We start from the raw sequence: 222,088 nt of genomic DNA, 5'->3' as shown, positions 1-222,088 counted from the left end.
TATCTACAGGGTATAGAGGAGCAGATTGTATATAGTGTCCTATCTACAGGTTATAGAGCAGATTGTATATAGTGTCCTATCTACAGGTTATAGAGGAGCAGATTGTATATAGTGTCCTATCTACAGGTTATAGAGGAGCAGATAGTATATAGTGTCCTATCTACAGGTTATAGAGGAGCAGATTGTATATAGTGTCCTATCTACAGGTTATAGAGGGGCAGATTGTATATAGTGTCCTATCTACAGGGTATAGAGGAGCAGATTGTATATAGTGTCCTATCTACAGGTTATAGAGGAGCAGATTGTATATAGTGTCCTATCTACAGGTTATAGAGGAGCAGATTGTATATAGTGTCCTATCTACAGGTTATAGAGGGGCAGATTGTATATAGTGTCCTATCTACAGGGTATAGAGGAGCAGATTGTATATAGTGTCCTATCTACAGGTTATAGAGGTGCAGATTGTATATAGTGTCCTATCTACAGGTTATAGAGGAGCAGATTGTATATAGTGTCCTATCTACAGGTTATAGAGGGGCAGATGGTATATAGTGTCCTATCTACAGGTTATAAAGGGGCAGAGTGTATATAGTGTCCTATCTACAGGTTATAGAGGAGATTGTATATAGTGTCCTATCTACAGGTTATAGAGGAGCAGATTGTATATAGTGTCCTATCTACAGGTTATAGAGGGGCAGATTGTATATAGTGTCCTATCTACAGGTTATACAGGGGCAGATTGTATATAGTGTCCTATCTACAGGTTATACAGGAGCAGATTGTATATAGTGTCCTATCTACAGGTTATAGAGGAGATTGTATATAGTGTCCTATCTACAGGTTATAGAGGAGCAGATTGTATATAGTGTCCTATCTACAGGTTATAGAGGGGCAGATTGTATATAGTGTCCTATCTACAGGTTATAGAGGGGCAGATTGTATATAGTGTCCTATCTACAGGGTATAGAGGAGCAGATTGTATATAGTGTCCTATCTACAGGTTATAGAGGAGCAGATTGTATATAGTGTCCTATCTACAGGTTATAGAGGAGCAGATTGTATATAGTGTCCTATCTACAGGTTATAGAGGAGCAGATTGTATATAGTGTCCTATCTACAGGTTATAGAGGAGCAGATTGTATATAGTGTCCTATCTACAGGTTATAGAGGGGCAGATTGTATATAGTGTCCTATCTACAGGTTATAGAGGTGCAGATTGTATATAGTGTCCTATCTACAGGTTATATAGGTGCAGATTGTATATAGTGTCCTATCTACAGGTTATAGAGCAGATTGTATATAGTGTCCTATCTACAGGGTATAGAGGGGCAGATTGTATATAGTGTCCTATCTACAGGTTATAGAGCAGATTGTATATAGTGTCCTATCTACAGGTTATAGAGGAGCAGATTGTATATAGTGTCCTATCTACAGGTTATAGAGGAGCAGATTGTATATAGTGTCCTATCTACAGGTTATAGAGGAGCAGATTGTATATAGTGTCCTATCTACAGGTTATAGAGGGGCAGATTGTATATAGTGTCCTATCTACAGGGTATAGAGGGGCAGATTGTATATAGTGTCCTATCTACAGGTTATAGAGGAGCAGATTGTATATAGTGTCCTATCTACAGGTTATAGAGGGGCAGATTGTATATAGTGTCCTATCTACAGGTTATATAGGTGCAGATTGTATATAGTGTCCTATCTACAGGTTATAGAGGGGCAGATTGTATATAGTGTCCTATCTACAGGGTATAGAGGGGCAGATTGTATATAGTGTCCTATCTACAGGTTATAGAGGTGCAGATTGTATATAGTGTCCTATCTACAGGTTATAGAGGGGCAGATTGTATATAGTGTCCTATCTACAGGTTATAGAGGGGCAGATTGTATATAGTGTCCTATCTACAGGTTATAGAGGGGCAGATTGTATATAGTGTCCTATCTACAGGTTATAGAGGAGCAGATTGTATATAGTGTCCTATCTACAGGTTATAGAGGAGCAGATTGTATATAGTGTCCTATCTACAGGTTATAGAGGAGCAGATTGTATATAGTGTCCTATCTACAGGTTATAGAGGTGCAGATTGTATATAGTGTCCTATCTACAGGTTATATAGGTGCAGATTGTATATAGTGTCCTATCTACAGGTTATAGAGCAGATTGTATATAGTGTCCTATCTACAGGGTATAGAGGGGCAGATTGTATATAGTGTCCTATCTACAGGGTATAGAGGAGCAGATTGTATATAGTGTCCTATCTACAGGTTATAGAGCAGATTGTATATAGTGTCCTATCTACAGGTTATAGAGGAGCAGATTGTATATAGTGTCATATCTACAGGTTATAGAGGAGCAGATTGTATATAGTGTCCTATCTACAGGTTATAGAGGGGCAGATTGTATATAGTGTCCTATCTACAGGGTATAGAGGGGCAGATTGTATATAGTGTCCTATCTACAGGTTATAGAGGAGCAGATTGTATATAGTGTCCTATCTACAGGTTATAGAGGGGCAGATTGTATATAGTGTCCTATCTACAGGTTATATAGGTGCAGATTGTATATAGTGTCCTATCTACAGGTTATAGAGGGGCAGATTGTATATAGTGTCCTGTTCTACAGGGTATAGAGGGGCAGATTGTATATAGTGTCCTATCTACAGGTTATAGAGGTGCAGATTGTATATAGTGTCCTATCTACAGGTTATAGAGGGGCAGATTGTATATAGTGTCCTATCTACAGGTTATAGAGGGGCAGATTGTATATAGTGTCCTATCTACAGGTTATAGAGGGGCAGATTGTATATAGTGTCCTATCTACAGGTTATAGAGGAGCAGATTGTATATAGTGTCCTATCTACAGGATATAGAGGAGCAGATTGTATATAGTGTCCTATCTACAGGTTATAGAGGAGCAGATTGTATATAGTGTCCTATCTACAGGTTATAGGGGAGCAGATTGTATATAGTGTCCTATCTACAGGTTATAGAGGAGCAGATTGTATATAGTGTCCTATCTACAGGTTATAGAGCAGATTGTATATAGTGTCCTATCTACAGGTTATAGAGCAGATTGTATATAGTGTCCTATCTACAGGTTATAGAGGAGCAGATTGTATATAGTGTCCTATCTACAGGTTATAGAGGAGCAGACTGTATATAGTGTCCTATCTACAGGTTATAGAGGAGCAGATTGTATATAGTGTCCTATCTACAGGTTATAGAGGGGCAGATTGTATATAGTGTCCTATCTACAGGTTATAGAGGAGCAGATTGTATATAGTGTCCTATCTACAGGTTATAGAGCAGATTGTATATAGTGTCCTATCTACAGGTTATAGAGCAGATTGTATATAGTGTCCTATCTACAGCTTATAGAGGCAGCAGATTGTATATAGTGTCCTATCTACAGGTTATAGAGGAGCAGATTGTATATAGTGTCCTATCTACAGGTTATAGAGGAGCAGATTGTATATAGTGTCCTATCTACAGGTTATAGAGCAGATTGTATATAGTGTCCTATCTACAGGTTATAGGGAGCAGATTGTATATAGTGTCCTATCTACAGGTTATAGGGGAGCAGATTGTATATAGTGTCCTATCTACAGGTTATAGAGGAGCAGATTGTATATAGTGTCCTATCTACAGGTTATAGAGGAGCAGATTGTATATAGTGTCCTATCTACAGGTTATAGAGCAGATTGTATATAGTGTCCTATCTACAGGTTATAGAGGAGCAGATTGTATATAGTGTCCTATCTACAGGTTATAGAGGGGCAGATTGTATATAGTGTCCTATCTACAGGGTATAGAGGGGCAGATTGTATATAGTGTCCTATCTACAGGTTATAGAGCAGATTGTATATAGTGTCCTATCTACAGGTTATAGAGGAGCAGATTGTATATAGTGTCCTATCTACAGGTTATAGAGCAGATTGTATATAGTGTCCTATCTACAGGTTATAGAGGAGCAGATTGTATATAGTGTCCTATCTACAGGTTATAGAGGAGCAGATGGTATATAGTGTCCTATCTACAGGTTATAGAGGAGCAGATTGTATATAGTGTCCTATCTACAGGTTATAGAGGAGCAGATTGTATATAGTGTCCTATCTACAGCTTATAGAGCAGCAGATTGTATATAGTGTCCTATCTACAGGTTATAGAGGAGCAGATTGTATATAGTGTCCTATCTACAGGTTATAGAGGGCAGATTGTATATAGTGTCCTATCTACAGGTTATAGAGGAGCAGATTGTATATAGTGTCCTATCTACAGGTTATAGAGGAGCAGATTGTATATAGTGTCCTATCTACAGGTTATAGAGGAGCAGATTGTATATAGTGTCCTATCTACAGGTTATAGAGGGGCAGATTGTATATAGTGTCCTATCTACAGGTTATAGAGGAGCAGATTGTATATAGTGTCCTATCTACAGGTTATAGAGCAGATTGTATATAGTGTCCTATCTACAGCTTATAGAGCAGCAGATTGTATATAGTGTCCTATCTACAGGTTATAGAGGAGCAGATTGTATATAGTGTCCTATCTACAGGTTATAGAGGGGCAGATTGTATATAGTGTCCTATCTACAGGTTATAGAGGAGCAGATTGTATATAGTGTCCTATCTACAGGTTATAGAGCAGATTGTATATAGTGTCCTATCTACAGGTTATAGAGGAGCAGATTGTATATAGTGTCCTATCTACAGGTTATAGAAGAGCAGATTGTATATAGTGTCCTATCTACAGGTTATACAGGAGCAGATTGTATACAGTGTCCTATCTACAGGTTATAGAGCAGACTGTATATAGTGTCCTATCTACAGGTTATAGAGGAGCAGATTGTATATAGTGTCCTATCTACAGGTTATAGGGGAGCAGATTGTATATAGTGTCCTATCTACAGGTTATAGAGCAGACTGTATATAGTGTCCTATCTACAGGTTATAGAGGAGCAGATTGTATATAGTGTCCTATCTACAGGTTATAGAGCAGATTGTATATAATGTCCTATCTACAGGTTATAGAGGAGCAGATTGTATATAGTGTCCTATCTACAGGTTATAGGGGAGCAGATTGTATATAGTGTCCTATCTACAGGGTATAGAGGGGCAGATTGTATATAGTGTCCTATCTACAGGTTATAGAGGAGCAGATTGTATATAGTGTCCTATCTACAGGTTATAGAGGAGCAGATTGTATATAGTGTCCTATCTACAGGTTATAGGGGAGCAGATTGTATATAGTGTCCTATCTACAGGGTATAGAGGGGCAGATTGTATATAGTGTCCTATCTACAGGTTATAGAGGAGCAGATTGTATATAGTGTCCTATCTACAGGTTATAGAAGAGCAGATTGTATATAGTGTCCTATCTACAGGTTATAGAGAAGCAGATTGTATATAGTGTCCTATCTACAGGTTATAGAGAAGCAGATTGTATATAGTGTCCTATCTACAGGTTATAGGGGAGCAGATTGTATATAGTGTCCTATCTACAGGTTATAGAGGAGCAGATTGTATATAGTGTCCTATCTACAGGTTATAGGGGAGCAGATTGTATATAGTGTCCTATCTACAGGTTATAGAGGAGCAGATTGTATATAGTGTCCTATCTACAGGTTATAGGGGAGCAGATTGTATATAGTGTCCTATCTACAGGTTATAGGGGAGCAGATTGTATATAGTGTCCTATCTACAGGTTATAGGGGAGCAGATTGTATATAGTGTCCTATCTACAGGGTATAGAGGGGCAGATTGTATATAGTGTCCTATCTACAGGTTATAGAGGAGCAGATTGTATATAGTGTCCTATCTACAGGTTATAGAAGAGCAGATTGTATATAGTGTCCTATCTACAGGTTATAGAGAAGCAGATTGTATATAGTGTCCTATCTACAGGTTATAGGGGAGCAGATTGTATATAGTGTCCTATCTACAGGTTATAGAGGAGCAGATTGTATATAGTGTCCTATCTACAGGTTATAGGGGAGCAGATTGTATATAGTGTCCTATCTACAGGTTATAGAGGAGCAGATTGTATATAGTGTCCTATCTACAGGTTATAGGGGAGCAGATTGTATATAGTGTCCTATCTACAGGTTATAGAGGAGCAGATGGTATATAGTGTCCTATCTACAGGTTATAGAGTAGATTGTATATAGTGTCCTATCTACAGGTTATAGAGCGGCAGATTGTATATAGTGTCCTATCTACAGGTTATAGAGGAGCAGATTGTATATAGTGTCCTATCTACAGGTTATAGAGGAGCAGATTGTATATAGTGTCCTATCTACAGGTTATAGAGGAGCAGATTGTATATAGTGTCCTATCTACAGGTTATAGAGGAGCAGATTGTATATAGTGTCCTATCTACAGGTTATAGAGGAGCAGATTGTATATAGTGTCCTATCTACAGGTTATAGAGGAGCAGATTGTATATAGTGTCCTATCTACAGGTTATAGAGCAGATTGTATATAGTGTCCTATCTACAGGGTATAGAGGAGCAGATTGTATATAGTGTCCTATCTACAGGTTATACAGGAGCAGATTGTGTTAGAGTTAAGTCCTCCATCTTTGTATTTTGGCAGCCATCTTGTACTCTTTCACATATAAACTGTATAAGTATGTATTTTTCTGCTTAAGTCAAGGAGGCCCCTTGTTAGATTTTAAGGAATGTGATAATTAACGTTAATGCATAGGTTGCTAATCCTTATCTCTCAAGGGGCTCACTTGAGAAGATGCAGCTGACTTTGTATATCTCTTATCTCCTTTACATGATGTTTGGACACATAACCAACAAAAGTATTAATCTTATGGTCTCTGGGCACTCTGTCATATTTTATGGTATATGAAGGTCACTTAGAGTGTACAGACACAGAATCTATGTAGCTCATTGTTAATCAAGTTGCAACATGTCATCTTATCTCTTTTGCCATGATATATACATATAGACATAGTCTGGGATGTTAGCTCACACATAAGTATTTTGAATCCTTCTTTGTTTCATGGGAAAGTCCATCCCAGTGTGGAAAGTTATAATGAGATGCAGATTATAATGAGCCTCAGCCAATAGCCATGTGCCAGGCTTGTCTTATATCTCTATAACCAATCATGGTTGTATTGATTAGAATAGCCAAGCCAGCTCTTTGTCTGTAATGTATTTAAACTACCTTTTTCTTATAATAAAATCAGAACTCTTTTGATACACTACCATCTTGTGTCTTTAATCAGTTCTCCAGGCTTAAAGAAGATGGCTGCAGTCCATCTAGGCCTGCTAATTAATTATCTAATTAGGACCTCTACAACATACGGAGGGATCCATATGTCCCTATCAATTGTATATAGTGTCCTATCTACAGGTAATAGAGCAGATTGTATATAACCTCTATATATCCTCTATAACCTGTAGATAGGACACTATATACAATCTGCTCCTCTATAACCTGTAGATAGGACACTATATACAATCTGCTCCTCTATAACCTGTAGATAGGACACTATATACAATCTGCCCCTCTATATCCTGTAGATAGGACACTATATACAATCTGCTCCTCTATAACCTGTAGATAGGACACTATATACAATCTGCTCCTCTATAACCTGTAGATAGGACACTATATACAATCTGCTCCTCTATAACCTGTAGATAGGACACTATATACAATCTGCTCTATATAACCTGTAGATAGGACACTATATACAATCTGCTCCTCTATACCTTGTAGATAGGACACTATATACAATCTGCCCCTCTATAACCTGTAGATAGGACACTATATACAATCTGCTCCTCTATAACCTGTAGATAGGACACTATATACAATCTGCCCCTCTATACCCTGTAGATAGGACAGTATATACAATCTGCCCTTCTATAACCTGTAGATAGGACACTATATACAATCTGCTCCCCTATAACCTGTAGATAGGACACTATATACAATCTGCTCCCCTATAACCTGTAGATAGGACACTATATACAATCTGCTCCTCTATAACCTGTAGATAGGACACTATATACAATCTGCTCCTCTATACCCTGTAGATAGGACACTATATACAATCTGCTCCTCTATAACCTGTAGATAGGACACTATATACAATCTGCTCTATAACCTGTAGATAGGACACTATATACAATCTGTCCCTCTATACCCTGTAGATAGGACACTATATACAATCTGCTCCTCTATACCCTGTAGATAGGACACTATATACAATCTGCTCTATAACCTGTAGATAGGACACTATATACAATCTGCTCCTCTATAACCTGTAGATAGGACACTATATACAATCTGCTCCTCTATAACCTGTAGATAGGACACTATATACAATCTGCTCCTCTATAACCTGTAGATAGGACACTATATACAATCTGCTCTATAACCTGTAGATAGGACACTATATACAATCTGCTCCTCTATAACCTGTAGATAGGACACTATATACAATCTGCTCTATAACCTGTAGATAGGACACTATATACAATCTGCTCTATAACCTGTAGATAGGACACTATATACAATCTGCTCTATAACCTGTAGATAGGACACTATATACAATCTGCTCCTCTATAACCTGTAGATAGGACACTATATACAATCTGCTCCTCTATAACCTGTAGATAGGACACTATATACAATCTGCTCCTCTATAACCTGTAGCTAGGACACTATATACAATCTGCCCCTCTATACCCTGTAGATAGGACACTATATACAATCTGCTCTATAACCTGTAGATAGGACACTATATACAATCTGCTCCTCTATATCCTGTAGATAGGACACTATATACAATCTGCTCCTCTATAACCTGTAGATAGGACACTATATACAATCTGCTCCTCTATAACCTGTAGATAGGACACTATATACAATCTGCTCCTCTATAACCTGTAGATAGGACACTATATACAATCTGCTCTATAACCTGTAGATAGGACACTATATACAATCTGCTCTATAACCTGTAGATAGGACACTATATACAATCTGCTCCTCTATAACCTGTAGCTAGGACACTATATACAATCTGCTCTATAACCTGTAGATAGGACACTATATACAATCTGCTCCTCTATAACCTGTAGATAGGACACTATATACAATCTGCTCTATAACCTGTAGATAGGACACTATATACAATCTGCTCTATAACCTGTAGATAGGACACTATATACAATCTGCTCCTCTATATCCTGTAGATAGGACACTATATACAATCTGCTCCTCTATAACCTGTAGATAGGACACTATATACAATCTGCTCTTCTATATCCTGTAGATAGGACACTATATACAATCTGCCCCTCTATAACCTGTAGATAGGACACTATATACAATCTGCTCTATAACCTGTAGATAGGACACTATATACAATCTGCTCTATAACCTGTAGATAGGACACTATATACAATCTGCTCCTCTATATCCTGTAGATAGGACACTATATACAATCTGCTCCTCTATATCCTGTAGATAGGACACTATATACAATCTGCTCCTCTATATCCTGTAGATAGGACACTATATACAATCTGCTCCTCTATATCCTGTAGATAGGACACTATATACAATCTGCTCCTCTATAACCTACATATCTATAAGCTACATATCAGTAACTCTTATGGTGAGGCACACAGGGGTTAATGTGAGGGAGATGATGGGGTTAACTGCTATTACTATGAGGCACATGGAGTTACTAAAACACAAGTAATCCCCCCAAATGCCTGATAGTAATAAGTAACCCCAGTACGTACCTGTTTAGCTTCAGTTTCATTTTCCTGGAGCAGCTTCTTCCTCTTCTCTTCTGTGCTGGACGATAAGCCCCGCCTCCTCCTCTCATTGGTGGGCAGAGGACAGCAGAGAAAGGGAGGGGGGAGAGAGGGGGAGCGTCCTGCAGCGCTGACAGGAGCCCGAGCTGCAGCTCCTGTGTCTCAGCCGTTGCTGCAGCTTCGGGGCCCCCTGTTGGTGGAAAGTATTCCACCAACAGGGGGCCCCGATCATTATACTCGGGGGTCCGAAAAGACCTCCGAGAATAATGATAGCAGCGGTAGCAGCTGTCACCGGGCCCCTAATGTCCCGGGCCCTGTGGCAGCTGCTACCGCTGCTATGGTGGTAGTTACGCCACTGATGAGAGTATACAGCTGTAGTCTGACTATGAGAGTATACAGCTGTGGTCTGTCCATGGCTGTATATAGCTGTAGTCTGAACATGAGCGTATAGAACTGTGGTCTGACAAATGGAGTTTGCAGTTGTGGACAATCAGGCTGTGGTTTATGGTAAACTGTGGTCTAATTGGGGCTGTTTATTGCTGTCATCTGCAAATATGCAGATTTGTGGGTTTGAGGTGTTTGAAACTGTCACCTGGCATAGGGCAAGTGTGACTGTGTTTTGTGCATTTGTTTTCCAGTGTAGGATGTGTACAGCTGTGGACCAGTGTGTGATGTGTGTAGTTGTTTTCCGATGTGGGACATGTGCGGCTGTGGACTGGTGTGGGGTGTGTGCAGTTGTTTTCCGGTGTAGGACATGTGTGGCTATCGACCGGTGTTGGGTGTGTACAGTTGTATTCTGGTGTAGAACTTGTGCGGCTGTGGTCCGGTATGGGGTGTGTGCAGTTGTCTTCCGATGTAGGACATGTGGCTAGGGACCAGTGTGGGTTGTGTGCAGTTGTTTTCCGGCGTAGGACATGTGCGGCTGTGGATCGGTGTGGGGTGTGTACGCAGTTGTTTTCCAGTGTAGGACATGCGTGGCTGTGGACCAGTGTGGGGTGTGTGCAGTTGTTTTCCAGTGCAGGACATGTGCGGCTGTGGACCAGTATGAGGCGTGTGCAGTTGTCTTCCAGGGTAGGGCATGTGTGGCTGTGATCCGGTATGAGGTGTGTGCAGTTGTCTTCTGTTGTAGAATATGTGTGACTGTGGACAGGTGTTGGGTGTGTGCAATTGTCTTCAGGTGTAGGACATGTGTGGCTGTGGATCGGCATGAGTGTCACTCCTGTGTCCAGTCTAACTGTATTTCTTTCTACCTGCTATTATCAATCAAGCATTCTGTTGGTATGTCTCTAAGCATTTTGTAGCCATTATATCAGTTGTGATACCTGTCTGTACACCCTGCCGGGCTCCCCCTGTCTATACACCCTGCCGGGCTCCCCCTGTCTGTACACCCTGCCGGGCTCCCCCTGTCTGTACACCCTGCCGGGCTCCCCCTGTCTGTACACCCTGCCGGGCTCCCCCTGTCTGTACACCCTGCCGGGCTCCCCCTGTCTGTACACCCTGCCGGGCTCCCCCTGTCTGTACACCCTGCCGGGCTCCCCCTGTCTGTACACCCTGCCGGGCTCCCCCTGTCTGTACACCCTGCCGGGCTCCCCCTGTCTGTACACCCTGCCGGGCTCCCCCTGTCTGTACACCCTGCCGGGCTCCCCCTGTCTGTACACCCTGCCGGGCTCCCCCTGTCTGTACACCCTGCCGGGCTCCCCCTGTCTGTACACCCTGCCGGGCTCCCCCTGTCTGTACACCCTGCCGGGCTCCCCCTGTCTGTACACCCTGCCGGGCTCCCCCTGTCTGTACACCCTGCCGGGCTCCCCCTGTCTGTACACCCTGCCGGGCTCCCCCTGTCTGTACACCCTGCCGGGCTCCCCCTGTCTGTACACCCTGCTGGGCTCCCCCTGGCCCGATTGCGTCTGCTTATATGCACAGCCCATTCACACCTGATAGACATACAAACTTTGGCTTGTATAAATGTAAGGCCTCCGGTCATTTGTGCTATCAGTGTGCAATCCAAGTATGCAACTAAGTGTAGCTTCAGAATTATGCCAGAATTGCACCAGAAGGGAACAGAAGGTAACATAATCCAACTGCTGTAAACTGCTCTAACAGAAATGCTTCTCACTTTAATCACTGTTGTTCTTCCACTCCTTGTAAAAACCACTTTCCACCCCAAACCAGCCTGGTCAGTAAAGAAATCCTCATCTCTCCCTCTCTCCTACCCCACCATATAACTTTCTCTGTGCAGGTCCTCACAAACCTGCAGGCTTTCTGCCCCAGACACACACAACCCCCCCACAGCCTCTCCTACCTACACCTGCTGTCACTCCTCCTTACTCCTCCTTACTTCTGGTGACATATCTCCTAACCCTGGACCTCCCCAGCAAATCTCCACTGTCAGCCGTTTCCCCACAACTGGTGCTAGAGCACAGAACCCCCGAAATCTCCTACCAATCACACTCACTCCTACCCCTCCCCCTGCCCTCCCTGGTGCACTATGGAATGCCCACTCCGTATGTAATAAACTTGCCTACATCCACGACCTTTTTATTCTTAAACTTACATTTCTCTGTCTCACAGAAACATGGCTGACCCCCTCAGACACAGCCTCCCCCGCCGCCCTCTCCTATGGAGGTCTGCACTTCTCACATACCCCCCGCCCCAACAACAAACCTGGTGGAGGTGTAGGCGTCCTCCTGACAGACAAGTGCTCATTTGCCCCTATCCAGGCGCTACCTGCCCTCACCCCCCCATCCTTTGAAGTGCACTCTGTTCGTATCTACTCACCCTCCAACTGGCCGTCATAAATCGACCGCCGGGACCTACCGCTGCCTTTATCGACCACTTCACCACCTGGCTTACACACTTCCTACCCACAGACACCACTACCCACCATCATCATGGGTGACTTCAACATCCCCATTAACACATGCCACCCCCCCCCCACCTCCAGTCTCCTGTCCCTCACCGCCTCCTTTGGTCTCTCCCAATGGTCCTCCTCTGCCACCCACATAAAGGGGGGCACACTAGACCTAATATTCACCCGCCTCTGCTCCATATGCAACCTCTCTAACTCTCCATCCACGCTCTCGGACCACAACCTGCTGACATTCTCTGCCCTCTCCTCTTCAATAGAAACCCCAACCTCTAAACCAACGCGCCCCCACAGGAACCTCAACCGCCTTGACACCTGCACCCTCTCAGACTCTCTCCTACCACTCTCTGACATCTCCTCACTCCAGGACACAGATGCCGCTGCTGCCTTCTATAATACCACCATTACTTCAGCCCTTGATTCTGTAGCCCCCTACACATACACCAGAGCCCGACCGATCAATAGACAACCCTGGCACACTGACCTGACTAAAAAACTGAGACGTGCCTCCCGGGTTGCAGAACGCCTCTGGAAGAAAAGCCACTCTAAGGAGGATTTCCTCAGGTACAAAGAAGCAGTTCTCTCATTTAAGAACGCACTCACCTCTGCCAAGCAGGTCTACTTCACCACACTCATATCTGCACTCTCTCGCAACCCCAAACAGCTATTCTCCACCTTCAACTCCCTCCTCCGTCCTCCTGCCCCCCCTCCGACATCACTTATCTCAGTTGACGACTGACTCTTACTTTAAAACTAAAATTGACACCATCAGAGACAGTCTCACCCTACTCCCCTGACAACCCCTCTACCAACTACTTACTGTTCCTCATCCCTGACCTGTTTCTCCTCCATAACTGACGAAAAACTCTCCTCTCTAATCTCCAAATCCCACCTCACCTCCTGCGTGCTCGACCCAATTCAGTCACATCTCATCCCCAAACTCGCTGAAGTCATTACTCCAGCCCTAACCCATCTCTTCAATCTATCCCTAACCAATGGATCCTTCCCCTCAGCCTTCAAACACACCACTGTCACTCCTATACTTAAGAAACCGTCCCTCGACCCATCCTCTCCAGCCAACTATCATCCCATCTCACTGCTCCCGTACGCCTCAAAACTTCTTGAGCAGCATGTCCACTCCGAACTCTCCTATTTCTCATCCAACCTGCTTTTTGACAGACTTCAGTCAGGATTCAGACCCCGACACTCCACTGAAACTGCCCTAACAAAAGTCACTAACGACCTGCTAACCGCCAAAGCCAAGCGCCATTACTCTGTCCTCCTCCTCCTCGACCTCTCCTCTGCCTTTGACACAGTTGACCACTCCCTCCTGTTAGAAATTCTCTCATCCCTTGGTATCTCAGACCTGGCCCATTCCTGGATCTCCTCATACCTCACATTCAGCGTCTCCCACTCGCACACCACCTCCTCACCTCGCCCTCTCTTTGTAGGTGTCCCCCAGGGCTCCGTCCTAGGACCCCTCCTGTTCTCCATCTACACCCTTGGCCTGGGCCAACTCATAGAATCTCATGGCTTTCAGTACCACTGCTATGCCGATGACACCCAAATCTACATCTCTGGACCAGACATGACCTCCCTACTGGCCAGAGTTCCAGATTGTTTAGCGGCCGTAGCCTCCTTCCTCTCCTCCCGCTTTCTCAAACTCAACATGGAGAAAACAGAGTTTATCATCTTCAGCCCATCCTGTATGGCCTCTCCACCTGACCCATCCATCAAAGTTAATGGAACCACAATTACCCCTGTCCCACAGGCCCGATGCCTTGGGGTAACCCTGGACTCTGAACTATCCTTCAAGCCACATATTCAAGCCCTCAACACCTCCTGCCGCCTCCAGCTCAAGAACATCCACTGTATTCGCCCCTTCCTCACCCAGGAAACTACCAAGATGCTCGTCCAGGCCCTCATAATCTCCCTCCTAGACTACTGCAACACCCTTCTCCATGGACTCCCAGCTAACACCCTCGTCCCCCTCCAGTCCACCCTAAACTGCGCTGCTCGCTTAATCCACCTCACGCCCCGATCTTCATCAGCTGCTCCCCTCTGCCAGTCCCTCCACTGGTTACCCATAGCCCAGCGAATTGAGTTCAAGCTACTAACGCTAACATACAAAGCCATCCACACCCTGTCCCCTCCATATATCTCTGACCTCATCTCCTGCTACCTGCCCACACGTAACCTCAGATCCTCCAATGACCTCCTACTCCGCTCTGCTCTCATCCGCTCCTCACACAACCGTCTCCAAGATTTCTCTCGTGCATCCCCCTGTCACGATACTAGTGGTACAGGATCAGGAGTCCAGTCGTCGGGTAAATGCAGAGGAGGCTGGAGACAGCAGGTGGATAGCCCACAGGGGTCTGAGGCAGTAGTCCAAGAGCAGATGAGTAAAGACCAGGTAGAAGTTTGTAGTCTTTCAGGAGCTGTAGTAAAGCTACGGTGAGCTTGCAGCCAGCAGGTGAAGTTCCAAGGAACTGAAGATCTCCAGCGAGGAGGTCTCCTGGGTGTTCAGGCTGTATCCGGAATAAACAGAACACAATACCAACACAACAGGAAGTGTCAGAGTCACCTATATATAGCCAGTCCAATCAAGGTTAATACAGGGCGGGTTCCAATCATTAGCAGCAGCTGATGAGCCTCAGGAGTAGGCTCCACACAGAAGTCCAACAGGCCATGATTCCACGAGCCTGATAGCTCAGGTAGCAAGGAGACACTGAGCAAGACAGCAGGTCACAGGTTCAAATCCTGACACCCCCATACTCTGGAACTCCTTACCACGACACATAAGACTGACCCCCACAATCACAGGCTTCAAGAAGGCACTGAAGACTCCCCTATTCAGGAAGGCCTACACCCCCCTATAACACTATCACCGCACCCCCATCTGTACAGTCTCCCCCTCTCCTTCTGTCTCTACCCCTTTCCCTCATAGATTGTGGGCCCTCTACCCCACTGTGCCAGTCAGTCATTGTTAGTATTATATCTACCTGTATATTCTGTGTACTGTATGTAACCCCCAAATGTAAAGCACCATGGAATTAATGGTGCTATATAAATAATAATGGGGTGTGTGCAGTTGTTTTCCAGTGTAGGACATGTGCGGCTGTGAACCAGTGTGGGGTGTGTGTGTAATGTCCTGGTACTGCTCATCCCATTCCCTTTACTAGTCCTTGCAGACCGAGATGGTATGGACATTTGCATATAAGGTAAAGAGATTCCTCCCCCTTCATTCCTTCTATATATTTACCAGTGTTTCTATTTTACCCGAGCCAGCACACAGGGGGGGGGGGGGTCTATTAATGCGCCATCTTGTGGATGTTTTTGTGAACTACACCTGCCTATACTTGCCATTGTAATTTGAGTTGCCAGTGTACAGGAATGTCCAGTATGATCAGGTGACCTTCAGGACCAATCAAGCTCCCTTGACTGGCCTGGAGGAGGAGGAGTTACAGCCCCCCTCGAGGGGGGTTGGGGACCTTTTGTCTGGGTCTTTTGTGTGGAGCTACCAGCACATGTGGAGCTGAAAATGGCAGCCAAGTCTCAGGGCATTCCAAACAGAGATGTCTTTTCCTCTGTACTCTAGATTCTCCTCAGAGAACACTTTCCTCTGAAGCTCCAAGCCTACGAGCACTAAAGTTTACGAACCTGTTTTATCCATACATCTGGGACTTCTACACATATCTCTCTATTCAAGTAAGTCTTTGGGACAAATCTATATTTAAGAAGCCCATAGCTAGTCTGGCATAAATTGAGGGTCTCCCGCTGCTGAAAATTGTATTTGCTCTTCTACATACGTGTACCCAGTTTGTTGAGGACTAACCCCCTGGATACAGGCCATCTTTACAAGTATATACAAGTTTAACTACCCAAGCAACTACTAATTAAACTATCCAAAGCATTCCTGCTCCAAGCTCCATCACCTGCTAACTGGACACTACCTACAAAGATCGCTGTATTGTATGTGAAGAATTACTCCATATGTACATTTGTATTACTTTGTCCTGCTAGTAAAAGAGCAACGACTACCCCCGAGACCTGGTTGTCTGTTGTCATTGTCAGATATCACGTGGGGGTGGGTAGTCGGGGACATCAAAAAGGAGATTTTGTGCACATTTGGGACCCAGGGACCTCCTGAAAGCCGGTCACATCTGATATATTACCCGTGGTACCAGCCCTGGCCCTCCTGAGTGTTACATGTGCAGTTGTCTTCCAGGGTAGGGCATGTGTGGCTGTGGTCCAGTATGAGCTGTATGCAGTTGTCTTCTGGTGTAGAACATGTGCAGCTGTGGACCGGTGTGGGGTGTATGCAGTTGTATTCTGTTGTAGGACATGTGTGGCTGTGGACCAGTGTGGGGTGTGTGCCGTTGTCTTCCAGGGTAGGGCATGTTTGACTGTGGTCCGGTATGGGATGTATGCAGTTATCTTTCGTTGTAGGTCATATGCGGCTGTGGTCCGGTGTGGGGTGTGTGCAGTTGTCTTCTGGTGTAGAACATGTGTGGCTGTGGACCGGTGTGGGGTGTGTGCAGTTTTTTTCCAGTGTAGAACATGTGCAGTTGTGGACCAGTGTGGGGTGTGTGCAGTTGTCTTCCGGTGTAGGACATGTGCGGCTGTGTATTGGTGTGTAGTGTTTTCAGTTGTCTTCTGGTGTAGGACATGTGCGGCTGTGGACCAGTGTGGGGTGTGTGCAGTTGTCTTCCTGTGTAGTACATGTGCGGCTGTGGACCAGTGTGTGCAGTTGTTTTCTAGTGTAGGACATGTGCGGCTGTGGACCAGTGTGGGGTGTGTGCAGTTGTCTTCCGGTGTAGGACATGTGCGGCTGTGGACCGGTGTTGGGTGTGTGCAGTTGTCTTCCGGTGTAGGACATGTGCGGCTGTGTATTGGTGTGTAGTGTTTTCAGTTGTCTTCTGGTGTAGGACATGTGCGGCTGTGGACCAGTGTGGGGTGTGTGCAGTTGTCTTCCTGTGTAGTACATGTGCGGCTGTGGACCAGTGTGTGCAGTTGTTTTCTAGTGTAGGACATGTGCGGCTGTGGACCAGTGTGGGGTGTGTGCAATTGTCTTCCGGTGTAGGACATGTGCGGCTGTGGACCGGTGTTGGGTGTGTGCAGTTGTCTTCCGATGTAGGACATGTGCGACTGTGGACCGGTGTTGGGTGTGTGCAGTTGTCTTCTGGTGTAGGACATGTGCGGCTGTGGACTGGTGTGGGGTGTGTGCAGTTGTCTTCCGATGTAGGACATGTTCGGCTGTGGACCGGTGTGGGGTGTGTGCAGTTGTCTTCTGGTGTAGGACGTGTGTGGCTGTGGACCGGTGTGGGGTGTGTGCAGTTGTATTCCGGTGTAGGACATGTGTGGCTGTGGATCAGCATGGGGTGTGTGCAGTTGTTTTCCAGTGTAGGACATGTGCAGCTGTGGACCAGTGTGGGGTGTGTGCAGTTGTCTTCTGATGTAGGACATGTGCGGCTGTGGACCGGTGTTGGGTGTGTGCAGTTGTCTTCTGGTGTAGAACTTGTGCAGCTGTGGACCGGTGTGGGGTGTGTGCAGTTGTCTTCTGGTGTAGGACATGTGCGGCTGTGGACTGGTGTGGGGTGTGTGCAGTTGTCTTCCGATGTAGGACATGTGCGGCTGTGGACCGGTGTGGGGTGTGTGCAGTTGTCTTCTGGTGTAGGACGTGTGTGGCTGTGGACTGGTGTGGGGTGTGTGCAGTTGTATTCCGGTGTAGGACATGTGTGGCTGTGGATCAGCATGGGGTGTGTGCAGTTGTTTTCCAGTGTAGGACATGTGCGGCTGTGGACCGGTGTTGGGTGTGTGCAGTTGTCTTCTGGGGTAGAACTTGTGCAGCTGTGGACCGGTGTGGGGTGTGTGCAGTTGTCTTCCGGTGTAGGACATGTGCGGCTGTGTAGTGTGTGCAGTTGTTTTCCAGTGCAGGACATGTGCGGCTGTGGACCAGTATGAGGTGTGTGCAGTTGTCTTCCAGGGTAGGGCATGTGTGGCTGTGGTCCGGTATGGGGTGTGTGCAGTTGTCTTCTGATGTAGGACATGTGCGGCTGTGGACCGGTGTTGGGTGTGTGCAGTTGTCTTCTGGGGTAGAACTTGTGCAGCTGTGGACCGGTGTGGGGTGTGTGCAGTTGTCTTCCGGTGTAGGACATGTGCGGCTGTGGACCGGTGTGGGTGTGTGCAGTTGTCTTCCGATGTAGGACATGTGCAGCTGTGGACCGGTGTGGGGTGTGTGCAGTTGTCTTCCGGTGTAGAACATGTGTGGCTGTGTATTGGTGTGTAGTGTGTTCAGTTGTCTTCCAGTGTAGTATACAAAAATGCTGCTGCACACACTAATTTGAAGAAAATACAACCAATTTATTTACAGGAAAAAAGTGTTCACAGTCGTTGTGCCATTGGACATAAGAAAAAAATCGGCATATAAAGGACATGTGCAGCTGTGGACCGGTGTGGGGTGTGTGCAGTTGTCTTCTGGTGTAGGACATGTGTGGCTGTGGATCGGCATCGGGTGTGTGCAGTTGTTTGCCAGTGTAGGACATGTGCAGCTGTGGACCAGTGTGGGGTGTGTGCAGTTGTCTTCAGGTCTAGGACATGTACAGCTGTGGACCAGTGTGGGGTGTGTGCAGTCGTCTTCCAGTGGAGAACATTTGTGGCTGTGGATCGGTATGGGGTGTGTGCAGTTGTTTTCCAGTGTAGGACATGTGCGGCTGTGGACCAGTGTGGGGTGTATGCAGTTGTCTTCCTGTCTGGAGCAGCTATCAGAAGTGGAGGAGAAGCTCACTATCCAGCTGAGTTACATGTGTTCTGCTGGTCTGCAAAGGTCCTACCAGCCATATAGTGTTCCATCAGAGTGGCACTTCCACTGGCGCCCAGTACGCAATCTAGGAGTGGCTTCTTCTAGAACACTATGCTCCTGGGCTGTGCGCCAAAGACGATTGGTCAGACACCACCCATGAGGAGCGTAGTCATCACATAGTAGAAGGGTGTCCAGTTAGCCTGTTGTGTGCAAATGCTTCATGTGGGCGTAGCTGGGTCTGTGCTGAGTTTTTGCTTTGTTCTGATAGTGTAACTGGTTCTGGTTTCATGTTTAATTGTATGATCTCTCCCTCCTTACATTTTGCTGTATGTACTCTCCTCCCTCTCTACACTTGGATACAGTACTGCCTGTGTGATCTCTCCCTCCTTACATTCTGCTATGTGTGCTCTCTACACTCAAATACAGTACTGCCTGTATGATCTCTCCCTCCTTACATTCTGCTATGTGTGCTCCCCTCCCTCTCTACACTCAGATACAGTACTGCCTGTGTGATCTCTCCCTCCTTACATTCTGCTATGTGTGCTCTCCTCCCTCTCTACACTCGGATACAGTACTGCCTGTATGAGCTCTCCCTCCTTACATTCTGCTATGTGTGCTCTCCTCCCTCTCTACACTCGGATACTGTACTGCCTGTGTAATCTCTCCCTCCTTATATACTGCTATGTGTGCTCTCCTCCCTCTCTACACTCGGATACAGTACTGCCTGTGTGATCTCTCCCTCCTTACATTCTGCTATGTGTGCTCTCCTCCCTCTCTACACTCGGATACAGTACTGCCTGTGTGATCTCTCCCTCCTTATATACTGCTATGTGTGCTCTCCTCCTTCTCTACACTCATATACAGTACTGCCTGTGTGATCTCTCCCTCCTTATATACTGCTATGTGTGCTCTCCTCCCTCTCTACACTCGGATACAGTACTGCCTGTATGATCTCTCCCTCCTTATATACTGCTATGTGTGCTCTCCTCCCTCTCTACACTCGGATACAGTACTGCCTGTATGATCTCTCCCTCCTTATATACTGCTATGTGTGCTCTCCTCCCTCTCTACACTCGGATACAGTACTGCCTGTATGATCTCTCCCTCCTTATATACTGCTATGTGTGCTCTCCTCCCTCTCTACACTCGGATACAGTACTGCCTGTGTGATCTCTCCCTCCTTATATACTGCTATGTGTGCTCTCCTCCTTCTCTACACTCATATACAGTACTGCCTGTGTGATCTCTCCCTCCTTACATTCTGCTATGTGTGCTCTCCTCCCTCTCTACACTCGGATACAGTACTGCCTGTATGAGCTCTCCCTCCTTACATTCTGCTATGTGTGCTCTCCTCCCTCTCTACACTCGGATACTGTACTGCCTGTGTGATCTCTCCCTCCTTATATACTGCTATGTGTGCTCTCCTCCCTCTCTACACTCGGATACAGTACTGCCTGTATGAGCTCTCCCTCCTTACATTCTGCTATGTGTGCTCTCCTCCCTCTCTACACTCGGATACTGTACTGCCTGTGTGATCTCTCCCTCCTTATATACTGCTATGTGTGCTCTCCTCCCTCTCTACACTCGGATACAGTACTGCCTGTATGAGCTCTCCCTCCTTACATTCTGCTATGTGTGCTCTCCTCCCTCTCTACACTCGGATACTGTACTGCCTGTGTGATCTCTCCCTCCTTATATACTGCTATGTGTGCTCTCCTCCCTCTCTACACTCGGATACTGTACTGCCTGTGTGATCTCTCCCTCCTTACATTCTGCTATGTGTGCTCTCCTCCCTCTCTACACTCGGATACAGTACTGCCTGTATGAGCTCTCCCTCCTTACATTCTGCTATGTGTGCTCTCCTCCCTCTCTACACTCGGATACAGTACTGCCTGTATGATCTCTCCCTCCTTATATACTGCTATGTGTGCTCTCCTCCCTCTCTACACTCGGATACAGTACTGCCTGTATGATCTCTCCCTCCTTATATACTGCTATGTGTGCTCTCCTCCCTCTCTACACTCGGATACTGTACTGCCTGTGTAATCTCTCCCTCCTTATATACTGCTATGTGTGCTCTCCTCCCTCTCTACACTCGGATACAGTACTGCCTGTATGATCTCTCCCTCCTTATATACTGCTATGTGTGCTCTCCTCCCTCTCTACACTCGGATACAGTACTGCCTGTATGATCTCTCCCTCCTTATATACTGCTATGTGTGCTCTCCTCCCTCTCTACACTGGGATACAGTACTGCCTGTATGATCTCTCCCTCCTTATATACTGCTATGTGTGCTCTCCTCCCTCTCTACACTCGGATACAGTACTGCCTGTATGATCTCTCCCTCCTTATATACTGCTATGTGTGCTCTCCTCCCTCTCTACACTCGGATACAGTACTGCCTGTATGATCTCTCCCTCCTTATATACTGCTATGTGTGCTCTCCTCCCTCTCTACACTGGGATACAGTACTGCCTGTATGATCTCTCCCTCCTTATATACTGCTATGTGTGCTCTCCTCCCTCTCTACACTCGGATACAGTACTGCCTGTGTAATCTCTCCCTCCTTACATTCTGCTATGTGTGCTCTCCTCCCTCTCTACACTCGGATACAGTACTGTCTGTATGAGCTCTCCCTCCTTACATTCTGCTATGTGTGCTCTCCTCCCTCTCTACACTCGGATACAGTACTGCCTGTATGATCTCTCCCTCCTTATATACTGCTATGTGTGCTCTCCTCCCTCTCTACACTCAGATACAGTACTGCCTGTATGATCTCTCCCTCCTTATATACTGCTATGTGTGCTCTCCTCCCTCTCTACACTCAGATACAGTACTGCCTGTATGATCTCTCCCTCCTTACATTCTGCTATGTGTGCTCTCCTCCCTCTCTACACTCGGATACAGTACTGCCTGTATGAGCTCTCCCTCCTTACATTCTGCTATGTGTGCTCTCCTCCCTCTCTACACTGGGATACAGTACTGCCTGTATGATCTCTCCCTCCTTACATTCTGCTATGTGTGCTCTCCTCCCTCTCTACACTCGGATACAGTACTGCCTGTATGATCTCTCCCTCCTTATATACTGCTATGTGTGCTCTCCTCCCTCTCTACACTCGGATACAGTACTGCCTGTGTGATCTCTCCCTCCTTACATTCTGCTATGTGTGCTCTCCTCCCTCTCTACACTCGGATACAGTACTGCCTGTATGATCTCTCCCTCCTTATATACTGCTATGTGTGCTCTCCTCCCTCTCTACACTCGGATACAGTACTGCCTGTATGATCTCTCCCTCCTTATATACTGCTATGTGTGCTCTCCTCCCTCTCTACACTCGGATACAGTACTGCCTGTGTGATCTCTCCCTCCTTATATACTGCTATGTGTGCTCTCCTCCCTCTCTACACTCGGATACAGTACTGCCTGTATGATCTCTCCCTCCTTATATACTGCTATGTGTGCTCTCCTCCCTCTCTACACTCGGATACAGTACTGCCTGTATGAGCTCTCCCTCCTTACATTCTGCTATGTGTGCTCTCCTCCCTCTCTACACTGGGATACAGTACTGCCTGTATGATCTCTCCCTCCTTACATTCTGCTATGTGTGCTCTCCTCCCTCTCTACACTCGGATACAGTACTGCCTGTATGATCTCTCCCTCCTTATATACTGCTATGTGTGCTCTCCTCCCTCTCTACACTCAGATACAGTACTGCCTGTATGATCTCTCCCTCCTTACATTCTGCTATGTGTGCTCTCCTCCCTCTCTACACTGGGATACAGTATTGCCTGTATGATCTCTCCCTCCTTACATTCTGCTATGTGTGCTCTCCTCCCTCTCTACACTCGGATACAGTACTGCCTGTATGATCTCTCCCTCCTTATATACTGCTATGTGTGCTCTCCTCCCTCTCTACACTGGGATACAGTACTGCCTGTATGATCTCTCCCTCCTTATATACTGCTATGTGTGCTCTCCTCCCTCTCTACACTGGGATACAGTACTGCCTGTATGATCTCTCCCTCCTTATATACTGCTATGTGTGCTCTCCTCCCTCTCTACACTCGGATACAGTACTGCCTGTATGATCTCTCCCTCCTTATATACTGCTATGTGTGCTCTCCTCCCTCTCTACACTGGGATACAGTACTGCCTGTATGATCTCTCCCTCCTTATATACTGCTATGTGTGCACTCCTCTCTCTCTACACTGGGATACAGTACTGCCTGTATGATCTCTCCCTCCTTATATACTGCTATGTGTGCTCTCCTCCCTCTCTACACTCGGATACAGTACTGCCTGTATGAGCTCTCCCTCCTTACATTCTGCTATGTGTGCTCTCCTCCCTCTCTACACTCGGATACAGTACTGCCTGTATGATCTCTCCCTCCTTATATACTGCTATGTGTGCTCTCCTCCCTCTCTACACTCGGATACAGTACTGCCTGTATGATCTCTCCCTCCTTATATACTGCTATGTGTGCTCTCCTCCCTCTCTACACTCGGATACAGTACTGCCTGTATGATCTCTCCCTCCTTATATACTGCTATGTGTGCTCTCCTCCCTCTCTACACTGGGATACAGTACTGCCTGTATGATCTCTCCCTCCTTATATACTGCTATGTGTGCTCTCCTCCCTCTCTACACTCGGATACAGTACTGCCTGTATGAGCTCTCCCTCCTTACATTCTGCTATGTGTGCTCTCCTCCTTCTCTACACTCGGATACAGTACTGCCTGTATGATCTCTCCCTCCTTATATACTGCTATGTGTGCTCTCCTCCCTCTCTACACTCAGATACAGTACTGCCTGTATGATCTCTCCCTCCTTATATACTGCTATGTGTGCTCTCCTCCCTCTCTACACTCGGATACAGTACTGCCTGTATGAGCTCTCCCTCCTTACATTCTGCTATGTGTGCTCTCCTCCTTCTCTACACTCGGATACAGTACTGCCTGTATGAGCTCTCCCTCCTTACATTCTGCTATGTGTGTTCTCCTCCTTCTCTACACTGGGATACAGTACTGCCTGTATGATCTCTCCCTCCTTACATTCTGCTATGTGTGCTCTCCTCCCTCTCTACACTCAGATACAGTACTGCCTGTATGATCTCTCCCTCCTTATATACTGCTACGTGTGCTCTCCTCCCTCTCTACACTCGGATACAGTACTGCCTGTATGAGCTCTCCCTCCTTACATTCTGCTATGTGTGCTCTCCTCCTTCTCTACACTCGGATACAGTACTGCCTGTGTGAGCTCTCCCTCCTTACATTCTGCTATGTGTGTTCTCCTCCTTCTCTACACTGGGATACAGTACTGCCTGTATGATCTCTCCCTCCTTACATTCTGCTATGTGTGCTCTCCTCCCTCTCTACACTCGGATACAGTACTGCCTGTGTGATCTCTCCCTCCTTATATACTGCTATGTGTGCTCTCCTCCCTCTCTACACTCGGATACTGTACTGCCTGTATGATCTCTCCCTCCTTATATACTGCTATGTGTGCTCTCCTCCCTCTCTACACTCAGATACAGTACTGCCTGTGTGATCTCTCCCTCCTTATATACTGCTATGTGTGCTCTCCTCCTTCTCTACACTCGGATACAGTACTGCCTGTATGAGCTCTCCCTCCTTACATTCTGCTATGTGTGCTCTCCTCCTTCTCTACACTGGGATACAGTACTGCCTGTATGATCTCTCCCTCCTTATATACTGCTATGTGTGCTCTCCTCCCTCTCTACACTCGGATACAGTACTGCCTGTGTAATCTCTCCCTCCTTACATTCTGCTATGTGTGCTCTCCTCCCTCTCTACACTCGGATACAGTACTGCCTGTGTGATCTCTCCCTCCTTATATACTGCTATTTGTGCTCTCCTCCCTCTCTACACTCATATACAGTACTGCCTGTATGATCTCTCCCTCCTTATATACTGCTATGTGTGCTCTCCTCCCTCTCTACACTGGGATACAGTACTGCCTGTATGATCTCTCCCTCCTTATATACTGCTATGTGTGCTCTCCTCCCTCTCTACACTCGGATACAGTACTGCCTGTATGATCTCTCCCTCCTTACATTCTGCTATGTGTGCTCTCCTCCCTCTCTACACTCGGATACAGTACTGCCTGTGTAATCTCTCCCTCCTTATATACTGCTATGTGTGCTCTCCTCCTTCTCTACACTGGGATACAGTACTGCCTGTGTGATCTCTCCCTCCTTACATTCTGCTATGTGTGCTCTCCTCCCTCTCTACACTGGGATACAGTACTGCCTGTGTAATCTCTCCCTCCTTATATACTGCTATGTGTGCTCTCCTCCTTCTCTACACTCGGATACAGTACTGCCTGTATGAGCTCTCCCTCCTTACATTCTGCTATGTGTGCTCTCCTCCTTCTCTACACTGGGATACAGTACTGCCTGTATGATCTCTCCCTCCTTACATTCTGCTATGTGTGCTCTCCTCCCTCTCTACACTCGGATACAGTACTGCCTGTGTGATCTCTCCCTCCTTACATTCTGCTATGTGTGCTCTCCTCCCTCTCTACACTCGGATACAGTACTGCCTGTGTGATCTCTCCCTCCTTATATACTGCTATTTGTGCTCTCCTCCCTCTCTACACTCATATACAGTACTGCCTGTATGATCTCTCCCTCCTTATATACTGCTATGTGTGCTCTCCTCCCTCTCTACACTGGGATACAGTACTGCCTGTATGATCTCTCCCTCCTTATATACTGCTATGTGTGCTCTCCTCCCTCTCTACACTCGGATACAGTACTGCCTGTGTGATCTCTCCCTCCTTACATTCTGCTATGTGTGCTCTCCTCCCTCTCTACACTCGGATACAGTACTGCCTGTGTGATCTCTCCCTCCTTATATACTGCTATTTGTGCTCTCCTCCCTCTCTACACTCATATACAGTACTGCCTGTATGATCTCTCCCTCCTTATATACTGCTATGTGTGCTCTCCTCCCTCTCTACACTCGGATACAGTACTGCCTGTATGATCTCTCCCTCCTTACATTCTGCTATGTGTGCTCTCCTCCCTCTCTACACTCGGATACAGTACTGCCTGTGTAATCTCTCCCTCCTTATATACTGCTATGTGTGCTCTCCTCCTTCTCTACACTGGGATACAGTACTGCCTGTGTGATCTCTCCCTCCTTACATTCTGCTATGTGTGCTCTCCTCCCTCTCTACACTGGGATACAGTACTGCCTGTGTAATCTCTCCCTCCTTATATACTGCCTGTATGATCTCTCCCTCCTTATATACTGCTATGTGTGCTCTCCTCCCTCTCTACACTCCGATACAGTATTGCCTGTGTGATCTCTCCCTCCTTACATTCTGCTGTGAGAGCCTTGTGGGGGAGGGGGAGAACTTTATATTTTATTCCTAGAATTGTTTCTGATTCCACATGTAGTCGCCAACCAATGCTCGCTGCCCATATCCACACTTGGACTTCCAAGTGCTTTCTGATACAAGAAACCCATGACTAAGTTTCTACTCTGAGGGGCACCCATGGTTGGCTACTCACTTACGGGCCATTCTTGGATTCTGTTAAATTCTCTTACAAGTTCTATGATTTTGTTGCACATGAAGGACTCGTCTGCAAGCAGATTCTGGTTTTATTACACACAAATCAGAAAGGCAACAGGTCAAAGTTTGCAGTGATGTAACTGATGATGTCAGTGCTCTATTACATCACAATAAGTGATGATGTAAGAAGATGTGTGAGTCCAGCGCTCTATGATATCACCCAGCAGAGTCAGTCCAGGCCTCAAGCGCATTACACTAAGAGGATAGAAGAGGCGTCAGTCTAGTGCTCAGCCAGAGGGGCAATGTCAGGGTAAGGAAGGAGTTAGTCTTGTGCTCCATGACATCACATTTGAGGAAGTGTCATCATCCAGAGTGCTGTCTGTCCAGTGCTCTGACGTCATATATAGGGCAGTGCCTATGGAAGGAGAGTTATCAGTGCAGTGCTCTATGACATCACAGATGGGGTAGTGTCATTATCAGGAGAGGTGTCAGTCCTGTACCTATGACATCATAGTCAGGGCAGTGTCAGTCCTGTTCTCTATGACATCACAGTAAGTGAGAACTTATGGAGAGGGATCAATAACAGATAAAATTCAGTTTTCTGTCACAGCAGTGGTCATACCAGGTGAAGTTCTTGTCTGGTTCTAGGGCAGTGCACATTTTATTTAAGGGGTCAGCTGGTCTATGTTTTCCCCAGTTCACATAATCTGTAGGTTGCCCATCTGTCCAATATAGGAGGCCCCAAATTCTATGCCGACGGAGCCCGATCCACAATCCAGATGACTCTCTAGTGATGTTCGCAGCTGCAGTGGCCACCAGGTCCTGGGTGTTCCTATCTGGTATACTGAGTAGATCTGTGTAGTAGCGGCGGCAATAGCGCAGGGCCTCCCACCAGTTCAACGGGGTCATCATCACGTAAATACCAGAAATGTCACCTATTACAAGATCACACAAAAGAATCTGAGACTCAGTTTTGTTCTGTATTTACCTATTGATAATCCTGAAGGGACTTACAATGTCTGGTACCAATCTGGGGAGCCCTAAAGCTACCATCCAAACTATGAGCCTGGAGGAATGGGCCAAGAGATCTGGAGCAGAGAACAGAAGAGTGTGCACGGAGAGAAAGAAGGTCTGCAGAAGTAGAGGTGGTCTGGCGGAATGAACCAAGGGATATACATGGGATGAGAGGGATCTGGAAGAAAGGACACTAGGAAGGTTCTGTAGAAAGTGACAGAAGAGCCTACAGGGGAACAGAGAAGTCCTGAGAAGTAGACCAATGTATTTCCAATGTATTTGCAGGAACAGAGGGGTCTGAAGGAATGAACCGAGAAGTTTGCAGAGGGAGACACAGATACAGGGGGGTCTGGAGGAGGTGACAGAAATGTGAAGAGGATGGAAGAGGAGTGTGGAGAAGGGACAAAGAAGTCTGGAGAACTGGAAACAGAAGTATGAAAACTTGACAGAAAGCAAGGCCTGTGCCAGAGGCCAAGGCAAGATGTGCTGCATATCAATGTGCTATCTACCTCTGCAGCTCATACTGGTCTGGCTGGTAAATGTGACGGTCACTTTCGGGGTGCTGCTTCTGGTTATAGGACTTTGCGAGCTTTGTGCTGAGTCGTTGCAGGAGCAAATGGCTCTTGTTCCAAAGAAGTTGAAGGAATCTCTGGTGTTGCCAGTCATGGTGGAGGCCACACTAATGTTACCTGAGAATAGAGGACAAATCACAGGAATGGATCATTATTATTGGACGTATGGGAAGGATCAGATGTACAACATGCCTGTACTAAGAATTCTACAGAGTTATCTGCCCAAGTATGCGGATGAATTCCACCATCTAACAATGTACGAAACCCAAGCGAAGGGAACTAAGTGTTTCCAAAACTATTTCTGACTAAGTCAAAAAACCATAAAACTTGGGAATGTGTGACCAGAATAATTCAGATCGTGCAACAAATAGTAAAGGCTCACACGATTCTCCCATCACCACCTCTTATGTGTCCTCCACAAGCCCATCGCCATCGCTTACCTGTCCTCTATAGAGGGTACACTGCTCAAAAAAACTAAAGGGCCCCCCAATAACTTCCTGGATCTGAAGGAATGAAATCTTCTCATTGTTTGTTCTGTACAAAGCTGAATGTGATGACAACAAAATCCCAGAAACATCATCAATGGAAATCACATTTAACCAATTGAGACCTGGATTTGGAGTCCGCCCCCAAAATTAAAGTGGAAAAACCCTCTACACCAGGGATAGGAAACCTTCAGCTCTCCAGCTGCTGTGAAGCTACAACTCCCATCATGCTCCATTCACCTTCATTGGAGTTCCAAGAACAGCAGAGCAAGTATGCATGCTGGGAGTTGTAGTTTTGCAACAGCTGGAGAGCCGTACGTTCCCTACCCCTGCTCTACATGCTGATCCAACTGTGATGTAATGTCCATAAAACCTGTCAGTATGAGGCTGAGTAGTGTGTGCGACCTCCACGTGGCTGTATGACCTCCCTACAACACCTGGACATGCTCCTGATGAGGCTGAGTAGTGTGTGTGACCTCCACGGGCCTGTATGACCTCCCTACAACACCTGGACATGCTCCTGATGAGACTGAGTAGTGTGTGTGACCTCCACGTGTCTGTATGACCTCCCTACAACACCTGGACATGCTCCTGATGAGGCTGAGTAGTGTGTGTGACCTCCTTGGGCCTGTATAACCTCCCTACAACACCTGGGCATGCTCCTGATGAGGCTGAGTAGTGTGTGTGACCTCCACGGGCCTGTATGACCTCCCTACAACACCTGGACATGCTCCTGATGAGGCTGAGTAGTGTGTGTGACCTCCACGTGTCTGTATGACCTCCCTACAACACCTGGACATGCTCCTGATGAGGCTGAGTAGTGTGTGTGACCTCCACGTGTCTGTATGACCTCCCTACAACACCTGGACATGCTCCTGATGAGGCTGAGTAGTGTGTGTGACCTCCTTGGGCCTGTATAACCTCCCTACAACACCTGGACATGCTCCTGATGAGGCTGAGTAGTGTGTGTGACCTCCACGGGCCTGTATGACCTCCCTACAACACCTGGCCATGCTCCTGATGAGGCTGAGTAGTGTGTGTGACCTCCACGGGCCTGTATGACCTCCCTACAACACCTGGACATGCTCCTGATGAGGCTGAGTAGTGTGTGTGACCTCCTTGGGCCTGTATAACCTCCCTACAACACCTGGGCATGCTCCTGATGAGGCTGAGTAGTGTGTGTGACCTCCACGGGCCTGTATGACCTCCCTACAACACCTGGACATGCTCCTGATGAGGCTGAGTAGTGTGTGTGGCCTCCACGTGGCTGTATGACCTCCCTACAACACCTGGGCATGCTCCTGATGAGGCTGAGTAGTGTGTGTGGCCTCCACGTGGCTGTATAACCTCCCTACAACACCTGGGCATGCTCCTGATGAGGCTGAGTAGTGTGTGTGACCTCCATGGGTCTGTATGACCTCCCTACAACACCTGGGCATGCTCCTGATGAGACTGAGTAGTGTGTGTGACCTCCACGTGTCTGTATGACCTCCCTACAACACCTGGGCATGCTCCTGATGAGACTGAGTAGTGTGTGTGACCTCCACGTGTCTGTATGACCTCCCTACAACACCTGGACATGCTCCTGATGAGACTGAGTAGTGTGTGTGACCTCCACGTGTCTGTATGACCTCCCTACAACACCTGGACATGCTCCTGATGGGGCTGAGTAGTATGTGTGACCTCCACGTGTCTGTATGACCTCCCTACAACACCTGGACATGCTCCTGATGAGGCTGAGTAGTGTGTGTGACCTCCACAGGCCTGTATGACCTCCCTACAACACCTGGACATGCTCCTGATGAGACTGAGTAGTGTGTGTGACCTCCCCGGGCCTGTATAACCTCCCTACAACACCTGGACATGCTCCTGATGAGGCTGAGTAGTGTGTGTGACCTCCACGGGCCTGTATAACCTCCCTACAACACCTGGGCATGCTCCTGATGAGACTGAGTAGTGTGTGTGACCTCCACGTGTCTGTATGACCTCCCTACAACACCTGGACATGCTCCTGATGAGACTGAGTAGTGTGTGTGACCTCCACGTGTCTGTATGACCTCCCTACAACACCTGGACATGCTCCTGATGGGGCTGAGTAGTATGTGTGACCTCCACGTGTCTGTATGACCTCCCTACAACACCTGGACATGCTCCTGATGAGGCTGAGTAGTGTGTGTGACCTCCACAGGCCTGTATGACCTCCCTACAACACCTGGACATGCTCCTGATGAGGCTGAGTAGTGTGTGTGACCTCCACGGGCCTGTATAACCTCCCTACAACACCTGGGCATGCTCCTGATGAGACTGAGTAGTGTGTGTGACCTCCACGTGTCTGTATGACCTCCCTACAACACCTGGGCATGCTCCTGATGAGACTGAGTAGTGTGTGTGACCTCCACGGGCCTGTATGACCTCCCTACAACACCTGGACATGCTCCTGATGAGGCTGAGTAGTGTGTGTGACCTCCACGTGTCTGTATGACCTCCCTACAACACCTGGACATGCTCCTGATGAGGCTGAGTAGTGTGTGTGACCTCCACGTGTCTGTATGACCTCCCTACAACACCTGGGCATGCTCCTGATGAGGCTGAGTAGTGTGTGTGACCTCCACGGGCCTGTATGACCTCCCTACAACACCTGGGCATGCTCCTGATGAGACTGAGTAGTGTGTGTGGCCTCCACGTGTCTGTATGACCTCCCTACAACACCTGGACATGCTCCTGATGAGGCTGAGTAGTGTGTGTGGCCTCCACGTGTCTGTATGACCTCCCTACAACACCTGGACATGCTCCTGATGAGACTGAGTAGTGTGTGTGACCTCCACGTGGCTGTATGACCTCCCTACAACACCTGGGCATGCTCCTGATGAGGCTGAGTAGTGTGTGTGACCTCCCCGGGCCTGTATAACCTCCCTACAACACCTGGACATGCTCCTGATGAGGCTGAGTAGTGTGTGTGACCTCCACGGGCCTGTATGACCTCCCTACAACACCTGGACATGCTCCTGATGAGGCTGAGTAGTGTGTGTGACCTCCACGGGCCTGTATGACCTCCCTACAACACCTGGGCATGCTCCTGATGAGACTGAGTAGTGTGTGTGACCTCCACGTGTCTGTATGACCTCCCTACAACACCTGGACATGCTCCTGATGAGGCTGAGTAGTGTGTGTGACCTCCACGGGCCTGTATGACCTCCCTACAACACCTGGACATGCCCCTGATGAGGCTGAGTAGTGTGTGTGACCTCCACGTGTCTGTATGAGCTCCCTACAACACCTGGACATGCTCCTGATGAGGCTGAGTAGTGTGTGTGACCTCCACGGGCCTGTATAACCTCCCTACAACACCTGGGCATGCTCCTGATGAGACTGAGTAGTGTGTGTGACCTCCACGTGTCTGTATGACCTCCCTACAACACCTGGACATGCTCCTGATGAGGCTGAGTAGTGTGTGTGACCTCCACAGGCCTGTATGACCTCCCTACAACACCTGGACATGCTCCTGATGAGGCTGAGTAGTGTGTGTGACCTCCACGGGCCTGTATAACCTCCCTACAACACCTGGGCATGCTCCTGATGAGACTGAGTAGTGTGTGTGACCTCCACGTGTCTGTATGACCTCCCTACAACACCTGGGCATGCTCCTGATGAGACTGAGTAGTGTGTGTGACCTCCCTGGCCCTGTATGACCTCCCTACAACACCTGGGCATGCTCCTGATGAGGCTGAGTAGTGTGTGTGACCTCCACGTGTCTGTATGACCTCCCTACAACACCTGGACATGCTCCTGATGAGGCTGAGTAGTGTGTGTGACCTCCACGGGCCTGTATGACCTCCCTACAACACCTGGGCATGCTCCTGATGAGACTGAGTAGTGTGTGTGGCCTCCACGTGTCTGTATGACCTCTCTACAACACCTGGACATGCTCCTAATGAGGCTGAGTAGTGTGTGTGACCTCCACGTGTCTGTATGACCTCCCTACAACACCTGGACATGCTCCTGATGAGGCTGAGTAGTGTGTGTGACCTCCACGTGTCTGTATGACCTCCCTACAACACCTGGGCATGCTCCTGATGAGACTGAGTAGTGTGTGTGACCTCCCCGGGCCTGTATAACCTCCCTACAACACCTGGACATGCTCCTGATGAGGCTGAGTAGTGTGTGTGACCTCCACGGGCCTGTATGACCTCCCTACAACACCTGGACATGCTCCTGATGAGGCTGAGTAGTGTGTGTGACCTCCACGGGCCTGTATGACCTCCCTACAACACCTGGGCATGCTCCTGATGAGACTGAGTAGTGTGTGTGACCTCCACGTGTCTGTATGACCTCCCTACAACACCTGGACATGCTCCTGATGAGGCTGAGTAGTGTGTGTGACCTCCACGGGCCTGTATGACCTCCCTACAACACCTGGACATGCCCCTGATGAGGCTGAGTAGTGTGTGTGACCTCCACGTGTCTGTATGAGCTCCCTACAACACCTGGACATGCTCCTGATGAGGCTGAGTAGTGTGTGTGACCTCCACGTGTCTGTATGAGCTCCCTACAACACCTGGACATGCTCCTGATGAGTCTGAGTAGTGTGTGTGACCTCCACGTGTCTGTATGACCTCCCTACAACACCTGGACATGCCCCTGATGAGGCTGAGTAGTGTGTGTGACCTCCACGTGTCTGTATGAGCTCCCTACAACACCTGGACATGCTCCTGATGAGTCTGAGTAGTGTGTGTGACCTCCACGTGTCTGTATGACCTCCCTACAACACCTGAACATGCTCCTGATGAGACTGAGTAGTGTGTGTGACCTCCACGGGCCTGTATGACCTCCCTACAACACCTGGACATGCTCCTGATGAGGCTGAGTAGTGTGTGTGACCTCCACAGGCCTGTATGACCTCCCTACAACACCTGGACATGCTCCTGATGAGGCTGAGTAGTGTGTGTGACCTCCACGTGTCTGTATGACCTCCCTACAACACCTGGACATGCTCCTGATGAGACTGAGTAGTGTGTGTGGCCTCCACGTGTCTGTATGACCTCCCTACAACACCTGGGCATGCTCCTGATGAGGCTGAGTAGTGTGTGTGACCTCCACGTGTCTGTATGACCTCCCTACAACACCTGGACATGCTCCTGATGAGGCTGAGTAGTGTGTGTGACCTCCACGTGTCTGTATGACCTCCCTACAACACCTGGGCATGCTCCTGATGAGGCTGAGTAGTGTGTGTGACCTCCCCGGGCCTGTATGACCTCCCTACAACACCTGGACATACTCCTGATGGGGCTGAGTAGTGTGTGTGACCTCCACGTGTCTGTATGACCTCCCTACAACACCTGGACATGCTCCTGATGAGGCTGAGTAGTGTGTGTGACCTCCACGGGCCTGTATGACCTCCCTACAACACCTGGACATGCTCCTGATGAGGCTGAGTAGTGTGTGTGACCTCCACGTGGCTGTATGACCTCCCTACAACACCTGGACATGCTCCTGATGAGACTGAGTAGTGTGTGTGACCTCCACGTGTCTGTATGACCTCCCTACAACACCTGGACATGCTCCTGATGAGACTGAGTAGTGTGTGTGACCTCCACGTGTCTGTATGACCTCCCTACAACACCTGGACATGCTCCTGATGAGGCTGAGTAGTGTGTGTGGCCTCCACGTGGCTGTATGACCTCCCTACAACACCTGGACATGCTCCTGATGAGGCTGAGTAGTATGTGTGACCTCTACGTGTCTGTATGACCTCCCTACAACACCTGGGCATGCTCCTGATGAGACTGAGTAGTGTGTGTGACCTCCACGTGTCTGTATGACCTCCCTACAACACCTGGGCATGCTCCTGATGAGACTGAGTAGTGTGTGTGACCTCCACGGGCCTGTATGACCTCCCTACAACACCTGGACATGCTCCTGATGAGGCTGAGTAGTGTGTGTGACCTCCCCGTGTCTGTATGACCTCCCTACAACACCTGGACATGCTCCTGATGAGGCTGAGTAGTGTGTGTGACCTCCACGTGTCTGTATGACCTCCCTACAACACCTGGACATGCTCCTGATGAGGCTGAGTAGTGTGTGTGACCTCCACGTGTCTGTATGACCTCCCTACAACACCTGGACATGCTCCTGATGAGGCTGAGTAGTGTGTGTGGCCTCCACGTGGCTGTATGACCTCCCTACAACACCTGGACATGCTCCTGATGAGGCTGAGTAGTATGTGTGACCTCTACGTGTCTGTATGACCTCCCTACAACACCTGGGCATGCTCCTGATGAGACTGAGTAGTGTGTGTGACCTCCACGTGTCTGTATGACCTCCCTACAACACCTGGGCATGCTCCTGATGAGACTGAGTAGTGTGTGTGACCTCCACGGGCCTGTATGACCTCCCTACAACACCTGGACATGCTCCTGATGAGGCTGAGTAGTGTGTGTGACCTCCCCGTGTCTGTATGACCTCCCTACAACACCTGGACATGCTCCTGATGAGGCTGAGTAGTGTGTGTGACCTCCACGTGTCTGTATGACCTCCCTACAACACCTGGACATGCTCCTGATGAGGCTGAGTAGTGTGTGTGACCTCCACGGACCTGTATGACCTCCCTACAACACCTGGACATGCTCCTGATGAGGCTGAATAGTGTATGTGGCCTCCACGTGTCTGTATGACCTCCCTACAACACCTGGGCATGCTCCTGATGAGGCTGAGTATTGTGTATAACCTCCATGTGTCTGTATGACCTCCCTACAACACCTGGACATGCTCCTGATGAGGCTAAATAGTGTGTGTGACCTCCACGTGTCTGTATGACCTCCCTACAACACCTGGACATGCTCCTGATGAGGCTGAATAGTGTATGTGGCCTCCACGTGTCTGTATGACCTCCCTACAACACCTGGACATGCTCCTGATGAGGCTGAGTAGTGTGTGTGACCTCCACCGGCCTGTATGACCTCCCTACAACACCTGGACATGCTCCTGATGAGGCTGAGTAGTGTGTGTGGCCTCCACAGGCCTGTATGACCTCCCTACAACACCTGGACATGCTCCTGATGAGGCTGAGTAGTGTGTGTGACCTCCACGGACCTGTATGACCTCCCTACAACACCTGGACATGCTCCTGATGAGGCTGAATAGTGTATGTGGCCTCCACGTGTCTGTATGACCTCCCTACAACACCTGGGCATGCTCCTGATGAGGCTGAGTATTGTGTATAACCTCCATGTGTCTGTATGACCTCCCTACAACACCTGGACATGCTCCTGATGAGGCTAAATAGTGTGTGTGACCTCCACGTGTCTGTATGACCTCCCTACAACACCTGGACATGCTCCTGATGAGGCTGAGTAGTGTGTGTGACCTCCACGTGTCTGTATGACCTCCCTACAACACCTGGACATGCTCCTGATGAGGCTGAATAGTGTATGTGGCCTCCACGTGTCTGTATGACCTCCCTACAACACCTGGACATGCTCCTGATGAGGCTGAGTAGTGTGTGTGATCTCCACGTGTCTGTATGACCTCCCTACAACACCTGGACATGCTCCTGATGAGACTGAGTAGTGTGTGTGACCTCCACGTGTCTGTATGACCTCCCTACAACACCTGGACATGCTCCTGATGAGGCTGAGTAGTGTGTGTGACCTCCCCGGGCCTGTATGACCTCCCTACAACACCTGGACATGCTCCTGATGAGGCTGAGTAGTGTGTGTGACCTCCACGTGTCTGTATGAGCTCCCTACAACACCTGGACATGCTCCTGATGAGGCTGAGTAGTGTGTGTGATCTCCACGTGTCTGTATGACCTCCCTACAACACCTGGGCATGCTCCTGATGAGGCTGAGTAGTGTGTGTGACCTCCACGTGTCTGTATGACCTCCCTACAACACCTGGACATGCTCCTGATGAGGCTGAGTAGTGTGTGTGGCCTCCACGTGTCTGTATGAGCTCCCTACAACACCTGGCCATGCTCCTGATGAGGCTGAGTAGTGTGTGTGACCTCCACGTGTCTGTATGACCTCCCTACAACACCTGGGCATGCTCCTGATGAGGCTGAGTAGTGTGTGTGACCTCCACGTGTCTGTATGACCTCCCTACAACACCTGGACATGCTCCTGATGAGGCTGAGTAGTGTGTGTGACCTCCACGTGTCTGTATGACCTCCCTACAACACCTGGACATGCTCCTGATGAGGCTGAGTAGTGTGTGTGACCTCCATGGGCCTGTATGACCTCCCTACAACACCTGGGCATGCTCCTGATGAGGCTGAGTAGTGTGTGTGACCTCCACGTGGCTGTATGACCTCCCTACAACACCTGGACATGCTCTTGATGAGGCTGAGTAGTGTGTGTGACCTCCACAGGCCTGTATGACCTCCCTACAACACCTGGAAATGCTCCTGATGAGGCTGAGTAGTGTGTGTGGCCTCCACGTGTCTGTATGACCTCCCTACAACACCTGGACATGCTCCTGATGAGGGTGAGTAGTGTGTGTGACCTCCACGTGTCTGTATGAGCTCCCTACAACACCTGGCCATGCTCCTGATGAGGCTGAGTAGTGTGTGTGACCTCCACGTGTCTGTATGAGCTCCCTACAGCACCTGGCCATGCTCCTGATGAGGCTGAGTAGTGTGTGTGACCTCCACGTGTCTGTATGACCTCCCTACAACACCTGGCCATGCTCCTGATGAGGCTGAGTAGTGTGTGTGACCTCCACGTGTCTGTATGACCTCCCTACAACACCTGGACATGCTCCTGATGAGGCTGAGTAGTGTGTGTGGCCTCCACGTGTCTGTATGAGCTCCCTACAACACCTGGCCATGCTCCTGATGAGGCTGAGTAGTGTGTGTGACCTCCACGTGTCTGTATGACCTCCCTACAACACCTGGCCATGCTCCTGATGAGGCTGAGTAGTGTGTGTGACCTCCACGTGTCTGTATGACCTCCCTACAACACCTGGACATGCTCCTGATGAGGCTGAGTAGTGTGTGTGACCTCCACGTGTCTGTATGACCTCCCTACAACACCTGGACATGCCCCTGATGAGGCTGAGTAGTGTGTGTGACCTGCACGGGCCTGTATAACCTCCCTACAACACCTGGACATGCTCCTAATGAGGCTGAGTAGTGTGTGTGACCTCCACGGACCTGTATGACCTCCCTACAACACCTGGGCATGCTCCTGATGAGGTTGTGATGGTCTCCTAAGGGATCTCCTCCAAGACCTGGACTAAAGCATCTGCCAACTCCTGGACAGTCTGTTGTGCAACGTGACGTTGGTGGATGGAGCGAGACTGTTTGTCCCAGATGTGCTCCATCGGATTCAGGTCTGGGGAACGGACGGGCCAGTCCATAGCCAGTCATAGCCATAGCCAATGGACGGGCCAGTCCATATCTTCAATGCCTTCATCTTGCAGGAACTGCTGAAACACTCCAGCCACATCAGGTCTTGCATTGTCCTGCATTAGGAGGGACCCAGATCCAACTGCACCAACATATAGTCTCACAAGGGGTCTGAGGATCTCATCTCAGTACCTAATATCAGTGCCTAAGTTGCAAATCGTGGTGCTCTGTGGCAAATGCCAAGCATCCTGCATGGTGTTAGACTGTGAGCATAACCCCTATCGGTGGACGTCGGGCCCTCAGACCATCCTCATGGAGTCAGTTTCTAACCGTTTTTGCAGACACATGCACATTTGTGGCCTGCTGTAGGTCATTTTGCAGGGCTCTGGCAGTGGTCCTCCTGTTCCTCCTTGCACAAAGGCGGAGGTAGCGGTCCTGCTGCTTGGTTGTTGCCTTTAGTCCAGGTTTGGGAGGAGATCCCTCAGGAGACCATCCGCAACCTCATCAGGAGCATGCCCAGGTGTTGTAGGGAGGTCATACAGGCCCGGGGAGGCCCCACACACTACTCAGCCTCATACTGACAGGTTTTAAGGACATTACATCAAAATTGGATCAGCCTGTAGTGCGGTTTTCCACTTTAATTTAGGAGGTGGGGGGGGGGGGGGGCTCCTAATCCAGGCCTCCATTGGTTAAGAAATGTGATTTCCATTGATGATTTTTGTGGGATTTTGTTGTCATCACAGTCAACTTTGTACAGAAAACCAATGAGAAGATTTCATTCCTTCAGATCTAGGAGGTGTTATTGGGGGGCCCTTTAGTTTTTGGAGTAGTGTATATATAATGTGATGTACCTATATAGGACATGAATCCTTATTCCAACAGTGATTACAGATCTGATTTCCATGTCACCGGTTTACAGCAAAGTCCTGAGGCTGAGACTAACAGAAATGGCCGTGCAGCTATGGAGGACTCGGCCCACCTGGATCCACTCTTTACATTGACTACAGAAATATGAAGGGAGACTCACCACTAAAGCTGTAGGACAAGGCCCAAACCTCATCACTCCTGAGCTGCTGGATGTAATGAGATCCTGTGGAAACTGCCACTTGCACCCAGGTGTATTGCCAGGATCCAGACATAGTGTCATCCCAGGTGGCATTTGATGGGAAGGAGAAGCCATCCATTATCATTCCTTGTGTTTGTCCAGAGACCGTAAGAACCACCAGGAAGGTGGATAAGCCTGCGGGAGCATGCACCAGCTGAGATGTTTGGAACATAGTGGTTGGCATCACAATGGACATGAAGGGTTTAAGGGATGTTCCTTCAGAGTTAGCATTTCCTGAGCCGACCATAAGAACCATCACGTCATGGTCACAGTCGATGCGGAGAGCTGATGTGCTAATGGGCTGTGTATATACCTCTCCCCGCCCGAGACTTGCACTGGCCACTTCAGCAGACGTGTTAGAAACCTTCACCATAGTGGATTCAGAAGCTATGACATAAATGTTATCATTTTTTCGGTATGAAACAGAAGGTGGAGGAAGAAGAAAGGATTTATCCCAGCTGGAGACTGGAAGCAGCTGATCATACACGTAGCCATAGTGATACCCAAAATAATATTGAAAGATTTGGTGTCCACTTATCACCACAATGGGGCTATCAGCTTGTATGAAGGTGCCTGTAAGGTCACCCCCAAACAGTTGGACCTGAGCTCCTTGGTAGGCTGGGAGTTTAAAGCTCACTGAGCTGCCTGATGAGAAGGACAACCCTTTAAATGTTACGGAGCCACCTTGTAAAGTCACCGTCACTGACGTTTCTCTATTCAGGCTCAATATGGCAAATTGTGAGTTACCTGGCAGGACAGAGTTGGGGGTGATAACATAGTACCGGGGACCTAAAAGATCAACTGGGTACACATAAGCGTAGTCATAGCCATCCGTAGCCCACACCTGGGTGATAACACAAATGTTGTTATTTGCAGAGACAAGGACGACCCCAGAAGTGGAAATATCACTGCCAGATAGCATGGCAGTGCTGGGCAGCGTGACGCTCACTGCCTCCCCCTGCTGGAGAGTAACGTTCTGGTAGAAACTGGTCCCCTGCACACTGATATTGACCAATGTACAACAGCTAAGTCCATGGACAATGAGATCAAAGCGGGTAGAGTAGGATCCTACCGAGGCCACTTCCAGGAAACTTGTGACAAATTGCTTTCCCATGAAGAATGATAATGAGTCTGCAAAGTAAGAACAAAGAGAGGAGGGCGTGAGAAAAAACCAAGAATGATTGACAAACTTTATCATCGCCATCATACCCAAGAACAGGGATGAACATGAAGACACCAGTGTGAACAGCTCCAAGTAATACAATCTACAGACAACAGGTGGAAAACATCATAAACTGCATATAAGCATGGTATACATAGTATATAGGGTGCAGGGTGCTCTCCACTCCTAGACGTGCGCTCTCGGAGGAGGCGGCTCACTACATTGGACTTCCTGGCTCTCCCCAAGGTACACACTTCCTAGTTACAACTTGAATACAGTCTCTGAAATGTTTTGTGGAGGATGTCAGCTTGTGTAACCTCCATTATGTATTTGAGATGTGTGCTGACAGCAGCCATTTTGTGAGACCATGCCATGTGGTCACAGACTCCATTTTGGATTTTGAGACACCTTTGTTTAAGAGCTAACATCCCCCATCAGCCCTCAGGGAGGTGTGACCTCTCTCCAGTTTCTTATCCAATAGACATGCATCAGGGCTACTGTTACAACTGTTCCACCAATCATGTTATGCTAATTATGCAGATCCAACCTGCTTTGTTTATAGCATGTGTTATATACTGTTGTATTTGTTACCATTAAACAGAACTCACTTGATACACTATCAGCTGTGTATGTGTGTGTGTGTGTGTGTGTGTGTGTGTGTGTGTGGCTTCTCCAGGCCCAAAGGATGGGTGTAGCTTATCAAGGCCTGTTTGGAACTCTGCAACATACTCTATTATGAGGACCCCTTGATGTCCCTAACAAATTGGCGCTTCCAACGTGCGGCTTGAGAGATAAGGAGATGGTTTGCTGCTCCCCCGGACGACCAGTGATTACAGAAGTTCCTGGAACCACACATCCAACAAAGTCAGCAGCTGCAGGTAAGAACTTTTTTTCTTACCAATCTGATCTGTGTTTCTAAGAACTTTTTGTTCTCCTGTCCGAGTGTGAGGTAAACACATATGTTCCTTATATAGATATCTCAATTTTTTTGCAAAGAACCTAAGAGCAGTATGTTGTATGGGTGTTGCTAGATAGAAACTTGGGCTGAAATTGTTTAGCTGATCTGTTGTGGTTGTGCATTCATTGTATTCCTCATTTGGGTTCTGTGGAAAGTAAGTAGTCATGTGTCAAAAAGGACATAGTAATCCCTGAGATCCTCCATCTGACCTTGAATAGTCACTTTTGATTTAGATACAGTTGTATCTTGGAAAAAAAGGGCAGGAAAAAGGCAGAGGGAAGGGGGATCCCTGAAATCCTCTGACTGACCTTGAAAGTCACTTTTGATTTAGATACAGTATATATAGTGTGTAGTATCTTGGAAAAAAAGGCAAAGGAAAGGAGGATGTCCTCTAAACTGATCTTGAAAGTCACCATTGAATGAGATACAGTATATGTTATACTGAGGAAGTCTTATAGGAATTTGGGGCATGAAGAGACAGTGGGAAGGAGGAGAGCACGCAGAACAGAATGGGAGGAGTGCAGAGTCAGCCAGTATGGAAATCAGCCCAAGAGCTATGATTTAATGGATGTGTGTTGTCTGGAGCTCCAGTGTGAAGTTTGCATGTATGTATGGAAGTGAATGGGCCCATATGTGTTACATGTATTTGCTATATGTACATGCTCTGTTTGTCCATGTCTGTATTGTTACATTTTTTTTAGACTCCACAGGGAGCAGATGAAGATATCGAATGCTGATTACTCCACAGAGGGTGGTGACAAGTAGATATGAAAGGGAGGCATAAAAGTTCTTTCCATTGTTGAATACATATATGTGTGTGTTCTGATGAATATGACATGTACATGTATAGCAGAGAATCCATTATTTTAGTGCATTAGAGATAACCCATATGTCTGTCTTGTAATGTCTTTTTTGTTTGTAATGCGCATTTTAAGGAATTTATGAGTGTGACTCCTGTGGTTTGCAGGAGAGTGTATGATAGTCCTGTATATTGTCTATAAATCTTGTATTTTTAGGATTTCAGTAAGTGTCTGATTAGTGAGAACAGATGTGGTATGGTAGATAGATTTGGGAGACCAGTGGCCACGATAACAGATGTGGTATGGTAGATGGATTTGGGAGACCAGTGGCTACGATAACAGATGTGGTATGGTAGATGGATTTGGGAGACCAGTGGCCACGATAACAGATATGGTATGGTAGATGGATTTGGGAAACCAGTGGCCACGATAACAGATATGGTATGGTAGATGGATTTGGGAGACCAGTGGCCACGATAACAGATGTGGTATGGTAGATAGATTTGGGAGACCAGTGGCCACGATAACAGATGTGGTATGGTAGATGGATTTGGGAGACCAGTGGCTACGATAACAGATGTGGTATGGTAGATGGATTTGGGAGACCAGTGGCCACGATAACAGATATGGTATGGTAGATGGATTTGGGAAACCAGTGGCCACGATAACAGATATGGTATGGTAGATGGATTTGGGAAACCAGTGGCCACGATAACAGATGTGGTATGGTAGATAGATTTGGGAGACCAGTGGCCACGATAACAGATGTGGTATGGTAGATGGATTTGGGAGACCAGTGGCCACGATAACAGATGTGGTATGGTAGATGGATTTGGGAGACCAGTGGCCACGATAACAGATGTGGTATGGTAGATAGATTTGGGAGACCAGTGGCCACGATAACAGATATGGTATGGTAGATGGATTTGGGAAACCAGTGGCCACGATAACAGATATGGTATGGTAGATGGATTTGGGAGACCAGTGGCCACGATAACAGATATGGTATGGTAGATAGATTTGGGAGACCAGTGGCCACGATAACAGATATGGTATGGTAGATAGATTTGGGAGACCAGTGGCCACGATAACAGATGTGGTATGGTAGATGGATTTGGGAGACCAGTGGCCACGATAACAGATATGGTATGGTAGATGGATTTGGGAAACCAGTGGCCACGATAACAGATATGGTATGGTAGATAGATTTGGGAGACCAGTGGCCACGATAACAGATGTGGTATGGTAGATGGATTTGGGAAACCAGTGGCCACGATAACAGATATGGTATGGTAGATGGATTTGGGAGACCAGTGGCCACGATAACAGATATGGTATGGTAGATAGATTTGGGAGACCAGTGGCCACGATAACAGATGTGGTATGGTAGATGGATTTGGGAAACCAGTGACCACGATAAAACTTCTTTTTGATTTTAATCCATATTCTAAGCTCTCCCATTTTTTCTGCCTGCTGCACTGATTGGCAATGTTTTGTGTATTCACTAAAGTCATTGAGTTGTGGGAGCTTGAGAAAGTTATATTTTACTTATATTAGATAGTCTGAATGATCTGACAATTTAAAAGATGGCTAACCTGTGAATTCTAGTGTAGAAATCCCTTTGTCTATATAATTCCTATGCCATGTGCCGTGCCTGTGTAAACCAGTTTGACCACATGGGAAAGAGAGATAAAGGCCAGCTCTTTGTATGTTAATGAGTTTGGACGCAGAAAGGAATGTCATTGATTTTGGAGACAATTGTTTGGAGTTTGGTTGATTGGAAGTGTGACAGAAACTTTCATAAGAAGTGCGGCAGACATGGGTGAAAGATGATAAACTAGTTGAACAATGCAAAATGTAGATGAAAGGAAGTGATGAAGAAAAAAATATACGTATATGTATAGAAAGACGACAAATGGAAATAAGGTGTTATACAGGAAATATTCCAAGCCCATGTGAGGAGGGGGAGGTGCTAAATGCCTCAAAAGAAGGGCCATTAGAACCCTGAGTTAGATCTAAGTTGTATTGCAGACAGGCCCACACCTATACTACAAGAGGAGGTTGATTTCCATGGTGGGGGAGTGAAAGATAATTCTGGGGAGGAGGAGTCAGGAAAAGAGTTACTGGATACCGCCTTTGGGCGTGGTACTTCTCTTGTATGGGGTTGACCAAATTTATACTGCCCCCCACAGGAGATATATGTGCAAGCATCAGTATCTCTGTCTTGCTTGTTAGCAGAAAATGGATGTAAAGCATCTAAGTCTAGGCCTGTAGTTCTGCTTTATTAAGGTTATTTTTGTATGTCGTCTCACACCCCCTAATGGTGTGGCACAATTTAGGACATTTTTAGGCCTTGTGTCCGGCTGCAGACAGTAGATCAGTAATGCATCCTTGTTAGTGCAGCCTTCTTTATGACTGCATTACTAAACTAGAACAGGCACTGGGAAACTTCCACTCCCTCAAGCTGGCAATCTTATTTATGCAAGTTTTAGGGCTTCCTAATTATGACAAGATCTTTTCTCTTTTCTGTACTTGAGATTTTAGGATATGAAGCAGCAGCGCTTACTCAAAGCCATGGACACCAGCAAAGACCAGCAGCTTACTATTCTGCTAGATTAGACCCAGTGTCCAGAGGAGAAGCTTCTTGTATTTGCAGTCTAACAGTTCCTGGAGAAAAGTGCTGACATTGTACTGTCACAGTACTTACTCCTCATGATGTCCATAGTATATAGTGTCTCAGGTCCAGACCAAGCACATTGCAATGGCCAGACGACTATGTGCCGTATTTATGACACACTTCATTCCTCTACCCTCTTACCAATAGATTCAAGGGGGGGGAAAGGACAAAGGACAGCAGTAAAACAACCTGTACATACATGTATTTTCTGATGAATTGTATTTAAATGATGAATCTATTGCTAATTTTGATTTTGAGATTTTGCTAACTTTTTGATTTTGAGCTCTTTTACAGATGGTTTTGTATTTGGAAAAATGGCGGATCCTGCACCAAATATGCCGTGGTCACTGAAAACAAGGTTAAGCAAGTAGAACCATTACCCCACAGGCCTCAGCTCAAGAAGCTGATTTGGAAACAGGCCTCACTGAAACGGTGTAAAACAGCTGAGGGTAGGCCCGCTATGCCCCTGATATAGAATATGACTATGGTCTGATCTGGAGAGCAAGAGCTTTCCTTATGTTTAATGGTAAGCCTATAAAGAACCTCCAGGCTGTTCAGGAACTGATAGAGCCGTTACTTCTACCTGAACAGCTGGGTATAGTCAAAGGTCAAGGCACACACCAAGGCTGATACTAAAGAAAAGGCAGATGCTGCCGCCAAACTAGCTGCAGAGAAGCCTAGGGAACGTTTCAGCACTGGTGGTCACCATACCAGAGAAAGTTTCTCAGCTCTCTTTTCAGGTTCTAAAAACATTGCAAGACCAAACTGGTGCAGAAGGAAAGAAAACTTGGGAGCAGCAAGGTGAACAAGGCTGATGGCCAGTGGTACGAGAGTATATTTCCCATTGCATTGTTCCCAACGATGGCAAGCCATTTGTGACCTGGTTGAACAAATGTTAGGCAGCTCCAGGTTTTAGCATGACTGCAGCCAGATTCATGCAATCCTGCATTACATGTGATAGGCACAATATGGGCCAAAAAGTAAGGTTCCTTAAGAACACGACCCAAAGCCTTGTACTTCAGAGACTGCCGGTTGACTATATACAGTTACCAAAGGTGGGAAGGTATGAGTATGTGCTTGTGTGTGTTGATGGCCTGAGGCATATACGGTACAGAAAGCCATCGCAAAAGCAACTGCAGATAAGCTGTTGAAGTAGTATGCAAGTATGGGTCCCTGAGACCTTCGAGAGTGATAGTAGAGCTCACTTCACTGTACAGTTTTCTTCTAGATCCAAACTGAGTACTGGAAACACATTTCCTAAATCCAGGAGACTGGATGGTGGTAAAGAGATATGTGAGAGCTTTGATCCACGGTTTGACGGTCCTTTCCAAGTGCTACTGACAACATCGACCAAACTAGAAGGAACGTTGATATAGAACATGCTAGTCACTATAAAAACGTGACCTGCCCAGAAGAGGACTGAAAAGATGTGGTACCCATTGGTGATCCTAGCTCTGGTGACGAAACCAGTGGGCTTGATACATGAAGTCAAAGGATGGGTGTAGCTTATCAAGGCCTGTTATTTAATTTGGAACTCTGCAACATACTCCATTATGAGGACCCCTTGATGTCCCTAACATTTTCAACAAACTTTTCATGAATCAATGGTGCAAGCACATAGAAGATGCTTTAATGGATCTGACCAAAGCTCAATGTTTCTCCTCCTACCATCCTAAACTAACGCACCCTGAAATCTCTCTTCAATCCATTCTGCTCTCCCAAGACAAACTGCAACCCACTTAAGGGTCAGAATACACGCGGCCATAGAAGTCGTGGAGAAGCCAAGTGAACGAGGAGAAAGATGCTGCAGCTATTTCTAACTTACCCCAAGGACTTTATTCACACCAGTACAGCTCAGGATGTCTCTTGGATGTCTGATATGGAGCTACTGATGCTCTGAGTAATTGAAAGTTAAAGATAGAAAGCAGAGTAAGCAGGACATGACAGACATCACAGAAGATTGTCTCCAACCACCAGCTCAGCAAGAACTGACAATTACAGATAAGCCTGCAGGAGGTGAAACTGCTGTAAATGCCAACACAAGTCAATGATGGACCGAAATAATGTTACCCAAAAATAAATGTCTGATCTGTCTGAAAAAAAGTAGTTACAAGTGGCAGCTATTGCTGAAAAGGTATACAGAAGATTTCCACATGACATTGCTTCCACATGACGCCACTTTCACATGACATTGCTAGCACGTTGCCGCTTCCACATGCCATCGCTTCACCAAATGCTGCTTCACATGATAACATTTCCACATGACATCTCTTCCCCAAGACACTGCTTTTACATGACACTGTTTCCACATGATGCCGCTTCCACAAGACGCCACATCCACATGCCATTGTTTCCACCTAATGCTGGTTCCACATGCCGCCATCACAGAAGGTGAAAGCAATACCACAAAACCAGACAAACAGTCACAGAAGCGAGTCCCACAATAATATTATCAAACTAAAATAGAACTTTTAATAACAATTAGTTAAAAAGCATATAAAACAATCGTCAGACTAATCAACACAATATTTAAAAGGAAACCTCCCCACAGCCCCCATATTTAATAGGCTGGAGGTGGACAGGAAAGAGGAAAACGGAGGCATCGAAAAAAAAATAGGAAAAAGTGATTGGCTGCTGAAATCAGGTGACCTCCGATTTATAAGAATAGTGGCAGCCATATTCGTGTCAGATGCGGTTTGGAGTTAGACAGGGAGAGATCTGCTGAGGGTGAGAGAGAATTTAGCTATTGCTAGGCAGGAAAATGTCTTCATCAACAACTGTTTTCAGAGCTACACTGCAGGAACAGGGTTTCCCTGTCGTCATACCAGCAGCACAATTTAGGGTATTTCTGCCCGTGTGCTGGTAGGACAGGTGGAATCTGTAATCAGCAATTAATTAATATGCCTGACTAGGCCCTATAAGAGGGCACTGGAACGCTGCCCCCCCCCCCCCCCCCGCATGTTTTTTTCTGTCCTGTGTTGGTGGGACACGTGGGGAGGACTTTGTGTCCTCCTTTGACCGGGTTTTGGGGTTTTGAGTTATTTGGGTTTTGTGGGGGTCCTGGCAAAAAAGTATGTGCACTATTGTGACGAAAAGTAGCCTATTGCTCAATCCTGTGTAGTGACTATGTTTGTGGAAACTTTCAGCCAAATCGGTGGAGCGGGTTTTGAGTGATTGAGGAACAAACATCCAAACTCACAAACGTTCACCTTTATAATATTAATAGGATTTCTGCACCTGAACATAATAAGAAACACTTCAAATATTTTGTTCAGATTTTGCTTCTTAATGAAAAGTTACCTCGACCCAAAAAGTCCTTCCTGGAATATTTTCCTTGAACAGGATCGATATTTAACCCCTCAATGCTCAGCGCCATACTATTATGTCGCACTTAGCATATAGGTACCGCTCAGCGCTGTAATGCTGCGGTCACAGAAGCTTTACCTGCGGCGTTACTTATGGCACAGCCAATGGCCAGGACGAGCCACCAGAATCGGAGAATACTCTGAGTCTTGTGGATTAACGCCTTGTATGGAGCGATCTGTGCATTTGCAATAGGAACTACTGTGCGATGTTCTGCAATACTATGAGATCACAATGTCAAGTCCTCTTGGTGCACATGTAAAAAGTGTAAGAAAACTCACAAAAATAAATAAATACTTTAAAAAATATATAATGTAAAGAAGAGACAAACCTGTGAGGTGTCCCCACGTGCGTATGAGCCCCCACAATCCAAAAATAGCCTTAATCCATCCATATGGTGAACACCATAAAGAAAACTACTCATTTGTATGCTGCAATTAACGTAGCTCGGTCACTTTGCTTTCTCCAAAAATAATAATAAAAAGTGATCAGAAAGTCCGACTTCTCAAACAGTGGTCCTAATACAAACTTGTGCGTGAGAATACAGAGACCCCGGGAAAATCCTTCATGAAAGTGACAAAACCTAATAAAACCAATAGAAATTCTGCGGCGGCCTCAGGCGGCACTATCAGAAGGGGCGCTGGTCTACCTGCCTTCCGTCATGCCCCCTTCTATATGCCGCCCCTCCTGATAGTAATGCCCCAGGCTGCAAGACACCCATCTAGTTTCTAATTCTATGACTTTAGACACAGAGAATACAGACCACACGTCCACTTCTCTGTGTAGGGGGCGCCATGAGATGACGTCCCAAGCTTCGTATGCTGAGATGCAGACGTCCTGCGCGCCGTGATCCTGGCTGGTGAACAGGAGACGCGGCTGCATCAAGGGCTCCAAAGTAGGTGAGTATCATTGTTTGTTTTTTCTTTAGCTGAATTGTGGCTATTTTAAGGGGTTGTTAGGAGGGGGCAGGTTATATTTTATCAGGTGTTATTTATATAAGGGCTATTAGGGGCATTATTAATCGTTTAAATACCCCCCGTGTATTAATAATGCTCCTAATAGCCCTTATATAAAAATAGATACTTTTTCCACTGGTGGTTTGTTTCTGATTGCAGAACAAAGAAGCAAACTGCCCTTTCTTGAGGCGGACGCCGCAGCGGATCCGCGTCAAGACAATCCCTCCGGACTAGGCCTATTCATTTGGGCCTACTGCGGAGCAGGAAGCCGCGACTGTCGGAAGCTGTGACAGTTGCAGATAGCCGCGGTAGGTGCAATTTGGTCCTGATTCTGACGCGCTTACCGCATCAAAATCAGAACCAAAATACGCAGTCACTAGCCCGTGTGAACTAGGCCAAAGATGTCTGTGATGCAAACTCCACAGAGACAAAAGACAGCTGGATGGAGTGGTCTTGTCCGCCCAGAGGGAAGAGACGGGAAATGTGAGCGATTAGTAAGTCACTACAAAAGTTAGACACTGTAATGTTACCACTAGCAACCCCCCCTTTCCCCCCCCCCCCCCCCCCCCCCCCGGTATTCAGTCCAGCAGGGGGGAGGCGTCTTTCTGTCATCCGCCTCAGGCAGCAAAGAGGCTAGGATCACCTGACGAGCCCTGAACAGTGTGTTATGTGGACAGCAGGTTGGGACATAAGTGGGAGTGGCTTTTTTTAGGGGTGTGGTTTTTCTATAAGGCACAGTACCCTATATACACAGCCCATGTAATAATATTATACCCCAGACTGTGACTGGTTAAAGAATTGCCCCACTTTCATTTACACCCTTTAGCAGTCACAATAAAACGTTTTTGGCGGTTCCGAATATGTCTGACGTCTTTGGTGGGACATACTAAAAAGAATGAAGAAAAAGAATAAAGAAAAAGAATGAACATTATTACAAATGGGGAAAGATGTAAAATAAAGATTTTCTGAGCTTTCTAGGTTTAAAAGAACTGGAATGAACAGGATATATCTGTAGTGTATAGTGGAATGAACATATATTCCATAGAAACAGATGTATAACACTTTTCCTGTGCTAGATACACCAGGAATGAACAGGATATATCTGTAGTCTATAGTGGAATGAACCTATATTCCATAAAAACAGATGTATAACACTTTTCCTGTGCTAGATACACCAGGAATGAACAGGATATATCTGTAGTCTATAGTGGAATGAACATATATTCCATAGAAAGAGATGTATAACATTTTTCCTGTGCTAGATACACCAGGAATGAACAGGATATATCTGTAGTGTATAGTGGAATGAACATATATTCCATAGAAACAGATGTATAACACTTTTCCTGTGCTAGATACACCAGGAATGAATAGGATATATCTGTAGTCTATAGTGGAATGAACATATATTCCATAAAAACAGATGTATAATACTTTTCCTGTGCTAGATACACCAGGAATGAATAGGATATATCTGTAGTCTATAGTAAAATGAACATATATTCCATAGAAACTGATTTATAGCACTTTTCCTGTCCTAGATACACCAGGAATGAACAGGATATATCTGTAGTGTATAGTGGAATGAACATATATTCCATAGAAACAGACGTATAACACTTTTCCTGTGCTAGATACACCAGGAATGAACAGGATATATCTGTAGTCTATAGTGGAATGAACATATATTCCATAGAAACAGACGTATAACATTTTTCCTGTGCTAGATACACCAGGAATGAACAGGATATATCTGTAGTGTATAGTGGAATGAACATATATTCCATAGAAACAGATGTATAATACTTTTCCTGTGCTAGATACACCAGGAATGAACAGGCTATATCTGTAGTCTATAGTGGAATGAACACATATTCCATAGAAACAGATGTATAACACTTTTCCTGTGCTAGATACACCAGGAATGAACAGGATATATCTGTAGTCTATAGTGGAATGAACACATATTCCATAGAAACAGATGTATAACACTTTTCCTGTGCTAGATACACCAGGAATGAACAGGATATATCTGTAGTCTATAGTGGAATGAACATATATTCCATAGAAACAGATGTATAACCCTTTTCCTGTGCAATTTACACCAGGAATGAACAGGATATATCTGTAGTATATAGTGGAATGAACATATATTCCATAGAAACAGATATATAACACTTTTCCTGTGCAAGTTACACCAGGAATGAACAGGATATATCTGTAGTATATAGTGGAATGAACATATATTCCATAGAAACAGATGTATAATACTTTTCCTGTGCTAGATACACCAGGAATGAACAGGATATATCTGTAGTGTATAGTGGAATGAACATATATTCCATAGAAACAGACGTATAACACTTTTCCTGTGCTAGATACACCAGGAATGAACAGGATATATCTGTAGTGTATAGTGGAATGAGCATATATTCCATAGAAACAGATGTATAACACTTTTCCTGTGCTAGATACACCAGGAATGAACAGGATATATCTGTAGTGTATAGTGGAATGAACATATATTCCATAGAAAGAGATGTATAACATTTTTCCTGTGCTAGATACACCAGGAATGAACAGGATATATCTGTAGTGTATAGTGGAATGAACATATATTCCATAGAAACAGATGTATAACACTTTTCCTGTGCTAGATACACCAGGAATGAACAGGATATATCTGTAGTGTATAGTGGAATGAACATATATTCCATAGAAACAGATGTATAACATTTTTCCTGTGCTAGATACACCAGGAATGAATAGGATATATCTGTAGTCTATAGTGGAATGAACATATATTCCATAAAAACAGATGTATAATACTTTTCCTGTGCTAGATACACCAGGAATGAATAGGATATATCTGTAGTCTATAGTAAAATGAACATATATTCCATAGAAACTGATTTATAGCACTTTTCCTGTCCTAGATACACCAGGAATGAACAGGATATATCTGTAGTGTATAGTGGAATGAACATATATTCCATAGAAACAGACGTATAACACTTTTCCTGTGCTAGATACACCAGGAATGAACAGGATATATCTGTAGTCTATAGTGGAATGAACATATATTCCATAGAAACAGACGTATAACATTTTTCCTGTGCTAGATACACCAGGAATGAACAGGATATATCTGTAGTGTATAGTGGAATGAACATATATTCCATAGAAACAGATGTATAACCCTTTTCCTGTGCAATTTACACCAGGAATGAACAGGATATATCTGTAGTATATAGTGGAATGAACATATATTCCATAGAAACAGATGTATAATACTTTTCCTGTGCTAGATACACCAGGAATGAACAGGATATATCTGTAGTCTATAGTGGAATGAACATATATTCCATAGAAACAGATATATAACACTTTTCCTGTGCAAGTTACACCAGGAATGAACAGGATATATCTGTAGTATATAGTGGAATGAACATATATTCCATAGAAACAGATGTATAATACTTTTCCTGTGCTAGATACACCAGGAATGAACAGGATATATCTGTAGTGTATAGTGGAATGAACATATATTCCATAGAAACAGACGTATAACACTTTTCCTGTGCTAGATACACCAGGAATGAACAGGATATATCTGTAGTGTATAGTGGAATGAGCATATATTCCATAGAAACAGATGTATAACACTTTTCCTGTGCTAGATACACCAGGAATGAACAGGATATATCTGTAGTGTATAGTGGAATGAGCATATATTCCATAGAAACAGATGTATAACACTTTTCCTGTGCTAGATACACCAGGAATGAACAGGATATATCTGTAGTGTATAGTGGAATGAACATATATTCCATAGAAAGAGATGTATAACCCTTTTCCTGTGCTAGATACACCAGGAATGAACAGGATATATCTGTAGTGTATAGAGAAATGAACATATATTCCATAGAAAGAGATGTATAACCCTTTTCCTGTGCTAGATACACCAGGAATGAACAGGATATATCTGTAGTCTCTAGTGGAATGAGCATATATTCCATAGAAACAGATGTATAACCCTTTTCCTGTGCAATTTACACCAGGAATGAACAGGATATATCTGTAGTATATAGTGGAATGAACATATATTCCATAGAAACAGATGTATAACACTTTTCCTGTGCAAGTTACACCAGGAATGAACAGGATATATCTGTAGTATATAGTGGAATGAACATATATTCCATAGAAATAGATGTATAATACTTTTCCTGTGCTAGATACACCAGGAATGAACAGGATATATCTGTAGTGTATAGTGGAATGAACATATATTCCATAGAAATAGATGTATAATACTTTTTCTGTGCTAGATACTCCAGGATTGAACAGGATATATCTGAATTTTTTTTTCAATATGGCCAGGTAGACCCCAGGTGAAAACAAATACATCCACTCCCCACCGTGCTTCCAGTACTTACTCCTTGAGTCTGCCGCTGTGGTCTTCATCATTTCCTGGTCTGGGACCTGGCATGTTACACAGCAGTTCTACTCAGGCAGTCATTGGCAGAGGTCGGACACCACTACAACCGTTTTAAGACATGCCCAGTCCTAAGTTCCCCTTTAGATTATGTTCTCACTTGGGAACGTTTCAGTGAAAGACGGTCCTCTCATTATCAACAGCCAAAAATAATGATCATTATTTGTGGTCATCCATATAAAAACATAAATAACAAAAAATCATGCCATAATTTGGAAAATAGGGGAAAAATCCTCTATAGCCACATGTGGCTATAGATATATACAGATATATCCTATTCATTCCTACTCTATTTAGCACAGGAAAAGTATTATACATCTGTTTCTATGGAATATATGTTCATTCCACTATACACTACAGATATAGCCTGTTCATTCCTGGTGTATCTAGCACAGGAAAAGTGTTATACATCTGTTTCTATGGAATATATGTTCATTTCTTTATTCACTGAAGATATATCCTGTTCATTCCTGGTGTATCTAGCACAGGAAAAGTGTTATAAATCTGTTTCTATGGAATATATGCTCATTCCACTATAGACTACAGATATAACCTGTTCATTCCTGGTGTATCTAGCACAGGAAAAGTGTTATACGTCTGTTTCTATGGAATATATGCTCATTCCACTATAGACTACAGATATAACCTGTTCATTCCTGGTGTATCTAGCACAGGAAAAGTGTTATACATCTGTTTCTATGGAATATATATTCATTCTAGCAGAGACTACAGATATATCCCGTTCATTCCTGGTGTATCTAGCACAGGAAAAGTATTATACATCTGTTTCTATGGAATATATGTTCATTCCACTATAGACTACAGATATATCCTGTTCATTCCTGGTGTATCTAGCACAGGAAAAGTATTATACATCTGTTTCTATGGAATATATGTTCATTCCACTATAGACTACAGATATATCCTGTTCATTCCTGGTGTATCTAGCACAGGTAAAGTGTTATATATCTGTTTCTATGGAATATGTGTTCATTCCACTATACACTACAGATATATCCTGTTCATTCCTGGTGTATCTAGCACAGGAAAAGTGTTATATATCTGTTTCTATGGAATATATATTCATTCTAGCAGAGACTACAGATATATCCCGTTCATTCCTGGTGTATCTAGCACAGGAAAAGTATTATACATCTGTTTCTATGGAATATATGTTCATTCCACTATACACTACAGATGTATTCTGTTCATTCCTGGTGTATCTAGCACAGGAAAAGTGTTATACATCTGTTTCTATGGAATATATGTTCATTTCTTTATTCACTAAAGATATATCCTGTTCATTCCTGGTGTATCTAGCACAGGAAAAGTGTTATACATCTGTTTCTATGGAATATATGTTCATTCCACTATAGACTACAGATATAACCTGTTCATTCCTGGTGTATCTAGCGCAGGAAAAGTGTTATACATCTGTTTCTATGGAATATATGTTCATTCCACTATACACTACAGATATATCCTGTTCATTCCTGGTGTATCTAGCGCAGGAAAAGGGTTATACATCTGTTTCTATGGAATATGTGTTCATTACACTATAGACTACAGATATATCCTGTTCATTCCTGGTGTATCTAGCACAGGAAAAGTGTTATACATCTGTTTCTATGGAATATATGTTCATTCCACTATACACTACAGATATATCCTGTTCATTCCTGGTGTATCTAGCACAGGAAAAGTGTTATACATCTGTTTCTATGGAATATATGTTCATTCCACTATACACTACAGATATATCCTGTTCATTCCTGGTGTATCTAGCACAGGAAAAGTGTTATACATCTGTTTCTATGGAATATTTGTTCATTCCACTATAGACTACAGATATATCCTGTTCATTCCTGGTGTATCTAGCACAGGAAAAGTATTATACATCTGTTTCTATGGAATATATGTTCATTCCACTATAGACTACAGATATATCCTGTTCATTCCTGGTGTATCTAGCACAGGAAAAGTGTTATACATCTGTTTCTATGGAATATATGTTCATTCCACTATAGACTACTGATATATCCTGTTTATTCCTGGTGTATCTAGCACAGGAAAAGTGTTATACATCTGTTTCTATGGAATATATGTTCATTCCACTATAGACTACAGATATATCCTGTTCATTCCTGGTGTATCTAGCACAGGAAAAGTGTTATACATCTGTTTCTATGGAATATATGTTCATTCCTTCAGAGACTTCAGATATATCCTGTTCATTCCTGGTGTATCTAGCACTGGAAAAGTGTTATACATCTGTTTCTATGGAATATATGTTCATTTCTCTATACACTACAGATATATCCTGTTCATTCCTGGTGTATCTAGCGCAGGAAAAGGGTTATACATCTGCTTCTATGGAATATATGTTCATTCCACTATAGACTACAGATATATCCTATTCATTCCTGGTGTATCTAGCACAGGAAAAGTGTTATACATCTGTTTCTATGGAATATATGTTCATTCCACTATACACTACAGATATATCCTGTTCATTCCTGGTGTATCTAGCACAGGAAAAGTGTTATACAACGGTTTCTATGGAATATATGTTCATTCCACTATACACTACAGATATATCCTGTTCATTCCTGGTGTATCTAGCACAGGAAAAGTGTTATACATCTGTTTCTATGGAATATATGTTCATTTCACTATACACTACAGATATATCCTGTTCATTCCTGGTGTATCTAGCACAGGAAAAGTGTTATACATCTGTTTCTATGGAATATGTGTTCATTACACTATACACTACAGATATATCCTGTTCATTCCTGGTGTATCTAGCACAGGAAAAGTGTTATACATCTGTTTCTATGGAATATGTGTTCATTACACTATACACTACAGATATATCCTGTTCATTCCTGGTGTATCTAGCGCAGGAAAAGGGTTATACATCTGCTTCTATGGAATATATGTTCATTCCACTATACATTACAGATATATCCTGTTCATTCCTGGTGTATCTAGCACAGGAAAAGTGTTATACATCTGTTTCTATGGAATATATGTTCATTCCACTATAGACTACAGATATATCCTGTTCATTCCTGGTGTATCTAGCACAGGAAAAGTGTTATACATCTGTTTCTATGGAATATATGTTCATTCCACTATAGACTACAGATATATCCTGTTCATTCCTGGTGTATCTAGCACAGGAAAAGTGTTATACGTCTGTTTCTATGGAATATATGTTCATTCCACTATACACTACAGATATATCCTGTTCATTCCTGGTGTATCTAGCACAGGAAAAGTATTATACATCTGTTTCTATGGAATATATGTTCATTCCACTATAGACTACAGATATATCCTGTTCATTCCTGGTGTATCTAGCACAGGAAAAGTGTTATACATCTGTTTTTATGGAATATATGTTCATTCCACTATAGACTACAGATATATCCTGTTCATTCCTGGTGTATCTAGCACAGGAAAAGTGTTATACATCTGTTTTTATGGAATATATGTTCATTCCACTATAGACTACAGATATATCCTGTTCATTCCTGGTGTATCTAGCACAGGAAAAGTGTTATACATCTGTTTCTATGGAATATATGTTCATTCCACTATAGACTACAGATATATCCTGTTCATTCCTGGTGTATCTAGCACAGGAAAAGTGTTATACATCTGTTTCTATGGAATATATGTTCATTCCACTATAGACTACAGATATATCCTGTTCATTCCTGGTGTATCTAGCACAGGAAAAGTGTTATACATCTGTTTCTATGGAATATATGTTCATTCCACTATAGACTACAGATATATCCTGTTCATTCCTGGTGTATCTAGCACAGGAAAAGTGTTATACATCTGTTTCTATGGAATATATGTTCATTCCACTATACACTACAGATATATCCTGTTCATTCCTGGTGTATCTAGCACAGGAAAAGTGTTATACATCTGTTTCTATGGAATATATGTTCATTCCACTATACACTACAGATATATCCTGTTCATTCCAGTTCTTTTAAACCTAGAAAGCTCACTAAATCTTTATTTTACATCTTTCCCCATTGGTAATAATGTTCATTCTTTTTCTTTATTCTTTTTCTTCATTCTTTTTAGTATGTCCCGTCTTTGGTTTTACTATCACTCAATAAAGTTGACTATTAACATGGACTTCGAGGATTCGACTTCACGATGTTAAAGCCTCAGTCAGTGGTAAATCTATGCAGACATACACGTCAGGGTATAAATGGATTTACAATCATGTACAGCAGGCTTGTCCTACTCTAACATTCATGGCCTAACCTTACCCTTAGGATTAGCCATCAATATTACTCCCGAGAACACTCACAGGTCACCGGTACCGGGACGGCTCGCAGCCTTGTAGGGGTGAGTGTCGGTACTGCAGCGCTGCCGCATGGATTCCAATGAGTTTGTACGGCGAGTGAGTAGTGGGGTCCGTGGTATGTAAACAGTAGTACGAGCCAAACAGCTGATCTATGTGGGGTCCTGGGTGTCAGACCCGCCAATCTAATAATGAGGATAGACCATTCATTTTAGAAACCAGATGACTCCTTTAATAGTACTTGGTATGAGTTGGGGATTAAATTCCAAAAAATAGAGTATCCACGCTTGTCCCCAACCTGCTGAGCCACAGGCTCTATTAGATTATATGGGTGTGTTTAATCATAGAACATTATTATTAAGGCTCCTGTTGCCGCTCAGTGGTAACGACCTTGTATATTCCATTGCTTGGGTTTAATACTCAGCTCTAATGAAAAAATAAATGAATTCATGGAGGGTCTGACGTCTTCCTGCTCACTATTATTCACTATAGTCGGGTGAAAGAGACTATTGACCAGGTGAGGGGACCTGACAAAGTGACGTGTATGTCAACAGATCCCTCCAAGCCTGACTACAGCTCATTACTTATCATTATGGTGTCATTAGCGTCTCCTCATCATTTCCATAGTTCCTGCTCCCTCCTGCCTTGTTTGTGCTTCTCATAGCCGAATATTTGCATCAACGCTATAAATATCATCTAACAAGAGCAATGTCATCCAGATTCTCACAGGAGGAAGTCAGTGATGTCATCCAGATTCTCACAGGAGGAAGTCAGTGATGTCATCCAGATTCTCACAGGAGGAAGTCAGTGATGTCATCCAGATTCTCACAGGAGGAAGTCAGTGATGTCATCCAGATTCTCACAGGAGGAAGTCAGTGATGTCATCCAGATTCTCACAGGAGGAAGTCAGTGATGTCATCCAGATTCTCACAGGAGGAAGTCAGTGATGTCATCCAGATTCTCACAGGAGGAAGTCAGTGATGTCATCCAGATTCTCACAGGAGGAAGTCAGTGATGTCATCCAGATTCTCACAGGTGGAAGTCAGTGATGTCATCCAGATTCTCACAGGAGGAAGTCAGTGATGTCATATAGAGCCTGTATTTCCATATACGGTGTACAGTAGAGTGTAAGTATAAACCCAGAGAGGAAGCAGGAAGACCCTCACCCTTCAGGACATCTGACAGATCCCAGTGAGGTCTGGAGTTTAGGCCAGGTGACAGCTGAATCATACACTGACACCCGAAAGAAATGTTTGTACATTGATGTCTGGACAATTAGGAGGACAGCCCCCCCCCCCCCCTTCCCCCTAAGACAGATTTTCAGTATAGAGAATGTAAGAAGATCCCTCCAGGCCTGACTCATTACTTATCATTATGGTGTCATTAGCGTCTCCTCATCATTTCCATAGTTCCTGCTCCCTCCTGCCTTGTTTGTGCTTCTCATAGCCGAACATTTGCATCAACGCTATAAATATCATCTAACAAGAGCAATGTCATCCAGATTCTCACAGGACTAAGTCAGTGATGTCATCCAGATACTCACAGGTGGAAGTCAGTGATGTCATCCAGATTCTCACAGGAGGAAGTCAGTGATGTCATCCAGATTCTCACAGGAGGAAGTCAGTGATGTCATCCAGATTCTCACATGTGGAAGTCAGTGATGTCATCCAGATACTCACATGTGGAAGTCAGTGATGTCATCCAGATTCTCACAGGAGGAAGTCAGTGATGTCATCCAGATTCTCACAGGAGGAAGTCAGTGATGTCATCCAGATTCTCACAGGAGGAAGTCAGTGATGTCATCCAGATTCTCACAGGAGGAAGTCAGTGATGTCATCCAGATACTCACATGTGGAAGTCAGTGATGTCATCCAGATTCTCACAGGAGGAAGTCAGTGATGTCATCCAGATACTCACATGTGGAAGTCAGTGATGTCATCCAGATTCTCACAGGAGGAAGTCAGTGATGTCATCCAGATTCTCACAGGAGGAAGTCAGTGATGTCATCCAGATTCTCACAGGAGAAAGTCAGTGATGTCATCCAGTTTCTCACAGGAGGAAGTCAGCAATGCCATCCAGATTCTCACATATGGAAGTCAGTGATGTCATCAAGATTCTGACATGTGGAAGTCAGTGATGTCATCCAGATTCTCACAGGAGGAAGTCAGTGATGTCATCCAGATTCTCACAGGAGGAAGTCAGTGATGTCATCCAGTTTCTCACAGGAGGAAGTCAGCAATGCCATCCAGATTCTCACATATGGAAGTCAGTGATGTCATCCAGATTCTCACAGGAGGAAGTCAGTGATGTCATCCAGATTCTCACAGGAGGAAGTCAGCAATGCCATCCAGATTCTCACAGGAGGAAGTCAGTGATGTCATCCAGATTCTCACATGTGGAAGTCAGTGATGTCATCCAGATTCTCACAGGAGGAAGTCAGCGATGTCATCCAGATTCTCACAGGAAGTCAGTGATGTCATGAAGATTCTCATAGAACACAGTGATGTCATCCAGATTGTTCATACATTAAATTATATTTATTTCTACAGCATAAAGTGTAAACCCACAGAGGAAGCATAAAGACCCAAACCCTTCATTACATTTAATAGCTCACAGTGAGGTTTAGAGTTTAGGCCGGGCTAAACCATACAAAGACACCCAAAGGAAATGTCTGTGGATGATTACTATGAAAGCCCCCTCAGACAGATGCCCAATATTGTCTTAAAACATAGCGAATGACACTGTCAGGGCTCTTTGGACTATATATAAAGTATTGGCCAAAAGTATTGGCACCCCTGCAATTCTGTCAGATAATACTCGTGTTCTTCCAGATAATGATTGCAATCACAAATTCTTTGGTATTATCTTCATTTATTTCTTCTTCAATGGAAAACCACAAAAAGAATTGTCAAAAAGCCAAATTGGATATAATTCCACAGCAAACATAAAAAGGGGGTGGACAAAAGTATTGGCAAAGTATTTGAAAAATCATGTAATACTTCTCAAATTTTTGTAATTAACAGCACCTGTTACTTACCTGAGACACCTAACAGGTGGTGGCAATAACTAAATCACACTTGCAGGCAGTTGAAATGGATTCAAGTTGACTCCACCTCTGTCCTGTGTCCTTGTGTGACCACATTGAGCATGGAGAAAAGAAAGAAGACCAAAGAACTGTCTGAGGACTTGAGAAGCAAAATTGTGATGAAGCCTGAGCAATCCCAAGGCTACAAGTCCATCTCCAAAGCCCTGAATGTTCCTGTGTCTACCGTGCGCAGTGTCAGTAAGAAGTGTAAAGCCCATGGCCTGTGGCTAACCTCCCGAGATGTGGACGCAAAAGAAACATTGACCAGAGATTTCACCGCAAGATTGTGCGGATGGCGGATAAAGAACCTCGACTAACATCCAAACAAGTCCAAGCTGCCCTGCAGTCCGAGGGTACAACAGTGTCACCCCGTACTATCCAGCGTCAGCGTCTGAATGAGAAGGGACTGTATGGTAGGAGACCCAGGAAGACCCCACTTCTTACCCACAGACAGAAGCCAGGCTGGAGTTTGCCAAAACTTATCTGAGAAAGCCAAAACCGTTCTGGAAGAATGTTCTCTGGTCAGAGGAGACAAAAGTAGGAGAAGGCCTCAACATAGAGATTACAGGAAAAAGAGAAGAAGACGCCCCCTACAGTCAGACATGGCGGAGGTCCCTGATGGTTTGGGGTTGCTTTGCTGCCTCTGGCACTGGACTGCTTGACCGTGTGCATGGCATTATGAAGTCTGAAGACGACCAACACATTGTGCAGCATCATGTAGGGCCCAGTGTGAGAAAGCTGGGTCTCCCTCAGAGGTCAGGGCTCTTCCAGCAGGACAAGGACCCAAAACACACTTCAGGTCAGAACTAGAAAATAGTGGTGAGAGAAAGCCCTGGAGACTTGTAAAGTGGCAGCAATGAGTCCAGCCCTGAATCCCATAGAACACCTGTGGGGGAGGGGGAGAGATCTCTTGGTGGCAGTTTGGAGAAGGCCCCCTTCACATCTCAGGGGGGACCGCGAGCAGTTTGCCAAAGAAGAAGGGTCTAAGATTCCAGCAGAGCCTTGTAAGAAACTCATTGCTGGTTAGCGGAAGCGGTTGTGCGCAGTTATTGTGTCTAAAGGTTGTGCTACCAAGTATTAGGCTGAGGGCGCCAATACTTCTGTCCGCACCAGTTCTGGAGTTTTGTGTAAAATGATCAATGATGTGACATTTTTTTTCATTCTCTTTTGTGTTTTTTCATTGCAAGCAAAATAACTGAAGATATTACCAAAGAGTTTGATTATCTGACAGGACTGCAGGGGGCGATACTTATACTGTATATACCCTGTGTCACTTATATACTATATAAGAGTCTGTGCTGTGTAATCATTATCTGGGGGACAGCGAGGATTATCTGACAGGACTGCAGGGGGCGATACTTATACTGTATATACCCTGTGTCACTTATATACTATATAAGAGTCTGTGCTGTGTAATCATTATCTGGGGGACAGCGAGGATTATCTGACAGACCTGCAGGGGGCGATACTTATACTGTATATACCCTGTGTCACTTATATACTATATAAGAGTCTGTGCTGTGTAATCATTATCTGGGGGACAGCGAGGATTATCTGACAGGACAGCAGGGGGCGATACTTATACTGTATATACCCTGTGTCATTATATACTATATAAGAGTGTGTGCTGTGTAATCATTATCTGGGGGACACCGAGGATTATCTGACAGGACTGCAGGGGGCCATACTTATACTGTATATACCCTGTGTCACTTATATACTATATAAGAGTCTGTGCTGTGTAATCATTATCTGGGGGACAGCGAGGATTATCTGACAGGACTGCAGGGGGTGATACTTATACTGTATATACCCTGTGTCACTTATATACTATATACAGAGTCTGTGCTGTGTAATCATTATCTGGGGGACAGTGAGGATTATCTGACAGGACTGCAGGGGGTGATACTTATACTGTATATACCCTGTGTCACTTATATACTATATAAGAGTCTGTGCTGTGTAATCATTATCTGGGGACAGCGAGGATTATCTGACAGGACTGCAGGGGGCGATACTTATACTGTATATACCCTGTGTCACTTATATACTATATAAGAGTCTGTGCTGTGTAATCATTATCTGGGGGACAGCGAGGATTATCTGACAGGACAGCAGGGGGCGATACTTATACTGTATATACCCTGTGTCACTTATATACTATATAAGAGTCTGTGCTGTGTAATCATTATCTGGGGACAGCGAGGATTATCTGACAGGACAGCAGGGGGCGATACTTATACTGTATATACCCTGTGTCACTTATATACTATATAAGAGTTTGTGCTGTGTAATCATTATCTGGGAGACACCGAGGATTATCTGACAGGACTGCAGGGGGCGATACTTATACTGTATATACCCTGTGTCACTTATATACTATATAAGAGTTTGTGCTGTGTAATCATTATCTGGGGGACAGCGAGGATTATCTGACAGGACTGCAGGGGGCGATACTTATACTGTATATACCCTGTGTCACTTATATACTATATAAGAGTCTGTGCTGTGTAATCATTATCTGGGGGACACCGGGGATTATCTGACAGGACAGCAGGGGGCGATACTTATACTGTATATACCCTGTGTCACTTATATACTACATAAGAGTCTGTGCTGTGTAATCATTATCTGGGGACAGCGAGGATTATCTGACAGGACTGCAGGGGGCGATACTTATACTGTATATACCAGGCATGTCAAACATGCGGCCCGCACAGAGGTGCAATACTCACGCGGCTACTTGCTGCTACACGCTGCTGTGTAGACGTGATGTGACGTGATGACGTCACATCGCGTCTAGATCTTCAGGCGGCGGAAGCCCAACCCGCGCGGCTTCCGCCCCCGGCAGCACCCTCCTTTGTCGGCTCATTCATTTGAGCCAACAGTGGAGGGGAAAGCCGCGACCGCGATGGTCGCGGCAGGCGGGTTTTGACCAGAGAGAGACGCGTCAAGCCGCGTCTCTCTCTGTGTCAAAACCCGTGCGGGCAGTTCACGTGTGAACTAGCCCGAGAGTGAGAGAGAGTGTGGCGGGGTAGCGAGGACTCGGAGTCGTCGGAGAAGGTAAGTTTAATGTGTGTACGCATAGAGGTGGAACGTGAAATTGAGGGCACATGAAGGAGGGGATGGCATGACACTGGGGGCAGAGATGGGGACATGAATCTGGGGGCAGAGATGGAGGGGACATGACACTGGGGGCAGAGATGGGGGACATGACACTGGGGGCAGAGATGGAGGGGACATGACACTGGGGGCAGAGATGGGGGGACATGACACTGGGTGCAGAGATGGAGGGACATGAATCTGGGGGCAGAGATGGGGGGACATGAATCTGGGGGCAGAGATGGGGGGACATGAATCTGGGGGCAGAGATGGAGAGGATGTGAATCTGGGGGCAGAGATGGGGGGACATGACACTGGGGGCAGAGATGGAGAGGACATGAATCTGGGGGCAGAGATGGGGGAGACATGAATCTGGGGGGCAGAGGTGGAGGGGACATGACACTGGGGGCAGAGATGGAGGGGACATGAATCTGGGGGCAGAGATGTGGGGACATGACACGGGGGGCAGAGATGTGGGGACATGAATCTGGGGGCAGAGATGGAGAGGACATGAATCTGGGGGCAGAGATGGAGGGACATGAATCTGGGGGCAGAGATGTGGGGACATGACACTGGGGGCAGAGATGGGGGGACATGAATCTGGGGGCAGAGATGGAGGGGACATGAATCTGGGGGCAGAGATGGGGGGACATGAATCTGGGGGCAGAGATGGAGGGGACATGAATCTGGGGCAGAGATGGGGGAGATGAATCTGGGGGCAGAGATGGGGGGACATGAGTATGGGGGCAGAGATGGGGGGGCATGAATCTGGGGGCAGAGATGGGGGGACATGAATCTGGGGGCAGAGATGGGGGGACATGAGTATGGGGGAAGAGATGGGGGGGCATGAATCTGGGGGCAGAGATGGGGGGACATGAATCTGGGGGCAGAGATGGGGGGACATGAATCTGGGGGCAGAGATGGGGGGACATGACACTGGGGACAGAGATGGGGGACATGAATCTGGGGGCAGAGATGGGGGACATGAATCTGGGGGCAGAGATGGGGGACATGAATCTGGGGGCAGAGATGGGGGGGACATGAATCTGGGGGCAGAGATGGGGGGACATGAATATGGGGGCAGAGATGGGGGGACATGAATTTGGGGGGCAGATGAAGGCTGTATATGTAAACAGATAATTTTCTTTTATGAAACTAACAAAATCTTCTCAGAGAACAAGGCTGACTGATCACCACTTATCTAAAAAAAGATTGAAAAAAATGATAGCAAATAAATGTTTAGTTTTTAATTGCTGCATTTTTGTTAAATATATGTTGCTGTAACATATTACTACTTCATATCTTGTTTTCATGACTGCTGTTAAAATACGTGTGTGACATTAGCTGCTGTGTGCGGCCCTTGCAACAACCTCTTGTTATTCATGTGGCCCTCGGGGTAGCCTGAGTTTGACATTCCTGGTATATACCCTGTGTCACTTATATACTATATAAGAGTTTGTTCTGTGTAATCATTATCTGGGGGACAGCGAGGATTATCTGACAGGACTGCAGGGGGGCCAATACTTTTGTACAACACTGTATCTATAATACATAGTGTATGACACTGTCAGGGCTCCTAGGACTATATATATCTATAAAACATAGTGTATAACACTGTCAGGGCTCCTAGGACTATATATATCTATAATACATAGTGTATGACACTATCAGGACTCCTAGGACTATATATATCTATAGTACATAGTGTATGACACTGTCAGGGCTCCTAGGACTATATATATCTATCATACATAGTGTATGACACTGTCAGGGCTCCTAGGACTATATATATCTATCATACATAGTGTATGACACTGTCAGGGCTCCTAGGACTATATATATCTATAATACATAGTGTATGACACTGTCAGGGCTCCTAGGACTATATATATCTATAATACATAGTGTATGACACTCTCAGGGCTCCTAGGACTATATATCTATAATACATACTGTATGACACTGTCAGGGCTCCTAGGACTATATATATCTATAATACATAGTGTATGACACTGTCAGGGCTCCTAGGACTATATATATATATCTATAATACATAGTGTATGACACTGTCAGGGCTCCTAGGACTATATATATATCTATAATACATAGTGTATGACACTGTCAGGACTCCTAGGACTATATATATCTATAATACATAGTGTATGACACTGTCAGGGCTCCTAGCTCTATATATATATATCTATAATACATAGTGTATGACACTGTCAGGGCTCCTAGGACTATATATATCTATAATACATAGTGTATGACACTTTCAGGGCTCCTAGGACTATATACAGTCCTATGAAAAAGTTTGGGCACCCCTATTAATCTTAATCATTTTTAGTTCTAAATATTTTGGTATTTGCAACAGCCATTTCAGTTTGATATATCTAATAACTGATGGACACAGTAATATTTCAGGATTGAAATGAGGTTTATTGTACTAACAGAAAATGTGCAATATGCATTAAACCAAAATTTGACCGGTGCAAAAGTATGGGCACCTCAACAGAAAAGTGACATTAATATTTAGTAGATCCTCCTTTTGCAAAGATAACAGCCTCTAGTCGCTTCCTGTAGCTTTTAATCAGTTCCTGGATCCTGGATAAAGGTATTTTGGACAAACAATTCAAGTTCAGTTAAGTTAGATGGTGGCCGAGCATGGACAGCCCGCTTCAAATCATCCCACAGATGTTCAATGATATTCAGGTCTGGGGACTGGGATGGCCATTCCAGAACATTGTCATTGTTCCTCTGCATGAATGCCTGAGGATTTGGAGCGGTGTTTTGGATCATTGTCTTGCTGAAATATCCATCCCCGGCGTAACTTCAACTTCGTCACTGATTCTTGAACATTATTCTCAAGAATCTGCTGATACTGAGTGGAATCCATGCGACCCTCAACTTTAACAAGATTCCTGGTGCTGGCATTGGCCACACAGCCCCAAAGCATGATGGAACCTCCACCAAATCTTACAGTGGGTAGCATGTGTTTTTCTTGGAATGCTGTTTCTTTTTGGACGCCATGCATAACGCCTTTTTTTATAACCAAACAACTCAATCTTTGTTTCCAAAATGAAGCTGCCTTGTCCAAATGTGCTTTTTCATACCTCAGGCAACTCTATTTGTGGCGTACGTGCAGAAACGGCTTCTTTCTCATCACTCTCCCATACAGCTTCTCCTTGTGCAAAGTGCGCTGTATAGTTGACTGATGCACAGTGACACCATCTGCAGCAAGATGATGCTGCAGCTCTTTGGAGGTGTCTGTGGATTGTCCTTGACTGTTCTCACCATTCTTCTTCTCTGCCTTTCTGATATTTTTCTTGGCCTGCCACTTCTGGGCTTAACAAGAACTGTCCCTGTGCTCTTCCATTTCCTTACTATGTTCCTCACAGTGGAAACTGACAGGTTAAATCTCTGAGACAGCTTTTTGTATCCTTCCCCTGAACAACTGTGTTGAACAATCTTTGTTTTCAGATCATTTGAGAGTTGTTTTGAGTAGCCCATGATGCCACTCTTCAGAGGAGATTCAAATAGGAGATCAACTTGCAATTGGCCACCTTAAATACCTTTTCTCATGATTGGATACATCTGGCTATGAAGTTCAAAGCTCACTGAGGTTACAAAACCAATTTTGTGCTTCAGTAAGTCAGTAAAAAGTAGTTAGGGGAATTCAAATCAATAAAATGATAAGGGTGCCCATACTTTTGCACCGGTCAAATTTTGGTTTAATGCATATTGCACATTTTCTGTTAGTACAATAAACCTCATTTCAATCCTGAAATATTACTGTGTCCATCAGTTAATAGATATATCAAACTGAAATGGCTGCTGCAAACACCAAAATATTTAGAACAAAAAATGATTAAGATTAATAGGGGTGCCCAAACTTTTTCATAGGACTGTATATATCTATAATACATAGTGTATGACACTGTCAGGGCTCCTAGGACTATATATATATATATCTATAATACATAGTGTATGACACTTTCAGGGCTCCTAGGACTATATATATATCTATAATACATAGTGTATGACACTGTCAGGGCTCCTATGACTATATATATATATATCTATAATACATAGTGTATGACACTGTCAGGGCTCCTAGGACTATATATATATCTATAATACATAGTGTATGACACTGTCAGGGCTCCTAGGACTATATATATATCTATAATACATAGTGTATGACACTTTCAGGGCTCCTAGGACTATATATATATCTATAATACATAGTGTATGACACTGTCAGGGCTCCTAGGACTATATATATCTATAATACATAGTGTATGACACTTTCAGGGCTCCTAGGACTATATATATATATATATATATCTATAATACATAGTGTATGACACTGTCAGGGCTCCTAGGACTATATATATATATCTATAATACATAGTGTATGACACTGTCAGGACTCCTAGGACTATGTATATATATCTATAATACATAGTGTATGACACTGTCAGGGCTCCTAGGACTATATATATATATATATATAATACATAGTGTATGACACTGGACTCCTAGGACTATATATATCTATAATACATAGTGTATGACACTGTCAGGGCTCCTAGGACTATATATATCTATAATACATAGTGTATGAAACTGTCAGGACTCCTAGGACTATATATATATATATATATATATATATATATATATTACATAGTGTATGACACTGGACTCCTAGGACTATATATATCTATAATAAATAGTGTATGACACTGTCAGGACTCCTAGGACTATATATATCTATAATACATAGTGTATGACACTGTCAGGGCTCCTAGGACTATATATATCTATAATACATAGTGTATGAGACTGTCAGGGCTCCTAGGACTATATATATATATATCTATAATACATAGTGTATGACACTGTCAGGGCTCCTAGGACTATATTTATATATATATCTATAATACATAGTGTATGACACTGTCAGGGCTCCTAGGACTATATATATCTATAACACATAGTGTATGAGACTGTCAGGGCTCCTAGGACTATATATATATATATCTATAATACATAGTGTATGACACTGCCAGGACTCCTAGGACTATATTTATATATATATCTATAATACATAGTGTATGACACTGTCAGGGCTCCTAGGACTATATATATCTATAACACATAGTGTATGAGACTGTCAGGGCTCCTAGGACTATATATATCTATAATACATAGTGTATAAGACTGTCAGGACTCCTAGGACTATATATATCTATAATACATAGTGTATGAGACTGTCAGGACTCCTAGGACTATATATATCCTACTAATATTATAAGTGTGAAAGTTTGTGTGTTTGGATGTTTGTGAGTTTGGATGTTTGTTCCTCAATCACGCTAAAACGCCTGGACAGATTTGCGTGCAATTTTCCACAAACATAGTTTTCCCTCAGGATTGAGTCACAGGCTACTTTTGGTGCCACTAAACAACATGGCTTCCTAGCAGGAGACTCACAAAAGCAGGAACTCCTAGCCCCAGCTATAGACTCACACACACTGCCTGGCATTTCCTGCCTCAACCTGCCTGCACACTCCTTACTGTCTCCTCAGGAGTCGCCCTCACTCTACTCACTCACATTTACATATAGCTTTCCACTATACATACACAATACAACACATCACATTGTAATTACATGTATCTCCTATCACTGCTATATACAGTACCTGATACATATATACTCCTGTACACAGGCTGTATATACTATATAATTACATGTATCTCCTATCACTGCTATATACAGTACCTGATACATATATACTCCTGTACACAGGCTGTATATACTATATATTACATGTATCTCCTATCACTGCTATATACAGTGCCTGATACATATATACTCCTGTACACAGGCTGTATATACTATATAATTACATGTATCTCCTATCACTGCTATATACAGTACCTGATACATATATACTCCTGTACACAGGCTGTATATACTATATATTACATGTATCTCCTATTACTGCTATATACAGTGCCTGATACATATATACTCCTGTACACAGGCTGTATATACTATATATTACATGTATTACCTATCAATGCTATATACAGTGCCTGATACATATATACTCCTGTACACAGGCTGTATATACTATATAATTACATGTATCTCCTATCACTGCTATATACAGTACCTGATACATATATACTCCTGTACACAGGCTGTATATACTATATATTACATGTATCTCCTATCACTGCTATATACAGTACCTGATACATATATACTCCTGTACACAGGCTGTATATACTATATATTACATGTATCTCCTATCACTGCTATATACAGTACCTGATACATATATACTCCTGTACACAGGCTGTATATACTATATATTACATGTATCTCCTATCACTGCTATATACAGTACCTGATACATATATACTCCTGTACACAGGCTGTATATACTATATATTACATGTATCTCCTATCACTGCTATATACAGTACCTGATACATATATACTCCTGTACACAGGCTGTATATACTATATATTACATGTATCTCCTATCACTGCTATATACAGTACCTGATACATATATACTCCTGTACACAGGCTGTATATACTACATATTACATGTATCTCCTATCACTGCTATATACAGTACCTGATACATATATACTCCTGTACACAGGCTGTATAACACATCACATTGTCTGTATCACAACATACACAATATAACACATCAAATCACATTTGCTAGCCCACCAAACTTTTTAAAGCACTTTTACAGTTTCACACGTCTGTGTCCGCCCAATTCTCAACTCACCGCAGACGAAGTTGCGGGTAAAAGCTAGTATATATATATATATATATATATATATATATAATACATAGTGTATGACACTGTCAGGGCTCCTAGGACTATATATATATGCGCCTCATCAAGACGCACGTCCACAACACCAGAAGAGGCAAGATATTCGCCTGCTTCGTGGACTTTAAGAAGGCGTTTGATTCAGTATGGCACCCAGGCCTACTTCTAAAACTCCTAGAGAGTGGAATAGGAGGATGAACGTACGACGTCATCAAGAGCTCCTACACCGGAAACCAGTGCAGTGTGAAGGTGAATGGGAAAAGGACCGCATACTTCCAACAGGCCCGAGGGGTCAGACAAGGCTGTAGCCTGAGCCCAACGCTCTTCAACATCTATATCAATGAACTGGCTACAGCCCTGGAGGCCTCACCAACCCCAGGCCTCACCCTGAACAATCGAGAGGTGAAGTTCCTGCTATACGCCGATGACCTCCTACTCCTGGCCCCCACCGAGAAAGACCTCCAAGAAAGCCTGTCAGTGCTGGAAAAATTCAGCACCACATGGGCCCTACCCATCAACCAGAAGAAGACCAAAGTCATGGTATTCCAGAAGAAGGGCCACAATAAAGCCTCCACCACCTCACAATTCACACTGAACGGCTCCACACTGGAGAAAACCAACAGCTACACCTACCTGGGGCTGGAGCTCAGCCAATCAGGAAGCTTCAAAGCAGCAATAGAAACCCTGAAAGCAAAAGCCTGCAGAACCTTCTACGCCATCAGAAGACAACTGTACCACCTCAAACCACCGGTGAGGGTCTGGATGAAGATATTTGACGCTGTCATCTCCCCGATCCTTCTCTATGGCAGTGAGGTTTGGGGCCCAGCCACCTACCCAGACCAGTCAAGGTGGGATTCCAGCCCAACAGAGAACTTCCACCTGGAGTTCTGCAAATACCTGCTACATGTCCATCGCAACACCACCAACATAGCCTGCAGGGCAGAGCTAGGCAGACTCCCCCTATGGCTCACCATACAGAAGAGGGCGCTAGCTTTCCAGGCACACATCCAGGGGAGCAAGCCTGACTCCTACCACCACCAAGCATGGCTAAGCCACCTGAGCAAACCAGACACTCACCAACCAAACAGCAGCCAACCACCAAACCAAAAACTCCAACAGATGATAACCAAGGCCGAAATAAAGGCGACCACAGAGGCAAACAGAGAGCGGTACATTGAAGAATGGAGAAACGAAATAAATAACTCCAAGAAACTCACCGTGTACCAATCCCTACAAAGGGACTACACCATGGCCACCTACCTGGAGAGAATACGCCACCCCAAGCACAGACAGACCCTGAGCCGATACAGACTGAGCGCCCACAACCTAGAGATAGAGACGGGGCGATACAGGCAGACGTACAAGCCACGGGAGAAGAGACTGTGCCAGCACTGTGACCAGGGGGTCCTAGAAGACCAGACCCACTTCCTGCTACACTGCACCAAATACTCAGCTGTGAGGGCCGTCTACTACCAAAGACTCTGCCCACATCCCAGACTTCATATCTGCAGACGAGAAGAGGAAACTCTACATCCTACTGGGAGAAGAAGAGGCCACTGTGGAGATCGCTGCCCAATACGTGTCCAGCTGTCACCAAACCAGAGGAAGATGAGACTCCATCCCAATACACCCGCCCCATATCTATAATCCATAGTGTATGACACTGTCAGGGCTCCTAGGACTATATATATCTATAATACATAGTATTATATATCTAAATACACTATGTATTATAGATATATATAGTCTTAGGAGTCCTGACAGTGTCATACACTATGTATTATAGATATATATAGTCCTAGGAGCCCTGACAGTGTCATACACTATGTATTATAGATATATATAGTCCTAAGAGTCCTGACAGTGTCATACACTATGTATTATAAATATATATATATATATATATATATATATATATATATATATATATAGTCCTAGGAGCCCTGACAGTGTCATACACTATGTATTATAGATATATATATAGTCCTGGGAGCCCTGACAGTGTCATACACTATGTATTATAGATATATATAGTCCTAAGAGCCCTGACAGTGTCATACACTATGTATATATATATATATATATATATATATATATATATATATATATTACATAGTGTATGACACTGTCAGGGCTCCTAGGACTATATATATATATATATATATATATATATATATATATATATATATTTATAATACATAGTGTATGACACTGTCAGGGCTCCCAGGACTATATATATATCTATAATACATAGTGTATGACACTGTCAGGGCTCCTAGGACTATATATATATATATATATATATATATATATATATATATATATATATATATTTATAATACATAGTGTATGACACTGTCAGGACTCCTAGGACTATATATATCTATAATACATAGTGTATGACACTGTCAGGGCTCCTAGGACTATATATGTCTATAATACATAGTGTATGACACTGTCAGGACTCCTAGGACTATATATATCTATAATACAAGCGGGCTGTCCATGTTCGGCGACCATCAAACTTAACTGAACTTGAATTGTTTTGTAGAAAGAAATGGTCCAAAATACCTTCATCCAGGATCCAGGAACTGATTAAAAGCTACAGGAAGCGACTAGAGGCTGTTATCTTTGCAAAAGGAGGATGTACTAAATATTAATGTCACTTTTCTGTTGAGGTGCCCATATTTTTGCACCGGTCAAATTTTGGTTTAATGCATATTGCGCATTTTCTGTTAGTACAATAAACCTCATTTCAATCCTGAAATATTACTGTGTCCATCAGTTATTAGATATATCAAACTGAAATGGCTGCTGCAAACACCAAAATATTTAGAACTAAAAATGATTAAGATTAATAGGGGTGCCCAAACTTTTTCATAGGACTGTATATATATATATATATATATATATATATATATATATATATATAGTGTATGACACTGTCAGGGCTCTTAGGACTATATATATATATAATACATAGTGTATGACACTGTCAGGGCTCTTAGGACTATATATATCTATTATACATAGTGTATGACACTGTCAGGACTCCTAGGACTATATATATCTATAATACATAGTGTATGACACTGTCAGGACTCCTAGGACTATATATATCTATAATACATAGTGTATGACACTGTCAGGGCTCCTAGGACTATATATATATCTATAATACATAGCGTATGACACTGTCAGGGCTCCCAGGACTATATATATATCTATAATACATAGTCTACGACACTGACAGGGCTCCTAGGACTATATATATATCTATAATACATAGCGTATGACACTGTCAGGGCTCCTAGGACTATATATATATATATATATATATATATATATATATATATATATATATATATATATATATATATTACATAGTGTATGACACTGTCAGGGCTCCTAGGACTATATAGATCTATAATACATAGTGTATGACACTGTCAGGGCTCCCAGGACTATATATATATCTATAATACATAGTCTACGACACTGTCAGGGCTCCTAGGACTATATGTATATATATATATATATATATATATATATATATATATATATATATATATATAATACATAGTGTATGACACTGTCAGGACTCCTAGGACTATATATATCTATAATACATAGTGTATGACATTGTCAGGGCTCCTAGGACTATTTATATCTATAATACATAGTGTATGACACTGTCACGACTCCTCGGACTATATATATCTATTTTACATAGTGTATGACACTGTCAGGACTCCTAGGACTATATATATCTATAATACATAGTGTATGACACTGTCAGGGGTCCTAGGACTATATATATATCTATAATACATAGTGTATGACACTGTCAGGGCTCCTAGGACTATATATATATATATATATATAATACATAGTGTATGACACTGTCAGGGCTCCTAGGACTATATATATATATATCTATAATACATCGTGTATGACACTGTCAGGGCTCCTAGGACTATATATATCTATAATACATAGTGTATGACACTGTCAGGGCTCCTAGGACTATATATATCTATAATACATAGTGTATGACACTGTCAGGACTCCTAGGACTATATATATATATATATATATATATATATATATATATATATATATTACATAGTGTATGACACTGTCAGGGCTCCTAGGACTATATATATCTATAATACATAGTGTATGACACTGTCAGGTCTCCTAGGACTATATATATATATATATATATATATATATATATATATATATATATATATATATATATATTACATAGTGTATGACACTGTCAGGGCTCCTAGGACTATATATATCTATAATACATAGTGTATGACACTGTCAGGGCTCCTAGGACTATATATATCTATAATACATAGTGTATGACACTGTCAGGGCTCCTAGGACTATATATATATATCTATAATACATAGTGTATGACACTGTCAGGGCTCCTAGGACTATATATATATATATATATATATATATATATATATATATATATATATATATATATAATACATAGTGTATGACACTGTCAGGGCTCCTAGGACTATATATATATCTATAATACATAGTGTATGACACTGTCAGGGCTCCTAGGACTATATATATCTATAATACATAGTGTATGACACTGTCAGGGCTCCTAGGACTATATATATCTATAATACATAGTGTATGACACTGTCAGGGCTCCTAGGACTATATAGATATATATATATATATATACATATATATATAATACATAGTGTATGACACTGTCAGGGCTCCTAGGACTATATATATATCTATAATACATAGTGTATGACACTTTCAGGGCTCCTAGGACTATATATATCTATAATACATAGTGTATGACACTGTCAGGACTCCTAGGACTATATATATATCTATAATACATAGTGTATGACACTGTCAGGGCTCCTAGGACTATATATATCTATAATACATTGTGTATGACACTGTCAGGGCTCCTAGGACTATATATATATCTATAATCCATAGTGTATGACACTGTCAGGGCTCCTAGGACTATATATATATATCTATAATCCATAGTGTATGACACTGTCAGGGCTCCTAGGACTATATATATATATATAATACATAGTGTATGACACTGTCAGGGCTCCTAGTACTATATATATCTATAAAACATTGTGTATGACACTGTCAGGGCTCCTAGGACTATATATATATCTATAATCCATAGTGTATGACACTGTCAGGGCTCCTAGTACTATATATATCTATAATACATTGTGTATGACACTGTCAGGGCTCCTAGGACTATATATATATATCTATAATCCATAGTGTATGACACTGTCAGGGCTCCAAGGACTATATATATCTATCTATAATACATAGTGTATGACACTGTCAGGGCTCCTAGGACTATATATATCTATAATACATTGTGTATGACACTGTCAGGGCTCCTAGGACTATATATATATCTATAATCCATAGTGTATGACACTGTCAGGGCTCCTAGGACTATATATATATATCTATAATCCATAGTGTATGACACTGTCAGGGCTCCTAGGACTATATATATCTATAATACATAGTGTATGACACTGTCAGGGCTCCTAGGACTATATATATCTATAATACATAGTGTATGACACTGTTAGGACTCCTAGGACTATATCTATCTATAATACATAGTGTATGACACTGTCAGGGCTCCTAGGACTATATCTATCTATAATACATAGTGTATGATACTGTCAGGGCTCCTAGGACTATATACAGTATATCTATAATACATAGTGTGCGTTAACGGTTGTACATCGGAGTCCCTACAGAAGCACATGAAGTCTTTATAGCAGCACACAAAGTCTAATGGCACCACGTGAAATCCTTACATCAACACACAGTTTTGTGGTACTACATGGAGTTCCTACAGCAACGCACAAGCTCCTGCACATTTAGCATTATCTTGACCACCAGCACCTCCATCATTCTCATTGATCTATTTCCCCGCGATAGCAGCAGAGACACATTGATATTCTACAGCATTGATTACCTTGGACAGCCAGACTCATGTAGAAAAGCAGCAGGAGAAGCAACAGGAGCCTCTTCATAGTGTCAGGTCACTGGAGTGAAAGTTGAAGTTGAATTTCAGGTGCAAATCTTGTTCATGCAAATCGTGCGCACAGTTCACACACACAATATGCTTAAAGGGGTATTCCCACGTCGCATACTCACCAGTCTTCGTTGCTGTAAATTCTTCTTTCTTTCGGCTTTGTTGCGTCATTGATGGGCGGGGTTACATATGCAAAGCCAGCGGTGAGATGCTGTTGGCCCTGCATGCACGCTCATAGACCAGTCTAGCCTTCACAATGCGAATAGAGACCCGGCATCCGCCTCTCTCTATTACAGCGGATGCCGGGACTGTATTCACATTGTGAAGGCTAAACTGGTCTTTGAGCGTGCACGCAGGGCCAGCAGCATCTCGCCGCTTGGCTTTGCATATGTGAATACATACCCGGCATCCGCTGTAATAGAGAGGCGGATGCCGGGGAGTGTACATGCCGGCACAGATGCCTGCAACATCGCTATGCCCCTGCCCTGCATGAAGCCAGCAGCGGCAGAAGCGATGCTGTTATTCCGCTCCTCCGCCCCCTTCCCCCCTGGAATAGCAGCATCGCTCCTGCCGCTGCTGGCTTCATGCAGGGTAGGAGCATAGCGATGTTGCAAGCATCTGTGCTGGCGTCTAACCGTCCCCGGCATCCGCCTCTCTATTAGGCTGCATTCACACGGAGTAAACGCTGGCGTTTTTTGTGTGTTTTTTGCACATAGCGCCGCGTTTACGCCGCGTAGCGTCGCGTTAACGCCGCGTATACGCCGCGTTAACGCCGCGCTATTTAGCGGTGGCGTTGCCCGGCGTTAACGCGGCGTATACGCGGCGTTAACGCGACGCTACGCAGCGTAAACGCGGCGCTATGTGCAAAAAACACACAAAAAACGCCAGCGTTTACTCCGTGTGAATGCAGCCTTACAGCGGATGCCGGGTCTGTATTGGTGGCCCCTTCCCTCCCCCCAAAGGGTAAACTACCCCCCCCCCCTCGAGGCTCACTCCCGTGTACTTAGCCCCTCCTCCCTCCCCCCTCAGAGCAGCAGACACATCACTTGAATTATGACCAGATAAGTCAAGGGATGTGTAAAAACAAAAAATGAATAAAGTAAGATAGTGGAGAAACAAAGCCGTTTTGCTGAAGCAATGTATTTAGGAAAAGTCTTACATTCACATTAACAAGCAGTATAGATAGGAGCCTTGTGATGGGACAACCCCTTTAAATCATCAATGGTGGTTTAACCCAAAGATTTTTTTCTGGATCAACAAGTTTGGTATGAAAGACAACATAAAACATAACTGCTAGTAATCATACAACTGTATCTCTATAATACATAGTGTATGACTCAGTCAGGGCTCCTAGGACTATATACTGGATATATATAATACATAGTGTATGACACTGTCAGGGCTCCTAGGACTATATACTGGATATATATAATACATAGTGTATGACACTGTCAGGGCTCCTAGGACTATATACTGTATATATATAATACATAGTGTATGACACTGTCAGGGCTCCTAGGACTATATATATATCTATAATACATAGTGTATGACACTGTCAGGGCTCCTAGGACTATATATATCTATAATACATAGTGTATGACACTGTCAGGACTCCTAGGACTATATATATCTATAATACATAGTGTATGACACTGTCAGGACTCCTAGGACTATATATATCTATAATACATAGTGTATGACACTGTCAGGGCTCCTAGGACTATATATATATATATATATATATATATATATATATATATATATATATATATATCTATAATACATAGTGTATGACACTGTCAGGACTCCTAGGACTATATATATCTATAATACATAGTGTATGATACTGTCAGGGCTCCTAGGACTATATACAGTATATCTATAATACATAGTGTGCGTTAACGGTTGTACATCGGAGTCCCTACAGAAGCACATGAAGTCTTTATAGCAGCACACAAAGTCTAATGGCACCACGTGAAATCCTTACATCAACACACAGTTTTGTGGTACTACATGGAGTTCCTACAGCAACGCACAAGCTCCTGCACATTTAGCATTATCTTGACCACCAGCACCTCCATCATTCTCATTGATCTATTTCCCCGCGATAGCAGCAGAGACACATTGATATTCTACAGCATTGATTACCTTGGACAGCCGGACTCATGTAGAAAAGCAGCAGGAGAAGCAACAGGAGCCTCTTCATAGTGTCAGATCACTGGAGTGAAAGTTGAAGTTGAATTTCAGGTGCAAATCTTGTTCATGCAAATCGTGCGCACAGTTCACACACACAATATGCTTAAAGGGGTATTCCCACGTCGCATACTCACCAGTCTTCGTTGCTGTAAATTCTTCTTTCTTTCGGCTTTGTTGCGTCATTGGTGGGCGGGGTTACATATGCAAAGCCAGCGGTGAGATGCTGTTGGCCCTGCATGCACGCTCATAGACCAGTCTAGCCTTCACAATGCGAATAGAGACCCGGCATCCGCCTCTCTCTATTACAGCGGATGCCGGGACTGTATTCACATTGTGAAGGCTAAACTGGTCTTTGAGCGTGCACGCAGGGCCAGCAGCATCTCGCCGCTTGGCTTTGCATATGTGAATACATACCCGGCATCCGCTGTAATAGAGAGGCGGATGCCGGGGAGTGTAGATGCCGGCACAGATGTGCAGATGCTGGCACAGATGCACAGATGCCTGCAACATCGCTATGCCCCTGCCCTGCATGAAGCCAGCAGCGGCAGAAGCGATGCTGTTATTCCGCTCCTCCGCCCCCCGCCCCCCTGGAATAGCAGCATCGCTCCTGCCGCTGCTGGCTTCATGCAGGGTAGGAGCATAGCGATGTTGCAAGCATCTGTGCTGGCGTCTAACCGTCCCCGGCATCCGCCTCTCTATTAGGCTGCATTCACACGGAGTAAACGCTGGCGTTTTTTGTGTGTTTTTTGCACATAGCGCCGCGTATACGCCGCGTTAACGCCGCGCTATTTAGCGGTGGCGTTGCCCGGCGTTAACGCGGCGTATACGCGGCGTTAACGCGACGCTACGCGGCGTAAACGCGGCGCTATGTGCAAAAAACACACAAAAAACGCCAGCGTTTACTCCGTGTGAATGCAGCCTTACAGCGGATGCCGGGTCTGTATTGGCGGCCCCTTCCCCCCAAAGGGTAAACTACCCCCCCCCCTCGAGGCTCACTCCCGTGTACTTAGCCCCTCCTCCCTCCCCCCTCAGAGCAGCAGATACATCACTTGAATTATGACCAGATAAGTCAAGGGATGTGTAAAAACAAAAAATGAATAAAGTAAGATAGTGGAGAAACAAAGCCGTTTTGCTGAAGCAATGTATTTAGGAAAAGTCTTACATTCACATTAACAAGCAGTATAGATAGGAGCCTTGTGACGGGACAACCCCTTTAACAAGCAGTATAGATAGGATCCTTGTGATGGGACAACCCCTTTAACAAGCAGTATAGATAGGAGCCTTGTGATGGGACAACCCCTTTAAATCATCAATGGTGGTTTAACCCAAAGATTTTTTTCTGGATCAACAAGTTTGGTATGAAAGACAACATAAAACATAACTGCTAGTAATCATACAACTGTATCTCTATAATACATAGTGTATGACTCAGTCAGGGCTCCTAGGACTATATACTGGATATATACAATACATAGTGTATGACACTGTCAGGGCTCCTAGGACTATATACTGTATATATATAATACATAGTGTATGACACTGTCAGGGCTCCTAGGACTATATATATCTATAATACATAGTGTATGACACTGTCAGGACTCCTAGGACTATATATATATATATATATATACAGTCCTATGAAAAAGTTTGGGCACCCCTATTAATCTTAATCATTTTTAGTTCTAAATATTTTGGTGTTTATAACAGCCATTTCAGTTTGATATATCTAATAACTGATGGACACAGTAATATTTCAGGATTGAAATGAGGTTTATTGTACTAACAGAAAATGTGCAATATGCATTAAACCAAAATTTGACCGGTGCAAAAGTATGGGCACCTCAACAGAAAAGTGACATTAATATTTAGTAGATCCTCCTTTTGCAAAGATAACAGCCTCTAGTCGCTTCCTGTAGCTTTTAATCAGTTCCTGGATCCTGGATAAAGGTATTTTGGACAAACAATTCAAGTTCAGTTAAGCTAGATGGTCGCCGAGCATGGACAGCCCGCTTCAAATCATCCCACAGATGTTCAATGATATTCAGGTCTGGGGACTGGGATGGCCATTCCAGAACATTGTAATTGTTCCTCTGCAGGAATGCCTGAGGATTTGGAGCGGTGTTTTGGATCATTGTCTTGCTGAAATATCCATCCCCGGCGTAACTTCAACTTCGTCACTGATTCTTGAACATTATTCTCAAGAATCTGCTGATACTGAGTGGAATCCATGCGACTCTCAACTTTAACAAGATTCCCGATGCCGGCATTGGCCACACAGCCCCAAAGCATGATGGAACCTCCACCAAATTTTACAGTGGGTAGCATGTGTTTTTCTTGGAATGCTGTTTCTTTTTGGACGCCATGCATAACGCCTTTTTTTTATAACCAAACAACTCAATTTTTGTTTCCAAAATGAAGCTGCCTTGTCCAAATGTGCTTTTTCATACCTCAGGCAACTCTATTTGTGGCGTACGTGCAGAAACGGCTTCTTTCTCATCACTCTCCCATACAGCTTCTATTTGTGCAAAGTGCGCTGTATAGTTGACCGATGCACAGTGACACCATCTGCAGCAAGATGATGCTGCAGCTCTTTGGAGGTGGTCTGTGGATTGTCCTTGACTCTTCTCACCATTCTTCTTCTCTGCCTTTCTGATATTTTTCTTGGCCTGCCACTTCTGGGCTTAACAAGAACTGTCCCTGTGGTCTTCCATTTCCTTACTATGTTCCTCACAGTGGAAACTGACAGGTTAAATCTCTGAGACAACTTTTTGTATCCTTCCCCTGAACAACTATGTTGGACAATCTTTGTTTTCAGATCATTTGAGAGTTGTTTTGAGTAGCCCATGATGCCACTCTTCAGAGGAGATTCAAATAGTAGAACAACTTGCAATTGGCCACCTTAAATACCTTTTCTTATGATTGGATACATCTGGCTATGAAGTTCAAAGCTCACTGAGGTTACAAAACCAATTTTGTGCTTCAGTAAGTCAGTAAAAAGTAGTTAGGGGAATTCAAATCAATAAAATGATAAGGGTGCCCATACTTTTGCACCGGTCAAATTTTGGTTTAATGCATATTGCACATTTTCTGTTAGTACAATAAACCTTATTTCAATCCTGAAATATTACTGTGTCCATCAGTTATTAGATATATCAAACTGAAATGGCTGTTGCAAACACCAAAATATTTAGAACAAAAAATGATTAAGATTAATAGGGGTGCCCAAACTTTTTCATAGGACTGTATCTATAATACATAGTGTATGACACTGTCAGGGCTCCTAGGACTATATATATCTATAATACATAGTGTATGACACTGTCAGGGCTCCTAGGACTATATATATCTATGATACATAGTGTATGACACTGTCAGGGCTCCTAGGACTATATATATCTATAAATACATAGTGTATGACACTGTCAGGGCTCCTAGGACTATATATATATATATATATATATATATATATATATATATATATATATATCTAATACATAGTGTATGACACTGTCAGGGCTCCTAGGACTATATATATATATATATATATATATATATATATATATATATATATATATATATTACATAGTGTATGACACTGTCAGGACTCCTAGGACTATATATATCTATAATACATAGTGTATGACACTGTCAGGGCTCCTAGGACTATATATATCTATAAATACATAGTGTATGACACTGTCAGGGCTCCTAGGACTATATATATCTATAATACATAGTGTATGACACTGTCAGGGCTCCTAGGACTATATATATATCTATAATCCATAGTGTATGACACTGTCAGGGCTCCTAGGACTATATATATATATATATATATATATATATATATATATATATATATATATATAATACATAGTGTATGACACTGTCAGGGCTCCTAGGACTATACATATCTATAATACATAGCGTATGACACTGTCAGGACTCCTAGGACTATATATATATCTATAATACATAGTGTATGACACTGTCAGGGCTCCTAGGACTATATATATATATATATATATATATATATATATAATACATAGTGTATGACACTGTCAGGGCTCCTAGGACTATATATATCTATAATACATAGTGTATGACACTGTCAGGGCTCCTAGGACTATATATATATCTATAATACATAGTGTATGACACTGTCAGGGCTCCTAGGACTATATATATATATATATATATATATATATATATATATATATAATACATAGTGTATGACACTGTCAGGGCTCCTAGGACTATATATATATCTATAATACATAGTGTATGACACTGTCAGGGCTCCTAGGACTATATATATATCTATAATACATAGTGTATGACACTGTCAGGGCTCCTAGGACTATATATATCTATAATACATAGTGTATGACACTGTCAGGGCTCCTAGGACTATATATATATCTATAATAAATAGTGTATGACACTGTCAGGGCTCCTAGCACTATATATATCTATAATACATAGTGCATGACACTGTCAGGACTCCTAGGACTATATATATCTATAATACATAGTGTATGACACTGTCAGGGCTCCTAGGACTATATATATATCTATAATACATAGTGTATGACACTGTCAGGACTCCTAGGACTATATATATCTATAATACATAGTGTATGACACTGTCAGGGCTCCTAGGACTGTATATCTATAATACATAGTGTATGACACTGTCAGGGCTCCTAGGACTATATATATCTATAATACATAGTGTATGACACTGTCAGGGCTCCTACGACTATATATATATATATCTATAATACATAGTGTATGACACTGTCAGGGCTCCTAGGACTATATATATCTATAATACATAGTGTATGACACTGTCAGGGCTCCTAGGACTATATATATCTATAATACATAGTGTATGACACTGTCAGGGCTCCTAGGACTATATATATATCTATAATACATAGTGTATTACACTGTCAGGACTGCTAGGACTATATATATATATATATATATATATATATATATATATATATATATATAAAATACATAGTGTATGACACTGTCAGGACTCCTAGGACTATATATATCTATAATACATAGTGTATGACACTGTCAGGACTGCTAGGACTATATATATCTATAATACATAGTGTGTGACACTGTCAGGACTCCTAGGACTATATATATCTATAATACATAGTGTATGACACTGTCAGGGCTCCTAGGACTATATATATCTATAATACATAGTGTATGACACTGTCAGGGCTCCTGGGACTATACATATATCTATAATACATAGTGTATGACACTGTCAGGGCTCCTAGGACTATATATATATATATCTATAATACATAGTGTATGACACTGTCAGGACTCCTAGGACTATATATATCTATAATACATAGTGTATGACACTGTCAGGGCTCCTAGCACTATATATATCTATATATCTATAATACATAGTGTATGACACCGCCAGGACTCCTAGGACTATATATATCTATAATACATAGTGTATGACACTGTCAGGGCTCCTAGGACTATATATATATATATCTATAATACATAGTGTATGACACTGTCAGGACTCCTAGGACTATATATATCTATAATACATAGTGTATGACACTGTCAGGGCTCCTAGCACTATATATATCTATATATCTATAATACATAGTGTATGACACCGCCAGGACTCCTAGGACTATATATATCTATAATACATAGTGTATGACACTGTCAGGACTCCTAGCACTATATATATCTATATATCTAAAATACATAGTGTATGACACTGTCAGGGCTCCTAGGACTATATATCTATGTATACTATAACAACAGCCTCAGGTGGTCACCTATTTTGGAGAGGGGTTGTATACTTTGTGGAGAATGAATAAAAGTGGTAGGGGTCTTCTTTCCGTAATCTGTGCACTAGTTGTCTGTATAGATCTGTCATGCCCCTATACATTATATACTCGCTGTATATAGGACCGCGCTGTGTGACTGTATCAATGATAGATAAATATATACAATGTAACAATTCTCAGCGTGCGCCGCCAGCCAATCAGAGTGTGAGCCCGCTCTTGGTGACGTCACGCGGCTGCAGAGGAGGGCGGGGCTGCCGGGCCTCGGAGGTAGAACAATGAGGCCGCCGGGAGGAGGTTGCGGGGATCCCGGGGCTGCGGTCATCCTCCTGCCGCTCATCACCGCCGCCTGCCTGGCTACAGCTGCAGGTCACCCCACATCATTACTAAAGAGTCGCCCCATCATCATCATCCTCATCATCCTCACGGGAGTCTCCTCCTGTCTGCTGTTATAAGGGATGAGACCCTCTCCTATAATAACAGGAGGAGACCCCCATTATCTCCACTGTACGGGGCTGTGCTGGGGGTCTCCTGTCTGTTATTATAGGCGATGAGGAAAGAGTGGAATTCTCTCATCTATAATAACCAGAAAACCGGAGGAGGAAGGATGACCCCCCATCATCCTCATCATCATCACTATACAGGGCTCTGCGGGGGTCTCCTCCTGTCACCTATTACAGGGGATGAGGATGGTGTGAAATATCCTCAACTATATTAACAGGAGGACGACCCCCCTCCCATCACCCATCTCATCATCAGTATAGAGGGATCTACTGGGGGGATTATTATTACTATACTATAAGAATGGGGGGGGATTATTATTACTACACTATAAGAATGGGGGGATTATTATTACTCTACTATAAGAATGGGGGGATTATTATCACTATACTATAAGAATGGGGGGATTATTATTACTATACTATAAGAATGGGGGGATTATTATTACTATACTATAAGAATGGGGGGATTATTATTACTATACTATAAGAATGGGGGATTATTATTACTATACTATAAGAATGGGGGATTATTATTACTCTACTATAAGAATGGGGGGATTATTATCACTATACTATAATAATGGGGGGATTATTATTACTATACTATAAGAATGGGGGGATTATTATTACTATACTATAAGAAATGAGGGATTATTATTACTATACTATAAGAATGGGGGATTATTATTACTCTACTATAAGAATGGGGGGATTATTATTACTCTACTATAAGAATGGGGGATTATTATTACTCTACTATAAGAATGGGGGGATTATTATCACTATACTATAAGAATGGGGGGATTATTATTACTATACTATAAGAATGGGGGGATTATTATTACTATACTATAAGAAATGAGGGATTATTATTACTATACTATAAGAATGGGGGATTATTATTACTCTACTATAAGAATGGGGGGATTATTATTACTCTACTATAAGAATGGGGGGATTATTATTACTATACTATAAGAAATGAGGGATTATTATTACTATACTATAAGAATGGGGGATTATTATTACTCTACTATAAGAATGGGGGGATTATTATTACTCTACTATAAGAATGGGGGGATTATTATTACTCTACTATAAGAATGGGGGGATTATTATTACTATACTATAAGAATGGGGGGATTATTATTACTATACTATAAGAATGGGGGGATTATTATTACTATACTATAAGAATGGGGGGATTACTATTACTATACTATAAGAATGGGAGGATTATTATTACTATACTATAAGAATGGGGGGATTATTATTACTATACTATAAGAATGGGGGGGATTATTATTACTATACCATAAGAATGGGGGGATTATTATTACTATACTATAAGAATGGGGGGATTATTATTACTATACCATAAGAATGGGGGGATTATTATTACTATACTATAAGAATGGGAGGATTATTATTACTATACTATAAGAATGGGGGGATTATTATTACTATACTATAAGAATGGGAGGATTATTATTACTATACTATAAGAATGGGGGATTATTATTACTATACTATAAGAATGGGGTGATTATAATTCCTATACTATAATAATGGGGGGATTATTATTACTCTACTATAAGAATGGAGGGATTATTATTACTATACTATAAGAATGGAGGGATTATTATTACTATATTATAGGCGTGGGGGGATTATTATTACTATACTTTAAGAATGGGGGGGATTATTATTACTATACTATAAGAATGGTGGGGATTATTATTACTATACTATAAGAATGGGGGGATTATTATTACTATACTATAAGAATGGGGGATTATTATTACTATACTATAAGAATGGGGGGATTATTATTACTATACTATAAGAATGGGGGGATTATTATTACTATACTATAAGAATGGAGGGATTATTATTACTATACTATAAGAATGGGGGGATTATTATTACTATACTATAAGAATGGGGGGATTATTATTACTATACTATAAGAATGGGGGGATTGTTATTACTATACTATAAGAATGGGGGGATTATTATTACTATACTTTAAGAATGGGGGGATTATTATTACTATACTATAAGAATAGAGGGATTATTATTACTATACTATAAGAATGGGGGGATTATTATTACTATACTATAAGAATGGGGGGATTATTATTACTATACTATAAGAATAGAGGGATTATTATTGCTATACTTTAAGAATGGGGGGATTATTATTACTATACTATAAGAATGGGGGGATTATTATTACTATACTATAAGAATAGAGGGATTATTATTACTATACTTTAAGAATGGGGGGATTATTATTACTATACTATAAGAATGGGGGGATTATTATTACTATACTATAAGAATAGAGGGATTATTATTACTATACTTTAAGAATGGGGGGATTATTATTACTATACTATAAGAATGGGGGGATTATTATTACTATACTATAAGAATGGGGGGATTATTATTACTATACTATAAGAATGGGGGGATTATTATTACTACACTATAAGAATGGGGAGATTATTTTACATATAGTGTCAGAATTGATGCACGTTGTGACATTAGAGTGGATTTGAGATTTGTTAGTTATCGGTGCCCTGGGGGGGGGGGGGAGTGTTATTATTTGTGTAATGCTTTGTCTCCGGCCTCTTCTTATTTCACCTTTATAGTGAACCTCCCATTAACGTATTTGAGGAACATTCTTTTGTGTCTGTAAAGTCTTTTGGCCGGCCTGTGCTCTTTAGTGGGCTCTCATGTTGCCCCAAACGTCTTCTCTAGATGGCAGGTCACATGGTGAGATTTTAGCCCCGGCTCTCCCTCCAGGCTGCTCCTCTTCATCCTACAATCTGTCACCTGCATCTTTATGCACTGGCTTTCTTTCTGACTATGGGTGTTCAATGTACAAGCAGAAGCAAGATCTTGTAGTAGATGGAGGATGGAGAACCAACGCTGCATCCAAAGTAATAAGGTCCTACAGAGATTATTCATCTTCCACTTTATTTCGATCATGTAATAAGTTGGTAGGTCCACTGGTGGAAGCGTAGAAGCGCCAGGCTCTGCACTGCCAGGATTCGTTGTCATTGCATATGGCGGCATTTATCTATTGTCTTTTGTCTCTTTGCTTTGTGATCATTGTGCTATACCTTCTTCATTGTAACCTCTCACATCTTCTATTGTCTCTTTATAGATGGTGTCTTTGTCACAGATTACTTTACTCGAACCCCACGGAAGTTGAATGCTTTTCGCTCTGTGGGTAATGTTGAGCTTTTTCACTTCCACATCCCAGAGGACACAGTCATTGCTGTTTGGAATCTCATTACCTTCAAAGAGCAGGGAGGAACGTTTGGTGACAACTGTCCTGACCGCAGTGTCACAGTGTAAGTATCTGGGGAGGGGGGGAGGGCTCTCCAGTGTTTCCAGACTTGGTAACTTTCTCGAGGAAATCCTTAGATTTAATGGGTCTTGCCCCAGTCTGTTTCAGACGATTGTGGTTGTTGGCAATAATCTGTTCTTGTGACCTAGAAAAGAGCAAATACTGCGAGAGCTAGTAAGAGGTGAAATAGAAGTGTGCACGGGGGTGGGAGGCTGAATGGACGTAATGTTGGTCATCGGCAAGTAGATGCCTCCCCTTCACAGGAATATTCAATGGTTTGAAGTCATAACAGCTGAAGAGACTACAGTCTCCTGAAAGTTATGTGGCTGTGAGAAGCCGAGACCAGGGGACACTCTCCATCACCGGTTAGTTGCTCTTGGTATCATTGGGCCCCATACAGTTTTTCATTTTAAAACCATGACCAGTCATTTGGAGCTGATCTCTCTGGGCTCTTGGAATGCTGCCCATGGAGCTCTTAAAAAGTTTGTCATCTAAGTTGAACTTGGCGCTCAGTAGTGGATGTCATAAATGGTCTGAGATGGTTCTTGGGCTCCCTTGTCCAGTTCTGTGCTCTTATGGGGCCCCACTTCCTGCTGTTACTCCACTCATACTGCAGAGCAATGGTGACTTCCCACGCCTCTTCCTTTGGTAGTGGGGTGGAGCTCCGGCCATTGTCTTGCTGTCTATCTGCAGTGATGGAGAGGTGGCTTCTGTCACCAATGGGCATAACTGAGATCTGTCTTGGTTGATCAGTTATGTTGACAAATGTTCATGTTCTTATTCTAAATGTCTTTTTTTTTTTTTTCATTTCTGCAGTTATTTCAGACCTGGAGCCCCACCTGTGATTAACCCCCTAAGTGCCCACTTTCCTCGAGACACAGCTGTACCAGGGTCATTTACACTAACTCTTACCTGGACTCTTCCTAATCGAACTACAGGGGTATTCAACGTTACTAGTCCTCTTCCAGGAGACTGGTTCCTGGCCGCGCACCTGCCAAAGGACGAGGGAAAGATAACTATCAAGGTGCAATGTGATGTCTTCTCCTCCCTCCCTCTGGTCACATATAGAAGTGTAAATGTCCGAGATCCTGTAGGTACCCTTTATAGACATTAGGAGATCATGAGAAATAGTTCATAGAGCGAGTAAGCTGTGACGTTCTACTAAGCCACTTGGACCTGTTGATTCTGTGGGCCATGAGTGCACTCAGTCACAGATGGACATACCTGTCCTGTATCTACACATGTTCTAGAACCATCTGCTCTTTTCTTCTCCATCCTGTCTGACAATATAGTTGCAATGGATACTCTGCGGAGTGCAGGCTCCTGGTAACTGTTCCCTGGGTCTCAGCATATTCTGAAGGATGAATATTGTCTTCTGTCTTGTCTCATCTCTCTGTCTCTCTTTCAGGGTCTTCACGATGAATGTCAGTATCTATTCCAGCCGCAGCTCATTGTGCAGAGGGCAGTCGCTGTGCCCGTCCTATACCCCGGATACATCACAGAGCAGATGCTGCCGGCTCATAATCGCTCAGCTCTCTACAAGTAAGGGCCCCATTTTGTGTAGACGGCATGACTGAGCCTTGGAGGAGCTTCAGGAGGCAATAAAAATGGAATAAAGAGTGTGACTGGTGTGTTATGAGACAAAGGTTCTAACCCCAAATGTTTGGCTCTTATTACAGGGTCTTCGTTCCTCAGTTTACCTCAGGTCTACGGGTCCGACTCCTTGCTTGTCGTATTGGCCAACAATCTGTTGAAAGTTGTCCCATTCTCCTGAGACTCCGGGCAAAAGCTCCCCCTTTGCATAACTCTTCCAGCCAGGATTGCTCGAGCCCTGCCGTGTGCCAGCTGCTCCTGATGTTGCCCTTGTGGCAGCATTGGTATTATGTACTGGTGGAGAGGACAGGCGTCTCAGGGGCCGCCATTTACTTCCAGCTAACCACACAACTGCAAGGTGGGTGTTGGTCAGCTTTGTGCCTGTCGTGAGGTTTGTGTCTTGCTGCACTTATTTAAACCTTGTTTCTTTATGCCTTTAAGACTGTTCCCGGCCAGGACTGTCTCGATCATCTCCAGGGCCCAGCTCTTCTCTCAATATGCCTCAATCTTTTGGTGCTGCAGGAGGTTTGTCCTCTTTAGAAGGCCTTCCAGCCCCCGGGTTTTCTCTCTCACCTGCTAACATGTCCTGGAGTGATAGCGGCATCTTCCAGCCCTCCTGTTGGCCTATACGTCCTACCCTGAGGAATGAGCTGGACACCTTCTCTGTTCACTTCTACATATTTTTTGGACCTAATGTGGCAGTTCCTCCAGATCGACCGGCTCTTTTCAGTATCAATCTATTGCCAGTACTAGACAGTGGAGGGGTGCTGAACCTTGAGCTTCGACTCAACACAGTGAGTAAAGAATGAGTAAGACGCTCTTCAATTGAGGAGTGAGAAGAGTAGAGGTGCAGAAATTGTGTGATTGATATGAAAAATGCAAGTATGGCGTTGTGACTGGGTGGAGTGCAGGTAGAGTAGTGTGACTGGGTGGAGTACAAGTAGAGCAGTGTGACTGGGTGGAGTGAAGGTAGAGTAGTGTGACTGGCTGTAGTACAAGTAGAGCAGTGTGACTGGGTGGAGTGCAGGTAGAGCAGTGTGACTGGGTGGAGTGCAGGTAGAGTAGTGTGACTGGCTGTAGTACAAGTAGAGCAGTGTGACTGGGTGGAGTGAAGGTAGAGTAGTGTGACTGGCTGTAGTACAAGTAGAGCAGTGTGACTGGGTGGAGTGCAGGTAGAGCAGTGTGACTGGCTGTAGTACAAGTAGAGCAGTGTGACTGGGTGGAGTGCAGTTAGAGTAGTGTGACTGGCTGTAGTACAAGTAGAGCAGTGTGACTGGGTGGAGTGCAGGTAGAGCAGTGTGACTGGATGTAGTACAAGTAGAGCAGTGTGACTGGGTGGAGTGCAGGTAGAGTAGTGTGACTGGGTGGAGTACAAGTAGAGCAGTGTGACTGGGTGGAGTGCAGGTAGAGCAGTGTGAATGGGTGGAGTGCAAGTAGAGCAGTGTGACTGGGTGGAATGCAGGTTGAGCAGTGTGACTAGGCAGAGTATAGATAAAGCAATGTGACTGGGCACAGAGCAAGTAGAGCAATGTGACTGGGTGGATTGCAGGTAGAGCATTGTGACTGGGCAGAGTATAGATAGAGCAATGTGACTGGGCATACTGCAAGTAGAGCAATGTGATTGGGTGGAGTGCAGGTAGAGCATTGTGACTGTGCAGAGTGCAGGTAGAGCAGTGTGACTGGGCAGACTGCAAGTAGAGCAGTGTGACTGGGTGGAGTGCAGATAGAGCATTGTGACTGGGCAGAGTTCAGGTAGAGCAGTGTGACTGGGTGGAGTGCAGATAGTGCAGTGTGATTGGGTGGAGTGCAGGTAGAGCATTGTGACTGGGTAGAGTACAGGTAGAGGATTGTGACCGGGTGGAGTGCAGGTAGAGCGTTGTGACTGGGCAGAGTGCAAGTAGAGCAGTGTGACTGGGCAGAGTGCAAGTAGAGCAGTGTGACTGAGCAGAGTGCAGATAAAGCAGTGTGACTTGGCGGAGTGCAGGTAGAGCAGTGTGATTGGATTGAGTGCAGATAGTGCAGTGTGATTGGGTGGAGTGCAGGTAGAGCATTGTGACTTGGTGGAGTGCAGGTAGCGCAGTGTGACTGGGTGGAGTGCAGATAGTGCAGTGTGATTGGGTAGAGTGCAGGTAGAGCATTGTGACTGGGTGGAGTACAGGTAGAGGATTGTGACTGGGTGGAGTGCAGGTAGAGCGTTGTGACTGGGCAGAATGCAAGTAGAGCAGTGTGACTGGGCAGAGTGCAGATAATGCAGTGTGACTTGGTGGAGTGCAGATAATGCAGTGTGACTGGGTGGATTGCAGATAGTGTAGTGTGACTGGATGGAGTGCAGGTAGAGCAGTGTGATTGGATTGACGGCAGGTAGAGCAGTATGACTGGGCAGAGTGCAAGTAGAGCAGTGTGACTGGGTGGAGTGCAGGTAGAGCTGTGTGACTGGGTGGAGTGCTGGTAGAGCAGTGTGACTGGGCAGAGTATAGATAGAGCAATGTGACTGGGTGGAGTGCAGGTAGAGCAGAGTGATTGGATTGAGTGCAGGTAGAGCAGTATGACTGGGCAGAGTGCAAGTAGAGCATTGTGACTGGGCAGAGTATAAGTAGAGTGGTGTGACTGGGGGAGTGCAGATAGTGTGGTGTGACTGAACAGAGTGCAGATAGTGGAGTGTGATTGGGTGGAGTGCAGGTAGAGCGGTGTGATTGGCTGTAGTGCAGGTAGAGCGGTGTGATTGGGCAGACTAAAGGCTTGTTATTGGGGTGAGTTTGAGAACAGACAGGTGTATCAGGTGCATGGAGTGTGATAATTAGCAGCGATGTGACAGGTCAGTGAAGGCTCAATCAAATCAAATGTGTATGAATTTAGGAGATACATCTGGTATGAAGGCTTGGATCGATGGGCTTGATGGTTTTCTCACTCTTGTGTCTTTAAGTCCTCTGCCCAGGGAGAGAATCTTACAGTCTTTGGGTGTCTGAACCATGGAGTCCCACTGATTTCTGGAGATAACTTATCTATCAGCTGTCAGACAGGTCAGTTCCTACAAAGTCCAAAAATCTCTAACCCTTTATGCATGAACATGTAGAGTGCTGAGCAGGAATGATTACACCCTGGCAGATTTGTAAGATTACCTTTAGAATCCACATATTCTATGGGATCCCAGACTACCAACACCAAACCTTTGCAAGCCCTGAGCACACCCCAATGAAAGTCTTAGGGGCAAAGCTAAAGTATAGACTACAGACTTGTAATGAACAGGAATTCTTCCCAACCAAATGCCACGTGTCTATAGGGGTATGTTACGTAACGAAGCAATGGCACCACATGGACGAGTAATGTCACAAGACCAAGGAGGCTGAGGGATACAAGAAGATCAGCAAAGTTTTACTCATCAGTCAGAATGCCGGAGCAAAAAGTCCTACAAAAATGTAACAAAGATGGAGCTGCAGCCGTATCCGAGACATCCAAGCTGTAAGAAAATACTCATATAAGATCACTGCATTAGGTAAAGAAGTAGAAAGCCAAGCTGAGGTGGTACAATACGGGGTGCACTGCAACGGAATGGCAGGCATGGGTGTCCCCCACAAAGGCGGCCTCCCCTAAAGCTTGGACACAAAAAAAGCCAGCCTGCAATTTGTCAGGACCTGTGCCGACAAAGATGAAGACTAAAGGGAACCGATAATCTGGAGCGATGAGACCAAGAGAAATGGTTTTGGAACTGATGGCTTCAAAGTTGTAGAAAGGAGCAAAAGTGAAGAATCCAAAGAAAAATACATGGTGCCCACAGTGAGATGTGGCCGTGTCCTCATGTGGGTTTCATTGATGGTATCACATATGGACTGCTCTATATTGAATGAGCAGATGAGAACATCACAAGGCTGAATAAGACAACGCTCAGCATGTCCATGAGGCCCATTCACAAGTCTCAGTGGTGACCTTGGGAGGGTGATGTCATAGGAGAAAGGTCAGACGTCACCAAGGAGGCAGAGACACAGCAACCAACACCACGAGGAGGCTTGAAAGAGGCAACAAAAGAGAGTATGGAGGTCTTTTTTATTTTTGTCACCTTCCCTAGGTCTCCACCTTTTAGTATAATAATTTACTGCGGTGCTTGTCGCAGTGGCCATTTTAGTTTGTCTGAGACAAATTCCAAATTGTTCAGTTTCGTTAAAAATCAAACAACTTGGGATATTCGGATGACACCTGGCTCATGACAAAGCCCTTCAGCCATCTCTAGTTCTAATATATCGCAGACTTGTTCATTACCTTGCTAGAACACTGCCATTAAAAATCCTGAAGGTCCTACAAATAATGGAGAAGTTCTTGATGTCAGGTGTGATCATTTTCGCGACTAATTTGAGTAAAACTGAAGATTAACCTTTATTTTCCTGTTATGGGTTAAACAAAGGTTCTATGAAATTGTTCTTGTTCAGTGAATTCTTTATGAGAATCTTAACTGGGACTGAACTGTATATATATACTAGAGGGAGGACGTGGCTCCGCACGGGTATATTACATGTTATAACTCCAAAAGAATAGAACCAATCCAATAAAATACATAAATATTTTATTAATCAACTATAATTAATATACATGAAAAGACACATGGAGACACACAGGGGAAGGTCCACTACAATAAAGTGGACAAATACCACAACCCCCCAAGAGAAACAGTAGCCGGAAGGGCCCCTAAGGAGATCAATCAGATCACAAGTTTGTAGGAGTGCAGAAAATAATCAAAATAAATAATAGCTGACCAAATATATACACACTCACATGGAATAGCAACAAGTGCACAGATGTATCCCTTCAATGTATATAGCATGTAATAAAGGTCAGAAAATAAATTCAATAGTACATACCTACAGACATGTTTGAAATATACTAGCTCCAATAAGGGGAACCGCTCCAGCTACCGTCCCTGGGATAAGACTCAACTATTTTGATTATTTTCTGCACTCCTACAAACTTGTGATCTGATTGATCTCCTTAGGGGCCCTTCCGGCTACTGTTTCTCTTGGGGGGTTGTGGTATTTGTCCACTTTATTGTAGTGGACCTTCCCCTGTGTGTCTCCATGTGTCTTTTCATGTATATTAATTATAGTTGATTCATAAAATATTTATGTATTTTATTGGATTGGTTCTATTCTTTTGGAGTTATGTTATGTTTTGGTTGTCGGGAACCATTTGATACTCTTTTTTTATTTTTGGGGTTACATTAATCGGTTCTATATTACATGTTATGTTTGTGTAGTGGCCCCATAAGAATTGTCCAGTTTTGCACTGGTGTATTTTGTATGTGGTTTGTGTGTATGTCCATAAGCGTCATGTGATCATGTGTATCTCATTTTGGATGTCAGTGAAAAACCTGTGATCAGTTGTTATGGATACCTGGAGTAAAGCTGTATCTAATCCTTCCCCGTGTAGTACTGTGTTTAGATGCAAGTATCCAATCCTTGTTGGTGTGGTACTGTGTGCAGATGCGTGTATGTAATCCTCTCCGTGTGGTATTATTGTGAAGAGGTGCGTATCTAATCCTACGGCATGTGGAACTGTGTGTAGATGCGAGTATCTAATCCTACAGCATGTGGTACTGTATGCAGACGCGTGTATCTAATCCTGTAGTGTGTACAACTGTGTGATGACGCGTGTATCTAATCCTCTGGTGTGTGGAACTGTAAGCAGACGCGCGTATCTAATCCTACGGCATGTGGTACTGTGTGCAGATGCGCGTATCTAATCCTCTGGTGTGTAGAACTGTGTGCAGATGCGTGTATCCAATCCTCTGGCATGTGGTACTGTGTGCAGACGCATGTATCCAATACCCCGGCGTATGATACTGTGTGCAGAGGCGCGTATCTAATCCTCCGGCATGTGAAACTGTGTGCAGACGCGTGTATCTAATACGACGGCATGTGGTACTGTGTGCAGACGTGCATTTCTAATCCTCTGGTGTATGGAACTGTGTGCAGATGTGCATATCCAATCCTCTGGCGTGTGGTACTGTGTGCAGATGCACGTATCTAATTCTCCTCCGTGTGGTACTGTGTGCTGAGACGCATATCTAATCCTCCGGCGTGTGGTACTGTGTACAGACATGCGTATCTAATCCTCCAGCGTGTTGAACTGTGTGCAGACACACGTATCTAATCCTTTAGCGTGTGGAACTGTGTGCAGATGCGCATATCTAACCCTCGATCGTGTGGTACTGTGTGCAGATGCACGTATCTAATCCTCCCCTGTGTGGTATTGTGTGAAGAGGCATGTATCTAATCCTACGGCATGTGGTACTGTGTGCAGACGCGCATATCTAATCCTCCCCTGTGTGGTACTGTGTGCTGAGACATGTATCTCATTCTCTGGCTTGTAGTAATGTGTGCAGAGGCATATATCCAATCCTCCAAAGTGTGGTACTGTGTGCAGACACGCGTATCTAATCCTCCCTTGTGTGGTATTGTGTGAAGATGCGCGTATCTAATCCTACGGCGTGTGGAACTGTGTGCAGACGCACGTATCTAATCCAACGGCATGTGGTACTGTGTGCAGACGCACTTATCTAATCCTCTGGCGTGTGGTACTGTGTGCAGACGCGCGTATCTAATCCTCCCCATGTGATACTGTGTGCTGAGACGCGTATCTAATTCTCTGGCTTGTGGTACTGTGTGCAGACACGTGTATCTAATCCTCCCTTGTGTGGTATTGTGTGAAGATGCGCGTATCTAATCCTACGGCGTGTGGAACTGTGTGAAGACGCACGTATCTAATCCAACGGCATGTGGTACTGTGTGCAGACGCACTTATCTAATCCTCTGGCGTGTGGTACTGTGTGCAGACGCGCGTATCTAATCCTCCCCATGTGATACTGTGTGCTGAGACGCGTATCTAATTATCTGGCTTGTGGTACTGTGTGCAGACACACGTATCTAATCCTCCCCTGCGTGGTACTGTGTGCAGATGTGCATATCTAATCCTCCCCGTGTGGTACTGTGTGCTGAGACGTTTATCTAATTCTCTGGCATGTGGTACTGTGTGCAGAGGCATGTATCTAATCCTCCAAAGTGTGGTACTATGTGTAGATGCGCGTATCTAATCCTCCCCTGTGTGGTATTGTGTGAAGAGGCGCTTATTTAATCCTACGGCATGTGGAACTGTGTGCAGAAGTGCGTATTTAATCCTCTGGTTTGTGGGACTGTGTGCAGATGCGTGTATCTAATCCTATGGTGTGATACTGTGTGCTGATCTGTGTATCTAATCCTCTGATGCGTGTATCTCAGTTTGGATATCAGTGTTGTATTGTGCATGTGGAGTGACCGTGTGTATTGCAGTTGGAATATGAGCGAAAGTCTTGCAGGTTTGTATTGGCTAAGGGGGGGGGGGGGGGGGACTGTGTTTGGAATGCTGTATCTCAGCAACGGTACGTCTGAGCGAGTTGTAGTCTCGTCTTAAACCTTTCCGGATACCTGAAGTATCTCTGTACCAAATTTCGATCGGTCCAGTCGTTTGGTTTGCATTAGAGAACAGACAGACAAGAATTCATTTTTATAATATAGAGAGATACTGAGCACTGTATACATGAAAAAAGGGGTAGAAAATGCTAAATTGAAACAGACAATTTTTATTAAATATACAAAACACAATAACAAGTTAAAAAGGGTGACAATACCACATGGACCAGCAGTAGGTGTGGGGGATAAATCCAGCAAAATGAGTATAAATAGGGTAATTATTGTTCCCTATTTATTACCCTATTTACACCCTTTTTAACTTGTTATTGTGTTTTGTATATTTAATAAAAATTGTCTGTTTCAATTTAGCATTTTCTACCCCTTTTTTCCGTTTACCCCTCATTCTGGGTTTTTGAAAATGCAATTATTTGATGATCTACAGTGGGTATTAGATGTTGTTTAAATGAGTTACTTTGATATACCCTGTTCTTCATGCTCGTATACATACTGTATACATGAAGACTGAAAGACACCTTAGCGCAATACTGCCCCCCGCAGGTCGTGACCTGTCACTGTCATGGTGAATAGTCATTCATTGGTTACTGCCCCCCGCAGGTCGTGACCTGTCACTGTCATGGTGAATAGTCATTCATTGGTTACTGCCCCCCGCAGGTCGTCACTTGTCACTGTCGTGGTGAATACTCATTCATTGGTTACTGCCCCCCGCAGGTCGTGACCTGTCACTGTCATGGTGAATAGTCATTCATTGGTTACTGCCCCCTGCAGGTCGTGACCTGTCACTGTCATGGTGAATACTCATTCATTGGTTACTGCCCCCCACAGGTCGTCACTTGTCACTGTCGTGGTGAATACTCATTCATTGGTTACTGCCCCCCACAGGTCGTCACTTGTCACTGTCGTGGTGAATACTCATTCATTGGTTACTGCCCCCCGCAGGTCGTCACTGTCGTGGTGAATACTCATTCATTGGTTACTGCCCCCCGCAGGTCGTCACATGTCACTGTCGTGGTGAATACTCATTCATTGGTTACTGCCCCCGCAGGTCGTCACATGTCACTGTCGTGGTGAATAGTCATTCATTGGTTACTGCCCCCCGCAGGTCGTCACTGTCGTGGTGAATACTCATTCATTGGTTACTGCCCCCCGCAGGTCGTCACATGACACTGTCGTGGTGAATAGTCATTCATTGGTTACTGCCCCCCGCAGGTCGTGACCTGTCACTGTCATGGTGAATAGTCATTCATTGGTTACTGCCCCCCGCAGGTCGTCACCTGTCACTGTCGTGGTGAATACTCATTCATTGGTTACTGCCCCCCGCAGGTCGTCACATGTCACTGTCGTGGTGAATACTCATTCATTGGTTACTGCCCCCCGCAGGTCGTCACATGTCACTGTCGTGGTGAATACTCATTCATTGGTTACTGCCCCCCGCAGGTCGTCACTTGTCACTGTCATGGTGAATAGTCATTCATTGGTTACTGCCCCCCGCAGGTCGTGACCTGTCACTGTCATGGTGAATAGTCATTCATTGGTTACTGCCCCCCGCAGGTCGTGACCTGTCACTGTCATGGTGAATAGTCATTCATTGGTTACTGCCCCCCGCAGGTCGTCACTTGTCACTGTCGTGGTGAATACTCATTCATTGGTTACTGCCCCCCGCAGGTCGTCACTTGTCACTGTCATGGTGAATAGTCATTCATTGGTTACTGCCCCCCGCAGGTCGTCACTTGTCACTGTCGTGGTGAATACTCATTCATTGGTTACTGCCCCCCGCAGGTCGTCACTGTCGTGGTGAATACTTATTCATTGGTTACTGCCCCCCACAGGTCGTCACTTGTCACTGTCGTGGTGAATACTCATTCATTGGTTACTGCCCCCCACAGGTCGTCACTTGTCACTGTCATGGTGAATAGTCATTCATTGGTTACTGCCCCCCGCAGGTCGTCACTTGTCACTGTCGTGGTGAATACTCATTCATTGGTTACTGCCCCCCGCAGGTCGTCACTGTCGTGGTGAATACTTATTCATTGGTTACTGCCCCCCACAGGTCGTCACTTGTCACTGTCGTGGTGAATACTCATTCATTGGTTACTGCCCCCCGCAGGTCGTCACTGTCGTGGTGAATACTTATTCATTGGTTACTGCCCCTTGTGTTCCCTACTGGTTTTTGCATTCTAGTCTCTTCGTATTACTGCCCTTGAGGTCTCACTTTTTATTGCCCCCATAGGTCCCTGCCACTCACTACCGTCTGTGGTTCCTGTTCTCATTACTTTTTTTTTCTCTTCAGAATCGTTCTCTGGCTTTTCCTTGGCAGTAAACACAACAAATGGCGTCAGCCGCCTTCGAATCCCGTATCCCCAGACTGGCACCTGGTATCTAAATCTGCGTTCCCTCTGCAGCTCTGAGTATGGGTGAGGTCAACATACATAGACGTACCGACACACGAGCACCATACTTTATAACAAGAGCCCATTTAAAGGAAGTACATATGACATGATATTTGAGTGCCACCCACACCTTACCCTCACCCTATGGTACTGTAACCCTTGTGTGCAACCCACATCATCCTATGGGGCGATAGCTCTTGTGTGCCAACACCAACCTACCCTCACTTATTGGGACCATAACTCTTATGTGCCACCAATCCCCTTTGCCCACACCTTTGGAACCATAGCTCTCATTGTGTGCCACCCACAAGCTGTCCTTATCCTATAGGACCATAGTTCCTGTCACCCACACCCTCCCCTCAATCTAATGGACCATAACTCTTGCATGTGACCCACATCTTTACATCACTCTATGGGACCATCACTCTTTTGTGCCACCCACACCCTACCCTCACCTTATGGGACAATAGATCTTGTGCCATCCATACCCTATCCTCACTATTTGGAACCATAGCTCTTGTGTTCCACCCACACCCTACCCTCACCCTATGGGACCATAACTTTCATTGTGTACCACCCACACCCTACCCTCATCCTATGGGACCATAGCTCTTCTTTTCCACCGACAATCTACCCTCATCCTATGGAACCATAGATCTCATTTTTTACCACCCATTCCCTACCCTCACCCTAGGGGACCATAGCCCTTGTGCCACCCACACCATAATTTCACTCTATAGGAGGTATGGGCTCTTGTGTCCCACCCATACTCTACCCTCACCCTATAGGACCATAGATCTTGTGTCACCCATACACTCCCCTCACCCTATAGGACCATAGTTCTTGTGTCACCCATACTCTATCCTCACCCTATAGGACCATAGCTCTTGTGTCACCCATACCCTCCCCTCACCCTGTGGGACCATAGTTCTTGTATCACCCATACACACCCCTCACCCTATAGGACCATAGCTCTTGGTTCACCCATACACACCCCTCACCCTATAGGACCATAGCTCTTGTGTCACCCATACACACCCCTCACCCTATAGGACCATAGCTCTTGTGTCACCCATGCCCTCCCATCACCCTATAGGACCATAGTTCTTGTGTCACCCATACACTCCCCTCACCCTATAGGACCATAGCTCTTGTGTCACCCATGCCCTCCCATCACCCTATAGGACCATAGCTCTTGTGTCACCCATGCCCTCCCATCACCCTATAGGACCATAGCTCTTGTGTCACCCATACTCTACCCTCACCCTATAGGATCATAGCTCTTGTGTCACCCATACTCTCCCCTCACAATATAGGACCATAGTTCTTGTGTCACCCATACACACCCCTCACCCTATAGGACCATAGCTCTTGTGTCACCCATACCCTCCCCTCACCCTGTGGGACCATAGTTCTTGTGTCACCCATACCCTCCCCTCACCCTATAGGACTATAGCTCTTGTGTCAACCATACTCTACCCTCACCGTATAGGACCATAGCACTTGTGTCACCCATACTCTACCCTCACCCTATAGGACCATAGCTCTTGTGTCACCCATACACTCCCCTCACCCTATAGGACCATAGCTCTTGTGTCACCCATACTGTACCCTCACCCTATAGGACGATAGCTCTTGTGTCACCCATACCCTCCCCTCACCCTATAGGACCATAGCTCTTGTGTCACCCATGCCCTCCCATCACCCTATAGGACCATAGCTCTTGTGTCACCCATACACACCCCTCACCCTATAGGACCATAGTTCTTGTGTCACCCATACACTCCCCTCACCCTATAGGATCATAGCTCTTGTGTCACCCATACACTCCCCTCACCCTATAGGACCATATCTCTTGTGTCACCCATACCCTCCCCTCACCCTATAGGACCATAGCTCTTGTGTCACCCATACACTCCCCTCACCCTATAGGACCATAGCTCTTGTGTCACCCATACACTCCCCTCACCCTATAGGACCATAACTATTGTGTCACCTATACCCTCCCCTCACCCTATAGGACTATAGCTCTTGTGTCACCCATACCCTCCCCTCACCCTATAGGATCATAGCTCTTGTGTCACCCATACACTCCCCTCACCCTATAGGACCATAGCTCTTGTGTCACCCATACCCTCCCCTCACCCTATAGGACCATAGTTCTTGTGTCACCCATACCCTCCCCTCACCCTGTAGGACCATAGTTCTTGTGTCACCCATGCCCTCCCATCACCCTATAGGACCATAGCTCTTGTGTCACCCATGCCCTCCCATCACCCTATAGGACCATAGCTCTTGTGTCACCCATACTCTACCCTCACTCTATAGGACCATAGCTCTTGTGTCACCCATACCCTCCCCTCATCCTATAAGACCATAACTCTTGTGTCACCCATACTCTCCCCTCACCCTATAGGACCATAACTCTTGTGTCACCCATACACTCCCCTCACCCTATAGGACCATAGCTCTTGTGTCACCCATACACACCCCTCACCCTATAGGACCATAACTCTTGTGTCACCCATACCCTTTCCTCACCCTATAGGACCATAGCTCTTGTGTCACCCATGCCCTCCCATCACCCTATAGGACCATAGCTCTTGTGTCACCCATACTCTACCCTCACCCTATAGGACCATAGCTCTTGTGTCACCCATACCCTCCCCTCACCCTATAGGACCATAACTCTTGTGTCACCCATACACTCCCCTCACCCTATAGGACCATAGCTCTTGTGTCACCCATACCCTCCCCTCACCCTATAGGACCATAGCTCTTGTGTCACCCATACTCTCCCCTCACCCTATAGGACCATAGCTCTTGTGTCACCCATACACTCCCCTCACCCTATAGGACCATATCTCTTGTGTCACCCATACCCTCCCCTCACCCTATAGGACCATAACTCTTGTGTCACCCATACACTCCCCTCACCCTATAGGACCATAGCTCTTGTGTCACCCATACCCTCCCCTCACCCTATAGGACCATAGCTCTTGTGTCACCCATACTCTCCCCTCACCCTATAGGACCATAGCTCTTGTGTCACCCATACCCTCCCCTCACCCTATAGGACCATAACTCTTGTGTCACCCATACCCTCCCCTCACCCTATAGGACCATAGCTCTTGTGTCACCCATACACTCCCCTCACCCTATAGGACCATAGCTCTTGTGTCACCCATACCCTCCCCTCACCCTATAGGACCATAGCTCTTGTGTCACCCATACCCTCCCCTCACCCTATAGGACCATAACTCTTGTGTCACCCATACACTCCCCTCACCCTATAGGACCATAGCTCTTGTGTCACCCATACACTCCCCTCACCCTATAGGACCATAGCTCTTGTGTCACCCATACCCTCCCCTCACCCTATAGGACCATAGCTCTTGTGTCACCCATACACTCCCCTCACCCTATAGGACCATAGCTCTTGTGTCACCCATACCCTCCCCTCACCCTATAGGACCATAGCTCTTGTGTCACCCATACTCTCCCCTCACCCTATAGGACCATAGCTCTTGTGTCACCCATACCCTCCCCTCACCCTATAGGACCATAACTCTTGTGTCACCCATACCCTCCCCTCACCCTATAGGACCATAGCTCTTGTGTCACCCATACCCTCCCCTCACCCTATAGGACCATAACTCTTGTGTCACCCATACACTCCCCTCACCCTATAGGACCTTAGCTCTTGTGTCACCCATACCCTCCCCTCACCCTATAGGACCATAGCTCTTGTGTCACCCATACCCTCCCCTCACCCTATGGGACCATAACTCTTGTGTCACCCATACACTCCCCTCACCCTATAGGACCTTAGCTCTTGTGTCACCCATAACCTCCCCTCACCCTATAGGACCATACCTTTCATTGTGTGCCGTGCACATTCTAGTCTCTCCCTATTTGACTATTGTCCTGTCTCTACTGTTAGATGGCGGCAGTGCAATAACATCAGCGCAGAACTCAACCTCCGCACCTTTCTGTCTCCATGTATCAATGAATGTGGCCCCTATGGACAGTGCAAACTGCTGCGAACCAACAACTACTTGTACGCTGCGTGTGAGTGCCGAGCAGGTAATGAAGAGGATAAAGCCTGAGGTGATGATGTCACTGCCAAAACAAATAGAAATCCAACTTTTCAATTGTATATACAGTATGTAACAGTCTGTCTCTGACACGTGACATGGGGGATGTAGAAAGTCTGTCTCTGACATGTCACATGGGAGATGCAGAAAGTCTGTCTCTGACACGTGACATGGGGGATGCAGTAAGTCTGTCTCTGACATGTGACATGGGGGATGCAGATAGTCTGTCTCTGACACGTGACATGGGGGATGCAGAAAGTCTGTCTCTGACACGTGACATGGGGGATGCAGAAAGTCTGTCTCTGACACGTGACATGGGGGATGCAGAAAGTCTGTCTCTTAACACATGACATGGGGGATGCAGAAAGTCTGTCTCTGACATGTGACATGGGGGATGCAGAAAGTCTGCCTCTGACACGTGACATGGGGGATGCAGTAAGTCTGTCTCTGACAAGTGACATGGGGGATGCAGAAAGTCTGTCTCTGACACGTGACATGGGGGATGCAGAAAGTCTGTCTCTTAACACGTGACATGGGGGATGCAGAAAGTCTGTCTCTGACACGTGACATGGGGGATGCAGTAAGTCTGTCTCTGACGCGTGACATGGGGGATGCAGAAAGTCTGTCTCTGACATGTCACATGGAGGATGCAGAAAGTCTGTCTCTGACACGTGACATGGGGGATGCAGTAAGTCTGTCTCTGACACGTGACATGGGGGATGCAGAAAGTCTGTCTCTGACATGTCACATGGGGGATGCAGAAAGTCTGTCTCTAACACGTGACATGGGGGATGCAGAAAGTCTGTCTATGACACGTGACATGGGGGATGCAGAAAGTCTGTCTCTGACATGTCACATGGAGGATGCAGAAAGTCTGTCTCTGACACGTGACATGGGGGATGCAGAAAGTCTGTTTCTGACATGTCACATGGGGGATGCAGAAAGTCTGTCTCTGACACGTGACATGGGGTATGCAGAAAGTCTGTCTCTGACACGTGACATGGGGGATGCAGAAAGTCTGTCTCTGACACGTGACATGCGGGATGCAGAAAGTCTGTCTCTGACACGTGACATAGGGGATGCAGAAAGTCTGTCTCTGACATGTCACATGGGGGATGCAGAGTGTCTGTCTCTGACGTGACATGGGGGATGCAGAATGTCTGTCTCTGACACGTGACATGGGGGATGCAGATAGTCTGTCTCTGACACGTGACATGGGGGATGCAGAAAGTCTGTCTCTGACACGTGACATGGGGGATGCAGTAAGTCTGTCTCAGACACGTGACATGGGGGATGCAGAAAGTCTGTCTCTGACATGTCACATGGGGGATGCAGAAAGTCTGTCTCTGACACGTGACATGGGGGATGCAGTAAGTCTGTCTCTGACACGTGACATGGGGGATGCAGAAAGTCTGTCTCTGACATGTCACATGGGGGATGCAGAAAGTCTGTCTCTGACACGTGACATGGGGGATGCAGAAAGTCTGTCTCTGACATGTCACATGGGGGATGCAGAAAGTCTGTCTCTGACACGTGACATGGGGTATGCAGAAAGTCTGTCTCTGACACGTGACATGGGGGATGCAGAAAGTCTGTCTCTGACACGTGACATGCGGGATGCAGAAAGTCTGTCTCTGACACGTGACATAGAGGATGCAGAAAGTCTGTCTCTGACATGTCACATGGGGGATGCAGAAAGTCTGTCTCTAACATGTGACAAGGGGGATGCAGAAAGTCTGTCTCTAACACGTGACATGGGGGATGCAGAAAGTCTGTCTATGACACGTGACATGGGGGATGCAGAAAGTCTGTCTCTGACATGTCACATGGAGGATGCAGAAAGTCTGTCTCTGACACGTGACATGGGGGATGCAGAAAGTCTGTCTCTGACATGTCACATGGGGGATGCAGAAAGTCTGTCTCTGACACGTGACATGGGGGATGCAGAAAGTCTGTCTCTGACATGTCACATGGGGGATGCAGAAAGTCTGTCTCTGACACGTGACATGGGGGATGCAGAAAGTCTGTCTCTGACACGTGACATGCGGGATGCAGAAAGTCTGTCTCTGACACGTGACATGGGGGATGCAGAAAGTCTGTCTCTGACATGTCACATGGGGGATGCAGAAAGTCTGTCTCTGACACGTGACATGGGGGATGCAGAAAGTCTGTCTCTGACACGTGACATGGGGGATGCAGAAAGTCTGTCTCTGACACGTGACATGGGGGATGCAGAAAGTCGGTCTCTGACATGTCACATGGGGGATGCAGAATGTCTGTCTCTGACACGTGACATGAAGGATGCAGAAAGTCTGTCTCTGACACGTGACATGGGGGATGCAGAAAGTCTGTCTCTGACACGTGACATGGGGGATGCAGAAAGTCTGTCTCAGACACGTGACATGCGGGATGCAGAAAGTCTGTCTCTGACACGTGACATGCGGGATGCCGAAAGTCTGTATCTGACACATGACATGGGGATGCAGAAAGTCTGTTTCTGACATGTGACATGCGGGATGCAGAAAGTCTGTCTCTGACATGTGACATGGGGGATGCAGAAAGTCTGTCTCTGACACGTGACATGGGGGATGCAGAAAGTCTGTCTCTGACATGTCACATGAGGGATGCAGAAAGTCTGTCTCTGACATGTCACATGGAGGATGCAGAAAGTCTGTCTCTGACACGTGACATGGGGGATGCAGAAAGTCTGTCTCTGACATGTCACATGGGGGATGCAGAAAGTCTGTCTCTGACACGTGACATGGGGGATGCAGAAAGTCTGTCTCTGACATGTCACATGGGGGATGCAGAAAGTCTGTCTCTGACACGTGACATGGGGGATGCAGAAAGTCTGTCTCTGACACGTGACATGCGGGATGCAGAAAGTCTGTCTCTGACACGTGACATGGGGGATGCAGAAAGTCTGTCTATGACATGTCACATGGGGGATGCAGAAAGTCTGTCTCTGACACGTGACATGGGGGATGCAGAAAGTCTGTCTCTGACACGTGACATGGGGGATGCAGAAAGTCTGTCTCTGACACGTGACATGGGGGATGCAGAAAGTCGGTCTCTGACATGTCACATGGGGGATGCAGAATGTCTGTCTCTGACACGTGACATGAAGGATGCAGAAAGTCTGTCTCTGACATGTCACATGGGGGATGCAGAAAGTCTGTCTCTGACATGTCACATGGGGGATGCAGAAAGTCTGTCTCTGACACGTGACATGGGGGATGCAGAAAGTCTGTCTCAGACACGTGACATGGGGGATGCAGAAAGTCTGTCTCTGACACGTGACATGCGGGATGCCGAAAGTCTGTCTCTGACACATGACATGGGGATGCAGAAAGTCTGTTTCTGACACGTGACATGCGGGATGCAGAAAGTCTGTCTCTGACATGTGACATGGGGGATGCAGAAAGTCTGTCTCTGACACGTGACATGGGGGATGCAGAAAGTCTGTCTCTGACATGTCACATGGGGGATGCAGAAAGTCTGTCTCTGACACGTGACATGGGGGATGCAGTAAGTCTGTCTCTGACACGTGACATGGGGGATGCAGAAAGTCTGTCTCTGACATGTCACATGGGGGATGAAGAAAGTCTGTCTCTAACATGTGACAAGGGGGATGCAGAAAGTCTGTCTCTAACACGTGACATGGGGGATGCAGAAAGTCTGTCTATGACACGTGACATGGGGGATGCAGAAAGTCGGTCTCTGACATGTCACATGGAGGATGCAGAAAGTCTGTCTCTGACACGTGACATGGGGGATGCAGAAAGTCTGTCTCTGACATGTCACATGGGGGATGCAGAAAGTCTGTCTCTGACACGTGACATGGGGTATGCAGAAAGTCTGTCTCTGACACGTGACATGGGGGATGCAGAAAGTCTGTCTCTGACACGTGATATGCGGGATGCAGAAAGTCTGTCTCTGACACGTGACATGGGGGATGCAGAAAGTCTGTCTCTGACATGTCACATGGGGGATGCAGAAAGTCTGTCTCTGACACGTGACATGGGGGATGCAGAAAGTCTGTCTCTGACACGTGACATGGGGGATGCAGAAAGTCTGTCTCTGACACGTGACATGGGGGATGCAGAAAGTCTGTCTCTGACATGTCACATGGGGGATGCAGAATGTCTGTCTCTGACACGTGACATGAAGGATGCAGAAAGTCTGTCTCTGACATGTCACATGGGGGATGCAGAAAGTCTGTCTCTGACATGTCACATGGGGGATGCAGAAAGTCTGTCTCTGACACGTGACATGGGGGATGCAGAAAGTCTGTCTCTGACACGTTACATGGGGGATGCAGAAAGTCTGTCTCTGACATGTCACATGGGGGATGCAGAAAGTCTGTCTCAGACACGTGACATGGGGGATGCAGAAAGTCTGTCTCAGACACGTGACATGCGGGATGCAGAAAGTCTGTCTCTGATACGTGACATGCGGGATGCAGAAAGTCTGTCTCGGACACATGACATGGGGATGCAGAAAGTCTGTCTCTGACACGTGACATGCGGGATGCAGAAAGTCTGTCTCGGACACATGACATGGGGATGCAGAAAGTCTGTTTCTGACACGTGACATGCGGGATGCAGAAAGTCTGTCTCTGACATGTGACATGGGGGATGCAGAAAGTCTGTCTCTGACACGTTACATGGGGGATACAGAAAGTCTGTCTCTGACACGTGACATGGGGGATACAGAAAGTCTGTCTCTGACATGTCACATAGGGGATGCAGAAAGTCTGTCTCTGACACGTGACATGGGGGATACAGAAAGTCTGTCTCTGACACGTGACATGGGGGATACAGAAAGTCTGTCTCTGACACGTGACATGGGGGATGCAATTAGTCTGTCTCTGACACGTGACATGGGGGATGCAGAAAGTCTGTCTCTGACGTGACATGGGGGATGCAGAAAGTCTGTCTCTGACGTGACATGGGGGATGAAGAAAGTCTGTCTCTGACATGTCACATGGGGGATGCAGATAGTCTGTCTCTGACATGACACATGGGGGATGCAGAAAATCTGTCTCTGACACGTGACATGGGGGATGCAGAAAGTCTGTCTCTGACACGTGACATGGAGATACAGAAAATCTGTCTCTGACATGTCACATAGGGGATGCAGAAAGTCTGTCTCTGACACGTGACATGGGGGATGCAGAAAGTCTGTCTCTGACACGTGACATGGGGGATGCAGAAAGTCTGTCTCTGACATGTCACATGGGGGATGCAGAACGTCTGTCTCAGACACGTGACATGGGGGATGCAGAAAGTCTATCTCTGACACGTGACATGGGGGATGCAGAAAGTCTGTCTCAGACACGTGACATGGAGATACAGAAAGTCTGTCTCTGACACGTGACATGGGGGATGCAGAAAGTCTGTTTCTGACACATGACATGGGGGATGCAGATAGTCTGTCTCTGACATGTCACATGGGGGATGCAGAAAGTCTGTCTCTGACATAACACATGGGGGATGCAGAAAGTCTGTCTCTGACATGTCACATGGGGGATGCAGAAAGTCTGTCTCTGACATGACACATGGGGGATGCAGAAAGTCTGTCTCTGACATGACACATGGGGGATGAAGAAAGTTTGTCTCTAACATGTGACAAGGGGGATGCAGAAAGTCTGTCTCTAACATGTGACAAGGGGGATGCAGAAAGTCTGTCTCTAACACGTGACATGGGGGATGCAGAAAGTCTGTCTATGACACGTGACATGGGGGATGCAGAAAGTCTGTCTCTGACATGTCACATGGAGGATGCAGAAAATCTGTCTCTGACACGTGACATGGGGGATGCAGAAAGTCTGTCTCTGACATGTCACATGGGGGATGCAGAAAGTCTGTCTCTGACACGTGACATGGGGTATGCAGAAAGTCTGTCTCTGACACGTTACATGGGGGATGCAGAAAGTCTGTCTCTGACATGTGATATGAGGGATGCAGAAAGTCTGTCTCTGACACGTGACATGGGGGATGCAGAAAGTCTGTCTCTGACATGTCACATGGGGGATGCAGAAAGTCTGTCTCTGACACGTGACATGGGGGATGCAGAAAGTCTGTCTCTGACACGTGACATGGGGATGCAGAAAGTCTGTCTCTGACATGTCACATGGGGGATGCAGAATGTCTGTCTCTGACACGTGACATGTGGGATGCAGAAAGTCTGTCTCTGACATGTCACATGGGGGATGCAGAAAGTCTGTCTCTGACATGTCACATGGGGGATGCAGAAAGTCTGTCTCTGACACGTGACATGGGGGATGCAGAAAGTCTGTCTCTGACACGTTACATGGGCGATGCAGAAAGTCTGTCTCTGACATGTCACATGGGGGATGCAGAAAGTCTGTCTCTGACACGTGACATGGGGGATGTAGAAAGTCTGTCTCAGACACGTGACATGCGGGATGCAGAAAGTCTGTCTCTGACACGTGACATGCGGGATGCAGAAAGTCTGTCTCTGACACGTGACATGGGGGATACAGAAAGTCTGTCTCTGACACGTGACATGGGGGATACAGAAAGTCTGTCTCTGACATGTCACATAGGGGATGCAGAAAGTCTGTCTCTGACACGTGACATGGGGGATGCAGAAAGTCTGTTTCTGACACATGACATAGGGGATGCAGATAGTCTGTCTCTGACATGTCACATGGGGGATGCAGAAAGTCTGTCTCTGACACGTGACATGGGGGATGCAGAAAGTCTGTCTCTGACGTGACATGGGGGATGCAGAAAGTCTGTCTCTGACATGTCACATGGGGGATGCAGATAGTCTGTCTCTGACATGACACATGGGGGATGCAGAAAGTCTGTCTCTGACATGACACATGGGGGATGCAGAAAGTCTGTCTCAGACACGTGACATGGGGGATGCAGAAAGTCTGTCTCTGACACGTGACATGGGGGATGCAGAAAGTCTGTCTCAGACACGTGACATAGGGGATGCAGAAAGTCTGTCTATGACACGTGACATGGGGGATGCAGAAAGTCTGTCTCAGACACGTGACATGGGGGATGCAGAAAGTCTGTCTCTGACACGTGACATGGGGGATGCAGAAAGTCTGTCTCAGACACGTGACATGGGGGATGCAGAAAGTCTGTCTCTGACACGTGACATGGGGGATGCAGAAAGTCTGTCTCCGACACGTGACATGGGGGATGCAGAAAGTCTGTCTCTGACACGTGACATGGGGGATGCAGAAAGTCTGTCTCTGACATGTCACATGGGGGATGAAGAAAGTTTGTCTCTAACATGTGACAAGGGGGATGCAGAAAGTCTGTCTCTCACACATGACATGGGGGATGCAGAAAGTCTGTCTATGACACGTGACATGGGCGATGCAGAAAGTCTGTCTCTGACATGTCACATGGAGGATGCAGAAAATCTGTCTCTGACATGTGACATGGGGGATGCAGAAAGTCTGTCTCTGACATGTCACATGGGGGATGCAGAAAGTCTGTCTCTGACACGTGACATGGGGTATGCAGAAAGTCTGTCTCTGACACGTTACATGGGGGATGCAGAAAGTCTGTCTCTGACACGTGATATGAGGGATGCAGAAAGTCTGTCTCTGACACGTGACATGGGGGATGCAGAAAGTCTGTCTCTGACATGTCACATGGGGGATGCAGAAAGTCTGTCTCTGACACGTGACATGGGGGATGCAGAAAGTCTGTCTCTGACACGTGACATGGGGGATGCAGAAAGTCTGTCTCTGACACGTGACATGGGGATGCAGAAAGTCTGTCTCTGACATGTCACATGGGGGATGCAGAATGTCTGTCTCTGACACGTGACATGTGGGATGCAGAAAGTCTGTCTCTGACATGTCACATGGGGGATGCAGAAAGTCTGTCTCTGACATGTCACATGGGGGATGCAGAAAGTCTGTCTCTGACACGTGACATGGGGGATGCAGAAAGTCTGTCTCTGACACGTTACATGGGCGATGCAGAAAGTCTGTCTCTGACATGTCACATGGGGGATGCAGAAAGTCTGTCTCTGACACTTGACATGGGGGATGTAGAAAGTCTGTCTCAGACACGTGACATGCGGGATACAGAAAGTCTGTCTCTGACACGTGACATGCGGGATGCAGAAAGTCTGTCTCTGACACGTGACATGGGGGATACAGAAAGTCTGTCTCTGACACGTGACATGAGGGATACAGAAAGTCTGTCTCTGACATGTCACATAGGGGATGCAGAAAGTCTGTCTCTGACACGTGACATGGGGGATGCAGAAAGTCTGTTTCTGACACATGACATGGGGGATGCAGATAGTCTGTCTCTGACATGTCACATGGGGGATGCAGAAAGTCTGTCTCTGACACGTGACATGGGGGATGCAGAAAGTCTGTCTCTGACGTGACATGGAGGATGCAGAAAGTCTGTCTCTGACATGTCACATGGGGGATGCAGATAGTCTGTCTCTGACATGACACATGGGGGATGCAGAAAGTCTGTCTCTGACATGACACATGGGGGATGCAGAAAGTCTGTCTCAGACACGTGACATGGGGGTTTCAGAAAGTCTGTCTCTGACACGTGACATGGGGGATGCAGAAAGTCTGTCTCAGACACGTGACATGGGGGATGCAGAAAGTCTGTCTATGACACGTGACATGGGGGATGCAGAAAGTCTGTCTCAGACACGTGACATGGGGGATGCAGAAAGTCTGTCTCTGACACGTGACATGGGGGATGCAGAAAGTCTCTCTCAGACACGTGACATGGGGGATGCAGAAAGTCTGTCTCTGACACGTGACATGGGGGATGCAGAAAGTCTGTTTCTGACACATGACATGGGGGATGCAGATAGTCTGTCTCTGACATGTCACATGGGGGATGCAGAAAGTCTGTCTCTGACATGACACATGGGGGATGCAGAAAGTCTGTCTCTGACGTGACATGGGGGATGCAGAAAGTCTGTCTCTGACATGACACATGGGGGATGCAGAAAGTCTGTCTCAGACACGTGACATGGGGGATGCAGAAAGTCTGTCTCTGACACGTGACATGGGGGATGCAGAAAGTCTGTCTCAGACACGTGACATAGGGGATGCAGAAAGTCTGTCTATGACACGTGACATGGGGGATGCAGAAAGTCTGTCTCAGACACGTGACATGGGGGATGCAGAAAGTCTGTCTGTGACACGTGACATGGGGGATGCAGAAAGTCTGTCTCAGACACGTGACATGGGGGATGCAGAAAGTCTGTCTCTGACACGTGACATGGGGGATGCAGAAAGTCTGTCTCCGACACGTGACATGGGGGATGCAGAAAGTCTGTCTCTGACACGTGACATGGGGGATGCAGAAAGTCTGTCTCTGACATGTCACATGGGGGATGAAGAAAGTTTGTCTCTAACATGTGACAAGGGGGATGCAGAAAGTCTGTCTCTCACACATGACATGGGGGATGCAGAAAGTCTGTCTATGACACGTGACATGGGCGATGCAGAAAGTCTGTCTCTGACATGTCACATGGAGGATGCAGAAAATCTGTCTCTGACATGTGACATGGGGGATGCAGAAAGTCTGTCTCTGACATGTCACATGGGGGATGCAGAAAGTCTGTCTCTGACACGTGACATGGGGTATGCAGAAAGTCTGTCTCTGACACGTTACATGGGGGATGCAGAAAGTCTGTCTCTGACACGTGATATGAGGGATGCAGAAAGTCTGTCTCTGACACGTGACATGGGGGATGCAGAAAGTCTGTCTCTGACATGTCACATGGGGGATGCAGAAAGTCTGTCTCTGACACGTGACATGGGGGATGCAGAAAGTCTGTCTCTGACACGTGACATGGGGGATGCAGAAAGTCTGTCTCTGACACGTGACATGGGGATGCAGAAAGTCTGTCTCTGACATGTCACATGGGGGATGCAGAATGTCTGTCTCTGACACGTGACATGTGGGATGCAGAAAGTCTGTCTCTGACATGTCACATGGGGGATGCAGAAAGTCTGTCTCTGACATGTCACATGGGGGATGCAGAAAGTCTGTCTCTGACACGTGACATGGGGGATGCAGAAAGTCTGTCTCTGACACGTTACATGGGCGATGCAGAAAGTCTGTCTCTGACATGTCACATGGGGGATGCAGAAAGTCTGTCTCTGACACTTGACATGGGGGATGTAGAAAGTCTGTCTCAGACACGTGACATGCGGGATGCAGAAAGTCTGTCTCTGACACGTGACATGCGGGATGCAGAAAGTCTGTCTCTGACACGTGACATGGGGGATACAGAAAGTCTGTCTCTGACACGTGACATGAGGGATACAGAAAGTCTGTCTCTGACATGTCACATAGGGGATGCAGAAAGTCTGTCTCTGACACGTGACATGGGGGATGCAGAAAGTCTGTTTCTGACACATGACATGGGGGATGCAGATAGTCTGTCTCTGACATGTCACATGGGGGATGCAGAAAGTCTGTCTCTGACACGTGACATGGGGGATGCAGAAAGTCTGTCTCTGACGTGACATGGAGGATGCAGAAAGTCTGTCTCTGACATGTCACATGGGGGATGCAGATAGTCTGTCTCTGACATGACACATGGGGGATGCAGAAAGTCTGTCTCTGACATGACACATGGGGGATGCAGAAAGTCTGTCTCAGACACGTGACATGGGGGATGCAGAAAGTCTGTCTCTGACACGTGACATGGGGGATGCAGAAAGTCTGTCTCAGACACGTGACATGGGGGATGCAGAAAGTCTGTCTATGACACGTGACATGGGGGATGCAGAAAGTCTGTCTCAGACACGTGACATGGGGGATGCAGAAAGTCTGTCTCTGACACGTGACATGGGGGATGCAGAAAGTCTCTCTCAGACACGTGACATGGGGGATGCAGAAAGTCTGTCTCTGACACGTGACATGGGGGATGCAGAAAGTCTGTTTCTGACACATGACATGGGGGATGCAGATAGTCTGTCTCTGACATGTCACATGGGGGATGCAGAAAGTCTGTCTCTGACATGACACATGGGGGATGCAGAAAGTCTGTCTCTGACGTGACATGGGGGATGCAGAAAGTCTGTCTCTGACATGTCACATGGGGGATGCAGATAGTCTGTCTCTGACATGACACATGGGGGATGCAGAAAGTCTGTCTCTGACACGTGACATGGGGGATGCAGAAAGTCTGTCTCTGACACGTGACATGGGGGATGCAGAGTGTCTGTCTCTGACGTGACATGGGGGATGCAGAGTGTCTGTCTCTGACACGTGACATGGGGGATGCAGATAGTCTGTCTCTGACACGTGACATGGGGGATGCAGAAAGTCTGTCTCTGACACGTGACATGGGGGATGCAGAAAGTCTGTCTCTGACATGTCACATGGGGGATGCAGAAAGTCTGTCTCTGACACGTGACATAAGGGATGCAGAAAGTCTGTCTCAGACACGTGACAAGGGGGATGCAGAAAGTCTGTCTCTGACACGTGACATGGGGGATGCAGAAAGTCTGTTTCTGACACATGACATGGGGGATGCAGATAGTCTGTCTCTGACATGTCACATGGGGGATGCAGAAAGTCTGTCTCTGACACGTGACATGGGGGATGCAGATAGTCTGTCTCTGACACGTGACATGGGGGATGCAGAAAGTCTGTCTCTGACATGACACATGGGGATGCAGAAAGTCTGTCTCTGACATGTCACATAGGGGATGCAGAAAGTCTGTCTCTGACATGACACATGGGGGATGCAGAAAGTCTGTCTCTGACATGTCACATAGGGGATGCAGAAAGTCTGTCTCTGACATGACACATGGGGGATGCAGAAAGTCTGTCTCTGACACATGACATGGGGGATGCAGAAAGTCTGTCTCTGACACGTGACATGGGGGATGCAGAAAGTCTGTCTCAGACACGTGACATGGGGGATGCAGAAAGTCTGTCTCTGACACGTGACATGCGGGATGCAGAAAGTCTGTCTCTGACATGTGACATGGGGGATGCAGAAAGTCTGTCTCTGACACGTGACATGGGGGATGCAGAAAGTCTGTCTCTGACACATGACATGGGGGATACAGAAAGTCTGTCTCTGACATGTCACATAGGGGATGCAGAAAGTCTGTCTCTGACATGTCACATGGGGGATGCAGAAAGTCTGTCTCTGACATGACACATGGGGGATGCAGAAAGTCTGTCTCTGACATAACACATGGGGGATGCAGAAAGTCTGTCTCTGACATGTCACATAGGGGATGCAGAAAGTCTGTCTCTGACATGACACATGGGGGATGCAGAAAGTCTGTCTCTGACACGTGACATGGGGGATGCAGAAAGTCTGTCTCTGACATGTGACATGGGGGATGCAGAAAGTCTGTCTCAGACACGTGACATGTGGGATGCAGAAAGTCTGTCTCTGACACGTAACATGGGGGATGCAGAAAGTCTGTCTCTGACACGTGACATGCGGGATGCAGAAAGTCTGTCTCTGACACGTGACATGGGGGATGCAGAAAGTCTGTCTCTGACACGTGACATGGGGGATGCAGAAAGTCTGTCTCAGACACGTGACATGGGGGATGCAGAAAGTCTGTCTCTGACACGTGACATGGGGGATGCAGAAAGTCTGTCTCTGACACGTGACATGCGGGATGCAGAAAGTCTGTCTCTGACATGTGACATGGGGGATGCAGAAAGTCTGTTTCTGACACGTGACATGGGGGATGCAGAAAGTCTGTCTCTGACACGTGACATGGGGGATACAGAAAGTCTGTCTCTGACATGTCACATAGGGGATGCAGAAAGTCTGTCTCTGACACGTGACATGGGGGATTCAGAAAGTCTGTTTCTGACACATGACATGGGGGATGCAGATAGTCTGTCTCTGACATGTCACATAGGGGATGCAGAAAGTCTGTCTCTGACACGTGACATGGGGGATGCAGAAAGTCTGTCTCTGACACGTGACATGGGGGATGCAGAGTGTCTGTCTCTGACGTGACATGGGGGATGCAGAGTGTCTGTCTCTGGCACGTGACATGGGGGATGCAGAAAGTCTGTCTTTGACATGTCACATGGGGGATGCAGAAAGTCTGTCTCGGACATGTCACATAGGGGATGCAGAAAGTCTGTCTCTGACATGACACATGGGGGATGCAGAAAGTCTGTCTCTGACATGTGACATGGCGGATGCAGAAAGTCTGTCTCTGCCATGTGACATGGGGGATGCAGAAAGTCTGTCTCTGACATGTGACATGGGGGATGCAGAAAGTCTGTCCCTGACGCGTGACATGGGGGATACAGAAAGTCTGTCTCTGACATGTCACATAGGGGATGCAGAAAGTCTGTCTCTGACACGTGACATGGGGGATGCAGATAGTCTGTCTCTGACATGTCACATAGGGGATGCAGAAAGTCTGTCTCTGACACGTGACATGGGGGATGCAGAAAGTCTGTCTCTGACACGTGACATGGGGGATGCAGAGTGTCTGTCTCTGACGTGACATGGGGGATGCAGAGTGTCTGTCTCTGACACGTGACATGGGGGATGCAGATAGTCTGTCTCTGACACGTGACATGGGGGATGCAGAAAGTCTGTCTCTGACATGTCACATGGGGGATGCAGAAAGTCTGTCTCTGACATGACACATGGGGGATGCAGAAAGTCTGTCTCTGACACGTGACATGGGGGATGCAGAAAGTCTGTCTCTGACACGTGACATGGGGGATGCAGAGTGTCTGTCTCTGACACGTGACATGGGGGATGCAGATAGTCTGTCTCTGACACGTGACATGGGGGATGCAGAAAGTCTGTCTCTGACATGTCACATGGGGGATGCAGAAAGTCTGTCTCTGACATGACACATGGGGGATGCAGAAAGTCTGTCTCTGACACGTGACATGGGGGATGCAGAAAGTCTGTCTCTGACATGTCACATAGGGGATGCAGAAAGTCTGTCTCTGACACGTGACATGGGGGATGCAGAAAGTCTGTTTCTGACACATGACATGGGGGATGCAGATAGTCTGTCTCTGACATGTCACATAGGGGATGCAGAAAGTCTGTCTCTGACATGTCACATGGGGGATGCAGAAAGTCTGTCTCTGACATGTGACATGGCGGATGCAGAAAGTCTGTCTCTGACACGTGACATGGGGGATGCAGAAAGTCTGTCTCTGACGCGTGACATGGGGGATACAGAAAGTCTGTCTCTGACATGTCACATAGGGTATGCAGAAAGTCTGTCTCTGACACGTGACATGGGGGATGCAGAAAGTCTGTCTCTGACGCGTGACATGGGGGATGCAGAAAGTCTGTCTCTGACACGTGACATGGGGGATGCAGAGTGTCTGTCTCTGACGTGACATGGGGGATGCAGAGTGTCTGTCTCTGACACGTGACATGGGGGATGCAGATAGTCTGTCTCTGACACGTGACATGGGGGATGCAGAAAGTCTGTCTCTGACATGTCACATGGGGGATGCAGAAAGTCTGTCTCTGACATGACACATGGGGGATGCAGAAAGTCTGTCTCTGACACGTGACATGGGGGATGCAGAAAGTCTGTCTCTGACACGTGACATGGGGGATGCAGAGTGTCTGTCTCTGACACGTGACATGGGGGATGCAGATAGTCTGTCTCTGACACGTGACATGGGGGATGCAGAAAGTCTGTCTCTGACATGTCACATGGGGGATTCAGAAAGTCTGTCTCTGACATGACACATGGGGGATGCAGAAAGTCTGTCTCTGACACGTGACATGGGGGATGCAGAAAGTCTGTCTCTGACATGTCACATAGGGGATGCAGAAAGTCTGTCTCTGACACGTGACATGGGAGATGCAGAAAGTCTGTTTCTGACACATGACATGGGGGATGCAGATAGTCTGTCTCTGACATGTCACATAGGGGATGCAGAAAGTCTGTCTCTGACATGTCACATGGGGGATGCAGAAAGTCTGTCTCTGACACGTGACATGGGGGATGCAGAAAGTCTGTCTCTGACGCGTGACATGGGGGATACAGAAAGTCTGTCTCTGACATGTCACATAGGGTATGCAGAAAGTCTGTCTCTGACACGTGACATGGGGGATGCAGAAAGTCTGTCTCTGACGCGTGACATGGGGGATGCAGAAAGTCTGTCTCTGACATGTCACATAGGGGATGCTGAAAGTCTGTCTCTGACACGTGACATGGGGGATGCAGAGTGTCTGTCTCTGACGTGACATGGGGGATGCAGAGTGTCTGTCTCTGACACGTGACATGGGAGATGCAGATAGTCTGTCTCTGACACGTGACATGGGAGATGCAGATAGTCTGTCTCTGACACGTGACATGGGGGATACAGAAAGTCGGTCTCTGACACGTGACATGGGGGATGCAGAAAGTCTGTCTCTGACGCGTGACATGGGGGATACAGAAAGTCTGTCTCTGACATGTCACATAGGGGATGCAGAAAGTCTGTCTCTGACACGTGACATGGGGGATGCAGAAAGTCTGTCTCTGACACGTGACATGGGGGATGCAGAGTGTCTGTCTCTGACGTGACATGGGGGATGCAGAGTGTCTGTCTCTGACACGTGACATGGGGGATGCAGATAGTCTGTCTCTGACACGTGACATGGGGGATGCAGAAAGTCTGTCTCTGACACGTGACATGGGGGATGCAGAAAGTCTGTCTCTGACGCGTGACATGGGGGATACAGAAAGTCTGTCTCTGACATGTCACATAGGGGATGCAGAAAGTCTGTCTCTGACACGTGACATGGGGGATGCAGAAAGTCTGTCTCTGACACGTGACATGGGGGATGCAGATTGTCTGTCTCTGACACGTGACATGGGGGATGCAGATAGTCTGTCTCTGACACGTGACATGGGGGATGCAGAAAGTCTGTCTCTGACATGTCACATGGGGGATGCAGAAAGTCTGTCTCTGACATGACACATGGGGGATGCAGAAAGTCTGTCTCTGACACGTGACATGGGGGATGCAGAAAGTCTGTCTCTGACATGTCACATAGGGGATGCAGAAAGTCTGTCTCTGACACGTGACATGGGGGATACAGAAAGTCTGTTTCTGACACATGACATGGGGGATGCAGATAGTCTGTCTCTGACCTGTCACATAGGGGATGCAGAAAGTCTGTCTCTGACATGTCACATGGGGGATGCAGAAAGTCTGTCTCTGACATGTGACATGGCGGATGCAGAAAGTCTGTCTCTGACACGTGACATGGGGGATGCAGAAAGTCTGTCTCTGACGCGTGACATGGGGGATACAGAAAGTCTGTCTCTGACATGTCACATAGGGTATGCAGAAAGTCTGTCTCTGACACGTGACATGGGGGATGCAGAAAGTCTGTCTCTGACGCGTGACATGGGGGATGCAGAAAGTCTGTCTCTGACATGTCACATAGGGGATGCAGAAAGTCTGTCTCTGACACGTGACATGGGGGATGCAGAGTGTCTGTCTCTGACGTGACATGGGGGATGCAGAGTGTCTGTCTCTGACACGTGACATGGGAGATGCAGATAGTCTGTCTCTGACACGTGACATGGGAGGTGCAGATAGTCTGTCTCTGACACGTGACATGGGGGATACAGAAAGTCGGTCTCTGACACGTGACATGGGGGATGCAGAAAGTCTGTCTCTGACGCGTGACATGGGGGATACAGAAAGTCTGTCTCTGACATGTCACATAGGGGATGCAGAAAGTCTGTCTCTGACACGTGACATGGGGGATGCAGAAAGTCTGTCTCTGACACGTGACATGGGGGATGCAGAGTGTCTGTCTCTGACGTGACATGGGGGATGCAGAGTGTCTGTCTCTGACACGTGACATGGGGGATGCAGATAGTCTGTCTCTGACACGTGACATGGGGGATGCAGAAAGTCTGTCTCTGACACGTGACATGGGGGATGCAGAAAGTCTGTCTCTGACGCGTGACATGGGGGATACAGAAAGTCTGTCTCTGACATGTCACATAGGGGATGCAGAAAGTCTGTCTCTGACACGTGACATGGGGGATGCAGAAAGTCTGTCTCTGACACGTGACATGGGGGATGCAGAGTGTCTGTCTCTGACGTGACATGGGGGATGCAGAGTGTCTGTCTCTGACACGTGACATGGGGGATGCAGATAGTCTGTCTCTGACACGTGACATGGGGGATGCAGAAAGTCTGTCTCTGACACGTGACATGGGGGATGCAGAAAGTCTGTCTCAGACACGTGACATGGGGGATGCAGAAAGTCTGTCTCTGACACGTGACATGGGGGATGCAGAAAGTCTGTCTCTGACGTGACATGGGGGATGCAGAGTGTCTGTCTCTGACACGTGACATGGGGGATGCAGAAAGTCTGTCTCTGACATGTCACATGGGGGATGCAGAAAGTCTGTCTCTGACATGACACATGGGGGATGCAGAAAGTCTGTCTCTGACACGTGACATGGGGGATGCAGAAAGTCTGTTTCTGACACATGACATGGGGGATGCAGATAATCTGTCTCTGACATGTCACATAGGGGATGCAGAAAGTCTGTCTCTGACACGTGACATGGGGGATGCAGAAAGTCTGTCTCTGACACGTGACATGGGGGATGCAGAGTGTCTGTCTCTGACGTGACATGGGGGATGCAGAGTGTCTGTCTCTGACACGTGACATGGGGGATGCAGAAAGTCTGTCTTTGACATGTCACATGGGGGATGCAGAAAGTCTGTCTCTGACATGTCACATAGGGGATGCAGAAAGTCTGTCTCTGACATGACACATGGGGGATGCAGAAAGTCTGTCTCTGACATGTGACATGGCGGATGCAGAAAGTCTGTCTCTGACATGTGACATGGGGGATGCAGAAAGTCTGTCTCTGACACGTGACATGGGGGATGCAGAAAGTCTGTCTCTGACGCGTGACATGGTGGATACAGAAAGTCTGTCTCTGACATGTCACATGGGGGATGCAGAAAGTCTGTCTCTGACACGTGACATGGGGGATGCAGAAAGTCTGTTTCTGACACATGACATGGGGGATGCAGATAGTCTGTCTCTGACATGTCACATAGGGGATGCAGAAAGTCTGTCTCTGACACGTGACATGGGGGATGCAGAAAGTCTGTCTCTGACACGTGATATGGGGGATGCAGAGTGTCTGTCTCTGACGTGACATGGGGGATGCAGAGTGTCTGTCTCTGACACGTGACATGGGGGATGCAGAAAATCTGTCTCTGACATGTCACATGGGGGATGCAGAAAGTCTGTCTCTGACATGACACATGGGGGATGCAGAAAGTCTGTCTCTGACACGTGACATGGGGGATGCAGAAAGTCTGTCTCTGACACGTGACATGGGGGATGCAGAAAGTCTGTCTCAGACACGTGACATGGGGGATGCAGAAAGTCTGTCTCTGACACGTGACATGGGGGATGCAGAAAGTCTGTCTCTGACATGTCACATGGGGGATGAAGAAAGTTTGTCTCTAACATGTGACAAGGGGGATGCAGAAAGTCTGTCTCTCACACGTGACATGGGGGATGCAGAAAGTCTGTCTCTGACATGTCACATGGGGGATGCAGAAAGTCTGTCTCTGACATGTCACATGGGGGATGCAGAAAGTCTGTCTCTGACACGTGACATGGGGTATGCAGAAAGTCTGTCTCTGACACGTTACATGGGGGATGCAGAAAGTCTGTCTCTGACACGTGATATGAGGGATGCAGAAAGTCTGTCTCTGACACGTGACATGGGGGATGCAGAAAGTCTGTCTCTGACATGTCACATGGGGGATGCAGAAAGTCTGTCTCTGACACGTGACATGGGGGATGCAGAAAGTCTGTCTCTGACATGTCACATGGGGGATGCAGAAAGTCTGTCTCTGACGCGTGACATGGGGGATACAGAAAGTCTGTCTCTGACATGTCACATAGGGGATGCAGAAAGTCTGTCTCTGACACGTGACATGGGGGATGCAGAAAGTCTGTCTCTGACACGTGACATGGGGGATGCAGAGTGTCTGTCTCTGACGTGACATGGGGGATGCAGAGTGTCTGTCTCTGACGCGTGACATGGGGGATACAGAAAGTCTATCTCTGACATGTCACATAGGGTATGCAGAAAGTCTGTCTCTGACACGTGACATGGGGGATGCAGAAAGTCTGTCTCTGACGCGTGACATGGGGGATGCAGAAAGTCTGTCTCTGACATGTCACATAGGGGATGCAGAAAGTCTGTCTCTGACACGTGACATGGGGGATGCAGAGTGTCTGTCTCTGACGTGACATGGGGGATGCAGAGTGTCTGTCTCTGACACGTGACATGGGAGATGCAGATAGTCTGTCTCTGACACGTGACATGGGAGATGCAGATAGTCTGTCTCTGACACGTGACATGGGGGATACAGAAAGTCGGTCTCTGACACGTGACATGGGGGATGCAGAAAGTCTGTCTCTGACGCGTGACATGGGGGATACAGAAAGTCTGTCTCTGACATGTCACATAGGGGATGCAGAAAGTCTGTCTCTGACACGTGACATGGGGGATGCAGAAAGTCTGTCTCTGACACGTGACATAGGGGATGCAGAGTGTCTGTCTCTGACGTGACATGGGGGATGCAGAGTGTCTGTCTCTGACACGTGACATGGGGGATGCAGATAGTCTGTCTCTGACACGTGACATGGGGGATGCAGAAAGTCTGTCTCTGACACGTGACATGGGGGATGCAGAAAGTCTGTCTCTGACGCGTGACATGGGGGATACAGAAAGTCTGTCTCTGACATGTCACATAGGGGATGCAGAAAGTCTGTCTCTGACACGTGACATGGGGGATGCAGAAAGTCTGTCTCTGACACGTGACATGGGGGATGCAGAGTGTCTGTCTCTGACGTGACATGGGGGATGCAGAGTGTCTGTCTCTGACACGTGACATGGGGGATGCAGATAGTCTGTCTCTGACACGTGACATGGGGGATGCAGAAAGTCTGTCTCTGACACGTGACATGGGGGAAGCAGAAAGTCTGTCTCAGACACGTGACATGGGGGATGCAGAAAGTCTGTCTCTGACACGTGACATGGGGGATGCAGAAAGTCTGTCTCTGACGTGACATGGGGGATGCAGAGTGTCTGTCTCTAACACGTGACATGGGGGATGCAGAAAGTCTGTCTCAGACACGTGACATGGGGGATGCAGAAAGTCTGTCTCTGACACGTGACATGGGGGATGCAGAAAGTCTTTCTCTGACATGTCACATGGGGGATGAAGAAAGTTTGTCTCTAACATGTGACAAGGGGGATGCAGAAAGTCTGTCTCTCACACGTGACATGGGGGATGCAGAAATTCTGTCTATGACACGTGACATGGGCGATGCAGAAAGTCTGTCTCTGACATGTCACATGGAGGATGCAGAAAATCTGTCTCTGACACGTGACATGGGGGATGCAGAAAGTCTGTCTCTGACATGTCACATGGGGGATGCAGAAAGTCTGTCTCTGACACGTGACATGGGGTATGCAGAAAGTCTGTCTCTGACACGTTACATGGGGGATGCAGAAAGTCTGTCTCTGACACGTGATATGAGGGATGCAGAAAGTCTGTCTCTGACACGTGACATGGGGGATGCAGAAAGTCTGTCTCTGACATGTCACATGGGGGATGCAGAAAGTCTGTCTCTGACACGTGACATGGGGGATGCAGAAAGTCTGTCTCTGACACGTGACATGGGGGATGCAGAAAGTCTGTCTCTGACACGTGACATGGGGATGCAGAAAGTCTGTCTCTGACATGTCACATGGGGGATGCAGAATGTCTGTCTCTGACACGTGACATGTGGGATGCAGAAAGTCTGTCTCTGACATGTCACATGGGGGATGCAGAAAGTCTGTCTCTGACATGTCACATGGGGGATGCAGAAAGTCTGTCTCTGACACGTGACATGGGGGATGCAGAAAGTCTGTCTCTGACACGTTACATGGGCGATGCAGAAAGTCTGTCTCTGACATGTCACATGGGGGATGCAGAAAGTCTGTCTCTGACACGTGACATGGGGGATGAAGAAAGTCTGTCTCAGACACGTGACATGCGGGATGCAGAAAGTCTGTCTGACACGTGACATGCGTGATGCAGAAAGTCTGTCTCTGACACGTGACATGGGGGATACAGAAAGTCTGTCTCTGACACGTGACATGGGGGATACAGAAAGTCTGTCTCTGACATGTCACATAGGGGATGCAGAAAGTCTGTCTCTGACACGTGACATGGGGGATGCAGAAAGTCTGTTTCTGACACATGACATGGGGGATGCAGATAGTCTGTCTCTGACAAGTCACATGGGGGATGCAGAAAGTCTGTCTCTGACACGTGACATGGGGGATGCAGAAAGTCTGTCTCTGACGTGACATGGGGGATGCAGAAAGTCTGTCTCTGACATGTCACATGGGGGATGCAGATAGTCTGTCTCTGACATGACACATGGGGGATGCAGAAAGTCTGTCTCTGACATGACACATGGGGGATGCAGAAAGTCTGTCTCAGACACGTGACATGGGGGATGCAGAAAGTCTGTCTCTGACACGTGACATGGGGGATGCAGAAAGTCTGTCTCAGACACGTGACATGGGGGATGCAGAAAGTCTGTCTATGACACGTGACATGGGGGATGCAGAAAGTCTGTCTCAGACACGTGACATGGGGGATGCAGAAAGTCTGTCTCTGACACGTGACATGGGGGATGCAGAAAGTCTGTCTCAGACACGTGACATGGGGGATGCAGAAAGTCTGTCTCTGACACGTGACATGGGGGATGCAGAAAGTCTGTCTCAGACACCTGACATGGGGGATGCAGAAAGTCTGTCTCTGACACGTGACATGGGGGATGCAGAAAGTCTGTTTCTGACACATGACATGGGGGATGCAGATAGTCTGTCTCTGACATGTCACATGGGGGATGCAGAAAGTCTGTCTCTGACATGACACATGGGGGATGCAGAAAGTCTGTCTCTGACGTGACATGGGGGATGCAAAAAGTCTGTCTCTGACATGTGACATGGGGGATGCAGATAGTCTGTCTCTGACATGACAGATGGGGGATGCAGAAAGTCTGTCTCTGACACGTGACATGGGGGATGCAGAAAGTCTGTCTCTGACACGTGACATGGGGGATGCAGAGTGTCTGTCTCTGACGTGACATGGGGGATGCAGACTGTCTGTCTCTGACACGTGACATGGGGGATGCAGATAGTCTGTCTCTGACACGTGACATGGGGGATGCAAAAAGTCTGTCTCTGACACGTGACATGGGGGATGCAGAAAGTCTGTCTCTGACATGTCACATGGGGGATGCAGAAAGTCTGTCTCTGACACGTGACATAAGGGATGCAGAAAGTCTGTCTCAGACACGTGACAAGGGGGATGCAGAAAGTCTGTCTCTGACACGTGACATGGGGGATGCAGAAAGTCTGTTTCTGACACATGACATGGGGGATGCAGATAGTCTGTCTCTGACATGTCACATGGGGGATGCAGAAAGTCTGTCTCTGACACGTGACATGGGGGATGCAGATAGTCTGTCTCTGACACGTGACATGGGGGATGCAGAAAGTCTGTCTCTGACATGACACATGGGGATGCAGAAAGTCTGTCTCTGACATGTCACATAGGGGATGCAGAAAGTCTGTCTCTGACATGACACATGGGGGATGCAGAAAGTCTGTCTCTGACATGTCACATAGGGGATGCAGAAAGTCTGTCTCTGACATGACACATGGGGGATGCAGAAAGTCTGTCTCTGACACATGACATGGGGGATGCAGAAAGTCTGTCTCTGACACGTGACATGGGGGATGCAGAAAGTCTGTCTCAGACACGTGACATGGGGGATGCAGAAAGTCTGTCTCTGACACGTGACATGTGGGATGCAGAAAGTCTGTCTCTGACACGTGACATGCGGGATGCAGAAAGTCTGTCTCTGACATGTGACATGGGGGATGCAGAAAGTCTGTCTCTGACACGTGACATGGGGGATGCAGAAAGTCTGTCTCTGACACGTGACATGGGGGATGCAGAAAGTCTGTCTCTGACATGTCACATAGGGGATGCAGAAAGTCTGTCTCTGACATGTCACATGGGGGATGCAGAAAGTCTGTCTCTGACATGACACATGGGGGATGCAGAAAGTCTGTCTCTGACATGACACATGGGGGATGCAGAAAGTCTGTCTTTGACATGTCACATGGGGGATGCAGAAAGTCTGTCTCTGACATGTCACATAGGGGATGCAGAAAGTCTGTCTCTGACATGACACATGGGGGATGCAGAAAGTCTGTCTCTGACACGTGACATGGGGGATGCAGAAAGTCTGTCTCTGACACGTGACATGGGGGATGCAGAAAGTCTGTCTCTGACACGTGACATGCGGGATGCAGAAAGTCTGTCTCTGACACGTGACATGGGGGATGCAGAAAGTCTGTCTCTGACACGTGACATGCGGGATGCAGAAAGTCTGTCTCTGACACGTGACATGGGGGATGCAGAAAGTCTGTCTCTGACACGTGACATGGGGGATGCAGAAAGTCTGTCTCAGACACGTGACATGGGGGATGCAGAAAGTCTGTCTCTGACACGTGACATGTGGGATGAAGAAAGTCTGTCTCTGACACGTGACATGGGGGATGCAGAAAGTCTGTCTCTGACACGTGACATGCGGGATGCAGAAAGTCTGTCTCTGACATGTGACATGGGGGATGCAGAAAGTCTGTTTCTGACACGTGACATGGGGGATGCAGAAAGTCTGTCTCTGACACGTGACATGGGGGATACAGAAAGTCTGTCTCTGACATGTCACATAGGGGATGCAGAAAGTCTGTCTCTGACACGTGACATGGGGGATTCAGAAAGTCTGTTTCTGACACATGACATGGGGGATGCAGATAGTCTGTCTCTGACATGTCACATAGGGGATGCAGAAAGTCTGTCTCTGACACGTGACATGGGGGATGCAGAAAGTCTGTCTCTGACACGTGACATGGGGGATGCAGAGTGTCTGTCTCTGACGTGACATGGGGGATGCAGAGTGTCTTTCTCTGACACGTGACATGGGGGATGCAGAAAGTCTGTCTTTGACATGTCACATGGGGGATGCAGAAAGTCTGTCTCTGACATGTCACATAGGGGATGCAGAAAGTCTGTCTCTGACATGACACATGGGGGATGCAGAAAGTCTGTCTCTGACATGTGACATGGCGGATGCAGAAAGTCTGTCTCTGACATGTGACATGGGGGATTCAGAAAGTCTGTCTCTGACATGTGACATGGGGGATGCAGAAAGTCTGTCCCTGACGCGTGACATGGGGGATACAGAAAGTCTGTCTCTGACATGTCACATAGGGGATGCAGAAAGTCTGTCTCTGACACGTGACATGGGGGATGCAGATAGTCTGTCTCTGACATGTCACATAGGGGATGCAGAAAGTCTGTCTCTGACACGTGACATGGGGGATGCAGAAAGTCTGTCTCTGACACGTGACATGGGGGATGCAGAGTGTCTGTCTCTGACGTGACATGGGGGATGCAGAGTGTCTGTCTCTGACACGTGACATGGGGGATGCAGATAGTCTGTCTCTGACACGTGACATGGGGGATGCAGAAAGTCTGTCTCTGACATGTCACATGGGGGATGCAGAAAGTCTGTCTCTGACATGACACATGGGGGATGCAGAAAGTCTGTCTCTGACACGTGACATGGGGGATGCAGAAAGTCTGTCTCTGACACGTGACATGGGGGATGCAGAGTGTCTGTCTCTGACACGTGACATGGGGGATGCAGATAGTCTGTCTCTGACACGTGACATGGGGGATGCAGAAAGTCTGTCTCTGACATGTCACATGGGGGATGCAGAAAGTCTGTCTCTGACATGACACATGGGGGATGCAGAAAGTCTGTCTCTGACACGTGACATGGGGGATGCAGAAAGTCTGTCTCTGACATGTCACATAGGGGATGCAGAAAGTCTGTCTCTGACACGTGACATGGGGGATGAAGAAAGTCTGTTTCTGACACATGACATGGGGGATGCAGATAGTCTGTCTCTGACATGTCACATAGGGGATGCAGAAAGTCTGTCTCTGACATGTCACATGGGGGATGCAGAAAGTCTGTCTCTGACATGTGACATGGCGGATGCAGAAAGTCTGTCTCTGACACGTGACATGGGGGATGTAGAAAGTCTGTCTCTGACGCGTGACATGGGGGATACAGAAAGTCTGTCTCTGACATGTCACATAGGGTATGCAGAAAGTCTGTCTCTGACACGTGACATGGGGGATGCAGAAAGTCTGTCTCTGACGCGTGACATGGGGGATGCAGAAAGTCTGTCTCTGACATGTCACATAGGGGATGCAGAAAGTCTGTCTCTGACACGTGACATGGGGGATGCAGAGTGTCTGTCTCTGACGTGACATGGGGGATGCAGAGTGTCTGTCTCTGACACGTGACATGGGAGATGCAGATAGTCTGTCTCTGACACGTGACATGGGAGATGCAGATAGTCTGTCTCTGACACGTGACATGGGGGATACAGAAAGTCGGTCTCTGACACGTGACATGGGGGATGCAGAAAGTCTGTCTCTGACGCGTGACATGGGGGATACAGAAAGTCTGTCTCTGACATGTCACATAGGGGATGCAGAAAGTCTGTCTCTGACACGTGACATGGGGGATGCAGAAAGTCTGTCTCTCACACGTGACATGGGGGATGCAGAGTGTCTGTCTCTGACGTGACATGGGGGATGCAGAGTGTCTGTCTCTGACACGTGACATGGGGGATGCAGATAGTCTGTCTCTGACACGTGACATGGGGGATGCAGAAAGTCTGTCTCTGACACGTGACATGGGGGATGCAGAAAGTCTGTCTCTGACGCGTGACATGGGGGATACAGAAAGTCTGTCTCTGACATGTCACATAGGGGATGCAGAAAGTCTGTCTCTGACACGTGACATGGGGGATGCAGAAAGTCTGTCTCTGACACGTGACATGGGGGATGCAGAGTGTCTGTCTCTGACGTGACATGGGGGATGCAGAGTGTCTGTCTCTGACACGTGACATGGGGGATGCAGATAGTCTGTCTCTGACACATGACATGGGGGATGCAGAAAGTCTGTCTCTGACACGTGACATGGGGGATGCAGAAAGTCTGTCTCAGACACGTGACATGGGGGATGCAGAAAGTCTGTCTCTGACACGTGACATGGGGGATGCAGAAAGTCTGTCTCTGACGTGACATGGGGGATGCAGAGTGTCTGTCTCTGACACGTGACATGGGGGATGCAGAAAGTCTGTCTCTGACATGTCACATGGGGGATGCAGAAAGTCTGTCTCTGACATGACACATGGGGGATGCAGAAAGTCTGTCTCTGACACGTGACATGGGGGATGCAGAAAGTCTGTCTCTGACATGTCACATAGGGGATGCAGAAAGTCTGTCTCTGACACGTGACATGGGGGATGCAGAAAGTCTGTTTCTGACACATGACATGGGGGATGCAGATAATCTGTCTCTGACATGTCACATAGGGGATGCAGAAAGTCTGTCTCTGACACGTGACATGGGGGATGCAGAAAGTCTGTCTCTGACACGTGACATGGGGGATGCAGAGTGTCTGTCTCTGACGTGACATGGGGGATGCAGAGTGTCTGTCTCTGACACGTGACATGGGGGATGCAGAAAGTCTGTCTTTGACATGTCACATGGGGGATGCAGAAAGTCTGTCTCTGACATGTCACATAGGGGATGCAGAAAGTCTGTCTCTGACATGACACATGGGGGATGCAGAAAGTCTGTCTCTGACATGTGACATGGCGGATGCAGAAAGTCTGTCTCTGACATGTGACATGGGGGATGCAGAAAGTCTGTCTCTGACACGTGACATGGGGGATGCAGAAAGTCTGTCTCTGACGCGTGACATGGTGGATACAGAAAGTCTGTCTCTGACATGTCACATGGGGGATGCAGAAAGTCTGTCTCTGACACGTGACATGGGGGATGCAGAAAGTCTGTTTCTGACACATGACATGGGGGATGCAGATAGTCTGTCTCTGACATGTCACATAGGGGATGCAGAAAGTCTGTCTCTGACACGTGACATGGGGGATGCAGAAAGTCTGTCTCTGACACGTGACATGGGGGATGCAGAGTGTCTGTCTCTGACGTGACATGGGGGATGCAGAGTGTCTGTCTCTGACACGTGACATGGGGGATGCAGAAAGTCTGTCTCTGACATGTCACATGGGGGATGCAGAAAGTCTGTCTCTGACATGTCACATAGGGTATGCAGAAAGTCTGTCTCTGACACGTGACATGGGGGATGCAGAAAGTCTGTCTCTGACGCGTGACATGGGGGATGCAGAAAGTCTGTCTCTGACACGTGACATGGGGGATGCAGAGTGTCTGTCTCTGACGTGACATGGGGGATGCAGAGTGTCTGTCTCTGACACGTGACATGGGGGATGCAGATAGTCTGTCTCTGACACGTGACATGGGGGATGCAGAAAGTCTGTCTCTGACATGTCACATGGGGGATGCAGAAAGTCTGTCTCTGACATGACACATGGGGGATGCAGAAAGTCTGTCTCTGACACGTGACATGGGGGATGCAGAAAGTCTGTCTCTGACACGTGACATGGGGGATGCAGAGTGTCTGTCTCTGACACGTGACATGGGGGATGCAGATAGTCTGTCTCTGACACGTGACATGGGGGATGCAGAAAGTCTGTCTCTGACATGTCACATGGGGGATGCAGAAAGTCTGTCTCTGACATGACACATGGGGGATGCAGAAAGTCTGTCTCTGACACGTGACATGGGGGATGCAGAAAGTCTGTCTCTGACATGTCACATAGGGGATGCAGAAAGTCTGTCTCTGACACGTGACATGGGGGATGCAGAAAGTCTGTTTCTGACACATGACATGGGGGATGCAGATAGTCTGTCTCTGACATGTCACATAGGGGATGCAGAAAGTCTGTCTCTGACATGTCACATGGGGGATGCAGAAAGTCTGTCTCTGACATGTGACATGGCGGATGCAGAAAGTCTGTCTCTGACACGTGACATGGGGGATGTAGAAAGTCTGTCTCTGACGCGTGACATGGGGGATACAGAAAGTCTGTCTCTGACATGTCACATAGGGTATGCAGAAAGTCTGTCTCTGACACGTGACATGGGGGATGCAGAAAGTCTGTCTCTGACGCGTGACATGGGGGATGCAGAAAGTCTGTCTCTGACATGTCACATAGGGGATGCAGAAAGTCTGTCTCTGACACGTGACATGGGGGATGCAGAGTGTCTGTCTCTGACGTGACATGGGGGATGCAGAGTGTCTGTCTCTGACACGTGACATGGGAGATGCAGATAGTCTGTCTCTGACACGTGACATGGGAGATGCAGATAGTCTGTCTCTGACACGTGACATGGGGGATATAGAAAGTCGGTCTCTGACACGTGACATGGGGGATGCAGAAAGTCTGTCTCTGACGCGTGACATGGGGGATACAGAAAGTCTGTCTCTGACATGTCACATAGGGGATGCAGAAAGTCTGTCTCTGACACGTGACATGGGGGATGCAGAAAGTCTGTCTCTGACACGTGACATGGGGGATGCAGAGTGTCTGTCTCTGACGTGACATGGGGGATGCAGAGTGTCTGTCTCTGACACGTGACATGGGGGATGCAGATAGTCTGTCTCTGACACGTGACATGGGGGATGCAGAAAGTCTGTCTCTGACACGTGACATGGGGGATGCAGAAAGTCTGTCTCTGACGCGTGACATGGGGGATACAGAAAGTCTGTCTCTGACATGTCACATAGGGGATGCAGAAAGTCTGTCTCTGACACGTGACATGGGGGATGCAGAAAGTCTGTCTCTGACACGTGACATGGGGGATGCAGAGTGTCTGTCTCTGACGTGACATGGGGGATGCAGAGTGTCTGTCTCTGACACGTGACATGGGGGATGCAGATAGTCTGTCTCTGACACATGACATGGGGGATGCAGAAAGTCTGTCTCTGACACGTGACATGGGGGATGCAGAAAGTCTGTCTCAGACACGTGACATGGGGGATGCAGAAAGTCTGTCTCTGACACGTGACATGGGGGATGCAGAAAGTCTGTCTCTGACGTGACATGGGGGATGCAGAGTGTCTGTCTCTGACACGTGACATGGGGGATGCAGAAAGTCTGTCTCTGACATGTCACATGGGGGATGCAGAAAGTCTGTCTCTGACATGACACATGGGGGATGCAGAAAGTCTGTCTCTGACACGTGACATGGGGGATGCAGAAAGTCTGTCTCTGACATGTCACATAGGGGATGCAGAAAGTCTGTCTCTGACACGTGACATGGGGGATGCAGAAAGTCTGTTTCTGACACATGACATGGGGGATGCAGATAATCTGTCTCTGACATGTCACATAGGGGATGCAGAAAGTCTGTCTCTGACACGTGACATGGGGGATGCAGAAAGTCTGTCTCTGACACGTGACATGGGGGATGCAGAGTGTCTGTCTCTGACGTGACATGGGGGATGCAGAGTGTCTGTCTCTGACACGTGACATGGGGGATGCAGAAAGTCTGTCTTTGACATGTCACATGGGGGATGCAGAAAGTCTGTCTCTGACATGTCACATAGGGGATGCAGAAAGTCTGTCTCTGACATGACACATGGGGGATGCAGAAAGTCTGTCTCTGACATGTGACATGGCGGATGCAGAAAGTCTGTCTCTGACATGTGACATGGGGGATGCAGAAAGTCTGTCTCTGACACGTGACATGGGGGATGCAGAAAGTCTGTCTCTGACGCGTGACATGGTGGATACAGAAAGTCTGTCTCTGACATGTCACATGGGGGATGCAGAAAGTCTGTCTCTGACACGTGACATGGGGGATGCAGAAAGTCTGTTTCTGACACATGACATGGGGGATGCAGATAGTCTGTCTCTGACATGTCACATAGGGGATGCAGAAAGTCTGTCTCTGACACGTGACATGGGGGATGCAGAAAGTCTGTCTCTGACACGTGACATGGGGGATGCAGAGTGTCTGTCTCTGACGTGACATGGGGGATGCAGAGTGTCTGTCTCTGACACGTGACATGGGGGATGCAGAAAGTCTGTCTCTGACATGTCACATGGGGGATGCAGAAAGTCTGTCTCTGACATGACACATGGGGGATGCAGAATGTCTGTCTCTGACACGTGACATGGGGGATGCAGAAAGTCTGTCTCTGACATGACACATGGGGGATGCAGAAAGTCTGTCTCTGACACGTGACATGGGGGATGCAGAAAGTCTGTCTCTGACACGTGACATGGGGGATGCAGAAAGTCTGTCTCTGACGTGACATGGGGGATGCAGAGTGTCTGTCTCTGACACGTGACATGGGGGATGCAGATAGTCTGTCTCTGACACGTGACATGGGGGATGCAGAAAGTCTGTCTCTGACGTGACATGGGGGATGCAGAAAGTCTGTCTCTGACATGTCACATGGGGGATGCAGAAAGTCTGTCTCTGACATGACACATGGGGGATGCAGAAAGTCTGTCTCTGACATGACACATGGGGGATGCAGAAAGTCTGTCTCTGACATGACACATGGGGGATGCAGAATGTCTGTCTCTGACATGACACATTGGGGATGCAGAAAGTCTGTCTCTGACACGTGACATGGGGGATGCAGAAAGTCTGTCTCTGACATGACACATGGGGGATGCAGGCAATCTAGTTGTCGATGGGATATTATGTAGTGGATGAAGTCTAATTCTTTTGCAGGCTGGAGTGGATGGGGCTGCACAGATAACACTCAGGCCTTCAGTTACGGATTTCAGCTTCTGTCTACTCTTCTGCTCTGTCTCAGTAACCTCATGTTCCTCCCGCCCGTCCTCATTGCCCTGCGCAGCCACTACCTCCTGGAGGCCTCCATCTACATATTTACCATGTTTTTCTCCACAGTGAGTATCACGGCTTGCTGTTGTGTTTGTGGACAAGTTATTGGTGCAGATTGTACAGTCCCAATATAAGCGGCCCCCTCTCTCCTCATATCTCATACAGTTCTATCATGCTTGTGACCAGCCTGGCATTGTAGTGTTCTGTATCATGGAATATGACGTGCTGCAGTTCTGTGATTTCCTCGGCTCTCTCATGTCGGTGTGGGTGACGGTGATCAGTATGGCGCGGCTGCAGCCGATCATCAAACAGGTCGGAGCTTTTGTTGCTTTTTGTTTAATTTTTTTTTTATTTCAGAATGTGAAACAAAAGAAAAAATGTCTAAAAGTGTTCGGAGAGTGTGTGTTCGGAGTGTTCGAATATTCTGCTGTAACTCCCGCTAGGATGAAGAACCAAAGACAGTGCTACACACTTTCACATATGTGATGCCAAAAGGGATTTGTTTTGTGCCAGACACATTTAGACGTTTCACTCCATGTTCCTGCAAGTGTATCAGGGTGGGGGATATCTGGATGTCTGACACCCACCTGATTGCTCCAACATGGAAGCGTCCTGTCTTAGTGTGGGATACTAGAGAAGATTCGTGGCCATGGAGTGTAGCTCCATGTTAGCTGTGTAACATACCTACAGATTTTGTGATCTCTCCCCGTGATCTCTTCTCTCTGAGACAGTGTGTGTTTGTGTGTGTGTATGTATACATATATATACAAGACATAGGGTGTGTACATCTCCTGTAATGCTGTATGTATTGGCATAGTCCAAGTTAGAGCAGCCTGTCCGATCTGCGCGGGTGGATTGCTTTATCATCTTGGAATCTACAGTGAAAATTGGATACAAATCCATCACAAAGTTTCACCCCAGGCAGAAGCAGAAGATTTGGCTTTGGGCCACATCTATGTTACATTCCTTCTCTAAGCTGTACGGAGCGCGGCTGAAGCCTGTGCGGACCGGGACATTTGTTGGGGGTTTTAGAGGTTTGAGTTAAAAACAGTCCAAATTTTATTGAACAAAGTTTATGCAGCAAAAATTTAGTTTAAAAAGTTACAAGTGTAGAACGTCACCGGGGGTTTGTGTTTGTGCTTCTGACAAATTGTGCACTGCGGCAAAAAAACAACCGAGACATTGACTACAATCCATTCCATACAAGTACGTAAAACCCGTTCAGATTTCAGAAAGTAAAAGGTTAGTATTAGAAAGAGGAATATGAGGAGGAAATCTGCCCCAGATCCCTTTTTAATTCCTAATATATATATATATATATATATATATATATATATACACTGCTGGACAGAATTGTTGGTCCCCTCGATTAATGAAAGAAAACCCCACAATGGTCACAGAAATAACCGGAATCTAACACAAGTAATAACCAGACTCCATGCTGACAACCACAAAACTTCTGGGACAATGTCCTATGGACAGGGGAGACTTTTTGACCGGGCACATCAGCTCTATTGCCACAGCCAGAAACATGAAGCCTATCCTGAGAAGAAGACTGTCCCTACTGTGACACATGGAGGAGCTCTGTTATGTCCCTACTGTGACACACGGAGGGGCTCTGTTATGTCCCTACTGTGACACATGGAGGAGCTCTGTTATGTCCCTACTGTGACACATGGAGGAGCTCTGTTATGTCCCTACTGTGACACATGGAGGGAGCTCTGTTATGTCCCTACTGTGACACATGGAGGAGCTCTGTTATGTCCCTACTGTGACACATGGAGGAGCTCTGTTATGTCCCTACTGTGACACATGGAGGAGCTCTGTTATGTCCCTACTGTGACACATGGAGGGGGCTCTGTTATGTCCCTACTGTGACACATGGAGGAGCTCTGTTATGTCCCTACTGTGACACACGGAGGGGCTCTGTTATGTCCCTACTGTGACACACGGAGGAGCTCTGTTATGTCCCTACTGTGACACACGGAGGAGCTCTGTTATGTCCCTACTGTGACACACGGAGGAGCTCTGTTATGTCCCTACTGTGACACATGGAGGGGGCTCCGTTATGTCCCTACTGTGACACATGGAGGAGCTCTGTTATGTCCCTACTGTGACACATGGAGGAGCTCTGTTATGTCCCTACTGTGACACATGGAGGGGGCTCTGTTATGTCCCTACTGTGACACACGGAGGAGCTCTGTTATGTCCCTACTGTGACACACGGAGGGGCTCTGTTATGTCCCTACTGTGACACACGGAGGAGCTCTGTTATGTCCCTACTGTGACACACGGAGGAGCTCTGTTATGTCCCTACTGTGACACACGGAGGAGCTCTGTTATGTCCCTACTGTGACACATGGAGGGGGCTCCGTTATGTCCCTACTGTGACACATGGAGGAGCTCTGTTATGTCCCTACTGTGACACATGGAGGAGGCTCTGTTATGTCCCTACTGTGACACATGGAGGAGCTCTGTTATGTCCCTACTGTGACACATGGAGGAGCTCTGTTATGTCCCTACTGTGACACATGGAGGAGGCTCTGTTATGTCCCTACTGTGACACATGGAGGGGGCTCTGTTATGTCCCTACTGTGACACATGGAGGGGGCTCTGTTATGTCCCTACTGTGAAACATGGAGGAGCTCTGTTATGTCCCTACTGTGACACATGGAGGGGGCTCTGTTATGTCCCTACTGTGACACACGGAGGAGCTCTGTTATGTCCCTACTGTGACACACGGAGGGGCTCTGTTATGTCCCTACTGTGACACACGGAGGAGCTCTGTTATGTCCCTACTGTGACACACGGAGGAGCTCTGTTATGTCCCTACTGTGACACACGGAGGAGCTCTGTTATGTCCCTACTGTGACACATGGAGGGGGCTCCGTTATGTCCCTACTGTGACACATGGAGGAGCTCTGTTATGTCCCTACTGTGACACATGGAGGAGGCTCTGTTATGTCCCTACTGTGACACATGGAGGAGCTCTGTTATGTCCCTACTGTGACACATGGAGGAGCTCTGTTATGTCCCTACTGTGACACATGGAGGAGGCTCTGTTATGTCCCTACTGTGACACATGGAGGAGACTCTGTTATGTCCCTACTGTGACACATGGAGGGGGCTCCGTTATGTCCCTACTGTGACACATGGAGGAGCTCCGTTATGTCCCTACTGTGACACATGGAGGAGCTCCGTTATGTACCTACTGTGACAAATGGAGGAGCTCCGTTATTTCCCTACTGTGACACATGGAGGAGCTCTGTTATGTCCCTACTGTGACACATGGAGGAGCTCTGTTATGTCCCTACTGTGACACATGGAGGAGCTCTGTTATGTCCCTACTGTGACACATGGAGGAGGCTCTGTTATGTCCCTACTGTGACACATGGAGGAGGCTCTGTTATGTCCCTACTGTGACACATGGAGGAGGCTCTGTTATGTCCCTACTGTGACACATGGAGGAGCTCTGTTATGTCCCTACTGTGACACATGGAGGAGCTCTGTTATGTCCCTACTGTGACACATGGAGGAGCTCTGTTATGTCCCTACTGTGACACATGGAGGAGGCTCTGTTATGTCCCTACTGTGACACATGGAGGAGGCTCTGTTATGTCCCTCCTGTGACACATGGAGGAGGCTCTGTCATGTCCCTACTGTGACACATGGAGGAGGCTCTGTTATGTCCCTCCTGTGACACATGGAGGAGGCTCTGTTATGTCCCTCCTGTGACACATGGAGGAGCTCTGTTATGTCCCTCCTGTGACACATGTAGGAGGCTCTGTTATGTCCCTACTGGACACATGGAGGAGGCTCTGTTATGTCCCTCCTGTGACACATGGAGGAGCTCTGTTATGTCCCTCCTGTGACACATGGAGGAGCTCTGTTATGTCCCTACTGTAACACATGGAGGAGCTCTGTTATGTCTCTACTGTGACACATGGAGGGGGCTCTGTTATGTCCCTACTGTGACACATGGAGGGGGCTCTGTTATGTCCCTACTGTGACACATGGAGGGGGCCCTGTTATGTCCCTACTGTGACACATGGAGGAGCTCTGTTATGTCCCTACTGTGACACATGGAGGAGCTCTGTTATGTCCCTACTGTGACACATGGAGGGGGCTCTGTTATGTTCTGGGGCCACTCTGCTTCATCTGGCACAGGGGTCTTGAATCTGTGCAGGGTACAATGAAATCTCAAGACTATCAAGGGATTCTAGAGAGCAATGTGCTGCCCATTGTCAGAAAGCTTGGTCTCAGTCGCAGGTTCTGGGTCTTGTAACAGGAAAATGACCCAAAACACAGCTAAACCCCCCAAGAATGGCTGAGAGGAGAACATTGGACTATTCTGAAGTGGTTTCTATGGGTCCGTAAATCCTAAATCCTATGGAGCATCTGTGGAAGGAGCTGAAACATGTCGTCTGGAGAAGGCCCCTTCACACCCGAGACAACTGGAGCAGAGGAGGGGCCCAAAATCCCTGCTAAGATGGGCAGAAGTCTCATTGACAGTTACAGGAATCGCCTGATCGCAGCGACTGCCCCAAAAGGTTGTGCAGCAAAATATTACGGGAACCGTTATCTCTGTCCAGGCTGTGTCACGAGCGAAACGCAAAGTCTGACTTTTGTTTGTTCATTCTTAGAGAATTTTTATTTTTTATTACTTGTGTCAGACTCCGGATATTTCTGGGACCATTGTGGGGGTTTCTGTCATTAATCGAGGGGAACAACAATTTTGTCCACATGTTTAGCGACAGAACTCCAAAGTAGTAATAAAAAAGCGCATCTGTGATGTTTTGGTCTGGAGATAAGGAGTCATTTCACCAATACAGATAAACCCAGATGACCTGGATACAACAAAGTCACTGCGGCAGGTTAAATCTAATATCATCCCTGTTACATTGTAATGAAAGTTTCTATCATTGAACAATAGACACATCTTCTTCTACTGGAATAACTGCCCCTTCTGGTTACACTTGTTACACCTGACAGGAAGGGTAGTCTCGTTTCTTTACATCTGAATGGATCGAGTTGTGTTCGACGTTCCTGACTCTCCTATAGGGAATTAACCCCCTTCCTGACATCCGCCATACTATTACGGCGGATGCCAGGTGTTTAAACATGGTGGTCACTTAGGTGCTGGGTGGCCGCCATAGACGCCAGGAGTCTACTGTTTTATGCGGTAGTCACTCAGTGCAAATGCCCATGGCTGGTACTCGCACCAATCGTGGGCATTAACCCCTCCGGAGCTTCGGTCAAAGCTGAGTCCAATAGAATCCCTGGTATTTTGTAATGCATTTCAGTGTATTAGCATTGTAATGCATTGCATTAGTGATCAGACCCCCTGGGGTTCAAGACCCCCCTGGGGGGGGGGTCTAATAAATGCATTAAAAAAATAAAAAGTAAAAAAAAAAATAACAAAAATAATAAAAGTTAAAATCAACCCCCTTTCCCTAGAACACAAATAAAAGTACATAAATACAGTGACACCCCTACACATTAGGTCTCCCTGTGTCTGAGAACGCCCATACGGTAAACGCTATAGCGGGAAAAAAAGTCAAAAGTGCCAAACCGCCATTTTCTTCACTGTTTTGCCTCTGATAAAAATTTGAATAAAAACTGAACAAAGAAAAAACGATTCCCCAAAATGGTAGAAATGAAAAATATACCCGGCCCCGCAAAACAAGACGCCCTATGGGGACTTATAGAAAAAAAAATTGTGGCACAGTTTAGGGTTTGTGTTAACGGCTTAAAATGTAAATAAAACCATATAAATTTGGTATCCCCAGAATCATACGGAAACATAGAATATAGGTGACACATAATACAGGTGACATATAGAATACAGGGGACATATAATATAGGTGGCATATAGAATACAGGTGACATATAGAATACAGGGGACATATAATACAGGGGAAATATAATATAGGTGACATATAGAATATAGGTGACACATAATACAGGTGACATATAGAATATAGGTGACATTTAATACAGGTGACACATAATACAGGTAACATATAGAATATAGGTGACACATAATACAGGTGACATTTAATTCAGGTGACATATAGAATATAGATGACACATAATATAGGTGACATATAGAATATAGGTGACATTTAATTCAGGTGACATATAGAATATAGGTGACACATAATACAGGTGACATATAGAATATAGGTGACATTTAATACAGGTGACATTTAATTCAGGTGACATATAGAATATAGGTAACAGGTCATTTTGGCTGCACAGTAAATGCCGTAAAAATGAATCCTGTAAAAAAATCACACACATTCACTGTGGTTGTCACTGTTATTGGGGGGCACTGTGGTTGTCACTGTTATTGGGGCACTGTGGTTGTCACTGTTATTGGGGGGCACTGTGGTTGTCACTGTTATTGGGGGCACTGTGGTTGTCACTGTTATTGGGGGCACTGTGGTTTTCACTGTTATTGGGGGCACTGTGGTTGTCACTGTTATTGGGGAGCGCTGCAGCACTCACTGTTATTGGGGGGTACTGTGGTTGTCACTGTTATTGGGGGCACTGTGGTTGTCACTGTTATTGGGGGGCACTGTGGTTGTCACTGTTATTGGGGGGCACTGTGGTGGTCACTATTATTGGGGGCACTGTGGTTTTCACTGTTATTGGGGGCACTGTGGTTTTCACTGTTATTGGGGGCACTGTGGTTGTCACTGTTATTGGGGGGCACTGTGGTTGTCACTGTTATTGGAGGGCGCTGTGGTTGTCACTATTATTGGGGGCACTGTGGTTGTCACTTATTGGGGGCACTGTGGTTGTCACTGTTATTGGGGGCACTGTGGTTGTCACTGTTATTGGGGGCACTGTGGTTGTCACTGTTATTGGGGGCACTGTGGTTTTCACTGTTATTGGGGGGCACTGTGGTTTTCACTGTTATTGGGGGGCACTGTGTTTGTCACTGTTATTGGGGGCACTGTGGTTGTCACTGTTATTGGGGGGGCACTGTGGTTGTCACTGTTATTGGGGGGCGCTGTGTTTGTCACTGTTATTGGAGGGCGCTGTGGTTGTCACTATTATTGGGGGCACTGTGGTTGTCACTTATTGGGGGCACTGTGGTTGTCACTGTTATTGGGGGCACTGTGGTTGTCACTGTTATTGGGGGCACTGTGGTTGTCACTGTTATTGGGGGGCACTGTGGTTTTCACTGTTATTGGGGGCACTGTGGTTGTCACTGTTATTGGAGGGCGCTGTGGTTGTCACTATTATTGGGGGGCACTGTGGTTTTCACTGTTATTGGGGGCACTGTGGTTGTCACTGTTATTGGGAGCACTGTGGTTGTCACTACTATTGGGGGGCACTGTGGTTTTCACTGTTATTGGGGGCACTGTGGTTGTCACTGTTATTGGGGAGCGCTGCAGCACTCACTGTTATTGGGGGGTACTGTGGTTGTCACTGTTATTGGGGGCACTGTGGTTGTCACTGTTATTGGGGGGCACTGTGGTTGTCACTGTTATTGGGGGGCACTGTGGTGGTCACTATTATTGGGGGCACTGTGGTTTTCACTGTTATTGGGGGCACTGTGGTTTTCACTGTTATTGGGGGCACTGTGGTTGTCACTGTTATTGGGGGGCACTGTGGTTGTCACTGTTATTGGGGGTACTGTGGTTGTCACTGTTATTGGGGGGCACTGTGGTTGTCACTGTTATTGGGGGCACTGTGGTTGTCACTGTTATTGGGGGGCACTGTGGTTTTCACTGTTATTGGGGGGCACTGTGGTTGTCACTGTTATTGGAGGGCACTGTGGTTGTCACTGTTATTGGGGGGCACTGTGGTTGTCACTGTTATTGGGGGCACTGTGGTTGTCACTGTTATTGGAGGGCACTGTGGTTGTCACTGTTATTGGGGGGCACTGTGGTTGTCACTGTTATTGGAGGGCACTGTGGTTGTCACTGTTATTGGGGCACTGTGGTTGTCACTGTTATTGGGGGCACTGTGGTTGTCACTGTTATTGGGGGGCACTGTGGTTGTCACTGTTATTGGGGGGCACTGTGGTTGTCACTGTTATTGGGGGGCACTGTGGTTGTCACTGTTATTGGGGGCACTGTGGTTGTCACTGTTATTGGGGGGCACTGTGGTTGTCACTGTTATTGGGGGGTGTCACGGGATGGTTAGAGTCTATACTATAGGCAATGTGTAATATATATTTCATGTGGAATGTATTCTCTAGCCTGTTATATACATCAATGTGTAGTTGGCTGATTGGGGTCTAGTGTGTTAGCACATTGTATGCAAATACCTCTAACTAGTGAGGACAATGGGTGGAGATAATCTGATCAGTGTCTCCAAGAAGATGTTGGATGGTGCATTGTCCATAGTAGACAGGGAGTCTGCTCTCCTTGGTATAGGTGAGGGGGGAAGGATCTGTGACTCAGCCCTTCCCACCCACAGATATAGGTGTAACAGTCTTAGTATATAGTTGTAGCTAGCAGTTAGTATGTGTTAGCCGGCCTGTGCACAGCTCTGCAGAGAGCCAGGATTTAGTTACAGGACCAAAGAACCAAAGCTATCATTGGATTGTGACTTCTGTGGACTTATTGTTATTACGGATGATGTGACCGCCGCCGGCTACTAACTTTGTGGATTACAATAAATTGCTGTTGTCTCCCAACCTCTTGCGTCCGTGTTGATTCAAAAGACCATCCGGAGGAAGACGTATACCTTTGCTCCGTGACAGGGGGCACTGTGGTTGTCACTGTTATTGGGGGCACTGTGGTTGTCACTGTTATTGGGGGGCACTGTGGTTGTCACTGTTATTGGAGGGCACTGTGGTTGTCACTATTATTGGGGGCACTGTGGTTGTCACTGTTATTGGAGGGCACTGTGGTTGTCACTGTTATTGGGGGGCACTGTGGTTGTCACTGTTATTGGGGGGCACTGTGGTTGTCACTGTTATTGGGGGGTGCTGTGATTGTCACTGTTATTGGGGGGCACTGTGGTAGTCACTGTTATTGGGGGGTGCTGTGGTTGTCACTGTTATTGGGGGCACTGTGGTTGTCACTGTTATTGGGGGGCACTGTGATTTTCACTGTTATTGGGGGGCACTGTGGTTGTCACTGTTATTGGAGGGCACTGTGGTTGTCACTGTTATTGGGGGGCACTGTGGTTGTCACTGTTATTGGGGGCACTGTGGTTGTCACTGTTATTGGAGGCACTGTGGTTGTCACTGTTATTGGGGGGCACTGTGGTTGTCACTGTTATTGGGGGGCACTGTGGTTGTCACTGTTATTGGGGGGCACTGTGGTTGTCACTGTTATTGGGGGCACTGTGGTTGTCACTGTTATTGGGGGCACTGTGGTTGTCACTGTTATTGGGGGGCACTGTGGTTGTCACTGTTATTGGAGGGCACTGTGGTTGTCACTGTTATTGGGGCACTGTGGTTGTCACTGTTATTGGGAGCACTGTGGTTGTCACTGTTATTGGGGGGCACTGTGGTTATCACTGTTATTGGGGGGCACTGTGGTTGTCACTGTTATTGGGGGCACTGTGGTTGTCACTGTTATTGGGGGGCACTGTGGTTGTCACTGTTATTGGGGGCACTGTGGTTGTCACTGTTATTGGGGGCACTGTGGTTGTCACTGTTATTGGGGGGCGCTGTGGTTGTCACTGTTATTGGAGGGCACTGTGGTTGTCACTATTATTGGGGGCACTGTGGTTGTCACTGTTATTGGGGGCACTGTGGTTGTCACTGTTATTGGGGGGGCACTGTGGTTGTCACTGTTATTGGGGGGCACTGTGGTTGTCACTGTTATTGGGGACACTGTGGTTGTCACTGTTATTGGGGGCACTGTGGTTGTCACTGTTATTGGAGGGCACTGTGGTTGTCACTGTTATTGGGGGGCACTGTGGTTGTCACTGTTATTGGGGGGCACTGTGGTTGTCACTGTTATTGGGGGGCACTGTGGTAGTCACTGTTATTGGAGGGCACTGTGGTTGTCACTATTATTGGGGGCACTGTGGTTGTCACTGTTATTGGAGGGCACTGTGGTTGTCACTGTTATTGGGGGGCACTGTGGTAGTCACTGTTATTGGGGGGTGCTGTGGTTGTCACTATTATTGGGGGGCACTGTGGTTGTCACTGTTATTGGGGGCACTGTGGTTGTCACTGTTATTGGGGGCACTGTGGTTGTCACTGTTATTGGAGGGCACTGTGGTTGTCACTGTTATTGGGGGGCACTGTGGTTGTCACTATTATTGGGGGGCACTGTGGTTGTCACTGTTATTGGGGGCACTGTGGTTGTCACTGTTATTGGAGGGCACTGTGGTTGTCACTGTTATTGGGGGGCACTGTGGTTGTCACTGTTATTGGGGGGCACTGTGGTTGTCACTGTTATTGGGGGCACTGTGGTTGTCACTGTTATTGGAGGGCACTGTGGTTGTCACTGTTATTGGGGGGCACTGTGGTTGTCACTGTTATTGGGGGGCACTGTGGTTGTCACTGTTATTGGGGGGCACTGTGGTTGTCACTGTTATTGGGGGGCACTGTGGTTGTCACTGTTATTGGAGGGCACTGTGGTTGTCACTGTTATTGGGGGGCACTGTGGTAGTACACCCAAGACCTGTTTAACACGAGTTGCCATATTACTACCGTCCTGTTCTTGCAGGCACACTACGACTGTTACATCATCTCATATCTGAATATTTTTTGGTAATTGTTCATGAATTTTGTCTCCGTTGCCAAGGCAATGGGAATATCATGTGCAGACCAAGACTGACACCCCTGCTCCCCTCTTTGTTGTCTTTATATAAATCAGGTTCTGTACCTACTGGGGGCCATGTTGCTGTCCATGGCTCTGCAGCTGGATCGTCATGGGTTGTGGAACCTCCTGGGGCCCAGTTTGTTTGCTGTGGGCATCATGGCCATCGCTTGGGTGAGTAAAGCATGATTAGTAGCCAGACCTAAGGCCAAGGGTCTCATAGGAAGAGATGGATAACTTGGGTCTCTGGCATAATCTGCACTGCAGGCAGAACCACAACGTTACAGCTCCGAAATCTAATGTGCAGTGCCCAATGGGGCAGAAAAGCCCAAGAGATGGTGCAGAGGCATCTCCTGTCCTACTAACCTTATGGGAGATCTGACTACAGACCAAACAAGCAGTGAGATGTTTAAAGGGGAACCTTCACTATGGGCAGATATCCCACTAAATTTACCTCCCTGAAACCTTAGAAAAATGACCTCTAAACTCTTCCTGTATCTTTGCTAAACTGCGTGTGACGTCCACTGGAGAGGTGACCACGTCCTACTAATCCTGCCCATATAGCCCGTATCGGGGATGCGTGTAGCCTACAGTATCTTATTGCCCGCTCCACACACAATGGCTGCCTTAAGGTGTCTCTGACCTTGTGGGATACGTGCTGCCTTCTCCATGGGATACGTGCTGCCTTCTCCATAGGATAAGTGCTGCAATCTCCATGGGATACGTGCTGCCTTCTCCATAGGATAAGTGCTGCAATCTCCATGGGATACGTGCTGCCATCTCCATGGGATACGTGCTGCCTTCTCCATAGGATAAGTGCTGCCTTCTCCATAGGATACGTGCTGCAATCTCCATGGGATAAGTGCTGCCTTCTCCATGGGATACGTGCTGCCTTCTCCATGGGATAAGTGCTGCCTTCTCCATGGGATAAGTGCTGCCTTCTCCATGGGATACGTGCTGCCTTCTCCATGGGATACGTGCTGCCTTCTCCATGGGATAAGTGCTGCCTTCTCCATGGGATAAGTGCTGCCTTCTCCATGGGATACGTGCTGCCATCTCCATGGGATACGTGCTGCCTTCTCCATGGGATAAGTGCTGCCTTCTCCATGGGATACGTGCTGCCTTCTCCATGGGATACGTGCTGCCTTCTCCATGGGATACGTGCTGCCTTCTCCATGGGATACGTGCTGCCATCTCCATGGGATACGTGCTGCCTTCTCCATGGGATAAGTGCTGCCTTCTCCATGGGATACGTGCTGCCATCTCCATGGGATACGTGCTGCCTTCTCCATAGGATAAGTGCTGCCTTCTCCATGGGATACGTGCTGCCTTCTCCATGGGATACGTGCTGCCATCTCCATGGGATACGTGCTGCCTTCTCCATGGGATACGTGCTGCCATCTCCATGGGATACGTGCTGCCTTCTCCATGGGATACGTGCTGCCTTCTCCATGGGATACGTGCTGCCATCTCCATGGGATACGTGCTGCCATCTCCATGGGATACGTGCTGCCTTCTCCATGGGATACGTGCTGCCTTCTCCATGGGATACGTGCTGCCTTCTCCATGGGATAAGTGCTGCCTTCTCCATGGGATAAGTGCTGCCTTCTCCATGGGATACGTGCTGCCTTCTCCATGGGATACGTGCTGCCATCTCCATGGGATACGTGCTGCCTTCTCCATGGGATAAGTGCTGCCTTCTCCATGGGATAAGTGCTGCCTTCTCCATGGGATACGTGCTGCCTTCTCCATAGGATAAGTGCTGCCTTCTCCATGGGATACGTGCTGCCATCTCCATGGGATACGTGCTGCCTTCTCCATAGGATAAGTGCTGCCTTCTCCATGGGATACGTGCTGCCTTCTCCATGGGATACGTGCTGCCTTCTCCATGGGATAAGTGCTGCCTTCTCCATGGGATAAGTGCTGCCTTCTCCATGGGATACGTGCTGCCATCTCCATGGGATAAGTGCTGCCTTCTCCATGGGATACGTGCTGCCTTCTCCATGGGATACGTGCTGCCTTCTCCATGGGATAAGTGCTGCCTTCTCCATGGGATAAGTGCTGCCTTCTCCATGGGATACGTGCTGCCTTCTCCATGGGATAAGTGCTGCCTTCTCCATGGGATACGTGCTGCAATCTCCATGGGATAAGTGCTGCCTTCTCCATGGGATACGTGCTGCCTTCTCCATGGGATAAGTGCTGCCTTCTCCATGGGATACGTGCTGCCTTCTCCATAGGATAAGTGCTGCCTTCTCCATGGGATACGTGCTGCCATCTCCATGGGATACGTGCTGCCTTCTCCATAGGATAAGTGCTGCCTTCTCCATGGGATAAGTGCTGCCTTCTCCATGGGATACGTGCTGCCATCTCCATGGGATACGTGCTGCCATCTCCATGGGATACGTGCTGCCTTCTCCATGGGATAAGTGCTGCCTTCTCCATGGGATAAGTGCTGCCTTCTCCATGGGATACGTGCTGCCTTCTCCATGGGATACGTGCTGCCTTCTCCATGGGATACGTGCTGCCTTCTCCATGGGATACGTGCTGCCTTCTCCATGGGATAAGTGCTGCCTTCTCCATGGGATAAGTGCTGCCATCTCCATGGGATACGTGCTGCCTTCTCCATGGGATAAGTGCTGCCTTCTCCATGGGATACGTGCTGCCTTCTCCATGGGATAAGTGCTGCCTTCTCCATGGGATACGTGCTGCCTTCTCCATGGGATATGTGCTGCCTTCTCCATGGGATACGTGCTGCCTTCTCCATGGTCTCGGACCTCCCCGTTCCTCCTCTCTTGTTTCCCGCCCTCTGTCTCTCGTATTTTCTGTTTTTCTTGCTTATTCTATGATGGTTTTCCATAAGATTTTTCCCCTCCCGTTTTCTTACTACCATCGTATTCTGTAAATTATTTCACTGTTTCTAAAACTCTTGTTAAAATCTAATAAAAATTAGTTTTATTTTGTTTGTTTTTTTTAAAAAAGGGGGGAACCTTCCCTTTAAAAAGGATCCGGCTCCTCTCCTGGCTTGTCTGTTTTATTCCAACATGATCTAACAATTAAACTCTACATTGTTTTGTTCCTCTATTGTTCCTCCTAGAAATCTAGAAATAAACTGACAGTTGGGATGACACTGACTTTGTCCAGTCAGAGATGCGAGTGTCATCGTGTAGGGCTACAACTCTTTCATAAGGGGGTAACTGGAGTAACCCAGTAATGCTCAGTGGTCGATATAGCCATGGATTTCTAGGAGGAATAACAGGAACGGCACAACATGGAGTTATGTGGAAAGAGGCTCCAGCCAAATTGTTTCATGCGGAATATTTACTAAACCAGAGTCGGCAGGAGCGTGAACAGATCCTTCTTTAGATACTTGCGTATCACGAGCCGTTAGACTCTTTGCTTTCATAAGGCATCTTTGCTGAGAGGAGAAACCATTGCTTGATCTTCTTACCACATCGATGATGTTCCCATTGAAGTTAGGACAGTATAAGGTGGTTACCCCTTTATAAAGGGAGTAGTGGGGGGTCCTGGTGGCTAGGCAGTAGATTCGGAGGAGACTGGCTCTGACTTGTGGCCTGTATGTAACCTGCACTTTTCTTTCTTCAGACTTTCCGCACCATCCGGAGACGTCACTGTTACCCACCTACCTGGAAGCGATGGCTCTTCTACCTGTGCCCGGGGACCCTCATCGCCAGCTCAGCTGTAGCGCTCTATGCCTTTGTGGAGACAGAGGAAAACTATTTCTACATCCACAGTATCTGGCACATGTTGATAGCAGGCAGCGTGGGCTTTCTTCTGCCACCACGTGCCAAGCCTGATGGGAGGGTTGCCCCACTGGCCCGGAGGAAGGGTTGCGGCTATCAGTTATGTGTTAATGAGCAGGAGGAACTGGGATTGGTGGATCCAGGTTCAGTTTCCATAAACAGCATCTGCACCAGTTGACACAATGAGAAGGACATCTACGACTGGGTGGGTCAGATGTTACAAGAGACTGTAAAGGCCACAGACTGCCCTCAGCTCCAGTCCCCGACAACAACGGGAATGGTCAGTTGTACCTCATTCAGGATGTGCCTGTTCTTTAATAGTCCCTGGTGATGGAGGACACTTGGAGAACGGATAACGTGGGCCAAGTGATCAGAGAAACCCCCCTATGTTACACACCATAGACTGGAGGACAGAGGTGTGTTCTTATGATCAGGCCCAAACCAGGCCACTTGTATTGTTCTAATTTTCTTCCAGATTTACTTGAATCGAAGCTCATGGCTCCAAAAGACTTCTAGGTGCACAGACGTGTCCTCCATCTTCTGACTCCAGGTCTTCATGTTACACATGCAGTTGCCAGTTTAGGTGTCAGCACCGGGGCATGCCAGACATAGTCTTATGGTGTGACACGTACAGGGAGCATGTTCGGGCGAATGTTTACATTTTACAATAAAACAAGACAAAGCGTAATAAATGCTACAGGTCTCTGGTGCCTGATCCTGATCTAGACCAACTCCTTAGGTTTTCTGGTATTCTTTAAATGTGGACAAAGGTGATACTAACAGAGTGCAGCTGCAGCCAGGAGCCATAAGAGCAGCTGCAGCCAGGAGTCATAAGAGCAGCTGCAGGGAGGAGCCATAACAGCAGCTGCAGGGAGGAGCCATAACAGCATCTGCAGGGAGGAGCCATAAGAGCAGTAGCAGGGAGGAACCATAAGAGCAGCTGCAGGGAGGAGCCATAAGAGCAGCTTCAGCCAGGAGCCATAAGAGCAGCTGCAGGGAGGAGCCATAAGAGCAGTTGCAGGGAGGAGCCATAAGAGCATCTGCAGGGAGGAGCCATAAGAGCAGTTGCAGGGAGGAGCCATAAGAGCATCTGCAGGGAGGAGCCATAAGAGCATCTGCAGGGAAGAGCCATAAGAGCAGCTGCAGGGAGGAGCCATAAGAGCAGCTGCAGCCAGGAGCCATAAGAGCAGCTGCAGCCAGGAGCCATAAGAGCAGCTGCAGCCAGGAGCCATAAAAGCAGTTGCAGTCAGGAGCCATAAGAGCAGCTGCAGGGAGGAGCCATAAGATCAGCTGCAGGGAGGAGCCATAAGAGCAGCTGCAGGGAGGAACCATAAGAGCAGCTGCAGGGAGGAGCCATAAGAGCAGCTGCAGGGAGGAACCATAAGAGCAGTTGCAGTCAGGAGCCATAAGAGCAGCTGCAGTGAGGAGCCATAAGAGCAGCTGCAGGGAGGAGCCATAAGAGCAGCTGCAGCCAGGAGCCATAAGAGCAGCTGCAGCCAGGAGCCATAAGAGCAGTTGCAGTCAGGAGCCATAAGAGCAGTTGCAGGGAGGAACCATAAGAGCAGCTGCAGGGAGGAGCCATAAGAGCAGCTGCAGGGAGGAGCCATAAGAGCAGCTGCAGGGAGGAGCCATAAGAGCATCTGCAGGGAGGAGCCATAAGAGCATCTGCAGGGAGGAGCCATAAGAGCAGCTGCAGGGAGGAGCCATAAGAGCAGCTGCAGGGAGGAGCCATAAGAGCAGTTGCAGTCAGGAGCCATAAGAGCAGCTGCAGCCAGGAGCCATAAGAGCAGCTGCAGCCAGGAGCCATAAGAGCAGTTGCAGTCAGGAGCCATAAGAGCAGCTGCAGTGAGGAGCCATAAGAGCAGCTGCAGGGAGGAGCCATAAGAGCAGCTGCAGCCAGGAGCCATAAGAGCAGCTGCAGCCAGGAGCCATAAGAGCAGTTGCAGTCAGGAGCCATAAGAGCAGTTGCAGGGAGGAACCATAAGAGCAGCTGCAGGGAGGAGCCATAAGAGCAGCTGCAGGGAGGAGCCATAAGAGCAGCTGCAGGGAGGAGCCATAAGAGCATCTGCAGGGAGGAGCCATAAGAGCATCTGCAGGGAGGAGCCATAAGAGCAGCTGCAGGGAGGAGCCATAAGAGCAGCTGCAGGGAGGAGCCATAAGAGCAGTTGCAGTCAGGAGCCATAAGAGCAGCTGCAGGGAGGAGCCATAAGAGCAGTTGCAGTCAGGAGCCATAAGAGCAGCTGCAGCCAGGAGCCATAAGAGCAGCTGCAGCCAGGAGCCATAAGAGCAGTTGCAGTCAGGAGCCATAAGAGCAGCTGCAGGGAGGAGCCATAAGAGCAGCTGCAGGGAGGAGCCATAAGAGCAGCTGCAGGGAGGAACCATAAGAGCAGCTGCAGGGAGGAACCATAAGAGCAGTTGCAGTCAGGAGCCATAAGAGCAGCTGCAGGGAGGAGCCATAAGAGCATCTGCAGGGAGGAGCCATAAGAGCAGCTGCAGGGAGGAGCCATAAGAGCAGCTGCAGGGAGGAGCCATAAGAGCAGTTGCAGTCAGGAGCCATAAGAGCAGCTGCAGTGAGGAGCCATAAGAGCAGCTGCAGGGAGGAGCCATAAGAGCAGCTGCAGCCAGGAGCCATAAGAGCAGCTGCAGCCAGGAGCCATAAGAGCAGTTGCAGTCAGGAGCCATAAGAGCAGTTGCAGGGAGGAACCATAAGAGCAGCTGCAGCCAGGAGCCATAAGAGCAGCTGCAGGGAGGAGCCATAAGAGCAGCTGCAGGGAGGAGCCATAAGAGCATCTGCAGGGAGGAGCCATAAGAGCAGCTGCAGCCAGGAGCCATAAGAGCAGCTGCAGCCAGGAGCCATAAGAGCAGTTGCAGGGAGGAACCATAAGAGCAGCTGCAGGGAGGAGCCATAAGAGCAGCTGCAGGGAGGAGCCATAAGAGCATCTGCAGGGAGGAGCCATAAGAGCAGTTGCAGTCAGGAGCCATAAGAGCAGCTGCAGGGAGGAGCCATAACAGCATCTGCAGGGAGGAGCCATAAGAGCAGCTGCAGTGAGGAGCCATAAGAGCAGCTGCAGGGAGGAACCATAAGAGCAGCTGCAGGGAGGAGCCATAAGAGCAGCTGCAGGGAGGAGCCATAAGAGCAGCTGCAGCTAGGAGCCATAAGAGCAGTTGCAGTCAGGAGCCATAAGAGCAGTTGCAGGGAGGAACCATAAGATCAGCTGCAGCCAGGAGCCATAAGAGCAGCTGCAGCCAGGAGCCATAAGAGCAGCTGCAGCCAGGAGCCATAAGAGCAGCTGCAGCCAGGAGCCATAAGAGCAGCTGCAGGGAGGAGCCATAAGAGCAGTTGCAAGGAGGAACCATAAGAGCAGCTGCAGGGAGGAGCCATAAGAGCAGCTGCAGTCAGGAGCCATAAGAGCAGCTGCAGCCAGGAGCCATAAGAGCAGCTGCAGGGAAGAGCCATAAGAGCAGTTGCAGGGAGGAACCATAAGAGCAGCTGCAGGGAGGAGCCATAAGAGCAGCTGCAGGGAAGAGCCATAAGAGCAGATGCAGGGAGGAGCCATAAGAGCAGCTGCAGGGAGGAGCCATAAGAGCAGCTGCAGGGAAGAGCCATAAGAGCAGATGCAGGGAGGAGCCATAAGAGCAGCTGCAGGGAGGAGCCATAAGAGCAGCTGCAGCGAGGAGCCATAAGAGCAGCTGCAGGGAGGAGCCATAAGAGCAGCTGCAGGGAGGAGCCATAAGAGCAGCTGCAGGGAAGAGCCATAAGAGCAGCTGCAGGGAGGAGCCATAAGAGCAGCTTCAGAGAGGAGCCATAAGAGCAGGGAAGAGCCATAAGAGCAGCTGCAGGGAGGAGCCATAAGAGCAGCTGCAGAGAGGAGCCATAAGAGCAGCTGCAGCCAGGAGCCATAAGAGCAGCTGCAGTCAGGAGCCATAAGAGCAGCTGCAGCCAGGAGCCATAAGAGCAGCTGCAGGGAAGAGCCATAAGAGCAGCTGCAGGGAGGAGCCATAAGAGCAGCTGCAGGGAGGAGCCATAAGAGCAGCTGCAGGGAGGAGCCATAAGAGCAGCTGCAGTCAGGAGCCATAAGAGCAGCTGCAGCCAGGAGCCATAAGAGCAGCTTCAGGGAAGAGCCATAAGAGCAGTTGCAGGGAGGAACCATAAGAGCAGCTGCAGGGAGGAGCCATAAGAGCAGCTGCATGGAGGAGCCATAAGAGCAGCTGCAGGGAGGAGCCATAAGAGCAGCTGCAGGGAAGAGCCATAAGAGCAGCTGCAGGGAAGAGCCATAAGAGCAGCTACAGGGAGGAGCCATAAGAGCAGCTGCAGGGAGGAGCCATAAGAGCATCTGCAGGGAGGAGCCATAAGAGCAGCTGCAGGGAGGAGCCATAAGAGCAGCTGCAGGGAGGAGCCATAAGAGCAACTGCAGGGAAGAGCCATAAGAGCAGCTGCAGGGAGGAGCCATAAGAGCAGCTGCAGGGAGGAGCCATATGAGCAGCTGCAGGGAGGAGCCATAAGAGCAGCTGCAGCCAGGAGCCATAAGAGCAGCTGCAGCCAGGAGCCATAAGAGCAGCTGCAGCCAGGAGCCATAAGAGCAGCTGCAGGGAGGAGCCATAAGAGCAGCTGCAGGGAGGAGCCATAAGAGCAGCTGCATGGAGGAGCCATAAGAGCAGCTGCAGGGAGGAGCCATAAGAGCAGCTGCAGCCAGGAGCCATAAGAGCAGCTGCAGTGAGGAGCCATAAGAGCAGCTGCAGGGAGGAGCCATAAGAGCAGCTGCAGGGAGGAGCCATAAGATCAGCTGCAGGGAGGAGCCATAAGAGCAGCTGCAGCCAGGAGCCATAAGAGCAGCTGCAGGGAGGAGCCATAAGATCAGCTGCAGCCAGGAGCCATAAGAGCAGCTGCAGGGAGGAGCCATAAGAGCAGCTGCAGGGAGGAGCCATAAGAGCAGCTGCAGGGAGGAGCCATAAGAGCAGCTGCAGGAAAGAGCCATAAGAGCAGCTGCAGGGAGGAGCCATAAGAGCAGCTGCAGGGAGGAGCCATAAGAGCAGCTGCAGGGAGGAGCCATATGAGCAGCTGCAGGGAGGAGCCATAAGAGCAGCTGCAGGGAGGAGCCATAAGAGCAGCTGCAGCCAGGAGCCATAAGAGCAGCTGCAGGGAGGAGCCATAAGAGCAGCTGCAGGGAGGAGCCATGGAGCAGCTGCAGGGAGGAGCCATAAGAGCATCTGCAGGGAGGAGCCATAAGAGCATCTGCAGGGAGGAGCCATAAGAGCAGCTGCAGGGAGGAGCCATAAGAGCAGCTGCAGGGAGGAGCCATAAGAGCAGTTGCAGCCAGGAGCCATAAGAGCAGCTGCAGGGAGGAGCCATAAGAGCAGCTGCAGGGAGGAGCCATAAGAGCAGCTGCATGGAGGAGCCATAAGAGCAGCTGCAGGGAGGAGCCATAAGAGCAGCTGCAGCCAGGAGCCATAAGAGCAGCTGCAGTGAGGAGCCATAAGAGCAGCTGCAGCCAGGAGCCATAAGAGCAGCTGCAGGGAGGAGCCATAAGATCAGCTGCAGGGAGGAGCCATAAGAGCATCTGCAGGGAGGAGCCATAAGAGCAGCTGCAGCCAGGAGCCATAAGAGCAGCTGCAGCCAGGAGCCATAAGAGCAGTTGCAGGGAGGAGCCATAAGAGCAGCTGCAGGGAGGAGCCATAAGAGCATCTGCAGGGAGGAGCCATAAGAGCATCTGCAGGGAGGAGCCATAAGAGCAGCTGCAGGGAGGAGCCATAAGAGCAGTTGCAGTCAGGAGCCATAAGAGCAGCTGCAGTGAGGAGCCATAAGAGCAGCTGTAGGGAGGAACCATAAGAGCAGCTGCAGGGAGGAGCCATAAGAGCAGCTGCAGGGAGGAGCCATAAGAGCAGCTGCAGCTAGGAGCCATAAGAGCAGTTGCAGTCAGGAGCCATAAGAGCAGTTGCAGGGAGGAACCATAAGATCAGCTGCAGCTAGGAGCCATAAGAGCAGCTGCAGCCAGGAGCCATAAGAGCAGCTGCAGCCAGGAGCCATAAGAGCAGCTGCAGCCAGGAGCCATAAGAGCAGCTGCAGCGAGGAGCCATAAGAGCAGCTGCAGGGAGGAGCCATAAGAGCAGCTGCAGGGAGGAGCCATAAGAGCAGCTGCAGGGAAGAGCCATAAGAGCAGCTGCAGGGAGGAGCCATAAGAGCAGCTTCAGAGAGGAGCCATAAGAGCAGGGAAGAGCCATAAGAGCAGCTGCAGGGAGGAGCCATAAGAGCAGCTGCAGAGAGGAGCCATAAGAGCAGCTGCAGCCAGGAGCCATAAGAGCAGCTGCAGTCAGGAGCCATAAGAGCAGCTGCAGCCAGGAGCCATAAGAGCAGCTGCAGGGAAGAGCCATAAGAGCAGCTGCAGCCAGGAGCCATAAGAGCAGCTGCAGGGAGGAGCCATAAGAGCAGCTGCATGGAGGAGCCATAAGAGCAGCTGCAGGGAAGAGCCATAAGAGCAGCTGCAGGGAGGAGCCATAAGAGCAGCTGCAGGGAAGAGCCATAAGAGCAGCTGCAGGGAGGAGCCATAAGAGCAGCTGCAGGGAGGAGCCATAAGAGCAGCTGCAGGGAAGAGCCATAAGAGCAGCTGCAGGGAGGAGCCATAAGAGCAGCTGCAGGGAGGAGCCATAAGAGCAGCTGCAGTCAGGAGCCATAAGAGCAGCTGCAGCCAGGAGCCATAAGAGCAGTTGCAGGGAAGAGCCATAAGAGCAGCTGCAGGGAGGAACCATAAGAGCAGCTGCAGGGAGGAGCCATAAGAGCAGCTGCATGGAGGAGCCATAAGAGCAGCTGCAGGGAGGAGCCATAAGAGCAGCTGCAGGGAGGAGCCATAAGAGCAGCTGCAGGGAGGAGCCATAAGAGCAGCTGCAGGGAGGAGCCATAAGAGCAGCTGCAGGGAGGAGCCATAAGAGCAGCTGCAGGGAAGAGCCATAAGAGCATCTGCAGGGAGGAGCCATAAGAGCAGCTGCAGGGAGGAGCCATAAGAGCAGCTGCAGGGAGGAGCCATAAGAGCAGCTGCAGGGAAGAGCCATAAGAGCAGCTGCAGGGAGGAGCCATAAGAGCAGCTGCAGGGAGGAGCCATATGAGCAGCTGCAGGGAGGAGCAATAAGAGCAGCTGCAGGGAGGAGCCATAAGAGCAGCTGCAGCCAGGAGCCATAAGAGCAGCTGCAGGGAGGAGCCATAAGAGCAGCTGCAGCCAGGAGCCATAAGAGCAGCTGCAGGGAGGAGCCATAAGAGCAGCTGCAGGGAGGAGCCATAAGAGCAGCTGCAGGGAGGAGCCATAAGAGCAGCTGCAGGGAGGAGCCATAAGAGCAGCTGCAGCCAGGAGCCATAAGAGCAGCTGCAGTGAGGAGCCATAAGAGCAGCTGCAGCCAGGAGCCATAAGAGCAGCTGCAGTGAGGAGCCATAAGATCAGCTGCAGGGAGGAGCCATAAGAGCAGCTGCAGGGAGGAGCCATAAGATCAGCTGCAGGGAGGAGCCATAAGAGCAGCTGCAGCCAGGAGCCATAAGAGCAGCTGCAGGGAGGAGCCATAAGATCAGCTGCAGCCAGGAGCCATAAGAGCAGCTGCAGGGAGGAGCCATAAGAGCAGCTGCAGGGAGGAGCCATAAGAGCAGCTGCAGGGAGGAGCCATAAGAGCAGCTGCAGGAAAGAGCCATAAGAGCAGCTGCAGGGAGGAGCAATAAGAGCAGCTGCAGGGAGGAGCCATAAGAGCAGCTGCAGCCAGGAGCCATAAGAGCAGCTGCAGGGAGGAGCCATAAGAGCAGCTGCAGGGAGGAGCCATAAGAGCAGCTGCAGGGAGGAGCCATAAGAGCAGCTGCAGGGAGGAGCCATAAGAGCAGCTGCAGCCAGGAGCCATAAGATCAGCTGCAGGGAGGAGCCATAAGAGCAGCTGCAGCCAGGAGCCATAAGAGCAGCTGCAGGGAGGAGCCATAAGATCAGCTGCAGCTAGGATCCATAAGAGCAGCTGCAGCCAGGAGCCATAAGAGCAGCAGGAAGCTGCAGCCAGGAAATATTAAAAAAACATTGATACAACACAGTGCAGAGACATCAACATATACACATAAAGGGGCCAATGGTACCTGCCAAAGAACATACGTGGCAGTTGAAAAAATGCAAATATGCAACAAAAATGCAATTCAGCAATGAAGTATGGTGATAAGTAATAGCCTCTAGCAGAGAGATCAACATAAGGGAGTATTTACGTGTGGTGAAGTCACAGTGACAGCTTTCATATGGGAGCTAACATAGTCAGCTCTGCATAATGACAAGTGTAGAAAATACTATGGATGCTGAAATGAAGTGAAGTAAATAAAGTCAAATCATAAAGGATAGTACATACCACGATAAGAACGCACCCCAATGTTAGCTCCCATATGAAAGCTGTCACTGTGACTTCACGACATGTAAATACTCCCTTATGTTGATCTCTCTGCTAGAGGCTATTATGTATCACCATGCTCCATTGCTGAATTGCATTTTTGTTGCATATTTGCATTTTTTCAACTGCCACGTATGTTCTTTGGCAGGTAGCATTGGCCCCCTTATATGTATATGTTGATGTCTCCGCACTGTGTTGTATCAATGTTTTTTTAATATTTTCAGATGAATCATTTTTTTGCGTATGATGATTCCATTGTCCATGTTCTATATTGTAGTATAAATATGGCCACAAAATCTACCAGAACTAATGTCCATCTACATTAATGGCCAAACCCTTTCCCTCCAAGCTCATCAGATCTACTTGTGTACAGAACCAAATCCTAACAATCGAGGCCTAAGTCACAACCGCCTGGAGTCATCAGCTCTTGGTTCATCACATTGTTCTTATACAATAGTCTCTGCTGAAAAATTTCACAAAATGTAGCAGTGGATCAAATTTATTAAGACTGGTTTTGTGCGCCAATCCTAATATATGGCCTGACTGGTGCAGGGGAAGGAAATTTATATAGAGAGAGGTGCTGAGATCAGACATGGCCACCAGACACCCTCAATTTGTCTTGTACCTTTAGTTTAGCCATAGGGGATTTCTCACAGAATTTTCAATCAGATTTTCACAAAGGTAAAGTCAGTCATGAGGTTCTTACAGCCAAATGCATCGTATAGTGAGTCCTCAGGAGGAGAGTATATATAATGTATACTCCACCATATAATGACCCCTCGAGAGAAGAGTATACAGTTCCTTGCAAAAGTATTCGGCCCCCTTGAACTTTTTAACCTTTTGCCACATTACGGGCTTCAAAACATAAAGATAGAAAATTTTAATTTGGGGGGGAAGAATCAACTACAAGTGGGACACAATTGTGAAGTGTAACGAAATTTATTGGATATTTTAAACTTTTTTAGCAAATAAAAAACTGAAAAGTGGGGGCGTGCTAAATTATTTGGCAACTTTACTGTCAGTGCAGCGAGCTCACTCCAGAAGTTCAGTCTGAATGATCCAATGTTGTCCTAAATGACTGACGATGAGAAATAGAATCCCCCGGTGTAACCAAGTCTCCGTATAATGCACCTGCTCTGTGATAGGCTCAGGCTCTGTATAAAGCGCAGAGAGCATCATGGAGACCAAGGAACACACCAGGCAGCTCCCAGATACTGTTGTGGAGAAGGTTAAAGCTGGATTTGAATACAAAAAGATTTCCCAGGCTTTACACATCCCAAGGAGCTGTGCAAGCAATCCTATTGTAATGGAAGGAGGATCAGACCACTGCAAATCTACCAAGACCCAGCCGTCCATCTAAACAAGGAGAAGACTGATCAGAGATGGAGCCAAGAGGCCCTGGATCACTCTGGAGGACCTGCAGAGATCTACAGCTGAGGTGGGAGCGTCTGTCCATAGGACAACAATCTGCCCTTTATGGAAGAGCGGCAAGAACAAAGACATTTCTCACAGATATCCATAAGAAGTCTGGTGTAAAGTTTGTCACAAGCCCCCGGGGAGACCCCAAACATGTGGCAGAAGGGGCTCTGCTCAGAGGAACCCAAATTCCAACTTTATGGCCACAATGCAAAACGATGTGTTTGGCGTAAAAGCAGCTCATCCCCCTGAACACCCCCTGATCCCCACTGTCTCACATGGCGGGGGCAGCATCAGGGTTTGGGCAGAGGCAGGGAAGATGGAGCCAAATCCAGGAGCATTCTAGAAGAAAACTGGAGTCTGCAAAAGACCTGAGACTGGGACGCAGATTTATCTTCCAAAAAGACAATGATCCAAAACATAAAGCAAAATCTACAATGGAAAGGTTCTCAAATAATCGTTTCCGGGATGTGAGAACGGCCAAGTCACAGTCCAGACCTGAATCACATCGGGAATCTGTGGAAAGAGCTGATGCTGCTGCACAAACGTCTCCATCCAACCTCACTGAGCGCCAGCTGTTCTGCAAGGATGAAGGGGCGAGAATGTCAGTCTGTGCAAAACTGATAGAGACAAAGCCCGAGCACCTTGTAATCGCAGCAACAGGGGGCGCTACAAAGTATTAACACAAGGGGGCGCTACAAAGGATTAACACCAGGGGGTGCTACAGAGTATTAATGCAAGGGGGACGAATAATATTGCACGCTCCACTTTGCAGTTTTTTATTTGTTACAAAAGTTTAAAATCTCTAATAAATTTCCTTCCACCTCACACTTGTTCCCAATTGTTGTTAACTCTTCCCCAAAAAATTTACATTTGATATCTTTATGTTTGAAGCCTAAAATGTGGCAAAAGGTTGAAAAGTTCAAGGGGCGAATACTTTCACAAGGCACTGTATATAATGTATAATATACGGTACCATATAATGACCCCTCAGGAGGAGAGTATATATAATGTATGATATACCATATAATGACCCCTCAGGAGAAGAGTATATATAATGTATACTGCACCGTATAATGACCCCTCAGGAGGAGAGTATATATAATGTATACTGCACCGTATAATGACCCCTCAGGAGGAGAGTATATATAATGTATACTGCACCGTATAATGACCCCTCAGGAGGAGAGTATATATAATGTATACTGCACCGTATAATGACCCCTCAGGAGGAGAGTATATATAATGTATACTGCACCGTATAATAACCCCTCAGGAGGAAAGTATATATAATGTATACTGCACCGTATAATGACCCCTCAGGAGGAGAGTATATATAATGTATAATATACCGTATAATGACCCCTCAGGAGGAGAGTATATATAATGTATACTGCGCCGTACAATGACCTCTCAGGAGGAGAGTATATATAATGTATACTGCACCGTACAATGACCTCTCAGGAGGAGAGTATATATAATGTATACTGCACCGTATAATGACCCCTCAGGAGGAGAGTATATATAATGTATACTGCACCGTACAATGACCTCTCAGGAGGAGAGTATATATAATGTATACTGCACCGTATAATGACCCCTCTGAATTTGAGCATATATAATGTATACTGCACCGTATAATGACCCCTCAGGAGGAGAGCATATATAATGTATACTGCACCGTATAATGACCCCTCAGGAGGAGAGCATATATAATGTATACTGCACCGTATAATAACCCCTCTGAAGTTGAGTATATATAATGTATACTGTACCATATAATGACCCCTCAGGAGGAGAGTGTATATATAATGTATAATATACCATATAATGACCCCTCAGGAGGAGAGTATATATAATGTATAATACACCATATAGTGACCCCTCAGGAGGAGAGTATATATAATGTATAATATACCATATAGTGACCCCTCAGGAGGAGAGTATATATAATGTATAATACACCATATAGTGACCCCTCAGGAGGAGAGTATATATAATGTATACTGCACCGTATAATGACCCCTCAGGAGGAGAGTATATATAATGTATACTGCACCGTATAATGACCCCTCAGGAGGAGAGCATATATAATGTATAATACACTGTATAATAACCTCTCTGAAGTTGAGTATATATAATGTATAATATACCATATAATGACCCCTCAGGTGGAGAGTGTATATATAATGTATACTGTATCATATAATGACCCCTCAGGAGGAGAGCGTATATAATGTATAATACACCATATAATGACCCCTCAGGAGGAGAGTATATATAATGTATAATACACCATATAGTGACCCCTCAGGAGGAGAGTATATATAATGTATAATACACCGTATAGTGACCCCTCAGGAGGAGAGTATATATAATGTATAATATACCATATAATGACCCCTCAGGAGGAGAGTGTATATAATGTATAATACACTGTATAATAACCCCTCAGGTGGAGAGTGTATATATAATGTATACTGCACCGTATAATGACCCCTCAGGAGGAGAGTGTATGTAATGTATAATACACCGTATAGTGACCCCTCAGGAGGAGAGTATATATAATGTATAATATACCATATAATGACCCCTCAGGAGGAGAGTGTATATATAATGTATAATACACCGTATAGTGACCCCTCAGGAGGAGAGTATATATAATGTATACTGCACCGTACAATGACCCCCTCAGGAGGAGAGTATATATAATGTATACTGCACCGTATAGTGACCCCTCAGGAGGAGAGTATATATAATGTATAATACACCGTATAGTGACCCCTCAGGAGGAGAGTATATATAATGTATACTGCACCGTACAATGACCCCCTCAGGAGGAGAGTATATATAATGTATACTGCACCGTATAGTGACCCCTCAGGAGGAGAGTATATATAATGTATAATATACCATATAATGACCCCTCAGGAGGAGAGTGTATATAATGTATAATATACCATATAATGACCCCTCAGGAGGAGAGTGTATATAATGTATAATACACCGTATAATGACCCCTCAGGAGGAGAGTATATATAATGTATAACATACCATATAATGACCCCTCAGGAGGAGAGTGTATATAATGTATAATACACCATATAGTGACCCCTCAGGAGGAGAGTATATATAATGTATACTGCACCGTACAATGACCCCTCAGGAGGAGAGTATATATAATGTATACTGCACCGTATAATGACCCCTCAGGAGGAGAGTATATATAATGTATACTGCACCGTACAATGACCCCTCAGGAGGAGAGTATATATAATGTATACTGCACCGTACAATGACCTCTCAGGAGGAGAGTATATATAATGTATACTGCACCGTATAATGACCCCTCAGGAGGAGAGTATATATAATGTATAATACACTGTATAATAACCCCTCTGAAGTTGAGTATATATAATGTATAATATACCATATAATGAGTGTATATAATGTATAATACACCGTATAGTGACCCCTCAGGAGGAGAGTATATATAATGTATACTGCACCGTACAATGACTCCCTCAGGAGGAGAGTATATATAATGTATACTGCACCGTACAATGACCCCTCAGGAGGAGAGTATATATAATGTATACTGCACCGTATAATGACCCCTCAGGAGGAGAGTATATTTAATGTATACTGCACCGTACAATGACCCCTCAGGAGGAGAGTATATATAATGTATACTGCACCGTACAATGACCTCTCAGGAGGAGAGTATATATAATGTATAATACACTGTATAATAACCCCTCTGAAGTTGAGTATATATAATGTATAATATACCATATAATGAGTGTATATAATGTATAATACACCGTACAATGACCCCCTCAGGAGGAGAGTATATATAATGTATACTGCACCGTACAATGACCCCCTCAGGAGGAGAGTATATATAATGTATACTGCACCGTATAATGACCCCTCAGGAGGAGAGTATATATAATGTATAATACACCGTATAGTGACCCCTCAGGAGGAGAGTATATATAATGTATAATATACCATATAATGACCCCTCAGGAGGAGAGTGTATATAATGTATAATACACTGTATAATAACCCCTCAGGAGGAGAGTATATATAATGTATAATACACTGTATAATAACCCCTCTGAAGTTGAGTATATATAATGTATAATATACCATATAATGAGTGTATATAATGTATAATACACCGTATAGTGACCCCTCAGGAGGAGAGTATATATAATGTATACTGCACCGTACAATGACCCCCTCAGGAGGAGAGTATATATAATGTATACTGCACCGTACAATGACCCCTCAGGAGGAGAGTATATATAATGTATACTGCACCGTATAATGACCCCTCAGGAGGAGAGTATATTTAATGTATACTGCACCGTACAATGACCCCTCAGGAGGAGAGTATATATAATGTATACTGCACCGTACAATGACCTCTCAGGAGGAGAGTATATATAATGTATACTGCACCGTACAATGACCCCTCAGGAGGAGAGTATATATAATGTATAATACACTGTATAATAACCCCTCTGAAGTTGAGTATATATAATGTATAATATACCATATAATGAGTGTATATAATGTATAATACACCGTACAATGACCCCCTCAGGAGGAGAGTATATATAATGTATACTGCACCGTACAATGACCCCCTCAGGAGGAGAGTATATATAATGTATACTGCACCGTATAATGACCCCTCAGGAGGAGAGTATATATAATGTATAATACACCGTATAGTGACCCCTCAGGAGGAGAGTATATATAATGTATAATATACCATATAATGACCCCTCAGGAGGAGAGTGTATATAATGTATACTGTATCATATAATGACCCCTCAGGAGGAGAGCATATATAATGTATACTGCACCGTATAATGACCCCTCAGGAGGAGAGTATATATAATGTATACTGCACCGTATAATGACCCCTCAGGAGGAGAGTATATTTAATGTATACTGCACCGTACAATGACCCCTCAGGAGGAGAGTATATATAATGTATACTGCACCGTACAATGACCTCTCAGGAGGAGAGTATATATAATGTATACTGCACCGTACAATGACCCCTCAGGAGGAGAGTATATATAATGTATAATACACTGTATAATAACCCCTCTGAAGTTGAGTATATATAATGTATAATATACCATATAATGAGTGTATATAATGTATAATACACCGTACAATGACCCCCTCAGGAGGAGAGTATATATAATGTATACTGCACCGTACAATGACCCCCTCAGGAGGAGAGTATATATAATGTATACTGCACCGTATAATGACCCCTCAGGAGGAGAGTATACACTCACCGGCCACTTTATTAGGTACAGCATGCTAGTAACGGGTTGGACCCCCTTTTGCCTTCAGAACTGCCTCAATTCTTCGTGGCATAGATACAACAAGGTGCTGGAAGCATTCCTCAGAGATTTTGGTCCATATTGACATGATGGCGGCATCACACAGTTGCCGCAGATTTGTCGGCTGCACATCCATGATGCGAATCTCCCGTTCCACCACATCCCAAAGATGCTCCTCTATTGGATTGAGATCTGGTGACTGTGGAGGCCATTGGAGTACAGTGAACTCATTGTCATGTTCAAGAAACCAGTCTGAGATGATTCCAGCTTTATGACATGGCATTGCATTATCCTGCTGAAAGTAGCCATCAGATGTTGGGTACATTGTGGTCATAAAGGGATGGACATGGTCAGCAACAATACTCAGGTAGGCTTTGGCGTTGCAACGATGCTCAATTGGTACCAAGGGGACCAAAGAGTGCCAAGAAAATATTCCCCACACCATGACACCACCACCACCAGCCTGAACCGTTACCGATACAAGGCAGGATGGATCCATGCTTTCATGTTGTTGACGCCAAATTCTGACCCTACCATCCGAATGTCGCAGCAGAAATCGAGACTCATCAGACCAGGCAACGTTTTTCCAATCTTCAGTTGTCCAATTTCGATGAGCTTGTGCAAATTGTAGCCTCAGTTTCCTGTTCTTAGCTGAAAGGAGTGGCACCCGGTGTGGTCTTCTGCAGCTGTAGCCCATCTGCCTCAAAGTTGGACGTACTGTGCGGCGTTCAGAGATGCTCTTCTGGCTACCTTGGTTGTAACGGGTGGCTATTTGAGTCACTGTTGCCTTTCTATCAGCTCGAACCAGTCTGGCCATTCTCCTCTGACCTCTGGCATCAACAACGCATTTCCGCCCCCCACAGAACTGCCGCTCACTGGATGTTTTTTCTTTTTCGGACCATTCTCTGTAAACCCTAGAGATGGTTGTGCGTGAAAATCCCAGTAGATCAGCAGTTTCGGAAATACTCAGACCAGCCCTTCTGGCACCAACAACCATGCCACGTTCAAAGGCACTCAAATCACCTTTCTTCCCCCCCATACTGATGCTCGGTTTGAACTGCAGGAGATTGTCTTGACCATGTCTACATGCCGAAATGCACTGAGTTGCCGCCATGTGATTGGCTGATTAGAAATTAAGTGTTAACGAGCAGTTGGACAGGTGTACCTAATAAAGTGGCCGGTGAGTGTATATAATGTATAATACACCGTATAGTGACCCCTCAGGAGGAGAGTATATATAATGTATAATATACCATATAATGACCCCTCAGGAGGAGAGTGTATATAATGTATAATACACCGTATAATGACCCCTCAGGAGGAGAGTATATATAATGTATACTGTACCATATAATGACCCCTCAGGAGGAGAGTATATATAATGTATAATACACCATATAGTGACCCCTCAGGAGGAGAGTATATATAATGTATACTGCACCGTACAATGACCCCTCAGGAGGAGAGTATATATAATGTATACTGCACCGTATAATGACCCCTCAGGAGGAGAGTATATATAATGTATACTGCACCATATAATGACCTCTCAGGAGGAGAGTATATATAATGTATACTGCACCGTACAATGACCCCTCAGGTGGAGAGTATATATAATGTATACTGCACCGTATAATGACCCCTCAGGAGGAGAGTATATATAATGTATACTGCACCGTATAATGACCCCTCAGGAGGAGAGCATATATAATGTATAATACACTGTATAATAACCCCTCAGGAGGAGAGTATATATAATGTATAATACACTGTATAATAACCCCTCTGAAGTTGAGTATATATAATGTATAATATACCATATAATGACCCCTCAGGTGGAGAGTGTATATATAATGTATACTGTACCATATAATGACCCCTCAGGAGGAGAGCGTATATAATGTATAATACACCATATAATGACCCCTCAGGAGGAGAGTATATATAATGTATAATACACCGTATAGTGACCCCTCAGGAGGAGAGTATATATAATGTATACTGCACCGTATAATGACCCCTCAGGAGGAGAGTATATATAATGTATACTGCACCGTATAATGACCCCTCAGGAGGAGAGTATATATAATGTATACTGCACCGTATAATGACCCCTCAGGAGGAGAGTATATATAATGTATACTGCACCGTATAGTGACCCCTCAGGAGGAGAGCATATATAATGTATAATATACCATATAATAAGTGTATATAATGTATAATACACCGTATAGTGACCCCTCAGGAGGAGAGTATATATAATGTATACTGCACCGTACAATGACCCCTCAGGAGGAGAGTGTATATAATGTATAATACACCATATAGTGACCCCTCAGGAGGAGAGTATATATAATGTATAATACACCGTATAGTGACCCCTCAGGAGGAGAGTATATATAATGTATACTGCACCGTATAATGACCCCTCAGGAGGAGAGTATATATAATGTATACTGCACCGTACAATGACCCCTCAGGAGGAGAGTATATATAATGTATAATATACCATATAATGACCCCTCAGGAGGAGAGTATATATAATGTATAATACACTGTATAATAACCCCTCTGAAGTTGAGTATATATAATGTATAATATACCATATAATGACCCCTCAGGTGGAGAGTGTATATATAATGTATACTGTACCATATAATGACCCCTCAGGAGGAGAGCGTATATAATGTATAATACACCATATAATGACCCCTCAGGAGGAGAGTATATATAATGTATAATATACCATATAATGACCCCTCAGAAGGAGAGTATATATAATGTATACTGCACCGTATAATGACCCCTCAGGAGGAGAGTATATATAATGTATAATACACCATATAATGACCCCTCAGGAGGAGAGTATATATAATGTATAATATACCATATAATGACCCCTCAGAAGGAGAGTATATATAATGTATACTGCACCGTATAATGACCCCTCAGGAGGAGAGTATATATAATGTATAATACACCATATAATGACCCCTCAGGAGGAGAGTATATATAATGTATACTGCACCGTATAATGACCCCTATGGAGGAGAGTATATATAATGTATACTGCACCGTACAATGACCTCTCAGGAGGAGAGTATATATAATGTATACTGCACCATATAATGACCCCTCAGGAGGAGAGTATATATAATGTATAATATACCGTATAATGACCCCTCAGGAGGAGAGTATATATAATGTATAATATACCATATAATGACCCCTCAGGAGGAGAGTATATATAATGTATACTGCACCATATAATGACCCCTCAGGAGGAGAGTATATATAATGTATAATATACCATATAATGACCCCTCAGGAGGAGAGTATATATAATGTATAACATACCATATAATGACCCCTCAGGAGGAGAGTATATATAATGTATACTGTACCATATAATGACCCCTCAGGAGGTGAGTGTATGTAATGTATAATACACCATATAGTGACCCCTCAGGAGGAGAGTGTATATAATGTATACTGCACCGTACAATGACCCCTCAGGAGGAGAGTATATATAATGTATAATATACCATATAATGACCCCTCAGGTGGAGAGTGTATATATAATGTATACTGTACCATATAATGACCCCTCAGGAGGAGAGTGTATATAATGTATAATACACCATATAATGACCCCTCAGGAGGAGAGTATATATAATGTATAATACACCGTATAGTGACCCCTCAGGAGGAGAGTATATACACTCATCGGCCACTTTATTAGGTACAGCATGCTAGTAACGGGTTGGACCCCCTTTTGCCCTCAGAACTGCCTCCATTCTTCGTGGCATAGATACAACAAGGTGCTGGAAGCATTCCTCAGAGATTTTGGTCCATATTGACATGATGGCATCACACAGTTGCAGTCGCAGATTTGTCGGCTGCACATCCATGATGCGAATCTCCCGTTCCACCACATCCCAAAGATGCTCCTCTATTGGATTGAGATCTGGTGACTGTGGAGGCCATTGGAGTACAGTGAACTCATTGTCATGTTCAAGAAACCAGTCTGAGATGATTCCAGCTTTATGACATGGCATTGCATTATCCTGCTGAAAGTAGCCATCAGATGTTGGGTACATTGTGCTCATAAAGGGATGGACATGGTCAGCAACAATACTCAGGTAGGCTTTGGCGTTGCAACGATGCTCAATTGGTACCAAGGGGCCCAAAGAGTGCCAAGAAAATATTCCCCACACCATGACACCACCACCACCAGCCTGAACCGTTACCGATACAAGGCAGGATGGATCCATGCTTTCATGGTGTTGACGCCAAATTCTGACCCTACCATCCGAATGTCGCAGCAGAAATCGAGACTCATCAGACCAGGCAACGTTTTTCCAATCTTCAATTGTCCAATTTCGATGAGCTTGTGCAAATTGTAGCCTCAGTTTCCTGCTCTTAGCTGAAAGGAGTGGCACCCGGTGTGGTCTTCTGCTGCTGTAGCCCATCTGTAGCCTCAAAGTTGGACGTACTGTGCGGCGTTCAGAGATGCTCTTCTGGCTACCTTGGGTGTAACGGGTGGCTATTTGAGTCACTGTTGCCTTTCTATCAGCTGGAACCAGTCTGGCCATTCTCCTCTGACCTCTGGTATCAACAACGCATTTCCGCCCATAGAACTGCCGCTCACTGGATGTTTTTTCTTTTTCGGACCATTCTCTGTAAACCCTAGAGATGGTTGTGCGTGAAAATCCCAGTAGATCAGCAGTTTCGGAAATACTCAGACCAGCCCTTCTGGCACCAACAACCATGCCACGTTCAAAGGCACTCAAATCACCTTTCTTCCCCCCCATACTGATGCTCGGTTTGAACTGCAGGAGATTGTCTTGACCATGTCTACATGCCGAAATGCACTGAGTTGCCGCCATGTGATTGGCTGATTAGAAATTAAGTGTTAACGAGCAGTTGGACAGGTGTACCTAATAAAGTGGCCGGTGAGTGTATAATGTATAATACACCATATAGTGACCCCTCAGGTGGAGAGTGTATGTAATGTATAATACACCGTATAGTGACCCCTCAGGAGGAGAGCATATACACTCTCTACCAATAAGTAGAGATAAGCGAATGCCGTTCAATCGAATAGGTATTCGGTCGAATATCAGGCCGTTCGGGATGTATTCGATTGGAATCGAATACAAGGCCGCAAACGCAGTAAAAATTCGTATCCCCTCCCACCTTTCCTGGCGCTTTTTTTGCACCATTAACTGTGCAGAGGAGGTGGGACAGGAACTACGACAACGGAGGCAGTGAAAAAAATTGAAAAAACCCATTGTCTGCTGAAAACATGTGACCTCTGATTCATAATAATAGTGTCGGCCATCTTCGTCTCATTTTCTTTTTGGAGTGATAGGGAGAGTCTGGTGTCAGGGCGATACAGTGATATTAGCTTTGGTTAGGCCGGAAATAACAGATCTTTTAAGAGCTAAATATAAATCAATCTGCCAATCATACAGCAGCGTAGCAGCAGGGGACGTGGGCGAGGACGTGGATACCCAGCTGGATATCCACTCCACAGTCCAGGTACTGGAGAGGGGCTGCCAGCAGAGCCCCTCATCAGTAGCAGCAGGGGACGTGGGCGACTGCTTCTACAAGGCTCTAGTCACCCCAAGGGCCAAAAAATAATACACTACTGCTGCAAGGCGCTAGTCACCCCAAGGGCCAAAAACACTGCTTTTTAAAGGCTCTACTCACTCCAAGAGCTTAAGGGCCTGTAACTTAATTTGGAAGGGCTCATGTTAAGGGCTAGAAAAGTGAATTTTGGAAGGTCTCACCATATCACACACATACATCCACAATGACAGTTCAGTAGAGATGAGCGAGTAGTACTCGATTGAGTAGGTGTTCGATTGAATACTACGGTATTTGAAATACTCATACTCAATCGAGTACTACTAGCTGTTCGAAGTTAAGATTCGATGCAGAACCAGCGTTGATTGGCAGAATGCTATACATTGCCAATCAACGCTGGTTCTTCTCTTACCTTTAGAAGCCTTCTCCCTGCGCAGCGCTCCCGCGTCCTCTTCCGGCTCTGCATTCACTCTGCTAGGCATCGGGCGTGGGCGTGCGCTTGTAGTGCGGGCATGCGCAGTCGGCTCTGCACAGGCCCGATGCCTAGCAGAGTGAATTCAAGGCCGGAAGAGGACGCGGGGACACTGCGCAGAGAGAAGAATCCAGACCAACCCTCACTCATGGACTTGGTAAGTAGAATTTGATCGAATGTTGCCTACCCCTGAAACGAGCATTTCCCCCCATAGACTATAATGGGGTTTGAAACAGCCGAACAGTGTGGGGCTGTTCGAATCAGATTTCGAACCCCGAACATTTTAGTGTTCACTCATCTCTACAGTTCAGGGTGGGGACTGAAGGATTTCCCATTGCCTATTCCATCTGTGGTTGTCATGGGCAACGTGATATAAAGGGGGGCTCGGTAATGTTTTTTGAGCTTAAATTTGGGTTTGTGTCCCTCCATTTGGGGAGTAAAGAAGGTTTCCAGGTATTTCCCCCCCATGTGATAGAGGTTGTAGTGAGTGTGTATAGTGTGTAGTTGTTAGGCTGTGATAGTGGGGTAATAGAGGGGCTTTGGTGTGTTAGATGCCCCCAGACATGCGCCCCCTGCTGGCCCAGTTACATTGCAGAGGTGTTGGCATCATTTCCTGGGGTGTCATAGTGGACTTGGTGACTCTCCTGAGGTGAATGGTGGGATCCCCTGGAGTGAAGCATTTTCTCCCATAGACTATAATGGAGTTCCATATTCCTTCCAATAGTCAAATATTTGGCAGCTATTAGAAACGAATAATAAACATTGAATATTTTTCTGTTCACTCATCTCTACCAATAAGTATTTGGACACATGTGGTAGAACACAAAACAACATTTATTCCTATCCAATAGTTGGTAGAGCCTCCATGAGCGGCCATTATAGCCTCAACCCTCTGAAGCTTTCCACAAGTCCTTGTATGCCGGCTACTGGGATTTTATTCCGTTTGGCTTGGAGAAAACAAGTAAGTTCTTTCACTGATTTTTGACGGCTGCAGTTTCGGGGGTCTGCTGACTCGGGGCACATTCTGACAATCAGCATTCACCTTCCACTTCGTAATCAAATGGGCCACTGTCAATTTTAGGTAATTCTTTTCGCTTGCTATGTCCCTTAAGGATTGATCATTTCTGTGATCCCCCAAAATCACTCCTTTCTCAAAATCGGACAACTCTGCACTTTGTTGCATCTTGCAGGTGACTAATGCCAATGCTGTTTCCTACACGATATTTAATGGCGGAAGGCGCGACGTACATCACGACCGCAGATATCTTCATTTGCATTTGCATGGGTGTCCAAATATTTATTGGTAGACAGTGTACCCAGTGCACTTCGTTTGAAGATCAATAGGCAGGAGTCATCACGGCGACCCTCACAGGGGGCACAATGTAATAATTGGAACTTTATCTAAAGCCCTGCAGGGTGACATTGGCAGCCCCGAGATGTAGCCACGTGCACATGATCTGATCGCACCTCTATTGCCATAACTGTCTTCGGTGCACCACCCTGTAAACCAAGGTATTTAAGCCATGGGTCAGAGTCTGTAAGGGTTAGGTCTGGTAAGGTCCCATTTATAGACTCTGTAAGGTCCATCTGCAGCAGAACATGGTTTAGTACCACATGAGCCAAAGAGAAAGGCAGAGAACTCCCTCCTCGAGCTGCTAAACCCATCAGATCATTATCTGCACCAAATAATAAGACAGATGGGCCAGCCCAAAATGAGAGGCCCAGAGAAGATGGCCCTTGGACAAAGTCACTAAGGAGGATTCCTGTGGAACGAGAAACAAATCCTGAGCCAAAAGTGTTGTTCAGTGTCAGGGAAATCACAATGACATCTCCGGCAGAGTCAGCCACTAGAACGTTGCTTCCAACAGGTGCCAAGTCCCATTGTGCTCCAGCAGAGCCATTGGCCGTAACATCTGGAGACCAAGCTCCAGCCAAGGTGTAGACAGTCTTAGCAGTAGCAATAAGAAGTTCAGGGATGATGGCAGAAGCCTTATTTTTGTGTTTCTCATACACTTCATGGACAGAATTAGCAAGAATTCTTCCGGCTGTTGGAGGAGAGGAGCTGTACATAGTCAGCCCATCGAGGTGGAGCTGGACTGGATCTTCTCTTTCAATGTTCACACTTGAAAGCGCCTCTTGGAACTTCTCTCTGTCTGTAATCTCAAAGTCACTCAACAAATTGTGGATAAGCAAGACTGGAAGTGCAGCATCGGTCATGGTTCTGGCAAGCTCCAGTGTTTTGCCCAACTTCACATTTACTACTAAATCTCCAATATTTTTGGGGTGATTTTGTTCATAAAACAAACTTTGCAAACCCACAGAGGATGTAACTTTGAGACGGTTCTCATCCAGGGCTGCATGGAGGTTGCTGTCCACCACAAAGCCATTATTGGCCAGATGAATTGCAGGACTAAAGAGCTCTGACCACGGCTTCCTGCCATGTTTCTGATGTAGAGACCACAGGCCCTGGAGCACAGTTGGAATCCCGTATCTCATAGGAGAAGCTACACTGGGGATTGCATTCCACACTGATGCATTCTGGGTGGTTCCATTAAAATAAACTGCGGAGAAAATCCCACCTGTAACAACACATGGAAAAGAAGGTTGTGATCCCTGATAGGGAAAGTTTGGTTCTTGCTGTAGCTCAAGGTACCAACCTATTGTGGAGCATCATTCTAGGCTGGGTTCACATCTGCGCCGGAGTCTCCTTTGTAGAAACTGCTGAAAATCAGTAGAGAGAAGAGTCCTGCACGAGGACTATTTTCTCTGCCACTTTCAGTTTTAGATCGATGGAAACTCGGGAAACCCAAACGACAGAGAACATGGCGCTAGTGTAAACCTAGCAGAAAGCTGTAAAGGCACTTCTACTACCCACACCACTCCTGCCCTTCATCATCACCCCATCATTTTACCACCAGATTTATTCCAGCATAGCCCCATCACTCTACCACCTGAGCTACCCCTGCCCTCCAGCATTGCCCCATCATTCTACCACCTGAGCTACCCCTGCCCTCCAGGGTCACCCCATCATTCTACCACCTGAGCTACCCCTGCCCTCCAGCGTCGCCCCATCATTCTACCACCAGATTTACTCCTGCCCTCCAGTGTCACCCCATCATTCTACCACCTAAGCTACCCATGCCCTCCAGCATCTCTCCAACCTTCTACCACCTAAGCTACCCATGCCCTCCAGCATTGCCCCATCATTCTACCACCTGAGCTACCCCTGCCCTCCAGCGTCGCCCCATCATTCTACCACCAGATTTACTCCTGCCCTCCAGCATCGCCCCATCATTCTACCACCTGAGCTACCCCTGCCGTCCAGCGTCGCCCCATCATTCTACCACCTGAGCTACCCCTGCCCTCCAGCATTGCCCCATCATTCTACCACCTGAGCTACCCCTGCCCTCCAGGGTCACCCCATCATTCTACCACCTGAGCTACCCCTGCCCTCCAGCATTGCCCCATCAGTCTACCACCTGAGCTACCCCTGCCCTCCAGGGTCACACCATCATTCTACCACCTGAGCTACCCCTGCCCTCCAGCGTCGCCCCATCATTCTACCACCAGATTTACTCCTGCCCTCCAGTGTCACCCCATCATTCTACCACCTAAGCTACCCATGCCCTCCAGCATCTCTCCAACCTTCTACCACCTAAGCTACCCATGCCCTCCAGCATTGCCCCATCATTCTACCACCTGAGCTACCCCTGCCCTCCAGCGTCGCCCCATCATTCTACCACCAGATTTACTCCTGCCCTCCAGCATCGCCCCATCATTCTACCACCTGAGCTACCCCTGCCGTCCAGCGTCGCCCCATCATTCTACCACCTGAGCTACCCCTGCTCTCCAGCATCGCCCCATCACTCTACCACCTGAGCCACCCTTGCGCTACAGCATCACTACTGCAACACAATACAATAAGGACAGACCACGCCTGTTAATGTTTTACCCTCTGTAGATCCCTCATCTCCCTGTAGTCGTCATTATCCATTATATAGGAGGAGCCATTTGTCACTTACCTAGACTTACAGAGTGTGAATGCACAACAGCAAGACACAGGATGGCGGCAACACCAGCATCGACCACAGAGCCGCCTGCCTGTACAGTATCCCGAGCAACTCCAGAGCACAACTCTGTGACCAATGAAGAGATAAGATATAACCATATTGACCAGAGATACAGAAGGGAACAAGTCCAACCGAACATAGAAGCTTACAATCTATAAGAGTCCAGACCGCAGGAGCTTACAATCTATAAGAGTCCAGACCGCAGGAGCTTACAATCTATAAGAGTCCAGACCACAGGAGCTTACAATCTATAAGAGTCCAGACCACAGAAGCTTACAATCTATAAGAGTCCAGACCACAGGAGCTTACAATCTATAAGAGTCCAGACCACAGGAGCTTACAATCTATAAAAGGAAGAGTCCTGATCATAGGAGCTTACAATCTATAAGAGGAGGAGTAAGAGTCCTGACCATAGGAGCTTACAATCTATAAGAGGAGGAGTAAGAGTCCTGACCAGGGCCAGCGGCAGCACACGGTGTAGTCGGGCAAGTGCCGGAGCCCACAGAGCCTCTGGGGGGCCCCCCGGCACTTGCCCGCCCCAGCACTTGCCTGTCCCGATTTCAGCTCATCGGCGCCCCAGCTCGTTCAGCTGAATACATAGGCAATTAAAGCAGGAGCTGTGAGCTCAGCTCCTGCTTTAAGGGGTTGTCCCATCACAAGGATCCTATCTATACTGCTTCTTAAAGGGGTTGTCCCATCACAAGGATCCTATCTATACTGCTTGTTAAAGGGGTTGTCCCATCACAAGGCTCCTATCTATACTGCTTGTTAATGTGAATGTAAGACTTTTCCTAAATACATTGCTTCAGCAAAACTGCTTTGTTTCTCCACTATCTTACTTTATTCATTTCTCTGTTGACACATCCCTTGACTTATCTGGTCATAAGTCAAGTGATGTATCTGCTGCTCTGAGGGGGGAGGGAGGAGGGGCTAAGTGCACAGGAGCAAGCCTGGAGGGGGGGGGGGGGTAGTTTACACTTTGGGGGGGGGAGGGGCCGCCAATACAGACCCGGCATCCGCTGTAATAGAGAGGTGGATGCCGGGGAGTGTAGACGCCGGCACAGGTGCCTGCAACATCGCTACGCTCCTGCCCAGCATGATGCCAGCAGCGGCAGGAGCGATGCTGATATTCCGGAGGGGAGGGGGGGGGGCGGAGGAGCGGAATAGCAACATCGCTCCTGCCGCTACTGGCTTCATGCAGGGCAGGCACCTGTGCCGGCGTCTACACTCCCCGGCATCCGCCTCTCTATTACAGCGGATGCCGGGTCTGTATTACACTGTGAAGGCTGTACGTCCGATGCCTAGTGCATCGAGAGCGCACACGCAGGGCCAGCGGCATAGAAGCAACGACTTCTCGCTGCTGGCTTTGCATATGTAACCCCGCCCACCAATGACGCAACAAAGCCGGAAGACAAAAGAATTTACAGCAGCGAAGACTAGCGAGTTTGCGATGTGGGAATACCCCTTTAACGCTGCGGCCCGGCTTGCGATGTGATGACGTCATCGCGCCTACAACTATGTGAATGGAGTGAGAGAGCGGAGAGAGGAGCGGCGTGGGAGCGATGGAAGGTGACAGTGTTTGTTCTGTATTAAATATTAAGGTGGAACATAATGAAGGGGGCCCATGAAACTGGGGGGCAAATGAAGGGGAGGGGGGATCGGCATGACACTGAGGAAGATGAAGGGGGTGGGGAGAGAACGGCATGACACTGGGGCAGAGACGGGGGACATGAAACTGGGCAGATGAAGGGGGGGAACGGCATGAAACTGGGGACAGAGATGGAAGGGGCCCAATGAAACTGTGGGGGCAAATGAAGGGGAGGGGGGGGGACGGCATGACACTGGGGCAGATGGGGGGATGGAACAGCAGGACAATGGGGCAGAGATGGGGGACATTAAACTGGGGGCAGAGGAAGGGTGTATATGAAACTGGGGAGAGATGGAGGGGGGGCATATAATTTACGGGTGACTGTAGGAGGATTATACTGTGTGGGAGCACATGATAAATCAGGGGTAGGGAACGTACGGCTCTCCAGCTGTTGCAAAACTACAACTCCCAGCATGTATACTGGCTCTGCTGTTCTGGGAACTACCATGGAAGTGAATGGAGCATGCTGGGAGTTGTAGTTTCACAGCAGCTGGAGAGCCAAAGGTTCCCTACCCCTGCGATAAATGAATGAGAATGGGCAGAGTCAACATAAAAGTGGGTGGAGCTAAATAAGCCCCTCTTTCTACTCTTCAGAAGTTGGGAGGTATGGCGTTGGTGACGTCACACTCCTGTGTGACGTCACTCGCTTCATCTGCAACGCACAGTGTCTCGACTCCCCCGTCTCCTTTACAAGGGGGCCCACTGAGGCTCTGTCGCTCAAGGGCCCATAAAAACCTGGAGCCGGCCCTGGTCCTGACCATATGAGCTTACAATCTATAAGAGGAGTAAGAGTCCTGACCATAGGAGCTTACAATCTATAAAAGGAGGAGTAAGAGTCCAGACCATATGAGCTTACACTCTATAAGAGTCCAGACCATAGGAGCTGGTCTGGAGATGCAGCCACGAGAGCTGGAAGTAGCTTTTGATGTCATAATTACATGATACACCCCTATAACACATAGTGGATGTCACTGACTCACGGCTGAACTGGCCACCTCTTCTTCTGCCTGTTTTGATCATTGATCTGCTCACACCCAGGGATCTACAGTCATGGCCAAAAGTTTTGAGAATGACACAAATCTTCTATTGTCACATGATCTGCTCCCTCTGGTTTCTGTGTGTTTGTCAGATGTTTTTATCACATACAGAAATAGAATTGCAATCATATTCTGAGTAATAAAAGCTTATAGTGACAGAATGAGTTAATGCAGCGTTGCAATATTTGCAGTGTTGCCCCTTCTTCTTCAGGACCTCTGCAATTCTCCCTGGCATGCTCTCGATCAACTTCTGGACCAAATCCTGACTGATAGCCGTCCATTCTTGCACAATCAATGCTTGCATTTTGTCAGAATTTGTAGGTTTTTGTTTGTCCACCCGTCTCTTGATGATTGACCACAAGTTCTCAATGGGATTAAGATCTGGGGAGTTTCCAGGCCATGGACTCAAAATCTCTCTGTTTTGTTCCCTGAGCCATTTAGTTCTCCCCTTTGCTTTATGGCAAGGTACTCCATCATGCTGGAAAAGGCATTGTTGATGGCCAAACTGCTCTTGGACGGTTGGGAGAAGTTGATCTTGGAGGACATTCTGGTCCCATTCTTTATTCATGGCTGTGTTTTTAGGCAAGACTGTGAGAGAGCCGATTCCCTTGGCTGAGAAGCCACCCCACACATGAATGGTTTCAGGAGGCTTTACAGTTGGCATGAGACAAGACTGGTGGTAGCGCTCACCTCGTCTTCTCCCAATAAGCTGTTTTCCAGAAGTCCCAAACAATCGAAAAGGGGATTCATCAGAGAAAATGACTTTCCCCCAGTCCTCAGCAGTCCACTCCCTGGACCTTTTGCAGAATATCAGTCTGTCCCTGATATTTTTTCTGGAGAGAAGTGGCTTCTTTGCTGCCCTCCTTGAGACCAGGCCTTGCTCCAAGAGTCTCCGCCTCACAGTGCGTTCAGATGCACTCACACCTGCCTGCTGCCATTCCTCAGCAAGCTCTGCACTGCTGGTAGCCCGATCCCACAGCTGAAACACTTTTAAGAGATGGTCCTGGCGCTTGCTGGTCTTTCTTGGGTGCCCTGGAGCCTTTTTGCCAACAATGGGACCTCTCTCCTTGAAGTTCTTGATGATGCGATAGATTGTTGACTGAGGTGCAATCTTTCTAGCTGCGATACTCTTCCCTGTTAGGCCATTTTTGTGCAGTGCAATGATGACTGCACGTGTTTCTTTAGAGATAACCATGGTTAACAGAAGAGAAACAATGATGCCAAGCACCAGCCTCCTTTTACAGTGTCCAGTGGTATCATTCTTACTTAATCATGACAGATTGACCTCCAGCCCTGTCCTCATCAACACCCACACCTGTGTTACTGGAGCAATCACTGAAACAATGTTAGCTGGTCCTTTTAAGGCAGGGCTGCAATGATGTTGAAATGTGTTTTGTGGGATAAAGTTCATTTTCTAGGCAAATATTGACTTTGCAAGTAATTGCTGTTAAGCTGATCACTCTTTATAACATTCTGGAGTATATGCAAATTGCCATTAGGAAAACTGAACCAGTAGACTTTGTAACAATTACTATTTGTATCATTCTCAAAACTTTTGGCCATGACTGTACTGACCTAGAACGGCCATTTCTGATAATAACCAGTCTCCAGATACAAGCTGGTGGATTGTAATGATATCATTTCATGAAGAGAATGAGGCCACACAGTAGATCCATGTGACGGACGACTCACCGGAATCTGATATGACTGCAGCATGGTGATAAGTGCCAGCAGAGTGGCTGTGGCTGCCAGGAGGGCTCCCGCTCTGTTCCTTATCTCCATGATGATGGTCCTCATGTTCATCTGTTACTTCATGGTCTTCAGAATGGTGATGGGCACCGGGATGCTTGGAGGACTTCTCCAAGGTGGTGGCATTCCAAGGTGGGTCAAGGATTTTATAAAAGCTCTTCTCTGCCGACGGTAATTCTGGACTCCAATAGTCTATCTCGTATAAGACAAATCCCACGGCCACTAGCAACAGGAGCAGGGAAGAGCAGATCCTCAGACCAAAATCCCTGCAGCGCGTCTGGACCACAGGTAGAGAGGAGTGACTGTGAGGAAAAAAAATCTGTGAGATTAGAACCTGCCGGAAGGAAGATTCATCCTAAACCTCAGACCACCCCTATGGATATAGAGGAGCTGCGGCCCACCTGACACGTCTGATATTCTCGCAGTTCTTAAAGACGACTCTGAAGCACAAGACGGACTTCTGTTAGTCTACCTGGAATAGTATGAATGAACAGTTTGGAGTTTTCCGACAGTGTCCCACTGATAAGAGAGTCGGCACCACCAGTGGACGATTCATTCATAGATTTCCACGAGGAATAACAAAGGGCTGGCGCACTTCAGCTCTAAGGAAGGTTCCCACAAAGGGTTACTACATCAGACATATCAGGGCAGGTTGGGTTAGTAAGAATGTGCACAACCAACTTTACATTGGGAACCTGAACAATTCAACCCTGCCTTATAGATACGAATGAGTATGAACATGACCCAAACACAAAGATGGCCTTACGGCTCCTTTTCCCGGTGATTTATAGGGCAAGATCTTCCACATGCTTATGAGCCCATAGCGCCCCACAGGGATGTGTAAGTGGAGCTGTATACTCTGGCTGTGTGATGGATATAGACAGAAGGTGTATAGTTACTACCGTACACAGCAGGTAACCTGAAGAACAGCCCTCAATGTGGCAGATTATCTGCTGCTGTCTGAACATAGTCCTGATAATTGGGGAACTCAAAATGTTCCCTGATATTAGACAACGTCTTCTCGCATTATCACCATAGAACCTGAGTGTGGTGAAGCCTCTGACAGTGCTGGGTGGGGGAGGGGACAACAAGAAAGCGAAAAGAGTCCACTGGAATAACCAGACTTACATAATGTCAGCAAACACAAGACTACTGCCAAGGAGGAGGTGCAAACCTAAGAACCTGAGCTACAACCAGAGACACACCCGGCCATAGCCCTAAGGGGTTAACTGCTATGGTCAGGAATGCCAGTGCCTCACTGAGAGATAGCCACCTGTCTGACCTGTCACCTATCAGACCTCTCACCTGTCTCCTGCAGTCATCTGTCAGACTCCTGTTCTGTCTCCTGTGTGGGCACCTGTCGGACCTCTTACCTGTCTCCTGTATGGGCACCTGTCGGACCTCTCACCTCTCTGGGCACTGTCAGACCTCTCACCTGTCTCCTGTATGGGCACCTGTCAGACCTCTCACCTCTCTGGGCACCGGTCAGACCTCTCACCTGTCTCCTGTATGGGCACCTGTCGGACCTCTCACCTGTCTCCTGTATGGGCACCTGTCGGACCTCTCACCTCTCTGGGCACCTGTCAGACCTCTCACCTGTCTCGGCACCTGTCGGACCTCTCACCTGTGTCCTGTATGGGCACCTGTCAGACCCCTCACCTCCCTGGGCACCGGTCAGACCTCTCAACTTTCTCCTGTATGGGCACCTGTCGGACCTCTCACCTGTCTCCTGTATGGGCACCTGTCGGACCTCTCACCTGTCTCCTGTATGGGCACCTGTCAGACCTCTCACCTGTCTCGGCACCTGTCGGACCTCTCACCTGTGTCCTGTATGGGCACCTGTCAGACCCCTCACCTCCCTGGGCACCGGTCAGACCTCTCAACTTTCTCCTGTATGGGCACCTGTCGGACCTCTCATCTGTGTGGGCACCTGTCAGACCTCTCACCTGTCTCCTGTATGGGCACCTGTCGGACCTCTCACCTCTCTGGGAACTTGTGAGATCTCTCACCTGTCTCCTGTGTGGGCACCTGTCAGACCTCTCACCTATGTGGGCACCTGTCGGACCTCTCACCTGTCTCGGCACTTGTCGGACCTCTCACCTGTCTCCTGTATGGGCACCTGTCGGACCTCTCACCTCTCTGGGAACTTGTGAGATCTCTCACCTGTGTCCTGTATGGGCACCTGTCAGACCCCTCACCTCCCTGGGCACCGGTCAGACCTCTCACCTTTCTCCTGTATGGGCACCTGTCGGACCTCTCATCTGTGTGGGCACCTGTCAGACCTCTCACCTGTCTCCTGTATGGGCACCTGTCAGACCTCTCACCTCTCTGGGAACTTGTGAGATCTCTCACCTGTCTCCTGTATTGGCACCTGTCAGACCTCTCACCTGTGTGGGCACCTGTCAGGCCTCTCACCTGTCTCGGCACCTGTCGGACCTCTCACCTGTCTCGGCACCTGTCGGACCTCTCACCTGTATAGGCATCTGTCGGACCTCTCACCTGTAAGGGCACCTGTCAGACCTCTCACCTGTCTCCTGTATGGGTACCTTTCGGACCTCTCACCTCTCTGGGCACTTGTGAGATCTCTCACCTGTCTCCTGTATGGGCACCTGTCAGACCTCTCACCTGTGTGGGCACCTGTCGGACCTCTCACCTGTCTCGGCACCTGTCGGACCTCTCACCTGTATAGGCATCTGTCGGACCTCTCACCTGTATGGGCACCTGTCAGACCTCTCACCTGTCTCCTGTATGGGCACCTGTCAGACCTCTCTCATCTGTGGGCACTTGTTAGACCTCTCACTTGTCTCCTGTATGGGAACCTGTCGGACCTCTCACCTGTCTCCTACATGGGCACCTGTCGGGCCTCTCACCTGTGTGGGCACCTGTCGGACCTCTCACCTGTCTCCTTTCTGGGCACCTGTCAGACCTCTCCCCTGTCTCCTGTATGGGCACCTGTCGGACCTCTCACCTCCCTGGGCACTTGTCAGACCTCTGACCTGTCTCCCGTATGGGCACCTGTCGGACCTATCACCTGTCTGGACACCTGTCGGACCTGCCTTCTCTCGCCTACCTGTACAGGTGCACAGTGACCTCCTCCTGGTCGTCGTTCTCCGTCTCCTGCAGCCGCTGGTACCGGACCTCCTGCCGCACAGCAGACATCTCCACCTCCTCCCGGTAATGGAGCTGATTCTCAACGCTTGGCAACAGCTGAAACTGAAAAACCTGCTCTATCGGGATCACGCCCCTCAGCCATAGGCACCTCTCCCTCACCTGCATGGCCACGCCCCTCTAACTTAACCCATGAAAGACCTGCTCGCAGTGAGCGCCAAATACCGGGCTGTACCGGGGGCTGCTGTTATAAAATAGAGGCCATATAGTGAGAGTGCCCCCATAATAGTGACATACAGAGTGCCCCCATAATACTGATATATAGAGTTATAGAGTGCCTCCATAATAGTGTCATACAGAGTTCCCCTATAGTACTGACATACCGACTGCCCCCATAATACTGACATACAGAGTTCCCCCATAATACTGACATATAGAGTGCCCCCATAATAGTGTCATACAGAGTGCCCCTATAGTACTGTCATACAGACTGCCCCTATAATACTGACAGAGTGCCCTATAATACTGACAGAGTGCCCCCATAATACTGACATAAAGAGTGTCCCTATAATAATGACATACAGTGAACCCCCATAATACAGAAACAGAGTGTCCCATAATACTGACATATAGAAGGCCCCCATAATAGTGTCATACAGAGTGCCCCTATAGTACTGACATACAGACCGCCCCCATAATACTGACATACAGACCGCCCCCATAATACTGACATACAGAGTGCCCCCATAATACTGTCTTACAGAGTGCCCCCATAAAACTGACATACAGAGTGCCCCCATAATACTGACACAGTGTTACCGTTCCATCGAATAGGTATTTGATCAAATATCAGGCCGTTCGAGGTATTCGATTCCAATCAAATACCAGGCCACATACGCAGTAAAAATTTGTGTCCCTTCCCACCTTCCCTGGCGCTTTTTTTGCACCAATAACTGCGCAGGGGAGGTGGGACAAGAATTACGACAATGGAGGCAGTTAAAAAAAAATGAAAAAACCCATTGGCTGCCGAAAACGTGACCTCCCATTCATAAGAACGGCCGCCGGCATATTCGCCATTTTTGCGGTCAGAGATAGGGAGAGAGACATATCTGTAGAGGGCTAGATAGCAATTAGCTTGTAGTAGGCAGGGAAAAACTGAAGAACAACTGCTATATACTAAAGGGAGAGGAGTATAGAGTTCTTGCTATATACTGTCAAACCTTTTTTTTCAGGGGTGTCCGTACACCAAATAGCAGGCATCCCCAGCAGTTACTTGTTGCTGATACACCTGTCAAACAGCTTTTATTAGGGGTGTATAGACCATAAAAAAGAGAATTAGTATACATCCAAAATGCGCAAGGCTAGCGCAAGGGGACAAGGACAGGGGCGTAGAAGTGCAGATGTGGAGCAAGGCTGCGCTCAACCAACAGCGTCTACTGCGCCTACAGCTCTGCGGCAGCAAGCATTACGCTTCCCCACAGTCCCCAGCTTGATGACCACATTGAGTAGGCTGCAGGGTGCAAACCTAAGTAAGCCCGAGCACCAGGAAGAGGTGTTACAATGGCTGGTGGACAATGCTTCCAGCACATTCTCCACCAGCACGTCAACCTCTACCTCAACTCCTCCTCCTATTCAACAGTCTGCTCCTCCTTCCTCACAACATGCCCAATCTTCCCAGCAACCTAATCCTACCTTTCCCACCTCCCAGGAGCTGTTTTCGGCTCCATTCACTGTCCCTCTCTCTGTCCCACCACGTCCTGAATCACCAGAGGTAACAGATGACTTCCCTGATGCACAAACACTGGAGCATCCGTTATCTCCTGTTGTTGTTGTTGACCAGCAATCATCCCTCAGTGACGATGATGATGAGACACAGTTGCCATCAGGGCAGCTTGTCGCCATCATCGGTGTGCAAGAGGAGGAGGAGGAGCCGTCAGAGGATTTGGAAGAGGAGGTGGTGGACGATGAGGCCACTGAACCGACCTGGACAGGGCGGATGTCAAGCGGGGAGAGAAGTGGAGATGTGGAGGGAAGTGCAGCACCAAAGAGGTGCCGCAGAGGCATGTCGAGAGGCAGAGGACAGCTGGTTCACCGAAGCCAGGCAACAGCCAGCAGGGACCATCATGTTACCTCTTGTAGCCAGCCTAGAAAAACTCCCCCATCGAGGCCACGGTCTTCAGTGGTGTGGAATTTTTTTAATGTATGTGCTGCGGACAAATATAGTGCGGTTTGCACACTCTGCAACTGCAAACTGAGTAGGGGCTCTGAAAAGAGCAACCTCACAACCACTGCCATGCGACGTCATTTGGAAGGCAAGCACTGGGCTCAGTGGCAGAGAGCAAACGCAGGACAATCGTCGTCCGGTGTTGCTGCCACTGCCTCTCCCACTGTTGCCAGTGCTGGCGCTGCAGTCCAGACCAGCAGCCAGGAAACCTCCACATCTTCCTCCACCACTTTGGAGACTTCTCCCTCATCCTCCCCTTTTCCTGCCTTACGTCCTTCTCCTGCCTTACGTCCTTCTCCTGCCTTATGTCCTTCTCCTGCCTTACGTCCTTCTCCTGCCTTAGCTCCTTCTCCTGCACCATCATGCGCTTCCTCAAAACAACCCACCATCTCCCAGACTTTTGAGTGCAGGCAAAAATACAGTGCTACCCAACCCCATGCACAAGCCTTAAACGCGCACATCTCCAAACTGCTGGCCCAGGAGATGTTGCCGTTCCGGCTTGTTAAAACTCAGGCCTCCCGTGACCTGATGGCAAGTGCGGCACCTCGCTATGCCGTCCCTAGCCGTTACTACTTCTCCCGCTGTGCCGTCCCTGCCTTGCACAAAGGTCCACTTGACCACCGATGCATGGACAAGTGCATGCGGACAGGGACGCTACATTTCACTGACGGCACACTGGGTGAATGTAGTTGAGGCTGGGACCGGGTCACAATCTGTGGTGGTCTACCTCATTTCCCCGCCCAACATTCCTGGCAGGGGCTCTGAACCACCACCCTCTTCCTCCTCCGCCATCACATCGACCCCAGCTACCAGCTGGAAACGCTGCAGCACTGCCGTGGGGAGACGTCAGCAGGCCGAGCTGAAGCTCATAAACTTGGGGAACAGACAACACACTGCCTCAGAGGTGAGGGATGCCCTCCTCGATGAGACAGCAACATGGTTTTCGCTGCTGCACCTGGGCCCAGGCATGGTCGTGTGTGATAACGGCCGTAACCTGGTAGCAGCTCTGGAGCTTGCCAACCTCCAACACGTTCCATGCCTACCCCAATTTAGCCGAGCTACTGGTGAAAGTGCGGCGCTTGTGGGCCCACTTTCGCAAGTCCACAGTAGAAGCTGCTAGCCTCCGAAGCCTCCAGCAAAACCTCCATCTGCCAGAACACCGGCTGATGTGCGACGTCTCAACACGCTGGAACTCGACGTACCACATGTTGAGTAGAGTGTGTGAGCAGAAGAGACCCTTGATGGAGTACCATCTCCAAAACCCAAGGGTTCCTCAGAGTCAGCTCCCGCAGTTTCTGCACCATGAGTGGCCATGGATGGCAGACTTATGCAAGATCTTGTGTCTCTTTGAGGAGTCAACCATGAGGGTCAGCTGTGACAACGCAATCGTGAGTGTCACAATCCCGCTCCTGTGTGTGATGCGAGAATCCCTCATCGCCATCAGGGATAACGCATTGGATGCTGAGGAGTTGGGCATAGGAGCAGAAACATCCCAGCAGGATAGTCAGGGCACACTCCTGTCCGCTTCACAGCGTACATTGAGGGAGGAGGAGGAGGACGAAGTGGCAGATCTCATTGTCACATAGGAGGATAGCGGGGCAGTTCATTGCGTCCCATTGCTGCAACGCGGTTGGGGCGAAATGGAGGAGAAGAAGGAAGAGGAGGAAATGGAGAGTGAGCATTCCGGTGGGGGCAGCGAAGTGACGCCAAATAACTCTCTGGCACACATGGCTGAATACATGTTGGAGTGCTTTGCAACTGACAAACGCATTGCCAAAATCCTGGAGAGCAACGACTACTAGATTTTTGCAATCCTCGACCCCCAGTATAAAAATTATGTTTGTAATTTTATTCCGGTAGAGGGGAGGGCCAGTCACATGAGTGATTGCCACAAGCAATATGATGGAGATGTTTCCATTAACTGTCGTTGGCGGCACACAGGAGAGTTCCTCCAACAGGCGACAAACTGTCATCCGGTCCACACCCGGTAGGCAATTGTGCTCCTACCTGGCTCAATCCACCCTGATTTCCCCCAAAACTCTGCTGGTTAGAGTGTCAATCCACCCTGATTCCCTCAAACTCTGCTGGTTAGAGTCTACTCACTCCAAGGGCCAAAAGCACTGTTTTTTAAAGGCTCTACTCACACCAAGGGCCAAAAACACTGCTGGTGCAAGGCTCTACTTACATCAAGGGCCAAAAACGCTGCTGGTGCAAGGCACTACTCACTCCAGGGGCCAAAAGCACTGCTTTTTAAAGGCTCTACTCACGCCAAGGGCCAAAAACACTGCTGGTGCAAGGCTCTACTCACTCCAAGGGCCAAAAACACTGCTTTTTAAAGGCTCTACTCACTCCAAGAGCCAAAAACCACTGCTTTTTAAAGGCTCTACTCACTCCAAAGGGCAAAAGCACTGTTTTTTAAAGGCTCTACTCACTCCAAGGGCCAAAAGCACTGTTTTTTAAAGGCTCTACTCACTCCAAGGGCCAAAAACACTGCTTTTTAAAGGCTCTACTCACTCCAAGGGCCAAAAGCACTGTATTTTAGTTCCCCAGTCCCTAGCCTCTTGTAGTTCTCTCCTTTACTATCTTCTCGGTCTTCGGGATTAGAGAGATAGAAGTTGTCGGGACCAGGACTAGCTTGGGAACAGCTGACCATCACCCGCAGGCAGAGCCTAGTTAGCCGCCATAGTGCTAGGGAGAGTTTCCTACCGTTATTCCCTTAGAGGTGCATTCTGCAGTGGCTTGTGCTTAGACACAAACGCGACAGGTATCTTTTTTTGCATATGCAACGTATTAACCAACTAAAGAAAATTCCCAAAGAAAAAGCAAAATCCGATCTGCAGCGGTGTATGTAGGCACACCTGAAGCTGCAAGTCTCACATGATTTCTTTGCTCCTTGGGATGAGACCCATAAGTCTTTATTCTTTTTCTCTCTTTGAATTTTTGCTTATGGAACTCAATTTTTGACACCTTTGTTTGCAATCAACCCCTTCACGCCAGTATTGCCAAAGATTCAATTCATCCCCCTTTGTGCGACTCACTTGCCACCTTTAACAAAAGTGGGCAAAGCAGCCTGACATATTTATTCCAAATTGGCATAGATCTCTAGTCTGGCGCATGGGCCTGCAATAGATTGATGAAGAGGCCAGAGCCTTGCCTTGTTGGGGCCCCAGTGTTACAAATAAAGTAAAAAAAAAACAAACCTCATTGGCGCTCATGAATTTTCAGCAGTTACTTATTTGTTACCACTTGCCATTGATACTCATAAGGTGATCTGACCCTGCAGACAAACACAGGACAAAGTCCTTCCACTCCACAAAGTCCAAAGATAGTGGGAAATACAGAGCTCAGGGCATTACACAATAGTGTAAAGGTCTCTGTTAGTGCAGACTGCAGGATCTGGATATCGCGACCTGCTCACCACTCCAGTCCTCAGTCCATGTCATTCCATCTAATGCCTGTGAGAAAAGCATGGTTTCTGAGGTTCCTGCTTTGTGCTTCGGCCTTCTTCACTATCATCCTACTTGGGGGAAGATTTCTAGGATCACAGGTCCTTTCCAACTTTCCTCTTGTGCCAGGAAGAACAGGAGTTGACTTCCCCGGACGGCTTTCTGAAAACCTTCCAGAACCCTCCTGCCAGTCAGGGCTGGGCCTGCTTACTCTGGTCACCTCACATGCTCAGCACCACACATCACGTGCAGCGATACGAAAAACATGGGCCCTTAAGAACAAAGGCTCTACGTACCCATGGCAGGTGGTCTTCTTAATTGGACAACCATTAGATGTGGGGCTAGACTGGCATATTCACAATGAGTATGAAATTCATGGCGATATTCTTATGGGTAATTATGTGGACAGCTACCGTAACCTTACCTTAAAAGTCATGCATGGAATAAAGTGGGCAGTGGAGAAGTGCCAGCCGGCCCACATTCTGAAGACTGATGATGATTGCTACGTAAACACACATCGGCTTCCATCTTTTTTGGCCAAGCATAGTCTAAGCAGCAGACTATATGTTGGCTCAGTCTTTCCAGAAGACAAGCGAATGGTTATACGGGATCCATCCAGCAAGTGGTACGTTTCCTACCAGGATTATGAAGATGCATTGTACCCACCCTATGCCAGTGGGATCGGCTATATTTTATCTTTAGATGCTGCTAAAATAATATTACATACTGCAGGAAGGATTGCACCACTCCCTGTAGAAGACGCATATGTGGGCATATTAGCTGACAAAGCCCATATCAGACCCCTGTCAAGTACAAGATTCACCAAACACAATGTCAAATGGAGTGTATGTAACTACCGCTACTTAATGGTGATCCATGGACTGTCACCAGAGGACCAGGAGCTGACACATGAGAAAGTCCTGAGAACCAGGACTGCCTGTACCTATAGTGTTGAGGTTACACATTGGAAATGACTTGCAAGGACTTTCAGTGGTTCCAAGACCACAGAGAATTACACAATCTGTTCTGTATGAGGGGAATTTGCACAGTATAACTTCACTGGCACGATATGTTGGGTGTAAATCTGTTCTTGTTTAGTATGTATGAAAAGGACACCGTACCCTTCCCTTGTCCATTATCTTGTGTGTAATTTTCAGCATATGCTTTTATTTTATATAAATCAACAGTGCACAGTACCACTTCTCCTGTCCTGTATACTGGATGTAATTCTCAGTATCTGCTCTTATTTTGTATATATGGACAGTGCACAGTACCACTTCTCCTGTCGTCCTGTATACTGGATGTAATTCTCAGTATCTGCTCTTATTTTGTATATATGGACAGTGCACAGTACCACTTCTCCTGTCCTGTATACTGGATGTAATTCTCAGTATCTGCTCTTATTTTGTATATATGGACAGTGCACAGTACCACTTCTCCTGTCGTCCTGTATACTGGATGTAATTCTCAGTATCTGCTCTTATTTTGTATATATGGACAGTGCACAGTACCACTTTTCTTATTCTGTCCTAGCCCCTGCCCACGACTTTGTCTGCATGTTGTTCGCATCAATGATCCGCACATATTCAGCAAATTGCTGCCGTCGATGGTTTGCCTGCTCTGGCGTTTTGGCAGCTCTTAAGCTGTCCTGCTGCTGAACTTGTTCCTCACGACGTGCCTGTGATTGTTCCGGCATCTCAGCAGCTCGCTGGGACACCATATAATGAGCATATTGTTGGTGTTGAGCTCCCCCTGAGCTCCGCTTGAGCAGAACGCTGTGACTTTTGGCTTCCTTCATAGCTCTCGTTGTTTTAGAATTTTGCGACAAATTTGATTTTCTTTTTCCTGGCATGTTTAATATTAGCAAACTACCAATGTGGATTAAAGGTGTTTCCCCTCCAGTGTGTCAGCACTGCCTGGAGCAGATCAGATAATATGCAGATGCTTGTACACAATGGACTGAGGGTTAGCTGAGTGTTACATAGAGAGATAACAGACCTGGCTTTATCAGCTGCTGCAAGAGCAGTGTAATATAGTATGTGACCATAAATCCAGAACAGTGGTAAAGCCATGTCATTTACTGGGATACAAAGTAGCCGATGTGTTACTCCAGGTTACAAACTATCTACGTGCCAAATTTCATCCAAATCATTTCAGCCATTTTTGCATCATTGAGGAACAAACATCCAAACACAAACTTTCACATTTATAATATTAGTCGGATGACACACACACACACACACATATATACTGTATATATATATATATACACACACATACACATATATACACACACATATACACACAAAGCCCTTTAAACAACTGATAATCGAATTTGACTCTTCTCTCCAGCTTAAAAAAAAAAGATGTGACTGGAAAGTGCACAGGACACATACATGCTTTATGGTAATACGTAACTAAAGACAATTAAAGTTGATATCCTTCACATAAGCCACTAATATAAGATGAGTGGGGGAGGCCAACTCTTGGAACTCCTCCAGATTAGTTCATTATTTACCAGGCACGGCTTTGTAGTTTTGTCCTAGTGGCCATCCCTAGTATTACAGCTCACAGCATCTCACCTCAAGCGAATGGGCTGGAATTAAAGTCATAGCCAAAAGTGTAGAGCTGTTTCTGGTCACCAATGAAAGGGACGTGGAACCCACTGGTCCCTCACCAATCTGATAGCTATAGCCTGATAAAGCTATACTTGTACACTAGACTGCTGCTCCTCCCTCACGCTGCAGCCTAGCTAACACCACATAGAGTTTTATGTTCCTGTGTCAGTATTAAACAAGCAGCGGTACTGCAGCCTTATTACACAGGCCGATGCAAAATTAAGGAACAATCTCTGCTGCATGTACTTTCAGCAACATTATTAGGCAGGACAATTTTTGGGAATAAGTGTTCCTTGGAGCGCCTATTGCTGACAACTGCCCTGAATATCAGCCCATCTAATAAAGCCTTTATTAAAGAGGACCTTTCATCAGATTGGGCACAGGCAGTTCTATATACTGCTGTAAAGCCGACAGTGGGCTGAATTCAGCGCACTATCGGCTTTCCCGATCTGTTCCCCGGGTAAAGCGCTATCGGTCCCCTGACAATCAGTCAGGAACGTCCTTCTTCCCAGCAGGGCCTATGGCGCTGTGCTGTGTGAGTGGTGAGGAACGCCCCCTCCTTCTGCTGTACAGCGCGATAGGCACTGCTGTGGAGAAGGACGTACCTGACTGACTGTCAGAAACACCCTTCTGACTGTAAAGCGCTAAGGTACTGGGACCGATAGCGGGAAAGCCGATAGTGTGCTGAATTCAGTCCACTGTCGGCTTTCCAGCAGTATATAGAACTGCCTGTGCCCAATCTGATGAAAGGTCCTCATGAGGGGGGTGATGAGTTAGGTCATTAACACACAATAGAAGTCACAGAGATTACACCAATGTAGTCAGCAATTTTCTGTTTTATATCAGATAGCGCCCTGAAGTAGAAGGCCCTACAATGGAACTCCAAACCTTATACCTCGCACCTGATTAATATTACAATGGCTTCTCTCACGTGTGAATTCTCTGATGTTTCACAAGATTTGATTGAGTTGTAAAACATTTCCCACATTCTGAACATGAAAATGGCTTCTCCCCTGTATGACTTCTTACATGGTCAACTAGATTAGATTTCTGAGGAAAACATTTCCCACATTCAGGACATGAGTATGGCTTCTCTCCTGTGTGAATTCTCAGATGTCGAATAAGAGCAGATTTATGGTTAAAACATCTTCCACATTCTGAGCATGAAAATGGCTTCTCTCCTGTGTGAACGCTCTGATGTTTAACAAGACCTGATTTCTGGCTAAAACATTTCCCACATTGCAAACATGAAAATGGCTTCTCCCCAGTGTGAGTTCTTTGATGTTCAACAAGGTTTGATTTAATGCCATAACACTTCCCACATTCGGAGCAGGAAAATGGCTTCTCTCCTGTGTGAATTCTCCGATGTCTGAGAAGATCTGATTTCTGTTTAAAACATTTCCCACATTCCAAACATGGAAAAGGCTTCTCTCCAGTATGAACTGTCTCATGTGTAATGAGATTAGATTTTTTTATAAAACATTTCCCACACAGTGAACATGAATAAGGTTTTTCTCCTGTGTGAATTCTCTTGTGTGTAATAAGATTTGATTTTTTGATAAAACATTTCCCACATTCAGGACATGAAAAGGTCTTCTCCCCTGTGTGACTTCTCCCATGTAAAACTCCTACTATGTGACTTTTATTCTGTCTAACAGTCTGTGTTGAATCAGATGACTGGACAAGTATGATAGGATCAGAGGACAGATCTCTGCCATGGTGGGATGAGTAGATATTTGGGGTAATGTTTTGCTCTTCAGATGTATCTTGTGGGATACCATGATCAGGTGCGTTAAGATCCGAAGACATCAGATATTGTTCTGAATACCCGGTACAGTCATCTGCTGAGAATAAAAATCACTTTTAATAATTTTGAAGAATATAACCTCAAAATTGTATGGATATTTTATAATATTTCTATAAGTTAAGATAATCCTTTAATACTCCCACAGTGGGGAAATTTCAGCATGTTACAGAAGCCTAGTAATACATGTACAGGATAATACACAGTAATATATTACAGACGTAGGCACACATATGCTGAGAAGATATACTAGGAGTCGCGGTTGGAAGGAAGGACTTGCGATAGCTCCTTCTCACACTTGGGGTGAAGCAGTCGGTTACTTACAGCGCTGCCAAGTCCCATCAGGGTCCCATACATGGGGTGGGGTTTGTTCTCCCGCATAGAGGTCACCATGTACAGTATCCTTCTGTCACCCACCACCTGTACTGGGTCCAGGGGGCTCCCCAGGACAGAGCTGGCCCTCCTGATCAGCCTGTCAAGTCTATTTCTGTCCCTGGTTGATATACTGCTCCCCCAGCAGGACACACCGAAAAAGATGGCTGAAGCAACCACAGAGTTGAAAAAGACCCTGAGAAGTGTCCCCTGGACTCCGAAGGCCCTCAGCCTCCTGAGCAGGTAGAACCTGCTGGCCCTTTCTGTGCAACGTCTCCAGGTGATCGGCCCAGTCTAGTTATATAAAACATCTTCCAACATGTGATAGATTGTGCAGGATACTGGCTGCCAAATTGTGAGCCACAACCACCTGGAGGGGAAGTCATGTAGTGAGGATGTTATGGGTAGCTGATATTCCATCTATTATTGTCCACAGACTCAGGGCAACCAGGTGGGAACACAGTGTTCCTGCTATCCAGCAATGGCAGCAAACTCTCACTAACCCCAGAAGAAATGCCCCTCTGCAAAGCAAGATAGTTCCCTTTCAAGTTTCTACCAATCATGTAAGCTATTGTTGAAAGATAATCCGAGGCAGTAAAGCAGGGGCTGGCATTGTCTAGGCCTATTGTATGCCTACTAAAAACTGCTGCCACGGTACGGTTACCATGATGCGCACATATAGAATACAGATCTATACCACATGTAGCTGTATCTGCATGTGTGAATGGGGTATAGTTATTCCATATACAATGCTGCAGGACTCTCAGTGTTTGTATTTTGTTCATTGGGTAAATCTCGCCATGTCTTGTATTCTGTTGTCTACGTATACATGTTCTATTCTATTCTTTGGTATATCCCTCCATGTCCTGTACTCTTTTGTCTGGGTATATCCTAAGGGCTCTTTAGTCCCAATAGTAGATAAATACAGTGGATATGCTACATCGCTAGTGTAAATGCATTAGCAAAACCGATAACTGGAATCTGTGACGAGGATTTAGTGGTACCTACTCACCTGGGTTCTTATCTGTAGGAAATTCCTTCTTACACTGCTCATCTCCATGTTCACATGTCTCAGCAGCATTTACTCTGTTCTGACATTTACCAGGATTCAGGAGCTGTCAAGTAAATGTCATCAGACAGATAAAGAAGTTACATAAAAGGTCTTACATGAGGAAAATGATCAACAATCAGCATGATGAACAAATGTGAGTTGACAGGAGGAGTTAGCTTAGCACGTAGCTGCAAGAGACAGATATTAGATGATGACTCGAGGACAACCTCTAGAAGCTCAGACAGAGGTAGATCCTGCATGGCTAGACATGCTTTATGCCATTTCAGTGGAGACAAAACCAAGAAGAACAAACTGCATATAAGAGACACGCAACCCAGAAAAAAAATTATATACAAACAACATATAACGCTTTCCAACCAAGACTGAACAACAAATTCCGAGGCAAGACCCATCACTACTGTGTTTCTCGAAAATAAGACAGGGTCTTAATTTTTTTTTTTTTTTTTTACAAAAAAGGATAGGGCTTATTTTCGGGGTAGGTCTTATTTTTCAGGCACTGGAGCAAATCTGAATCTTTTCTGATTCGCTCCAGATGATTTGTAAAATGGTTAGGGTTGTTGTAACCCTAACTTACAGTCACAATATATGGTGCAGGGTCAGAGGGTTTTAAACATTCTGGCATCCCCTCAACTTTACCAGAGATGCTGTAATGGAGTGGCCATGACTGAGAGCAAGCAGGTGTGGCACCTGACATCTGGTCATGTAAGTAGCCAAGCCCAAAGTATTGTAGCGACCAGGTAGTGGAACCCAGGAGCCGGCACTCGGGAGGCAGTACTTAGGAGTGGGTGAGCAGATTTTGCACGCTCATGGTGGGAGGTAGCGGCACACTTGTCCTGGACAGTTGGGAGCTATGATATGCCTATTCTCTGTCTGTGTGACGTCAGTGACATAACCTAGTGCTGGAGGTGCTGACTGTAACTAGGGCTTATTTTTGGAGAAACAGGGTAACTAATGGCAAGAACTACACCTTATTCTCCACATTCATTGGCCTATATTTAAAGGGTTGGCCACTTTCAGACAAATGTTATTGTTTGTATAACAAAAAGTTTTACAATTGTCCAATATAGGGCAGCACAATGGCTCAGTGGTTCTAGCACTGCAGCCTTGCAGTTCTGGAGTCCTGGGTTCAAATCCTGCCAAGTACAACATCTGCAAGGAGTTTGTATTTTCTACCCGTGTTTGCGTGGGGGTTTCCTCCTACGCTCCAAAGACATACTGATAGGGAAAAATAAATAAAAATTCTTCCATATACTTTCTGTATCAGTTCCTCTCGGTTTTCTAGATTTCTGCTTGCTGTCATTCATTCTGCTTACGTCCAATGGATCAGTCCATCAGTTCATGATCATGTGATGGACACAGGTGCAGATGTCTGGTTACTCTGCTGTGATTGGGGATAAACAATATTTTATAGGCTATATATTTATTTCATATTTTTTTTCTCATTCCAGGGAATGATTGCGTCAGTATTAGATCAGTATGTCTTAGGTTGTCAGGTCAGATCTCAATTTATTTGTTAAAAGTGCTTGTTAACTTTAATATACAATTGTGGTAGAATTTCACAAGCTTTCTAATATGTACATACAGGGAATAACTTGGTTCACGCACATCTCCTTACATTGTGCCATTACTGAATGGTTTTCCAACATGCCTTAATCTATGAGCTCCCTATTATACTACAACCTATCTTCCTTACTATTATATTGTGATGATCCGAGCAGATTGTGCTAATGGAGGGTAATATTTGATGTGCTCATGGGGTTCCTGTATTGGTTTGTCTCTTACGGACTCATTGTCTATAATTTAATCTTCCATCTACCATGTATACAGTGTGGTTTGGGAGTAATGCTGGATGTGGTTATTACACTATGCAAGCGCTCAGGAATAAGGAAATTGCTGGTATATTGTAGCTTGTTATTCTAAACGTGCCTGCATTATCTTATGAAATACCAAAATAAGTTATTACAAAATAAGTTCGTCCATAGCGCCTGCGTATTGTAACACAAAAGACACTGGCAGCTTCACTTACTGGATCTTTGACTACCTAAGGTAATATATATATATATATATATATATATATATATATATATGAGCATATAATATAGCTTTCTTTCCAATCCATGGGCAATACATGTGGGGAAGGTCTTCTAGAGACTTTTGTTCATTTGTTTAGGGGGGTCATTTACCATATTATTTACTTCAATACAGGTACGGTATATCTGAATATAGTGGCCATTATCACATGGCTTTCACATTATATTTAATGTGCGTTTTTTGTTTTGTTTTAATTTTTTTCTTCTCTTCACAGATATTGGAGAAAGTTTCCCCCTCATTTATTACAGGGTTAGTTTTAGGGACAGCCATGTCACTTTATATATGAATTTACTCCTTATTGTATGGTTTCTCACCACAATCTGCACATATTATATGTAGTCCTGCTGAGCTTATAATCTGCTCTTATATCTTTGAGCCTTATTCTGTATTGTGAATAAGATAAGCTCTTATGAGACCTGGTTATTTTTCTGGTTTCAACTGTTTTTAACCCAACTGATATGTGCTAATAAAGATTTGTATATTGTTTCAATTTCCTGGGTTGAACATGGTTGCAACTTGTTCTTTTGGGTTTAGTACAGAGCAAAAGTGGGGTCTAATCAGACAAGAGACTAAACTGCAGGAAAGTGCGTCCTGTATAGATCAAACAAGACCAGGTATAATACTGAAGGAAACAACAATTACAAAACCTTCTACAGATGACAAGAAATCGATCCATCTACCTGATGATCCTGTGGAAGAGGAGCAGGACCTCTCTGTGGGGTTGTCTTCTTACTGAATGTACCTGTAGGAGACACATACATGGACTGAATCCATACATACATATAAGAAATGACAGGATGTGCGTATATAGTCATGTCTGTTACCTCCTGATGTGAGGGACCAGTGATCCTTCATCATGACCTTCTTGTATTGACCCTTGTGTTTTTCCAAGTACTCCCACTCCTCCATGGAGAAATATACAGCAATATCCTGACACCTTATAGGAACCTGACAACACAATGATACAGTCATCACCCCGACCCCTCCAGTTACTGTATAATGTCCCAGCATTCCCAGCAGTGTCACCTCTCCAGTCAGCAGCTCCAGCATCTTGTAAGTGACTTCTAGGATCTTCTGCTCATGTATTTGAAAGTGACGGTTAGGCTGTGAGATGGGGTCCCGGCTCCAACTACACCCTCCTCTTGGTGGTGTGATGGGATCCCAGCTACATTCTCCTGACTCCTGGAGATGAATGCTGGGGGGCACACACTCATCTGAAGTCTTTTTCACCATTGTGTAATCCTGTGTATGGAGAGAGACGGAATAAACACAGTTTTGCTCCCAAAAGTGTGAGATGACACCCCATTGTATAGAGTTGTCGTGAGATCACATCTAGGAAACTGGGTTCAGTTCTGTAGACCCTACCTATGAAAAAAAGTGATCTGGTCCTTACATGGCTACAAAATAACAGAAAACTTAGAGGATGTGACAGCGCTTCAGTATGGTACAACCCAGTTATTAAATTATTCATAAATGTATAGAAGAAATAAAAGAGGAACTGAGAGAGTTAGAAGATGAGATGATGCAGGCCCCAGATCTCCTGAACAAGACATGAAAGCGGGCAGATCCCCTATTAGCATCAAACTTGTCAGAGATAGCTTATCAATGAAGAGAAGTTGCAAAGGAGGTGCATGCTCCTAATATAAAGAGACAAGATGGAGAGGGCGCTCTACTACTAATATAAGGAAAGACTAGATGGAGGGGGCACTCTACAACTAATATAAGGACAGAATAGATGGAGGGGGCGCTCTATTCCTAATATAAGGACAGACTGGATGGAGGGGGCGCTCTATTCCTAATATAAGGACAGACTAGATGGAGGGGGCGCTCTACTACTAATATAAGGAAAGACTAGATGGAGGGGGCACTCTACAACTAATATAAGGACAGAATAGATGGAGGGGGCGCTCTATTCCTAATATAAGGACAGACTGGATGGAGGGGGCGCTCTATTCCTAATATAAGGACAGACTGGATGGAGGGGGCGCTCTCCTCCTAATATAAGGATAGACTAAACGGAGGGGGCGCTCTCCTCCTAATATAAGGACAGACTAGATGGAGGGGGCGCTCTCCTAATATTAGGACAGACTAGATGGAGGGGGCGCTCTACTACTAATATAAGGACAGACTGGATGGAGGGGGCGCTCTCCTCCTAATATAAGGACAGACTAGATGGAGGGGGACGCTCTCCTCCTAATATAAGGACAGACTAGATGGAGGGGGCGCTCTCCTAATATTAGGACAGACTAGATGGAGGGGGCGCTCTACTACTAATATAAGGACAGACTGGATGGAGGGGGCGCTCTCCTCCTAATATAAGGACAGACTAGATGGAGGGGGCGCTCTCCTAATATTAGGACAGACTAGATGGAGGGGGCGCTCTACTACTAATATAAGGACAGACTAGATGGAGGGGGCGCCCTCCTCCTAATATAAGGACAAACTGGATGGAGGGGGCGCTCTCCTAATATTAGGACAGACTAGATGGAGGGGGCGCTCTACTACTAATATAAGGACAGACTAGATGGAGGGGGTGCCCTCCTCCTAATATAAGGACAAACTGGATGGAGGGGGCGCTCTCCTAATATTAGGACAGACTAGATGGAGGGGGCGCTCTACTACTAATATAACAACAGACTGGATGGAGGGGGCGCTCTCCTCCTAATATAAGGACAGACTAGATGGAGGGGGCGCTCTCCTCCTAAGATAAGGACAGACTAGATGGAGGGGGCGTTCTCCTCCTAATATAAGGACAGACTAGATGGAGGGGGCGCTCTCCCCCTAATATAAGGACAGACTAGATGGAGGGGGCGCTCTACTACTAATATAAGGACAGACTAGATGGAGGGGGCGCTCTACTACTAATATAAGGACAGACTAGATGGAGGGGGCGCTCTATTCCTAATATAAGGACAGATTAGATGGAGGGGGCGCTCTACTCCTAATATAAGGACAGACTAGAAGGAGGGGGCGCTCTACTACTAATATAAGGACAGACTAAATGGAGGGGGCGCTCTCCTCCTAATATAAGTACAGACTAGATGTAGAGGGCGCTCTCCTCCTAATATAAGGACAGATTAGATGGAGGGGGCGCTCTGCTCCTAATATAAGGACAGACTAGATGGAGGGGGCGCTCTACTACTAATATAAGGACAGACTAGATGGAGGGGGCGCTCTATTCCTAATATAAGGACAGACTGGATGGAGGGGGCGCTCTCCTCCTAATATAAGGACAGACTAAATGGAGGGGGCGCTCTCCTCCTAATATAAGGACAGACTAGATGGAGGGGGCGCTCTCCTCCTAATATAAGGACAGACTAGATGGAGGGGGCGCTCTCCTCCTAATATAAGGACAGACTGGATGGAGGGGGCGCTCTCCTCCTAATATAAGGACAGACTAGATGGAGGGGGCGCTCTCCTCCTAATATAAGGACAGACTAGATGGAGGGGGCGCTCTCCTAATATTAGGACAGACTAGATGGAGGGGGCGCTCTACTACTAATATAAGGACAGACTGGATGGAGGGGGCGCTCTCCTCCTAATATAAGAGAGACTAGATGGAGGGGGCGCTCTCCTCCTAATATAAGGACAGATTAGATGGAGGGGGCGCTCTATTCCTAATATAAGGACAGACTGGATGGAGGGGGCGCTCTCCTCCTAATATAAGGACAGACTAAATGGAGGGGGCGCTCTCCTCCTAATATAAGGACAAACTAGATGGAGGGGGTGCTCTCCTAATATTATGACAGACTAGATGGAGGGGGTGCTCTACTACTAATATAAGGACAGACTGGATGGAGGGGGCGCTCTCCTCTTAATATAAGGACAGACTAGATGGAGGGGGCGCTCTCCTAATATTAGGACAGACTAGATGGAGGGGGCGTTCTCCTCCTAATATAAGGACAGACTAGATGGAGGGGGCGCTCTACTACTAATATAAGGACAGACTGGATGGAGGGGGCGCTCTCCTCCTAATATAAGGACAGACTAGATGGAGGGGGACGCTCTCCTCCTAATATAAGGACAGACTAGATGGAGGGGGCGCTCTCCTAATATTAGGACAGACTAGATGGAGGGGGCGCTCTACTACTAATATAAGGACAGACTGGATGGAGGGGGCGCTCTCCTCCTAATATAAGGACAGACTAGATGGAGGGGGCGCTCTCCTAATATTAGGACAGACTAGATGGAGGGGGCGCTCTACTACTAATATAAGGACAGACTAGATGGAGGGGGCGCCCTCCTCCTAATATAAGGACAAACTGGATGGAGGGGGCGCTCTCCTAATATTAGGACAGACTAGATGGAGGGGGCGCTCTACTACTAATATAAGGACAGACTAGATGGAGGGGGTGCCCTCCTCCTAATATAAGGACAAACTGGATGGAGGGGGCGCTCTCCTAATATTAGGACAGACTAGATGGAGGGGGCGCTCTACTACTAATATAACAACAGACTGGATGGAGGGGGCGCTCTCCTCCTAATATAAGGACAGACTAGATGGAGGGGGCGCTCTCCTCCTAATATAAGGACAGACTAGATGGAGGGGGCGTTCTCCTCCTAATATAAGGACAGACTAGATGGAGGGGGCGCTCTCCTCCTAATATAAGGACAGACTAGATGGAGGGGGCGCTCTACTACTAATATAAGGACAGACTAGATGGAGGGGGCGCTCTACTACTAATATAAGGACAGACTAGATGGAGGGGGCGCTCTATTCCTAATATAAGGACAGATTAGATGGAGGGGGCGCTCTACTCCTAATATAAGGACAGACTAGATGGAGGGGGCGCTCTACTACTAATATAAGGACAGACTAAATGGAGGGGGCGCTCTCCTCCTAATATAAGTACAGACTAGATGTAGAGGGCGCTCTCCTCCTAATATAAGGACAGATTAGATGGAGGGGGCGCTCTGCTCCTAATATAAGGACAGACTAGATGGAGGGGGCGCTCTACTACTAATATAAGGACAGACTAGATGGAGGGGGCGCTCTATTCCTAATATAAGGACAGACTGGATGGAGGGGGCGCTCTCCTCCTAATATAAGGACAGACTAAATGGAGGGGGCACTCTCCTCCTAATATAAGGACAGACTAGATGGAGGGGGCGCTCTCCTCCTAATATAAGGACAGACTAGATGGAGGGGGCGCTCTCCTCCTAATATAAGGACAGACTGGATGGAGGGGGCGCTCTCCTCCTAATATAAGGACAGACTAGATGGAGGGGGCGCTCTCCTCCTAATATAAGGACAGACTAGATGGAGGGGGCGCTCTCCTAATATTAGGACAGACTAGATGGAGGGGGCGCTCTACTACTAATATAAGGACAGACTGGATGGAGGGGGCGCTCTCCTCCTAATATAAGAGAGACTAGATGGAGGGGGCGCTCTCCTCCTAATATAAGGACAGATTAGATGGAGGGGGCGCTCTATTCCTAATATAAGGACAGACTGGATGGAGGGGGCGCTCTCCTCCTAATATAAGGACAGACTAAATGGAGGGGGCGCTCTCCTCCTAATATAAGGACAAACTAGATGGAGGGGGTGCTCTCCTAATATTATGACAGACTAGATGGAGGGGGTGCTCTACTACTAATATAAGGACAGACTGGATGGAGGGGGCGCTCTCCTCCTAATATAAGGACAGACTAGATGGAGGGGGCGCTCTCCTCTTAATATAAGGACAGACTAGATGGAGGGGGCGCTCTCCTAATATTAGGACAGACTAGATGGAGGGGGCGTTCTCCTCCTAATATAAGGACAGACTAGATGGAGGGGGCGCTCTACTACTAATATAAGGACAGACTAGATGGAGCGGGCGCTCTCCTCCTAATATAAGAACAGACTAGATGGAGGGGGCGCTCTACTACTAATATAAGGACAGACTAGATGTAGGGGGCGCTCTCCTCCTAATATAAGGACAGATTAGATGGAGGGGGCGCTCTACTACTAATATAAGGACAGACTAGATGGAGGGGGCGCTCTCCTCCTAATATAAGGACAGACTAGATGGAGGGGGCGTTCTCCTCCTAATATAAGGACAGACTAGATGGAGCGGGCGCTCTCCTCCTAATATAAGAACAGACTAGATGGAGGGGGCGCTCTACTACTAATATAAGGACAGACTAGATGGAGGGGGCGCTCTACTACTAATATAAGGACAGACTAGATGGAGGGGGCGCTCTCCTCCTAATATAAGGACAGACTAGATGGAGGGGGCGTTCTCCTCCTAATATAAGGACAGACTAGATGGAGCGGGCGCTCTCCTCCTAATATAAGAACAGACTAGATGGAGGGGGCGCTCTACTACTAATATAAGGACAGACTAGATGGAGGGGGCGTTCTCCTCCTAATATAAGGACAGACTAGATGGAGGGGGCGCTCTCCTCCTAATATAAGGACAGACTAGATGGAGGGGGCGCTCTCCTCCTAATATAAGGACAGACTAGATGGAGGGGGCGCTCTCCTCCTAATATAAGGACAGACTAGATGCAGGGGGCGCTCTCCTCCTAATATAAGGACAGACTAGATGGAGCGGGCGCTCTCCTCCTAATATAAGAACAGACTAGATGGAGGGGGCGCTCTACTACTAATATAAGGACAGACTAGATGTAGGGGGCGCTCTCCTCCTAATATAAGGACAGACTAAATGGAGGGGGCGCTCTCCTCCTAATATAAGGACAAACTAGATGGAGGGGGTGCTCTCCTAATATTATGACAGACTAGATGGAGGGGGTGCTCTACTACTAATATAAGGACAGACTGGATGGAGGGGGCGCTCTCCTCCTAATATAAGGACAGACTAGATGGAGGGGGCGCTCTCCTCTTAATATAAGGACAGACTAGATGGAGGGGGCGCTCTCCTAATATTAGGACAGACTAGATGGAGGGGGCGTTCTCCTCCTAATATAAGGACAGACTAGATGGAGGGGGCGCTCTACTACTAATATAAGGACAGACTAGATGGAGCGGGCGCTCTCCTCCTAATATAAGAACAGACTAGATGGAGGGGGCGCTCTACTACTAATATAAGGACAGACTAGATGTAGGGGGCGCTCTCCTCCTAATATAAGGACAGATTAGATGGAGGGGGCGCTCTACTACTAATATAAGGACAGACTAGATGGAGGGGGCGCTCTCCTCCTAATATAAGGACAGACTAGATGGAGGGGGCGTTCTCCTCCTAATATAAGGACAGACTAGATGGAGCGGGCGCTCTCCTCCTAATATAAGAACAGACTAGATGGAGGGGGCGCTCTACTACTAATATAAGGACAGACTAGATGGAGGGGGCGCTCTACTACTAATATAAGGACAGACTAGATGGAGGGGGCGCTCTCCTCCTAATATAAGGACAGACTAGATGGAGGGGGCGTTCTCCTCCTAATATAAGGACAGACTAGATGGAGCGGGCGCTCTCCTCCTAATATAAGAACAGACTAGATGGAGGGGGCGCTCTACTACTAATATAAGGACAGACTAGATGGAGGGGGCGTTCTCCTCCTAATATAAGGACAGACTAGATGGAGGGGGCGCTCTCCTCCTAATATAAGGACAGACTAGATGGAGGGGGCGCTCTCCTCCTAATATAAGGACAGACTAGATGGAGGGGGCGCTCTCCTCCTAATATAAGGACAGACTAGATGCAGGGGGCGCTCTCCTCCTAATATAAGGACAGACTAGATGGAGCGGGCGCTCTCCTCCTAATATAAGAACAGACTAGATGGAGGGGGCGCTCTACTACTAATATAAGGACAGACTAGATGTAGGGGGCGCTCTCCTCCTAATATAAGGACAGATTAGATGGAGGGGGCGCTCTCCTCCTAATACAAGGACAGACTGGATGGAGGGGGCGCTCTCCTCCTAATATAAGGACAGACTAGATGGAGGGGGCGCTCTCCTCCTAATATAAGGACAGACTAGATGGAGGGGGCGCTCTCCTCCTAATATAAGGACAGACTAGATGGAGGGGGCGCTCTCCTCCTAATATAAGGACAGACTAGATGGAGGGGGCGTTCTCCTCCTAATATAAGGACAGACTAGATGGAGGGGGCGCTCTCCTCCTAATATAAGGACAGATTAGATGGAGGGGGCGCTCTCCTCCTAATATAAGGACAGATTAGATGGAGGGGGTGCTCTACTACTAATATAAGGACAGACTAGATGGAGGGGGCGCTCTACTACTAATATAAGGACAGACTAGATGTAGGGGGCGCTCTATTCCTAATACAGTCCTATGAAAAAGTTTGGGCACCCCTATTAATCTTAATCATTTTTAGTTCTAAATATTTTGGTGTTTGCAGCAGCCATTTCAGTTTGATATATCTAATAACTGATGGACACAGTAATATTTCAGGACTGAAATGAGGTTTATTGTACTAACAGAAAATGTGCAATATGCATTAAACCAAAATTTGACTGGTGCAAAAGTATGGGCACCCTTATCATTTTATTGATTTGAATACTCCTAACTACTTTTTACTGACTTACTGAAGCACAAAATTGGTTTTGTAACCTCACTGAGCTTTGAATTTCATAGCCAGGTGTATCCAATCATGAGAAAAGGTATTTAAGGTGGCCAATTGCAAGTTGTTCTCCTATTTGAATCTCCTCTGAAGAGTGGCATCATGGGCTACTCAAAACAACTCTCAAATGATCTGAAAACAAAGATTGTCCAACATAGTTGTTCAGGGGAAGGATACAAAAAGTTGTCTCAGAGATTTAACTTGTCAGTTTCCACTGTGAGGAACATAGTAAGGAAATGGAAGACCACAGGGACAGTTCTTGTTAAGTCCAGAAGTGGCAGGCCAAGAAAAATATCAGAAAGGCAGAGAAGAAGAATGGTGAGAACAGTCAAGGACAATCCACAGACCACCTCCAAAGAGCTAAAGCATCATCTTGCTGCAGATGGTGTCACTGTGCATCGGTCAAAAATACAGCGCACTTTGCACAAGGAGAAGCTGTATGGGAGAGTGATGAGAAAGAAGCCGTTTCTGCAAGCACACCACAAACAGAGTCGCCTGAGGTATGAAAAAGCACATTTGGACAAGCCAGCTTCATTTTGGAAGAAGTTCCTGTGGACTGAGGAAACAAAGATTGAGTTGTTTGGTCATACAAAAAGGCATTATGCATGGCGTCCAAAAAAAACAGCATTACAAGAAAAACACATGCTACCCACTGTAAAATTTGGTGGAGGTTCCATCATGCTTTGGGGCTGTGTGGCCAATGCCAGCACCGGGAATCTTGTTAAAGTTGAGGGTCGCATGGATTCCACTCAGTATCAGCAGATTCTTGAGAATAATGTTCAAGAATCAGTGACGAAGTTGAAGTTACCCCAGGGATGGATATTTCAGCAAGACAATGATCCAAAACACCGCTCCAAATCAACTCAGGAATTCATGCAGAGGAACAATTACAATGTTCTGGAATGGCCATCCCAGTCCCCAGACCTGAATATCATTGAACATCTGTGGGATGATCTGAAGCGGGCTGTCCATGCTCGGCGACCATCTAACTTAACTGAACTTGAATTGTTTTGTAAAGAGGAATGGTCCAAAATACCTTCATCCAGGATCCAGGAACTGATTAAAAGCTACAGGAAGCGACTAGAGGCTGTTATCTTTGCAAAAGGAGGATCTACTAAATATTAATGTCACTTTTCTGTTGAGGTGCCCATACTTTTGCACCAGTCAAATTTTGGTTTAATGCATATTGCACATTTTCTGTTAGTACAATAAACCTCATTTCAATCCTGAAATATTACTGTGTCCATCAGTTATTAGATATATCAGACTGAAATGGCTGCTGCAAACACCAAAATATTTAGAACTAAAAATGATTAAGATTAATAGGGGTGCCCAAACTTTTTCATAGGACTGTATAAGGACAGACTGGATGGAGGGGGCGCTCTCCTAATATTAGGACAGACTAGATGGAGGGGGCGCTCTACTACTAATATAAGGACAGACTGGATGGAGGGGGCGCTCTCCTCCTAATATAAGAGAGACTAGATGGAGGGGGCGCCCTCCTCCTAATATAAGGACAGACTAGATGGAGGGGGCGCTCTACTACTAATATAAGGACAGACTAGATGGAGGGGGCGCTCTACTACTAATATAAGGACAGACTAGATGGAGGGGGCGCTCTCCTAATATTAGGACAGACTAGATGGTGGGGGCGCCCTCCTCCTAATATAAGGACAGACTAGATGGAGGGGGCGCTCTCCTTCTAATATAAGGACAGACTAGATGGAGGGGGCGCTCTCCTCCTAATATAAGGACAGACTAGATGGAGGGGGCGCTCTCCTCCTAATATAAGGACAGATTAGATGGAGGGGGCGCTCTACTATTAATATAAGGACAGACTAGATGGAGGGGGCGCTCTACTACTAATATAAGGACAGACTAGATGGAGGGGGCGCTCTATTCCTAATATAAGGACAGATTGGATGGAGGGGGCGCTCTATTCCTAATATAAGGACAGACTAGATGGAGGGGGCGCTCTACTATTAATATAAGGACAAACTAGATGGAGGGGGCGCTCTACTACTAATATAAGGACAGACTAGATGGAGGGGGCGCTCTCCTAATATTAGGACAGACTAGATGGAGGGGGCGCTCTACTACTAATATAAGGACAAACTAGATGGAGGGGGCGCTCTACTACTAATATAAGGACAGACTAGATGGAGGGGGCGCTCTCCTAATATTAGGACAGACTAGATGGAGGGGGCGCTCTCCTCCTAATATAAGGACAGACTAGATGGAGGGGGCGCTCTCCTCCTAATATAAGGACAGACTAGATGGAGGGGGCGCTCTCCTCCTAATATAAGGACAGACTAGATGGAGGGGGCGCTCTCCTCCTAATATAAGGACAGACTAGATGGAGGGGGCGCTCTCCTCCTAATATAAGGACAGACTAGATGGAGGGGGCGCTCTCCTCCTAATATAAGGACAGACTAGATGGAGGGGGCGCTCTCCTCCTAATATAAGGACAGACTAGATGGAGGGGGCGTTCTCCTCCTAATATAAGGACAGACTAGATGGAGGGGGCGCTCTCCTCCTAATATAAGAACAGACTAGATGGAGGGGGCGCTCTACTACTAATATAAGGACAGACTAGATGGAGGGGGCGCTCTCCTCCTAATATAAGGACAGATTAGATGGAGGGGGCGCTCTACTACTAAAATAAGGACAGACTAGATGGAGGGGGCGCTCTACTACTAATATAAGGACAGACTAGATGGAGGGGGCGCTCTACTACTAATATAAGGACAGACTGGATGGAGGGGGCGCTCTCCTAATATTAGGACAGACTAGATGGAGGGGGCGCTCTACTACTAATATAAGGACAAACTAGATGGAGGGGGCGCTCTACTACTAATATAAGGACAGACTAGATGGAGGGGGCGCTCTCCTCCTAATATAAGAACAGACTGGATGGAGGGGGCGCTCTCCTCCTAATATAAGGACAGACTAAATGGAGGGGGCGCTCTCCTCCTAATATAAGGACAGACTACATGGAGGGGGCGCTCTCCTAATATTAGGACAGACTAGATGGAGGGGGCGCTCTACTACTAATATAAAGACAAACTAGATGGAGGGGGCGCTCTCCTCCTAATATAAGGCCAGATTAGATGGAGGGGGCGCTCTACTACTAAAATAAGGACAGACTAGATGGAGGGGGCGCTCTACTACTAATATAAGGACAGACTAGATGGAGGGGGCGCTCTATTCCTAATATAAGGACAGACTGGATGGAGGGGGCGCTCTCCTCCTAATATAAGGACAGACTAGATGGAGGGGGCGCTCTACTACTAATATAAGGACAGACTAGATGGAGGGGGCGCTCTACTACTAATATAAGGACAGACTAGATGGAGGGGGCGCTCTATTCCTAATATAAGGACAGACTGGATGGAGGGGGCGCTCTCCTCCTAATATAAGGACAGACTAAATGGAGGGGGCGCTCTCCTCCTAATATAAGGACAGACTACATGGAGGGGGCGCTCTCCTAATATTAGGACAGACTAGATGGAGGGGGCGCTCTACTACTAATATAAGGACAGTCTGGATGGAGGGGGCGCTCTCCTCCTAATATAAGGACAGACTAGATGGAGGGGCGCTCTCCTCCTAAGATAAGGACAGACTAGATGGAGGGGGCGCTCTCCTAATATTAGGACAGACTAGATGGAGGGGGCGCTCTACTACTAATATAAGGACAAACTAGATGGAGGGGGCGCTCTACTACTAATATAAGGACAGACTAGATGGAGGGGGCGCTCTCCTAATATTAGGACAGACTAGATGGAGGGGGCGCTCTCCTCCTAATATAAGGACAGACTAGATGGAGGGGGCGCCCTCCTCCTAATATAAGGACAAACTAGATGGAGGGGTCGCTCTATTACTAATATAAGGACAGACTAGATGGAGGGGGCGCCCTCCTCCTAATATAAGGACAGACTAGATGGAGGGGGCACTCTCCTCCTAATATAAGGAAAGACTAGATGGAGGGGGCGCTCTCCTCCTAATATAAGGACAGACTGGATGGAGGGGGTGCCCTCCTCCTAATATAAGGACAGACTAGATGGAGGGGGCGCTCTCCTCCTAATATAAGGACAGACTAGATGGAGGGGGCGCTCTACTACTAATATAAGGACAGACTAGATGGAGGGGGCGCTCTACTACTAATATAAGGACAGACTAGATGGAGGGGGCGCTCTCCTAATATTAGGACAGACTAGATGGAGGGGGCGCTCTCCTCCTAATATAAGGACAGACTAGATGGAGGGGGCGCTCTCCTCCTAATATAAGGACAGACTAGATGGAGGGGGCGCTCTCCTCCTAATATAAGGACAGACTAGATGGAGGGGGCGCTCTCCTCCTAATATAAGGACAGACTAGATGGAGGGGGCGCTCTCCTCCTAATATAAGGACAGACTAGATGGAGGGGGCGCTCTCCTCCTAATATAAGGACAGACTAGATGGAGGGGGCGCTCTCCTCCTAATATAAGGACAGACTAGATGGAGGGGGCGTTCTCCTCCTAATATAAGGACAGACTAGATGGAGGGGGCGCTCTCCTCCTAATATAAGAACAGACTAGATGGAGGGGGCGCTCTACTACTAATATAAGGACAGACTAGATGGAGGGGGCGCTCTCCTCCTAATATAAGGACAGATTAGATGGAGGGGGCGCTCTACTACTAAAATAAGGACAGACTAGATGGAGGGGGCGCTCTACTACTAATATAAGGACAGACTAGATGGAGGGGGCGCTCTACTACTAATATAAGGACAGACTGGATGGAGGGGGCGCTCTCCTAATATTAGGACAGACTAGATGGAGGGGGCGCTCTACTACTAATATAAGGACAAACTAGATGGAGGGGGCGCTCTACTACTAATATAAGGACAGACTAGATGGAGGGGGCGCTCTCCTCCTAATATAAGAACAGACTGGATGGAGGGGGCGCTCTCCTCCTAATATAAGGACAGACTAAATGGAGGGGGCGCTCTCCTCCTAATATAAGGACAGACTACATGGAGGGGGCGCTCTCCTAATATTAGGACAGACTAGATGGAGGGGGCGCTCTACTACTAATATAAAGACAAACTAGATGGAGGGGGCGCTCTCCTCCTAATATAAGGCCAGATTAGATGGAGGGGGCGCTCTACTACTAAAATAAGGACAGACTAGATGGAGGGGGCGCTCTACTACTAATATAAGGACAGACTAGATGGAGGGGGCGCTCTATTCCTAATATAAGGACAGACTGGATGGAGGGGGCGCTCTCCTCCTAATATAAGGACAGACTAGATGGAGGGGGCGCTCTACTACTAATATAAGGACAGACTAGATGGAGGGGGCGCTCTACTACTAATATAAGGACAGACTAGATGGAGGGGGCGCTCTATTCCTAATATAAGGACAGACTGGATGGAGGGGGCGCTCTCCTCCTAATATAAGGACAGACTAAATGGAGGGGGCGCTCTCCTCCTAATATAAGGACAGACTACATGGAGGGGGCGCTCTCCTAATATTAGGACAGACTAGATGGAGGGGGCGCTCTACTACTAATATAAGGACAGTCTGGATGGAGGGGGCGCTCTCCTCCTAATATAAGGACAGACTAGATGGAGGGGCGCTCTCCTCCTAAGATAAGGACAGACTAGATGGAGGGGGCGCTCTCCTAATATTAGGACAGACTAGATGGAGGGGGCGCTCTACTACTAATATAAGGACAAACTAGATGGAGGGGGCGCTCTACTACTAATATAAGGACAGACTAGATGGAGGGGGCGCTCTCCTAATATTAGGACAGACTAGATGGAGGGGGCGCTCTCCTCCTAATATAAGGACAGACTAGATGGAGGGGGCGCCCTCCTCCTAATATAAGGACAAACTAGATGGAGGGGTCGCTCTATTACTAATATAAGGACAGACTAGATGGAGGGGGCGCCCTCCTCCTAATATAAGGACAGACTAGATGGAGGGGGCACTCTCCTCCTAATATAAGGAAAGACTAGATGGAGGGGGCGCTCTCCTCCTAATATAAGGACAGACTGGATGGAGGGGGTGCCCTCCTCCTAATATAAGGACAGACTAGATGGAGGGGGCGCTCTCCTCCTAATATAAGGACAGACTAGATGGAGGGGGCGCTCTACTACTAATATAAGGACAGACTAGATGGAGGGGGCGCTCTACTACTAATATAAGGACAGACTAGATGGAGGGGGCGCTCTACTACTAATATAAGGACAGACTAGATGGAGGGGGCGCTCTACTACTAATATAAGGACAGACTAGATGGAGGGGGCGCCCTCCTCCTAATATAAGGACAAACTAGATGGAGGGGTCGCTCTATTACTAATATAAGGACAGACTAGATGGAGGGGGCGCCCTCCTCCTAATATAAGGACAGACTAGATGGAGGGGGCACTCTCCTCCTAATATAAGGACAGACTAGATGGAGGGGGCGCTCTCCTCCTAATATAAGGACAGACTGGATGGAGGGGGTGCCCTCCTCCTAATATAAGGACAGACTAGATGGAGGGGGCGCTCTCCTCCTAATATAAGGACAGACTAGATGGAGGGGGCGCTCTACTACTAATATAAGGACAGACTAGATGGAGGGGGCGCTCTACTACTAATATAAGGACAGACTAGATGGAGGGGGCGCTCTACTACTAATATAAGGACAGACTAGATGGAGGGGGCGCTCTACTACTAATATAAGGACAGACTAGATGGAGGGGGCGCCCTCCTCCTAATATAAGGACAAACTAGATGGAGGGGTCGCTCTATTACTAATATAAGGACAGACTAGATGGAGGGGGCGCCCTCCTCCTAATATAAGGACAGACTAGATGGAGGGGGCACTCTCCTCCTAATATAAGGACAGACTAGATGGAGGGGGCGCTCTCCTCCTAATATAAGGACAGACTGGATGGAGGGGGTGCCCTCCTCCTAATATAAGGACAGACTAGATGGAGGGGGCGCTCTCCTCCTAATATAAGGACAGACTAGATGGAGGGGGCGCTCTACTACTAATATAAGGACAGACTAGATGGAGGGGGCGCTCTACTACTAATATAAGGACAGACTAGATGGAGGGGGCGCTCTACTACTAATATAAGGACAGACTAGATGGAGGGGGCGCTCTACTACTAATATAAGGACAGACTAGATGAAGGGGGCGCTCTACTACTAATATAAGGACAGACTAGATGGAGGGGGCGATCTCCTCCTAATATAAGGACAGACTAGATGGAGGGGGCGCCCTCCTCCTAATATAAGGACAGACTAGATGGAGGGGGCACTCTCCTCCTAATATAAGGACAGACTAGATGGAGGGGTGTTCTCCTCCTAATATAAGGACAGACTAGATGGAGGGGGCGTTCTCCTCCTAATATCTCTTCCTGTTATGGATTTTTTTTTCTTGATGTCTGACTGGTTAAAAAATGCTATACAGATGATAGAAATGTAGTACAGATACCTCTCCGCTCAGCAGATACATGATAGAAATGTAGTACAGTTACCTCTCCGCTCAGCAGATACATGATAGAAATGTAGTACAGATACCTCTCCGCTCAGCAGGGAGATGATAGAAATGTAGTACAGATACCTCTCCGCTCAGCAGATACATGATAGAAATGTAGTACAGTTACCTCTCCGCTCAGCAGATACATGATAGAAATGTAGTACAGATACCTCTCCGCTCAGCAGGGAGATGATAGAAATGTAGTACAGATACCTCTCCGCTCAGCAGATACATGATAGAAATGTAGTACAGATACCTCTCCGCTCAGCAGATACATGATAGAAATGTAGTACAGATACCTCTCCGCTCAGCAGATAGATGATAGAAATGTAGTACAGATACCTCTCCGCTCAGCAGATAGATGATAGAAATGTAGTACAGATACCTCTCCGCTCAGCAGGGAGATGATAGAAATGTAGTACAGATACCTCTCCGCTCAGCAGATAGATGATAGAAATGTAGTACAGATACCTCTCCGCTCAGCAGGGAGATGATAGAAATGTAGTACAGATACCTCTCCGCTCAGCAGATAGATGATAGAAATGTAGTACAGTTACCTCTCCGCTCAGCAGATACATGATAGAAATGTAGTACAGATACCTCTCCGCTCAGCAGATAGATGATAGAAATGTAGTACAGTTACCTCTCCGCTCAGCAGATAGATGATAGAAATGTAGTACAGTTACCTCTCCGCTCAGCAGATAGATGATAGAAATGTAGTACAGTTACCTCTCCGCTCAGCAGATAGATGATAGAAATGTAGTACAGATACCTCTCCGCTCAGCAGATAGATGATAGAAATGTAGTACAGATACCTCTCCGCTCAGCAGGTAGATGATAGAAATGTAGTACAGATACCTCTCCGCTCAGCAGATACATGATAGAAATGTAGTACAGTTACCTCTCCGCTCAGCAGGTAGATGATAGAAATGTAGTACAGTTACCTCTCCGCTCAGCAGGTAGATGATAGAAATGTAGTACAGTTACCTCTCCGCTCAGCAGGTAGATGATAGAAATGTAGTACAGTTACCTCTCCGCTCAGCAGATAGATGATAGAAATGTAGTACAGTTACCTCTCCGCTCAGCAGGTAGATGATAGAAATGTAGTACAGTTACCTCTCCGCTCAGCAGAGATGATAGAAATGTAGTACAGTTACCTCTCCACTCAGCAGATAGATGATAGAAATGTAGTACAGATACCTCTCCGCTCAGCAGATAGATGATAGAAATGTAGTACAGATACCTCTCCGCTCAGCAGATACATGATAGAAATGTAGTACAGTTACCTCTCCGCTCAGCAGATTGTACTACATTTCTATCATCTATCTGCTGAGCGGAGAGGTAACTGTACTACATTTCTATCATCTATTTGCTGAGCGGAGAGGTATCTGTACTACATTTCTATCATCTATGTGCTGAGCGGAAGGTATCTGTACTACATTTCTATCATGTATCTGCTGAGCGGAGAGGTAACTGTACTACATTTCTATCATCTACCTGCTGAGCGGAGAGGTAACTACTACATTTCTATCATCTATCTGCTGAGCGGAGAGGTATCTGTACTACATTTCTATCATCTATCTGCTGAGTGGAGAGGTAACTGTACTACATTTCTATCATCTCTCTGCTGAGCGGAGAGGTAACTGTACTACATTTCTATCATCTGTTACCTCTCCGCTCAGCAGGTAGATGATAGAAATGTAGTACAGTTACCTCTCCGCTCAGCAGGTAGATGATAGAAATGTAGTACAGTTACCTCTCCGCTCAGCAGGTAGATGATAGAAATGTAGTACAGTTACCTCTCCGCTCAGCAGATAGATGATAAAAATGTAGTACAGTTACCTCTCCGCTCAGCAGATACATGATAGAAATGTAGTACAGTTACCTCTCCGCTCAGCAGGTAGATGATAGAAATGTAGTACAGTTACCTCTCCGCTCAGCAGATACATGATAGAAATGTAGTACAGTTACCTCTCCGCTCAGCAGGGAGATGATGAAATGTAGTACAGATACCTCTCCGCTCAGCAGATACATGATAGAAATGTAGTACAGATACCTCTCCGCTCAGCAGATACATGATAGAAATGTAGTACAGTTACCTCTCCGCTCAGCAGATACATGATAGAAATGTAGTACAGTTACCTCTCCGCTCAGCAGGTAGATGATAGAAATGTAGTACAGATACCTCTCCGCTCAGCAGATAGATGATAGAAATGTAGTACAGATACCTCTCCGCTCAGCAGATAGATGATAGAAATGTAGTACAGTTACCTCTCCGCTCAGCAGATACATGATAGAAATGTAGTACAGATACCTTCCGCTCAGCAGATAGATGATAGAAATGTAGTACAGATACCTCTCCGCTCAGCAGATAGATGATAGAAATGTAGTACAGTTACCTCTCCGCTCAGCAGATACATGATAGAAATGTAGTACAGTTACCTCTCCGCTCAGCAGGTAGATAATAGAAATGTAGTACAGTTACCTCTCCGCTCAGCAGATACATGATAGAAATGTAGTACAGATACCTTCCGCTCAGCAGATAGATGATAGAAATGTAGTACAGATACCTCTCCGCTCAGCAGATAGATGATAGAAATGTAGTACAGTTACCTCTCCGCTCAGCAGATACATGATAGAAATGTAGTACAGTTACCTCTCCGCTCAGCAGGTAGATAATAGAAATGTAGTACAGTTACCTCTCCGCTCAGCAGATACATGATAGAAATGTAGTACAGATACCTCTCCGCTCAGCAGATAGATGATAGAAATGTAGTACAGATACTTCTCCGCTCAGCAGATAGATGATAGAAATGTAGTACAGTTACCTCTCCGCTCAGCAGGTAGATGATAGAAATGTAGTACAGTTACCTCTCCGCTCAGCAGGGAGATGATAGAAATGTAGTACAGATACCTCTCCGCTCAGCAGGTAGATGATAGAAATGTAGTACAGTTACCTCTCCGCTCAGCAGGTAGATGATCTCCAAGGTGAAGTCTAATATTCTTCTGGTGATCTCATTCCTGTCTTCGTCCATCTTTTGTGGGTCATTCAGGAGAAGTGTTCTGGAGGAGGAAACTAGATGAGTTCAGGCGATCTAGAATAGCAGGAAATTTATGGTGAGAGGAGGGGCTCTAAATCATACAGAACCTCTGCTTCTAATAGTCCTCACCACATGGACTAGAGGGGGATTCCAAAGACTGCCATTTAAGGTATAAATGTCTGACAGATGCAGGTTGTACCTCAGGAACCCTCTTATATGTAGACAATGGGGAGGAGGCCACCTATGTTCTCAGTAGAGGTATACAATACATACTTATAGCATTCCTTCTTTCTAACCAACGGTACAGCTAGTTGTAATGATTGGGTAGCTACCAGTAACAATGGGGATGGCTATCTGTAATGATGGATCTACTGCCTGTAAAAATGCTGTGGCTGCCCGCAATGATGGGGTGACTACCTGTAATGATGGGTGGCTATCAGCAATGATGGGATGACTACCTGTAATTATGGCGCGGCTAGTTGTAATGATAACGTGGCTGCCTGCTATAACGATGGTGATGACTACCTGTAATGATGAGGTTGTTGCCTGTAATGATGAGGGGCTACCAGAAATGATAGGGCGGCTAGTTATAATGATGGGACGACTACCTGTAACAGTGATGATTACCTGTAATGATGGGACGACTACCTGTAATGATGGTGCGGCTAGTAGTAATAACAGGAGGCTACCAGCAGTTATGGGACGACTACCTGTAACGGTGAAGGCTACCTGTAATTATGGGGTGACTTCCTGTAACGGTGATAATTACCTGGAACGATAGTGATGACTACCTGTAATGATGGTGCGGCTAGTTGTAGTGACAGGTGGCTACCAGCAATGATGGGGTGACTACCTGTAACGATGGTGATGATTACCTGTAATGATGGGACGACTACCTGTAATTATGGCGCGGCTAGTTGTAATGATAACGTGGCTGCCTGCTATAACGATGGTGATGACTACCTGTAATGATGAGGTTGTTGCCTGTAATGATGAGGGGCTACCAGAAATGATAGGGCGGCTAGTTATAATGATGGGACGACTACCTGTAACAGTGATGATTACCTGTAATGATGGGACGACTACCTGTAATGATGGTGCGGCTAGTAGTAATAACAGGAGGCTACCAGCAGTTATGGGACGACTACCTGTAACGGTGAAGGCTACCTGTAATTATGGGGTGACTTCCTGTAACGGTGATAATTACCTGGAACGATAGTGATGACTACCTGTAATGATGGTGCGGCTAGTTGTAGTGACAGGTGGCTACCAGCAATGATGGGGTGACTACCTGTAACGATGGTGATGATTACCTGTAATGATGGGACGACTACCTGTAATTATGGCGCGGCTAGTTGTAATGATAACGTGGCTGCCTGCTATAACGATGGTGATGACTACCTGTAATGATGAGGTTGTTGCCTGTAATGATGAGGGGCTACCAGAAATGATAGGGCGGCTAGTTATAATGATGGGACGACTACCTGTAACAGTGATGATTACCTGTAATGATGGGACAACTACCTGTAATGATGGTGCGGCTAGTAGTAATAACAGGAGGCTACCAGCAGTTATGGGACGACTACCTGTAACGGTGAAGGCTACCTGTAATTATGGGGTGACTTCCTGTAACGGTGATAATTACCTGGAACGATAGTGATGACTACCTGTAATGATGGTGCGGCTAGTTGTAGTGACAGGTGGCTACCAGCAATGATGGGGTGACTACCTGTAACGATGGTGATGACTACCTGTAATGATGGTGCTGTTGCTTGCAATGATGAGTGGCCACCAGAAATGATAGGGCGGCTAGTTATAATGATGGGTGGCTACCAGCAATGACGGGACGACTACCTGTAATGATGGCGTGGCTTGCTGTAATGTTGGGGTGACTACCTGTAATGACGGGACGACTACCTGTAATGATGGCGTGGCTTGCTGTAATGATGGGGTGACTACCTGTAATGACGGGACGACTACCTGTAATGATGGCGTGGCTCGCTGTAATGACGGGGCGACTAGCTGTAATGACGGGACGACTACCTGTAATGATGGCGTGGCTTGCTGTAATGATGGAGTGACTACCTGTAATGACGGGACGACTACCTGTAATGATGGCGTGGCTTGCTGTAATGATGGGGTGACTACCTGTAATGACGGGACGACTACCTGTAATGATGGTGTGGCTCGCTGTAATGATGGGGTGACTACCTGTAATGACGGGACGACTACCTGTAATGATGGCGTGGCTCGCTGCAATGATGGGGTGACTACCTGTAATGACGGGACGACTACCTGTAATGATGGCGTGGCTCGCTGTAATGATGGGGTGACTACCTGTAATGACGGGACGACTACCTGTAATGATGGCGTGGCTCGCTGTAATGATGGGGTGACTACCTGTAATGACGGGACGACTACCTGTAATGATGGCGTGGCTTGCTGTAATGATGGAGTGACTACCTGTAATGACGGGACGACTACCTGTAATGATGGCGTGGCTTGCTGTAATGATGGGGTGACTACCTGTAATGACGGGACGACTACCTGTAATGATGGGGTGACTACCTGTAACGATGGTGATGACTACCTGTAATGATGGTGCTGTTGCCTGCAATGATGAGTGGCCACCAGAAATGATAGGGTGGCTAGTTATAATGATGGGTGGCTATCAGCAATGACGGGACGACTACCTGTAATGATGGCGTGGCTTGCTGTAATGATGGGGTGACTACCTGTAACGATGGTGAGGACTACCTGTAATGATGGTGCGGCTAGTTGTAATGACAGGTGGCTACCAGCAATGATGGGGTGACTACCTGTAACGATGGTGATGACTACCTGTAATGATGGTGCTGTTGCCTGCAATGATGAGTGGCCACCAGAAATGATAGGGCGGCTAGTTATAATGATGGCGTGGCTTGCTGTAATGATGGGGTGACTACCTGTAATGATGGCGTGGCTAGTTATAATGATGGAGTGACTACCTGTAATGACGGGACGACTACCTGTAATGACGGCGTGGCTCGCTGTAATGATGGAGTGACTACCTGTAATGACGGGACGACTACCTGTAATGATGGCGTGACTACCAGCAATGACGGGACGACTACCTGTAATGATGGCGTGGCTCGCTGTAATGATGGGGTGACTACCTGTAATGATGGCGTGACTACCTGTAATGATGGGACGACTACCTGTAATGATGGCGTGGCTTGCTGTAATGATGCCGTGGCTTGCTGTAATGATGGGGTGACTACCTGTAATGATGGGGTGACTACCTGTAATGACGGGACGACTACCTGTAATGATGGCGTGACTACCAGCAATGACGGGACGACTACCTGTAATGATGGCGTGGCTCGCTGTAATGATGGGGTGACTACCAGCAATGACGGGACGACTACCTGTAATGATGGCGTGGCTCGCTGCAATGATGGGGTGACTACCTGTAATGATGGGACGACTACCTGTAATGATGGCGTGGCTCGCTGTAATGATGGGGTGACTACCTGTAATGATGGCGTGGCTCGCTGTAATGATGGGGTGACTACCTGTAATGATGGGGTGACTACCTGTAATGATGGCGTGGCTTGCTGTAATGAGCAGGCACCATGGTTGCTATGGCAGCGTCACTGCGCCTGGTAACGTGATGAGGGATTCTAGCTCGGGCTGGGCTGTTTCAGTTTTTCAGGGGAGGGGGGCGCGCATACCCCTAAAGTTATTGATCTCAGTGAATCTACTGTAGTGCGGGGCAGGGATAAAGAAAGAATCAAACTCCTCAAGCACATCTTACCTTAAGGCAGGAGTCACACACAGGTTTCCTGTATATGAAGCAAACCCCCAAAATAATGCACAGTGGTCAGGTGTGAACGTAATCTGACAGCAAGAAGTGTCCAGGCGCTCTGTGTGAGTCTATGGGCTGTGATACTGGCTGATAACAGAGAGACCGAGCGCTCCACACACAACTGCACTGACAAGTAAGGACCTGTCATGACGTCACCATCATGTGATCAGTGTCCAAGGGGGCGGAGCTCAGCAGTGTGGCGTATAAGTGCTAGAACCTGAAGGACCTGAGATGGTGTCACCGTCACGTGATCTGAGCATGTGGCCGTGGAGCTCAGGTGCGACTGATGTGTGACGTCATTTGCCTGGAGTAACCGGACCTCTTGTCACGTGCTGAGCAGATTCGTCACTAGTCCTGTCCGATAGTTCTACAGATTTACCTCAGTGGCTGGAGATGTCACGACTGGGAATGGTAAGGTAACCTAGAATGGTGGATATAGAGAGATATTACATAGCTGTAATCTACATATGACCCTGCTGGAGGTGAGATACAGAGCCTGACCTCATAGAACCATATAGCAGCCATAAGGATAGGCGTGTGTGTATATATATATATATATATATATATATATATATATATATATATACTCTGTATGTAGCGGCTACCAGTGATGATGGGGATGGATACCTGTAATAACAATAATATATGTATATATCCTATCGTACTACTATTATATATGTGACAGTATATATACATCCTACTACTATTATATATGTGACAGTATATATACATCCTACTACTATTATATATGTGACAGTATATATACATCCTACTACTATTATATATGTGACAGTATATATATCCTACTACTATTATATATGTGACAGTATATATACATATATATATCCTACTACTATTATATATGTGACAGTATATATACATATATATATATATCCTACTACTATTATACATGTGACAGTATATATATCCTACTACTATTATATATGTGACAGTATATATACATATATATATATCCTACTACTATTATACATGTGACAGTTTGGATGTTTGTTCCTCAATCACACAGAAACCACTGAGCAGATTTGGATGATATTTGCCCCATAGATACTCTGTAACCTGGAGTAACACATCGGCTACTTTGTATCCCGGTAAATGACATGGCTTCACTACTGTTCTGGATTTATGGTCACATACTATATTACACTGCTCCTGCAGCCGCTTATCTCAGGTCCCAGGGCTGTTATCTCTCTATGTAACACTCAGCTAACCCTCAGTCCATTGTGTACAAGCATCTGCATATTATCTGATCTGCTCCAGGCAGTGCTGACACACTGGAGGGGAAAACACCTTTAATCCACATTGGCAGTTTGCTAATATTAAACATGGCGGGAAAAAGAAAATCTAATTTGTTGCAAAATTCTAAACCAACCAGAGCTATGAAGGTCCTTGACCCAGCAGTGGAGGATAATTTATGGGAACCAAAACGGCCATGTATATCTTACAAGTAACAGAGGGACAGGTTAAACATGTCTACAAGAGTGGGCCATGCAATCAGCTACTCCTGTCTCAGCTTACTAGAAGTTATCTGTATTCATCTAATCAGAAACCCCACTAAACAGACAAAATGATAAAATATAGTCTTCAGAGAATGTTAGGATGACTGCAGAATGGAAATCTGAATGTATTATTTCACTGACAAGATTTAACCCCTTCCCGCCGCGGGCATTTTTTTATTTTCTTTTTCCAAAGCCCATAACTTTATTTTTCTGCTCTCAGAGCCATATGGGGTCTTAATGTTTCTCGAGCAAATTGTTTTTCATGATGGGACAATTAATTATTCTGTACAATGGATCTAGCATTTACTCTGGAGCGTATGCTGGCTAACCGGAATCATACCTATACCAACTTTCGCTCCAAATGGTCCATTTGGCTCTCTTATATGGAGACTAGGAAAGCACCTTCTTCCCTGTAATGTCAGGTTGGCCCCATTGCGACACCTTCATTATTTTTATGATATCAGGCGGCTCCGTATGGTTTTTCTTTTCTTTTATAGAAGGATCTGGTGGCTGCTATTTTTCTATTTTGTGACTTGTCTATTTTGTATTTGTTGTATTTTTTGTGACACTAGCTATGTACCCGGGTATACTGTTTTCAATTATGTGTTTTATTTCTTGTTTTTCTTTGGTTCTATCTTGTTCCCTTTCTCTCTTGCCTCCACTCCTTTCTGTGTTCCTGACCTCGTTTATTCTTAAGTGTCTGGTATCTGGGAGGTTCAAGTATGTTTAACTTTCGGACCTTCATATGCACTGTTATATTTCCTTTTCCCTTTTTTTTTTTTTTTTTTGTGTTCTACATTGATGGCTGTGGAAAAAGGTCTTATCACATCACACACACATCCAGAATGCGCTGATAGATACAACACTCAGCGTGTATG

The 222,088-nt window shown here is 46.5% G+C and overlaps 4 protein-coding genes and 1 pseudogene across 4 annotated transcripts in view; 2 read left to right on the top strand and 3 right to left on the bottom strand.

The window, feature by feature from the left end:
- The window catches only part of LOC142196987 (TATA box-binding protein-associated factor RNA polymerase I subunit C-like), a 55,333-nt gene extending 40,422 nt beyond the window's left edge, over positions 1-14,911 (bottom strand). The window contains exon 1 of the mRNA XM_075266976.1: positions 14,839-14,911. The gene's annotated coding sequence lies outside the window, so the exon portion shown is untranslated. The remainder of the gene's footprint in view (positions 1-14,838) is intronic.
- Positions 14,912-90,241: 75,330 nt separating this feature from the next.
- On the top strand, positions 90,242-150,947 carry LOC142197000 (transmembrane protein 8B-like). The gene is made up of 11 exons (XM_075266989.1): positions 90,242-90,346; positions 90,731-90,864; positions 91,002-91,273; positions 91,357-91,709; positions 93,839-93,935; positions 100,657-100,780; positions 104,700-104,842; positions 135,663-135,841; positions 135,942-136,088; positions 146,576-146,692; positions 150,122-150,947. The coding sequence occupies exons 2-11, from the start codon at positions 90,830-90,832 to the stop codon at positions 150,455-150,457; spliced, it is 1,803 nt and encodes a 600-aa protein (XP_075123090.1). The 5' UTR covers positions 90,242-90,346; positions 90,731-90,829; the 3' UTR covers positions 150,458-150,947.
- Positions 150,948-172,926: 21,979 nt separating this feature from the next.
- LOC142191266 (glutathione hydrolase 6-like) lies at positions 172,927-183,188 on the bottom strand. The gene is made up of 4 exons (XM_075262337.1): positions 183,100-183,188; positions 179,973-180,331; positions 175,548-175,661; positions 172,927-174,104 (listed from the first exon to the last, which is right to left on the bottom strand). Exons 1-4 carry the CDS (start codon positions 183,186-183,188, stop codon positions 172,927-172,929), a joined length of 1,740 nt encoding a protein of 579 aa, XP_075118438.1.
- A 5,624-nt stretch (positions 183,189-188,812) lies between these two features.
- Positions 188,813-189,838, top strand: LOC142191250 (beta-1,3-galactosyltransferase 5-like). The gene has a single exon (XM_075262336.1). It carries the CDS (start codon positions 188,813-188,815, stop codon positions 189,779-189,781), a length of 969 nt encoding a protein of 322 aa, XP_075118437.1. The 3' UTR covers positions 189,782-189,838.
- Positions 189,839-192,337: 2,499 nt separating this feature from the next.
- Positions 192,338-219,844, bottom strand: LOC142197001 (uncharacterized; annotated as a pseudogene).
- Between the last annotated feature and the right edge of the window lie 2,244 nt (positions 219,845-222,088).

This window comes from Leptodactylus fuscus, chromosome 1, assembly GCF_031893055.1.
Source record: "Leptodactylus fuscus isolate aLepFus1 chromosome 1, aLepFus1.hap2, whole genome shotgun sequence".
In the NCBI taxonomy this organism is placed as follows: domain Eukaryota; kingdom Metazoa; phylum Chordata; class Amphibia; order Anura; family Leptodactylidae; genus Leptodactylus; species Leptodactylus fuscus.
This window is presented reverse-complemented; position numbering and strand designations above follow the sequence as displayed.

Excerpts from the sequence above, each read along its gene's own strand:
- LOC142191266 (XM_075262337.1), bottom strand. The coding sequence starts at position 183,188 with ATGTCTGCTGTGCGGCAGGAGGTCCGGTACCAGCGGCTGCAGGAGACG. Across the intron at positions 175,662-179,972 it reads TGCAGTCATATCAGATTCCG|AGTTGTGCTCTGGAGTTGCT; the intron begins GTGAGTCGTCCG and ends CATTGGTCACAG. Across the intron at positions 174,105-175,547 it reads TTCACACTCTGTAAGTCTAG|GTGGGATTTTCTCCGCAGTT; the intron begins GTAAGTGACAAA and ends GTGTTGTTACAG.
- LOC142191250 (XM_075262336.1), top strand. The coding sequence starts at position 188,813 with ATGCCTGTGAGAAAAGCATGGTTTCTGAGGTTCCTGCTTTGTGCTTCG.
- LOC142197000 (XM_075266989.1), top strand. The coding sequence starts at position 90,830 with ATGCTGCCGGCTCATAATCGCTCAGCTCTCTACAA. Across the intron at positions 100,781-104,699 it reads CTCTGCAGCTCTGAGTATGG|ATGGCGGCAGTGCAATAACA; the intron begins GTGAGGTCAACA and ends CTCTACTGTTAG. Across the intron at positions 135,842-135,941 it reads TTACCATGTTTTTCTCCACA|TTCTATCATGCTTGTGACCA; the intron begins GTGAGTATCACG and ends TATCTCATACAG.